This window comes from Microtus pennsylvanicus, chromosome 12 (assembly GCF_037038515.1).
Source record: "Microtus pennsylvanicus isolate mMicPen1 chromosome 12, mMicPen1.hap1, whole genome shotgun sequence".
NCBI lineage: Eukaryota > Metazoa > Chordata > Mammalia > Rodentia > Cricetidae > Microtus > Microtus pennsylvanicus.
The window spans coordinates 4785928-5057552 of record NC_134590.1 but is presented as its reverse complement, the minus strand read 5'-3'; the positions used below and the strand labels follow the sequence as shown (position 1 = coordinate 5057552).

At 46.2% G+C, this 271625-nt stretch overlaps 3 protein-coding genes and 1 non-coding gene across 13 annotated transcripts in view; 2 read left to right on the top strand and 2 right to left on the bottom strand.

Moving 5' to 3' along the window:
• The first annotated feature begins 30716 nt into the window (after positions 1 to 30716).
• On the top strand, positions 30717 to 182042 carry Aff1 (ALF transcription elongation factor 1). Of its 6 annotated transcripts, none has more exons than XM_075943943.1 (21): positions 30717 to 30976; positions 50186 to 50241; positions 117124 to 117244; positions 117632 to 118501; positions 142284 to 142328; positions 147589 to 147675; positions 149913 to 149949; positions 153521 to 153572; positions 162445 to 162499; positions 162595 to 162632; positions 164305 to 164458; positions 167447 to 168439; positions 173519 to 173625; positions 174521 to 174767; positions 175207 to 175298; positions 175537 to 175597; positions 177625 to 177758; positions 178236 to 178307; positions 178801 to 178938; positions 180386 to 180609; positions 181403 to 182037. In XM_075943943.1, the coding sequence occupies exons 2-21, from the start codon at positions 50213 to 50215 to the stop codon at positions 181522 to 181524; spliced, it is 3678 nt and encodes a 1225-aa protein (XP_075800058.1). In that variant the 5' UTR covers positions 30717 to 30976; positions 50186 to 50212; the 3' UTR covers positions 181525 to 182037. The 6 variants fall into 6 exon arrangements, with proteins under 6 accessions (XP_075800058.1, XP_075800059.1, XP_075800057.1 ...); XM_075943944.1 differs by having other exon boundaries at positions 30722 to 30976; positions 142287 to 142328; XM_075943942.1 differs by lacking the exons at positions 30717 to 30976; positions 50186 to 50241 and adding an exon at positions 88778 to 88854.
• On the top strand, positions 179538 to 179644 carry LOC142833250 (U6 spliceosomal RNA). Its single transcript, XR_012907379.1, has one exon. It is a non-coding gene; the product is annotated as a U6 spliceosomal RNA (small nuclear RNA).
• An 11577-nt stretch (positions 182043 to 193619) lies between the features above and the next one.
• Positions 193620 to 239305, bottom strand: Klhl8 (kelch like family member 8). Of its 5 annotated transcripts, none has more exons than XM_075942895.1 (11): positions 239200 to 239301; positions 224170 to 224232; positions 213927 to 214279; positions 209593 to 210141; positions 208176 to 208362; positions 203503 to 203646; positions 201568 to 201679; positions 198038 to 198206; positions 197718 to 197877; positions 195365 to 195566; positions 193620 to 194769 (listed from the first exon to the last, which is right to left on the bottom strand). In XM_075942895.1, the coding sequence occupies exons 3-11, from the start codon at positions 214134 to 214136 to the stop codon at positions 194646 to 194648; spliced, it is 1857 nt and encodes a 618-aa protein (XP_075799010.1). In that variant the 5' UTR covers positions 214137 to 214279; positions 224170 to 224232; positions 239200 to 239301; the 3' UTR covers positions 193620 to 194645. The 5 variants fall into 5 exon arrangements, with proteins under 5 accessions (XP_075799010.1, XP_075799011.1, XP_075799008.1 ...); XM_075942896.1 differs by lacking the exon at positions 239200 to 239301 and adding an exon at positions 239084 to 239185; XM_075942893.1 differs by lacking the exon at positions 224170 to 224232 and having other exon boundaries at positions 239200 to 239305.
• A 27480-nt stretch (positions 239306 to 266785) lies between these two features.
• The window catches only part of LOC142832439 (17-beta-hydroxysteroid dehydrogenase 13), a 12021-nt gene continuing 7181 nt past the window's right edge, over positions 266786 to 271625 (bottom strand). The window contains exons 5-7 of the mRNA XM_075942864.1: positions 270590 to 270727; positions 268908 to 269024; positions 266786 to 267196 (exon numbers count right to left, since the gene is read on the bottom strand). Coding sequence (XP_075798979.1) covers positions 267106 to 267196; positions 268908 to 269024; positions 270590 to 270727 — 346 coding nt within the window. The 3' untranslated portion in view covers positions 266786 to 267105. The remainder of the gene's footprint in view (positions 267197 to 268907; positions 269025 to 270589; positions 270728 to 271625) is intronic.

Genomic DNA, 271625 nt, shown 5'->3' with positions numbered 1-271625 from the left:
TGTTAAAATGGAGTTACAAAGGGGACTGCAGAAGAGATTTGAGCGCCCAAATAGAAGGAACTCAGTAACTGGGAGAGCACTTACCGTGTTTTAGATGGTGTTCAATATAGTGCCCATACTGACTCATTTAATTACCACACGATTGGTGGCATTCATCATTTGGTGGTGTTTTAATATTTATTTGTATTTTTAACTGTGTATGTGTGTGTGTGTGTGTGTGTTCATGTAAGTTCAGGTACCTGAGTTATCAGGGCTCCTTGGGTTGGATTTAACGTTGAGCTGGGAACTCCATCCTTTGTAAGAGCATTAAGTGTTCTGAACTGCCAAGCCCCTTGCGATGGCATTTTGGAGATGAAAACACAAATGGAAAAAAAAAAAAAGGCCAGGTGAGCCAGGTAATGCACCTCCAAGTCCACTGCTGAGGAAGACTCAGTAGGGTCCCTAGGACTTTGCTGGCCAGCCAACCTAGCCTGCAGCCAGCCTAGCCTGCTTGGTACTGTCTCAAAAACCAAGTGTGTTTTAAGAGGCCATTTGTTCATTTCCCAGCTGCCCAGACTCCCGAAATAACCACATAGAAACACTGCTTGGTCAATCACTATAGCATATTCCTAGCAAGCTTTTACATATTAAATTAACCTCAGCCACAAATTCAACGCCAGTCTGAGCCTTATAGGAGCCTTTCAAAAAGAAAAGAAAAACGGAAAGAAGGAAGGAAGCTAGGTGGTGGTTGGTGGTGCACACCTTTAATCCTAGCACTTGGGAGGCAGAGACAGATGGATCTCTGTGAGTTCAAGACCAGCCTGGACTATAGAGTGAGTTCCAGGACAGGCACCAAAGCTACACAGAGGAATCCTGTATCAATAAACCAAAAAGAAAAAAAAAGAAAAAGAAAAAAAAACAGAGAAATTGAAGAACCAGAAGGGAACGCAGTAGTAAAGAGGAGAGGAGAGGAGGGAAGGGAAGGGAAGGGAAGGGAAGGGAAGGGAAGGGAAGGGAAGGGAAGGGAAGGGAAGGGAAGGGAAGGGAAGAGAAGAATAGGAGAAAGATGAAAGTCTTAAGAAGACTACACCATTAATCCCAGCACCCAGAGGCAGGTGAACCTCTATGAGTTCAAGGCCAGCCTGGTCTATATAGTCAGTTACAGGACAGTCAGAGCTACATAGTAAGCCCCATTTTTAAAAAACAAGAAAAAAAAAGGAAAGCAAATGCATTAATCAGTTATGTCACTGTTTTCTTTTGTGGTTCTCTAGGAATCAACCCTCCCGTCTGCCACCTAAGCTACAGACAGCCCGGGCCTTGTCTGTTGAGAGAGTCTCTCTATGGTTCAGGTGGTTTGGGCCTTTCCAAAGATGGGATCCCAGCGTGTTCGTGCTTAGTTCTGTCACTTTTTAATTTTTACTTAAAATTAAAAATATGTATCTCTGGAGTTGGCCACTTTAAACCATTTTTCTAATGTAAGATTTCAGACTGAGATCCTAATGGCTGGAGGGGAAGCCACATCTGGGAGAACCAGCTTCTTCCCCACAATAAAGTCCACCCTGCAGGGTCACTGAGAGACCAGATGGCACCACACTGGCAACCGATAGCTGTACGTGTCCAAGCAGGAAAGACACAGGCCTAAGCCTTCTGCAGGACACTCGGCAAGTGTTCCAGCTCAGTCTAACAGGTTTTACAAGTGACAGAGGGCTTGGTCCTGGTTCTGAGAGACACCAGGGAGACAAAGAATGCTCTAACGGCACACATGGGAAACCGAGGCACTGAAGAAGGCCTTGCCAACTTTGCTGGCAGTCAGGGTATCCGGTTAGAGTAGGGTGGGATTGAAACACAGTGTGGCATTGAGGAGGAAGCACTCCGGGGTGAGAGACCTCTTCAGACCGCCCCGGCCTCACACAGGGCCCCGCTGCAATGTCACCACACTGGACTTAACCTCTGGGTGCAGGTGTTCGTCCAAACCCGAGCCTTATCAGGCATGAGGCCCCGCTTCACGTTTGTCTCTATATCAGGCTCCTGTTCCATCCCACACAGCCACAGCAATCCCCTCATAGCGTCTGAATGACAGTTATTCACAAAAGTGGCTACTGGTGTGAAGCGTCAAGCAAGGCTTTGGGATTGGAGGAGAAGTGGCCTCGTGATCTGAGATTGGTCCCAGAAGGATCAGAGTCCTTACCCAAGAAGACAGCTGCCCACACCACTCGGGCTTTTGAAGTTTGGATTGCGTTTTTGTTTTGAAACTCTTCTTAGGGCCATTTTTAAAAAATCTTCAGGATTTGTTTATTTTCTGTGTAAGTGTGTGTGTGTGTGTGTGTGTGTGTGTGTACCCAAGTGTGTGCGTGTGTGTGTGTGTCCACTTTTGTGTGCAGGTGTTACAGACACAGAAATAGGCACTGTATCTCCCAGAACTGGAGCCACAGGCTGTTGAGAACCTTTTAATGTGGATCCTGAGAACTGAACCTGGGTCCACAGTAAGTACTCTTAACCCCTGAACCATCTTTCCAGCCCCATGCATTTCCATTTGATGGGCTCCACAATAAACGTTCAGAGGAACAGCTCACATAGGCCCTCATCAGCACCAGACAACTCAGAGGCTGTGCAGGACCTTGAGAACAAAGACATTTCACAGGAACTATTCTGCTCAGCAAGCAGCTGAGTGTGGATTCTGAGGGCCAGGAAGGGACAGCTTTCAGATCAATATTTATTAGTGGGAAGATCAGGCACTGTTGAGTTGTCGCTCCAGGGAGCCTTTGTGGCTGTGACGCAGCGCAGAAGATCGGCGGTGCGTCTCAGAAGACAATTTCTGCACCTGCACATCCTGGCAGTCAAGCCGGGGATGAATGCGAAATGCAATCCCAGGCTCTGCCTCAGGATCCAGCCAATCTGAGGCAGTTCAAGAAGCAAGTTTTTATAAATAAGGGCCCCTCTTCTTTCAGATGATGTGGGATGGTCACTTAACCAAAAGTACTCCAGAGACAACTGGCAGGGACTGGCCACCACCCTGGAGGACTGCAGAAATACAAGTTCTTTGGACTTCACGATCTTTCACTCTTTGGTGGTTAGGGGTGGATGAGACAGGACCTCATGATACAGCCCTGGCTGGCCTAGAGGTTCCAAGCAGCTCAAGCCTTTCAACCTGAGTACACATACATGCACACAACACATGCATTTATATGTTGGTAGCGGTGTCTGAACACGGAAGGGTGGAGGCAGAATACACAACGCCTCATGCATTCACACGTACACATGACATGTGCATTCACACGTATACACAACTCAAGCATTCACATGTACACAAAACTCAAGCATTCACACATACACACAACTCATGCATTCAATGTACACACTACTCATGCATTCGCACGTACACACAACTCAAGCATTCACACGTACACACTACTCATGAATTCACATGTACACAAAACTCAAGCAATCACATGTACACACAACTGATGCATTCACAAGTACACAAAACTCAAGCGTTCACACGTACATACTACTCATGCGTTCACATGTACACACAACTCATGCATTCACACGTATACATGACACATACATTCACACATATACATAACTCATGCATTTACACGTATACATGACACATACATTCACACATATACATAACTCATGCATTTACATGTATACACAATATATGCATTCACACATGCATATGACTCATACATTCACATGTACACACAACACTTGCATTCACATGGGCACACAGGTTGGTAGCAGTGTCTGAACATGGAAGAGTGGAGGCAGACTAGATATTTGTGGGGGTGCAAAGAAGTTTGGATGAGCAAAAGGAGTTGAGGAGTGCTTAGTTATAAACACAATTTAAAACCTTAATTTTGTTTTAACTTCCTTCCTTTCATGTCCCAGGAAATTAAGCAAATTACTTTCATGCACCTTCTTCTTCTTCTTCTTCTTCTTCTTCTTCTTCTTCTTCTTCTTCTTCTTCTTCTTCTTCTTCTTCTTCTTCTTCTTCTTCTTCTTCTTCTCCTTCTCCTTCTCCTTCTCCTTCTCCTTCTCCTTCTCCTCCTCCTCCTTCTCCTCCTCCTCCCCTTCCTCCTCCTTCTCCTCCTCCCCTTCCTCCTCCTCCTCTTACTCCTCCTCCTCCTCCCCTTCCTCCTCCTCCTCCCCTTCCTCTTCCTCCTCCTCCTCCTCTTTCTCCCTCTCTTTTCTTTTTCTTTCTTTTTACGATAGAGTCACACAGGGCAATGGTAGCACAAGCCTTTAATCCCAGCACTCAGGAGGCAGAGGCAGGCGGATCTCTGTGAGTTCGAGTCCAGTCTGTTCTACAAAGGGAGTTCCAGGACAGGCTCCAAAGCTGCACAGAGAAACCCTGTCTCAAAGAAAAAAAAACAAAATCAAACCAACCAATCAGCCGGGCGATGGTGGCGCACGCCTTTAATCCCAGCACTCGGGAGGCAGAGGCAGGCGGATCTCTGTGAGTTCGAGACCAGCCTGGTCTACAGAGCTAGTTCAAGGACAGGCTCCAAAGCCACAGAGAAACCCTGTCTCGAAAAAAAACCCAAAAAACAAAAAGCAAAAACAAACCAACCAATCAACCAACCAACCAAACAAACAAACAAAAAACAAACAAACAGAAAAGCAGAGCCACATACATGGCTGAGGATGACTAAAAGCTTCCCATCTTCCTGCCTTCACCTCCCAAGAGATGGGATCAAAGACTTGGGCCACCATGCCTGAACACTTTCTGTTATTTATTTGTTTGTTTTTGTGTGCATCGATGCTTTGCCATGGGTGTCAGGTGCCCTGGAATTGGAATTACAGACAGTTGTGAGCTGCCATGTGGGTGCTGGGAACTGAACCTGGGTCCTCTGGAAAAGCGGTCGGTGCTCTCAACCACTGAGCCATCTCTCCAGCTCCATCTGACTGCTTCTTTAAAGCGTGGCCTCGTTCTTCAGCCCTGGTCAAACTGGAACTCGCAGTGCAGCCCAAACTTGCCTCAATTTCAGTGCAATCCTCCTGTCTCAGACTTCCAAGTTACAAGTGTGAGCCAGGATGATCTACTTTTGTTATTATGTTTCTTTCTTCCCTTTCTTAGCCCTGTCTCTCGTTTAAAAAAAAAAATTAGACCTCATGGGCTGGAGAGATAGCTCAGCAGATGAGACCACTGGCTGTTCTTCCAGAGGACAAGTTCAATTCCCAGCACCCACATGGCAGCTCACACCTGTCTGTGACTCCAGTTCCAGGGCTTCTGACACCTTCCCACAGACACGCATGCAGGCAAAATACCAATGCACATAAAATAAAAGTAAATTCTAAAAAATTAGGGGTCACTATTTTATAAACATTGACTGAGGATTCATTATGGGCTATGTGTTTGCTGTTGGAGAAGGAGGCACCCCAGAATCTAAAGGCGGACCTTAAGACTTCTTCACATGAGTCATGAGTAGCCCCACGAAATCAGGGATGCAGGGGTACAGCTTCCAGCAGTCAGGGTAGAATCAGGAGTCTGAGGTCACGCTTGGTCAGCAGGGCCTGTGCATGGGAGGAAAAACTGAGCGCAGCAGGGTGTGGAGAGAACAAGGGTGGGTGGAGGCCGGCATTACCTTCATCTGTCTCAAAATGGCAGAGAGCCAGGATGCACTAGCCTCACCTCTGCCTCCCAGTTAGGATCTCCTGTCAAATCTCAGGGGCTGAAGGACATCCTTCGGACTGGAGTCCCAGCGTGGCCAAGTTAACTTCATATATATGAGGAGCCGAGTCAAGAAATTATAAGAAGCTGGGCATGGGGGTACATGCCTTTGATTTTAGCACAAAGGAGGCAGAGGCAAGAGGATCTCTGTAAGTTGGAGGTCAAGCTGATGTGTGTAGCAAGCTCAAGGACATCCAGAACTACATAGAGAGGACTTACCTCTAAATAAATAAATAATCAGCCAGCCAGGCACGGTGTTGCACGCCTTTAATCCTAGCACTCTAGAGGCACAGGGAAGCAGATCTTTGAGTTTAAGGCCAACCTGGTCTATAGAGCAAGGTCCAGGAAGCCAGGTCTTGAAAAAAAAAGTTAAAGTGAAAAGAAAAGAAAAAGAAAGAAAAGAAAAGATGAACGTTCCCAAGAGGCAACATGGCAGATTATCGAAGCAGAGTCTGAGACAGCAGCTTTGTCTGGGCCCAAGCTGTTAGCAACTCCTGAGCATCTCTTGTGTCTGTACTACGGATTTCCTACCTATGAGAAACTGACTACATGAGAAAGATGTCACCTAGTAAGTAAACATACAGCTGACACCCGATAGTGACAGTAGGGGCAGTAGTTAAGGGTAGTCAGTGGGTTTTCATACCTTTATGTAACTTAGCAATTACTAATTACTTCAATTTCTTTTTCTCCTTTCCTTCTTTCTTTCTTTTCCTTCCTTCCTTCCTCCCTCCCTCCCTCCCTCCCTCCCTCCCTCCCTTCCTTCCTTCCTTTCTTTTCTTCATTATATATAGTGTTCTGCCTGCATGTGTGCCTGAAGGCCAGAAGAGGGCACCAGATCTCATTACAGATGGTGTGAGTCACCATGCGAACGCTGGGAATTAAATTTAGGACCTCTGGAAGAGCAGCCAGTGCTGAACCATCACTCCAAACCTCAGTTTCTCTTTCTTTTGATGCGGGATCTCACCATGTAACTGGCTGGCCTGAAATTAGATGAAGACCAAGCTGACCTCAAACTCAGAGATCCATCTGCCTCTGTTCCAGAGCGCTGGGATCAGAGGTGATTGCCACCACCTCTGTTTTTCACCAGCGGCGGAATTCTGAGGTGTGGGACTGCCTGTCCATCCGCATGGACATGGCCACCCTGTGTGAAATGAGTGCACACCTTTCCGCCACACCTTACTTCTATGGCCTCAGATCCCTACTTCCAAAACAGCATCCAGATTTCCCATGAGGTCTGGAAGAAATAAAACCTTGGAATAAGAGAAAGAAAGATAACACTGAAGCCATAGAATAAAGTCACAAACTTTATTTTTTTGAAGTTTTATAATTTTAGTCTAGAAAATTAATCATAACTCTTTAAAATTAAGACAACTTGATTTTTAAAAAAAAATACCATAACTTCCAGAGAAGTAGATTACACCAAAGCGTTTATGATGGATGTGCTAGTTTATCCCACGGAAATACAACCAGCCCTCGGGTAAACACTGAAACCCAGAGGAGGCAGCCCCTCCCTCCTCCGTTTCTCCTGGCTCCTCTGCCTTCACCCCTGGACACTTGTTCCTTCCCTCACCAAGTGGATTTCTCTGTTCGTCAGAGCACAGGATGGAAGGAGTGTGGCTGCTGTTCTGAAGTTGGTGTGAAGACTGACTTTCTGTGCCAATAACGTAAAGGAAGACTCTGACTGCTGAACCTTGGGGTCAGCGTTTCTGCCCTGAACCAGTCAGCCTCGGTCTGAAGATGGAGGGTGAGCGGGGAAGCTGCACCACAGCCTGAAGCCAGGAGCCCTGCCCTGGAGGACCAGAGAACCCAGCTGTAGAGAGGGAGACGGGGATTACAGACTGGGAGTCCCAGACACAAGCACACTGGCTTTCTTTACTGACTGAAGACACAGCACTCCCCTAAAGCCAATTGGAGATACAGGCTTTCCCAGGAAGACGCCAGCAAAATCAAACCTTCTCCACAGCTTCCTATGGAGGCTAATAGGAGGTCAATGAAAAGTCAGGGGCCTCATCGCATGGGCACTTTGGGAGCGGTCATTAAGTCAGGATCAATAACTAAACAAAGTCCTTCCTGGAAGGTAGTAAACATTGATAATTGCCTTCCTGAGAGGCTCCTCCTCCTTCCTCAGGGTCACATCTGTATTCAGGTATCTGCTCCTCCACACTGTGTGGATACAGCCACTTCCTCCACCCTGGGAAAAATTGTGACTAGTCTAGCATCCTCTTTGTCTCCCCCGCCTCATGTTAGGCCGTGAATGATGGCCTGTTCTATCCAGTGAGATGCACTATAAAATCACCTGTGACTTTTGAAGGGCCTGAAGAATATACAGATGTAGCCATTCTATCTCCTTCCTCTCTGTCATCTCTGCCTGGAGAGTAGATACAGCTGGAGCTGCTGTGGCCATATTGGGTTTTTTTTGTTTGTTTGTTTGTTTGTTTGTTTTTAATTCTTTTTTTTTTATTTTTTTTAATTTATTTATTTATTAAAGATTTCTGTCTCTTCCCCGCCACCGCCTCCCATTTCCCTCCCCCTCCCCCAATTAAGTCTCCCCCCAGCCCGAAAAGCAATCCGGGTTCCCTGTCCTGTGGGAAGTCCAAGGAACCCCCACCTCCATCCAGGTCTAGTAAGTTGAGCATCCAACCTGCCTAGGCTCCCACAAAGCCAGTGCGTGCAGTAGGATCAGAAACCCATTTTGAGACAAGGTTTCTCTGTAGATTTTGGTGCCTGTCCTGGAACTAGCTCTTGTAGACCAGGCTGGCCTCGAACTCACAGAGATCCGCCTGCCTCTGCCTCCCGAGTGCTGGGATTAAAGGTGTGTGCCACCACCGCCCAGCTGCTGTGGCCATATTGTAAGTGTGAGAATTACACCAAGAAAAGGGACAGGAAGAGCCCTTTGTGGTGGCTCACACTCCCAGTGCTGGGATTAAAGGTATACACCACCATGCCTGGAAAAAATAATAAAATATTGAAGAGTCAGGCAGAGGTGGCGCACACTTTTAATCTCAGCACTGCGGGGTGGGGGGGACCAGGGACAGGCGGATTTCTGTGAGTTCGAGGCCAAGTGTTATGGTAAAAGTTCCAGGACAGCCAGGGCTATACACAGAAAAACCCTGTCTCGAAAATAGATAGATAGATAGATAGATAGATAGATAGATAGATAGATAGATAGATAGATAGATAGATAGATAAAAATAAAAAATAAATAAAATCTTATAGAAAGAAAATTGTGGTCTGTAAGGAAAGGAAAATTGGGCCGAGTAAGGTACATGGATGACTTTCTCTATCTCTGGGAACTCTGTTTTCTCTGAGTGTAAAAAGTCTTCAACTTGTGAAGAAAAACAGTTACTGACAAGATTTAAAGACACAACCAGGATGGAAACAGAGCAGGCTGGGGGAAGAGACTGGGAGAGGCAGGGGAAATTGCCACCAGAATGTAAAATAAATATATGTATAATACATAAATAAGTGAATAATACATAAATAAATGTATAATACATAAATAAGTGAATAACCACTGTCAGGGAGAAAAGGAAGTGTGGGAAGCGTCTTAGGTCAGAATGGGAAAACACCACCTAAAGCATGGGGAGGGAAGCCCCTGTTCCTCAGCCAAAGGCTTGCTCAGGGTGCCGGAAACGCTGGGTCTGATCTACACTGCTGTGGAAACACAGGCCAAACAGTGAGCTGTTTCAGAGGCCAAAAGAAGGAGCACGCGGCTTCTGCTGGCTGGACAAAGTAGATAAGAACCCTGGCGTCAGCAGAGAGGTGGAGGCAGGCAGCAGAAACAGAAGTGCAGGATTATATAAAGAGATTCGTGATGGGAAAAATGGAGGTCATTCGGTGTGGGTGAGAGGATGACGACAAAGACATAAACTAAAGGGGGGGGGGCGGGATATCGAGGTGGCCCAGGCCTTAGTCAAGGACAAAAACCACACCAAGCTTGAGGCCAGCTTAGATCCATAGGACTCTCTCAAAACGCCAACAGAAAAAGCTTCGCGAGAAACAGTCAAGTCAGAATGAACAGGAATCATGGCAGAGGTGCATCAAAGCAGAGCGGCTTGGGGAAACCGAGGAGACTAACGGCATGGAAGCTCAGATGGGCGAAGGGGCATCTTAGGAGGAGACTCATGGGGGCGGTGCCTTTTCTGGGAAGTTTCCCGTTTTGTTAGCTCCGAGAAATAAAATCAGACTAGCATAATTGCTGTCTTCTCACCCCATCCTTCAGCCCGTGCTTGGGAGTATCCAGCACATGTCGCTCAGCTCAAGCTAAGCCTCATCCACAGACGATTAGTATAAATACGCTGCACATTCATCTCCCAGCTGGAGTGGGAAGGAAAGCCCCTGGAACTGCACCAAGTCGTTTGCTTTCTGGGTTGACACAAAGATTTTGTAAAGTTTTCTCAGGGTTTTTTGGCTTTGTTTCCTTTTTTTTTTTTTTTTTTTTTTTTGGTTTTTCGAGACAGGGTTTCTCTGTGGTTTTGGAGCCTGTCCTGGAACTATCTCTTGTAGACCAGGCTGGTCTCGAACTCACAGAAATCTGCCTGCCTCTGCCTCCCAAGTGCTGGGATTAAAGGCGTGCGCCACCACCGACCGGCTGGCTTTGTTTCTTTTTTGGAGTGATTCCGCTGCCTCAGTGCACACCCCCAAGGATTCCAGGGAGCACACCCAATGCTCACTGCCGCACTGCACACCCCCAGGGATTCCAGGGAGCACACCCAATGCTCACTGCCGCACTGCACACCCCCAGGGATTCCAGGGAGCACACCCAATGCTCACTGCCGCACTGCACACCCCCAGGGATTCCAGGGAGCACACCCAATGCTCGTAAACCATCAGGCGTTTTTCCTCACTGTTGTTTTTTGTCCTACTGTCTCAGTTCAGGGAGAAGCTGGGTGTCAGAAACGTTAAGGAAGCTGTTGACTGCATATCACTTAGCTAGAAAATCTAAAGAGGATCAAAACCAAAGCCTCATCACTGGGCCATTGGGAACCCTGGTGTGCTCATGTGACGCAACCCATGCCTTCCTCAGACAGCAGGACTCAGCGGCCAGTTCCTGCCTTCACCTAAAGGTCCGCCTTGTTACCTGATCTCAACAAGGATTTACAAGTTAAGATCTGGAGCCAGGTGCAATGACACACATTTGTATTCGCAGTGCAGGTGGAGGCAGGAAGGATCAGAAATTCAAGGTAAGGGCAAGGACCCAAATTTGGATCCCCCTAACTCACATATAAAATCCAGGAATAACAGAACAAATCTGTGACCCAAGGCTAGAGCTTCAGTGGGAGGAATAGAGCCACAAACATCCCTGGAGCTTGCAGGGCAGCCAGTGTAAGCAATCAGCAAGCTTTAGGCTCAGTTCTTGAAAAAAAAATTAGCCAAGTGCATGCATGCCTTTAATTCCAGCACTTGGGAAGCAGAGACAAGTGAATCTCTGAGTTTGAGGCCAGCCTGGTCTATAGAGTAAGTTCCAGGACAGTCAGAGTTATACAGAGAACCATCTCCAAAACAAAACAAAATAAAAAGAAGAAAGAAAAATAAATAAAAGAATAAGATATTCAACTTTTCAGGGCAGTGGAGGTGCACACTTTTAATCCCAGCACTTGGGAGGCAGAGGCAAGTGGATCTCGTGAGTTCAAGGACAGACTGATCTACAGAACAAGTGTCAGGACAGCCAGGGCTCCACAGAGAAACCATGTTTTTTTGTTTTTTGTTTTTTTTTAAAAAAAAGCCAAATAAATAAATAAGGACAAAAATACTTGAAAAAGATCTGGGGTGCGGATCCCAGATGTAGATCAGTGTTAGGAACCCCACTTTACATGATGTCCAGCCCCAAAACAACAAAGCTCAGTCACCCTGCAGTAGGAGTGATTCCCATCTGTACTGAACACACTCAGATGTGCTCTTGCGGTTGCTGCCTAACCAAAGAGCATCCAGATCATTTCCATAGCTCTTCAGTGTATTAGTATTACAGTAGTCTACAGAGGACCTCCATACATACGGTGGCGTGTATAGGCTGCATGCAGATACTAGACCATTTCATTGACCAGTTCAGTATCCACGGGTTGTTTCAGGAAACTGAGGTGTAACTGTTTCGATCCCTGTTGTTCTCATTCACACCCTTACGTCATCTAACTTTACCCTTGATGTTAGAAAAAGATCCCATCTTACTATTTCCTTATGGCCGCCAGTTTCCCATTCATCTGTCTATTCCTGTGCCAGCTACATTTGATAATTATTTATTTGCAATGTAAACTACTGTTTTACTTCATGTTTCCAACATTGATTTAGCTATTTAGGAACTTCTCTCCTCCCATTCTGTGAAGTTTTATCAACTTCCTTAAATTTTTTTAAAGATTTATTTATTTATTATGTATACAGTATTCTGCCTGCATCACAGAAGAGGGCACCAGATCTCATTATAGATGGTTGAGAGCCACCATGTGGTTGCTGGGAATTGAACTCAGGACCTCTGGAAGAGCAGCCAATGCTCTTAAGCGCTGAGCCATCTCTCCAGCCCTTCAACTTCCTTAAATTTGTATTTTATTTTTGATTTGATTTTGAGACAGGCTCTCCCTGCATGGGCCTGGTTGTCTTGGAACTCACTATGTAGACTAGGTCAGCCTTGAACTCACAGAGATTTTTACGACAGTTTTAAATTTTTCTCCGTGAAGTACCACTGTTTGTTGTAAGCCACACGTTAGGGCGACATCTGTCGAGGTCCAGTCTCAATGAAATTCACACGTTCCAGGGTGGGAGCCTGAGGATTGGAATTATTAAGTAAAAGGAACAGAGATAGGAAAGAAATAAAGACAGAAACACAGACCAGCATTGGGAGGGAAAATCAATGAATACTGAACCTCCCACATTTATTTTCCACACACTTATATACTTCACTGCAAAAGGGGAGGGGGAGGCAACACACTTCATTGACATGATATAAGGAATAGACTTGAATTCTCCAAACTTTGGTTTAGGTGGAGCAATTCCACCTCTATACCCAAAATCCTAATTAACCACACCCCAGGTCAGGAGCTCTTGCTTGTAGTCACACCAGTTGTCAACAACTTTGAAAGAGTAAAAATAAGCTCAAACTCTCTGCCCTTTAGTCAAGGTGGAACAGGCTCACATCTGCGGGGCCCCCACAACTGTTGGGATGAAGGCATGGTCCTGTAGTTAAGGGAACTTGTAGCTCTTTTAGGGAACCAGGGTTTGTTTCTCAGCACCACACAGTGGCTCAGAATTCTCTGGAACTCCAATTCCAAGGGATCTAATGCCTTCCTCTGACTTCTGCAGACATCAATCATACACACGGTGAACATACATACATGCAGGCAGAACGACTTATACACATTAAATAAATAAGTACTTACTCAACAATCTTGAGCCTGCAAGTTCAGATCTGGCACCCTTGTAACAAGCCAGGCGTCTAGCTCATGCCTGTAACTCCAGCTCCAAGAAGGGTGGAAACAGAGCCGCTGGATTCCAACCTACCAAGAAAACATGAGCCCCAATTAAGGGATAGATTACTTCAAAGGGAATAGCAGGTGTACAAACAATCCCACCGATGCACACACGTAATTTTTAAAGTGTAACTAACACTTGGGAGGCTGAGGAAGGAAAATGTTGAAGTTTGAGAACAGACTGGTTCACAAAAGATTCTTTTTTTGTCTTTTTTTTTTTATATATATTTTGGTTTTTCAAGACATGGTTTCTCTGTAGCTTTGGAGCCTGTCCTGGAACTCACTCTTGTAGACCAGGCTGGCCTTGAACTCACAGAGATTCACCTGCCTCTGCCTCCAAGTGCTGGGATTGAAGGTGAGTGCCAGCAAACAAGCAAAGCCAGGTGGAGTGGTGTGAGCCTTAATTCCAACACTCAGGAGGCAGAGGCAGACAGATCTCTGGGGGTTCCAGGACATCCTGGTTTAGATACTGATTCCAGGACAATCAGGGCTACATAGACAGACCCTGTCTCAAACAAAACAAAACAAAACAAAACCCTAAACAAACAAAAATTTCATGGGATCAACAAGTTGGCTCAGCAGCTAAAGATGCATGCTTCCAAGGTCAGTTTCCAGATATCACCTGTGTGGTGGAAGGAGGAACTGAGTAAGGCGTGTTGTCCTGTGACCTCCACCTGCATACCTTGTTACACACACAGACACATATATACACTAAAGTATAATAAATAAGTGAATGTCATAAAAAATAGATAGCAAATTTTACGATATGAAACTCCATCTTTTTCTAGTTAAACTTCAACCATTTTGTAATGTGCTTAACCAAAGCCCTACCCAGTAATGACCTGGATGTTGTTGAAAGAAAGTCTGCTGGTGTGATTGCGGATGACACATGGTTAAGTTGTGTTCCCTGATCCCCCAAGACATGTCTATCTGTCGCTGACCTCATTGCTACAGATGCCTTTGAGTTAAAGTGGAGCCAGACTGAACAGGGTGGGTTCCAATCTAAAGACAGATATGTAGACAGAGACTGTGCTTTTGTTTCCCAGCCGCCCAGACCTGAATAACCACACAGAAACTATGTTATTTACAACAATGTTTGGCCAATGGCTCAGGCATATTCCTAGCTAGCTCTTAATTACCAGAAATCAACACATTTCTATCTGTGTATCAGCACAAGGCTGTGGTTTACTGGTAATGTTCAGGCATCTTTCTCCTTCAGCAGCTACATGGCGTCTCTTTGACTCCACCTTCTCTCTCTCTCTCTCTCTCTCTCTCTCTCTCTCTCTCTCTCTCTCTCTTCCTATCTATCTATCTATCTATCTATCTATCTATCTATCTATCTATCTATCTATCTCTGTTTGGATTTCCCACCTGGCTATATTCCCCCCTGCCACAGAACAAAGCAACTTCTTGCTTCTTTATTAACAAATGGTAAAAATAAAATAAAATCACAGCATACAAAGGGAAATCCCACATCACAGAAGTCCTTAGAATTGAGGGAAATTTGGACACAGTCATAAGGAAAATTCCATGTGCTGGTGGAAGCAGAAACTAAAGTAATCCGTCTCCAAGTCACCATACTCCAAGATCACCAGAAGTTACCAGAAACTGAACACAAGCAAAAAAGACGCCTCTCCAAGACCCTTCAGAAAGAACATGACCCTGCTAATCTTAGGATGCCTCCCCTTAAGAACTGAAGGCAATGCACTTTTGATGCTCTGTGTGTCTATATCACGCTGCCGTTTGTTGTCACGGCCCTAGGAGCATAAGATGTGTATTTTGTTTTCAATAAGAAGGCAGAGTATGTCTTTCCATCGGTTCCTGTATGGATGGAAACAATCTGGCCAGTACGGGAAGGAGGCGTGTCAATGGGCTTTTCTTGGTGCAGACACTATCTGTAAAGTATTTCTGTCTTTGTGGGAGCTCACCAAAGGAGACTTGCTGAGAAGATGCTCTTAGTATCCAACAAAACAGTACAGCATCCTCTGCGGGTACTAAACAATCTTTTTGTTCTGACCGTGTGGACTCATACACGAAGTGGCCACGATGGCAAGAATGGAGGGTGGGCGTGTGCTCCACAAGATTGACCAGGTTAACACCATTGCTGGAGCCTTATCTGCCACTGGGAGACAGCGGGACAAGCAGTCAGCTAGGATACCATTGTCCAGAATGATCAGCAGCTGCCTGGCACGGGAGGATGACAGTGGCTCACGGGTGTACTCTGTGGGTAGATGATTTTTCAACCCGTCATGATTCTGCCTTCATGGCATTCCATACAGCATGGCTTCAGATCACAAGGGATGAGCCTGTGAGCTAGATGCAGCTGTGCTAACTAAAGGTAGAATTACCTATGATACCTACGACACTTGCAGCAACTGTCCAAGTCGGCTCAGTGAGTGCCTTATGGACAGTAGAAACTTACTTAGCTCAGTCCAAAATGCCATCAGTGTGGTGTGCAATGAGGTCTTTCCCACTCTGCCCCTGAGATATCTATACCATCTGTATAATAGTGTGTGTGCTCCATCTTAAGGCCAGAAGAGGGCAGCACATCTCATTACTCAGGACCTCTGGAAGTATAGCCAGTGCTCTTAACCACTGCACCATCTCTCCAGTCCAGGGGTGGGACTTGCAAACTAGGAATTTTCAGATGGACTGCAGCAGTGATGAAACCTTTAAAGATGGTATTCTGTCTTGCGAGCTTCATTCACTGTTTGCTCTAAGAAGGGGACTATTGAGCGTATACAGGTCCCGAAACCAAGATTCGCCATCAATTAGATTACTTTCCTAAAGCTAGTTTCTAAGGGGGAGAAAAAAACTGCTATCAGTTATTCAAAAGAGTTATTCACGAGTGAGTGGTCCTCTCAGAAACAGTTTCTTCTTGTCTTGGCAACTCTGAGGTTTGCTGATGTAACTTATTCCCCCCAAAAGGAACAGTTCCCCACCAGATGGCCTCGCTGTCTTCAATTCAGAAGACGGTGCCACCACTTGACTGTTTCAAACTCATGTCACAAACCAGTGGCCAGGGAAAGTGTCTGTACTCAGGGAACAAAAAAAAACCCAGCCACCTTGGATGCCGCTGCATGACCAGAGCAGGGATATGTCTGGAACACAGGCATTTCCGGGGACAGCCTTCCCCCAATAGTGCATACTAACAGAAAGCTGTAACAAAAAATTATAAAGGAATTGAAAATGCAGTAGCCATGTCTTAACGTTTACGTCACTGAGCAGGCCAGCAGACCAGCTGAGCTTCTGCGGGCAGAGGAAACGGGGACTAAGTAGTGGAGAGAGGAGCCATCAGCTCTGCGGCTCTGGCCTCAGGAACGGCGACAAAGCCAGGGTTGTGGTAGCGCTGCACTTGTGTTCATTATGTGTGCATTGATTCATAAGTATTACTCATTGTTTTCTTTTACGTCCATTATAATTTCATATCCAGGCCATCGGAAGTTGGTTTTACAGAATATGTAGTAGGACCATGACTGAAATTAAAAAACTATCAGTAACTGGATATGTGGGGCCTGTCTCTACTCTCAACACTTTCAAGGTGGAGGCAGGAGGATCCGGAGTTCAAGGTTAGCTGAGCACTAGGAGAGAGATATATACAAATATGTCCCATAATAACAGAGCAATAGGAAACCCTGTTCAAAATTTTAAAAAATTAAAATTAAAAAAAATACAGGGCCAATGACATAACTCAGTATGCTAAGGCACTTGTTTTTTGTTTTTTTTTTTTTTTTGGTTTTTCAAGACAGGGTTTCTCTGTGGTTTTGGAGCCTGTCCTGGAACTAGCTCTTGTAGGCCAGGCTGGTCTCGAACTCACAGAGATCCGCCTGCCTCTGCCTCCCGAGTGCTGGGATTAAAGGCGTGCGCCACCACCGCCCGGCGGTAAGGCACTTGTTGCAAAGCCTGAGTTCAGTTCTTAGGACCCACGTGGCAGGAGGACAGAACCGACGCCTATAAATCATCCTCTGGCTTCCACGCATGTGCCACGTGCCATGGTTTGAATGCGACGTCCGCAACACTCTGGGGCATTTGATACGTGGTCCCTATTGGTGTGACTATTTGGGAAGACCCAGGAGGAGTGGTCTTGCTGGAGAAGGTGTATCCCTGGGGCAGGCGGTGACTGCCAACCTGCCTTTCAGTGGGTGTGGCTGGTGATGCACACCCTAATCCCAGCACTCGGTAGGCAGAGGAGGAGGATCTCTGTGGGTGTGAGGATTGCCAGGGCTACACAGGCAGAGAAACCCTGTCTTAGATCCCGCGCCCCGTACACACACACAAAGATGGGAACCCTCAGTTCCTGCTCCCATCTGTCTGCCGCTGGATGCCAAGCTGCTCCCCCTGACTCTTACCCCTCTGGAACCATAAACCGTTCCTGCTTTTGCCTTGGTCATGGTATCACAGCAACCACAAGCAGCCAGATACACAAAATCAATAATTGTTTTTTTTTTTTTTCAAGACAGGGTTTCTCTGTGGTTTTGGAGCCTGTCCTGGAACTAGCTCATGTAGACCAGGCTGGTCTCGAACTCACAGAGATCTGCCTGCCTCTGCCTCCCGAGTGCTGAAATTAAAGGTGTGCGCCACCACCGCCCGGCTGTGTTTGTTTGTTTTTGAGACAGTTTCTCTCTGTAACTCTGACTGTCCTAGAACTCACTCTATTGACCAGGCTGGCTTCAAACTCACAGAGCTCTGCCTGCCTCTGCCTCCAGAGTGCAGGGATTCAAGGTGTATGCCACCACTGCCTGGCAATAAATGCAATTTTAAAAGTAGTCGGTGTTCAAGTAATTTGTCATTTTGCTTTTGGAACTTATAGTAAAATGCATAAGCTCAGAGTTTATCATTTTAACCTTTGTGGATATGCCCTACCATGGAACAACAATTTCAGCACAATTTTAACCACTTTTACTTATCATGAAGTACAATCATATTTTGTGTAACAATCACTATGCAACTACCCGACTCCACCAGCTTCTCTGTCTCCACTAACGGAAATTCTGTGTGTGTTAAGCAATCGGCTTCTGTTGGGCCATGCCATTTTTTCTCCAAGACTGTTTGGCTATCTCATGTCCGTGGAATTATATAACACTATCTTCTTGTAAACGGATTTGGGAAGTAGGTGAGGAGTTTGGGGGACTGAATCCAGGGCTCTGCATGCTAGACCATATGATCTACCACTGAGCCATATTTTAAGATCCTATGGAACTGGATTTAAAAAAAAAAGATTTATTTTGCCTGACATGGTGGTGCATGCTTTTAATCCTAGGATTGGGGAGGCAGAGGCAGATGAATCTCTGAGTTTGAGGCCGGCCTGGTCTACAGAACTAGTTCCAAAACAGCCAGAGTTCCAGGACAGCCAAAGCTATAAAGAGAAAACCTTTCCCAAAAAACCACATGCGTGTGCAAGCACGCACATACACACACATACAATGTTTATTTTTATTTTGCATTATGTATATATAAATGTGTGTGTGTGTGTGAATTTGTACCCATGATTGCAGATGCCCATAGAGTCCAGAAGGGGGCACCAGAGCCTTTGCAGATGGAGTTAGAGGTTGCTGTGTGATGCTATATGTGGGTGCTGGAAACCAAGTTCAAGTTCTCTGCCAGACGAGTCACTGCCATTAACCACGGGGCCATCTTTCCAGTCACAATCACTAATCATTTATAATCGTTAATTGGTGTGATTTTATAGAATTAAAAATCATAAACCTCAGAGATTCCATCTTACACCTGTAAGAATGGCCAAGATCAAAAATACTGATGACAACTTATGCTGGAGAGGTTGTGGGGAAAAAGGAACACTCCTGCATTGCTGGTGGGAATGCAAGCTGATACAGCCCCTCTGGATGTCGGTGTGGTGATTTCTCAGAAAATTAGGAAACAACCTTCTTCAAGACCCAGTAATACACTTTTGGGTATATATCCAAAGGATGCTCAATCGTGCCACAAAGACATGTGCTCAACTATGTTCATAGCAGCTCTGTTTGTCATAGCCAGAACCTGGAAACAACCTAGATGCCCCTTGACCGAAGAATGGATAAGGAAAATATGGTACATTTACATAATAAAGACAGCAGAAAAAAATAACGACAGCTTGAATTTTGCAAGAAAATGGATGGAGCTAGAAAACATTATTTTGAGTGAGGTAACCCAGACCCAGAAAGACAATTATCACGTGTACTCACTCATAGGTGGTTTTTAAACATAAAGCAAAGAATGCCAGCCTACAAACCACAATCCCAGAGAATTTAGACAACAATGAGGACACTAAGAGAGACTTACATAGATCTAATCTACATGAGAAGTAGAAAGTAGAAAAAGACAAGATCTCCTGAGTAAATTGGGAGCATGGGAACCTTGAGGAGGATTGAAAGGGAGAAGGGGAGAGGCAGGGAGGGGAGCAGAGAAAAATGTAGAGCTCAGTAAATATCAATTAAAAATGTATAAAGATAAAAAATAAATATCAACTCAAAACAATAAAATAAATCTAAACAAAATTTAAAAGTCAAAAAAGTAAAAGATAAAATGTACAAAAATCATCTAGCCAGAGAGAAATAAGCTACATTTTTCACTAGGAACGTTAGATTTTATTTTTATGGGTTAAAATAATTTGCCATTATTAGTACTTTTCTACAAATTTAGAAGCTGTTAAATAGTTTCCTGTCTCAAAAGCAAAGCAAAGAGCCAAGAAGTGTGCTCAAGACAGGCTCTCTGGTCACCAGACATACAGCACGGGCGGATGCGGGGGACGGGCAGCGCAGGTGTCGCTGTCGCCTTTCAGCTCCATTTCCCTTTCTCTTGCTGATGAACCTTTCTCCTTTGCCAGCTCGAGCAATGTTAGGCCTCCTCCATAGAGGGCACTAGAGAGACACTGCCAGGCACTGCGGTTCCCTCCCTACCCCGCTGGTTCCAGTGGCGCTTCCTGTGTCGAGTTGCACAACCTCGAGCAGGGATCCACCTCCGACCCAGACGAAGACTTCCGGCTCACCCAGCCTGCCATGCCCTGGGCAGCAGTCTGAACCGCAGTCCATCGCCAGCTCTCCTGGTCAATGTTCAGTATGCTTTCCTGTTACCGCCATAATTATCAAATCTCTCCCCGTTTCTTTCTTTCTTCTCCTCTTCCTCCTCTGCTCCCTATGGACCCCCGACTAACCTGGGGCTCTCTCTGTTAGTTCTTATTTCAGGCATAGATTGGTTGCCTAACTTAATCAAAGTCAATCCCCAGCACCAAAACATACATAAGTAAATAATAAACAAATATTAGCCTGTTCTGTGTCCACTTCAATTCCTTCCTCCCGAAGTGTCCATGGTATAAACATTTTACAGTTTCTTAGATTTCAATTCTGGGTTGTAACTGATCTTTTTCCATTTCGCTTTTCTTTGAACCTAGTTGCTTTTTTCCTTTTTAAGGAACTTTTCGTCTTTCTTCATTTCAGCACTTTCTCAAAAACAGTGTGTATGTGCATACGTGAGTGCGTGCGTGCGTGCGTGCGTGTGTGTGCGTGTGTATGGGTGTGTATGTGGTCTTCTATTTTATTTTCTTGAGACAGCATTTTGCAGAGCTCAGGCTAAGCCTCTAACTCATTACGTAACCCAGTACGGACTGTAACACCTTACTCTGTAACTTGACCAGGGATGACCTTGAACTCCTGGTCTTCGCTCACCTTCCAAGTTCTAGGATTAAAGGCTTATGCCACCACAGCCAGCTCTCCTCTTTTTCTGCCTTTGAGATGTAATCTTACTTATAGCCCCACTTGACTTCCATGTCAGAATCCTGCCTCAGTCTCCAGTGCTGTGTTTCCTGAAGTGAGCACCATGGCCCGATCTGACCCCTGGACTCTAGATGACTATTTATTTAGAATTTTAAGTATAAAATTCTAGACTCAAAGGGTTTCTGTTTTGTCTTTTAGCATTTAACAAACACTACCATCTTGCGGTCAGTGCACCTTTGAGAAAACTAATCTCATGGCGTCTCTGTTTCTAGAAGAGACTGTCTTCTTTATCTTTAATGCTCTTAAATTCCTCCATAATGTGTCTCCTGTGGACTTTTCTTATCTCTTCCCTTCGTTGCTTTATGAACCCTTTCAACCTGAAACTTGACTCTATTATTTATTCCGAGTGCCCTCTTCCTTCCCTGACTTGAAAGAACACAGATCCCAGAGCAGGCTGCACAGGGCAGGGCAGCACAGCCTCATTCCCTTTAACTTCTCCTTCTGACTTGTCTCCCATAAACTCTTGCATTTGCTTCTCTGTCCCCCACATTTTTTCTTGCTGTATTTAGTCATTAACATTTGCGACAGTTTCTCCAGGTGATTTTAGAGCCAGAATCAGCAAACAGCATCTTACAGGGGTAACCATCCCCATTCTGGCTGTGCTGTGAGCGCTCAACCCTCGGGTACACCCTGTCGCTGCTTTGATGTTACAATGTACATGCTCAGCTAGAGTGTGGGTGACGGAGCTTGCGGCTGTACTAACTGACCGTTTACAGAAAGAAACACTAGCTCAGTTGGTAGAGAGCTTGTCTAGCTGCCAAAAGCCCTGGGTTTGATCCCCAGCACCTCACAAAACCAGGCATAGTGTGGTACATGCCTGTCATCTAAGACACAGGAGATAGAAACTAGAGAAGCAGCAAGATCAGGAGGAATTCAAGGCCACACTGCTCAGGTGCGTAGAGAGTTCAAAGCCAGCTTGAGCTACGTGAGAGCCCCCTCCCAAAAGGAAAGAAAAACAAAAAACAAAACAAACAAAAACAGACATTGGTGGCACGTACCTTTAATTCCATCATTCAAGAAACAGAGGCAGGTATTATCTCTGAGTTTGAGGCTAGCCTGATCTACACAGTGAGTTTCAGGCCTGTAAAAGCTGCCCAGTGAGACTCTGTTTCAAATAAAACGAACCTGCCTCTGCCTCTTGAATGCTGGAATTAAAGGCATGTGCCACCATACCCAGTTTTAAAATTTTGTTTTAAAGAAAAAAGTTTGAAAACCTCTATTCCAGAGAAGTGAACCCTGTTTCTCTTTCTAGCAATGGACCTACAGTGTGCCTTGCCCAGGGTTGCTGAATGAATAAATGAATAAATAAATAAATATGTTCTGAAACACAGATACTATCACACACACATGCCATACATACACACACCACACCACACACACCACATACACCACATACACCACACCACACACACACCACACACACACCATACACACCATACACACCACACACACACCACACACACACCATACACACACACACCACACACCATACATACACACACACACACACACCACACACACCATACATACACACACCACACACACACAACCACACACACCACATACACCACACACACCATACATACACACACCACATACACCACACCACACACACACCACACACCACACACACCATACATACACACACCACACACACCATACATACACACACCACACACACAACCACACACACAACCACACACACCACATACACCACACACACCATACATACACACACCACACACACACCATACACACCACACACACACCACACACACCATACATACACACACCACACACACAACCACACACACCACATACACCACACCACACACACACCACACACCACACACACCATACATACACACACCACACACACAACCACACACACAACCACACACACCACATACACCACACACACCATACATACACACACCACATACACCACACCACACACACACCACACACACACAACCACACACACCACATACACCACACACACCATACATACACACACCACACCACACACACACCACACACACCATCATACACATACCACACACACCACATACACCACACCACACATATCACACACACACACACACACACACACACACACACCATGCTAGGCTAGAGACCAAACCCAGAACTCTAAACTCTCTACACAAGCCTTCTACCACTGAACTAAATCTACAACCCGACTGATAGTATTTCAGAAGGGAAAGTGAGCAATATTGTCCTGAAGGGCCACAGTGTTCCAGCGTTAGGAACTAGAAACAGTCCATGACATGGCTAAGAGACTTGAGGGAGCTGTTCTAGCAAAACAGAACGAGTTATGGAAGGAAGCTGATATTTACCTACGTGAGGCCGGATATTCTCTCTGTACTTCAGACGAGAGTGTGGAGAACTAGACAGGAGTCTTCGGCCGGCTTCCACTAAGGAAGGCCCTGAAGCTGTGCAGGCTCATGATGCAATCTTGGCCATTTCATTAACTTCGTTTAGAGTTGGGAAAAATAAGTGTTTTCATAAAAATGTACTATTTATTTTATCTTGTATTTTTTATTATTAATTATCACAAATGAATAACTGTTTCTTTTATTTTATTTTTTCTCTTTTGGTTGGTTTTTGGTTTTTTGAGACAGGGTTTCTCTGTAAAATAACCCTGACTGTCCTGGAACTCATTCTGTAGGCTGGCCTCAAACTCACAGAAATCCGTCTGAGTCTGCCCCCTCAAGTGCTGGATTAAAGGTGTGGCCCACCACTGCCTGGCAAATGACTTTTTTCTTAAGCCAAAGACTAAAAGAACAGTTTAAGAAATAGTGTCAAGCCGGGCGGTGGTGGCGCACGCCTTTAATCCCAGCACTCGGGAGGCAGAGGCAGGCGGATCTCTGTGAGTTCGAGGCCAGCCTGGTCTACAAGAGCTAGTTCCAGGACAGGCACCAAAAGCTACAGAGAAACCCTGTCTCGAAAAATCAAAAAAAAAAAAAAAAAAAGAAATAGTGTCAACCCCTTCCCCCCCAAAGAAACAAACACACAAATGGGGCGTTGGTGGCACACTTCTCTGGTCCTAGCACTCAGGAGACAAGGGCAGGCAGAGCTCTGAATTCTATGTAGTGAGAACCAGGACTGCCTAGAGAGACCCTGCCTCAAACAACCAAAACCAAACCAGTCCCTTTCCCACAACACACCAAAAAAATAAAAGAAAAAGAAATCACCTTATTAGTTTAACACCGTCGCTGCATGCAGAGTGTGTGATCTGGCTTTAGTAAAATCAAACCTGAACCACATAGTTTAAGGGAAAGGGGCTGGGAAGTGTTGAGCTTCCAATGACCTACTTAAGAGGGCTCCTCCTTTGGCCGCTCTGTGGAAGACAGGTCAGGGAGGGGAGATGGGAGACAGCAGGGTGGGCAGCAGAGCAGCAGCCAGCAGGAGCCCACACTCTCACTGCAAAACTCATACTTGTTGGCAAAAGTGATGTCAGGCCACAGGAGCTGGGTGTCGAACAACGCATGCACAGTGAAATCGAGACAGTTCTCTTCATGGTAAGCAGGTGTGTGGAGGTCTTGTTTGCATACCTGCCTTCCAGGGAGTCCAGAATTTCTCCACCTACCTACCAGCTCTACCTGGCTTTCTGTATTTTCCTACATGGCCATAGGGATTAGGACCACAGCACCACTGGCTCCAGTTCTTTTTCATACAACAATCAGAGTAATCTTTCTACAGTGTAGTGCAGTCAGAGCAACCCCCTGGGGCTAGAGAGCTGGCCCAGAGGTTAGTAGTGTACAAGGCGGTTCTTACAGAGGGCTGCATTCACCACGCCCTCCAGTTCCACAGTGTTGGATGTCCTCTTCCAACCTCTGTGGACACCAGGCACACATGCAGTGCACATACAACACACATGCAAGCAAAACACACACATAAAATCAAATAATTAAAAGAAAAGAGCCATCTCCTCACGGCTCAGTATATCGATGAATGGGAAATGCCTTTGGTTGGCACGGAGGGCTCTTCGCCATCAGTCTGGCGGGTTGGCCTAGCTTTGGTTTTTAACTAGTGGTGGCTAAGGATGGCACCCTAAACCTTGCCTATGCGATGCAGGATTCTACCACTGAGTTCCAACCATCTCGGGGCCCTGTCTTGCTTCTTACCACTGTCTCTGATAATCTTTGCTTTGAAGGCGAGTTCTTATTGTCAGTCCGTGCCTCTTTATTATTGTCCCAATAAAATAACCAGAAGTCAGAGTGGGGGTGAGGGAGTTGCTTTCCTACCATTCTCTCTACCAGGCTTGGACTAATCTGGCCCTCCTGCCTCAACGCCAACATTTTCCTTGTCTTACCTTCAGCATCCCCCAGGTCTGGGTTCATTTCTTTCCTTTCCATTTGGGTCCTCTGCCAGAAGGACAGTTACTCTTAACCACTGAGATGTCTCTCTAGCCCCATGTCTTTCTTTGGAGACAGGGTCTCGTTTGTAGCCTTGTTTGGCCTGAATTCCATACTGTAAACCAGGCTTGGAGATCCCCTGTCCTCAGATTCCAGGCTTTGCACCACTGCAAGCATGCAATCTGCCGGGCTCACCCTCTCAGGGCTAGTTCTCCTGTCACAGGCCTGTGCTTGGCTCCCTAGCTGGTTAGTACCTGTTTACCACTTGATGGAAAGAAGCTCGTGCCCTTTGGCTTGTCCATAGAGCAATCTGGCACAAACCGTCCATAGTGCTGGCTTAAGGTGCTTGGATATTGCTCACCACAGAGCCTAGAAGACTTTAGTTGACAAGCATGTCCAGGTTGTGATGTCAGGGACCATCCACACCTGGCTTTATCTCAATGTCGTTTCTCTTCCCTTTGGACTATTCAGGTGTTTGGGGGATATAAGCCTCATGAGCATCTGTGAGTCCCCGGGGATTCTCTTGTTTGTTTTTAAGTCAAATTGTAGGAGAAAATTATCATAAAACACCTCAGGAGATTCGTAGGAGGAACAGGCTAAAAGGAACCATCGTAACAAAAGCCCCCCCCCCAATTAGTTTGTGGTAGTTTTTGCTTGTTTGATTCTTAGATCACTGATTTTAGAGACTGGCTTTATCTTAGAAGAAATACAAGCAGGAATGTGTATGATTATGTTGACATCATTAAGAAAGTCAGGCCTGGCCTGATGTCCACGCCTCCGATCTCAGCTACTTGGGAGGCTAAGGCAGTACTGCTTGAGCCCAGGCCTTCAAAACCAGCCTGGGCATTACAGTGAGGCCCTGTCTCAAAAACAAACAAACAAACAAAAACAAAAAAGCGCTAGAATTTCCACTGTGTCTACTGAAAAAGCATAGAAGAATGTCTGTGACGAAGGAGGTGCTGGACTGGGGTGTTAGCACATGCCTGTAACCCCAGCACCTGGGAGGCAGAGGCAAATGGATAGCTGCAAATTTGAGGCCAACCTAGGCTACTCAATGAGTTCCAGGGTAGCAAGGGCTATATCGTAAGATAAGACCTTATCACGAATACAAAGCGAACATGAGGGAGAACATAGAGGGAATGTTGTCAGGGAAGCTAAATGCCTACAGCTTTATTACAGTGGTGTGTTTGTTTGGCTTTGTGTTAGCATCCACCTCGCCCCTACCCCCGAGGCAGGGCTTCTCTGTGTAGCCCTGGCTGTCCTAGAACTCAGTCTGTAGACTGGGGTGGCCTCAAACTCAGATCTTCCCGCCTCTGCCTCCTGAGGGCTGAAATTAGAGATATGTGCCACCAAGCCTGACATCACGCCTGGCTTTACTTGTTGTTGTTTTAGCTTGCTCATTTCCGTTCTTTTATATTTATTTATTATTTGTTGGAAGGAGAGGTGGCGGTCAGAGGACAATCTGGGGTGTCTTGGTTTGCTCCTCCCACCATTTGGGTCCCAGGGATGGAACACACATCATCACACTTGGTGGCAAGCACCTTAACTCACTGGCCCAGCTGGCCAGACCTCAAACTCTCAATTCTCCTGCCTCAGACTGTCAAGTGCTAGGATTGCAAGCATTCAATGCTGAGCCTGGCTTTGTTTAATTTCTTTCTTTTGTTGTTGTTGTTGTTGTTTTGTTTTTTTGTTTTTTTTCTCGGTGTAACAGCCCTAGCTGGCCTGGAACTCACTCTGTAGACCATGCTAGCTTTGAACTCACAGAGATTCACCTGCTTCTGCCTCCCAAATATTGGGATTAAAGGCTTGCACCACCACCACCAGGCTTTTTAATTCCTTTAGATTATGGCATAAATTGGAAAAGAAGCTGAACCAGAATGTAGCTCAGTAGTAGGGAACTTACCTAACATACACTCTGCTCTAGATTTGTGCCCCAGAATGTCACACATAATTTTTTTTAAATAAGCAAATAAAACCGCCTACATCTTAGACATGTAGAACATGACTTGGAAAACAAAGAGAACAATAATATTTACTTATGTGTTTTTATTTGTGTGTGTTTGTGTATGTATGGATGTGAACATGCAAGTGTGGAGGTCATGGGACAGCTTTCGGGCCTTCCAGCTTGTTGAAGCAGGGTCCCTTTTGTACCTGCTGTAGCCTGTGTGCTCCAGGCTAACTGGACTGAGAGCTTCCAGGCAATTCTTCTGCTCCGCATACTGCCTTGAGGAAATGTTGGGATTACAGCTCCATACCACCGAATCTAGTTTTGTGAGATTTTAATCATTTTAATTTTATGTGCATCTGTGTTTTGCCCTGTCTGTACTTCTGTGGGCAGCATCCATGGAGAGCAGAAGAGGGTACGAGAAACTAGAATTAGGGATGGTTGTGAACCAGTGTGGCTGATTGGAACTGAACCCAGGTCCTCTGGAAGAGCAGTCAGCACTCTTAATACAGAGCCATCTCGCTGGGCGGTGGTGGTGCCACCTTTAATCCCAGCACTTGGGAGGCAGACAGAGGCAGGTGGATCTCTGTGAGTTTGATGTCAGCCTGGTCTACACGGTGTGTTATAGGATAGCCAGGACTGTGTAGAGAGATTCTGTCTCAAAAAAAAAAAAAAAAAAAGGGGCTTGCTTATTTTGTTTCTGTTTTGAGAGAGGGTCTGACTATGTAGCTCTCTCTGGCTAGCTTCAGATTTACTTTGCAAACCAGACTGGGCTTGGACTCACAGAGATCACCTGGCTCCACTCCTTAAGTGCTGAGATTAAAAGTATGTGCCACCATACCCAGCTATTTATTTTTAGACCCATTTCCACTATTGAGCCCTGGTCTGGCTATCCCACCCCCCAGCATGCTGTGCTGCTGTGTGGAGCGGGTGCTGTTGAGTCCCTGGAACTGAAGTCACAGGCGGTTGTGAGCCGCCCAGTGTAGGTGTTGGGGATCAAGCTGTGGTCCTCTGGTCCTCTGCAAGAACAAAAAGCTGCCTCAGCTGCTCAGACACCTCTCCAGCCCTGATTTAAGCACTTCTAAACTCCCTGCTATCAGTGAGGAAACCAACCAGCTGCACGGTGTGCTGAAAACTGCTCACTAACTCACTTGTGTCTGCCACCTCGCTGGCGTCTGTTGTGAGCTGGGATTTTGTCTTTGTCATTGTGTGCCCACTCTTGTCACAGAGCCTTCAGGAGATCACACCAGAGCATCATCGCTCTCAGTTTCGAATAAAAAGCTATTTTCCAGTGTCAACATCAGACTCCTCCTGTCTTTTACATATTAGGAAAAAATAAATACGAGGTATATAGCAAGAAAAGATTTATTTTTATTTTTTTAAATATTTATTTATTTATTATGTATACAATATTCTGTCTGAAGGCCAGAAGAGGACACCAGACCTCATTACAGATGGTTGTGAGCCACCATGTGGTTGCTGGGAATTGAACTCAGGACCTTTGGAAGAACAGGCAATGCTCTTAACCTCTGAGCCATCTCTCCAGCCCCGCAAGAAAAGTTTTAAAAACAGCCGGGCGGTGGTGGCGCACGCCTTTAATCCCAGCACTCGGGAGGCAGAGGCAGGCGGATCTCTGTGAGTTCGAGGCCAGCCTGGTCTACAAAGGGAGTTCCAGGACAGGCTCCAAAGCTACAGAGAAACCCTGTCTCGAAAAACCAAAAAAAAAAAATCAAACAAAAAGAAAAGTTTTAAAAACATACTTATTGCTGAGAACAGATATCAGATTCTTTTTTTTCTTTTTTTCTTTTTGTTGTTGTTTTTTTGAGACAGGGTTTCTCTGTGTAGCTTTGGAGCCTGTCCTAAAACTCTCTTTGTAGTTCAGGCTGGCCTTGAACTCAAAGAGATCCGCCTGCCTCTGCCTCCCAAATGCTGGGATTAAAGGCCTGCACCACCATCTCCCAGATGCCAGTTTCTATTAGAAATTTGTAAGAATGCCCAGAGGTGATTCCTGTCCACTCCAATCAGACTGTTCTAGCATTTCTTCTGAAGACACCCACTACCCTTGCGTAGCTCTATGAGAGAGCGTGCCCTTGGCTCAGTCCCAAGTATTACAAGCTAGGGGTGTTCACATAGCACGTAAAGGCTTAAGGGGGAACCTGGCTTCTTCGCTCAGCACTGCACAGTCGGAGCACAGTGCCATACACCTGTAATCTATCACTCTGGAGGTGGAGGCGGCAGGACCAGAACCCAGCTCAAGGTCTGCCTTGGCGACAGCGTGAGTCAAAGACCAGCCTGAGCTACATGAGAACGTGTTTCAAACACTTAGGGGCAGCAACAAAAATCCTCATTTAATCAGGGACATCAAAATTATTTTCACAGTAAAGTAAATGAACACAGTCTCTCCGTGGAGGCACAGCGGAGAGGCAAGTTCTGTATTGTTGAACTGTGTCCCTATATTTTGGAGAACAATCCATGGGAAATAAAGCCCAGTAGTCAATAAAGTGTTTAATTTGGAAATGCAAATATTTATCGATCTGATTTTCAATTTTGTGAACAATGAAGGTCTCATGAGGGACAAAACAGTACTTAATTGAAAAAAAAGCGGGGAGGGGGTGGGGAGAACGCAACACATAGGAGGGCTTAGTTTTCTTACGTTGTATTTATTTACATCGACACTAGATTACAGCTAAGTAAACTGACTTTCATAGTTAAAAGACATGTAACCAGGCATAGTGGCGCATTTCAGGGCACCCAGAGATACCTAGTGGGACTTTGTCTCAAAAAGAAAACACTTGTGGGCGTGCCTGGGACATTTCATACAACAATCTTCCTGGCTCTTTCAGGGAAATAAAGGTGAAGTTCCGGATTGGGGGCAGCTGATGCTGGTTAGCTTGCTCGGATTAGGACTCTTAAGGAACTGAACCCTTCTTCCTGTGGCTCTCTACTGCAAGGTCCCCAACATCCATTAGGATTCCCAGGGGTTGAGCGATGGCAGCGCAAAAAGCCCGAGGCTTAATTGCCAAGCCCAGCTTTCCTAAAGTCACTTTGAGTCCAGTGATTTTGAGCACCGTATTTTCCAGAGTTTCGGTTTCGTTACTTGGGAAACCGGAACAAAGTATCTGTTTAAGAAGGTTTCTAAGAAGATGAATTGGGCCTGTGAGTGAAGAGTCTTTTTCAGCTCCCCCAGATGTTAGTTATTATGGCCATTAAAGGACATGGAATCCGTTCCAATTGTACAGGAGCTTGCAAAAAGCCTCCTTGACACTTTCCGTCGCAACTTGACCCGGAGCTTAATCTGGTTGTCAAGCCGAAGGTTGTGGTGTCCCCGCAGCATCCTGGGGCAGGGTCACCCACGCGGTCGGCGCGGTTACTGCTGCGTTCTCTCCGGAACCGCAGCTTCCCCACGATCCTCCCACCCGCGTCTCCGTAGAAGGACCGCAATGTTCCTCGCCTTTGGGGTGGCGAGGGCAGGAGGGTGTGGGCTGGGGCGGAGCTGGGCCGGGTGGGGGTGGGGCAAAGAGGGGCGTGGCTTGGCGCGGAGGGCGTGGCCTGGGCCTCAGGGCGTTCCGGGCAGCCGATGCCCGAAGCTGGCCAACGGGTAGCTGGCAGAGCCGGGTGCACTCGGCCCGCAGCCTGCACACGCCGTGGTGCGAGCTGCACCCTCGGGTCCCCGCGGCTCTAAGGCCGGACTCGCGTCCCTGCATCTCAACAGGTCAAGGGAGGTGGCGAGGACGCCCCAGCCGGGACTGGAGGACCAAAGGAGCTAGAAGGTAAGCCGACCTCTGCGTGTCTGGGGTTGGGGGTCTGGGGTCCTCCTGGTCCCCGGCGCCGCAGTCGCAAACTTTTCGGCAGCCAGGCTGCCCCGCACGCTAACTCAAGGCCGGCCTTGCCACTTTCCGGATGGTAACCTTTCGGCAGAATGGAGCAGAAGATAGGCGCGCACCTCCTCTGTCTGCGGTTCCGCTGCAGGTAGCTTCCAGAAACCCACGGGGACGAGGACCTGAGAGGTCGCTCGTTCACCCTCGCCCCCTTGAGCCTCGTGTCCTGCGGGAAAATGTCCCGTTGTTGGAGGCTGGTCCCTGAGTTGCGTAACCCGGAGTCCGAGAAGTTTCTTGAGTACAGCCAGGTTCTTCCCTCCTCCGCTTCCGACTCTACTACCCCAGCATCTGGCAGGAGATTAGTGGTACCTACTGATCCCCTCTAATTGTGATAGAGAGGAGGTGTGGGGCGGTGGTCAGCATCCTCCAGGCAGAAAAAGTTGGAGGCACTTCTGAGAACTGCTGTGCCGGACTGAGGGAGACGGCGTTTTAAGAATAAGGATTGGCTAGTTTCTTTGGACGCTACCCCAACCCCCACTGTTCTCTCCAGTGTCGGGTCCTTGGTGATTGAGTCTCTAACCCTCGGTTAGTGAGTTAGAGGGGCACGGTTCGAGGGGGAGTACGAATCACACGCTTCCTGTGTGGAGCCCTACTTCCAAGATCGGAGCCCTGAGGGACCTTCCAGCGTTTTGCGGTTTGGGTTTTCTCCACCAATACTGTTATGCAAATCGTCCTAAGACCCTTGGCTTTGGAGGTTGTGGCTGTGTCCGAATCTTCCGAGAACCAGACAGAGCTGGCGGAAAGCCCTGACTGCCGGCGGTTCCTTTTGCCTTGCATTGTACTCTTTTGAAGGGTAGGGTGGGATAATTTTAATCCTGTTGGTGCTCCATGGGGGGTATGACCAGCCGCTGAGGAACTTGGCACATTGAAAACCTTCAGTGCGGAACCAGGAACCGAGCTGCAGACGCAGTGCTGCCTGGGACAGTTGCAAAGTGAGAATTCCGAGCTCTGCAGTGGAGTCACTGAGTAGACCTAGGAGTGGGTTCTGCGCAGGACTCAGGACAAGGTCATGCGGAATGCAGGAAGGTGGGGGTGGGCAGCAGCCCTTTCACAGACCTGGGCGGTGTGAGGCTGGTGGTCTTAGATGGGGGGCCCGCAAAGGGGAAAGACTCAACTTCTTCCCTGCGGCTTACAAATACCTAGCTATGGCCCTGCTTGAGTGTTAGCTTCCTCTGTCTAATGTATTTCCTTAGCTTGCCTTTCATCTTTAGTGGGAAGAATTCCGTGAGTGGGTATTCTAGAAATAGATTCACAAGTGATTGAAAATTCTCCATGGCTTGCTTGCTCCACTTAAAGGTGATTTCTTGACTGTGGGGAAGATAAACATGCCTGAAAGGAAAGGGGAGAATGGAAAGCTAACAATCCCGGGGAGAATAGGAGAAAAGGTAAATTCTAATTAAAACTAGGGGAATGCATTAGAATCCAGCGTGTCCGAGGAGAGCAAGAACTTAGGATGGAAAAGCTTTGAGATGAGAAGGGTCAAAGTGAGAGAGATTAGGAGACCGAATTTTAGACAGCGGTGATTGTTTCTAGTTTTGAAATATTCCAAGTTTACTGACTCCAGGGATGTGGGACTAGCCAGTTCCATCCTGGGAGTATCTTTTGTCTTCTGCAGAAGGAAGCTGGGCTGTTACACATTGTTGTTAATATATCTTAATTATTCAGTGCAGAAAGTGCATTTCTATAGGGCCCTTGGCTTTGGTCATTTGTGGAACTCTTTGACCTTGCAAAAAGACAGTTTTGATGAATCATGTTGTCTTCGGTGAGGATACAAAAATCACCCAAAGATTGTACAATATAGCAAAATAAAAGTCCAGACTATTTTTATTTTTTTAGTTTTTTGAGACAGGGTTTCTCTGTAACTTTGGAGCCTGGCACTAGCTCTTGTAGACCAGGCTGGCCTAGAACTCACAGAGATCCCCCTGCCTCTGCCTCCCGAGTGCTGGGATTAAAGGCATGCGCCACCACTGCCCGGCCAGACTATTTTAAATACTGTTTTTCTCACTGTATGCAGGACAAGTTGCCCCCCCCCCGCCCTGCCCCAGAAGTCAGTGTTCCGTTATGGGGTAATCAGACAGTATCAGAACCCACTGTTTCTCTGGCTTCCTACTTGGTTTAACTGAATTTTGTAAAGCGCTGGTTGAGCTAACAGGTGGTGGCGGCGGTGATGTTCCTCCTGTTCTTTATCCTCTCTCTGCCTCCTTTTCATCCTTTTGGTTTTTGTTTTGTTTTTGATTTTTCAAAGATTCTCACTATGTATCTCAGGTAGCCTTTGTGATCCTCCTGCCTCAGCCTCTACACCCAATTAGCACTCCTAGATGTTCAGTTAAGATATACATATATTTGGGTCTGGAGAGAGGACTCAATAGTTGAGAGCACTGGCTGCTCTTCCAGAGGACGCCGGTTCAATTCCTAGCACTCACATGGCAGCTCACAACTGTCTGTAACTCCAGTTCCATGGTAATCAACACCCTAACACAAGCATGTAAACAAAACACCAAAGCATATAAAATAAAAAAAGTAAACACACTTACAAATTGTAGTTTTGTTAGACACATATTTTTTGTTTGTTTGTTTTTTGTTTGTTTGTTTTATTTTTCAGAAACTCTGTATAGTCCTGGCCATCCTTAATTTCACTCTGTGGACTATCCAGGAAACTCACAGAGATCCTCCTGCTTCTGCCTAGGTACTGGGATCAAAGGCCTGCACCACACACTCGACATACACCAATACATATTTATCCATAAAGTTGTTCAGTTAATTACTGCCTTCGGTGTTGAAAAAAAAAGGTAGAAAATTGTCTTTTCCTCTGTGAGTTCGAGACCAGCCTGGTCTACAAGAGCTAGTTCCAGGACAGGCTCCAAAACCACAGAGAAACCCTGTCTCGAAAAACCACAAAAAAAAAAAGAAAGAAAATTGTCTTTTCTTCCCTTGTGTTTTGTTGGTTTTGAGACAGGGTCTTGGTCTGTAGTCCAGGCTGAACTAGAATTTGCTACATAGCCCAGAGTGGTCTTAAATTTAACACTGTATTGCCTTGACTTCCCATGAGCTAGGATTATAAACATGAGCTATGATGTCTGCCTCCTTTGCTGTTTGCAGGTAAGTCTTTAGATATTTTGTTTGCGCTGTAACAAATAAAGCTTGTCTGAAGATCAGAGTGTGGAGCTAGTCACTCTAGTTCTAGGGTAATCAACACTCTCAGACTAGTTAGCCATAGAGAGACCAGACAACGGCGGCACGCACCTTTAATCCCAGCACTAGGGAGGTGGAGACGGGAGTGACTTAACTGGGTGGAGAGAGGAATATGGGAGGTGAGGGAGACAGGTGCTCATTGCATTCAGTCTGAGGTTTCATGGAGACGGGCCCAGAGACATGGTTGCCCCTTCAGTCTGAGGATTCAGTAGGGCAAACAGTTTCTCTAGTGGCTGGCCGCACTGCTTCTCTGATCCTTTGGTTTTCACCCCCTAATATCTGACTACGGGCTTTTGTTAATACTAATTAGAATTCGAGCTGTAGCGTGTATCTTTATTTTATGTGTATGAGTGCTTGTCTGCAAGTATGTTAGTGTACCCATGCGCATGTGGTGCCTGCAGAAGCCAGGAGGTGGTGGCAGAGCCCCTGAAACTGTCTTCTGGCTTCTGTGGGCCCCTACATAGGGGAGGGGGGCTTACAGCCATATAGGTGCTGGGAACCAAACCTGGGTCCTGTAAGAGCAGCAAGGGATCTTAACCATTGAGTCATTTCTCCAGCCCCATCCAAACAGATTCTTACTATGCAGCCGAAACTTGCCTGGGACTCAGGAACCTCCTGCCTCAGCTTTTGAAGTGCTAGGATTGTTGGTGTACCCCACCACACAGGCAGCTTAAAATCAAGCTTTTGAAAAGAAACGTGTTTTTATTACTTTTGAAAAACAAGTGGAAAGAGTTCCATGCTCAGCTCTCATCAAATCTGCATAATCTCTCATGGAGTTAGTTGAATGTTAAAATCTAAGTCCTGAAATAGCCCTATATTTTCACTTTTTAAAAGTCAAAACTGGGCTGCAGAGATGGCTCAGTAGTTAAAGAGCACTGGTTCTTGCTGTTCTTCCAGAGGACCTGGGTGTAGTTCCCAGTAGGCACATAACTTTAGCTCCAAGGTCTCTGACACCCTTCCATGCCTCCCCCATATATATATATATACACATATACATATATATATACATATATATATGTATATATATATTCATTTTTTGAGACAGGGTTTCTTCATGTAACAGCTCTGTCTGTCTTGAAACTATCTTTGTAGACCAGGCTGGCCCGGAACTCAGAGATCTCAGAGGCCCACCTATCCTCTGCCTGCAAGTGCTGGGATTAAAGGGGACAAGGGGCTTCAATCTTGGATTGTATTAAAAATCAATACCACAGCATGGATGTAAATGTGAAATATGTGATCCTTAATAGGTATAGGTATTTTATTAATGATGAATTCTCTCTGTCTTGCTCTCTTGTGTGGCATATATGCATGTAGGTGTGTTTGTGTGAGCATCTGTGTGTGTTCATATACAGTCCAGAAGAGGATGTCAGCTGTCCTGTGTTATGGCTTCCACCTTATTCCTTTAAGAACAAGAGTCAAACACTGAGTCTGGAGTTTGGCTGGCACCCCAGCTTTTCACATGATCCCTAGAGCTTTGAAGGCAGGTCCTCATGCTTGCCCACAGCTACCTTACCCGCTAAGCTGCGTCTCTAACCTTTATTTTATTTTTTTATTTTTGAGATAGGGTTTTCTGTAGCTGGCCACAAACTGTGTATATACCTGAGAACTGAACCATGGACTTGGTGCGGGCTAGGCAAGCACTCTACCCACTAACTGAGCTATGCCTGCAGCCCCCGCCCCTCTGATACTTAATTTCTGGTGTTTGCAACTTGTTATAGCAGAGTTGATACTGTGTGACAAGGCTGTCCCTGCTGCTAATGAGTTCCTCTTTCCTGCCTGGGGACAGCACTCCTTTAGTAGTATTCTCCACGGGAGGACAGTCAGCTGACGGTCTCAAATTATCTGGCCCATTTTAAACATGACTAAGTGCTCCTTGTTAGAATGACTTTTTCCTACTGAAAGAGTTTTGTGTCAAGTGGAGCCTGGAGGAAATAATGCTATGAAATCTCTTGTTTATTCCTGATCCTTCTTCAGTGTGCTAGACAGCGATCTAAGCGTGACACTGGTGAGCCGTGGTCTGCAGAAGAGCGATCAGGTACATTCCCAGAGAGCCCTTCTGGGTTGATTTCCATGTCATACGATGCACACCTTTTTGTGACTCTGAAGCCGGAGTTCATTTTCCCTTTTAAAATCAGGAAACCGAGCTGCAGCTGAACGACTTGACTCTGTGAGTTGAAGCCCGGCTGTACTTTCTAGCGTGGTAGACGCTATTGGCTGTGTTGATATGTGGTTTCCTGTTTTTCAAGAATTACAGCTTGACTCTAAAGTATAAATAGTCTTTCCCCTTGGCTAAGTAATTCTTTCTCATCACTATGGGAGTGAAGAAGTAAGCATTTTCATCCAGCGTTCCAGATATATATAATTTGTGCCCCCAAAGGAGAATGCTATGCAGACCTATTTGACAGACAAATTGTATCTCTGCACTGAGGATCTTAGCTTAGCTGGGCCTGTTGTACAAGTCTGTAACCCCAGCTGTTCAGAAGGCAGAGACAGGAAAATCACAAGTTCAAGGGGAGGAACTAGAGAGATGGTTCAGTGGTTATGAGCACAGGCTGCTCTTCCAGATGACCCCGATTTGATTCTCAGTACCCACATGGCAACTCCTAATGCCCTGTCACTATCTAGTCTCAGGCAATCAGAAACCCTTTCCTGGCCTCCATGGACAATGTGTGTACATGGCGCATGCATGCACAGACTCATGCATGCAAAACAGACCTTCATATGCATAAAATAAATAAAACCTCAAAAAATGACAAACTCAATGGTAGCCTGAATAACTTACTTATTAAGACCCATTCTTTTTTTTGGGGGGGGGGGGGAGATCCATTCTTAAAATACTGCTATGCATGGCTCAGACTTTTAATCCCAGCGCTTGGAAGACAGAGGCAGGCTGATCTCTGTGAGCTCAAGGCCAGCTTAGTCTATGCGTCCTGAGATTCTGTCTTACAAAACAGGTACCAATGACAAATCAATCAGAAAGGGCTGGGTGTATAGCACTGTGGTTGAATAGGAGTCTTTCCTGGTACGGCACGAGGGATAGACAGCCTACTCGTCAAGAGACCTAGTCTCAAAAACAAGGTTTCCAGAACCATCATCGATGTAGCCCTGTAACCTCTGTCCATGTGCACCTTACAAACTGGCTCCTTCAGTTCAGAAAAGCTATTCTTGAGTTTATGAAAGCTCTGTTTTGGCTTTCAAGAATACATGTCTGAGTAAATCCCTCATCCCTGCACGGTTTTCTTTAGCCTTGTTGACGTGTTGAATGTGTATGTTGTTGTGGTGATCATCGGAGTCTCCTGGCTGGCTTTGTAGCCACCGATGATCCCATTAGTGCCAGAGTGCTCGATTCGGGTGTGTCTGGGACGCGGGTGCAGAATTTGCATGTGTACCCGGGAGCTGTTGCTGCTTCTATTTCTGGAACCAGCTTTAGCGCCACTGCGTTTAGCAGTGGTGAAGCAGCATGGCTCTGAGCTGGATGTGCAGACTTACGGTCTTTAATGCACCTCCTGCCACTTGTCAGATCTTAGGCAGAGCAATTAACTTCCGGTCAAAGAATGTGAAGGTGCGATGTTGTCCTGCTCACAAGCCAGCAGATTAACCTGCCACAGTCTCCAGGACTTCAGGGTGTCATTCATGACTGTAGCTGCTGCGCCAGTAATTTATTTATTTTTTTTTCTAAGCTCCAGTTTACACAGGGCTTGCCTGCAAACTCAGGGAGCTGTGTTCCAGGACGGAAGCCAGAGCGCAGGGAATCCCATCGTGTGTAATTGGCAGTACAGCTGCTCTGTACTCCGGGGGAGTTGGTGTGTTGATTACACCATGTGATAAACATGCTCCCCTTTACTGTAGAAATAGACACTAGCTGTCTTCTCCAAGCTGTCTTCCACACATACATTCTTGAGGACAACCTGTATCGTAGACACTTTGTATCTCTGCTGGTATGACGTGCCACAGACCTGAGAAGGGTCTCTAAAATAAGGGAGTGACATAGTAGTACTTCCCTGCTAGGTAGCTGAGTAGGTTAGGGCACTAAATGTGTGAGTACTTGGAGCATTATAAACATTATAAATGCTAATTTTAATATGTGTATGGCATTTTTGCCCCCGAGGGGAATGTTGTTTTGGTTCTATCCCATTTTTATTCTCTTATTATGTATGTGTATGTATGTGCGGATATATATGGAGGTCAGAGGGCAGCTTGTGGGTGTTGGTTCTCTCCTTCCAACTTGTGGGTCTTAGGGATCAAACTCAGGTTGCCAGGCTTGGTAGCAATTGTATTTTACCCACTGAGCCATCTCTCTGGCTGTCTTTCCTTTCTTTTTGTTTTGTCTTGTTAATAGATACAGGGTTTCTCTGTAGCTCTGGCTGTCCTGGAATTCACTCTGTAGACCAGGCTGGCCTAGAACTCATAGATAGCCACCTGCCTCTGCCTCCTGAGTGCTGGGATTAAAGGCGTGCACCACCACTGCCCAGTCCTCTTTCCTTTTGAACAGTAAATAAATAAGTATAGGGATGAGAGCAATGACTTGTCAGTTGAGAGCTCTTCCTGCTCCTCCAGAGGACCCATTTCCATTCTCAGAGCCACATGGCAGTTCACAACTGTGGCGGGCTTTCACGTGGCGTTTCACCCCCCTCTCTCTGCTTCCTGCTCCAGGTTAGAGCTGTGAGCTCTCAGCTGTTGCTGTACCGGCTGCTTATCAACACTTCCCTGCTATGGTGGACTCTTGTTTCTCTGGAATTTTTAAGGCCAAATAAGTCCCCCTTCCCCCCCTGTAAGTTGCCTTGATCATGGTGTTTTATCACAACAAATGAAAAGTACTAATACATAAAAATAAATAAAATACTTTAGTGCTAAGCATGACGGCCTTTAATCCCACCGCTCAGGGTGGAGAGCCAGGTGGTGGATTTCTGAGTTCAAGTTCAGATGGATGGAGCGAGTTCTAGGGTGTTCAGGGCTACTCAGAGAAACCTTGTCTGGGGGAAAAATAGATAAAATATTTAAAATATATGTGTATATATTCCCAGCTCCACTGTCTCTGAGATAGGATTTTGCTATGACTAGCCTTGAACTCAGGATCTGGAATGCTGGGAATATAGGCATTACCATGCCTAGTTCATATTATTCTTTCAAATTGGATTCAGTCTCAACTGCTGCTTACACCTATGATTAATTCCTTCCAGGACTAGGCTGGGAGGGGGTGGGACACAGGGGATTAATTAAGGAGAACACCCAAATTATCCTCCAGGAATAGAAAGATTCACTATCTGGGGATCACAAACCAAGGCTGTGCTCTTGATTTCCATCTCTGAAAGTCACACTTTTAAGTTAAGCTTTTTTTGTTTGTTTTATTTTTTTTAAATATTTATTTATTTATTTATTATGTATACAATATTCTGCGTGTGTGTATGCCTGCAGGCCAGAAGAGGGCACCAGACCTCATTACAGATGGTTGTGAGCCAATATGTGGTTGCCGGGAATTGAACTCAGGACCTTTGGAAAAGCAGGCAATGCTCTTAACCACTGAGCCATCTCTCCAGCCCTTTATTTTGTTTTTTTAAGGCAGGGTTTCTCTGTAGCTGTGGAGCCTGTCCTGGAACTAGCTATTGTAGACCAGGCTGGCCTTGAACTCAGAGATCCACCTGCCTCTGGAGTGCTGGGATTAAAGGCGTGCACCACCACCACCTGGCAAGTTAAATTGTTCTATTCTGTCCATTTTCTTCCTTGTAATTGTGTGTGTGTGAAACCCCATGATCACAAAAACTTATTTCTCTTCATTGTAGGTATGCTGTATTGGGGAACTCCGAAGGGACAGAGCTGATAGAATTTCTTAGGCTGTGGTCTCTCCCGATGGAAGGGCCAAGAATTCAATAGTCAGTCCTTGAACCCTTGGGCTGAATGTCTCTGCAGTGGGTTCTAACAGTGTCCTTTCATGGGGGCTGCCACCAGAAGGTGTGGCCCAGGTTTGGGGTGGGTCTTCTAACCCAAAGTGATCTGGATTTAGGATGGGCCTTCCACTTCAAATAATCCAACCAAGAGAAAACCACGCAGCTGCCCTCGCGCTGCTTGGGTTTAATTACCGATTAGTCCAGTTGAGAAGATTGGCCATCGCACCTAAATTGTTGTGTTTGATGCTGTTCTGACTCGTTCCCTGGGGGTGTTATGAGGTGTGAAATTTCTTTTCCCCGTCCAATTGACTGTAATTGCAAATTTCTTTGATGGAGTACTTAAGTACTTTCCCTTCCTTAAGTTTCTACTTCTAAGGAGGACTTTCCACAGTGACAGTGTGATCTGCGATCGAACATGGCCACTTCACGGTGTTTCCTCCAGGTTCCACTGAACATTACTTGTAAGACCTGGATGTGTATGTCTGGTTGTCTGGTGAATTCTTGGCCTAGATTGCTTTTGCTCCTTGGCCAAATTGTAATAATCACTATTATCTCCCTCTTGAGCCATGGTTACAAAATTGAACATTTCACTTCTACCCTTTCTGCAGACTCCAGCTTTGCTTTTTTTTTTTTTTTTTTTTTTTTTTGGTTTTTAGAGACAGGGTTTCTCTGTAGCTTTGGAGCCTGTCCTGGAACTCCCTTTGTAGACGAGGCTGGCCTCGAACTCCCAGAGATCTGCCTGCCTCTGCCTCCCGAGTGCTGGGATTACAGGCGTGTGCCACCACCGCCGGGCCCAGCTTTGCATTTTTTAAAGAAAACAAACAAACAAAACAAAATAGGGTTTCAACCCTCCAGCCCTGGCTGCCTGGCTGGCCTGAGATATTTACATAACAGTGATCTCAAACTTGCAGCCTTCTTCTGAGTGTTCACTGTTGTAATAGTGGCAGGAACATCACAGGAGTAGCCAACTTTCTGATTGAATTTCAGGCTCGATGTGTAAGATGAAGTCCATTCCCAGTCCTGCTATTCCTGTCCTGCCACAAACCTGTCGTGAGACAGGTCATAAATCTAGGGGAAAATGTAAACAACTTTCCTATTAAAAGTGCATAGTATTAAACTGACTCCTAAAAACCTTCACTTAACGTTATGCCCATAAGTTAGCGCATCTCTCGGTCCTCATACGAGACTTTTCCATTTGCAGCTAATGGTGATTAATACACTGGCCCACAACTGGGCATGGTGCAGAGGAGACTGCTGAATTCAGCCCTAAATGGGACCTCTGTATCACCCCTCTCCCCTCTTCCTATGGCTCAGGGATCTTTGGAGAAGGGGCCGAAAGATTGTAGATCCAAAGGTGGTAGATAACCATAAGGGAACTGTTTTCTGGGCACAGCAAGCCGGTTGAACACATGATCTCAGTTTGTGACAGCATGCCCTAGTGCTGTGTCAGCTCGGCTCAGACAGAAATCTCAGCGCAGAGAGTGGAAGTGGACATAAAGTCCCACCCATAACTGAGGGGATGTTGGTTATTGATAGCTGCCAGGAGAGGGAGCTACCCCCGGTACGTGACTGTTTCTGTGAAAGACTACACATCCAGAAATATATGAGCATCACAAACTGGACTCAAATGATTTAAAATTAGAAGAAGAAGGAGGAGGAGGAGGAGGAGGAGGAGGAGGAGGAGGAGGAGGAGGAGGAGGAGGAGGAGAAGAAGAAGAAGGAGAAGGAGAAGGAGAAGGAGAAGGAGAAGGAGAAGGAGAGGGAGAGGGAGAGGGAGAGGGAGAGGGAGAGGGAGAGGGAGAGGGAGAGGGAGAAGAAGAAAAAGAAGAGACACAAAGTTGGGTAGATAGGGAAGGGGCAGTTCTATCAGAATCCATTGTACAAAATTCTCAAAGAACTACCAAAAATGAAAAAACAGAAAGTATACTTCTCAGTAGCTGGAGTTTCTCAATGTGTATCAAATTTCCTGCCCCTCCCTCCTCAGTATAGCATATAAATATGGAGCAGACCCAAAATATGAACTAAGCATCTATTTGGCTAAGCCTCTGAGATTGGGAGGCAAATTTGCCGGTGTAGCATATTCAGCCAGGCACGTGCAACCCCTGACCCAGAAGAGCTATGAATGTGGCCCAAAACAAAAAGCATAGACCTAATTAGAACATTTTGGCACCCCCCCACCCCATAAATAGATTGAACTGTTATTGACATGGACTTTGTAATGACACTATCCTGTCACCATGTCAACAGGTTGCTCATTCCTGCTGGTAGACTCTTCTTATTGGACTATGCTCTGTTAAAGTCTGTCTACCATAGCCATTAATACACAAATTATAACCTCGGGGAATAAAAATGTAAAATTGGAACTAGAATTTGCATTTCATTGAGGGGATTTTCTTTCTTTCTTTTTTTCAAGACAGGGTTCCTCTCTTTTACAGCCCTGACTATCCTGGAATTTGCTCTGTAGACCAGGCTAGCCTCAAACTTACAGAGATCTGCCTGCCTCTGCCTCCCAAGTGCTCCCAAGAGAGGAGTGTGTTCCTGATGCCCTAACTGAGTAGCTGAAGGTCTCCTGCCCAGAGCCAGCCTCCTGGACTAGCTGTAGAAGACACATGGACTTAAGTCAAATGGTTTCTAACCTTGTTACCAAGTGCATTGTTAATTTTTGCAGTTATCCTGGAAGGGAGTCGGGGCTGAGGGGAACAAGCTGGACCTGTGTGTGTGTGCTGGGATCTGGAATCTGGAAGCAAAGCCTCTGCCTGGGAGTTGGCTGGAAAAACTGTGTTCCATTGCTGGCTTCCCAGCTTGTGGGTCCAAGTGGCCTTGAAGAGATAGAGGAGTTTAAGTGCTCCAGTCTGGAGTGGGGTGGAATTCTGGAAAATGGGAGAGAAAAAAAAAGCGTGACTCATGAGTCACCCCAGCACATTGCCTTTTACCGAGAGATGGTTATTCCTGGAAAGGAGAAGAGGTGGAGGGTAGAGGGGATGGCCAGGAATGACTAGTCCAGGAGCCCTCTAGTTTCTCTAGACTCTACGGAAACTAGGTCATGGTGATGGGATCTAAGACCGGATTAGTTCACTTTGTCAATTCAAAGGTGGAATCTTTTAGCAATGCCCAGATCAACCTGACCAATCCCGACCAACTGTACTGCTTAGGAAGGGCTCCATATGAGCTAGTCATTGTACTAGAACTCTTCTTGTTTTTATGATGATGATCATGTAATAAAGTTAATATAAAAATGTTTACAAACTTCAGGAAGACTTTTTTTCCTTCTTTTTCTTTCTTCCTTCCTTTTTTCTTTTCTTTCTTTCTTTCTTTCTTTCTTTTTGGGACAAGATTCTCTGTATAGCCCTGACTCTCCTGCAACTTGCTCTGTAGACCAACTCAGAGATCTGCTTGCCTTTGCCTTCTGAACGCTGGCATTAAAGGCATGCACCACCACCATTTGGCTCAGAAGGACCTTTTCTTTCTTTTAAATATTTAGATTTATTTATATTTTATGTGTGAGTGCTCTGCATGTATACCTCCATGCCAGAAGAGAGCATTAGATCCTATTATAGAGGGTTGTGAGCCACCATGTGGTTGCTGGGAATCTGACCCAGGCAGGGTCTTGTATATATTAGGCAAGTGCTATTGTATCTCAGCCCTCATGTGATTATACACATGTGTGCATACATGAGTGTGCACACAAATACACACAGTTTTTTTTCCTTTGATGGGGTGGGATGATTCTACTAACCCTGGCTGGTCTCAGACTCACTGACCTTGAACTCTTCCTCCCTCAGCCTGGGCCACCACATTCAGGATCATGTGATAAGAGATGCTAACCTGGATGCTGGGCAGACCTCAGTGGTTAGGAACACTGACTGCTCTTCTAGAGGACCTGGTTCAATTCCCAGCATCCAAATTGTAGCTCAGAAGTGTCTATAACTCCAGTTCCAGGGGATCAAATTTCATATTCCGGCCACTGTAGGTACCAGGCACACAGATATACATACAGACAAAACACCCATACATAGACATAAAATAAAAATAAATAAATCTAGTTGCTAGACTTATGGTGAACTCTTTTTTAATTCCAGTACTCAGGAGGTAGAAACAGACAGATAAATCTCTATAATTTCAGGGCCAGCCTGGTCTACATAGTGAGTTTCAGGATAGCCAGAACTATATAGTGAGGCCCTGTCTCAATAAAACAAACAAACAATTAAGAAAACTTGGAAAGAGAGCTGCTAACCTAAACTACGTGCACGGTTTCTTTCTGCGATCTTTAGGATGATATCCTGGTTATCCTGGGCCTATCTTCTCACCTCACGGACATCTGATCTAGTGGGTATGCACTAGCTGTGCAAACCACATGTGAGCGTAGCAGACAGATCTCGTAGACAGATCAGTCTTTCCTGTGAGATTAAGCCCCGCGTTCTAGTGGTGCAGTCATCTAGCAACTACCTCTGTGGTTTTGGAAAGCTTCTGCCTCTCAGCTAAGTAGGGGATGTGATTCTCACAGGCTGTGCTCGCTTCCCTTCTCATGCACCTAGGTAGCTGTAAGCACCCTGCAGCCTTCCTCCTTTCAGCCTCTACGACCATCTTGAATTAGTGGTCAGGGCTTGCTTCTCCGTCCTTTGATGACTGCTAACTGCAGTTCCATTCTCTAATCAGCCTCTCTGAAATTTCTACAGCCTCCCCCAGTTCCTCTCTGGCCTTCTCCACCCCAGTTTTGTTCTTCTCTGTCGCAGCTTTTAGGGCAGAATATCTGTTTTGCTTAACATTTCGTGCCCCCGTCACACGTGCATCGATGACACTCGTCGTGGCAGTGGTGTCTGCTGCGTGTTGCCTGCTGTAGGAGCTGGGAGTCTGTTTCAGTTCTGTTTGTTCTGTTGTTGTGACAGACACTATAACAAAAGCAACTAAAGCTCGGGCGGTGGCGGTACATGCCTTTAATCCCAGCAGGCCCATCTCTGCACATTTGAGGTCAGCCTGATCTACAAAGCAAATTCCAGGACAGTCAGAATTTTTACACAGAGAAACCTTTTCAAAAAAGGAAGGAAGAAAGAAAAGCAACTTAAGAGAGAAAGGATTTATTTGGTGATTCATAATTCCTGGTTTCAGTTCTCCATCGTGGGAAAGTCGAGATGGCAGGGTGAAGCAGCTGGTCACATGACCTCCATAATCAAGAGCAAAGAGCAGTGGCTTCATACATGAGCACAGTTGACTCACTTTCTCCTCTCATGCAGTTCAGCATCCTTTGCCTAGGGGATGGAGCAACTCACAGTGGGCAGCTCTTCCCACTTCAGTTAAAACACAATTCTCACTGACAGGACCACAGCCTGATCTTGACAGCCCCTCACTGAGAGTCCCTAGCCGTGGGATTCTAGTTTGTGTCACGTTAATGACATAGAGCTAGAGCCCTTGATGGGTAGACACGCTTGTTGTACAGTTTGGGCTCGACATAAACAGAAGCACATGTGGTAATGCCATTGTAGATTCTTCAGATGCCTCTACACAAGTATTATCAAGGATAATGCCAACAGAATTTTTTATTGATTTATTAGTTTTTATTGATCATTTTCTGTGTTCAAGAAAGTGAGTGAGAGCGGAGAGGGAGGGAGGAAAGTGGGATAAAGAGAGAAAAGGGAGGCAAAGTCAGGGGCCGGGGGCAGGATGAAAAGGGGTGTGGAGTTGGAGATTGTAGGGGTTTTACCCAAGGCTCTGTGCCTGCCTGGAGGTGAGACTCCAAAAGAAGTCTGACCCTGAAAACCTTAGAGCTCCCCTGGGAAGAGAGAAAGGCAATGTAGCATCTGCTGCCTTGTAGCGTTTTGGGAGAAGAGCTAATAGTAACAAATAATATCTACTAGGATGGAAACATTGTAGTTAGCAGTTTAACGGTTCATGGAGAGGGACATCAAAGGCCTTACTTATCAGTATCGCTGGTAGAACGTGTAGGATTCTACACAGGGGTTCAGCCCGAGAAGAAACTGTAACAGTTGAGAAGTCAAAGCAGGCGATTGAAAATGGTTACAGATTTCCTGTAGTGTTGCCAGTCGCACCAAATCGTGATGGGTCATTAAGGTCATTTGGCAACCCACCTTTGTCTTTACAAATGCTTGGAAAAACAAAACAAAACAAAACAAACCACTGAAGCAAGTTAGCTTAGTCCAGCCAATTTACAGATAGGCAGGGAAGGGAAACAGCTGCTGGTATTTACTCAGAAAGTTATTCCTAGACACACAGATAGCACCAAGGCCGCCGGCCCAAATTGTGGAACAAATGTCTTTTCCTAAAATCCAGGCTCATTTTCAGAGAATGCAGCAGAAATTTTATTTTAAGTCAGCATGTGGCACGTGCCTGTAAGTGTAACGCATAGGAAGCAGAGGCAGGAGAATCAGGCAACCTCTATTGAATAGTGATTTTGAGACTCTGTTTAAAATTGAAGAAGAAAAGGGAGAAAGAGGAGGAGGTTAAGATTGCCATTTGGATTTATTTGTTGGAGTGTTTGAGACAGGGTTTTGACTATATGCTTAGCCCAAACTGCAACTCTCACCAAATTATAGGCATGTGCCTTTATCCCTAGCCAACCTACACTTAAAAAAAATAAATTCATATTTAATAAATACAGGCACTGTGCCCCCCTTTGCCCTGCTGAGGCAGCAGCAGGCATGTCACAGTGGTTGGGGCTTATGGCCCATACATTCCTTTTTTAAAACATTGTATTATTACATGGAGATCAGCTGGTTTTGTTTGTTTTCACACTCAATACCTTTTCTCCCTTTCTCTTAGTTCTGTTGAGGATGCTAACATAATCTGTGACCTGGAGTTGATAGCATTAAACCCAGTCTCTCATCTGCAAAATGAGATATTAGTGTTTACTTTGAAAGCTTATCATACTGTTTATATGAAAAATCATTTTTCAAAGGGCTTAATATAATGCTTGGCACAAAGTTGACACTAGAAAAATTATGGTATTTCCTTCCCTCTTTTCCCATCATAAACCTATGCATATTTTTTCTTCCTGAAATTACTTTGAGTAGCAGCCTCAAAATTCATAGTAATGTTTGGCTTCTGAAATATGCTAGCTATTTTGTTCATGTACTTTGGAAGTTAGTGAAGAGCCATTTCCTTTCTTTCTAAAAAAAATTATTTTATTTTATTTATTTGTCTTTTTGAGACAGGGTTTCTCTGTGTAATAGTCCTGGCTGTCCTGGAACTAGCTCTTGTGGACAAGGCTGACCTTGAACTCACTAAGATCCTCCAGCCTCTGCCCCCCCAGTGCTGGGACTAAAGGCATGCACCACTACTGCCAGCTTCTAAAATATTTTTACTCTTTGAGAATGTCAAATCATACATTTTGAGTACCCCAACTCCGCCCAGATCCATCCGCATCTCCCTACCCCCAACTCTATGTTCCCCTTTTTGTTGTTGATATCCCATGAACTTCAATTTGTGCTGCCCTCTACTACTGTGTGTGGGACCCATCCATTGGAAGATGGTCTATCTGCCAGGAACCCCATCCTTGAAAACTGACTCTCCCTTCTTGAAAACTGACTGCCCAGAGAGCCTTGGTTAGGGGTGAAGGCTAACATACCCTTTTCCACTCCATGATCCAGTGTTGACAGAGATCCTACCCAGGTCTGTGCTGACAACCACAGCTGCAGAGTAGGCCCTGAGTGCCATGGTCCTGTCATGTCCAGCAGGTCTGTGCAGACAACCACAGCTGCTGAGTCCCTTAGTGTCATATTCCCATCATGTCCCGCAGATCTGTGCAGACAACCATGGCTGCTGAGTAGTCCCTGAGTACCATGGTCCTGTCACGTCCAGCAGGTCTGTGCAGACAACCATGGCTGCTGCGTGTCGTGGTTCCATCGTGTCCAGAAGACACTGTTGTGCTTCAGTCCTGACCTTTGGCTCTTACCATTTTTTTTAATATATACATTTATTTATTATGTTCTACAATGTTCTATCTGTGTGTGCCTGCAGGCCAGAAGAGGGCACCAGACCTCATTACAGAGAGGGCACCAGACCTCATTACAGATGGTTGTGAGCCACCATGTGGTTGCTGGGAATTGAACTCAGGACCTTTGGAAGAGCAGGCAATGCTCTTAACCGCTGAGCCATCTCTCCAGCCTGCTCTTACCATTTTTTTTTGTTCCTTATTTTGAGATAGTCTTGAGTCTTGGGGAGGTGGTGTGATGATATAGACGGTCCACTTGGTGTAAGCCTTCCACTAACCCTCCTTCTCCGTACTGTGACCAGTTTTAAATTTCTGGGTTAACAGCCATCCATGTAAAGAAACTTAAGCTTAGGTCACCGATGAGATCTGAGAGCTGTGTTGTCTATGGGTAGAGAGCTACAAATTTAGAAGACAGTTTGATACTATGTCCATGTAAGAGAATGATAGTCGGTTTGCTGGATGTGGTGGTATATATTTATAATCTCAGCACTTAAGAGGCAGAGACAGGCTAATCTCTGTGGGTTCTAGACCAGCCTGATCTGCATAGTGAGTTCCAGGCTGTCTACACAGTGTGACCCTGTTTCGAATATACACAGTAGTGGATTCACCCATGTGACCTGGGAGTCCCCAACCAAGGATTCTTGGCCAGATTTACAGTACCAGGCATGTGTTCGCTCTTGTATAGTGGCCTTCAGTGCAAGCAGAATCCGTTTGTCTACTGCTGTGTCTGAGCATCTACTGCTGTGTCTGAGCACACATTTCCATTCTAGACATTATTGCAATTCACTCAGTTTACAGCTGAGGAAGCCACTGGTGTTTTCTTTACCTCCCAGCAGCCTGCTGCACAGTGCCTCCTGTTACTATGAAAGCTGGGTGGTAGGGAGGAAGCTTCCTGGTCAGTACCCATGACAACTGTGTAGTGTCTTTAGCAGTAGGGTCTTACCGTGAAGTTCTGGTGGTCAACCAAGAGCAATGGCGATAGGCTGTATTATTTGGGTGGGGGGAGCGTCTCATGGACACCACTAGCCAACAACTTAGTGAAATGTATCCCATACCTGGCTCTGGGTCCAATTAAATTCCATATAAATATCTGGAAGTTTATATAAAGAAGGTTTCTACGTCTTTTTCAAAGTCCTTATTAGTTATCCCTACCCAATACCTGCTCTGCTCTGCCCCCATCTCTCTCCCTTGCCACTATTTCCCATTCCCCTCATGGCACCCGTTTTCTCTTCTCACTCCCTTAAGGTCCAGGGTATGGGGGAGTTGGAGAGGGGTTGTGGGGGAGGTGGCACACACCTTTAATCTCAGCACTTAGGAGGCCGAGGCAGGCAGATCTCTGAGTTCGAGGCCAGCCTGGTCTACGGGGTTCCAGGAGACCTGTGACTACACAGAGAAAACCTGTCTTGAAACAAACAAACAAACAAAAAAGGATCTTCCTTTTCCTTCCCACCAATGGTCCCTTTCTTATTTCCTGTGCACTGAGTGTTGTCCTAACTTAACACACAAATCTTAAGATTTGATGTTAAGATCTGCATATAAGTGAGAATGTGGTGTTTGTCTTCTGGGTCTGGGTTATCTCAACCATTCCACTACAAATTTCATTTTTCTTTAGAGTTGAGCAGAATTCCATGATAAACGTTTGCCACATTCTCATTATCCATTCCTTAGTTGATGGGATGAGCCTGTGTCTCTGTAGTCGGAAATAGAGTTCTTTGGGTATATGCCCAGGAGTGGTGTAGTAGGGTTACAAAGTGGATCTATTTCTGGTTTCCCGAGAAAGTGTCACATTGATTTCCATAGTGGCTGTGCCAATATGTACCCCCAGCAGTGCATGAGGGTTCCCCGATTCCCAACGTTTGTTGTTCTTTGTTGCCTCAATCTCAGGCATTCTGACTGAGTTAACATGGCATCTCAAAAAAGTTTTCATTTTCTTTTTCCTGATAGCTAAGAACATTTTTAAAAACAATATTTCTCACCCACGTGTATTTCTGAGAGCCATTGTCTTCAGGATAGTAGCTAGTTGGGTGTACTCATGTGTCTACTTGTGAGCTCTGCTTACAGCTGCTATTTCTCTTCCAGATGAGCACCTTCCACTGACCAACAACGATGGCATTCAAGGACAGCAGCAGTAGCAGGTAAGCAGGGAGTCTGCACCACACAGAGAGTTGTAGGTCAGCCGAGGTTCTGCCAAGAGACCAGGTCTCAAAAAGTCAAGCAAGTAAACTTGACAAACCAATTCAGTACACCAGGCATGGTGGTGCATTCCCTTACTCCCAACACTTAGGAGGCAGAGGCAGATCTCTGGGTGTTTGGGGAGTGTGACAGCACACACTTGTCATTTAAGGGCTAGAGAGGTAAAGGTGAGGGATTATCAGAAGTTCAGGGACTGTCAAGTACACACACTGGTGAGGAAGTGAGGCTGTTATTTAGATCACCAAATTCTGTGTTCAGAATACTGGCTCGGGCGTCACTGGTTCCAGGGAACACTCACTGAGGCTGTGCTGAAACAAATGTCTTTATGTGTGCCTCAGTGGACGGAATTCTCTAGTCCTTGTCTTGTACTCCCCTCATCTCTTCTACCCAGCATGCTTTGCTTGGGTCTCCTTTTTTGTACTAAGGGGCAGGTGTTTCTTGTGTAGTGTGTATTTTCTACCTTCATGATGTGTTTGTACTAGCCAACTTTTTGATGTAGTCTTGAAGAATAATTCAGTGGACATCAAGAAAGAATTTTCAATAATATGAATAAGTTATTTAAATTAGCTATTAAAAACACACTTGAAAGAAGAAAGAAAGGAAGGAAGGAAGAAAGAAAGGAAGAAAGAAAGAAGGAAAGAAGGAAGGAACTGACTCAAACTACTCAATAAATATTTCTTGAGTGAGAGGGGTTGGAGCCTGGAAACTCAGGACATCTCTGTTCTTCCCCTTGAGAATCTTTGGTGGATTCAGTGTCAGGTGACTCAGCTGTGAAATACACATTCTCTTCCCTCCTACAGGGACAGCATGGGACCTTCAAAGGCCTCAGTGGAAAGTGCCCTCATTTGTCTTTGGTTTGATCATAATTTTGGCTACACATAAGTCTTGAATCTTTGCATAAATGTCTTGTCATTTATAGATTGGTTTTGACAGCACTTCCAAAGGTCTTTCCTACTCCACGTCTGTGGAAAGTAATGTATTCTGTATTCTTAGCTGACATTTAAGTGCTTTCTGTCTTTTTCATTTAAATGAGAATTTGTAAGCTGGTGGTCTGTGGGATGAATCTGGTCAACACGTGGGCTTTTGTTAGTGTAGGGCCCAGCTATGAGGACTCAATAGAAACCACCCAGGCACCACCCAGGAACAGACTATCCAAGGGGAAATACCTAATATTCCAGCCATTATAGACACAGTCACCTGATGTCCCTTTGCCTAGCACACACCCATTCCCTGTCACCAAGACACCCCTAGACAAATATCAGCCAATCAGGGGTCCTGAACCTTCGAAGTCCCCTCACCCCAACCTCTGCTGTGGTAAAAGCCCTATCCCAACTGGGCTCATGGCTTGTTGGATGGATTGAGGGTCCAAGGTCGAACTTGAACAAAGGCTCTATGTTTTTGCATACAAGTGCAGACCCCATGGTGGTTTGGGGGGGGGATCCTGTGGTCTCAGTATAACAGTTGTCCCTTCTTAGCATTCTGAGAGAAAAACTATCTGCAGATACTTTTATCTAACAGTCTAGGTCCCCATTTTTTCTTGATTTTTAAGTTTTAGGAACCCTGGACTCATATACTACATAGCCACACTAACATAGGACCAATATATGTGGTTCAGTATACACATTCTCTCTCCAAAAGATCTATTACTTTGTGTGTGTGTGTGTGTGTGTGTGTGTGTGTGTGTGTGTGTGTGTGTAAGCATGTATGTGTGTTGTCAGAAGTATTGGATCCCCTAGAGCTATAGTTACAGGCAGTTGTGAACTGCTCAATGTGTGTGTGTTCTGGGAACAGAACTCACTTCTTCTGCAAGGGCAGCTTGTGCCCTTAACCACTAAGCAATTTCTTCAATCCCAACCTGTTTGCAAGAGTCTCATGTAGCCCAGCCTGGCCCTCTGGACCTTCCTGCCTTCACCTCCTGGTAATATATGGGCTTGTACCTCCTTGTGGGTTTGATCAGTCACAGCTCTATAAGATAAGATGTTACTTCTCTCGTCTGTGTCTTCAAGTGACTTCCATCATTTCTTTCCTAGAATGTCAAGATGATGATCCTTTTAGTCTACAGGTCAACAACAGTTCTCCCTGCCAATCTATTTTGTCTCTTGGCTCAAGGGAAAGCCTTCAAGCTTTCCAGTTTGTGTAATTGATGCCCAGCTACATCCATCTGGTCAACCTGGGTACCCTAACATACAACCCATTCAGTATTGTTGACCTTTTACTGTTTTGATCCATCTGTAAGTACAGCCTGAGTAAATGTTCCTGTTATTATTTTTATTGAGTTTTTGTTTTTGCTTTTTAAAAAAAAAATTTAAGACAGAGTTTCTCTGTGTGTAGCCCTGACTGTCCTAAAACTGACTCTGTAGACCAGGCTGGTCTCAAATTCACAGAGATCCACCTTCCTCTGCCTCCCAAGTACCAAGATTAAGGGCATGAGCCTCCACTGCCCAACTATACTGGATATTTTGTTTTGTTTTAAGACAGGTTTCTCTGTTGCCCTGACTGTCCAGGATCTTGATTTGTAGACAAGACTGGCCTTGAACTCAGGGTTTTTGCTTCTGCCTCCTCACTACCAGGACTAAAGGCATGTGATACCACACCTGAATAAGTACACATTATAAATGTTTGTATCAACAAGAAAATTATCTGGAAGTGGTAGTGCACACCTTTAACCTCAGTACTGGGGAGGCAGAAGCAGGCTGATCTCTGTGAGTCCCAGATGAGCCTGGTCTGTAGAGTGTGTTCCAGGCTTGCCAATAATACTACAGAGGGAGACACTGTCTCAAAAAAACAAAAAGAAAAGAAAATTTAAGGTGCATGCTTGTAATTCCAGTACTTCATAGGCAAAGACTAGAAGATGCAGACTTAGAGAACAGCTTTAGTCACACAGTAGGTTTGAGGCTGCCCTGGTCTACGCGAGATGCCATGTTTCAAACCAAACAAACAGAAATTAAAATGGGACCGAGGAGATGGCTCAGAAACTTGTTCTGTTGCTCTTGCAGAGGACCCAAGTTTGGATCCCCATGCTTACTTACTTTGGGTGACTTAAAACTGATGCTAAGTCCTGCTGCAGGGATCCGATGTCACTTCTGGCACCTTCACACAGACGTGTGTATACATAATTTCAAATAATCAGGCACAGGAGCACACATCTTTAATGCTAACACCTGGCAGGCAGAGGCAGGAGGATTTCTGTGAGTTCGAGGTCAGCCTGGTCTACAGAGTGAGTTCCAGGACAGCCAGGGCTAATACAGAGAAACCTTGTCTCAAACAAACAAACAAACAAATAAATGTTTTTCTTGTTTTGAAGGAGGGTCTCTCTAAGGTTAAAAGCATGCACCAGCACTGTGCTTGGCTAATAAGTTTTTTCTTTTTTTAAAAGAAGATTAAAAATGACTTTGTGGAAGTGACACACACCTTTAATCTCAGCACTCGGGAGGCAGAGGCAGGGGGAGCTCTGGGTTCTCCACAAGCTTGGGCTATAAAATGGTTCCTAGATAGCAAGGGCTACACATAGAAATTCTGCCTTGAAAAAAAACAAAAAAAAAATTTTCTTTAGGCAGAGCTATATTTTAAACATCCTTTCCTTTAAATTTTTCTTTGTACTTGGGCAGGTGCACAGCACCGATCTGTGTAGAGGACCCTTTGCAGTGCCCAGGAGTTGATTCCTTCTTTCCACTGTGTGGGTTCCAGAGATGGAACTTGCTTGTCAGGCTTCATGACTTTCCTTACCCACTGAGCCACCTCGCAGGGCCTGCAAGCACCACTGAGGCTAAGTTTAGAGGAAAAGACTCATATTGATGACGACAAACGGTCGTGTGAGCAGCTAGTTTAAATTCAAGCCACATTCTCAATCCCCTTACCTTTGAATTGCTTTGACTGGAGTTTCTGATTGGTTTTCCCCCCCTTTCCTGAAGTAGAACCTTTTTTTTCTTTTGGCTTTATTTCACTCATGAGTTCAATTTTTTTTTACCCGTTTTAAATCAATCGCCACAACTTCTCATTTTATTCTTTGAATCTTAAAGGTAAATTTAAGTTTTTCATACCGTGCACTAAATTCTCTTCTGGGATTGGGCTCAGGTATGGCAGTGGAACCAGAATAAGCTGAGTGATAGTCAGGATATGTTTGTTTCATAGCTGAGGAAAATAGATTTTTATTTCACAGTCTCCTACTCGATTTTTGGGTATGATTTAATTGTCTCCATGAAGGGGTACTTGCCAGAGAATCGGATGAGTTTGTCAGTGTTCATGAAACCCTGGGGGATTGCATTCTATGATCCCTGCTCTGGCCAGCGCCTCTCTCTCCTGCAGAAAGCCCCCAGCACAAGTGACTCTCCTAATTGAGAAGAGTGCCCAATTACTGAGGACGCTACAACGTGTTAAAGCAGATTAGCGCCTATTATTCAGACAGATTTTCCCAGGCTGAGTAAACTAGGGACTAAGTCCTACATGCTTACTGAAGAGATTAATGGTCCTTGACCGTGTTTTTGTGTTTTTTCCCTCTGAAATGGCGATTGGCTTGGGCACTGTAAAGAGTCCACACCTGGGAACATGAACCGGGAGTGTGAAGAAGGTCCCTGAGGTTTTCGAGCTTCAACCTAACTTACAAAGCTTCATGCTGCTGCTTGCTGCTACTGGCACAGGACATGGCCTTCCGGTGTTAAAGAAACACGGTGCTAATTGGCAGGTTCATGTCATCGTCCCCTGCAGCTTTAAATGAGTCAGTCCAGATTGATGGCCTTAGGAAAGTTTAGTTTGGGGTCTGCCCCAGACGAGGGAGAGTCATTTTTATAATTACTTTCTGAAGGGTCGGTTAATTTGGTGGTGGGAGATTAAATTGTAGAAGTAGAAGCAGTGACAGATTGCCCAGTAAGGTTATGTATCCTCAGCTCAGTCACGAGGGTCACATCCCGCTCACAGTCAGGGGTCCGAGGCCAGCTGCTGTGGGGGCCTCTTCTGTGATGTGGATAGAAAGGCGGATTGATTGATTGGATTCTAGAGCCGTGTTAAAGCCAGCTCAGGGCATCATGCATATAAAGCGCTTATCCATGTGCCTGGACTATCTTCCACCCACAGTCGGAGACCAGTTGTCCACTCCGCCAAGTGTTGTGGAGTCTTGAATCGACCTTCATTCTCCTTTAACAGGCAGGGTTGGATTAGCGCCCAGAGCCTAGAAAAGAAAAGGAACTTCTCCAGGAACAGCTCAGTGGGACGGACATTGAGAGACTTTGACATGGAGACACAGGTCGCAGACCAGTTACTGCCGCTGCCACTTGCTCGGTACCTCTGTAAATTATTCTTCCCAAGCACACAAGCGAGGCACACAACAGGTGGTAGCCCAATGTATGTGTTCACTGTGATCTATTTCATCTTTAAGAATGGCTGTGTGTGTGTGTGTGTGTGTGTGTGTGTGTGTGGGCAGGGGGAGTCCAGCGGTGGCGGCACATACTTTATATTCCAGCTCTGGGAGGCAGAGGTAGGCCTCTGTGAGTGTGAAGCTAGCCTAGTCTACAAAGCAAGTTCCAGGACAGCCAGGGCTACACAGAGAAATTCTGTCTTGAAAAAAAAAAACACAAACAAATAAAAAGTGCCTGTGGGGTTGCCCCAAATCACACAAAGAACTAATCATAAAAAATATTGTGTCATAAAATATTTCCTCTTCTGTAACAATCAATTCAGGCATAACTTGTTCACCTTTAAAAAACAGAGGCTAACACTTTAGCCCACCTTTATTCTTTAATATTTGTTTAATTTTATGTGTATGGATATTTTGCCTGCTTGTATGTATATGTACTATTTGCATGCCTGGTACCCATGGAGACCAGAAGAGGGCATTGGACACCACGCTGGGGCTGGGAACTGAACCTGGGTTCCTGCCAGAGTAAATAGGGCTCTCAACTGCTGAGCCATCTCCCCAACTCCGGGACAGTCTGCTTTTACAGCATCCTTCATCACTAATAGGTGAAGTTATTGTTTTGTAGCTAACCCGGGTACCTCCATCCTCACCTATGTAATGATATTCATCTGCTCTGCGCGGTTTATACGTATGTACATGAGTATTGTAGCATGTATTTATTTCATTCCTTTTTATTGCACTATGCCACTGTCTAGGTAGTTTTCTTTTTCTTGCTGTTCACTATTTAGGCTGCACTGTCTTCTACCCTGAATAATGCACATGTGTTCCGTGTGGGTGGAGGGCGGGCGTTCAGGCGAGGGATTGTGTGCTTGTGAGGCTGAGGCGTCCAGAGGCACCTACAGATTATTCTAAGCACTCAGTCTGAGAGCCAGGAGGTAGTTTCAGGGTCATTTGCATGTGGCTTGCCTCTCTGCCTTCAGTCCCAGCTGTACAAACGCTGACAAGCAGAAGCCGATGACTTAATCTATTCCTTGCTGTCTGTGTAATGCACCCTGTCCAGGCCTCCCTATCTGCTTAGGTGTGAATGTTTTTGGACTCCTGCTGGATGCGAAGGCAAGGAAGAATTCTTTTCTTTCTGAACAGCATCAGCTGTGCTGAGTCCTAGCCTGTTAAACTGGTTGGGAGCTTCCTTCAGAATTCAGAGACCAGAGTTAGAATTGCAATCCCGCTTCCCCCTGATTTTCACAAGTTTGGGGGATGTAATTTCAAATCTCCACTTTTGTTTTCTGTCCTTGTAGTCCTGGAAACAGTAAAGGCACAGTGAGTATGTGGCTGAGGCCTCGGGATGCTGGGCCACTAGTGTCCTGGGCTCCGAAACATTTTGAGCTGCAGTAAAAACATTGCCCCAAGGCCCTGTGTACTTTCATTTCCACTTTGACTAAATGGCCCTAACTCCTTCTCCTCAAGAAGCCTTTCCAGCCAGCAGTGGAGAAGGATAATTCTCTTTTCTATCTTAAAAAAGATTTAAGACACGCCTTTAATATCACACTCTGGAGGCAGAGGCCGGCGGACCTCCGTGAGTTCCGGTCAGTGAGGGCTACACAGAGAGACTCTGTCTTGAAAAACAAAACAAAACAACAACAACAGAAAGATTTAAAGGAGGCCAGCCAGAGGCTCAGTGAGTGAAGGTGCTGCGGCCAAGCCTGGTAACCTGATTTCACCCCCAGTACCCTTGTGGTAGAAGGAGAGAACAGACTCCCAACGTCGTCACGCCCTGACTTCCACAGGGTGGGTAGACGACAAACGGAGAAATGTAATAACAAACCCTTTAAAAGATTCTGTGGCCTTGGGTGCTCTTCCCGGCAGACACACAAGACGTGGTGGCACACGCCTTTGATCCAGCACTCAGGGGCAGAGACAGCAGATCTCTGTGCATTTGAGGCCAGTGTGCTGGTATATATAGAGAAGTTCCAGGCCAGCCAAAGTCACATAGTAAGACTGTCTCAAAACGAATAAAGAATAAAGAAATTGGTACACGATAGACAGCGTGTATTTATTTAGTCAAGGTGTTAATAGATTGTTATAGTAAAGCAAACATGCCTTATTAAAGCAACCGAAAGAGGAATTATTATTATTATGATGATGATGATGATGATGATGTTTTTGAGACAGGTTGGTCTCTGTGCAGCCCTAGCTGTCTTGGCACTTGCTTTGGTCTCTGTGCAGTCCTAGCTGTCCTGGAACTTGTGCTGGGATTAAAGGCGTGCGCCACCACCGCCCGGCCCGGCCCGGCCTTAGAAGCTTTTTAAACGTAGTGAAATAGCTTGTCTCCTGACAAAAGCTGCTGAAGCTCACACACTGCCGTAAGTCTCTCACGTCAGGTCCTGTTTTGGAACATGCACTCTGCTTTTTGTGCGACGAGGGCGCTGTCTGCTCGAGGACGCTTATGGAAGGAGGTATGTTCCAAGTCGTGTAGTATCTGTTAGCTTCCCGTGGGGGCCTTGACTGTGTTTCTGTACAGAGGTTGGGGTTACTGGGTAGGGGGAAGTTTTGCTCACCACTCTAGGGTTTGGTTTGGCATTGTCTGGAACTGGTTAGTCTTGGAACTTGGGGAGCAAGTTCCTTGCAAGCACATAGGATCGTCCCAGCTTGCTGCTAGCTCTGTCAGTGTCCAGAGGCCGGCGAGAAGCCCCACGATTTTATTGCCAGTTTCCTGATAAATGGAAGCTAACTCAAAAGCTGGTGAGAGTCAAGATGAGGGTAGTTGCTTGCAGTTGTCCAGTTGTCCCGGAGTGTTCTGGATGTCTCAATGATGCTGAAACGATCCAGGGTCTTGAGCGTTCCCAGTGCCACCCTTGACCAGGTGTCCTTTCAATAGTATGTATTGTGTCCACGGGATGGTTCAGTGGCTAAAGGGGCCTGGTGCCTGCTAACCCGGCCTTGTTTGCCAGAACTCTCATAAAGCTGTCCTCTGGCATCCTCGTGTGTATGATGTTGTATACAAGCATGCACACACAATACATAAATAAAAGTAAACACGTTTTTAAAATTTACTTTTATTTCATTTGCATGGGTATTTTGCTTGCTTGTGTATCTGTGTGAGGGTGTCAGCTTGGAGTTAGAGACAATAGTTAGCTGCCAAGTGGGTGCTGAGAATTGACCAGTCCTGGTAGAACAGTCATTGCTCTTAAACCACTGAGCCACCTCTCCAGCCCAGTAAACAAATTTTAAGGAGTATATTTAATTGTCATGTTACAATTCATTTTGAGTCATGCTCTTGCTGTGTAGCCTAGGCTGGCATTAAGTTCTCCATCATGCCCTTCTCTTCTGGCTAAGAACTGTAATTTATTTTTTTCTGCTTTTTGAGACTGGGTTTCACTGTGTAACCCCAGAGAACCTGGAGCTTTTAGTAGGTCGGGCTGTCCTTGAACTCACAAAAGATCTTCCCATCTACTCCCAGAGTACTGGAATTAAAGGTGCTTGCTGCCCTGCCGAGCCCAGATTTTAAAAATGGTATGCTTTAATTTAAAATATTTACTTAAAAACAAAAACAAAACAAAACAAGTCAACTGGGCATAGTGGCGCAAGCCTTCAATTCCAGTACTCTTGGGAGGCGGAGGGCGGGAGGATCTTTGAGTTTGAGGCCAGCCTAGACTAAGGACCTGCTTGGAGGACTCAGAGACCCTCTCTCAAAAACAAACAAACAAACAAACAAACAAAAAACAAAGTCTCCCAGCAGGTCACCCTGCTCTTGTCTACCCCTTCAGACTTCTTAGCTACTTTACAATTCTTTAAACATTTAAAATTCTTTAAAAGAATTTTCCGTAGGTAAAGCGGGTGCTGGGGTTGAGGTCCTTAGGTCTGCAACAGGCGCGTGTAGCCGCTGCATTCCTTACACATCTCCGCCCGGCCCTAAGGGAGGAGGAACTTTTGACGGATTTGGAAGGTTAGACCCCCTTGAGCTTTCTAGGAAAGCAAAAAAGCTAGAGAAAGTTCTTCCAGATGGGATGTGTGTAGCAGAAGGTTTCCTCTCCTGGTGGGGTTGGGGAAAGGGCTATTCAAGGCAGACCTGCACCGGAGTGCACAGGGGTGCGCCGGGGACTTTCCTTGAGAGAGATCTTAAAGTGATTTCTCCCCGGTCTCTGATAAATAATTGGAAGGAGAGGCAATGAATTTTTTTCTGACAGTTGCTTCTTACTGGGGGCTGGGGCTTCGTTTGCACGTGAAAGGGCAGCAGTTGGAGTGGCTGGAATCACAAAAGGCCCTGACTCTTTTCACATCAAAGTGTAAAAGAACCCCCAGGGGTGATGAATGGGGGCTGCTGGACTCTTTCCTTGTAAACAAAGCTGAGGGGTGACCTCTAGATTTTTTTTTAATTAAAAGAAAACAGGGTTTCCTAGTGGTGAGTGCGGGCTGCTCCTGAAGTTTGACTGTTCTTCCTGGAGGGGTTCTTTGTTAAGGTTGTGTGCAAGTCATGCAGTTACCCAGGGGCCTGCCTTGGAAAAAGCTCCTGCCCAGGGTGGGCCTGCAGGGATTCCTTTTGTCCCTACAGTAAGGCTAGACTCAACGGGATTTCTGAGCCCTGTGATCCCGGGAAGGTTGAGAACTCAGATCAATCTCTTCTCTACCCTCGACATCCAAAGAAACTCTTAAGTTGTATGCCAGAGTGGAAAGCTGAGTCTTAAGAAAGCTGGCAGTTGTTCAAAAGTCACTATAAAGTTTTCACTTCGTGATTGAAATGGGGTTTCTTTTAAGTAGTTAACAACAGAACTTTGCCTGTGGTCAAAACCTTTAGCTCCTAGCTTTTGTTTGTTTATTTGTTTTGTTTTTCGAGACGTGATTGATTTCTCTGTAGCTTTGGAGCCTGTCCTGGAACTCGCTCTGTTGACCAGGCTGGCCTCGAACTCACAGAGATTCACCTGTCTCTGCCTCCCTAGTGGAATTAAAGGTGTGTGCCACCACTGCCCTGTTTTAGCTCGTCACTCTATGAGTAGTATTTGGATCGCTTTGTGGTATTGAAAGCAACACCAAGGTCATATTTTCTGGGGAACTAAGGCTCCGGAGCTCCTGTCCAGACTGAGGGTGCATTCAAGGTTGCACCCTTATAAAACCCCACTATTCTCCGCTTGGTTCCTCTGTCTACCCTGCAAGATTCTAAGCTGGACCTGAGCAAAACTGAGCAGCCTAGCCCAGCACTGGGTATCCCAAAGTTCGAAAGCTTTCTTGATTTTGTAACTGTTTGGTAACCGCCCTCACCCTGTGTCCCATGCTAGGTGGAAGATTGGAGGAAGGAGCAGCTGTATCAGCTGGCAAAGAGCTTGGAGTTCCTGGAAAGGCGGCAGGGCAAACATGGTCTAGCTGAGATGTGCCACATTCGAGGCCTCCTTATCCACCTCGAGAGGAAGGGAGGGGGACCCTGGTAGTTATCACTACTAGCGATACGCACCCAGTCTTCATGTTTTGAGTATACAGGGATAAGCCAACTAAAACAACTTTTCTTTTTACTGGGGTTTGAGCTAAAACTCAGGGCACCCTAGGCAGCCACTGCACCGTGAGCATGGTCTTGAGTCTGACAGCCACTGCACCAGGGAACATGGTCTTGAGTCCGACAGCCACTGCTATTTAATGGGCACAGCCAAACACGCTTAAGTGTTTTCTACACCTTTTATGTATATGAGTGAGTAATCTATCTACAGGTCCATCTCGATGCCAGATCCCACGGTGGATGCTTGTGAGCCACCATGTGATTGCTGGGAATTGCATTCAGGTCCTCTGGAAATGCTCTCAACCACTGAGCCATCTCTCCAGCTCCCTCTGCTAAGTATTTCGTAGACCCCCCCTCCCTCTCTCCTTTCCCTGTTTTTTTCTTACTCTCTATAAAAGAGAGGGTTTCACTCTAATCCTGACTGACTCTGGGTAGATATATTTTCATTTCACTCTTACAACTTCTAATACAATTCCGTTTTGTAGATGATAAAAGAACAAGTTAGTTGATGAATCTGTGGCAGTTAAACCAGTTTCCTACTTTTATGGATAGATTTTGTAACGGGTCTCACTCAATAATAGCCCAGGGTAGCCTAGAACTCATCGGTAATCCTCCTGCCTCACTCTCCCAAGTGTTGGGATTACAGGCACGAGCCACCACTTACTGGTTTAGGTCCTACTCTTACGGGACCCCTAAGACATCCACTCAGCCCCAGCTGTATTCTGCTTAGGACAGGAGGCAGGGAAATGCTGCAGGTTCTGGCTTGCCCGGAGATTTGTGCTGGATCAATCCTTCTGGAGCCGACTGTCATTGCTGATACTGTTAATGAGTACTAGATAACAGGTTGATCCGAGGGGATCCCTTCGGCAAGGTTGCCACAGTCAGGAGCACCCGCCCCAGTGAAGGCACAAAGCTGATTAGGACAGGACGAGAGACTGACTTGGCTAATGTGCCAGGTGGCAGGGAAAAGATTACAAACTGTAAGGGGAGGAGTTGGCTGTCCTGTCTGGACTGTATCAGAGCTGTTTACACACACATACGCACGCGCGCGCACGCACACACACACAGTTTCACACTCATGAGATGGTGTACTCCAAGAGTGCTTGTGGTTGGCGCAGCCCCACACAGGTGCCAGGTGGTGGCCTTGCAGATCAATCAACCTCCCAACGGTTACACCACCGCACAGCTGTTCCTCTTTCAGACCGTCTGTCAACATCCGGCAGAGACTGACTTCCCCCAGTGGCCTCTTGGTGCCTGAAATAGGAAATTTTCTAAACCTAAGGGTCTTCCAAGTGGGACCTAGTGTTTCAAGGGTGAGGCTGCAGAACAGTGAAAAAAAATGCATAAAAACCAGTCCTGCAGACCTTTAGTCCCAGCAGGTGGATCTCTGAGTTTAAGTTGAGCCTGGACTAGGAGTGAGTTCCAGGATAGCCAGGGTCGCACAGAGAAACAAAGCTGGCTGACAGACGGGTGTCTCAGGGGTATTTGGAGCGGCCTCGGCTTTGATGTTCCTCCCTTTGGGTCCTTGACCAAGCAACCATTAGCAGCCATTGAATTGCTTCTTACAGTCTTCCTGCACCCTCTGCTGCCTCTTTCAGAAAACTGGTCTAAGGAACCCCAAACCAGTCAGACTTGGGTTTGTATTCTAGTGTCCCCCACTGCTTAGATGTATAAATCTGGGAGGATTATCCCTTCTGCAGTCTGCTCCTTTTCTGTACATTAAAACAAGATTAAGCGTTTATTGTCTTTTTTATTCCAGCAGATGCTAATTGTGGTAGTGCATGCCTTTAAATAACAACTGTTAATAATAATTAAAAATTGATATCAGAGGCAGTCTCATGTATCCTTCACTGGTCTGGAGCTTACTACACAGACCAGGCTAGCCTAGGAACTCATGGAAATCCACCTGCCTCTGCCTCCCAAGTGCTGGAATTAAAGGCATGCTCCACTACTCCCAGTCTTTAATTACCCTTAAAAATAATTTTATGGTTCTGGGTGTTTTGCCTGCATGCGTGTCTGTATTCCACATGCAAGCCTGGAGCTGACAGAGGCAAGGAGAGGGCATTAGACCCCCGACCTGGGACTGGAGTTACAGGTGGTTGTGGGCTGTCGTGGATACTGGGGATCAAACCTAGATCCTCTGCCAGAGCCAACACTGCTCTTGTTTCGTTTTTGAGACAGGGTTACTGCTTTATGTAGACCATGCTGGGTTGGAACTCAAAGCTTCCAGATGGTGAATGCCATAATACCTGGCCCTTTGAGCAGCTAGTATTCACAATCGATGGTTCTGAGAATCTGCTTATAGAACCAGCAGTATGGGAAAGCTGTTCCATTGCGTGGTCCTGCTGGCTGGGCCTCGGTAGATTTTTCAGACCGACTTCCACTTGCTGTAATGTATTTGTTTTTTGCTCATCCTGTGGGGTTGAAGCCCAGGCTCTTCAGCATGCTAGGCATTGCTCTAGCCCTGAGCTGTACCCTCACACCCTAGCTACCCCTTCTCTAAGTCTGCATAATCGAAAATGGTAGAAAAGCCAGGTGGTGGTGGCAGTGCACACCTTTGATCCCGGCACTCAGAAGGCAGAGGCAGGCGGCTCTCTGATCTGAGGTCTGAGTTCCAGGACAGCCAGGGTTATGCAGAGAAACCCTGTCTCTAAACAAATAAATCAAAAATGGCAGGTGAATTTATGAACTGATTTATCAACAAAATATGTCATAATTCCTGTTGAAAGGTCATTGATATGGATTAATGTAGATAACTATCTAGAGAAAGTAGGTGTTGGTAATTTTTCCCCTTTTATTTTAAGCAGGTAGAAGCGATGTTTTCCCCTCAGGTTCTAATGGTGGTTCTTTTTTCTCAAAGTAATAACAAAATTAAATTATGCATGCATCGGGGTCTGTGTAGCTGCTCCAGCGTCAAAGGGGCCAATTGGAATAGGTGACTTAGGAGCCCCTGAGAGGTAGAGAGGCTCAGGTCTGAGGTGGTCGCCCCAGCCACTTTTGGGTTACCTGGCAGAGCTGGCATCCCAGGGGCCAGGAAGAAAATGCTGTCAGACATTTGACTTGCTATGGTTCCAAGGAGTTATTTTTAATTATGTATGTGTGTGTGCATGTGTGTGTGTGTGTGTGCGCGCCCATGCACAATCACATGCCTCGGTCACGGAGAGGAATGAGGCTGATGTAGATTTATGTAGGTGGCTCCTAATGACTATTTATTTGACCTTTCTTGCAAAAACAATCCAAAGTTTTTGTTCGGATACTAATTGGTCAGCTTATTTGTTGTTTGTGTCAAAGCCTGTTACTATGGAGATAGTTACGTCTTGTTGACCCAACTGTTGAAGACTGTATTTTAAGGCCTGGGCATAAAACCTGCAGAATTGTGTGAGTGGCGACTTTATTGGCCTTTTAAAACCAAGTTGCTTTAAAACACACAGCACAGGCAAACTTCCTGGCTAGCCATATCTGAACATGACCGGTACTTCACTCTACAGGCAAATGTGTCAGAGGCACCTCATGATCGGCGTCTTGTCTGTTGTAGTCAGGGTGCTTACCTTGGGCTAATGTTCAGATGTGTGAGTAGTTGCTGCCTATGAGGGACATTTCCCCCCCCCCCGTCATAGAATTTTGAGCCTGTACCTAGGAACAATGTAGTCCTAATCTCAAGACCACCATCTATGTTTGGGAGAGATGCGTTCTGGGATGGCTTCTAGGCAGTTAAAACTGATAGTATTGTTATTAAGCTGACGGATAGTATTGGTGTCTTCGGTTATTTGGTACAGTCTGTTTGCTGACCTGGTGGGATTTGCTGTCCAAAGCTCAGGGGTTCTCAGTATGCCTTCTTCCCCGTCAATCAATGCTTACCTAACATTTCTTCATTATTGCTTGGGTCTTCATATTCTTCGCCACTGAAAAGCCCCTTTTATGTTTAACAAGTATATGGAAGTGAGATCCATTAAGGCCCAAATCAGAAAACTAGAGAGTGGTTGATTGTATATAACATTTTTTCCTTATATAGATAGGGTCCCACGTGTTCTATACTAACCTTGAACTCACCAGGTCCTTGAAGCTGATCTGTCTCTTTCATCCCTGCTCAGCCTGTCTGCTACTTTATCTATCAGGAGAGTGTGGGGCTTTTAGGATGTGTAGGACGGACCCTCTTTGCTCATGATGCCAACATTCAGGGAAGGCTTCTTGGAGGCAGAGAATTGCTGCTCAATGGTTAAGAGCGTGTACGACTCTTGAGGAGAAGTAGATAATCCATTTCCCGGCACAGAAACACCAGCTCTGGGGAGAGCCATTGCCTCTGGCTTCCTTGGGCACCAGTATGGCTATGCACATATTCACCTCCATGTATAAATATAATATTGTGAGAAGGGTTTTCCCTCTGTAGTATGGCTATGTCGACCAGACTGGCCTCAAACTCACAGATCGATCTGCCTCTGCTTCCTAAGTTCTGGGTTAAAGGCCTGGCAACACACAGACATCTTAAAAAAAAAAAAGCAAAAACAACAAACGAAAAACCCGGTATTACTTAGGAGTCAAAAAGAAAAGAAAACGTGTGGTGGATGGGAGTGGCCGTGGCAGTGACGGTGATCTACATAAAAGGAACTACTTGTATTCCATAAAGTACTTTATGAAAAAAAGGAAGATGAGAAGAGGCAACAGCACTCCCTCCCCACCTCATAAAAATCTGCTAGACTGTAAGGACTCTTCCAGGAGAGAAACTCGTGGTAGCCCGAGCCGGTGAGCGGCGCATGGCCTATGACTTTGTGCCTAGCAGAATGACAAGCCCATGAGAAACAAGTGGGTTAGTGGTTTGATAGGATTTAATAGCATTTTACTTTTTTTGGGGGGGGTTTCTCTGTGTAGTCATGGGTGTCCTGGAACTCTGTAGATCAGGCTGGCTTCTGACTCAGAGATCTACCTGCCTCTGCCTCCCAAGTGCTGGTGGATTAGAGGTTTGATGGGGTTTTAAATGAAGGCTGGAGTTGAGCCACTTCTGAGTAGCCACAGTTGGACACGCCTCTCACCTAGAGTCGAACTATTTGTTGTCTAAGTCTGGAGTTCATTGCAGGCCCTTGCTCAAGGTGTACATTTGTTGTGAAGAAAAAGCAACTGTGCTGAGGTTTCCAAAGTCAAGGAGAAGTGCGGATACCCAGAAAGAGAAAACAGTAACAACCCAGTGGCGATTTAGTATCAAGACTTGCAAAGCCTAGGGTGTGGCTCAGCCCAGAGGGCTTTCCCTATCTGCAAAAGCAGTGGTTAGGACACCTTTGTGCCTCGGAGGGCTGGCAGTCTGCCTAGATACTGATATGAAGGAATAGAGAATTTAAAAATGAGTGAGAGTTGGCTTCTGCCCTTAGAAATAATTATTTTTGTTGTTGTTTATTGTATATAAGCAGGATCTCCTGTAGCCCAGGCTAGCCCCAAACTTTGCTGAAGATGACCTTGAATTCCTGTTCCTTTTGCTTCCTTCTCCCAAGCACTCAGATTACAAGTCTACCTAGTCAACTCCTTTTTCTTTTTTCCTTTTTTATAAATCTTTGGCTTTAGAATGTTTTAAGATATATTTTGGCATTCCTTCAAGTACATTGTAGAATATTTTGTAGTCATGGTGGCCGAGGTATGGTGTTGTCATTGCTCTTGGTTCCTATGATGGGCAAAGATCTCAGGAGCAGAACTTTTGGTGACCTTTCAGGAGGGTTTATACTGAGGGGGGATGGGAACTAATGACTCTTGTTAAAATAAGCCGGCCAGTGGGTGGTGGTAAGCTATGAGGAGAGATTTATGAGCAACATCCTGTTCTGGAATCATTGCTGGGGACGGAAGAGGGGGAGCAACTGCTGTATAAATCAGGAAGGCAGCTCCGGAAACCGTGTTGGCCACTGGAGGGTCTAAGGATGACTCTTTACTATGTTCCCCATAACACATGGTTGAGGAGATTTTGTGGGTCCTGTTCTTGCGTTCACACAGGGCTGGGTTAGGTGGGTCCACTTCCCTAAAGGGAAAGCATCAGAGCAGAAACAGAGAGACTTGGTACAGTGGCCTAGAGTCCTATGGTCTTCAATTGCTTCCTGAATTGTGAAGAAGAAGAGAGGGGAGCCATTTGGGGGAGGGAGTGGGAGATTGTGTGGATTTTCCTGGGTCTTAGGTTAAGCCCATCCCTCCATGGGTCACCTGCTTGTTCCTCTCACAGTTTGTAGCAGTTCCGACTCAACACAGGGTGTGCAAGGGAAACCTAACGTCCTGACCAAAGGAGAAGCATTCACCTAACCAACTCTCCCTTTCCTCAGTGAAGGACAAATCCAGTGGCAGAATGGAGTCTAAGATGAGGGCTGAAAAGATGGCTCAGCAGTGGAAGACACCTACTGCTCCATCAGAACCAAGAGTTCAGTTCCCAGTTCCTCCTCATCAGCTCTTAACTGCCTGCAATTCCAGCTCCAAAGGATACAAGGGCTCAGGTCTCCAGACATTCAGCTATAGGTAGACACACACACACACACACACACACACGTGCGCACGTACACACACATAGCATTTTTTTCTTCTTAAAAAAGGATAAGATTGGGGCTGGAGAGATGGCTCAGTGGTTAAGAGCATTGCCTGCTCTTCCAAAGGTCCTGAGTTCAATTCCAGGCAACCACATGGTGGCTCACAACCATCTGGAATGAGGTCTGGTGCCCTCTTCTGGCCTGCAAACATACACACAGACAGAATATTGTATACATAATAAATAAATTAATAAATAAATAAATATTTAAAAAAAGGATAAGATTAGAATGTAGCTGGATTGGCAAAGTGCTTGTCTTGCGTGTACTGTAGTGGGGAGCTGCGGGTTGCATTTCGCCACCCAGCTCCCGCCACCGGCTAGCTTTACCCGAAATAACAACACACAAACTGTATTCTTTTAAACACTGCTTGGCCCATTAACTCTAGCCCTTACAGGCTAATTCTCATATCCCAATCAACCCATCTCTAATAATCTGTGTAGCATCAGTCTTACCAGGAAAGATTCAGCATGTCTGACCTGGCAGCTTGCTTCATGGCGTCTGCCCAGGAGAGGGGAGCATGGCCTCTGAGCTCACTTCCTCTTCCTCCCAGCATTCTGTTCTGTTTACTCCTCCCACCTATGTTTTAACCTAGGCCAAGCAGTTTCTTTATTACTTAACCAATGACCTTCCTCCATCAGTGCACAAAGCCCTGAGTTCCATTCCTAGCATTGTATAAACTGGGCATGGAGCTAAAGGACATTCTCAGCTAGACTCAGGCTTGCCTCTGCGATACCTGCAGCTCTGTCTGGGATACCTCCTGCCTATGCCCATGTTTGGAAGTCTACAGACTGCGTAGTACAATGAAAGGTACCTGGTTTTTGTTTTTGTTTTTGATGTGATTATTTCATCTGCCAGACTGGATGATGCTCACCTGTAGTCCCAGAACTCGGGAGGGAGGCAGAGGCAGGGGAATCTCTGAGTTTGAGACTAGCCTGGTCTACAAAATAAATTTCAGGATAGCCAGGGCTACACAGAGAAGTCGTATCTTGAGAAACAAAGATGTATTAATCTAGATAAGTGCACATATAACAGGTTTGAGAGAGAATAATTCAAGTTGTTTAATAGACTCACACCACCCCATTTATATATTTAAAGGTAATGATTATATGTCTTTAAACTATGAATAAAGATTTATTGTATAGGTGAATTTACTATGCTTCGTACTAAAATGTTTTTATACTGGCTTCAACCACAAGTACTCTACACATACACGTTCAGAGACTACGCCTTCATTCTGCTGTGTTAGTCAGCTACTGTATTATCAATGTGATAAAACCCAAGGGAGAAGTTTGTTTAGTCTCTTGATTTCAGAGGTTTCACTACAGAGTGGCTTGGTCCCTGTGACAGCACAGTGTGTCATGGTGAAAGTACCCGTAGGGAACTTGCTAACCCATGTTGGCTAGAGAGTGAACAGGGAGGGGGCGAGAGAGAGACGCATTGAGACTGGAGCCCCACTATCTCTTTTAAGGGCACACCCAGGGAACTTCCTTCCTCTAGGTCCCCCATCTTCTAAAAGTGCCTCCACTTCTCAGTGGTCTGCAGGAGACAATCTAAACTTTTACTGCAAGGGACTTTGGGGGACAATCTAGGTCCAAATTGCAACCTTCGTTTTCCCAGACAGCGGGCATGTGAGCACCAGTTGTATTCCAGGCACTGTTCTATTCGGTGACAACCTGGCCGCTAAAGATGAAAGATCTTTCTGGTATCAAATATCAGGTGTTTAAAGAGCAGGGATGTAGCAGGCTCAGAGAGCAAGGCTGGGGTGGAGACTCAGGTGGAAGAGGAAGGAAGCTCATGCCCTTTCAGCACATCGCCCACGAAGCCTCCTTAAGAAACTATTTGAGCAAAGACCTAATGGGATGGGACAGAGGACTGGAACCAAGGTTGAAGATAAGTTTTCATTTATTTGAGACAGTTTCTCTGTGTAGCCCTGGCTGTCCTGGAACTCCCTGTGTAGCCCTGGCTGGCCTTGAACTCAGAGACCCGTCTGCTTCTGCCTCCTGAGTTTGAAGGTGTGTGGAGGTAACTGGGCCTGAAGACAGAATGAGCAGAGAGGTGACTTGTACTCTGCCTGTTTCAGAGGCTGCGGAGTGGTTTCCCGGGCCTGGATGGTAGGTTTGGTTAGGATGATCTGCAGGAGCTTTGTTAACGGAGATGACAGCTGCCAGAGGAAGCTCCCTGGTGTTTGTGTTGCAGTCGGCATTGGGAAACCCCTGGCAGTGGGTGGGAGTCATCCTTTTCTCTCTTCTTACAGAGAAAACAGAAGCTCAGTAATGTAGGAGCCAGATTCCTGGTACTCACTTCTGTGGCTGTTACTCACAGGAAGGAATCTAGTCTGGGGATTTACGTTTGCTAGTGTATTACTTTTGTTTTGTTTTTGACAGTCTTCCTATATAGACCAGGCTGGCCTCAAGCTTGTGATCGGCCTGCTGCCTCCTCCCTAGTTACAGACAGGCATATGTCACGACACCCAACTCATCCATAGCATGTTACTTTCCACAGGTCTCTGCTGAGTTACTCTGACTAGTGCCTTGACACGCAGAGTGTCTGCGCCTTCTGGCCCCGTCCCCTTCTTCACTGGATGTGACATTTCCAAGCCCATCAGCTGAGTTAGTGTCACCCTTTCCGTGACTAAGTGAGGATGAACTCACACCCCCAGCCCTGGGCTGACAGCCTGGATTAACCAAGCCCCACCATCGCCTATTATGAGGCTGATTTCACTTTCTCTCTGGAGGTGTAAAGCCCTTTGCTGTGTTCTCAGCTGTCGACGAACAGCAGGAGTTTACAGTATTGAGCAGTGTTAAAACCTTGGCAAACTGTGTTAGAAGCACAGAGGGGGTCCTGGGGACCTGGAGAGAGCCTGTGATCGATCACCTGGACTGGGAGAGAGCGGGTTTCATGCCTAAGGGAGAGAATCAGATGGATGTTTCGGAAGAGGCGCCTAGAGCACGTTCTTCTGTTATGTGAGCTGTTTTTTGCAGCCCAAAAGTCTCCCAAGAAAAGAGAAAGGAGGCAGTGGGTTCAGTCGGAGACATGGCCCACCCTGGGACCAGGGAGTTAGAAGCATAATGTCCCGTGAGGACAAATTCACATAGATGTCAAAGAATTAGTCTGGGGGATGGGGGGTGGTGAATAAAACTAACTACAGTAAACATCAAGACACTTTGACTGAAGATGGAGGGTTTGGGGCTGAAGCCCCATGTTGGGTCCCAGCTCTGTCTAGAGTCTGTGTCTTTAAGGCTTGTCATCCCCGCACTCTGGGGTTGGAGGCAGGAGGATCAAAAATTGAAGACCTCCTTGAGTATGTAGTAAATTTGAAGCTAGCTGACTATATGAGACCCTGTATCAAAATTTTTAAAAAAAATACCATTTTTGTTTGTTTGTTTGTTTGTTTGTTTTTGAGAGAGAATCTCATGTGTTCAGACTCAGAGATCTGCCTGCCTCTGCCTCCCTAATACTGGGATTAAAAGTGCACCCCACACCCAGCAGTACTGCTTCTTTTGAATGTGGTCACTAGACAGCATAACCCAGCATTGACTTGCCGGTGGATGGATTTGGATTCGCTAAGAAGCTGAAGCTGGAATTGCAAGCATTTATCACTGCGCCTAGCTTGCAAATTTAAATTAGATTATATCTCTTGGTCCTAGCCTAGCTAGCCAGGGCTAGTCCCTGGAAAAAAAAGGAAATAAAAGAGGTGAAGGAATGTAGCAGAAAGAGAGATAAGAACACCTGGGCAGGGAGATTCCGGATTTTGCTCTGGTGGAGAGGGTGTGGGGGAGGAGGTCAGAAGATTTTGACCTTGGTCTTGTCTCCCTGTGGAAGTGTTTGAAGGCTTTGAAGCCAGAGGTCTTGAGAGTCCTCCTAGCAGGAACTAACTTGGCGGCTTTTAGGGGGGAGTGGATTAGCCCTGGTGAGGCTGTAAGCAGAGACTGGTCTGGTCAGGTTCAGTGCTCAGCACACCTGGCTGCTCTTGCTCTGCTGGGAGGGTTGTGGAAAGTGTGGCTTCCAGGTGCTGGGCTATGGGAAGAACCGGCAGATGGCTTGATAGTCGATGTTGATTTTCACATTGATCTCCCCCCCCACACACACACAAAACTACCCCCTCACCTCCGCTGCTCCTTCTTTATTAGGGAGTAAAAGGGTGCAGAAAGTCCTCTGGTCAAAGCTTTCCATGTACCATCTTTTACTTATCTCTGGATGCAGATTGGTTTGCAGCAAGAGGAGGAGCACCTAAGAAACGCACTAGCTTGGATGGTTTCTTTGGGACCCACCGATTTAGAGGACTGATGTTTTTCTCATCCATCCATTGATCAAATCCTTAGCCAGGAAGAGCTTTTAAAAGAAAACCTGACTCTCACAGAGGATCAGGATGACCCGAGGCTGAATGTAATTCAGTGGAGGGAGGGCGTCCTGCTTTGTAAGGGAATCAGGGTTGTATTAAATCAGGTATGGCGGTACAGGATTGAATCCCAGCACTCAGGAGACAGAGGCAAAAGAACTGGAACTTTGGGGCCAGCCTCTGCCACCGAGCAAGCTGGAGGCCAATATGTCTATAGAAATACATCTTTCACCCTGTGGTGTGTGTGTGTGTGTGTGTGTGTGTGAGAGAGAGAGAGAGAGAGAGAGAGAGAGAGAGAGAGAGAGAGAGAGAGAGAGAGAGGGAGAAAGAGAGAGAGAGGGAGAGAGAGAGAGAGAGAAGACAAGGTCTTGCTGTTTAGCCCAGGCTAGCTTCAAACTTCTGGCAGTCCAAAATTCAGGGCACATGGAAAGGTAGGGAGGTCTTACCCAGAGTCTGGGGTAAATTGCTTGCATGGAAACAATATTCTTTTTTCAAAGAATTATTTCAAATAAAAATGTTAAATAACAATTACGTATGTGTGACCTTTGAGTTTTACTTTTTGTCCCCAGTAGCCAGTCTTTAACTCTCTGAGAATCTTTTTTGTTTGTTTGTTGTTGTTTTTGAGACAGGGTTTCTCTATGTAGCTTTGGAGCCTGTCCTGGAACTTGCAGCTCTGTAGACCAGGCTGGCCTCGAAACTCCCAGAGATCCACCTGCCTCTGCCTCCCAAGTGCTGGGATTAAAGGCGTGTGCCACCATCACCACCAGGCTTCTCTCTGAGAATCTTTTTTTTTTTTTATAAATGTTTATTTATTTATTATGTATACAATATTCTGTCTGTGTGTATGTCTGCAGACCAGAAGAGGACACCAGACCTCATTACAGATGGTTGTGAGCCACCATGTGGCTGCTGGGAATTGAACTCAGGACCTTTGGACGAGCAGGCAGTGCTCTTAACCACTGAGCCATCTCTCCAGCCCTCTCTCTGAGAATCTTAAGCAAGTCTGTGGACATTGTTTATAGTCAAAACCTGTCTCGACTCCCTGTAACCTGGTATTGTAAGGATTCCTTCCATCCTCGTGACTCAAAGTTTTATTTTCTCAACCTGTTGTCTTATCTAGAGCACCTCAGAAAACATCCTAGAGTCCCCTTTACCAAAGGAAGCAAAGGGCAAAAAAAAGTCCTTAGTAGAAATGCTGTAAACTAGGCAGGGCGTGGTGTCACGTGGCGTTAGTTCCAGGATTGGATAATGGAACTTTTGATCTGTCAAGCATACATATGTACATAATTCATACGCTACACATGTGTGTATGTGCACACACCCATATGTTTCTTTTGCTCTTTTTCTTCTGTTTGTTTTCTTTCAAGACAGGGTTTCTCTGTGTAGCCCTGTCCTGGAACTTACTTTGTAGGTTAGGATCCCTTTGAACTCACAGAGATTCGCCTGCTTCTGCCTCTCTGGTGCTGGGATTAAAGGCGTGCACCGCCACTGTCTGGTTTATAGTTTGCTTTTTTTTTTTTTTTTGGTTTTTCGAGACAGGGTTTCTCTGTGGCTTTGGAGCCTGTCCTGGAACTAGCTCTGTAGACCAGGCTGGTCTCGAACTCACAGAGATCCGCCTGCCTCTGCCTCCCGAGTGCTAGGATTAAAGGCGTGCGCCACCATCGCCTGGCTTATAGTTTGCTTTTTGAGATTGGAATTCTCTCTCTATACTGGCTGACTTTGAATTTATAGATACATCTGCCTCTGCCTCTGAGTGCTGGGACTAAGGCATGAGCCACAACCACCACTTGGTCTATATATTGAGTTCCTAGCCTGCAGAACTGCATCCTGAGACCCTGCCACAGAGTTGCTCTATATATTGAGTTCCTTTATGTAGCCAGAGTCATATACTGAGACTCAGTCTTGGCAGTAGTAATAAAACTATTTTTCAACAAACAACTTTGCTTCCCTCTGTTAGATCTTGAAATGAATTTTTTTTATTTAAAATTTTATTCTATGTGTATGGTGTTTTGTCTGTATATAGGCATGTGTACCAAATATGTGCAATGCTCACAAAGTCTAAAGGGGGCAGCAGATTCTCTAAAGTTGGAGTGACTGGGAGTTGAAAGTGCCGGGAATAGAACAAGGCTCCTGGAGAAGCAGCCAGCTCTTACTTAGCTTGAGCCATCTTTCTAACTCCTTCCCCTTATAAAGAACTAGTGGTGTGAGGAAACAGATACAGGTATTTATTAATGCCGTCTATGCAGGATTGGGTGTTAAAAAATAAATGAATAAAACAGACACATGGTCGTCCTGTTCCTCTGACGGGCATACTTCAGTGGGAGAGACAGAAATCAAAACTTGAAATTGACCTAACGAGGGATTGGGATTTAGATTGAGGATTAGTTTGTCTCTAACTCCACCAGAAAAATCCAGAGTAAACTGGAAGGGTAGGGAAGTCAAGTGTGGATATAAAGGAGGTGACACGTAATGATACTTTCTAGGTAATTATCACAGGATGAGTGGAGGAGCCCCGGAGGAAGTGCCATGCAGTTTGGAGCTCAGTGTTGTGTGACAAGGAGGGGCCAACAGAGGCATAGGTGATAGAAGAGAGAGAGAGAGAGAGAGAGAGAGAGAGAGAGAGAGAGAGAGAGAGAGAGAGAGAGAGAACAGAGGCATAGATGATAGAGAGAGAGATAGATAATAGGCAGATAGATGATAGGTAGGTAGATAGGCAGATAGATAAATAAACGATAGATAGATAGATAGATAGATAGCAGATAGATAAATAGACAGATAGACAAAAAGACAAGTAGATAGACAGACAGGTAGATAGAATCCACTTAAGAAGCCTACAGAGTGTCTACACTGCACTGTCTGGCATTACAGCTCAGAGCACAGCCTGCCGTGTCTACACTACACAAAGTGAATGTAATGCTGGAGATAGATAGATAGATAGATAGATAGATAGATAGATAGATAAATAGATGGATAGATAGATGATGATAAATAGGTAAGTAGGTAGATAGATGCTAGGTAGATGATAGGTAGACAAATGACAGATAAATAATAAGTAGATAATGATAGATAATAGGTAGATAATGATAAATAGATAGATGATAGGTAGGTAGACAGATAATAGATAATTAGATAATGATAGATAATAGGTAGATAATGATGATAGATAGATAGATAGATAGATAGATAGATAGATAGATAGATAGATAGATAGATGATAGGTAGGTAGGTAGATTTGCTTTCTACGACTGCGGTAAGAGGAAGGGGTTTTGTGCTGAGCATTTGAAGGGCTCTGCACACAGAAGCATGGTGTTTGAATTGTGTTCCCAGGACCTGAGAGTTCGGTGTGTGTTACAGTCGGTGTACAGCTGAGAAGCAATTGAAGCTATTGGTGATGGATGTCACAGCCCGTGGCATGCTCTTGCCTGCTCAGTGGATGAGGCAAGGGTTTTGTTTTGCTTTGTTTTCCCAGTCTCCTGGGCTTTGTCTTCTCATCTGTAAACAAGGAATTGTGAGAGCACTGTTGTCCGGTCACCCTCAGGACCGAAGACATTCTTGGAACAGGGTCTGGCACACAGACGTCCCCAAGAGTACAGTGGCTCAGGGTGCCTGTCTCTTCACATGGCATTGAAATGAACCTGGGCCTCCTGCAGAACCATGGCACTGGCTGTCATGGAGGTATGAAGGAGCCTTGGCCTTCTCAGTTTTAAGGGGCAGTGTGTACACGTGTTAGGGTGCTGAGGGCTGGAAGCTGGTTTCTGTGTGTTCTCTGGCCTCACCCTTTTTCCTTGCCTCCTGCCTAATTACCTGTTCTCTAGCCTGTTTTCCCACAGCATTCCAACTCTGTGGCGGTATTTTCCCACTGTGTTTTACGGTGTATGCTTTTTGTTGAAGACCAAGTCCCTCGGGGTGTTCAGGACTGTGTGGTTAGTCATCGGCACATCCCAGGGCCGGGAGAATGCCTCTAGTGCTGGCACATTCTGGGCTCTTGATAAATGTTTGTTGAATTTATTTGGAAGGTTTGCCAGGGAGTTGCCCTAACTTATAATTCAGGAGAAAGGTCCTCCTGAGGGAGAAGTCTGGGCCTGTTGCTAGGGGAGGGTGTTTTCACTCCTTCATGCCACAAGTATTTATGGTGCCTACTGCACATGGCGTTGTGGGGGATACCGCGATGATTCAGACTCGCACTCTGCCCTGGGTTGTGTTGACTCTGATCGTCTTAATTATGGGTATACTGGAAGCAGTAAGTGGTTGCTGATAGGCGTAATGAGAAACGCACTGTGGTTTCCTCGCATCTGAGGCTCTGTTTGGAAGTGTGACTCCTTTGATCAAGGAATCTTGGAGTTGTTTTTTTTCCCACCACGTCTCATTGCTCAGGTTTCATTTTTATACTGTGATGGAATCTGTCTGGTCAGTCGCACAGGGCTGACGTCCATGCGGAACGTGTCTGTTGGATTTTAATCCCAAGTAGTAAATATGACTCCATCTGTGCGAGGTGTTGGGATATGCCCCTTGGCCTTAGCTAAAATATTTCCATGAGTTCTAGCAAAATTTCTTGGGATTTTCTTCATAGTCGGTGTAGGGTGTTACCGTTGATTAGAGGCGCCTAGCTGCGCAGCTCTATTATAGCTGTGTTTTGAATCTCCTGGCTGGCTCGTCTTTGCGTTTCTCCCTATAATTTCCTGGCACCTTCGAACACCCCTACCCTCCCCCCCTCCTTAGCTAGAAAAGGCCAGCTTGCTCTGTTTGCCTATAAAGTTGCTCAGATGAGTCCTATAAACCAGGAAACTTTTGCCCTGTTTTAGCCAAGGAGTGTTCTCCTGGCCTCAGGCCTTCCAATTCTATTGGTCTTAAGACTCCTCCGGGGGCTGCTAAATTCTTCCACCCTGGAGTCCCGTGCTTTGCCCCTGCCACTGTGAGCACATGGGTAAGGGCTGGTCCACCAAAGCCCTGGGTAAATAAATATGCGTGGATTAGAGGAGCTGATAAGCATGAATGTGTAGGATGGAAGGGAGTTTTACTGCCCTTTCTAAGGAGGATAGTTAAGAGTTCTTTGTGAAATTTTTATTTGGGAACTTTTAAAATATCCTGCCAGAGGAACTGAAGTGTCAGTTAAATGCGGAAGGGTCCAGACGGGCATGGAAACCTCCCTTACCTTATCCGCTAGACTGGCGAACACCAGGAGTTTGACAACATGTATTGTTGCTAAGACCGCAGGGATAAGTGCTGTATCTGGGGGGATGCAGAATCGTCCTACACGTCTGGTCTTTGTCCTGTTTCTGGGCACCAACTCCTAAAATCCTTGTTGTCTTCAGAGTGATCAATTCATTGTCCTGTGTTATGTTGGCTGATAGAGGCAGTCACTCAAATACCAAGGGCGGGTTAAATTCAGCCTCACCTATGCAAATAAATCGCAAGTAATAAGAAGATAGGGTTATAAGGAAGTCTGAGACCTACTAACCCTGTAATAAAAGGGTTCCAAACCCACCAGTTAATTTGAAAACCAGGCAGTTCATGCTGTGAATAGAAACCTATTAAGTAATAGCTTATCATTGTTAATCGGTATTAAGACATTTTTGAATGAGGTGATAGTACTTTGCTTATGTCTTTGAAGCATCTACCTTTATCTATTTAAACCTGGAAAATGATAGTCCTTGAATTCCCGCCTATGAAACGTGGAAGAGGCTCGGCCCCTGCTAGTTCCCTCTACCTGGTTGCAGCTATTTCATGGGCAACCCCTCTTTTCTCCCTGGAGTCTGCAGTGTGCAGGTGCCCGGGCCGCTTGCAGATGGGTGCCCCATGTGCTTGTGGGGCAGGAACACTGGCTCTGTTCCCGGCCATTTCCTGGCTCAGAAGTAGGACCTTGAGTCACTGGGGTCTGCCCTGCACTTAATAGTCAAGGATTTAGGGCTGAGAATTTGTCGGCCCCTTGTGTGGAAGCCCCAGTTCTTCAGTAGGTGCCGGCACAGCCTGGTCTGAAGCCTCAGAGCTTGTTTGAGGCAGTCAGATACCTGCAGGAGGATCTAACCAAAGTTTGTCCATTAGCTAGCTGCGTTAGACAGAAGACTTAAAAACAGTCAGGGCCAGGGAGTCATCGCTCGCTCCAAAGCTGCACACTACAGGGGAACTCCTGGATCTCTCGGACCCCTGAGGTCTTCCAAAAGCAGGTTCTGATTGCAACCTTGGGCTCTGAGGCTGAGGGAGAGGGTAAAGAAAAGGAATCTCTTGCCAGTCGTGTCTTAGGTAACATGTTCTTGCTGTCCTCAATCCATGTTTATCTGAAACAACTGGGGCTTAAGTCTTGTGGGTGAGCAAGGTGAGGCTGTCCAAAAGGGTGTGTCCCCAGAAACTTGGTAAAACTCCCAAAATAAAGGCATGAGTTATAGAATTGGAGAGGTTCCCACTGACCTATTTTGTTTGTTTTCATATTGTTTGTTTGAGACAGGGTCCCATAAACCCCAGACTAATCTAAAACTCCTGTTGTGGCTGAGGCTGACTTGGAGCTGGTTCTCAAGCCCCTGCTGCCCAAATGCTGGGCTTCCAGGTGCTCTACAAGCCCAGCGTGTTTCCTTCTGTGCTAATTTACGTGTGCGTGTCGAACATTGGTACTGCACCCTGGCTCTCTGCAGCTGTGCATGTGCTTAGCGGTGCGTGTAGGGTGCTGTTAGTGGACACTGCCTTAGCCAGGGGTTCTCAACCTTCCTAATGCTGAGACCCTGTAATAGTTCCTCATGATGTGGCGATCCCCAACCATAGAGGTATTTTTTTTTGCTAATTTATGACTGTAATTTTGCTTCTGCTATGAATCATAATGTAAATGTCTTTGTTTTCCAATGGTCTTAGGTGACCCCCAAAGGGGTCAATAGCCACAGGTTGAGCTAGCTTTCTTTCTTTCTTTCTTTCTTTCTTTCTTTCTTTCTTTCTTTCTTTCTTTCTTTCTTCCTTTCTTCCTTCCTTCCTTCCTTCCTTCCTTCCTTTTTTCCTTCCTTCCTTTTTTCCTTCCTTCCTTCCTTTTTTCCTTCCTTCCTTCCTTCTTTCCTTTCCTCCTTTTTTTCTTTCTCATGACAGGGTTTCTCTATGTATTACTGGCTGTCCTGGAACTCACTCTGTAGACCAGGCTGGCCTCCAACTCACAGAGCTCCTCCTGCCTCTGCCTCCTTGAGTGCGGGGATTAAAGGCATGCACCACCACCACTTGGTTCTTTTTACTTTTTTAAGATCATATATATATATATATGATCGTTTTATCTGCATGTATACCTTATACTAGAAGGGGGAGGGCATCATATCCCACTATAGATAGTTGTGAGTCACCATGTGGTTGCTGGGAATTGAACTCAGGACCTCTGGAAGAGCAACCAGTGCTCTCAACCTCTGAGCCATCTCTTCAGCCTGGCACTGAATTTCTTTTAAACCCCAAATATTTCTAGAGAAAACAAAACCAGCTCAAAAGTAATTTCACGCAGATGCAGTTCCAGATAGCAGGAAAGCTGTGTTTCTAAAGATCAGGGACTATTTCCTCAATGCAATGCTTCCTTTCGTGTATGTTTGTGGCTGTGCTTGTCAGTTGTGTGTGTGTGTGTCCTTGTGTTTGTCTCTGTGTTCATTTTTTCAGTCTCATGTAGCCCAGGCTGGCTTCAAACAGGCCAGGGCCACCTTGATCATGAAAATCTCCAGTTTCCATAGTGCTCACCTCACTGCTCAGCTAACAATAGCATTATTAACATTTTTGTGATTGGCATCATGCATATATATGCTGTGTGTATAGGTGTGAGTTGAGATTAGAGTCCGTTCTCTCTACTGTGAGGGTTCCTGGTGGTCAGACTTGACAGCAAGCACCTTCGCCCATTGAGCTAGCTCAGCAATAGCTTCCTTAGAGAAACTTGTGGAGCACTGCCGTTCTGAGGCGGGACCCTGATGACAGACCGTGGTGCACTGTGGAGTCTGAGGCTGGACTCTGTGGTGCCAGGGCTTTTATCTCCGTCCCGAACCTTACCAGAGGCATGACTCTGTAAAAGCTGGCCATCTCAGGAGGTTCGTTTTCCTTATCTGTGTTCAGCAAGGGTGGTGACACTGTGGCTGAGGCCTGTGGCAGGAATTAACTTAGTCCTACTGAAACACAGAAACAGGGCTGCTCAATAAGCTTAGATTTCTTACTATAAATCATTCCCAACACTTGCTGTTGACCTTGGACTCTGGTCTAAAGACCCCAGGGGCTCTCATCCTCATGTCTGGAAGGAAGAGAACTTTAGGTGAATTTTAAGGGGGCAACCCCTTAAATTAAGTATTTTCTAGCATTTCCAGTATGAGGCTAGTTTTGGGGTGTTCCTGCTTTATGAAGACGCTAACAAGCTTGTCAACAGGGAGAAGCTCCAGCTGTGAGTTCACCTTGACCGAGTTCTAGTTGGATTAGCAGGGGACCTCAAAATCTAGTTTGACTATGAGAACCTCAGTCTCTATTGCTGGAGCTTCCTCTCTCCTTTCCCCCTTCCTTGTTATGTGTCTGGGAAATGAGTACCCCCAAACCACCAACCTCCCCTGCCCTTTCCCCACTCCCAGCCCTGGAACTTCCTTAAATAGATCTTTGAACATAGGCTTTGAAGTAATTTTAGCTCAGTAAACTGTAGATTTTTTTTTAAAAGAAAGATGCTATTAAATTATTTTTATGTGTTCTTGTGTGTCTGTGTGTATGGATGCCCAAAGAGCCTAGAAGAAGGTGTCAGATCCTGGAGTTAGCTAGACAGGTGGTTCTGAGTCATTCTATGAGAATTAGGGAAATGGAACTCAGGGCTTTTGCAAGAGCGGCAGACACCCTTACCTGGGCCAACTACTCATCTTGAAAATCTTTAATAACAACTGGCTATTATTTAACTTTCTGTCCCTTATAGACATCCTATTTTCAAGACTTTTGGAATTTAGCTAGAAGGTGGAATTCCCGATAATCTTCCAGTACGACCGAGGAGGAAACAATTCTAATCTCCCCTGTTACACAGAGAGCTGGAGGCCAGCCTGTGATACTTGACACCGGTTGACCACCACCCCCAATTAAGAAAATCATAGAACATGCCAGTAGTTGATGTGTGGGGGAGGCCAGGTCTTAGCATAGCTCAGAAGCCTTGAGTGCAGACAATTGTATGTGTAATTTCCCCCCCATCCCTCAAGGCAAAAACATCCCCAAGAGACTTGGAAATAATCCTATTTTCCAATCCTTGAATCCTCCCCCTTGTTTTCTTGTGTCTTCAGGGAAATTTTGGGGTAGTTTGAGACTAGGAAAAAGCTGCTAAGGACCCGATGACTGTTGGCTGACTGGAGTAATATGGGTTGCTTTGATTTGCATTTCTCTCTCTTTCTCTGAGACATGATCTCCTGGCATACCCCAAGCTGACCTACTTTCAACTCTCTCTCCCTGCGACAGCCTCCTGAGTGGCCCGCGGTCACTTACCTTTGAGAGTTTACAGAACACTATGTGCTGTATAACAGGACACTTCTCAGATCTCAAAGGCCGTTTGAATTACCCTAGAATTTTGTCAGAATGCATTGTCTGACTCTGCAGACTTCAGAGGGAACTGAAGACTACCTGTCAAACCAGCAGCCAGCTGTAAGGGGTCAGGGGTGTCATCAGGGCAGCAGATTTCTTTCCGTGACCAGCTCTCAGAATGGAGATTCTCAAGCTTGGATGGAGGTAGATTAAGTCACCTGAGGACATAGAAAAAAAAAAACCCTGACTCATAGCTCCCACTCTCAGTCATTGACCAGGGCGTGGCTGGATGGTCAGGACTGCAGAAACTCTCACCTGCAGCCAGCTGTGAACCACTGTCCTGTCAGGAAGTACCTGCCTTCAAAATGAGGATATGAGAGCTGGAGAAATATGGTTCAGTGGCTAAGGGCACGTATTGCTTCTTGCAGAATACCTCTGTTTTGTTCTTGGCATCTGTGTTAGTCAGCTCACAACCACTTGTAACTTCAGCTTCAGGGGATCTGTTACCATCTGTTGGTCTCCAAGGGCACTGAACTCATGCATGCAAACTTTAGGGCACACACACACAAACACTAGAATAAATCAGAGTGGCATTGTGTCTGGCATTGTGTCTTTTTAGTATTGCTTTATTTTCCCTTCTCCATTGGACCCAGGTTTTGAAGACATTTCTTTCCTAAGCATTGTCTTGTATTGAAACAGTACGGTTTTCTTGCTCTCCACTAAGCTCCATGGCACTGCCAGCCACACTTGCCTGCCAGTGTGTGCACAGGCAATGATAGCACCTATGAGCATCAGCTCCAAAGGAGTCCAAAGCAGTTCTTCCCAGCCTTCCCGGCAGGTATGTGGACGGATTCTCTTTGAAGTTGGGGAGAGCTCCCCAGCCCTTGCTAACGTCCTTTATCAGCCCAGTCTTAAGGTGTTGAAATGTCAGGTTGTGTCGTCCTGGAAACTGGCCTCTCCTGAAGCTCCCCAGGGTACAGGGACGTCCAGCTGCGCAACCACACCAGAGTTTACCCCATTATCTAATCTCCAGATTATCATTTGTCTTTCTACCCCAGGGAGCAGACTTTCTCTTTATCCCATCCCCTCGTGAGCTGACGTCTGTGTGGGCTGGGAGCTTGTGTTAGGTGGAGGGGCATGGAGCAGGACTTTCAGCTGCCTTCTTAGAAGAACTAGTTGAGTGGTTTTGTGTGATGGTGGTGGGGCCTACATCTGTAGAAGATGTGAGTGAGAATGCCATCAAAAAGAATACTGCAGCCGGGCGGTGGTGGCGCACGCCTTTAGTCCCAGCACTCTGAGTCAGAGGCAGGCGGATCTCTGTGAGTTCAAGGACAGCCTGGTGAATTGAGAGATTTCCAGAACAGCCAGGGCTGTCATTGGATTCAGCCCCAAGCACTGTGTAAGCAAACAAGGAAAGAACCCCCCCCACACACACATCTGTTTAGTCTCCACTGTTCCTGTTGATAAAATATTCTGATGAGAACAATTTCAGGGAGAAAGGGGCTTCTTTTTTTAAGATTTATTTTTATTTCTCATGCATAGGTATTTTGCCTGCCTGTTTTTCTGCACCACCTTCATCCCTTATACCCTCAGGGGCCAGAAGAGGTTGTCAGGCGACTTCTGACAGTTCCAGACAGTTGTTAGCCCCCACGTGGGTGCTGGGTATTGAGCCCTGGTCCCTTGGCAGAGCAGCCAGTGTTCTTAAGCACCACATCTTGCAGCCCTGGAGAGAACGGGCTTCTTCCGGCTCATGGTTGAAGGGTGCATTCACTACAGTGTGAATCACGGCAGCATGAGCTGGAAGCAGCTGGTCACACCACAGTTCCCTTTCTCATGCCCAGTCCAGGATCCCGGTCAGGAAATGCGCCATCCACAGTGTGTGGTCTTCCCACCTCAGCTGGGTCCAGGCACTCCCAGAGGCCCTTTCCCAGGCGACTCCAGATCCTGTCAAATTGACCATCATTGACCTCCCAACCCCAGGCCTCTGCTTTCCTTGTCCTAAAAGGTATCTGGTGGTTGATCAATGTCTGTTGGAGCAGTAAGGGACAAAGGGAAGGGACAAAGAGGAAAGGAAGTCCTTGTGTTGTGGGCCATTCCAACTAACCCTTGCCTGGTTGCCCGGTTGAACCCGAAGTGCTTAGGGCTCTTCCCAGCTTTGGCTGATTTCTCTGCTGGCTCTTCTCCCCCCCTCATCTTCATCTGTCTCTGTAAAGGTTTCCTCTCCCGCATTCTGCCTACTTGCTCTTGTGTACTTGTCTTACTTATGTGAAAACACAGGAAGCCCAAACTTCTTTTAGCGGTGACTGTTAAGAAAAACACAGGACCTGGCAATGTTTAGTTTTTTGGTTTTCAGTGTCTCCATGATCGGCTAGTGGGAAACACCCCCTGATTTCTCTGCCTCCTACAGAGTTGTCCAGAGTGGAAGTGATGAATTGACATCCCCTCCTTCTTTCCTCGTCTCCTTTCCGGTTGAGAACGTGTGGGTTTCTTCTGTGGGGAAGCTGCTCTTTGGAAACCCAAGGCTCAGCTACGGTAGTGTGGTCTGCGCGTCTGTCATGGGGACTTTCATGATACGTCTGTGACTTTACAATCCTTTCTTCCCGCACACCCAGGATCCAGACTCAGACTCCAGAGAAAGGAGTCTTTTCAGTTTGCTATCACTGTAGTTCATTTATGTGACTGTTACTGTTGTCTTGGTGTGCCGCAGTGCTCCGCGGAGGCTGCACTCTGGAGCCCTCTCTCTTACCCTTTCCTTATTCAGGCAGTTGGACTCAACAGTGCCAGAGCAAAGGCTCTTTGCCCTTTACTCTTTGAGCTGTCTCCAGAAGAATTTACAGAAGATTCCAGGTGGTTATTATGTACTGCTACTATTGTGAGGTATCCACCGGAGAAGACTACTCAGACGTGGGCTGAATTAGGGCAGTTTTGAGTACACTGGGTGTTCGGGCTCCCAGTGTAGCATGGGACCTTTCTCAGGGTGAGCTTTTAAGCACAAAAGCTATCTCCTGGGTTGACATACTTCAGTTAACAAGAACAGTTAGCCAGAAACAGAACTACAGAGGCTAAAAAGGAAGGTTAGAGATGTTCCCAGAAATATGGTTTTTGTTTCCTTTTCTATCAGTGGTGCTGCCTGCTGTCTGCATGCTGAGTCTTACAGCCTGAATGGTACGTTCACCATGGAGTTGGCTATGCTAAGGTCTGGGACCTGTGACACTACCACCTTTGAGAGGTGGCACACATCCCTTACCTCTATTTTTATTTTTATTTTTTTTGAGACAGGATGTCTTACCCCTCTTTAAGGAATGGACAGACTGATAGACATAGGGTGGTTGATGGGTTCCCTTTCACTGTCAATCATAAGGAAGGCCTGAGAAACTCCACTGCAATGTGAACATGATACTTGAGTGGAAAAACTAATGAATCAATATGGAGTTTACCTCGTCGGAGTGCACCAATGCTGATTACTCAGTTTAAAAGCGTTAGCTGACGAGGGCTTATGTGGGGAGTCCTTTGTAACCCTTTTATACAGAAATAGTTTTATTGCATTAATTTAGGACTTGGACTCACAGAGATCTGCCTGCCTTTGTCTCCAGAGCAGGGGGGCGGGGATTAAAGGGTATGATCCCAAGTAGGTTTTGGTGTCTCATGCCTTTAATCCCAGCACTCAGGAGGCAGGGGCAGGTGGATCTCTGTGAGTTTGAAGCCAGCCTGGTGTACAAGAGCTAGTTCCAGGACAAGCTCCAAAGCTACAGAAAAACCACTACCACCAACACCACCAACACCACCAACACCACCAGCACCAAAAACAGGAAGAAGAAAGAAAGAAAGAAAGAAAGAAAGAAAGAAAGAAAGAAAGAAAGGCATGTTTATGGTGGCACAGTTTGTTGTCTCTGAAGTTGTTGAGGTCAAAGTCACCCTGGACCACATAGGGAGAACTTCTTTAAAAACTGTGTAGGCAGGAGCCGGGCGGTGGTGGCGCACGCCTTTAATCCCAGCACTCGGGAGGCAGAGGCAGGCGGATCTCTGTGAGTTCGAGACCAGCCTGGTCTACAAGAGCTAGTTCCAGGACAGGCTCCAAAACCACAGAGAAACCCAGTCAGCGAGAAGCGAGATTAGATAGATTTGTCTCCGAAGACGCCGGTGCGGCTGGTTGTCCCTCCTTTCCCCTCCTCCAGAATGCCTGGGAGGCAAGGCGGGAGGGCTGCCAAAGGCCTGCTACCTGGAAGCGTCTGATCAGGAACCCTGCAGGAATACTTGTTGCGTTCCTGGACTGAGACTCAGCCGCCCTCTGCTGAGATCGGTTCCTTGGAAGCGGTACTGTTCTTAATCCTGGAGCAAGCACCGTTGAAGATCGATTTGGGATGGATTAGAGGCTTGCTTTTCTCCATCCACCGGAGAAGGCAAGCCGGAAGGAGAGTGAGCAAGAAGAGCTTGTAACAGAGAAGGCATTTGGGGTTAGGAGGAGGGGCATTGGGAAATTAGAGACCTGGAAATAGATTTCTTTAAACCCTACTTTGTCGTCACACAAGTACTCCCCAAGTCATGCCAGTTTGCAGGTCTAGTGAAAGAGTTGAGAGATGCATGGAGCCAGGGCTGTTTCCCCTGTGTCTCAGGTCCACAGGCAAGGCATCTTTAACCCCCTCCATTTGCCTCTCCTCCCTTTTCCTCTGTCTGTTTTGATTTTCTCTTTCTTTCTTCTTCTTCTTCTTCTTCTTCTTCTTCTTCTTCTTCTTCTTCTTCTTCTTCTTCTTCTTCTTCTTCTTCTTTTCTTTTTAGAAACTGGAACACTTCTTTTGGCACAGTGATTTTTGACCACATCCTCTTCAACTATAACACACTGAAGAAGTGGCATTTCTTGAGGAGAGTTGGCTGATATCTGGGCTTATAACACTCACATGACTGTTGTGCTGTAAATGTATACATTGAAGTATTTTAGAGAGATGGATAAGGCAACTTGCTTTAGAAATTTATATATATACATATATACATGCTGGGTGTAGTGGTACAGTCCCAGAGTCCCAATAATACTGTGGAGACAGAGGCAAGGAGATCGTAAGTTCCAGGCCAGCCTGGTCTACATAGCAAGTACTTTGGGATGTTTTACATATGCATCTAAAAAACCCTATTTGTGTGTTTTATCAAATAGACAGTGGAATATTTCAGTGGCTCTGAATTCCCTCTCCTCCCCTTCCTTCCCTCCCATCCTTCCTCTTACCTCTCCTCTCTTCCCTTGTTTTCCTCTACCTGTTCTAGCTTTGTGGGACAGGGTTTCCTGTGGTCTAGGACTCTGTCTGGGTGCATTGTGCAGTATCCTCCTGTGTCAGTGAGCGATGGCTTACCTGCTTTTCATTTTTGGACTAACTCAGTTGAGTTGTTGATTATATTTGAGATACAACAGCTGGGGCTACAGCTAGATGGCTTGCCTGACACCTACAAGCCCTGGCCTTGATGACGGATTGCATCTATGGTGTGCAGTTAGCATTACACTCGTGGAAGAGTTATTTTCAAAGCTCATTAATTTAAAGAGCTAATGAAAAGGTCCTCCTGGCACTCAGGAGGCACAGTGATTGCCCCACTCACCTTGTTAAGTTTGCCCTCTTTGCTAACTTGAGCACCCTGGGCCCCGTGGGAGTAATGGATTCAGGAAATGCAGAAATAGAAAGTTGTTCCTTTGTTGGGCGGGTGATGCACTTTGCTGCCCCAAAGTAGCTTTCTATCATTTAAGAGAAACTCTACTGGATAATAAGACATCTCTACATTTTAAATTTTTAATGAGTCAATTATTAATTGGGGAAGAATCTTATACATAGTTGTGGCTGGCTTGGAACTTGCTACATAAACCAGGCTGGTCTCTAAGTGATCCACCTGCCTCCGCCTCCGAGTGCTGGAACTAGAGATGAGCTCCATTCGTGCCAGCCGGACTTCAGCAGTCTTGGTTTTTCTCAGGTGTTTCCAAGATGAATCCCAGAGAAACTGTGAGCCGCCTCAAGGCGTGCCAGAGGTTGTAGTCTTGGGTCTAACTTCATCAGAAAACCGAAGAATTCTCAAAGCCTCACGAGTGGGTTTTGTTCACACTTTGATTTCCCAGTTAGAGCCTGGGTCCCACACAAGGGTGGTTTTTAAAGCAGTGGACAATATCGTGCACACACCCTTCATGCACTGGGAAGACTTCTGGACTTCTAGCTCATTTGAATCTCTTACCACTGGTGAGACCCACTTCCACTTTAGATGATTCTAATTTTCATTATGAACCACTCAGAAGCCAGAGACTATCAGGTCTACTTTATTTCCTCTTCTCTGGGGAAATATTTGCTGTAATTTTTTTGTTGCCGTAGTTAAGCTGTCTCACTTGAGAAGACTGCAGTCACTTGTTTATTTTGTGGCGTGGGGATCAAACACAGGGTCATTTTTGCACGTTGGGAAAAGTTCTGCTAAGACGCATACCCAACCTGAAAAGAAATTTGTTTTAATGGAGTCTCACTGTGTAACCCTGGCTGGCCGGGAACATGCTGCTCTGGCTGCCTCTGCCTGCCGAGTACTGGATTAAAAGTGCGTGCCTCTGGTCCAGCCTAGACTCCCACATCTTGCTACATTTTTACTCCTTTTCTTTTAGAACAAACCCATACAAGATACAACAGGAGCACTGATCCCTTGTAGATGGGAAGGTATTTAAATGCTGGTTTTCAGCAGGCAGACCTTGTTTTTAATTTTAATACTAATGACATTTATAGCCTGTTCCAAATGGGGGATTTTTGAATAAATGATAGTTTTAGTTTTATACCTGAGATTATTTTGTTTACAGAATAAGTGACCACAGTTGGCATATAAGTCCCTTATAAAATGATTTAGCACTTGCATATAACGTATGCACATTCCCTGATTTACACAGACAAGGATATGTCTGTGTGGATCTTTATTTCATGAGCTATCTCTGCGTAGTCCAAGTGAGTCTTGAAATTTTGATCCTCCTGTCTCAGCCTCCAAAGTAGCCGAGCTTTTTGGTGTGAACCACTGCATTCTGAGGAAGTTATTTCCTAACATCTTTCTCAGGCTTTCAAGAGGATGGCTCACCTGCTCATGTATGATTGCTCTCTCTCTCTCTCTCTCTTTTTTTTTTATGTGTAAGGGAGTTTTTGCCTGCATCTATGTCTGTGTAGCGTGTGTGTGATGTCTGCAGAGACCAGAAGAGAGCTTCGGATCCCTTGGGACTGGACTTACAGTTAAGAACTGGGATGTGATGCTGGAAACTGAACATGGATTCTCTGGAAGAGCAGCCGAGCCATCTCTCCAGCCCCTCATGCATGATCTTGTACCATCATGCATCGCCATTTGGGGCCTATGGCTCCCTAAGTCATGCAGGTCTCTTGAATCATTCGCTAAGCCATGATATGTCAGCAACACCTCTGAGTATGGGAAACTGTCTTGCTTATGGTGGCATTTATTTATTTTATTTATCTTTTATTTTTATTTATTTATTTTTTATTTTTATTTATATGGTGGCATTTGTAAAGTTTCCCCAAGTGCTTGGAAGTGTAAACTTTATCTTTTGCAATGAACACCTGCAGTTGTTTCCCTCAGAGACAAACTTGCAGAAGTCTGAATTGTTCTTTCAAGGAAACACGGCAGTCGGTGTTCAGGGTGCAGCTAGCTCACGTGGACAAGTTCATCTAGTCTGTCCTCCCCAACTCAGAATAGTGCTTCTTGTGTGCGTACTTTCCATTTGTCACTGCTTCAGACTGCCTCCTCAGACCTGAGCTCCTGGCTCTGTCTTAGAGTCCTCTCTCCTCCCTGCCATATCAAGTCTGTCTCCAACTCCCTAGTGCTGGGATTAAAGGCTTGTGAGCCCACGTGCTGGGATCACCTTCGTGTGAGCTGTTTCTCCCAGAGTCGACCTCACGCTGCCCAGGGTGGCCTTGAACTAACAGATCAACGCCTCTGGCGTCCGGGAGATCAAGGCGCGTGCCACCACTCCCTGGCCTCTAGTGACTTAGCTCTGCACTCTGCCTGCGTAGTCTTGTGTTGTTCCGAAAGTGGTTCTGACCTCTGAGCGGGGAGTCCAGAGAGATCTTACATAGTAATCTTGGTGCCGGGCCTTTTAGTCTTTAGGAACTGGACAGTCAGTGACCTGAGCAATATATCCGACGAACCCGGAGTGCACCGGGTAGGAAGGGCCGTTCAGTGTCGCTCTAAGGGTTTCCCGCGCCTTCAGCTAGCTAGTCCTGGGCGCAGCCGAAGACCTTTTCCTGCCTCGCTGCCCATCATAGTTCTTAGCCGCTTCCCAGGCAAGGCTTGGTGCCTTTTCTGATGTCAGAGCTGGACGCAATTTCGATTGTACTTTCGAGCGTTTATTGACTCGTTTTGCATCATGGTTTTTGTTTTGGGAGGGAAGCAATTCTTTTTAATTTACTAGGGGACTTCCCCGAATGGTTGTTTTCTGGGTAATCCGCATGCTGCCCCAAGAGGGAAGTCGCTGTGTAAACACTTGTCTCTGAGTACCAAACTTAAAACTGAAAGCAAAGTTAAAGCAGTATTGCTTGCGGATCTCTGATGTTTCCGACGGCAAGTTCCGCAGTGTCAGCGGCCAGAACCAGCGAGGGCGGAGTTGGGCTGCCGGCTCCCCGCACAACCCCGCGGCTCCTGGACGCCGAGGTCCCAGCCGGAGCGCAGGGGTCTCCGGAGCGCGCGCTTGCACGGCGGGACTGAAGGCTGAGCGGGCCGAGCGCGCTGCCCTTAAAAGGAGGCGGGCCGTACCACCGCCGCGCCCGCGGGAGGGGGGTCCCGGTGAGCTCGGGCACCTCGAGGGGAGCCGAGGGCCGTGCGCTTTGCCCTCGTAGTGCGAGCCAACTGAGAGCGGGGAGCTCGCGGCGGGCGGCGGGGACGCGCCCGGTGGTCTAGAAGTGCCCCGAGAGTGCCCCGGGGCGGTGGGCAGCGCCGGTCCCCGGGCTCGAGCGAGGTGCGGTTCGCCCGGCGGCCCCCGGTGCCCGGATGTCCGTCAGGCTCGGCGCTAGCCGTGGCTCCGGGGGGCGGAGGCGGCGCTGAGGTCGCGGAGCTGAGGACGCAGCGGCCGGGAGGGGAGCGTCTGCGCGCCTCCGGCGTCCGCTGAGCAGTGTCGCCGAGGACTGCGGTCGATGGAGAGCGCGGCGCGGGCGGAGGGGCCCGCGCGAGGGCTCTGATGGACACGGGACGCCGGACTGTGTGAGCCGAGCCATGGCAGCCCGCTCCAGGTGAGGCTTGCGCGGGGGGCTTCCTTCCCGGACCGGTGAGCCGCCTCGGGGGGCCAGAGCTGGGGCGACGCCGGTGGGGGTGCCGGTGCGGGGACCGCAGGAAGCCGCTGGCTCACTGCTATCTCATCCCCCGAGTGTCAGGCAGAAAACAGCGCCTGCACCGGGTGCAGAGGGACCGCCCGAAAAGTTAAGGTTAAAGTTAAAGCTCCGGCTTCTGCCCTAAAGTGCTGTTATTTTTCGGCAAGTGAAGTTGGTTTCAGTCGCGGGAGATTGGGTTTTCACCTGTGCACTCTTTGGCTCTTTCCTCGTTGCTCCATTGATGTCTTCAAAGGAAACTTGGAATTACACTTAATGGAAAATAGAATTCGCCCCGGAGAGGGTGGGGGAGGATTTGCCTGGTGAGTAATGAAGATTTTCCTGCTAGAATGTAGGATTCCACATAAAACGGCAGTGCCTGAGTGGATCTGCTGAGTAGGCAGAGGCCGGAATGCGCTCGGTTGGTGAAGGGGAGCGTGGCTAATGATCCGCAGTCGCTGTCAGAGGAGAACTCTGCACCGCAAGGACCCAGAGCCCTGCCTTTCCCAGGGTTTTCAGGTCTCGAAAGGAGCCTTTCAAAACGTGACCGCGCACCCGTGATTGCCTAAGATTCAAACTGTTGAGTGCAATTGCATTTCCGTCGTGACGGCAATTGGTGGTCAGGGAAGAGGAGTGGGGGGGGGGTGTACCATTTTAAAACTTTTTCCAGAAAGCAGTGTGGCTGCAGAGCTTTACAGTTCAGAGGCTCTGTCTTCAGTGCCATACTTGATGCAGGATGGTGACTTGAAGGTGGACTTGGAAGCTGAGCTGAACTAATTTTTAGGTCTCAGATCATGGAGAGCAGTAGATGCGTAAAACGTCAGAGATCGGGTAGATATGACTTGAATTTTCCTAAGAGATAAAAACTTTCTAGGAGGGGACGAACTCTAAATAGAAAACCCCCTGAGTGATGCCTACTTTAAAAACAAATTTAATCTTCGCCACTCAGCTTACCTCTACCTCCATTTTATTGCATGTTCGAAGGAAAAGGTTCCTAGCTGGGCAAAGGGGTAGGGACAGAAGTCTCAGCTATGAAAACCTTCTGCTAAATGCTAAGTTAAAAACGTTTGTTTGCGTGGAATATGTCCCCAAGCCCCTGCATTCCCAGTCCTGAGCTCATGGCACAAACAGAAAGCATGGATTTCCATAATGGCGTCATAATTACTACAGGTGTCTTAAGCCTCTCGTTTGAAATTAAGAACTGGGCAGTGGCGGCGCACGCCTTTAATCCCAGAACTCAGGAGGCAGAAGCAGGCGGATCTCTGTGAGTTAGCCAGCCTGATCTACAAAGCGAGTTCCAGGACAGCTGAGGCAACACAGAAAAATCTTGTCTCCAAAAACAACAAGAAAGAAACTAAGAATTGTTTATCTTCTTTGCTATTACTCCGTTACTTTGTAGGATACGTTTTGACAAATACTCTTCTACATAATTTGTTTCCTTTGTGTTCTTATGTACCCATCGTGTAGTAGAAAGCTATCCTAAGTGCCATTATTCCTCAGACTGCCTTAAGAGCCCACGGCACAAAACCTGAGGTGAAGGTACTGCTATCAAATAGTTAGCACTGGCAGAGCAAGGGGCTTTGAACCCAGGTTCCATTGTTCCAATGCCTGAGCCCTTAGACTAACGTCAGACATAAAATGAGATAAAAGATAAATTGGATACTGTGTGTGTATCAGACTCAGCATTGAGCTGCTGTAATTGGATTACCTCTCTGGTCACCTAAATAGATAAGTTTATTATCTACACTTGGTAGTTAAGGAAACTGAGGCCCAATCAGGGTGTTTGTTGCCCAAGTTCACACAGGTGGAACATGCCTGACCCGAGTTGGCCTGAGTAGCTGCTAGCTACAGTGTAGCACTTCCTGGCTGGCTGTTGCCTCCTTAGCTGTACCTCGCTTGAAGAGTGGGTAATTTTACTTCTGCTAAGATTGCTCTGCTGCAAGATAATCTAAGCTGTCAGTGTTGCTGCTCAGCGCATTAGCAAATGAAATAGGAGGTCCTTATATTACTTCTGGTCCATACCTGGCCTGGCCACATGCTCTGGAACCAGAGACAAAAATGACAAGGGGCCATTGTCTGTTGTTTTCTTAGCCTGCACGCCGAGAGTGGATGCCATATTGTAAATATCTCTTCAGTTACACCATGAATGTAGTCTGTGTGATAGAGTAGATAATCTTTGAGACTCAAAGAGAGGATACATGACAGGGATTCATGATTTTTGGATTCCATCAAGTTTCTGTGGGAGTGCTAAGGGGAATGGAAGCACTCTCTGTGACGTAAGGTCGTGAGCACATGCCACATAGATGCTTTACTTTTTTGCCTGAGTGACAGTTAATGTGGCCTGTCAGGCTTAGAGATACACAGCTCACTGTTCAAATATGGTGGTTAAGAACGCTTGCTCTTGTAGGGAACCCAAGCTCTGTTCCCAACACCCAGGACAGCTCACAACTGTCTATAACTCCAGTTCCAGATCCAGTGCCCCTTCTGGCCTCCTTGGGCATCAGGCAGTCACTTAGCACACACACATACATACAGGCACAAACACTCACACACAGTCAAAAATCTAAAATCCCAACAAATCTGCCACAGGCAGTTTCATTGCACATAGACATGGTTGTGGGCAGTGAAAATGGCTGTAGGAAACAGCCACTCCTGACCAGTGTGAACGGGGCTGTGTGGAGCTGTGCATCCCTTCTCCGTGGCTCCTCAAGGCAGGGAGGGCGCTACTGTCTCTTTCGGGGTTCCTGTTTCAGTTGTGAATGATGGCTAGTTATTTCTGGGCTCACAAGCAGCTCTAAAACCAAGATTATATACTTTTCTTCCTACGAAGTCTTGAAAGTAGGGCATTAATTTTTGTTTGGCTTTGGTGGTAGCTAGTTCCCCTTCCCTCCCTCCTTCCCTCTCTTCAGCTGTGTTCTGACTGTCCTGGAACTCACTTTGGTGAACAAGCTGGCCTTGAACTCATGATCCACTCCCTGTCTCGGATTCAAAGGCAGGCGCCTCTGTGTTTGGTGGTAGTAGATTTCTTAGGGATGAAAGACATTTGTTTACTACTTGGAAAAGAAAACTTGGGAGTTAGTCAGAGCAGGGCATATGGTATGTCCCAGACCAGTGTGGGCTGTCTCTGGAACTTGTAAACATAACACACCCTGAACCTACTTCCTTGAGAGAACTGGTAGAAGCTTGATTTCTTTCGTATCAAAAGGTTATAGAGTCTCTTCTGTGTGGAGACTGTTCTTTATGGAATTATAGAAATTAGTAAACTCGACAGCATTGGCCCTTATCCTATGTAGGGTGCTTGCTTCATGCTGAGGAACAATGTTGATTGCTAGAATCAAAAGGTGTGTGTCAGAATCTCCAGCAACCCCCCCACCCCATTCTTCATTGAAATAGTCCATGGATTTTAGAACGAAATACATACATATCTTCTATCATCAGGTGTAAAATCCTTCTTGTACTGGGCTTGATCATAGACTGTAATCCCAGCACCTGGGACCTAGAGGCAATGACAGCTGCAAGTTCAGGACCAGCCAGGACAGTCCTTTGTGCCGTGACAGTCACCTTGGCCCACACCTACAATGGTGAAGGGTGTCTGGGTGGCATGGGGGAGTTGAACTTATTTGTGAGAATTGCTTCTGGTGTTAAAAGCCTCTGGGCACTGCAAAAGGAGACTAGGGCTAGCCACTCTATCTTACAGTTTTCCTTTGGAATGTTGACCTGCCAGTGCTGAGGAAGCCCCCAAAGTCTATAACAATGTAAAATCAGGTTTTTCCCAAGCTCAACACCAAGCTGCTTTTTAGTGGTTCTCTCTGATTCTAGGAGAAACTGTTCTGTTGTGGGGAGTACTGCCTTCAAACTGGTACAGAACCAGTTTGGCCCCACCCTGTGCCTCCACCACCCACTGGGGAGCTACTGATTGCCTGGAAGGAAGAAAACCCAGAATGCAAAGTAGCCACGACTAAACAGAATAATTTTTGAGAGAGGAAGAGATTTGGAGGGGAGGATGTGTGCCAGTCCTTGACCCTTGGCTGGCCCCCCACCGTCCCCTATGGTACCTTTACACACAGTGCCTGTGACAGAGGAGACACACACAGGTCTTCAGGGGTTACTTTCTAGTTCAGCGAGCTTCCTGACTCACTGTCTAGTTCTTTCCCAGATGAAGACTGCAAGAGCCATGAGTCATTTTTTCTTAAAGTCAGCTGGCTTTGTGGGGATGTTGTTTGACAGAATGAATGGAAATGATCTCTTCAGAGCTCTGGGTGGTTCTACGGCTTAGGATGAGCTGTTGCATTGCTGGATGAACCTGGCTCATGAGAATGAGATTCGTGAATGCTGTTCAACAGTTGTTAAAATCGAGCACGTTCGGGGGTGAGGGGGGAACAGTCTCCATCATGGATGCGAGGTGAAGTTTTGTATAACTCAACTGCCTTTACATATAAATCTTCTTTTTTTCGGTTTTTAGGCATCTCAAATTCTCCATTTGTTTTGCAGGACTCACAAATAGGTGCATTTCAATTGAGAATGTGAGATGTCTTGGAAATACAGTTTGTGCCCCTGGGAAGTGGCATTTGCTGGTCCAGCCCCATGACTGCCTAAGCTGGAGTAGAATTTCTCTGCAGGTGCAGGTGCCGCTCTCTGGCCGAAGAGCTTCAGTGCTCGCTGGGTTTACGTGAAGATTAGCTTTCTTTAGTCCTGAGTGCTGACTTCTGGGTGTCCACAGAGTGTGTGGAGGCTCCTTCCCGGGTGCACTTTCCTCTCCTATCTCTGAGAGTTAAAGCTTAACCCAATGGCTTAGCTGGTGGACACGGGACCCCGAAAGCCTCCGTCTCCGCTAAAAGTCTCTTTTCTTGTGTTGATTTATTAGCTTTGCTTTTAATTTAACTGGCTTAAATGCCTGAAGGAGTCTCAGGACTGGAATTTGATGTTAGATTTAAAGCATTAGCAGGGAAGCCTTGGTAGTGACATTATCTTGTACAAAGGAGCAGAAGTAAACAAAGGGAGAAATATTTTTATTGACACTTAAACGGTGTTTACTTTAGAATTAGGCCTTATCTTTTTAAAGGACACCCACAGTTTGGTCACAACTGAAAACTACCAAGAACTGTCTCTCCACTTTGTGGCTCACAGAAGTGGTGTGTGGCGTGCTGATGGCTGTGGGGTCCTTTAGGAGGAGCCTGCGGAGCAGTGACTGGTTGCCGTTCTTCAGACACTTGCTGCTGCTTATTCTGTCCCGAGGATCTTGTCTTTCAGTATTGCTTGCTTCTGAATTGGCGCCTGAATGTTTTAGGGAATCTGTGAATCCCCATCCTTGGCTGAACACAAGAATCACCAAGGTACTTGTTAACACCAGTGTGGCTTCCCTTCCCCCAGAGCTGCTGATTGGTCAAGTCCTGGGTGGAGCCAGGGTGCAGCCTTGCTGGCCCCGAGGCCAGGGGCCCACACATCATCTCTGTGAACTGCTTAGCGAGACAGGAAGAAGTCATGCAAGTGCAATGTGGTTAAATTTTTATTTAAGGCACAACTCAGGTATTCACTTTCTCTCCTGCTAACACAGAACGGAACAGCAGAAAGTGTAGGCGAACTCCCTCCTTCCATGTTCATATTGTACTTAGTCGCTGAGATGTTAAGGATTGATGGATGGCTGTTTACGCTCTACATGTGAAGGAAAGGTGCCGGCAGGGACAGCGGTTGACCATGGGGCACCCGACAAGGTCTGCCGCTTCCCAAGGAACTCGTTCAGTTGCCCCTGTTGGCCTTCTTCCTATACCACTATACCACTTAGCCACTCTCTCATCCACTCCCTGCACACTGGTGCCCTGGTGAAGAAGTCACACAGCTGGAACTTGCTGGTGACTGAACAGGCACTGACACGGAGGTGAAAGCCTCTTTCTTGTGTTTGTTGAGCCAAAGCATTGTCTTGGTGTCCTGGTGTCAGCTCCGATAGTGGGACCACGACTGGGAAGTCAGTGTTCTACAGCACATGTCACTTCCTGTGGCAGCATTCAGGAAGCTCTGCAGGCGGCACTGCCACTTCTCAGTCCTCGGAGCCCTCCTTCAGGGGGCTCCTCTGTCAGAAGCAGAGGTCGGTGAAATATGGAGCACACTCGAGGGTGCCATGCGGCGTCATTGAAGTTTGATTTGCTGCACGTGTTTTTGCGGCCTCGACAGACCACAGTCACCACGTGACATCCATCCTGAGTAGTGTGTCTGGGTTGTTTGTTAAAGCTACACCTTCCCCTTACCCGCCTCGTGCTCACTTAAAAATGCAGGTGTATCTGATTCGTCGTGGAGGTAAATGTATGGCAAAATGCTGTAACATTAGCCAGCCAGTTCTCATAGAGCAAGGGAAATTGACAGCTTGTAGAGAATGTTTATTTTTAGTCCTTTCACCGACTAAGGTATTTCTAAGTAGCAAGCCCATTCTTAGTTTGGAGTTATCAAACCATTGATTAAGGAGAGTCCACAGTATTCTAATTAAGTTTTTTAATTTTTTTCCCCTGAAATGAGAAATTCATCTCACTGAGACAATATGCTGGATTTTAGATAGTTTTAAAGTTGGCTTATAAAACAATACGTGTTGGGGCTGGAGAGGTGGCTCCGCGGTTAAGAGAACTGACTGTTCTTCCCGAGGACCCGGGTTCAATTCCCAGCACCCACATGGCAGCTCACAACTGTCTGAAGATCCAGTTCCAGGAGATCTGACACCTTCACACCAATGCACATAAAATAAAGTTAAATAAACCATAAAAAAAATTAAAAAAAAAATTAAAAAAAAACAAAAAAAAAACAACAATACGTGTAGACTTAGAGTTAACTCAAGCTGTAATTCTGCATATTGTCCTCCCGTAACTTGGGGTCACCATTACTCAGGGATTGTTTTCCTTTCGTCTTTCACTGCCCGCGTCTTCCATCCCTTCAGTCTCCGATCAGACACGGGCCTCGTCCTCATTAACTCCACCAAAAAACTACGTGCCTAAACGCCTGGAGGCAGGCACAGGTGGATCTCTGTGAGTTCAAGGCCAGTCTGGTTTACAAAGCAAATTCCAGGATGGTCAGGGCTCCGTGGAGAAACCTGTCTGGAAAACCTAAGAAAACATAAAGACTACACATTTCTAGAAATGCCTTCCCTATTCTCATTGTAGCCAGCATGCTGGCCTCAGGATGAAGTGAGACTCTTCAGGCTCATGTCTTTGAGTTTAATCTGTAGTTCTTAAATTTCTGGAACTTTCCATGTCCCGTGTAAAGCTTGATTTCTTCTGAGGCTGCCCGTACTCCCTGATGTGGCTGAAATGGTGGCTTTCCCTGCTCAGCCTCCTCCGGCGTGCTAGCAAAGCTTCGCCACCAGACTGTTCTGCCCTGCACGCTCTTAAAGCATGCTCTGGGTGGTGACCGGGCAGCAGCGCTCTTGGCTGTGAGCGCCATTGCCCCTCTTCTGTTTCCTGTGTTACACCCCAGCCTGTGATTGTTCTATCCTGGTGAACAACATGGCTTCATCTGTGACATCCCTCAGTTATATGGCACAATTAATTTATATCCCCTCTCATCCAGCTTTGATCTTGTGTGTCTGGGGTTTGGCCTGCATGTGTATCTTTGCACTCCATGTGTGTAGTGCCTACAGAGGTCAGAGAGAGGGCATCGGACCCCCTGGGATTGAAGTTACAGATGGTTGTGAGCCGCCAAAATTGTCTTCTAGAGTAGCAGCTAGGGTTTTTAACCGCCCAGTCATCTCTCTATCCTTCATTGATTTTTGTTTTTTAATTACCTTAACAAGTGATATAACATTGGCCGTAAGTAGGTTTCTGAAGATTTTATTTATTTATATTATTATTTTTTTTGAGACAGGGTTTCTCTGTGTTAACAGCTCTGATTGTCCTGAAACTCACTGGTCAGGCTGGCCTTGAGCTCAGAGGGGTCCGTCTACCTCTGTCTCCCGAGGATTAAAGGCTTATTTATTTGTTTGTTTGTTTGTTTAGTGAAGGGCAAGTTTTATGTTGTTTGTTTTTTGTTTCTTGTTTTTTTTTTTCAAGACAGGGTTTCTCTATGTAGCTCTGACTGTCCTGGAACTCATTCATAACTCACTCTGTAAACCAGGCTGGCCTCGAACTCTCAGAGATCTGACTTCCTCTGTCTTCTGAGTGCTGGGATTAAAGGCAGTTGCCACCACAGCCCCACAAAGGGCAAGTTTTAAAGTTATATTTATATACAGAAAACTAAGCACTGTATATTTAGCTTACTTTAGTGCCGAGTTCTTTGACCTTTGATTTTTCCAGTTTGGCAAGTGAGCCAGATTTTGGAGCCAGGATATTGGCTCCCATGATGGTCACAGATCTAATCTACCCTTTTTACTGGCCCTGATGGCTTCCACCACCTTTGTATTTGGCCGCTTGTCTTCTGAGTTAACAGTCGTGAAGGCAATGGTGGTGCACATCTTCCTGTGGGCCAGCCTGGCCTTCCCATTGATGATGACTCCCTCCATCTTGTGAGACAGGGCGGGCTGGAAGATCATCAGCTTAGATCACCACAAGCTGAGCCTTCTTTTCTCTTAGTGGGACCCCCTTTGCCAGCAGTTTTCCTATCAGCCCGGCCAGCAGCTTTTGCTGCTCTCTGCTGCCTGCTCCAGTGGGCGCTGTTTGATTCTGGGGCCTGGGTGAACTGGCTAATGGTGGGAGGTACTTAGACACGTAGAAGGTCTCCCTTTGCCATGGCAGCTGGATGTAGCGGAGCCATTTGATGAAGCCTGCGAGGTCTCTTTGGGCTGGACGTCTCGTCCGATACCAAAATTCTCAAACAAAGACTCACCAGTTTTTTGGCTTCCTGTTTCTTTATAGCAGGGGCTGGGGCCACTGCCACCTTCTTCCCTTGACTGTTTTTTCTTTCTTCAGCATCTCGCTCCTCTGGAGGAGAAAATGGGTTTTTGAAGATCACCCACCCTACCCCATTCCCCAAGCGAGATCTCCATGTCAATCACAGATAACCCTAGTTTCCAGACCCAGTGGCTATTATCCTCCTTTCTGTCTTGGTAAAATTGCCTTTTCTGGGCATTTTAACATACATGGATTCGTAAACGGAATGTTGTGGTTTCTTGGGTCCAGTTTTTTTTCACTCCTATAATTTTTGAGGTTCTTTCATGGTCCAGTCTGTCGTTCTGTTGTACGCACTATTGGATAGTTGTGGTGTGGGTCTGGGTGAACAGGTTGTTTGCAGTTTTTTGCACTATTATAAAATTTCCTTGCAAGTTTTTGTGAGCATGTTTTTCTTTTTCTTTGTGGTGGAGTTTATGGGTTCTGTGATCGCTTCGTGCTTATTTTTAGATTTTACTGTGTGCACGCGCGTATGTGTGCGCACACCATGGTGTGAGGGCAGCTTAGGGAGCTGGATCTTTAGCCTCCGTACGGGTTCTAGAGATTGAACTTAGGGTGCTAGGTTTGCTCAGCATCTTATCTTCATCCTGTAAACCATCTTACAACCCATGGTTAATTTTTTTCCCAGGAAATTGCCAAGTTGGTATTCTAATTATTTGTTCATTCTAGCCTAAATTTAGCAGATCTAATTTTAGTTAACTGTTTGGAAGTTATTTGCCATCTTTATAGTTGTGAGGGCTGTGAAAGGAATGACTATAAGTTGTGACCAATTTTGTATTTGATTGTTAGAAAATGAATTATTTTTAATTTATGTGGTTTAAGACAACAGCTCCCTGATGTAGAGCTTGCCTGTGTGCCTTCTTCCCTCCTCCCTCCCTTAAAGACAGGGTCTCTCTCTAACCCTGGCCTTACTATGCTTTTCCTTTACCTGTGTGCAGGGCAGCCCTTCTTCCCTCTGAGGTCAGATATGAGCCCACAAAAGGGCAAATAAAACATGCAAACTGTGGCCAGCACTGCTGCCCCAAATTAGGTCTTAGGCGACCCCTGTGAAATGGTCAAATCCTCAGAGGGGTCATGGACCACAGGGCGAGAACCGCCGGGTTAGATAGCCAGGTCACTTAGCCTGGCCACTAAGCACCAAAGCTTAGAGCTAACCTCCTGCCCCTGTAGAGGGCTGCTCATGGGAGTAGGCTGAAGGAGAGCCTTCACCTCTCAAAAGATCTTTTTGAGGTTTAGGTAATTTTTTTTTATATCACTTAAGCTTTGCCTGTGTCGGAGACTGTCGCAGAAAAGCAGGTGCGTGTTGCCCAGTAGCTTTTTCTCAGGGTTCTGTGGTCACGAGACTGCTGCCAGGCCCACACTCAGTGTCTCCGGGTTCTGTGTCACGAGACTGCTGCCAGGCTCACACTCAGTGTCGCCTCATCTCCCTGCTCCCTCACCCTACAGCTATTTTCAAGTGAACGTGTTTAGTCCTGGACCTTTTGTTGTATATTTTTAATTTTTTTTAAAATGAATGCCACCAGTTAAGGAAACTCTGTTACAGTCTGATCAATGTAAATATGGCTTCAGGCAGAAGAGCACTTTTAATGTGGTTATGAGTGCACCCGTTTTACTCCAGCTAGCCTCTTTGTCTTGTCTCTTTTCCCCTTGACCAGGTAGCCCACAGAATGACTTGTCATTTTCAAGTGGGCTGCTGCCAGCAAGCTCTCAGAAACAACCTGTCTCCCCCCTTTGCCCTCCCACCTGGCATTTTACATGGGTGCTGGGGATTTGAACTCAGATCCTTGTGTTCTTACTTACTGAGCTATTTCTCCAGCCTGGGGAAAAATTCTTTAAGGGTAATTTGTAATGGCGAACTTTGCACTTTGAAATGCAGGACCTGCATGAAGTGATTTTTAAAAATAGGGACTTGTTGGCTAGATTGCAGATATGACACAAACTAGGTAAATAGAGCTGTAGACTCCACCCCTTTCTCAAATCCAAGCTCAGTGTGTGTGTTTGTGTGCGCTGGCGGTGGGGCTTGTTCTTTAGAGGCAGAAACCAGAAGGTGAAGAAACAGGGCATGAGCCCAGAGAGGGTTAATTTGCTGAAGTCTCACAAACACCTGATTCCCAAGTAAAAGCAAGATCGTGTGGTAGGGCTACCAGGGAATATGAAGCCAGGCTCTGTTCTGGATAATTTTTTCCCTGGGGAGCTACACCCAGAGGCAGCGCCAAGCATGGTGACTCCCACACTCGAGAGGCTTAGGTGGGGCCTAGAGCTTAAGGCCAGCCTGGGGTCCGCAGAAAGACTCTTGTCAAAAGCAAACAGAAAGACACCTTTCCCCATACCAAGCCAGAACAAACCTTCGAGGGCTTTAGGTCAGGACCAGTTTGCACGATGATCACAGACACCGAGAACACACGGATCCACGCGTTCCTCTTTGGCCAGCACTTATTTTACAGTTCTGGGCCGCCGCTTTTTTTTGCTTGTTTATATTCACAATAAATCTGGTAGACGTACGTCGGTTTCCACGCCTTTCCTGTTCTGATGAAGCTCGATGAACTGCAAGCTGGGTCTAGAGGGCAGAGTCAGAGGGAGAGGTGGAGGCACTCACCTGTGGCAGCCTGCGTCAGCCAGCCTTCTGTTTATCTCAGTGGGTTGATGTAAAACTTCCAAACATTCAGAAAAGTTGAATGAGTTCACAAGAGAAAGTCCTATTACAGATTATGACAACATTCTTACAGTGAATTCATGTCCTGGTCACTGGAGCCGACCATCACTATACTTATTTTTCATACTGTTTAAAATTATGTATGTCAGTATACGTTTCCTAAATATTTTAGAATATATATCATTAAAACTCAGGGGTAAAAGCCGGGCGGAGGTGGTGTATGCCTTTAATCCCAGCACTCGGGAGGCAGAGGCAGGCGGATCTCTGAGTTCGAGGCCAGCCTGGTCTACAAGAGCTAGTTCCAAGACAGGCTCCAAAGCTACAGAGAAACCCTGTCTCGAAAAACCAATATATACACATACTCAGCAGCATAGTTTTTTCCTTCTCATAAAACATTCAAAGAGGTACAAACCTTAAAGCCGACTGGGATGTTGAGAAGGTACAGAACTATTTTAGTTCAGGTGATTAAGACATGACTAAAACTACATATTACCTATTTTTTCCCCCTTGGTGTTATTTCTGTTCTTAAAAACAGTACAACGAGCATGGCATGGCCTGTAGTCCCAGCACTCAGGAGGCAGAGGCAGGTTGATCCCTGGCTCTATGGTCCTGGGCTACAGAGTGAATTCCAGGACATTCAAGGCTACATGGAGAAACCTGTCTCGAAAAACAAACAAAACCCCCAAACAAACAAGAATTTATTAACCGCGTGGTAGGGTTTATCATTGCCAGGGCTGTGTTACTCAGACTGTGGGCAGGCAGGCCGGGGCCCCAGGGAAGGAGAGGGGATCAGTTGATGTTGTCATTCTGCATGGATTGGGCCTTTGATTTCTGAGCTCAAGGCTCGCTCTCCGAGCCTTCCCTTTGGGCCATGATGAGATAAATGTGGGAATAGCGAGATGCGCTTCCAGGCAATCTGGGAGCGGATCTCTCGATAACCTGGCCCCCAGCTGAAGCTGGGCGAGTTGTGATTTGTCAGCCAGCTTATCTGATGTTGTACCTGTCTGCTGCTCTCTGCTCTGAGCCGAATGCACACAGACGCTCCGACCGGCCGTTTCTCAGCGGCTTTACTGTCAGGGAGCAGTTGAATTTCTGACTCTGCTGGCTTGTAAGGGAAGCGGGGTCTCCCCAGCGGCATTTGAGGGTGGCCGACTTTGACGATGGGGGAGGGAAGGTGGTTTTAAGGTTGGTAGCTCACTCTACCTCCTTTGAAGGATGAGCTTGAATTTTGAGTGTTACCCACTCAGGACATAGGCCCTTTAAAGTTCCTCTGATCTAGGGTACCAACTTCTCCAGGCGTTTTTGGAGCATGAATTCTGACCTTTAGCCGCAGGCTGTTGTCTTGATTCTTCATATTTTCCAAAGCCACTCCTTTTGTGGGGACTCCCTGGGCCTTGCCAGTTCCAGTCACCGGTCTGCTCTTTTACACTCCGCTACACCCCCTCTCCTGTCCCTTCCCTTTACCCTATCCCATCCTAAAGAACTGTTGCATGGTCAGGTTCAGCAGGAGCCAACGCCGCGGATGGTTTTAGACCTGACGTGCCTTCTCATTTCCTCTGACACACACCTCCCCACTCTAGAGCTGTGATAAGCACAGGAGAAGCTGCTGGCGGGAAAGCAGCACTGGGGCCCAGGCCAGCCTGGCTCACTTCCCAGCACACAGCCCTGCCTTGTTATCTTTGAGGATGAGGGGCCCAGGGAAGACATTTAGATGAGATAGCAATAAGCTGGGAGATTTATAGCCTTTTCCTTCAAGTCAGGAAAGTGGATAACTGAAATATAATGCTACTGAAAAGACAGAATATTCCAGATGAAATTATTTCCGCCTATTCGGGTAGTGGTGACACATGCATTTAGTTCCAGCCCTAGGGAGGCAGAGACGGGCAGATCTGAGGTAGAGGTCAGCCTGATCTACAAAGCAAGTTCCAGAACAGCCAGGGCTACACAGAGAAACCCTGTCCTGGGGGGTGGATGGGACTCAACCAACCAAACAAAAAATTATTACCAAAGCAGTATCTACTTTTTAAAATGAAAAGTCTTAGAGGTGAACATAAAAACCATCCTGAGCTGGAGAGATGGCTCAGCATTTTATGAATGCAAGCTACTCTTCCGCAGGACCTGGTTTTGATTCCCAGCACACGTGATGGCTGCCAATGAACTCTGGTTCCTGGGGATCTGACTCCCTCTTCTGGCCTGTGAGGGCACTGCGTGCATACAGCACACAGACATACATTACCATACACCAAGTAATTAAATCTTTTTTTTTAAAGGCATAAAGTCATTTGAAGTAGGAAATTGCGCCAGAGTTTGCACAGTAGGCTCTGGTGACACTGCACTTCTGTCCCAGTGTGCCTTTCTTGTAGCCCAGAGATGCCTGCTTAGCACTGGGGGAGGAGGGGAAGGGACTTGATAGCACTGACTGGTTTTGTGACATCCTCCAAGGTCCTAGTTAATTTCATTTTCTTTTTACTTCTGACACCCACCTGTCCACGCTCTGTTCTTTCCCTAGACAGTGTTGTGTGTGTCGGTAACCTGTGGTCCTTGTGTGTGTCTGAAGAAGCCGGCAGGTCGTGGTGGTGGATAGCTGCTCTGGGAAACAGGGTGGCCCAGCAGCAGTGTGTGTGTGTGTGTGTGTGTGTGTGTGTGTGTGTGTGTGTGAGAGAGAGAGAGAGAGAGAGAGAGAGAGAGAGAGAGAGAGAGAGAGAGAGAGAGAGGCAGGCGGTCATCCCCACAAATTACCAGGGCTTCTTTCAGTCCGTGAGAAGTTTGACTTGGGGGTTGGGGTGAGAAGGGTACCAACAGTCCCTGGTGAATGATGGCTCTTCACAACGCTTGCTCCAGGGGTCATGGGGTCCCTGCCCTTCTGGAGACTTGTGCTCATCTTTAGGACCCAGTTCAGACGTCTGCACACCGCTCCACATCGCCCAGGCTCCTCAGCACTGTCAGCAACCTTTGCTTCCTTTGTGTATCTCTGCAGGGTGTAGTCAGTATTTCCTGGAAATAAGTGGGTTTCTGTTGTTACTCTGAGGTGTCAGTGTTAGAGTACAGGAAACTAGACGTTTATGTGCATGAAAAGTTTGAGAAGATGCATTGTATTCCAAGACAAATATTTTATAATCAAACACTGATCTTTGTCATGGCACAGGTATGTGATAACCTCAAATGTTTTCTTTTGCTCGCTTACGGTGGATAGGAGCCTCTGCTTTTCGGAGATAGAGCAAACGTGGACATTTTAAGGCACTACCAAGGGCATAAATCGCTTAAGATTCCTCTGGCTTTAGTTTCTTAGTCACAAAGGCGGGATGCTTCGTTGAGATTATTAAACACCCCTTGTTTTATGCAAGTGACCAGACTGTCGTCTAAATGTTGATGCCTGGACCAAAACCCAGCCAAGGAATCCTGCTAAGCTCTGTAGAATACACAGCACGGCTCGGCAGAGGTTAAATGACGGGGACTGCCCCAGAGGAGCAGTAATGTACCATTTAAGGAGATGCCAATTACAGTGGGTGGTGGGGGGTGATCTGGGCTATGATGAAAATGAGAATATTTAGAAACATGTAATTGTTGCTGTTGCCATACGAAGCCCTGGTGCTCGCTGCCAGCCTTCTCCTATAACAGTCCCCCTGTTCCTCCCACTTGCGATGGCTGGAATGAGATGAAATAGCCACGGCCTCTAGTTTTTACGACGGTCCACTTTCTGTGAGAACAAGAGTGGCGTGTGTAATTAAACTCACCAGAGGGCGAGGTAAACACAAGCCAGGGTGGGGAGAAGAAATGCCCGTGATTCCCGTAAACATCTTCTGTTGTTCACTTTGGATAATATGAAAATAAGATTAAGTGCTGGAGCCTGATATAAAAGCATAGCAAGTTTCTCTTTAGTGTTGTGCCTACAGCAGTCTGTTTAACTCTGTTGAACACAGTTGACCCTGGTTTCCATGAGAAGAGCGTGTCTTCATGGGGGACAAAGGACCCTCCAGTTCCCTATCCTTCCTCGATAGGGTTTTGTGAACAGAGTTGGAATCCTCTCATTTTAGTTAGTGTTGTTTGTTCAGAGACTGAAGAAACTGTGTTGCTGGGTCTCTGAACGCTGACTGTATTTTATTCCGAGTCTGTAAAGAAACAAACTGGCCCATGCCAGCTTCCTTGTCACCATTGTTCCTCGCTGTTATCAATACACAGGCATTGCTTTTCCTTTCATTTTCCAAGTGGAAACCTTTCCTGTGGCTTCCTGCTGCTGGGTGGCAAGGCTAAGTGCTGAGCCTTTGTCCTGGCTGAAGCCGTGCTGGCCCACTGGCTTGGTTTCAAACACTTCTCCTTATTGGATGTGGTGCAGTTGGTTTTCTGGAATGTGTGTTGGAAGTTCACTCCTTGGGAGGGTCTCTTCCTTTTGGACCTGACACTCCTATGTGTTCCAAGCATTTTTACAGGAGGGAAAGCCTTCAGTCTGGTGTAATTGTCTGGTGCTAACTATTAGGTGAGAAATACCTTTACAAATTTTCTTTCTTTTTAAGGTGGGGCATAATGTTACACACCTTTAATCCCAGCGCTCCAAAGGCAGAGACATCCAATCTCTGAGTTCAAGGCAAGGAGTTTCAGGATTACGTGGAGAAATTGTGTCTCAACCCCACCCCATGTTGAGCATTTTTTAAAGGGCTATAGAGCTGGTTTCAAAACAGCAGAAACATGAACTTGCTTCTGAATAATTTCTCTTGAGAAACGTCCATGTGTCCCCCAGTCGCTACAGTCTAATGGCACACACCAGGAGTTGGGGGGATTTCTTAGTTTTTCTCTTTCCTGTTTGGCACTTGGGTATTTGTTGATTATTAAACATCTAGAGAATGGTGTCTATAACTGCCTGTTTTATGAAAGTTATTATCTTTTAAGAGTTATCTTTTGAAGAAGCATCCTTTCAAAATGCTTTTATTGAAAACGAGCTCATTTTCTTCCGTGTGCAGGGCGGGTGTGGGGCAGTCGGTTCCCACTGTCCCAGTGTCCCTGTCGCCGAGGGCGTTAGCACTGGGTCGGGAGCTACGGGATCACTGAACGCATTAGCTAGTGGACAAGTTAATTTTAGATCGAGAGAGATGAAGCAAAGAAGAGGGCTAGCGAGCCTCTGCTGTGAGGTGAGCCCTGTGTAGATCTAGGACATGAGATACCAGCGACGAGAGACGGGCTGCGCCAGGCACAGAGTGTCCAGACAGGGCACGGCTGGACTTGTTTGGGGGCCGGAAAAGGCCAGTGTGGCTGTTTGGGAGAAGCCTGGATCTAAGAGGTGGCGATTAAGGTGAATGTGCTGGGTGGGCATGGGGCTTCACCTGCAGGCTCCTGGCTTTGATGCTGAGTGACATCTGCAGTGGGCAGCAGGACAGTGCGGTACACTGGACATAATGTCCCCCAGGATGGAAGCTCACACTGTGTCCATCTCCCTGTAACCCTGGGCTTTAGACTTGTAGTTTGTAGCTTCCTGCCCCCTCCAGCACAGGTGACGTCTACAGAGGGCTCTTGGCCCTGAGGGAACCGCTCTGCTCTATCCTGTGCTCTTACCTGTACCTGACTTTCAGGTGGAATTTTTATTGTTGACGTCTTAGTCCTAGACATAACTGTGGAATTCTCTGTCTGTCTATTTATTTAGTATGTATGTTTGTGGATGCATGCATGCCACAGCACCACATGCAGGTGTGAGGAAAATTCACAGGGCCATGTTCTTCCAACATGTGAGTTTCTAGAGATCAAACTTGGGTTTCAAGTTTGACAAGCAAGTCCCTGTCCGGGCAGAGCCATCTCCATCCCTAAAGTAACATAAAACAACGATCCTGAGTCTGTTGGCTTAGATATAAGTGTGTGTTTGCTATAACTGTTTCCGAACGTACTCCCCTTCCTCCCCCTCTGTAGAGTGCAGTTTTGTTTGTGATTAATTAGCAAGTGTGGGAAGCTGACAACTTCCTCCCAGCAGCCCCTGAGCACATGGTGTCACTCAGCTGCTCCCCTGCTGCACCTGGGAAGGGGTGATGTCAATGTCCTTGAGTCATTTCGTGGGCAGAAGGATCTGCTGGCAAGATCCATTTTAGGTGCCAGACAATGATTCACAGTTTGTCATCGTACAGAGTGACGGGATTCTGCGGAATTCTGAGTTGTTTGATGTCTGAACATGATTGTTCCACTCAGATGTGGGTCGAGTGGCAGTGTGTAAGCTCTGCTGCATGTGACACCCTGGGGGCGGGTTTGCATCCTTGGGAAGCCCCCAGGTCCACCTAGAGTCTGTCTAGCTATAGGGACAGCAAATGCAGTCTGCTAGTGGCACCTGGGAACAGCTGGGCTCTTCCCCGTCCTCCCGTCCTCTGGCCCTGCTTGCTTGGAGAGGTGACCCGAAGAGACCTGAGAATGGGTGCTGAGTTCCCTGCAGGAGGTCATGTTTGCTGCCACCCTCCCTTTGAAGCTGGAGCCTTTTAGGAGGTCAGGGCCTGGGAGGGGGTTGGCGGGGAGGAGGAGGCGGCAATGAACAATATCAGATTTAGGAGTTTAATAGATCCGGGAGGCAGCTCTGTGGAGGTAGCTAGCCCAGGAGAGTGAGCAGCTGGTTAACTCCACATCCAAGTGCTGAAGTACACACAGTACCGCGCTTGAATATCAGATTCTGTGTTCAAGCATTATTAGCTTGCTTCACGAAACTAAGTGCAGTAAAGTGTTTAAAAATAATAGGACTCAAGGGTCGCCTGCCTACATTCTCTCCTAGTTGTGACCACAGGTCAGTTCGCGGCTGTAATGAGACCAGCTTCAATGAGCCAGCCGCTTTGTCTCCCAGGTGGGTGATACTGCCCTTCATTTCATGGGCCACCAAATAGTGAGGAGAACGCCACATTCACATGAGGCCACACGAGGCCACCGGCGCTCTGGTTGTTTCTGCGAAGAGCCAACAGCAGTGTCGGCCCAAGTGGGTGGGTGGGGATGGAGAGGGCAGGGCCATCCAGCCAAGTGACAGATTTATTTTAAAAGACAGTCTTGCTATGTAGCCCTGGCTACTCACTGTGTGTGCCAGGCTGGCCTCGGAACTCACAGAGATCCACCCGCCTCTGCCTCCCAAGTGCTGGGATTAAAGATTGTGCCACAGAGTCTGTCTCAAGTGAGGGAGTGTTTTCTGTGTATGTCTCTTCAGTTTGCAGCAAAAAGAGTTTGTCATGAGGGGATCTTTTGCAGAGACAGTTTTCTGTAGCTTCTTAGTGACATTAATCTGTTCACATTGCACACAACATTAAAAACATTTCATGACCCTCTAGCTCCAGATGGCCAAAACTTGGGGACAAGGAGTTATTGCTTATGTATGTGTGTATGTATGTATGTGTGAGTATATATATGTGTGTATACACACACACACACAGAGGTTTATTTATTTTACTCTGTGTATGAGTGTCTTGCCTGTGTGTAGCCATGTGCACCACAGTCAGGTGCCCACAGAGGTCAGATGGCATTGGTTCCCCAGATCTGGAGTTACAGATGGTTATGAACCACCATGTGGTTTCTGGGAACTAACTGGGTGTTCTCCACTGCTGAGCCATCTCTCTGGCCTCAGTATTTGTTTTATTACTTAATTTTTTATGTTTGTAGGTGTTTTGCCTGCATTGTATATCTGTGCACTGTGTGTGTTCCCAGTGTGTAGGAAGGCCGAAGTGTCAGATCCTTGGAACTAGAGTTATAGCTGGTTAAGCCAGTGCTTCTGACTGCTCAGCCATTGCTCTAGCCCTGTTTTCGTTTGTTCGTTTTGTTTTTCACTTTTATTGACTGACCTCACGTGCGTGGGGAAACCTAGCTTTTCCTCTCATTCTTGTTTCTTTAGCGCTGGGTTGTGCATCTGCAGTTTCTTTGACCCACATGGAGAGCCGGTTTATGAAAAGGCAGGTGGTTTTCTACCTGTAGACTAAAAATTCACCCCTTGAAATATATCCACACGTGTTCCGAGGAGAAGCAAGTGGTTGTAAAACACCAGCCCTGGCACCTGGACCTTGGACCATGGTCTCCAGTTTACTGCGGGCTCAGCTTTGCTTCTTCATACCCAGGGTATGAAGTTCCATGGTGACAATCCAGGGCCAAGTCTAGTGCTCAGAGCTCTGCAGCGTGGTGGCGTTATTTCTCTCTCTCTCTCTCTCACTGTGTGTGTTTGTGTATGTGTGTGTGTGTGTGTGTGTGTGTGAGAGAGAGAGAGAGAGAGAGTGTGTGTGTATGTGAGAGAGAGAGAGAGAGAGAGAGAGAGAGAGAGAGAATGAGAATCTACTGAAATACTCTGTGAATATATCTCTTTGTGAAAAGAATATTGCAACCAAACTTTGTGACTGGGTCTCCCTACAGAGCCCTGGTTGTTCTGGAACTTGTTGCAGCCCAGGCTGACCTGGCCTCACAGAGATTAGTTTGCCTCTGCCTCCCCAGGGATGGTGTTAAAGGTGTGTACCACCACGTCAGGCACAAAACTGAACTTAAACAGAATGTGCCTTCTAGCCTTAGGCAGGGCTGTTGGGAAGGTAAATTAACATGCCTTGCCGCCTCCTCTCATCAACTTTTGCACAACTTTATCAGTTTAAAGCTTGTACCAGGCATTTCAGGTGTGCAAACCTGTGAGGCAGAAGAGAGGCTCTATCATGTAGAAGGAGTTTAACTTTCCCTATCATGCATTTCCCTCAGTTTCCTGTGCGTGGACAACAAACAGGTTGTGTGGTAGTGTTTTCAAGGCTGTCACCTACGGGGTCACCTAAGAAGTTCTTCAGTATTAAACCACGATGACGCCATGCCTGCTGTGGCGAGCAGCAGTGGGTAGCTGGGAGCCCTAACACACGATCCCTGGGTTCTGCTCCAGGAAAACAGCCGAGAGAACAGCCAGTTTGTCATTGTCACTGGCTTATAACTTTGGCTGTAAGAGTTTGTGTTTGCGGATCGAGTCCTCCTGGTTCAGGACCCCGCTGCCCCCTGTTTGCTGTGTGTTTTAGGTAATGAGGGAGGTGTTAGGAGTGATTTTTGTTATGAGAAAGCCTGTTGCACATTCTTTTCACACACGATGAAATCAGGAGGGAAATAGTCTCCATGTTTCAGTTTGTCTTCAAGCATGGAGCTGTCCTGTTTTATTTTATTATTATTTTTAAATATTTATTTATTTATTATGTATACAATATTCTGTCTGCATGTGTGCCTGAAGGCCAGAAGAGGGCACCAGACCTCATTCCAGATGGTTGTGAGCCACCATGTGGTTGCTGGGAAGTGAACTCAGGACCTTTGGAAGAGCAGGCAATGCTCTTAACCACTCTCCAGCTCCAGCTGTCCTGTTTTAAACGACATTTGGAGAAATGTAGTTGAACGGTGAACCAACGCTGTACTTTTAAAATGTGTTGACGTCTTTCATAATAGAAACGTGTCAAAAAAAAGTTTCCAAGATGCTGTGTGGCCAGAATGGAAACAAAGGGCACAAGATAGCAGAATTGTTCCAGTGTTCTAACGCCACTGGGCGGAACCTCCAAACCCTGGGCCTTCACCTCTACCCACCTGGGACACAAATACACGTCCGTCTGTCCCTGCTTTGTGAGCCAAGGCAGCTGGAAGTTGTGAGTCTTACAGATTGTTTCCATTTTATGTTTAAGGCAGAATGGTGCAGAGTTTCTAAGACAAAATAATTCCAGTTGGTGATTTCGTTTTCCTTCCCAGTCTGTAAGGAGAAACATGAGGAGGATTGTACTAACCTCTACTGTTCAAATAAGAATCAAAAGTTCTCGAGGGAGCTGGTGACATCGTTGAGAGAAAGTCTCAGGCAGAGTGAGAGCAGTCAGGGTGATAAATGGACAGTCAGCTGTTCACAGGCAGCCCTGTGGGCCGTGGGTTGCTATGGGAGCAGGAAAGATATTCAGCAGTCCTGCTTGACTAACTAACCTAGTTTCGTGGCAGGGCTTGTGGGCTCCAGCCTGGGAGAAGGAGCTTTAGCCAGCTGATACCAGAGCCAGCATGCTGCCCATGGCCACAGCCCAGCTAGAGGCTTTGTGTGACTCTCCCTTTGCTATTTCCCTTTTTAGTGCTAAGGAAAGGGAAGAGAGGTCCCCTCCCCCCTTGATGCTTTACAGAGTTGGAAGGACTTTCATTTTCTCAGTACTTTAACACCTCTGCCACACAGTCCATCCCCCAAAGAGAAGCCTCTGAGTAAATGTGCCATGACAAGCACAGCTTGGGGTTGACTTAACCGCTGTACCGGAGGCCGAGATGGTTTTCACACCTCTCAAAATGAGCACACCCTGGCACGGCTTAGGTTTCTGAATCTTTATTCGGAGTGGGGAGTTCTGTCAGCAAGAACGTGTGAGTTGCAGTGCACCTCAACCAGCTTGAGACCTCGGCAGTGGAAGGTCTTCACACGTGAGCTCTCTCCCAGAGTACCAGCATCCCGAGGCCTGCAGCCTGGAGGAGGCGGCTTGCTGAATTCTTGCAGAAGTCTTGCCGCTGTGTCGGAGAGTATCTTATCGTCCCTGTCCAAGGATGCTTTCTTCTGCAGAACTCCCGGGTTTGTGGGGCGAGCAGAATTTGCAGGTGGAGTTGTAGACAACATGGCTTGTTTTATCTGTAGTCAGTTAGGCTTCAAGTTTTTTTCTCTCTAGATGAGGATTACTGGGTTGCAGTGAGTGCCCTATGAACATTACTTGGCTGACCAGCCAGAGGAGTTGTGGAAACTCCCTGTTGGGCACATTATGGGAACTTAGGTGCACAGTTATTTATATTGCCTGCCCATGAAGTAGATCCACGTGAGTCTCTTAGTATATGAGAAGCGTAAGTCCAGAGATTCCTAGGTTATTATGGGATTAGTGACCTTGAGTTTGTGAAATTAAACCAAAGGATCTAAAGAAGAATTGTAGCTCAGTTTCTAGAAGTTGGAGAGCACCTATACTCTGTCCGTCCCTGACACTTCCTGTAAGGTCTTTGTGCGCTTGGTTGAACTGGCCATTTATTTTGCGGTTTTGAGGCTGTTCTCTTGGCAGGGATAATGCCTGGTCTGACGTGCACCTCCTTGAAACTAAGGAATTAAGGTGATTATAAGTTAGCACACCTTCCTAGTCGTCACCAACCCACTCAACACAGTCAGGCAGGTTTGCTGGCAGATCTGTGACTGAGAACATAAGCTTTGGCCAGGATTTTGGATTTCCAGAGCGTCATAACAAAGTCAGTCTTTAAGCCTTATTTTTTTCCTCTTGGACCAGGACAATGCTGAGGCCCAGTGTGTGTGTGTGTGGGGGGGGGTCCCCGCCGGGGCTCTCGTCCTGAACACTGCTGGTCTCAGCTCCCCTCAGGATCACTCTTCTCCCTGAACAGCTTCCAGACCCTTCTTTGTGCTAACCTGGAGACTGGAAATCGCGGGCCTCTGCATTCCGCTCCTGTAAAAGCCTTTACCTCCTGACGCTCCCTCGGGAGGATGAGTTAATGCGGAGTGCTGCGGCCATCCGCAAGGGTCTCTTGAGTTACGGTGTTTGGGTATCAGTTTGATGTTCCTTGAGTACGCAAGAGAGTGAAAACCGTGTTGCTTCTCCTGGGGGAGGTGGTTGCCTTTAATTAAAGCCATAGTTAACTTGTAATTATTCAAAGATAATTACAGAGTGAGAATCACGAAGACCTTCACTGCCGCCTCAAAAAAAATCCCCTCACTTAAAGATGCTGCCAGGCTGTGCTGGACAGCAGTGGCCCAGGTCTTTAATCCCAACACTCAGGAGACAAGAACAGGTGGTTCTCTGTGAGTTCAAAGCCAGCTGATCTATAGAACTAGGTTCAGGGCAGCCAGGGCTACACACAGAGAAACCCTGTGCACACCTGTTCGTTCTCTCTCTCTCTCTCTCTCTCTCTCTCTCTCTCTCTCTCTCTCTCTCTCTCTCTCTCTCCACCCACCCCCAGGCCGGTGAGATGGCTCAGCAGGTGAAGTGAATTGTGTGTAAGTCTCGAACCCAGAGTTGAAGTCCATAAAAATGGAAGGCGAGAAGTAAAGCCATTAGTCAGTGTGTGACAGCCACATCATGTATGTGTGCATGAACACAGACATGCCAGTGATGTAGTAACAGTAACAAAGGATAGTGCCCAATGGCTGTACTGCCAGCAAAAGCTCAAGTTTGTTTAATTCCTGGAAACTGAAATGTGTCTGGCCCATACACTGTACACATATGTATGCACACACAGCAATTCTTCCATTTCCCCTGCCTTGCCCTGTACTTAGTTTGAAATAGTCTGTAAAGGTTCCACTCATGGTCTGGATGATGGCACTGCTTACTTTTGAAATTTGCCTTGCCCCTAATGTCAGAGGGACTACGGAAAAAATATTTCTGGATAAAATAGATTGCCCAGGACCCTTCCAGAAACAACCCTTGAGCTACTGCAGATGTGTAACAAGTTAATTCCGAACCAGAAGCTCGCAATGCTGTTAGCTGCATAAAGAAAAAAGCCAGCCTAGAACGGGTCACCGACCTTCCCTCTGTGAACTGGTTCTTTTGTCCTCTGCCTTGTCCGGGGACCTTGGTGAAAGAGACCACAGAGAGTGTGGGTGAGTCTCCCAGTCTGGACTCAGACCCACCCAGCAGACAGTCATGACTGCCTTCTACTCACTACTTCGAGATTTTCAGCTGAACAGTGGCAGCGAGTTAAACTCACAGTCTTTGGTGTTGCTTTATAATGCACGGGTCTAGCCAGGCTTGTGCCTTAAGTCTCAGCCCCGGGGAAGCAGAGGTGGGAACATTGTAGTTTAGATTGACTTATTTTCTCAAATTGTTTTTGTATATATTTTTTAGTGTTAAATATAAGAAAAATTTTGCCAAAGAAGTAAAAAAAAGACAAACTACTGGTCTGGGTGTTGGTGTCAGAGGAGGCAGAGGCAGACATAACTCTGAGTTCGAGGTCAGACTGGCTACAGAATTAGTTCTGGGACAACCTGGGCTACACAGAGAAACCCTGTCCTGAAAAACCTGAATACATACATAATATTGCTTGTATTAATGGCTGTGTTTTAATATAAAATTTTGATTGGCGCCCATGCAGTACACATTTAAGTACCAGGAGAGAGTGACAGTGATGTTCTGCTCTAATGGAACCCTATTCTAGAAGCAACGGCCAGCTGACACGTTGGGCAGGCACATAGTAGACTTGAGGGACGTCTTTATAGTGGGTGACATTTGAATTCATCTGAATCTGTTGAAAATTGAAAGTTAGGGTGCAGGTATGTGGTTAAGGTCGGGGGGTGCAGAGGAGGTAGAGGGAGAGAGGGCAGAGGTTTGTGGCTGGCATGGAAGCAGATCCACTCCTAGGCCGTGGCCTGTTGTGACAGTTTGGGGTGATTTGTAGGGTGGCCCTGTAGGGCAGCATGAAGGCCAGTCCTGGAAGAATGGTTTTCCTTTCGGTAGAGGGGTCTGAGTGCAGGTTAGCAGAAGGGACTGACTCTTACCTTACTAAGTGTTCTTGGGCAGTGGGGAATGGCCAAGTGCTTGCAACAGACCTGCGGGACATTGTCAGGCAATTCTAATGCCAAAGCAAAGATTTGGTGGCCACTTTGTAGTCTAAGGAGCCATCAATGATTGTCATTTTAGATATGGAGAGTTAAGAATCAGGACTGTAGACCCAGTCAATAAGGAAAGGCTGACTTAGAAGATTAAGATGGGGAGACACGCAGACCAGGAGGCTCTCACCACAAGATTGGAAGCATGGGAGAGCTTTGGAGAGGGCATTTGACATCAGCTAGCATCGGGGGAGGTAGATAGACACAGCCAAGGCAATCAAGTGTTTAGGGAAGTCTTAGCAGAACCCCTGGAGCAGGTCAAGAAGACAAAGTCTTTTTATAATTTCTCTTATTCCCCATTATTCAATGTAGATCACAAAGGGAGGTCTGGAGAAGGCAGGCAGTGGGCGGACCTGTTTGGGTCATATGGAGCTTTCAGAATGAATCCGTCTCCGATTTGCCTGTCAGTGAGTTCATTTTAACCAGGTTGATAACACATCCAAAGCTGCAGGATATATTTTTATGTGGTATGAACTGGACTGTATGACATCCTTAGTATAGAGAACTGACGTCTATAGCTGGATTCTTCATCCTGCCATTTGAAATGAGCACAAATCATCTTTCAGAGTTTAAATGCTAAGATGCCCCCAGAGTATACCAAAAATCTTTTATTGAATTTTCTCTATAGACAAGGATGGCCTCCTCAGTAGTGGGATTACTGGTGTGATCCCTTCGGACTTGTGTTCTTCCCCTCCCACATCCCTTTCCCCTCCCTCCTTGTATTTATTTTTAATTTTAAGAAGATTTATTTATTATGTATACAGTGTTCTCCCTGTATGTATGCCTGCCAGACAGGAGGGGGCACCAGATCTCATTATAGATGGCTGTGAGCCACCATGTAGTTGCTGGGAATTGAACTCGGGACCTCTAGAAGAGCAGCTAGTGCTCTTAACCTTGGAGTTATCGCTCCAGTCCCCTTTTTGATTTTGAAGTGTGTGCCAGCATCTTCGTGGAGTGCGAGAGCTGCGTGCGCACCCACAGGTGTTCACAGAGCCCAGAAGAGGTGTTGGAGATGGACTCACAGGCAGCTGTGAGCTATATCTGAGCCGCTAGACGTAGGTCCCAGGAACGGAACTCGGGTCCTGTGTGAGAGCAGTGTGCACTCCTGATTGCCAGGTCCTCTTTGCAATCCAGGTGTGCCTTCTTTAGTGACCCCCCTGCTACCACATCTTTGTGGGCCTATTCTTCCTCCCGCCACACCCATCTGTGCTCAACGAGACTCAGATACTGATAGTTTTTGTTGTTGTTGTTCTTTTGTGGCATTTGGAAAAGCTTGTACAATGAAGATAGAAACCTGCTTCGGATTCGAGAGAAGGAGAGACGCAATCAAGAAGCTCACCAAGAGAAAGAGGTGTTTACTGAGAAGACGCCGCTGTTTGGAGAGCCCTACAAGGTATTCACTGGGTGTGAAAGGGAGAAAGGCTGGCCTATCATAACATAAAACTCGAAGATAAAGCTATTCAGCACCACCGAGTTCAATCAGGGGTCATAACTAAGAAAATAACTTATCCCAGAGGTTGTTTTTGAAAACAAAATCTGAACTCTTTGAACATGGTTAGTCAGAATTACCAAAGTGTGTGGTTTTCTTTTGTAACGTTAGTCTCCTGTAATTAGTAATGTGTGTCCGTGGCAGGCTGCTCAGCAGGGGACATCATTAACATGGCGTTACATGTTAAGTCAAGAGGGTTTCTTCTTACTGCGATTGCAGAATAGTTTATTAAGTGGTTGCTCCGCGTGGATTTGTTTCCGCAGTCTGAGCCCGCTGTCTTTCTGTTTGTAGACGGCTAAAGGTGATGAGTTGTCGAGTCGCATACAGAACATGCTAGGCGACTACGAGGAGATGAAGGAGTTTCTGAGCACCAAGTCGTGCCCTCAGCGGCTGGAGGGCGCGGAAGACAGGCCAGGGAAGCCGAGATACCCTTCTCTTCATGACAGGGGGAACAGCCTTGCCTCCCACTCCTTCCGCACACATGTCTACCACCAGCCTATTCCTACTTCTGCCCCTGGATCACTTTCTGTCGGTAACATTAGCCACAGTCCAAAGATGGCGCCGCCAAGGATGGAACCGGTGCCAAGTCTCCACGCCAAAAGCTATGGCCCGCCCGACAGCCAGCGTCTGACTCAAGATCGCCTCAGTCAGGAAGGGCACTGTTCCAGCCACAGAAAGTATGACCGCAGAGCTGATGGTGACTCAGCTCCGGAGATGAAGCTCTCACCCTTAATCTCCTCGTTGCCATCCCCTGTGCCCCCTTTGTCACCTGTACATTCCAGACTGCAAGGACCCAGCAAGGTTCCCAGCAGCAGTGGCACCAGCAGTAAAAGCTACTGTGCAGCTGTGTCTTCCAAGGACCTGGTGGTGAAGGGTCAGGATAACGAGACTCCTCTTGACAGTTTGGTGGCAGTTACCAGCCTCGGGGTAGCCCCTTCTCAGATGTTTCCACCCCCTCCCCTCCCCTCCAAAAGTGTTGTGATGCAGCAGAAGCCCACGGCATATGTCCGGCCCATGGACGGTCAGGATCAGGCTCCTAGTGAGTCCCCGGAGCTGAAGCCACCGCCGGAAGACTATGGACAGCAGAGCTTTGAAAAGCCGGATGCAAAGGTGCCTGCCAAGGCCAAGCTCACCAGACTGAGGATGCCTTCGCAGTCGGAGGTGAGTGCCATTCCTTGGAATGTTTCCAGTCAGAGGAGACTTGAGGTTCAGGTCTTTGGGGGCTCTTGGGTGGGGTATATGGGGCATTCTTTTGGCTTTGGAGTTTATCAGTCCACAAAGAACTCAAATCTCACACGATTGATAGTAGATACCGGAATTCAAACTTTTTTGCTTTGAAGGACCCGAGAGCCTCCTACCTCAGCTCCTCCCTCAGGGCTTCAGCAGGACCCCTGTTCAGCCTGAGTCACATGGTAAAGCATGGAGCCCATGAGTCGGATTAGAGGGTACCCGTGTGTCCCACGACCCAGATGCGTGACATTTCTGATTCCAGATAATTTGGAACTGTCCCTTTTGTCCTGTTGGGTCCTTACCAGTTTGAAAGAAAACGCAAACCAAAGTGCACGTATTAAAACTTCTTGGGCCCTCCCAGTGTTTGCTAAGGCAAGTAAAATCAAAGTAGTCAGATGGTGAAGGTTTTTCAAAATTAACTACCTTTATTTATTGAGTGTGTGAGTGTGTTACTATGGTGAGTGTGTTGCATTTGTGAGTGTGTTTGCCTGCACACTTGTGATAGTTGGACCCTTGCCTCCACTGTGTAGGTTTTGGGGACTGAGCATTTGGGTTTGGTGACAAGTGCAGGGTGGTGACTTGCCAGAGTTGGTTCTCTCCACCACGTGTATCTGGGATCGGCTGTCCCTCTTGGCAGCAGGCACCTCTCCCCACCGAGCCATGTCATCAGCCCCCTACTTTCTCTCTCTTTTTTTAAAGATTTATTTATTTATTATGTATACAACATTTTGCTTCCATGTTTACCCACACACCAGAAAAGGGCACCAGATCTCATTACAGATGGTTGTGAGCCATCATATGGTTGTTGGGAATTGAACTCACGACCTCTGGAAGAGTAGTCAGTGCTCTCAACCACTGAGCCATCTCTCCAGCCCCCTACCTTTCTCTTAAGGCTGAGTTCCGCTCTCAGCCTAGCCAGTCTTCCCCCTCCCCATCATGTGGATGCAGCGTCTGCATGTACAAAGAGCTCACAAGAACTTCTTGAGTGAACTGGCACAGTATGGTTAAAGTCTTGTTCAGCCTTTCACAGAAATTCAAGACATTATCCAGTACAAGCCTATTTTATTAGTGAATATGTTCTTTTGTGAATTCCTCAGTAAGTGAATAATGAATTTCAGCCGTGGGGTTTGGTCCTGCACGCTCGTCTCCCAGGCTGCTCCGCACTGCTGGACTTTTCTTCAGTCTCCTGGAGCTAAGGCTAGCCACCACCCCACTTCTCACTCCATCTTACCTTTAATTTTTTTTTCTCCTAAAACCTCTAGCCCAAAAATTACTTACACTAATACCTAAAGTGCTTCAATATTCAGCTTAGAAATACAGCGTGCAGGGCCTGGTCTGATGGTGCTCGCCTTCCCGGGAGGCAGAGAAGGGTGCAGGGCCTGGTCTGATGGTGCTTGCCTTTCCCGGGAGGAACTGTGAGCTTTCTGACCTAGTGATGGGGATTCCAGAAAAGACCGCACATGGATCTGGATTCGGTACCCAGACTGTCATCCGTTCACTTTCCCCGTTTGGGTTTTCAGTGTTGCCAACTGAGAAGCTGAGATGGGGATGGTAAAGCCAGAGTCCCTCAGCGACTCGATGACCCGCCAGACGTGAAAGACGTTAGAAACATTTTGTTAAGAATGTCCAGATTAACTGATAGGAAAATAATTCTTTCCAAAGCTCACAAGTTCTCAGGCACGAAAAAATGTTGGAAATGACTTAAGGAATTCTAAGTATACAACGGGATTCTGGAAAACAGCAGACAAAATTCTTCTAAAATACAACAGCAAGTGTCTGTTTTAGGTAGTATGTTAAATGATGCTGATTCTAATCACAACCTCCAAATACGAAATAATAAATGAAGTACCATTTTGACTAGTGCACATTGTAAAGGTGTATTGAAGTGTCAGCTGTTCACAGATATGCAGCTGCTACATGTTAACCAGCTTTTTAAATATTTAAGGAAATGGAAGGGCTAATACTGATACCGCCGGTTCTGAACTACCACACTGCATCCTATACATATGGATTATTACGGTAATAAAAAATAAAAGTGAACTCTAAGGAAAGCCCACAGGCTTGAGACTGTTAAGAATGAGTGCAAGAAGCATAGGTATCACAGATTCTTCTTTTCTTAATTCATACTTTCAATCCTAAACTCCAAACTATGCCCACTGTGAACTCTTAGAGCTGTTATTTATAAATTAGAATTAAAGAGCAAACTGAGGTAATGTGTCTAAAGGAGAGAGCTAGGAATATGACTTCTAATTACTTAAATACTAAGGCCCCTAGATTAAAACATTAAAACTTAAATCCTTCAGTCCAGGGGATTAAGGCGATTAGCCGGAGCTTGACAAATTACCATGGGCTAAAGGGGGACGTGCAGGCCGAAAGTAGGCCATGCATAAACAGAAGATGAAGTTCAAGAGAAAAGGCCTGGACCGCTGTGGGGGAGGGGAGGGCTGTGCTTTGTCAATCTAATGATTTTAACAGCTAAAAATAACAAAATCAGTGTAAAAATAGCTGATTATGGAGTTCCTGGAGAATATGAACAAGCAGCAAATTTAAACTTGGAAAATAATGATCCCCCCCCCCCCCCCAAGTTGTAGCTCTTGGCTACTGGGAAGGAGAAATGCAAAGCCAAAAAGTAAATTTGCTCTGCCATCCAGGCCCTTGCCTAGGAAGAGTCCTGCATAGATATCTGAGTTCTGTTCATCACATCTGGACGGCCCAAACCAAAAGCATCCCTCCGGCCATCTTACCTGGTTTTCTGTCCTTGTATTCTAAATGTCACACACATGGGAGTACCAGCACAGGAAAGAGTTAAATGATTCAGCGAGCTGGAGAGCACGGTGCCAGGCAGGAGACTCCCAGGGCTGGCAGCGTCACTTTTCCAGGGCCCCGGGGGAGTCTCATATCCCTCCACAAATGTCTCAAGTGTGAGAACAGCAAGGAGGAACAGGAATTTCTCTTCCTGGTACCAAATGTACTTCTGGCAATTTTGAGAAGGAACAGAAAGTGAAAAAAACAGTTCCAGCTGATACCACCCCGACAGAGCTTCCAGTTTCAGCTCTGCACCCCCACCCCCCCACCCCGGGCTGCTAACAATTCTGTCTTGTCACTCTCTCAACCAGTTCTATCCTTTGCACTAACTTTCTTCCAGCAATTAGAGCTTTTCAAGTTTTTGTTTTTTTTTGCAGTACTTTTGTCAGAGCTTAACATGACTTTCAGAATCTTGCCTGACTGCACTGCAGGGGGAGACTGCTTTGCACTAAAACAGGACATTTCTGGGGGACAGAAAGTCTCATTTTATACCTGGTCTTGAACTCTCAGGCTTGTAAGTACTGGCTTGAAAAACAAAACCCCAGAAAACACACTGGCAAAAACAAAGCAGCTTGTATCCCTGGTCTGTCTGTGAGCAGCTCTTGCTCAAAATGTCTGTAGGTCACTTGTCACTATTTTTAAGTTTCTATATTTAGGTTTGCAGGTCCAGGACCTGGCCAGGCTCCAGAGAGGTCTAGGGCACTCGTTTCTTGTTCTTCTTTGAACATGGTTTTCAGTCTTTATCCAACACCCGTAATCTCCACAGAGGTAGACACAGACGAACTCCTCCTGACTCCTCATTCTGTCCACGTGTATCAATCACCCTGCGCCCTCCATCATCCCATTCAGTGGCACAGCCACAGAGCTGCCAGGCAGTTGGCATGGCAGCTTGCCACTGGCACAAGGACTCTGGCTGGGATCAGAGGAAACTGTCACATCACAGCGACACTGGCCCCAAAGACAAGTTTACGTTTAGTTCGTTGTCCATAACAAGTGCTTCTGTGCCAGGAAGCCCTCTCCGTTCACCGGATCTCAGGAAATACGCCGGGACCGTCTGGCCCAGAGTCCTGTGTCTCAAATACACTTTAAGTGGCAAAGACTTCAAAATGTGGGGGAAACCCCCGCTCCCACCCTCAGGAGGTCCACACGGTGGAAGGAGAGAACTGATTCCTCAAGTTACCTTGTACCTGCAGCCCTCTGGTAAACAAATGTGAGAATAGAGGTAAAAGAAGAACATAGAATTTGGAGTGGTTTTAAGGAGAGGAATTTGTAGTTCTGAGTGGCAGAAAGGCCGGCCATGTTAGTGTTTCTGAAATAGACTAAGAAACTTGACTGAGAGCAGATCAAAGGGACTGTGAGTCCAGGTCAGAATATCCAGCTGGATAGGCCGCCTTCCAAATTTTACTTATTTAACGCAAATTTCAGTGCTTACCATTGAACCCGGGGGCCTCATGCATGCTAGGCTGTATCCCTGCCCCTGTTTGAATCTGTGTGTGTGTGGGGGGGGGGGTGTTTGCCTGCATGCGTGTCTGCATCATTTGTGTGCTTGGTGCCTTCACAGGCCAGAAGAGGTGTCCTGCAGCTGGAATTCTGTATGTTTGTAAACATCCTCTCCAGCCAACTCTCCAGCCCCCTCCACATTTGATTTTTAAAGGATTGAAAATAATTAAAGCTCAGGAAAAGAGACCACTTGCTTTAGCATCGCCAGTGTTTTAAGAACTAGTTTGCAGTGAAGTGTGTGTTACATGTGTAATGCCCGCACAGGGCAGGGGGATCTCGAGTTAGAGTGTACGCAACATGTGTGTAATCCCCGCACAGGTCAGGGGGATCTCGAGTTAGAGTGTGTGTTACATGTGTGTAATCCCCGCACAGGCAGGGGGATCTCGAGTTAGAAACCAGTCCTGACCCATACAAGTAAACAAACCAAGACTACCTGTTTGCCAGTGTCATGGTCTCCGTGTTCCCCTCCTTCCACCGCCTGATATCTCTAGGCAGTGCCGACTTGTGCTCAATCACATCCACTTGGCTTGACAGTTTCTGGAGTAAATATCACACTTTATAAAAACAGGCAATCAGAAATGTTTTTCTTTGATTTCTGATTTCTGAAGAACTTGCTCATTTTCTCTCTCCATTGTTAAAGAACACTGTGACATGTGTTGGCACGAATCACATTTTCCATGTTGTGGAGCTGGGTCCCTAAGGAGTTTAAGGGCTCCCAGCCCGCTGGTTGGTTCCCAGTGCTGGTGCCCTGGCACAAAGCCTGTCCGTGGAGTGTTAAGGACTTGTGTGACTTAGGCTCCCTGATTTCCTGTGCTGACCACTGATGAAATGCAATGAGGGCTGTTGGGGCGCTGCATAGGAGAGGGTGGCTGAGATGCAGTTGAGGTCCTGAGGATTTTATACGCAGGCCTTAGCTTTGCTTCTCTGGGTAGGATTCCTCTGCTCGCTCCTAGTTACTCAGACCTGCTTCCATCCTTTGCTTTACTGCCTGTGGTCTCACAGCTGGGGGCCATTCTTCCTCTGGCCCTTCTGCCCGCACTCCAGTGCCTTCTCCATTTTGCTATTTTGAAGCGCACCGGCTCCAGCTTCCGAGCAGAGTGAACCATTCTTCTGTCTGCTGCCATCACTACTTCCTTGTTCCCTCCGTGGCAGACACTCTGCCTGTGTCTTCTCCCCGCCTCTTGGGCCTCTGCCGTTTGGGCTGTGCCACCAGATGACCCAGGAAAGCTCGCCAGGTCATGTAATGTTTGCTGTCTCTGAACGTGAGACACACCATGTACCTTCTGCGGCTAGCTTTCACTTCCCTCTGTAGACAGGCCTTCATCTCTGTTGGCAGTACCTGTTCTTGTCTTCTCCCCCGGGCTCTGTCTTCACCTCTCCCTGGCGGTGTTTACCCAGACTTCAGCTGCTGCAATTGGAAGTATCACAGAATGACACTGTCTAGCCTCAGAACGTCAGGCTCCTGGCCCTTTCATCTGCGCCCCCTCCAGAGCTTTGTGGGTGTCTCACATTTATCTGCTGGGCTTCATTCCACTGTGTCTCCCTTTCCTTGTCCTGCCTCGGACACTGGCAATCGTCTCCTGCTTTCTTCCTGGCCCCAGGATTGCTTTCTTTCTGCAAGCAGCTTTAGTGTTTTGCACCTCAGTCCTGTGGATGTTACTTTACGAGCAGTCGCAGAAACACGCCCCCCCCTCCCATTTCTCTCTCCTTTACCGTCTTGTCTTCACCTGAGATCTCTTCCATGGTCCCTGAGCCTGCTGGCTGCTTCTGTCCTCCTTAAACCATGACATCAGTACACAAGAAGGGGATTTTATTAAATCTAACATCTTTGAGTACTTTTCACTGCCTTCTTTTTCTTCTAGTTGGTCTTACTATTGTGCCCAGTCTGGCCTTTAGCACTTGGGCTGTGCCCTGTGGCCCAGGCAATCCTGCCTCAGCCTCCCTGGTAGCTGGGACTGCAGGTGTCTGCCACTGCTCCTGTCTTCACCATTAGCCTGCTTTGTGTTTGATAGTGGTGGTTCTGTCTTTATAAACTCCCACCCCCAGAGCCGAGAGGGCAGGCAAGCAGACCTGGCTCTCATTTGCTTTCTTCAGAGCTTTTCCTGATCCTCAGCGGTGCTGCTGAAGTTCTGTGGTCCCCTGGCCTCTGAGCTTCACCTGCTGTGTGCTCTGGGCCGTCCTCCGGATGGTGAGCATGTGAGGTCAGGTAGCAGTGTGTCTCTTTTGTGTTCAAGCACAAGTGGGGACTGGCTGAAAACTGAGTGTTTGCTGTGTTGTGCTCAGCACGAAGATTTCCTAACCTAACTTGATCTGAATGATGATCCCTTGTTCATGTTTGGCTCACTGCCAGTGGGGGTGGGTTGAGTCATGGTATGGGGTGAAATTCTGTTTAGGACATTTGTCTGGGGACCTGAACTAAAGTCATTTTAAAAATGAGTTTTAAAAAAGGATTTAGCCCAGCAGTGGCTGCACTCGTGAGGCAGAGGCAGGTGGATCTCTGAGTCCGAGATCAGTTTAGTCTACACGGCTAGTTCCAGGATGGTCAGGGATACACAGAGAAGCCCTCTCTTGGAAAACAAAAAAAAATCAAACAAAAGATTTATTGGTTTTTAAGTTTTGTACACATGAGTGTTTTGTCCTAGGTTTTATTTTGTATTACACTACATATGTGCAGTGCCCGCACAGTCCTGAGGTGTTCTATTAAACCAGTCCGAGTGACAAATCTCTACAGTGTACAAGGGCATTATCACACAGCACGTGGTCTGCTTTGCATACATGCTTCATGCTTCTACTGACCTCGGGCAGTATGTGCCAGTCTACCAAAGTTGTACAGATCATGGAGAAGATAAGAGTAACAATGGAGCGAGGCATCTCACGTTAGTGTGCATACCCTTACGGGGCAGGGGATCTAGAGTTAGCGTGTATGCTACATGTGTGTAATCCCCACGCAGGGCAGGAATTTCCCCCCATGCTTTGTCTTCCTGACAAAGGGTCTTTCAGAACCTCTTTGAACAAAATGAGAAACATTGGGTCTGTAGTTAGTTAGTAAGAGAATCTTCACCATGAGTACTTAGGTCTTGCAGTCTCTGTTTTGCACGCTGCCCCACTGTGAGAGAGAGGGACTAAAGCGAGCTGTTGGAGATGGCGCCCTACCGAGGACAACCTCTCTGGAACAGTGTGATTAACATCTAAACACCCGTGTTCTCCACATTGAACTCTTGATTTTGGTGTTTTCACAAGGAACTGGAAGCATATTGAGTTTCCAACCAAACAGTAATTGACCCTGTCTTCTTCTGGATACCCCCATTGGCACAGGTGCAGTAGCCAGGCCTCGAGGACCTGGAGACCAAGGAGGGTTGTGGTGGAGGCTGGCGGGGTGGGGGGTGGCTGGTGCGACAGGTGGATCCTTGTCACCAGACTGGGCCGCCCGGCTGACACATGAGGATTACTTCCCTGGAAGAGATCTGCCCGCTCTCCCTGCCCACCGAGGAACTCGAGATTATTGGCTTCTCTGGGGGCATCCCTAAAGATCATGCCAGTGCAGAAGCAGACTCGTTGTGGCTACTGGACCAGGTTCAATTTTTTTTGTCACTTTTGGGGACTGCTATGGTGATGGTCTTGGTGTTAAGTTATCCAAAGACATCGGAGCTGCCATCTAAGGGGCTATCACCTTGGACAAGGTTTCCCTCATCCTTCCTACAAGGTGACAGACCACTGTGGCCCTGCATTGGTACCAAGTGAACGGATCCTCTTGTGATAAGTGTTGGAAATGCATTTCAGCAGCTTTGACTGAAGGATGTTGGTTCCACAGGACTCGGAGGAGATTGGGGTAAAAGGGAGTGTCAGCATACTCAGAGATGATGCAATCCAGGGTCTTAAAGCTCTCCTCCAGGGTACCACAGAAGGGTAGGCCATCAGTCACAGCAGATCAAGGGAAGAGGTGACTTACCTAACAGGATATGGTAGCCTGTGCTTTACCTCCCATGCTTAGAGAATTAGTTCTTCTCTTATTAGTTGGCACTGCTCATGGCTTTGAAAGTAGCAGTTCTCAGTGTGTGGCTCGTGACCCCTGTGGGGGTCGAACTACCCTGGTACAGGGGTGCCTAAGACTATCGGAAAACGCGGGTATTTACATTACAATTCATAACAGTAGCAGAATTACAGTTCTGAAGTAGCAACAGAAACAAGTCTATGGTTCAGGGTCACTACAGCATGACCTACACTAAAGGGCTGCAGCATTGGGGATGTTGAGAACCATGTCCTAAGGAGTAGGAGTCAGGCAAAAACCCCAGAATAGAGAAAATGTCACTAATACCCCAGTGCCTGCCTTCCAGTGTCATTGCCTTGTAGGTCACATGACACACAGCACTGCTTGACATGGCAGCGCACACTACAATCTCGGCACTCTGGAGGCTGAGGTGGGAGGCTGCTGTGAGTTTGTGGCCACCATGTGCTACAGAGTCCTAACTGGTCTCGACAGTCAGAAAGAAAAAGGGCCTTTCTGTGTGTGACCCTGCTCCCATCCCAGCCTGAGCCTTTCCTTGTACTTTTCTTGAAGGATGCTTTGCAGTTATTCCCAGCCCAATTTGGTGGGATTATCAGCACCTGGCTGGTGGACAGCACCCAGCCCCTGCTCCTTCCTCCCTATGCTCCAGAGCACAGGATCCCACCCTCCACAATCACAAGTTTCTTACTCCACACAAGTCAATCCAGAGTTTATCAGGAGAGTATCAGTGATACCACGGCATCCTCAGAGCTACAGATGTAGTGGCTGCTGGCATTAGCGCACTGTGTGGGGTAGTGGGGTGTTAGTGGTAATGCCACGGCATCGTGATGATCTCCCTAGTTTGGGAGGCGGGGGCGGTTAAGAGGTCAAGGCCACTATAGACCAACAAGGAATTCTGGCCAGCTCAGGCTGCATAGTAAGAATCGGGGATGTACTCGGGACACCATGCTCACGCTGTCCATGCATAGTGAGACTCAGGGACACCATGCTCACCCTGTCCATGCATAGTGAGACTCGGGGACACCATGCTCACGCTGTCCATGCACAGTGAGACTCGGGGATGTACTCGGACACCATGCTCACGCTGTCCATGCATAGTGAGACTCGGGGATGTACTCGGGACACCATGCTCACGCTGTCCATGCATAGTGAGACTCAGGGACACCATGCTCACCCTGTCCATGCATAGTGAGACTCGGGGACACCATGCTCACGCTGTCCATGCACAGTGAGACTCGGGGATGTACTCGGACACCAGGCTCACGCTGTCCATGCATAGTGAGACTCGGGGATGTACTGGGGACACCATGCTCACGCTGTCCATGCACAGTGAGACTCGGGGATGTACTCGGACACCATGCTCATGCTGTCCATGCACAGTGAGACTCGGGGATGTACTCGGACACCATGCTCACGCTGCCTTAATTAGCACCCGACCATGGTAGAGCCAGTGCTGGAGGCTTGACCCTGCAGGAATCCTGCTAGTCAGCGCGCTGTGTGTAGGCGGAATTTATGTAGAGAACCTTGGAAATCTGAGATTTCCTGAACTCCCAATTTGGTCTTCTAAGACAAAAAGTCTCTGTGTAACAATCCTGGCTGTCCTGGAACTCACTCCGTAGACCAGGCTGGCCTTGAACTCACAGAGACCCGCCCGCCTCTGCCTCCCAAGTGCTGGGATTAAAGGCGTGTGCCACCAACGCCTGGCTTTGGAGGTTTTTCTTTCTCTGTGGCAGGTAGACTGGAGCACTGGTGTAGCCCACCCTCTGTAGCCAGAACTTGGTTCCAGCAGAATGGTTTTGGAAACAGTGGCTCCTAATGTCAAAGATGGGTTGGCTTAAAAGGTAAAGGAAATTGTAGCCCGATTTCTTTAATATTCATATACTAGAGTTGAATGCACAGAGCTCAATTGTGGCCGACTTTATAGTTTTATCACTCATGTTTGCAATTGTCCACCAGTGTGTTGGATAAAATTATATGAACCAGGGCATTTCACCTTTATTTTACGTTTAGATGGATTTTGTATTATGCATGTGGTCACAACACTGTGAGGAACGTTTGAGTTAGTGATAACCTCAGCAAACTGCTAAGAATATTAGATAACAGAGTTGTCTTTAAATTTCTAATATTAGATTAATTTTCTAGTTCTTTGTGTTGGTGTATAGTGTGAACATGAAAATCACCATTCAGTGTGCTTGAGGTGTGTAAGCCCAGTAGTGGCAAAGCACTTGCTTAGCGTGCAGAGGGCCTTCGGGAAGAAGAGAAAAGGGAGAAGGGCAGGACGGTGGAAGGACATGGCTACCTTTGCTCTCGGGTCTGCCTTTTTATCTAACTGTGACTCCTGCCTGCGTGCATGTAATGCCAGGGGATAGAACTGCTCTAAAGGAAATTGTTAATCAAATGAGGTTTTTATTTCAGACACATCCTCAGGTGTAATCATGCAGACACGGTACTTATTAGGTGTAGTTTAATAGGAGCTCCCACTGGTGGCTTAAATATTTTGCTTATGTGCCATCAGCTGCTGTAAACCCCACTGATCTTCCTCCTGTCCTTGAAAGCAGCACAAACAGTAAGCCGTTTTGGAGTCTTGGTTTTGTGGGAGCAAGGGAGGAGGAGGGACAGCCTGCCCTTTGGCGAATGAAGCTGTATGTTTTTAAACTTTGCACAGGGTGCTTCGCAGGAGTCAAAATTGCCAAAGGGACAGATGTTGCCAATTTCAGATGTACAGGGGGAAGGCAAATATTGCTAAGCAACGCTGTACTTGAGAGAGTGTTTTTAGGAGCAGAGCCAGGGGAGTTGTGCCTGGGAGCATGCCTGCTTCTTATGGCTCTGTACCAGGAAGACATGCAAGCTTCTTCCTTGTCAGGGCCGCCATTGCTGCCACCAGCACCAACGGCAGTGACCTAGCAAGGCAGGAAAGCTTTTTGGCCGTGTAGAAAGGCATTAAGACGTGTTCAGGGAGGTAAGTGCCCCACAGCAAGTGTCCAGCCAGAGGTTCAGGAAGGGGAGCCCCAGAAAGGAGATCGAGGGTATGGAGTGAGGCAGGAGATGGCTAGGTCTCTTTCTTCTTTTCTCTGTAACAATGGGTGCAACTTGGTCTAGTCTTTTGTGTGCACAACCATAAACAAGGTAAATAGGCTTTGTAGTCACAGGCATTCTGCTCCTCCCAGGTCCACCCGCCGGTGAACTCCTGATAGGTAAGCCAAGCTTCTTGTGGATTTTTTTTTTTTTGGCAGTCATCAGAGACTTGGGCTACCTCTTGAGGTTTGCACGACTGTTTGTTTGGACTCTGGAGCCTGCCATCCTATAAAGTAGTAGTAGTGAAAGTAGAGAAAGAGAAGGTATACATAGTTTTAAATTTGTAGCAGATGCTACCCGGTTTTATTGTTGTGTGTTTAGAAACAGTGTCTCACCATGTAGCTTAGGTAGGCCAGGCCATTCTGTTGCCTCTGTCTCTGAGTGTTATGATTACAGGATTATACCACCGTGCCTGACTCCGTGTATCTTGCTAATATATTTATGGCAATTAAAAGCATAAATGGTCAATGATTCCTATAACTAATAATTATTTCTTGTATTGTTCAAACACTGGTCTCGAATTGACAAATGCTGCAAAGCAATAGGTTAAAGATACTTGTCATTTAAAAGTTGAAGATACTGGTCACTGGGCTGGAGAGATGGCTCAGAGGTTAAGAGCATTGTCTGTTCTTCCAAAGGTCCCGAGTTCAATTCCCAGCAACCATATGGAGGCCCACAACCATCTGTAATGAGATCTGGTGCCCTCTTCTGGCCTGCAGGCATACATGCAGACAGTACTGAGAATACTGTATACATAATAAATAAATAAACCTTTTTTAAAAAAAGATACTGGTCATTGAATTGTGCACATGTATTATTCTTTTAAGATCTTGTGCCTTTGTTTATTTTTTATTCAGATATGTTGAATTCTAAGTCTAGTTTAGAAGATGGGGGCACATGCATGCATGCTCACACTGGTACATGTGAGTGCAGGTGCCCTTAGAAGCCAGAGGTGTTACATCCTTCTGGTGTAAGTCACAGGTATTTGTGAGCCTCTTGATGTGGATGCTGCTCAAACTATGGTCCTGCAAGAACGTTAGGCATCTTTTTTCCACCCCCTCCAGGCAGAGTTTCTGTTCTGGAATTTGCTTTGTAAACCAGGCTGGTCTTGAACTTACAGAGATCCTCCTTCCTCTAGCACCCAAGTCCTGGTATTAAAGGCCTGTGCCACCGCAGCCTGGAGGTAATGTGCATTCTTAACCACTGAGCCATCTTTCCAGCTCCTTCCACAAATTCCAAGGTATCGCAGTAGCAAGGCCTTTCAGAGGCCAGAGGTGTTTCAGTACATGCTTACAATAGTGCATGCTGTTGTATAAACTACTTGTTTCTTTATCTTTGAGCTTCTCACTGTATTTGGTTTTGTTTTGGCTTTTTAGCATTGTCTGTGGTCCCGTCATCTGTATGTGTTTGGAGTATTGATTTCTCTGATGAAAAACTCTAATAAGAAAAGATGCCAATGTCTCCATCTTTCCTCTCAGAATATAGAATGTGCTCACTTTAAGCCATATTGCCAGGCGGTGGCTGCCTTTAATCCCAGCACTTGGAGACAGAGGCAGGCAGATCACTCTGAGTTTGAGGCCAGCCTTGTCTACAGAGTGAGTAAAAACAAACAAACAAACAAAAAAACCAGAAAGCTACCTTGGAATTGACTGTCAAATAGTTTAAAGGAGAGAACGTTTTCAAATTACCGGTTTGTTCCTTTGGATTTTTAAGACAGGGCTTCTCCGTGTCGCCTTGGCTGTCCTGGAACTTGATCTAGACCAGACTGGCCTGGAACTCAGAGATCCTCCTGCCTCTGCCTCCTGAGTGCTGGAATCAAGGCGAGCACTGGCGCCTGGCACTCTCCTTGTTTTTAAGCAGTTTTCCAGCTGTTTCACTTTATCTATAAACGTCTGTCATTACAAAACCAACTGCTGGACACGGAGACGACACTTACGGTCAGCTAAAGGCTTCACTTTGTCCCCCATTACCGTGTCAGGAAGGAAGTGGTGCGCTCCACTACCGTTTTCCCACGGGCCTTGTGCCAGGTGTCGGAAGTGTCAGGAGAACCCTGCTGGATCATGTATAACTGAGCTGCAGTTTGGCTTCTAGAGGCAGTTATTTTGTTGCGACTGTTAGCATCATCGGCTCTTGTTTCCCATGGTCTCTCTTCTCTGTGTTGTGGTTAGAAACATGAGAGGCGGTGAGTGTAAGAATATCTGGAATTGAGGTGAATGCGGCTGTTTGTGTGTGCTCTGGGAGATAGGAGTGTGAGGACCACGGGCCCTGTGTGTGCTCCCCATGGACAACAGACAGAAACTGGCGTGTGAGAGACGAAGGGTTTGAAAGGATCCAGTGACTGATGCTTCCAAAATAGGGACAATCCTGTTGTCTTACTTTAAAATTGTTGTGAACAAGCCAGATGCCGGTGGCACTTACCCAGCCCTCGGGAGGCAGAGGCAGGAGGATCTCTGTGAGTTCAAGGCTGGCCCGCTCTGTGGGCTCCAAAGCTACACTGGAAACCTGTCTTGAAAAACCAAACCAAAAACAGAAAAGAAAAAAATAAGAAAATTATAGTGAATAGCTTAGAATCAGAAAATATTACAGTACTTTTCAAGTAATTTCTCCTTTCTCCCGTCTCCCTGTAGGCTGTTCCACACCTTGCTCCTCCTGTATTAAGTACTATTGAGGAATGTTAAGTGTTTATTCAGAACTTTGCTATTAAGTATATTTTTGTTTTTGATTGGTTAGCAATGACTGGCCAGGGACCTTTGCTGAAGTCCTAGGCAGTTTCTCTGTCCTTCCAGGACAATTGATATACAAAGATAAGCCAGGAACAGATGAAGTCTGCTTTGGGATTCCGTGTGACGACTAAGTTTCTTCTCTCCTCTCGTTTCCTCCATCTGTCCTCTTTCTTTGAGAGAGGGTCAGTCTGGAGTTCACAAACTATGGTCTTAGTCTCCAGTTAAACCAGTAGACACAGGCTTACATGCTACTTGAATTTGGTTTTAAACGGGCTGTACAAAAGCAAAATATATTTTAAATTTAGGTGTTTGTTGGTACCCCTAAATCAATGGTTTATAACTGCTATAATATTCTGACAGTATATTCTTTTTTTTTTTTTTTTTTTTTTTTTTTTTTTTGGTTTTTCGAGACAGGGTTTCTCCGTAGCTTTTGGTTCCTGTCCTGGAACTAACTCTTGTAGACCAGGCTGGTCTCGAACTCACAGAGATCCACCTGCCTCTGCCTCCCGAGTGCTGGGATTAAAGGCGTGCGCCACCACCGCCCGGCCTGACAGTATATTCTTAAAGCTTTTTTTTTCCTTTTCTTTTTGTGGATTTGGGATTGAACCCAACGCCTCGTGCATGCTCGCCAAGTGCACAGTAAGGTGATTTTCTTACACTGTACCAATTTATTTGTTTCTTTTAAATGTGTGGAAGCATAGACAGACTCTTCCTTCCTCCTCCTGTGTTTGTTACAGTATCCTTAATCCCCAGGGGAGTTTGAAGCTGTTTGTACCACTGTTGTAATTTTCTTCCCCTTCTCTCCCCCATCCTTGCTGGATTCTGGTTTTTGTTTTTGAAAATAATCGATGCCAGGAGACAGACAAGCAACACCTAGCCTGGAGGAGACGTTGTGATTACTGCCATTGGTAAGCCTAGGATAAAACCATTGCCTTCGTCCGGACAAGGCACGGATTAAACGGTTTATCTCATTCCTATGACTTCAGCTGCTTTCAGCCTCCTCCAGAAACTGGCTGCAAGTCGCGCCCAGTCCCTTCCTTCAGATGCCTCTGTAGCCTCAGCTTATACTTAGCTAGAAAAAGAAAAGGTCCTAGCACGCCATGAAACTCAGAGTTAAACATCACTTCCAAACACCACATGCCACTTAAATGTGACAGACACGGACACTTAAAGGAAGAGCGGGTTTAAGTGTCTGTAAACATCTCATGATTGACAAAGTAATTGGCACTGTTGTCTTAGACGAGAACCGTATGTTAATATGATTTGTGGGAGACAGGAACAGCCAGAGAAACAGAATGTGCATGTGCGTGTGCGCACACACGCTTGTGAGCAGCACAGAGGTCGCGCAGAGTGCACAGTGACAGCACATCCAGCTGTGGGCTCACACCCTACATGAAGAGGTGCTCATATTTGCACAATTGATGTCCACACTCAACAATCTCTCAAGCACACATTTTAGTAAGCAGAACTGGGTTTCAGGAGAAATAGATCATATGGGTTAGGCCATTTGCAAGGATTTGTCTTTTTCTTTCTTTTTTAAAACCACTGCCATAAGTTGTGTAGACCCGCTCTCTGGGTTTTTTTTGCCTTTTAGTGCCTACTAGCCATTCTCACCAAATCATTCATGGCTGCTAAACCCACAATGGGCTTCACAGCTGTGATCTTTCATCAAGGGCCCAGTGTTTTAGAGGCTTACCCCATTGGGATTTCAGTCCCCAACACTGCATGGTGAATGGTGATCCTTCACAGGCAGGAAGCTGAAAAGTGAGGTTTGGTGTGGTCCCCATTAGTGGCATGGTGAAGGTGCTGTTGCTTGACCATCTGTCCATCCAGGTACCACTTCTAAGTGACTCTCAACACGAATTCCGACTTTATGCTAAGGTGTTAGTTCACTGGCTGGTATAGGTGCGTCAGCACTAGTAGGTACTGTTCCATTTGTCTTCAGTGAACCTTGCAAATGCTACCAAAAATCTAGGAACTCAGAATCTCGTGAGCAGAAATAGTGTTAGAAACCAGACACGGCGGCACCTTCCTTTTGGTAGCATTTGCGTCAAGTTAATGTTTGCAATTCTCTATGAAGAGGACAGCTATTCACTACTTAATTTGCTTTTATTCCTTGAATACAGATCTCAAGAATCCAAACCCCAGGTTTCATAATTACCAATGTTACTTTCTCTTAATAAAGTTCTAAACAGGATTTCGAGGATGGAAAAGTTCAGTCAGTTTAGACTGAGATTTTACTGCGTTTCCATGTGTGTTTAGAAAATGAACCCTCTTTATGACTCTGATTAAAACAAAGCTTCAGTCATGTGGTCAGATGACTGACTTGCCTTGGAAGGAACACAAAATTGTTTAATTACTATTATTGGTCTTTAAGGACTACTTCCTGTAAGGTTTTTTTGTTTGTTTTATTTTTACCCTTCCCCCATTTTCAGCGCACTTTTGCTTTAGTTTGAAAGTTAGAAGGACGCCATAGTTTGTGGCTACCAGAGCAGTTTCCCTGAAAGTGTACCTTGGACAAGTAGGGCTGCAGGCTCTCATTTCCTGCCAGTGCAGACAGGCTGGGGGCCTTCTCTGCGCCGTGTGGCTGTGGGACGCACCCCCTGCCTTTACCCCAGCCCAGCATGCCCCCGCCTGGAGGGGACAGACAATCCTTAGGGTCATTACTGTAAGGACTGAGGTGAGGAAAGACTGCAGTAGCCTAGTCTCTTCCAGATTCTCCCACCAGGGGAGGCCGCAGCAGCATCACCCTCCAGGAGAAGGTCTTGCAGGGAAGTCCTTTGTCTCACTGTGTATTTGAATGAAGATGGCCTGGGCTCCTGGGTGCTGGGATTGCAGGCGTCCCTCCATGGTATCTATCTCATCACCATGTTTATAAACTTTTATGCACCTTCCTCCTAAAAAGTTGTTTGGAGAACCATGGAGACTTCTGCAAACACTGCCTAATTAGATGTCTGCTAACCCCTATGTCTGGCTGCAGTCAGATGCTCCGAAGAGGTGTTTCGGGACACGAGTGATTTTGTGTGTGACTGCTCTTTTTCACTTCTTATCAGTGGTCCAGGGCTCCCGTGAATATAGCTCAGTGGTTGATGTGTGCTTAGCATTCCAGAAAAATTCAAAGAAAAGTTCAAAGAAACTTCACACTATTTAGGGGCCAGTGCGACGTCTGAGTGAGCAAAGACACCTGCCACCAACCCCGATGACCCGAGTTCAGTCCCGGGGACCTGGACTGTGGAGGAGAGGGCCAGTGTCTACAGTGTCCTCTGACTCACGCGGACACACTTGGGGATGCATGCACACAGCTACATGCGTACACATGGACCTAAATAAATATATTAAAAAAGCCGGTCTACTTTTTGGAAACACTTTTTAGAGAGATGAAACATGTTTAACAACCTTCAGTAAAAATATGTTTTAAAAATGATATATGTGTGTTGTTTCTGCACCTGAGCATTCCCGATGGAGGCCAGAAGGGAGGCGTGTGGGCTGTTCAGTGAGCCGTGTCTTATAAACTGCTCATCCATCTTTCCAACCCAATTAATAATCGTTCAAAGAAGATTGTATCAGTTAAATGCAACTTGCATAGCATACTTTCAGTTAAAGAAAACTGTTTAGGATGCCTTATTTAGTGATTCTCTTTGATTAATAGCCCCAAACACCCCTGGGTTTCTGTGTGTGTGTGTGCACGTATTGTGGTTATTGTTTTTAATTCGTCTGTAAGTGTGCCCATGTATGCATCTAGGAGCCTCAAAAACTCTTATCCTAAAGTTTGGTGTATATAGCTTCCCACGGGCTATGATACTATAATGTTTGCTCCTTTATGTGTTTTGCGGCTGAAGCGGGCACACCCAGCAGTGTGATCCTGTCTTTGGAGCCAACCTAGCATTGTAGGTGATTTACTGCATATTCAGAGTACAATTAACATTATGTCAAGCCTTGTTCAGTCAGGTCTTTTGGTTTCCGTCTCTAATCTTTCTTAGATGTGATGATTATGGCATCTTCATATAATTGCATCTATTTATTTGTATGGCTGAGATTTTGACATGCACTGTCTTATTTCTTCCCTGTGGAACTCTTCCCAGGCTTTGCGTGTTCCACATATGTACATTCAGTACTTATTACTTGCCCATGTGTTTTAGTGTGTGTGATATGCATGTGTAAACCAACATTGTGTGTACGTACTTGTAGAAATGTTTGCATGTGTATGAAAGCGAGCAAGCTTGTGCCACAGTGGACACGCCAGAGGACAGCCTTTACTCTAACTTGGTCTCTTCAGTTTTACCTGTGTGTGCCAGGGTCACTGACCCTCATGTCTACAGATCCTCCTGTCTCTGCTTCCTGTCTTGCCTCAGAAGCCCTGAGTGAGGTTACAGATGTGTGTTGCTGTGCACACCCTTACGGTGGGTTCTGGAAAGCCCAGCTGAGTTCCTCACACAAGAAGCAAACTCCTCGGTCCCTTGTTCAGTACTTAAGTTTAATTGCTAGAAAGAGAGCCCAAACTGCCTTTCTCTCAAAGATATTCTCGTTTTGTTTGGGGAGTGAGAGCATGCCTGGGCCCTGTTCCTTCTGCATCATGTCCACACTGGCTGCCAATCTGTAGGCAGCTGCTCAGTGCTGTACTGTGCACCGTGAGTGGGAACCGATGGGCCCTGCCGAGGGCCGTTCCTCAGAGGAGGCGGGTGGGGCCTAGGAGCTGAAGACAAGAGTCTTAACCTTTCTATTTCAATCTAATGTTTGTGAGTTATTTCTGTTTTTGCAAGCCAAGGAGAAACAGGGACAGAGGGTTCGCCGTCCTCCCTGTATGGTATTGTTTCTACACAGGTAGCACAGGTGTGGATTTCTAGGTCCAACAGCCACGGCACCTACTGTTATCAAAGCCCTCATATTTGAAATTCCTTTATGTGGATGGTGTTTTGCCTGCATGTGTGTTTGTGTATCACATGGATGCCTGGTGGCCACGGAGGCCGGAAGAGAGCACTGAAGCTATAGATGTGGGTGCTGGGGTCCCGCCGAGGTCCTCTGGGAAAGCAGCTTGTGCCACGTCTCTAGCCCCAGAAGTCAGGATTCTAAGTGTGAAGAATGGAAACACACACCAGCAAATGTGGGGTGTGGTCAAGTCAGGGGTGGGGCTAGGTTGGCTGGCCCCTGCCGTCACAGAACTTGTAGCCTAGAAGAAGCAGAGGTAGTAACTAGTAGGTCAGTGGAGTATAGATTAAAGTCTGGGAGACTCAGTGTGACACACACGGTAGGCAGCTTTGGGGGAGACAGTCTGCAGCAGAGTATGCCTCTCGGAGTGGCCCGAGGAACACCTTTGCAACTCGGTGAAGGGAACAGCAGGGCCTGCCTTCCCTATCCCCTGAGGGTTGGTTGAACAGGTGATGGGGAAGGGGAGAGGGTTCCAGTCAGGGACACAGGGACATGCACCTCAGGGAGCCAGCAGGGCAGGAAAGCAGCAGATAGCAACCCAAGGAGCAGTATGCTGGAAGAAAAGCTTGCACATTATTAAGGAACACTTTGCTAATTCATGTTGGCGCTGGGCATCCCCTGTGTTGGTTCTTCCTGTCAGCTTTTAAAGTTCCCTGACGGTGCACTTGACTTCATACTGCCCCTGTGAAGTGGCTAGATGTGGTAATGGTCTCCTTTATCACAAGAAGGAAATAGTCCTAAGAGGTTGAATTCTCTCCAAGATCACTGAGCAGGTCCTGAGCAAAGCCACCCTAGAGAAGCTGGGATCTTTTGGCTCCCCTCTTCAGTGTCCAGCCTCTGTGGCCCCCACTTCCTGGTAAGCCTTTATGAAAACAGCGCCGTTATAAAAATTGCCGTCCTGTCGAAACTTGATGCTGAACGGAGCACTGCAGAAAGGAGCCTCTGGTCTCGGTGGCAGGGGTTTCTTCTGTTCATTTCCTTTTAGCTTAGTGAAGCAAAGTTCAGAAGACCTTTGGAAACGCTCTTCTTTTTGATGCCAATACCGAGTGTTGTTCTCGGAGGCGAGAGATCAGAATGTGGCCAGAATTCTGCTTTTCTTTCTTTCTTTCTTTTTTTTTTTTGGTCTGAAGCACTTGCGTGGGGTAGCAGTGAGAGTGAAATGTGAACCCCCAAAATCGCTTTGCTGCTTTAGAAGGAAATGAAGAAACACTGCACCTTATCCAATGGTCTCCCGGTGTGTTGTCTCAGGCACAGGCAGCCTTTGGAAAGCCAGTTTGACAGGATCTTGAAGCTTCTTGGCTCAGCCGCTTCCAGAGCGTTTGTGCAACCTCGGGTGTCACCCAGTTTTCTTCTGCCTGTTGTAAAAACCGCCTACCACAGTGGTTGATAGGAGAATGAAATTGGGTAGTGCACACCATTCCCTGAGACACTTTATCTTGACCGATGGACACATCTACTGGACTGATTTCTCCATGCCAAGCCTAGTGATCAATTTTATAATCAGTGGCATCAATTTGAGGAAATTATAGTATGTTTAAGAGTGTAATACAGTGCCAGAGTATAATATGCCTTCAGTAAGTAGCTGCTCTATTCTCTGCTTAATGGACGGGGCTGTTGTTGGGCTAAGGCCGTGCCCCAGCGGGGAAGGAAGGCTGCCGGAACGTTGGTCTCTGTGTAGAATCCACGAGGTGCAGGGAGCACAGACACGGAGTGCGGAGACAGCGTGAGAGTTGGGAGTTTCTGGTCAGCAATCATTGGTTTGGGTTATGTTGTTTTATTATTATCTTGTGTTCCATAAGAATTTTTTTTTGAATCTGCCATTGAGCCTCATTCGCCTAGCCAGGACTGACAGTTCATTCTTTGGCAAGAGCTACCAGGAGAGCCTGGTTCTGCTCAGCAGGAACGACAGTGCAGAGCCTGAGCCCAGCGGGGGAATGTGGATTTTAAGAGCCTGATTAGCGCACCGGTGTGCTCAGAATCCCCTCCCTTTTTGGGAAGTTTCCTTTCGGTGGCAGACTTTGAGGTGCCAAGCTGTACTTTATTACACGGGGCAGCCTGTCCAGTTCTCTGACTCGGTTCTTATTTGGAGGGAGAGAGGAGCCAGAGAGACTTGAGCTACACTGACTCTCTTGTGGCTTCTTTTATTCACATAATTATTTATTATTTAGACGTGTGTGCAGTGTGTGCATGTGTGCCTATGGCATGGCACACACGTGGAGGTCGGAAGAAAACGGGCGGGACTGGTTCTCTCTACCATGTGGCTTGTGGGCATGGAAGTCTGATCATCAGACTTGTACCTTTGCCCGCTGAGCCGTCTCATCAGCCCTTTCTCGTAAATATTGGTTCTGAGCTAGTGTGGTGCATGGGGGAGTGCGAGGGAGAAAGGGCACACGCTCTGACTGTCCCTGCAGCAGTTCATAGTGTGTGGGGGCGGGGATGGGGAGAGAGCAACGGGAATCAAATGCTATCCCTGGGAAAGCAGAGTAAGAGATTGGGGAGGGGGCTTCTTTTAGCGATTTAAGTACTTTGTAATCATGAAATTGAAAAATGAAATGAAATGAAATTTATGCCCTGGCAATACATGCATGGGCAGCTTATATATGGAGGTTCTGATGAACTTGTCCATATTGGGTTTTTTTTCTCCAAGTTAAGGATGACTGGCCAGGTCTCTTCCTCAAGAGATCTTATTACAGATGGTTGTGAGCCACCATGTGGTTGTTGGGAACTGAACTCAGGACCTTTGGAAGAGCAGGCAGCGCTCTTAACTGTTGAGCCATCTCTGCAGCCCCCAGGCATGAAATTATCTCTAAGGAAGGTGCTTCCCACCTCTTTCTGGTTCCGGAACAAATGGGCCAGCCCTTTTGCTGGTCCTCATCAGAGCGTGCTTTTCCATTTAACTAATTGCCAGCCACAAATTCCCACTTTCATCCCTGCCCCAGGCTGGGGGAGGAGACAGTTGACTCTTTCTAATAGTGGCTGTCAATCATTGAAATCGGCATATAGTCATAGTGTGTGTGCCCAGGTAAAAACACTGTTGTTTTTTTTTTATGTGACATTTATGCTAGAATGTGGCACTATCATTTTTGGTCCAGATTTTTAACATCTTTTGATGGTTTTTGGAAACTGTGTTACTTTTGACCGGTGGAATGTCTGGTAGTTGGATGGGGTAGGGTTTCCTTAACTTTCTGTGGTTATATCTGCATATCTGTGAACTTCCTGGCCATGCCTCAGAAATAACAAGCTCCAAAAATGCACACAGAATCACCATCGGGGTATTTACTTGTTTTGAACATGGACCAAGGCAGATCACTTTGCATTTGAATTTTGGCATGACGGTTAGACTCAATTACAGCCTGGTGCAAAAGTTTGTACCTTTTTTTTTTTTTTAAATTTTTCCTAAATTAGGCCAAGACCAAATGCTGGATTAATAAACCTCAATTGTGAATTAGCAACCAGTATTATAGTATAATACACCTTTAAATCGTTGCTGAGTCCAAGGGAAGACTGCTTTGCATCTGTCTGCTTCTGTGAGGTGGTAAACTAACTGGAGCCTCACCTGTGTGACGTGGGGGTGGCAGAGACACGGAGGGCGTGGGGGATTGTGGCGCTGCTGTGTGCACAATGGCTCAGCCATCGAAAACTGCAGATTTGTGGGCGGTGTACCATGTTTCTAACGGAGAATTGCTTTAGACGTCACAGCACTGCCTGTGATGGCGGTCCTTGTTTCTGTTTAGCGAGAGATGAAGTGCAAGCATGCGTAGCCGGTCTCGGTTCCCAGTCAGTCATGTCCTCACCCCTGTGTTGTCCTCTGTGTACAAATGTGTGTGAGCATGTGTCTGTAGAGTAACCTTCCGATGGAAGTGAGATAAGACTCAATTTTTATTGAAAATGAGTTTTTTAGGGGCTGGAGAGATTGCTGAGCAGTTACGAGTTTATAGGTGTCTTCCAGAGGACCCGCGTTCAATTCCCAGTGCCTGTGACATGCAGCTTACAACCTTGTATAACTCAAGCTCTAGGGGTTCTGACATCCTCCTGGCTTTTGGGGGTTACTCACATATATGTCTCTCTCTCTCTCTCTCTCTCTCACACACACACACACACACACACAGACATCTTTAAACATAAGATGAGTTTTAGAAAACTACAATGAAGAGCTATGAGTGTCTGGCACCACAGTGTTTCCAGTTGTGCTCAGACGACCTCCGTGTCTATGTTCTTAGTTAGTCAGCTGTGCTAGCTGATTTCATCTGTTGTCTCCATTTCTGTTACACCTGTTGCCCGCTTAGATTCACTAACATGTTCCCTCTCATCAACCCTTCCACCACCCCTCTCCTCCCCTCTTTTCCCCTCCCCTCCTTCCTTCTTTAGCAGGGCACTTACGCAAGCCAGGCAAGTGTCCCCAGCTCTCACTCTGTTTAGACACATTGTCCACAGTTAGCTTCAACCTAACGGTCACATTTAGTTTGGTGTGGGTGTGGGTGTGTCTCCAGCTTCCTGCTCACTCTTCCTCTGATCAAGTGGTTTGACTCCGTCTTGTACAGTGCAGTTACTAGTGCTCCGTTGTGAAGGGCAGGTCCTGAAGCGAGCCTACCTGCGCGAATCCACACCTGCACCCACCATTGTCATCACTTCCCTGTTGAGCCTTTTACATTGAGCTTTTCCTTCATTTCCTTTGCAGCAGACGTTCTCCAATGAAGCGCACTGCGTTGAAGAGATTCTGAAGGTAAGTCCGTAATTACCGCGCATCATTTGACGACGTCCTGAAGCAAGCAGACAGATGCCCATGCGAGCGCACTTTCGTGAGCAGTGCCATTCCGACATGGAGCACGGTTCCATCTCTACCAGATTCTACTTGCTAAGACGACGTTTACAACGGCAAGAATTTGGAGCAGAGTTGTACAAGTCTCTCAAGTTTTCTGTTTGCCCATAGCGACCGAGGATTGGTGCTCATGTCCCACACAAGAAAAACCTTATGTGGGTGTAGCATAGGAGACACCAGGTTTAAACCCCATATCCTGATTCTGGGTTTTTATACAGTGAAACCTGGTGTTCATGGCCTCTTTAATGAGATCTCGAAACTTGAAAAACTGGAGCCAAGTATGGCAGTGTGTGCTTTTATTCCTAGCACTCCATGGCAGAGAAGACAGGTGATCTCTGTAAATTTCAAGGTTCCCTGGTGAGATCCTGTGTGTTTCTGTCGTGTGTGTGTGTGTGTCTGTGCGCGCGCGTGCTAACACGGGTTGGTGGGGGGTTGGGGGAGAGAAGAGAAGGAGAGAGGGAGATGAATGGCCATATCTTTTTGTTACTTTGTTTTTCCTTGCTTCCTGTGAGCCCTGTAGTGTACCGCTGTATGTATAAGCTCTCTTGTTAATGCGCTCTCATGTATGCACTGCACACTCGCTCTGGTTTTCTTGCACTAGAATGATGTATTCCTTAAAAACAAAAATCTTAGTAGATTCTTTTGAACTACAAACTTTCTTTTGTCAAGTCAGAGAACTGTGTAAACTATCATGTGACTTACTTTTGCTCGAATTCCTAGGAATTCAGAACTTATTTTATTGCTTGTATATAGTAATTGTGGCTACTGGGGGGGCCTGTGTGCTTCTTTCTTACTCTTCTAATTTGCTTCTGTTGGTCTTAATATTCTTGTGTCTTTTATTATAAGGTTTGATTTATTTTGAAGTTCTAAGTCTATGGACTTTATTTTCTACTGTTTATTTTTGCCTCTAAAATACATATTTACCCCTAAATTTACTTTCACCCTCTTCATTGTGAAAATACTAAGCAATGCTGTTGTTTGCAGCCAGTAAATAAGGTCATTGGTTCTTTCTTTCTTTCTTTCTTTCTTTCTTTCTTTCTTTCTTTCTTTCTTGGTAAATTTTTATTTATTTATCTATCTTTGCAGCAAGTATTTGGGCGGCTGTGTGAACGGTGCTTGCATCGTTTCTGTCTGCACTCAGCATTCCTTCTGTAGCTGGGGCTTTTCGGTCCTTCTGCCGAGCCGCACTTTGCAATGCTAAAGGCTGATGTTCTTGCCAACGAGCAATGACAGTGAATATTTAGCCAATTACCTCGCTCAGGTTTTGGTGTCACCTTTTACTTTTCTGGGTGCTAAAATACTCCATATATAAACTCAAAAAAACAGTGTCTTAGTTATAAATTACCATTTAGCATTTTCTCTGAAGTAATGTGTAGTGGCTTTTTAATTGTAATTTAATAAATAAAGCTTTCCTGAAGATCTGAGAGTAAAGCAGCTCCACCGGTCAGCCTTACACACAGACCAGGTAATGGTAACACACATTTAATCCTAGTATCCACCGTACGCGTACCTTTAATCTTCATAGCCACACTAGTTGCTATAGAAACCAGGCAGTACACCCTTTAACCTCAGTTATAGGATTATAACTGAGGATTATAAAACGGGAGGAGACAGCTCTCATGCACAGCCTCATTCTGAGATTCCTGGAGGCAGGATCTCCACTTCAGACTGAGGTCAAGGTGAGAGTCATTGGCTGGCTGTTTTGCTTTTTGTGTCTTCAGGTTGAGCCTCAGTTTCTCTCTGAGCTTTGTTAACCACGCTTCAGCAGTATGTGATCTGTTCTGTATTCACCCAACCAACGTTGACGGGCTGGGACGGTGACCCTCTATGGGCAGTGCTTCTTGTAGGTTTTTGTTTTAGTTTTTCAAGACAGGATTTCTCTGTGTAGCCATAACTGTCCCAGAACTCACTCTGTAGACCAGGGAAAGCTGGTCTCCAAAGCACAGAGATTCATGTGTCTCTGCCTCCCTCGTGCTGGGATTAAAGACCCACCACCACCACCCAGCTTTCTTGTAGGTTTTGATATTTGTTAGTATAAGACAAACATATCTTCTCTTTAGGGAGGATAGTATTGGGCACTAATGAAAACATCCACCCTCCCTTCCTTCTCCCCACAGTGCTACTGTAAAGCATTTAGATATACTGGGGATGCTTGAGCAAAACATGCAAGCATTTTTCCCATTTGGAAGTCAAAAGTGGTAATCTAAAGAATGCCCACAGCTGAAGAGGCATGGGCCTTTTCACAGAGAAAAAAAAAAAAAAAACAGCTCTATCCTTTCTGAGGTTGGCTTCCTTATGGTTGAAGGAGGGCTCTGAGCTAGCAGGGGACCCCAGTTGTGATCCAATGTCCTGCTCAAAGTTCAGCAATCTATCCAGATGGCCAGGAATCCACGGACAGTTCCCTAAGAGTGAAAACCAACCGTAGATGATGGTGTTGTCTGGTGTCAGTTCTCACTGGTTCTGTGGAGCCCTGTTTTAGGCTGTAAGTGTTCTTTCTGATGAAGGGGAAGCAGGGCACGCAGGGCACTCCCTGGGATCTGCAGCCAGAGTCAGCCGTTTAGTGGCATAGTTCTGGGGCCCATGGAAGAGAATGCATAAGCATCACCTCAGCCTTCCGGTGTTGGTTTCCGATGGAGCAGCATCATCGCCTGCTTCTTCTTCATTTATTCGCTATGCAGACGGGTTTTTAGATATCATTGCTTCCATGGGGATCAAGGTAGGAAAGGTGAAGTTACAATGCAGTGATGGGGGCAAGGACAGACTTGCAGGAAGTGGGTGGGGTTAATAGCGGGGTGGGATGTCTTAAGGTTAGACAAGTGTGTGTTTTAGAGAAACAGGTGGATCTGGGCTCAAATGAGCAAGGAGGAGAGACAGGACTGCAGCTGTGGGGCCGGCAGGGCTAAGGGCTGGTGTGGAGTGAAGTCTGAGCCTCTAGGTGACCTGTGCAACTTTCTCTTTGAAATGGCCTCAATTTGCCTAATGCCTAAGGCGTTTAAGGAAGTGTGGAAATTCTTTTAGTCTGGGAGCTTAGTGTCTGCCAGAGTTTCTGTGCCTGACCGTTGCCTGATTGCTCCGGGTGCTGCCTTAGGCTGTTAGTAATTGTTAGTCAAAGGTCACAGGTGTCAGCACAAGGCCTGTAAATTGCTGGAAAAGTTAGGAGGCTGTTTGGAAGCCTTTCCTCTCTTCAGTGACCTCCACACCTAGAGTGTGCTGGCTGAGCAATTGAGCAAAGAGCTGACTGGGTGCAGGATTGAAACCTTGGAAAGCTGTTCATTTGAGTTAAATGCAGGGCAGCAGCTGATGTGGGGTGCACACGCTAATCTCAGCACCCAGGAGGCTGAGGCAGGAGGTCTCTACACAGAGAGTCCCTCCTCAAAGTTGGGCTGTTTCTACTTACCGTTTTTTTTTGTTTGTTTGTTTGTTTTGACTCCACGTCCCCAGTCCCCAAGCACTTACTTAAATTGCCCTCACAAAATAAGTGGCCAGAGCTTATTTTTTAGTGAAAACTGATGCCTGGAATTCAGGCCCCTCTTGCTTGCTGACATAGATCAAGTTGGGGCAAAGCAGACAGCCTGTAACTGATAATCAAAGCCTGCACCATGGGCTAGAGAGATGGCTTAGTGGTTAAGAGCAGAATGCCTTCCCAGAAATACATAGTAAGCAAGCAAGCAAGGAAACAAACAAACAAATCTCGCATCAGTAATATTGCTTACAACACACAGGGTCTCTCAGTCTCCCCTGTTGCTGTGACATTCACAGGGGCAGTAGGGAAGGGCCAGGGAGGTACCACGCGTGCCTGTTCACACGTGACCTTCATTTGTTAAGAAGCAGGATGATGTCACTCAAACAGGATGGAGTGTGGTGCATTGTGACTGGCACCTGCCTCTGGGAGAGAGTTGTTAAGTCCCCCTTTGTAGCCAAGTGTGAACATGTGACCGGGCCCTTTGTAAGCAGGTGTGAACATGTGACCAGACCTCTTTGTAGGCAGGTGTGAACATGTGAAATCTAGGGAGTCAGAGGAGCCTGTTACCTCTCCATCTTTGGTCCCTCTATGCTTTGGTTGGGTCATTTAGGTCATTTTATTTTTTTATATTTGAAAAAAACAAAACAAAACATGAGTTTCTTCATTTCGAAATGCTTGTCTAACACCGTTTAGCCCTCTCAAGGAGAGTGTGTGCACGCGCACATGCATGTGTGCGCACACAGATGTATCTTCATGATTATACACTTCTAGTCTGCCATACCTCTTTCCCCTTAAAGTGTTTTTTGTTTGTTTTTTTGCTGTGTGTGTGTGTGTGTGTGTGTGTGTGTGAGAGAGAGAGAGAGAGAGAGAGAGAGAGAGAGAGAGAGAGAGAGAGAGAGAGAGAGAGGAGAGAGAGAGAGAGAGGTTCTCTGTGTAGCCTGGCTGTCCTGAAACTACCTCTGTAGACCAGCCTGGCCTCGAGCTCACAGATCCACCTGCCTCCTCTCTTTGCCTCCTGAGTGCTGGGATTAAAGGCGTACACTGCCACCTCCCTCCCTGACCCCTTGAGTTTTTGAGCAAAGCAACATAAATATAATGGTGCTGACAAGTTTATTCATTTGTTAAGTCCTAGAAATCTTGCTTTTAACCAAGAAAATAGGGACTAAGGATGAAAATTTTGCTCTGAGAAAGTAAAGCTCCCTGCTCCTGGCAATCTGCTAGTTGTGCCAGGGAAGGGTCAAATCTATTAGAACCCTCCCAGTGAAGCCAGGGGCCTGTATGACTTGTTTGTTTAAGTCAGGCAGGAAAGGTCTTCCTTTGAACCTCAATAATTCCCGGAAGCGCAGTGAAGACGCTGGGTGGAAGAATGTGCTGAGCCCCGGCCTTTCCCAGCCCCGCCTACCCTGCTCCACCCGCTGCTGCCAGGGCTCAGGGCTGCCCATGCGTGGTGGCACCTGCTGATGCTCTCATGTACCGCAATGTTCAGTGCTGGGCCTGTTCAGTCCTTGATCTGCCTTTTGTCAGTTTTGTCTGTTCAGCGTTCACTGTAGCTCGGTGCAGGTGTTGTTCTACACGGGATGAGCTGTCCCATGAGACTGCACTGTCTGTGGATCACCCACCCGTCTGCATTTGAAGTTCTGAACCAACTGGCGATGGATGTCCACTTACGCTTGCCTTTTCTTTTCCCAAATTTCTTTCTAGGAAATGACCCATTCGTGGCCACCTCCTCTGACAGCCATACACACACCCAGTACCGCCGAGCCCTCCAGATTTCCTTTCCCTACAAAGGTAATGAATTCCATCAATCACAACAGGCACAGTGTGCCCAGCATTGGGAGGTCGGGGTGTGGGACAGACACATTGTCCCCAGCAGTGAGATCAGGGTACAGGACAGACATAGCATCCCCAGCACTGAGATCAGGGTACAGGACAGACACAGATCCCCAGCACTGAGAGGTCGGGGTGTGGGACAGACACAGCATCCCCAGATGTGGAGGTCGGGGTGTAGGACAGACACAGAATCCCCAGATGTGGAGGTCGGGGTGTAGGACAGACCCAGCATCCCCAGATGTGGAGGTCGGGGTGTAGGACAGACCCAGCATCCCCAGATGTGGAGGTCGGGGTGTAGGACAGACACAGCATCCCCAGATGTGGAGGTCGGGGTGTAGGACAGACCCAGCATCCCCAGATGAGGAGGTTGGGGTGTAGGACAGACCCGTGTCCACACGAGTGAGAAGTCTGAGATGCTGCTGTGAGAGTCTTGTTAACTGGAATCTTTGGAGACTGGGCTAAAGGTCACAATTTAGCTTTTACAGAACTCTAGTAGACTTTTATTTAGTCTGTTCTCCATCTCATGTTGGTAAGAAGGTCTTAGGATTGTACAAAGCTTTAGATCTTACAGCATTCAGAACTTCTCAATCCAGTGTCTCACTTGAGAATTTTTCTTGTAGAGATGGGAAAACCGGGAGAGGGAAATGAACTAAGGTTGATTGGCTACTGCTAGTTTGGGTTTCCAGGCTCAGTTATCTGTGTGAATATACACGAGCAAGGCTCTCAGGTCTCCTAGTTCCTAAACGATCTGTGTGAATATACACGAGCAAAGCTCTCATGTCTCCTAGTTCCTAAACTATCTGTGTGAATATACACGAGCAAGGCTCTCAGGTCTCCTAGTTCCTAAACGATCTGTGTGAATATACACGAGCAAGGCTCTCATGTCTCCTAGTTCCTAAACGATCTGTGTGAATATACACGAGCAAAGCTCTCATGTCTCCTAGTTCCTAAACTATCTGTGTGAATATACACGAGCAAGGCTCTCAGGTCTCCTAGTTCCTAAACTATCTGTGTGAATATACACGAGCAAGGCTCTCATGTCTCCTAGTTCCTAAACTATCTGTGTGAATATACACGAGCACAGCTCTCATGTCTCCTAGTTCCTAAACTATCTGTGTGAATATACACGAGCAAAGCTCTCATGTCTCCTAGTTCCTAAACTATCTGTGTGAATATACACGAGCAAGGCTCTCAGGTCTCCTAGTTCCTAAACTATCTGTGTGAATATACACGAGCAAAGCTCTCAGGTCTCCTAGTTCCTAAACTATCTGTGTGAATATACACGAGCAAGGCTCTCAGGTCTCCTAGTTCCTAAACTATCTGTGTGAATATACACGAGCAAGGCTCTCAGGTCTCCTAGTTCCTAAACTATCTGTGTGAATATACACGAGCAAGGCTCTCAGGTCTCCTAGTTCCTAAACTCCTTTAAGGTGAACAGCTGACACCAATCCTGGTTACCATAACAAATGAAGGAGACACTGACCTATTTTTAAGTGGTGTCTTGACACAGCCATAATTTTCTTTCTTTTACTTTAAGAAATGTAATTTAATTTCAAGTATATTGCTGTTTTGCTTGCATGTGTGACTGCACCCCATGTTTGCAGTGTCCACAGAGGCCAGAAGAGGGCTATGTCTCCTGGCACTGGTGTTTTAGATTGTTGGTGTTTGGTCTCTGGAAGAGCAGGAAGTGCTCCTGACCCCTCAGCTATCTCTCTGTCATCAGCGTATACTTTTAAATAACCCTCAGATGTATCCCAAACACTGCATTCTGTCTGGTCCCATAACATACATTCATATTTATAGGCAATCCTTCCAGGATACTGTTTTCAGAAGTTATACCTGCCAAAGCCCACCCAGTTTATGACTATACTGTTGTAAGCTGAAGGTCCGTTAGTAATGGTTTTAAACTAAAGCCTTACACTGTGCAGATACAGTTGCTCAACACCGAAGGAAAAGTGAATTCGTAGAAAGCTGGGAAGTGAGGAAAGCGATTGCATGCAGAAGTCAGATCTTTCCATCTTGTCTGTTTGGTGCTCTGAGTCTTCAGTGAAGTGTAGGAGGTGAATGCCGTCCACCACCACTTCATCTCTCCATATCTGAGTTTCATGAAGCTGTCGTTTGTGTAAATCTGAATGGTTTGCCCTGTATAGGCCCCACATGTCTAACGATGAACTTCATTTAACTTCTCTTTCTAGGATCCTCTGCACATCAGTTCTGCAGCCCAAAGCCAAAGTAAGTGAATATCTGGAGTTGAGTATTATGCTATAAAATAAAGCATGCTTTTTTTAAAAAAATAAATGTTAACAGATTTAATGATGACACTTTTGTAACAAATGCCCACAAGAGAATAGGAAAGAAAGCAAGCGCAGGTCATTTCTCTTCTGTAGGTACCATTTGACGTAAGCGGTTTTCATGAAATTCTAAACAGATACAAGTTAGTATGGCATGACCCATAGTTCTGTTGTTGTTGTTTTGCTTTTTGAGCCAGGTTTCTCTGTGTAGCCCTGGCTGTCCTGGAGCTAGCTCTGTAGACCAGGCTGGCCTGGACTCAGAGATCTGCCTGTCTCTGCTGGATTAAAGGAGTGTGCCACTACATCTGCTGGCATGTTACGTTGAGTGCAGCTCAGTGTTCCTCTGTCTGCATCTGAGGGATTCTTTCTTGGTCCCTTTCGCAAGGGCTGTAAATTCTGTACAGCCTTGGAAACTGTCGGGATCCAGCCTTCTTCATCAGTAGCCACTCGCTGTGAGGTGTCCCGTCCTGATGTTTTATTTGCATGCCAAGCCTTCCCAGGGCCTTGGGGATATTTGTAAGCATTCAGTTCGTCAGGACAAGTTAAGGGGAAGAGACAGTGACCCAAGTGACGATGCCAGGCAGTGAATGACGGCTAATGAATGAAGTATTAGTCTGCGACAGAAGACCTCCACAGCAGGGTCTGTGCTGTGTGCGTGAGGCTTCGGGGAGGGGAGTTTAATAAATGCCCACAGAGGTGTGTGCATTAAATCACCCCCCCCCACTTCCTCTTTTCCTCCTTTTTTTTTTTCTTGCTTGAATTTCTAAGATTTGAAGCTAGGGAAGAGATGAGAAGAACCAGAAGCCGAGCAGCGCCCACTAGACGAGGGTTGAATGGATTGCAGTCTGAGATCATGCCTTTTCTGGCACTCTTTTTGTCAGACAACTTTGACTGGGCCAGAGCCTCAGCCTTTTCCTTTTTCCAAGCACACACATGAAACTTGACCTCCTTTGCTGTCTGATGCTGTTCTCTGTCAGAAAGATGGAATGCCATCTTATAAAGAAGTCAGAACCACTGGGCAATGATGGCGCGTGCCTTTGATCCCAGCACTTGGGAGGCAGAGGCGGGCGGATCTCTGAGTTCGAGGTCAGCCTGGTCTGCAGAGTGAGTTCCAAGACAGTCAGGGCTGCACAGAGAAACCCTGTCACGAAAAAGCGAAACGAAAAGAGAAGTCAGAACCACACGGCCTCTCCACTCCATGCCCTGATTATGTGGCCACAGTGTTGTGTAAGTTGCAAAATTAACGGACTAAGATGGGTGACTCTGTCTGGAGCCAGCACTCGCGCAGCCAATCCGAGGCTACAGGACCCGTTCAGTGGTAGCCTTGAGAGCCGAGTGCCAGCCCAGCTAGGGATGGGGATTGTGTATGCCTCTTCCCTTCCTGCTCTCTCTGCCTGTCTGCTGCTGTTCTGCCCGTGGGCCATGGCTGTGTGGCTGCTCTTTCTAGCTGTAGAAGGACAACCCTTACCCCGTCCAGCCTACCGTTGAGCTGATGGAAGATGAAGCACCCCTTGCCCCGTGCAGCTTTGGGCTGCCTGATTCTGGTTCTCCTGCTTCAATGGGTGCTTACTTCAGGTCATCCCAAGGGCTCTCGCTTTCCCTCTCGGTATTTTGAGAATTTTATGCTAATGAGAATGTGGCCTGAAAGAGAGACCTACCTGATTGTTAGATGGGGAAGGAGAGAGGTAGAGATAAAAGCAGCGTCCATTGAATAATGTATTGTACTAGCTAGTTTTAGGTTAACTCAATACAAGCTAGAGTCACTTTGGAAGAGGGAGCCTCCATTGTGAAGAGGCCCCTGCCAGGTTGGCCTGTGGGCAAGCCTGTGTGTGGTGCGTCTTCATGATTGCTAATTGATGTGGGAAGCCCCATTTCACTGTGGGCTGTCACCTGTGGGCTGGGGTCCTGAGTGTAAGAGCAAGCCACGAGGAGAGCAAGCCCAAGCAGCCGCCTTCCTCCATGGTCTCTGCTGCGGTTCTTGCCTCCAGTGCCTGCTGTGAACTTCTACCCTGGTTTCCCTGGGTCATGGATACAACAGCTAAGATCAAACAAATCCTTTCCTGTCGAAGCTGCTTTTGGTCCTGATGTTTTATCTCAGCCACAGAAACACTAATGACAACAGCATGCATTTCTCAAAGAATGCCACTATTTGTTTCTTTGCTTGCGTTTTTTTTTTTTTTTTTTTTTTTTTTGGTTTTGTTTTGCTTTGTTTTTGATGACAGGGTTTCTCTGTGTAGCCCTAGCTGTTCTGGAACTCACTCTATATACCGTATATTCCATGGAACTCACTCTATATACCATATATTCCAGACTGGCCTTGGAATTATCCCCCCCCTCCTTTTTTTAAAACACTGGGTTTATGGGTGCTGGTACTAAGGTTTTGAAGTCTAGAGAGAAGTGCAGGACTTTCCCACAAGCTTGCTGCTGTTTATGTCTGAGCTCACACAACATGGTTCCTAAGGTTTTCCAGTTTACAGCCCTGGATGACCTCTTTAGGGAGTCCTTGAGAATGCCTCTCCCACAGAGCTCTAGCTGGCTAGGCCTCAGTTTAAAATATGAGGGCTGCTGCCACCATGAGGAGAGAGTGGGAACTGCAAGTACGCAAGGGTGGGAGAGTTTTTTCTGACTCCCCTGACGCTGCCCATCTGACACAGGACCTTAGGGTTCACCAGGGCATGACTTAGGGTCCAGTCCTTCTGAGGCTCCCCTGTGCTGTGAAACTTTCTGTCCTGGATCCAGCGTTCCGTGAACCTGGCTCTCTCTGACCCCTGCTCCTGCTGGTCACTGCACTCCACACCCATCCTCACCTGGGACAGACCTAGGCTTGACTCTTCCACTTCTCCATAGCAGCTCTCCTTCCTCCTGAAGGTCTTCTTGCAGCCACACTGGCAGAATCCCACAAATTGTACGTGATTCAGCCATCTCACACATTCATAATTTGCCACCTTTGGTCATTACTAATGGAATCTGGTCATTAAATTGACATGATTGCCATGTGTACTTAGGGCACACTGGGTGTTTGTGGACCTGGTTCGTGTCCCTCGGGCAACTTATTTAAGCACATTTGAAGACTGAGCCAGATGTTTTTACACATAGGTTTCTACGAGGCAGTCTATACTAGGTGCTGAGTGAACATGTTAGGCTATGGGACATTGACTCCAGGAGGGAGAGGTGATATGAAAGCAGCATTGTCACAGAGCCCAGTCAACTGTCATCAAGAACAAAAACTGTCCGCCACCATTCAAAAGTTACCAGCAAGTTGGGGTGGCCCTCAAGCCCTGTCTTCACAGTAGCTCTGGCCTAGTAAGAATTGCTGCTAACATGTTGTTTCTGAACAAGCTTTCTCCATCACAGGGCCATAAATGCTGTCTTAGGGGACCGTGCCAAGTGCAGCGGCCAGTACAGAGTTTGTACTGTGTCTGGGTAGAGGGAGGAAGCAGAGAAGAGGGAACTACCAGTTCATGGCTTTATAAATTTGTTCGTGCCGCTCTGACTGTGTCTTCTCCCCACAGAACAATATGACTCACCGTGCAAAACCCATCCCAGTTCCCAGCAAGGAACATCGTAAGTAAAAAAGGGAAAACCAACTTCATTTATTAAAATTTGATAATATGACATTGAAACTTCCTGTGTATGTCCATTATGTAGATGCCCCCTCCCGTTTTCAGTTAATGGTGCCCATAAAATACGGCTGCATTGTCGAGGGAGGAAACGACCCACGCTTGCATCTGGATCAAGGTTTATGTACTATAGGAGAATGTGCCCAGGGGTTTTCTGGAAAGAAACGTTTTGAGCTATTATTTATGCATTGACTGTGGAACTCAGAAGGCTTTGGCTTTTAAAGATTCAGACTTAAGTAGTTTTAGCTTTGGGAATTGGATTTGGGGGATGTGTGGAATGAGGTTTTCTGCTATTTTCTGGCCTATTTAATAGCAGGAGCTTGTTCTGCCACCCAGATGTTCTTATCCAGGCCAGGCACATCTAAATGTATTCTGGGTTTTTGGAACACTTTAATCTCACGTTGTAGATGTTTAATTCAACGTTTTGACCCAATTTATTTTCTCAAAGTATCAAATTACTATTTCTTTACCCCCCCTCCCCCAGAAGTCATTGCTTGGAACCCAGTGAGGTGACCTGCTCAGGCTCCTCCCTCCCTCCGTGTCTCAGTTGCCACTGACTTGTCAGGTGCTCTCAGTTCAGAGTCCAGAGTCATCGTCTTCATGCCTGGTGCCCGAGGAGGCCAGGAGAGGGCGTCAGATACCCTGGAACTGAAGCTGTAGATGGTTGTGAACCATGTGGGTGTTGGGAATTGAACTGTGGTCCTCAGGGGAAAAACAGCCAAGCCATCTCTGCAGCCTGTTTCTTCTCTTTTTGTTCCGTGTTTTGGAGGATAGGCATTGCTAAGATCCGAATAGAGTGGAAGAGATTATTGCATGTCACTGTGACTGACGAGAAGACAAGGCTAAGTTATTGTCACCAAAGACCAGCTCCTTGGTGGAGTGATTTTTCATTTCAACATAGAAAAATGAACAGTAACGTAAGAGTTTTGATAGATAAAATGTCATTGTCTGAAGGATGGGGTCTTGGTCAGAACAGATTTTATTATGGTCTGGTGCATGAGGCGCTTCTGCTTCTGAGAGTCCTCGACCGCAAACAGACCCATGTCCCTCGTGTTTCCCCTTTCTGTTTTGTTTTTTCACTTTGGGGAATTTTGCTGGCAGTTTTGAATCACCGCCTTAGACTATGGCAAGAAAGGAGGAGGAGCCTGGGCCAAGGATCAGTGCTATGAGCGTCTCTGAGATGTCCTAGGCCATCAGACTCCGCTCTGTTTGTGATGATTGGATGCTGGGCATTCAGCCCTGGTCACCAGAGAAGGGCCTGGCCATTGTCTTTGGCGCATCCAGGAGGGAAAACTGAAACTCAGGATTCACCCGGCGTTCCCTTCAGCAGGGGGCAGAACGGACAGAGCAGTGGTACCGAGGGCAGGAAGTAACTCTTCCTGGTCTGTGGGTGAAGCATCAAAGCTGACTGGGTGCTGCACCCTAGAAGCTGCCTGGCAGTAGGCGGAAGTCACTTCCTCCCTGCCCATCACCCTCGGCCTAGTGTCCTAGTAACTGCCTAGCAACCACGGAACTCAGAGAAGCTCGAAAGTCCATTGCAAATGAATTTATAATCCTGTGGCGGAATTTTCTAAATAGAAAGTGCTAATTGATATTTGAAACAAGTACTTGAGGCATTCTCAGGAGGCTCAGGGAGAGGGGTAAAGGCTCAGGGGCGGGTGAGGATGGGAGGCAAGGCGGTTGGGCAGATAGGTAGTAAAGCTTGTGCGGTTTCAGCAGGGTACTGGGTTCAAAGTGCCAAAATGAAACGGACCTCACGAACAGAGGAAGTCATTCACTTATGCACTGGCCTTTAGTGGAGAGAGAGTTAATTTAGGCCACAATATTCTCATTTAGTGTGGTGGGTTTCTTCGAGCTAGTGACGAATTTGACCCCGTGACAGCATCCAGGCTCACGTGTGTGTTCGGGCTGCCGGGGTGGCAGGTGGAGTGTTGTAATAGTCTGCTGTCCCTTGCACATCAGAATTGATAATTACACGGTTGTTCATACTGTGACTTTTAAAAAATCAGTTTTCATCCTGCTAGATCTAGAAGCAGCTCGTTAAAAGAAGAGCGGACATAAAAACAGAGAATGAGAGCAAGGTGGTAACTCTCCTCGTGTCCGCCCACACGGAGTGTGTGTTTGAACACTGCTCTGTGTGGGCCCGTCTTAAGCTTTAGTTACTCTCTTCAGGGACCCTTTCTCAGCAGAGCCCCGGCGGTATCCCATAAGGTATCAGTGCTGTTGTCTGCTCCACGTTCAGGGAGGGTTTGTGTACTCATTGGTGCCGGCTTTGCAGTCCACTTCCTTTCCAAGACGTGAAGCAGCTGCAGGACAGCACACCGAGTGTTTCCTCTTCCCGAGGTTATCGTGTCCTTTGTACGGTTCCTTTCTGGAGTCCAGGGCAGTTGGCAGGCCCTTGGGGTGCTGCTGTGCCCATACCTTCGCTCACTGTTACTGTGGTGCTGCGTCCTGTCCCCCGCACTGAGAGGTTCGTTCCCTCACTTATTTATTTATTGGCTCTGAACTCCCATTTGAAGCTTGACTTCCCTGGAAATTTATGTTCAGGAGAGGGAAAGCTGGGATTCAGGAGGAGGCGGCGGCGGCATTCTCGTAGATAAACCTGAGTATTCAGGTTATCTCAGTAGGGCTAGTTTTTATTATGTTGGTCCAGACGGGAGTGCTGTGTGCTGTGTGTGTATTCTAACCACCAGAGTGGGACTTCTGTCGGCCAAAGGGCTCTAGGCCTTCCAGCCTTCCTGCCTTTCCTTGTTTCTTATGTGTTGTTTTACTGTCGTACAGGAGATTGAATTGTGGGCCTTGTTCAAACGTCTGGACACTTACACCCAGTCCCCAAATGTGTCCTTTATAATGAGGTCTGACGACACAGTTTGTTAACTTAAATCAGATCGACGTGAGACAATAAATTTTCTCTTCCCATTTCATAAAAAGTTAGCACATACTGTTGGAGATGTTTTACCTGGATTCTCACTGGCAGCTCTAACTGAATGTGTCGTTGGTGGACAATTATCATCAAAAACAAACTGTGGAAACTATGTCAGGCGGGAGTTTATGTTATTGTTGTTGAGGTGTTCCCCCTCTGCTTCAGGACCACGGGTGCACACACCTGTGCTCTCGTTTGTAGGTTTGCAGGCCGACTTTTGCCGCTGCCATCACTGCTGAGCACTCTGCACCTGGCTCCTGGGACACTGGGTCAAGTGATTGAGAACCTAGGGCTATGGTGTTCACAGTGACTGTTAACTTGCATATAGAAGGGAGCATCTTACGTGTTCCAGGAGGAAACCAGAGCTTTACACTGAAGGGCAGTAAGGATCCTAGCCTTTCTCCTCCTGCTGCCGCTTCCCCTCCATTTCTCCTCCCTTCTCCCTCCTCCCCTCCATTTCTCTTCCCTTCTCCCTCCTCCCCTCCATTTCTCCTCCCTTCTCCCTCCTCCCCTCCATTTCTCTTCCCTTCTCCCTCCTCCCCTCCATTTCTCTTCCCTTCTCCCTCCTCCCCTCCATTTCTCCTCCCTTCTCCCTCCTCCCCTCCATTTCTCCTCCCCTCCATTTCTCCTCCCTTCTCCCTCCTCCCCTCCATTTCTCCTCCCTTCTCCCTCCTCCCCTCCATTTCTCCTTCCTCTCCTTTATTCTCCTCCCTTCTCCCTCCTCTCCTCCACTTCTCCTTCCTCTCCTCCATTTCTCCTCCCTTCTCCCTCCTCTCCTCCACTTCTCCTTCCTCTTCTCCATTTCTCCTCCCTTTTCCTTCCCCCCTCCATTTCTCTTCCCTTCTCTCCCTCCATTCCCCCTCCCTCATTTCTTTTCCTTCTTCCAGCATTTGTTATAATGGCTTAAGATCCTATTTTGTTGTTGTTGTTGTTTTTATGATATGTGCTACCCTCTTCTTGAGAATCTGCAACTTCCCACTCTTCCCATAAGGCGATTATTGCCCATATTTCTGGCCTATTTCAAAAAGGAACCAGAAGTCAGAGTTGGTGGTTCTGTAATCCTAGTACCCGGAAGGCTGAGGTGAGGAGCATTAGGGGTTGATGATAGTTCGTTCTATATTGTGAGAACCTGTCTCCAAAAGGTAAAAGAACCAGTGCCAGGCAGCAAATGCCAGTGGGTTCTGTGCCAGCCCAGGCTACATAGTGAGAACCTGTCTGAAAAACAAACAAGGGAACAGAAGTCAGAGTAAATTGTCAACTTGTGGAACTTGGGGTGTCTTGGAGTTCCGCCTCCACTGTCCCCAGGTCGTTTGGGAGCTGAGTAATGATACATATCCTCACATGTTCACTGGCAGTCACTTCTGTCCCTACCATTTTAACATAGCCACTGTCACCATCAGGACTTACCGGTTACAGATCACTGCTCTTAGCTTGCTCTTTCTCAAGTAAAATGGTACTAAAAGCTAAGCCATAAATTGATTTTATTTAAATAGTTTGGGGTTCTTTGGTGTTGGCTATTTGCAGAGTAAGCCTTGGAGAAGCCCAGTCCTAGGAAATGGACAAGAAAGCAAGGCTTGTCTCTGAGTCTTTGCACAGGAACATTGGGCTGACTCACGGAAGCATGCCTGCCAGAGCCTGCCCACAGCCATGCATTCTGCTGGAGGACGGGAATGCAGAAGGCATCTGCACAGAGGCTCCAGGGGTGTCTGACCCTTTGACATCCCAGGTCACCTCACCTGTCCTATCAATGTGCCTACCGTAGGTTCTGGTCCAGAGATGCGTTTCTGCAGCATTTGGGCTCCTTCTGAGCAGCATGGGTATGGGACATTTGGTGCTGAGTGCTTTACCTGGGAGCTTGGAGGCGGCATCGGATCAGTGCTGAAGGGTTAAATTACTCTATTTTCTGGGGGATCAGCACACTCACCCCAGTAGTTACTGATTTATGCTAAATTGAGGTCTTTTTTCATTTCCCATAGATCTCAGGTCCTCTGATTGTCATGTCAAATAGATTGGCCAGAGCGAAAGGAATCTCAGGCCATGGGATGGACCCTCTCTCATCTCAGGTCCGGGTTGTAAAGTGGCCATTTCTGCCTCTAAACCACCACACGGTCTGTGGGCATAACTCTGTGATACGGCTACCTCTTTATTCCTGCCTTTTCCTCTCCTCTCCCCATCTTCCCAGACTCTCACCTCTTGTCCGTCTTTTCCGGGGATTGAGCCCAGGGAGAGCCTCATGAACGCTAAGTAAGAGTTCTCTCACCAAGCTACAGCAGTAGCCCTTGGGCCAGCACTCTAGTGTGTGCCGTGTTCTAGGTTCAGGAACATGAAGGTGGAAATGTCTTCGACTTTGCCTCAGAAGAATTCACAGTGGTCAAGGAGAGGGAGCCCATCCCTGGGGTTCGTGACTGATGAGGAGAGGGAGCCCATCCCTGGGGTTCATGACCGAAAAAGAGAGGGGGCACATCCTGAGGTTCATGATAAACAAGGAGAGGGGGCTCATTCCTGAGGTTCATGATGGATGAGGAGGGAGGACCATTCCTGGGGTTCATGATAGTCGAGGAGAGGGGCCCATCTTTGGGGTTCACGATAGACAAGGAGAGGGGGAACCATTCCTGGGGTTCATGATGGTTGAGGAGAGGGGCTCATCCCTGGGGTTCATGATGGACAAGGGGAGGGGGGCCCATCCCTGGGGTTCATGATGGATAAGGAGGGGCCCATCCCTGGGGGCTGCTGCTCTCTTGACCTAGGTTTTAGGCACAGGAGGAGGACTGGCTCAGGGAGATCGCAGCTCTCATGTAGAGGTCCTTACCCAGCTGTGCTTCCTCTCACCCTCCGTGTTCAGGGACCAGTTCCCTCACAGATAGCACACAAACCCAGTTGCTGATGAAACAACCAGGAGACAGCAGCTGACTCCTCTCTTGTGCCCAAGCTCCATTTTCTGCAACTGTAGAGATTCTCCTTCTGGAAAATCATAATGGCACTCATGAATTTCCCCTATTAAGCAAGGTTTTATTATGATTTTTAAGCAAACTGGGTGTTTATACACGTTTCTTATTAAAAGTTTGAAACGACTCCCCACTGCCTGCCTCCTGGCAGCATCCTGACGTGTGCTGAGTCACCCACATCTGTCCTAAACTGTGTTCCGGAAGGGTTGTGGTTACTTACGGCTGGATCAGCAGACTCTGACGGTGTACTTCTGTCTGCTGATTATCATATGAGCTACATTAGGTCTTTGTTTTTGTCTTTTTGAGAAGTTTCATGTAGTCCAGATTGGCCTGGAATTTGAACTTGCTCTTCTCTGAAGTTGAGCTTCAATTTCTGCCCCCTGCCCCGACCTTCCCACCTAACGGCACGTGCCTCCTTCTCTTCCTCCTCCTCTCCCTGCTCCTCCTCCTCTTCTTCAAAACATTTTTCTGTCTGCCCGCCTACTTACCCACTGTGCACAGAGTGGTGACAGTGTGGAGGCCAGACATGGGTCCCCTTTTCTACCACGTGGTCCAACTCCAGTCAACCTGCTTGGCAAGCAGCTACCTCTACCCTCTGAACCATTTCACTGACATTTTGTTTGTGTAGACCTTTTGTAGTTGGCCTTGAACTCAGATCCTGCTTCTGCCTCCTGAGCTCTGGGATTAAAGGTGTGCACCACCACCCCAGCTCTAGCCAGCTTTTTCAGTTCTTTATTAAATAAATTATACTCACAGATTTAGGCCATAGGAAACACTGAGTGTATATATTGCACTAATAGCTTACATAAGTGATTAAAATGATTTCTTAAGGTCCGTGTTTATGCAGTCAGTCTTCCTTCCCCGAGACCTGGCCCACTTTTTGAGACTTGAATAGATTTTATACCAGCAGACATGTTGTCATCCTCTAGGACTTCTGGAAGGAGAACTCCCATGGTGCCTGGTGTTTCTAGATGAGCTCGAACTCCCTGCGTGCGCCTTTACTGACTTAAGGAGACTATATCCACAGAAGTTAGGTGTTATTCCGTAGCAAGGGGGAAACATAAATGAACTTTTTAATTCTCTGCTGTGGATGGGAGTGCGGTAGGGTTACAGGATCTTTTGTGGTACCGAAAATTAAGAAAGATTAGTTTCTAGTTTCGTACAAAAGAAACCCAGTAGCTAAGGGGCATGGTTTCTTCCTGTAGGTCTGTTGTTTGTGGTTAATCCTGACGACACATGGCCAACTTGGCCAGGATTCCCCCTCCCCGTTGTGTTATACCTTGTGAGTTTTTTCCTGCAAATATAATACCTTTTGCTCTGTCCCCTAGCCCAGCCAGCTTAGTGGCAAACCTGTTACGTAACTTTGTTTGTCATACCATTCTGATGGCCAACTGCCAAGTCCCATGACTGAAGGCCGTGTTTTCTAGCCGTGGTAAAATAAGAATTCAGTTTCTATTTGATAAACATTGAGTGAGATCTTCAACTTATAAGTACCTAAAATTTTTCTTTTCTCTCTTTCCTCTTCGTTCTCCTCCTCCTCTTTTTTTGGACAGGTATTCTTTGTGTAGCCCTACTACCTGTTCTGAAACTGTAGACCAGATTGGCCTTGCTTGAACTCAGAGATGGGTCTGCCTCTGCCTCCCGAGTGCTTGGGTAGACGCGTGAGCTTGCACAGCGCACCCAGCCTCAGTTCTCCTTATAGAAATCGTACACAGACAGCTTTAGCGCATTCGCTGCTGAAACAGTTCCTTGGTGGAATTAGCAAGTCACATGCATGTGGTCATTCATGAAGTTCTGTCATTTCTCCCATTAGAAAATGTAGAGCGTTTTACCAGGGCTTCCCGAAGGAGCCATGCCTTCCTCCTTCCTGGTGCTGCAGTAGGAACTTAAGCCCATGTTACTGAAGAGGTGTTTTGAGAGCTATCAAAGGATTTTTAATTTGTTTTCTGGGACACTAAAAATGCCAGATCCCCCCCCCCCCATTTTTCTCCCTCCTTTAAAAAAATGGTTTCGCCTATAAACTTGGAGAGAGCTGTGGAGAACAGTGAGTGATTGTTGCCTTCAATATTTGAGGTCCCCTGGAGAAAGTGTGCCTAGCAGTATGCAGCAAGAGAAGTGTCAGGGAATGAACTGACTTTATTTTCCCTGCCAGAATCAGTAGCTGTAAGATTAAAATATCTTACCAGCAACAGGGCCATTTATGTTACTAATTAAATTAACAGAACATTGATATGGGTTTGTATCCAAGTAGACAAAAGAGAATGATTTTTTTTTTTTTGCCTGTGAAAAACAGTGCTCAGTATTAACAGTGCCCTCTGGACAAAAATGAAAAGAATCATTTGGTCGTCTTGGGGCTTTGTGTGCTTAACATTGTTAAATACTTACATTCAACTGGGCAGTGGTGGCGTAGGCCTTTAATTACTACACTTGGGAGGCAGAGGCAGGTGGATCTCTGTGAGTTCGAGACCAGCCTGATCTACAGAGCTAGAGCCAGGATAGACTTCAAAGCTACAGAGAAATCCTATCTCAAAAAACAAATGAATAAAAAATAAATACTCTCCATTAGTTCAGTATCAGCATGTTATGATAATCATTTATTATTATTAACTTTCTTAGCGGCCATGGGAGAAAGCTGTTTGTGTGTGTGTGTGTGTCTTCATGTATCTTCTCTTTCTGTTTGTGTGGATGCTCTCACTGAAGGAGTTGAGGGCACAGTCTCAGGGCGGATTAGACATGGCTGCCAGAAGTTCTGTAGTTTGGCTGATCTGCTTCCAGTGTTAAAATGGTAAAGCTTGAGTTTTAGAAAATTGATCTGAGTAAGCAAGCAAAGCAAGCCTCCAGTTTATCCCTGCCCTGTTTCTCTTCAGTGTCTTTAAGCACATGTACTATTTAAATGCCCCCCAAGTTATTAGGGGTTCTCTCAATTTTCCTCTATCTGTTTTTCCCAGCATGCTTGAGGATGACCTGCAGCTCAGCGACAGTGAAGACAGCGATACGGAACAAGTGAGTGTTGAACTCAGAGACCAAGAACTCTTCTGAGTCCACCGAATGCACCCCGGCTGCTTGTCCTAACCAGTGTTTCTGTTCTTAATGTCCAGGCTGCAGAGAAACCTCCATCCCCATCTGCACCTCCAAGGTACTGTGTGCACGGCCCTCCCCGCCGACCCCTGCCACACACCTAAACCAAATGAGAGTAAAGGCGGACTCAGTTCCTCTGTAGCCAAAACCCAAGTCAGCTGCTGGGAACTGGAGGGAGGTCCTTAACCCTGGGAACGTGGAAGGCGTCAAGAGTTGGTAAAGTCTTTGCCTTCCAAGCACAAGCTCTTGACTCAGCCCTCTCCCCTGAGAGTCAGGTGTGGCTGCATGGTCCGGGTGCTGGGGTGTGGAAACAGAGTCCCTGGAGCTGCCGTCCCAGCCTCATCTATGAGTGTCTCAAAACTGGAAACTGATTGACAAAGAGAATTGTTCCCGGGGTTTCTCTTTTCTTCATCTGGCTGCTTTAAAATGTGACTCCCAGGACATTTAATGTGAGGGGAGCCTCATTAATTTACCTTCAAATGAGTAGGCCCTGTTTAGAAAAGTAATGTTCTGTGTTTGGGAATTGGAAGCTATTTTTTGAACTAGTTTTGTCGTATTTCCCCCCTGGTACTAAATAAGATGATGTAAGGTGAAAACGACCTGTCCCTCACAGACTTGCAGGGCGCCCAGCCACCTAGAGAGAAGGTCACCAGAAAGGACCTGGTGTCAGTAGCAGTGATGTAATAGTAAAGGAAGCATTCACCATACAGCTCACGGTTCGTAACCTAGCCCATTTATTTATATCCAATCTTGTTAACATCTCGAGTAGCTCATGTTGACTCATAAAACATGACAAACTGGTCTATTTATTATAAAAGCCAAGGAAAAGGCAGCAGTGAACCCAGATGCCAGAAAGGCTGGAGCAGGAGCTCCCTCCCAGGGGTGCCTTCCCCTGTCACTGGTGCACCCCACTCCCCCTCCTCCCGCTGACTCAGCACTGATGGAGTCCCTGTGACGAGCCCAGCCCATGGATTTTTATTACACTATTTATTATTTAATAAGGGTTTGTTTTGAGAATATCGTCGGGAGGTTTCAAAACGTTAAAGATGTCTGCTTTAGCTACTGCCATTTAGGGCAGCTAAGACTGCATATGGTTTGAAACTCTATGCCTAGCCCTGATCTGTATGTTTTCTCATGGACCGACAGTTAATGGCCGACTCGTAAGACTTGGAGTTGTTCTTGCCCAGCTAGGCATAAAGAATGGCCCATTGTCTAACTCCACCAGGAAGTGACTGGGCCGCTTCTGAGCTCACCCTGCCCAGGAACTCTCTGTGTTCAGCGGTGTCTGGTCCTGTGTAGAGAAAACAGGGCGGCTTACACATTAGCCTTTCCTTTACTTCTTTTGAGCTGTATGTAGTAGGAGCCAGCAATCTTATGAGCCACATAGTGAATATTTTAGCCTCTGTGGGACATGGAACTCTCTGTTGTAATTGCTTAACTGTGCTGTCACAGCACAAAAGCCAGCACAGGTGGCCTCGGAGACAGCAGTCGATGGTGTGCTCTAATAAGAGTTTATTTAGAAAACGCCTTCGGCTGTCCAGGCTCTGGTTTACCAGCATAGGTATTGTTTCTATCATCCAGCAGGTGATAGGCCGGCTTGATGTCACTCCTCTTAACACAGTCTGCGACCACCGGATGCTAAGCCAGCGTTGGCGCTTTTGCTTTCTAGGAGCAGGTGGATGGGCAGAGGCAAGGGGGAGCCTCTGATCGCACCTCTGCTTGCTTTGCAGCGCCCCACAGCCGCTTCCCGAACCAGTGGTGTCAGCACATTCCAGTAGTGCAGAGTCAGAGAGCAGCGCGTCCGACAGCTCCTCGGACTCCGAGACTGAGAGCAGCTCCAGTGACACCGAGGAGAACGAGCCCCTCGAAACCCCGGCTCCCGAGGTAGCACGGCCCCTTCAAAGGCAATCCAAGATGACAGCATGCTGGCTTTGGGGTGGGCGACCGTTCCCAAGGTCTAGTGCTTGGCAGTGGACACACGGGCACCACAGCTTCCTCTGCAGCAGCTTAGTGCCGCTTCCCAAGAGTGGTTGTGCTCCGTCCTCTTTTAGAAAGGAAACTTGTCCTAAGTAGGTTACTGCATTAGTGTCAGTGGAAGAGGTCTATGTCACACCATTAAGCAGTTTGTAACACACTTCTTGGAAACACCATTTAAATGCTTGGTCTCCTGAAAGAGCCAGAGCTGTTTGTGCAACTAACACAAACCAGGAAACCTTAAAGGAGCCGTGTGATTTTTGCTGAGTCAGGAAGACCTCTCTTAAACTCGCTAAACTTTGTGTGCCTGTGTATGTGTCTTAGAATTACTTCTCAAGCGCTCTCTCAGGTTCTAAGTGCATTTAGTTGTCCATGTTGGCACCATTTGTTGCCAGAGGTTTCTGTCCTACCTGGTTGGGCAGCCATTCAGTCCCAAAGAAACACACAGAGGTCTACATTAACTATAAACTGGTTGGCCTATTAGCTCAGGCTTCTTATTAACCCTTATATCTTGCATTAACCCATAATTTTTGCCTGTGTCAGCCACGTAGCTTGGTACCTTTTATTCGTGAAGCATTCTCATCATTTAGGTTGACCACCTTTGAGAGGGTACATGAGAAAGAGAAAAATGAAAAGCCAAACTTTGATTTTATCTGTTAGAAAGTTATAGTCTGCTTTAACCAAATCTTTTATCCAAACATCTCAACCTAAATAATTCCTAGCCCCTTTAGCAGCCACGTTTGCAAATCCATTAGTGTCTGGAGGAAGAGCTTCTAGTTTTTCTCCTAGTTGGGCATACCACTCGGGCTTACTGTGTAAAAAAGTGGGCCATAGGACTCCCTTCTGGACCTTCAAGACCACAGTGGAAGTCAATGTATGCTATTTCTGTAACCAGGACACCCCTTCAGGGACTCTCTTAGGGGTGGGGTTGCGGGAACAACTCTTCCTTTGCGTCCACACGTGAATACATTCAGAGCAGCCCGTCAGTAATTGGTAGGGCTGCAGCTGTAACAGGAGGTGTTGTCCTGTCCCAGCCTTTCCTAAGGAGTGGTGGGAAGGGTTTGGTTTCAGGGCACTCTGCCACACAGCTTTATCAGCTCACTGAGCCACTGTGCTACCAAAAGCCATGAGTCTAAGTAGGAAATCGTGGCAAGCAGCCACTCTGCTGCTCTCTTCTCTGCACACGCTTAACCACCTTGTTGCGTTAGAATAACACTGTGTTTCCATGTGATAGCATGCTCTGTACATTATAGAAGTCATTTTCCCCTCTTGCTGAAATTTAAATGAACACCTGGGTGAGCTGGTGTAAGTTGGAGGCTGGACAAGAGATCTGTTGCCCTAGGAGCAGTATAGTGTAAACAGAAAAGAGCCCAGCCCCTTTCTGCCTACAGGAACCCTCCTGGCTTCTCTGCTGGCTTCTTGTTGGTGGTGTTATCCCGCTGTGAGCCCAAGAAGCTACACCATCTTACTTCTGGCCCAGCCTGACCAAAATGGCATCCATACAGCATGTTTTTGGAGAGTTGGATTATCTGGTATACTGTCAGCCATCTTCCCTTTGAAAAACTTCCACTCTGAGGCTGAGGGTAAAGGTCAGTGATAGAGCACCAGCCTGCCAGGCACAGGCTTTCCGTTTGTTCCCCAGCAAGTTAAACAAAATTAAGATTATATTTGGTTCAACCGGCTGGATGGCTCTTATCCGTGATCTAATCAGTTAAGTCTCATGTATCAGACCTTTCAGTTAGCGCTGGTGGCCTGTGTGTGGTTTAACTGTTCACTTCAATAAGAGTGGGTCTTGGGGAAGGAGAAACAGAGCAAGTGAGTGATATATGGTGCCTTCTAAGATATAATCATCACTCTGTCATCACTGGCATTTCCCATATGTTCTGTAATTCATGTAGTGATAGAGATGGTCTTGTCGAGGACCAGACTTGGGTTTTCAGCAGTTAATAGCAGGCTGTTCGCAGCTCCCACTGTGAGGGAATCTTACACCCTCTTCTGGCCATCTGTATTCAGTATTACCTACCCCCTTTAATATAATTAATATACATGCTATAAATGTATCAGAATAAAAACATTTTAAATGAGAAAATTACAAAATAAAATATTAAAAATATATGAAAGTAAGTCACCATATATATACATACACATATACACATATGCATATATATACACATATGCATATATATATATATATATGTGTGCAAAAAAATGACCAAATATCTCCTGGCATGGCATGCATCCATAGTTAATTTAGCAGCAACAGTTTTAGTCACAGGATGTTTTAGGAACTCCATCTGCCCTATCAATTGTTTGGGTAAAAATGGGTACTGTTGTCTGTCTGTCTGCTGCGGATCTTGTCTTTGTGCTTGGCAGCAAGCGCAGCTTCAGACCTGGCTGCCTGTAGTGAAAGATGCTGTGTCCCTGCTGACGTGCCTTCACCATAGCTCTCTGTAGTTCGGAAATCAGATCTGTTATATTAGTGGTGATCCCATCACATATAAATTACTGTTTTTAAGTAACTAAGAGAAGTCAAGTGTTAGGCAAGGATCCTTATCAATTGAAAAAGGGGTTTTTATTCCTTGTCCCCTGCATTACAGGTCAATACATGTTCATTCATTCTGTTCAAGTTGTGACATCAGGACAAAAGACGTACTACAAAGACATCTCAGAAGTTGCCAATAGCTTATTAATTAATACCTACTGACCAAAGTTCTCAAATTGCAAAATTGCTAAGATTATTCTAAACCATTAAAGACTGTGATTTATAATTTGAGGGGGATGATTAGAAGGTAAATTCCTAGGCTCAGAATGAGCAGTTCTCCTGGGGACAGTCCTGTATGACGGGACTGCTAACACAGAAGAAGAGTTAATAACACTTTTCTCCATCTTGGTTTCTAGCCCGAGCCTCCGACAACCAACAGGTGGCAGCTGGACAACTGGTTGACCAAGGTCAGCCAGCCCCCAGTGCCCCTCGAGGGTCGCGCAAGCACTGAGTCTCCACGCTGGCGCCAGGAGAGTAAGGATGGAGACCGCAGCACTGAGCAGCAGCACCCTGAGTCCAAAGACCCTCCCCCTAAGAGCTCCAGCAAAACCCTCCGAGGTCCCACTGAGGGGCCCCAGCCTGGGAAGAGGAGCTGCCAGAAATCCCCTGCCCAGCAGGAGCCCCCACCTCGGCAAACTGTCGGAACCAAACAACCCAGAAAACCTGCCAAGGGCTCTGGCCAGGCAGAGCCCCAGGGCAGCGGGCCTGCCGAAAGTGACCCAGGGCCCCTTCCCTATGGCTCAAAAGAACAGACTTCCAAAGACAAACCCAAGGTGAAGACGAAAGGCAGGCCACGCTCTGTGGGCAGCAGGGAGCCTAAGCCTGAAGGGCCCATGCCTAAACCACAGGCAACTGTGCCCAAGCCACAGGCAGCTGTGCCCACCCCTAATGAGAGGAGGAAGCACAAGGGTTCCCCGGCCCCCTCCAAGGCCCCCTCAGGTCCTCAGCCTCCAAAGGACAATGCTGGGAACAGGAACTCTGAGCACTTTGCTCTTGTCTCGTTGACTGAGAGCCAGGGTCCACCCCACAGTGGCAGGGGCAGCAGCGGTGTCAGCGGCTTCAGGACTAGCGGCTGCCGACAGGCGGTGATCGTCCAGGAGGACGGCCAAAAAGACAGACTCCTGGTACCCTTGAGAGACACCAAATTGCTCTCACCGCTCAAGGACACTCAACCACCAACGAGCTTGGTGGTGAAGATAACCCTAGACCTTCTCACTCGGATTCCCCAGCCCCTGGGGAAGGGCGGTCACCCCAGGAAAGCGGAAGACAAGCAGCTGCTGGCGGCAAGGAAGCAGGACTCTGAGAAGAGAACCAGCGACGGCTCCAGCAGAGTAACCAAGAAGAGAAAGGTGAGTACGGAGACACGCCTGACGGTGTGCGCCAGGGCCAGGGTTCTGCTGGCCTGCACCCACTTCCCATTCTGCCGGTTCTTGTTCGTGGCAGGGACCCCCGCGCTTGCTTTCTCTGCACCCTGCAGCTCTCCAAGGGCACATTTTTGTGTATGCAGAGATCACTGTTTATTCTCTGACATGATGTTTTGTCCTGGGAAATTAAGGTCTTCCATGAACTGGAATGAGAATTAGTATTGTGAATGTTTGAAAGAATTGCTCTCACTCATGACGCGTGGTGTGTTACTGGAACTGTTTATTGACACGTGGGCAGGAGGTTTTGAGTAGAGGGAACTGGTAGGGTTGAGCTGCAGACCACTGGACGTCTGTGTTTTAGTACGGGTTTTCACGGGAAACTTGCCTTATTTGAGACTTTGTATTAGACATGCTGCCAGTTTGGACAGCACCTGCCTTATTCTAATTGTTGAGCTTGGCTCTCTTCTTTTGCTTTTTTGTGATGAGGGAAGACTGGGGAGCGTTTCCCGGGGGGGGGGGGGCTCTCTGACTGTCTGCCTAGATCTGGCACAAAAGGGGCCAACTGTCTCGCTGTTGAGGGGCAGGATTTAGCCCTCTAGAGCATATGAAACTGTCTCGCTGTTGAGGGGCAGGATTTAGCCCTCTAGAGCATATGAAACTGTCTCGCTGTTGAGGGGCAGGATTTAAGCCCTCTCGAGCATATGAAACTGTCTCGCTGATGAGGGGCAGGTTTTAGCCCTCTAGAGCATATGAAACTGTCTCGCTGATGAGGGGCAGGATTTAGCCCTCTCGAGCATATGAAACTGTCTCGCTGATGAGGGTAGGATTTAGCCCTCTCGAGCATAGGAAACATGTCTCGCTCACCTGTGGAACATGAGCACAGGAAGGGCCGTGGAGCTTGCTGTCCCCTGGAGACACGGCAGGGCTCTAGCAAACTGAAAAGGGTGACGTGAGAGTGCGTGTGACCACCGCATCTTTGGGGTGACTCAGGTGCTTGCCGGAGATGCTGTTTGAGCCAGAAGAGGGTGGATTTGCATGCCAGAAAGTCTTTTTTGGGGGGTGGTGGTGAAAGATAGTGTAGCCCCTGCCTGTCCGGGAACATACCCTGTAGAGCAGGCTGACCTCAGACTCACAGAAATCACCAGCCTCTTCCTGCCTACCAATTAAAGACCTGCACCACCTAGCCAGAAAGATTTGAAAGCTTTCAGAATGAGACGTAGTGTAGGGCGTGTCTATGTCTGTTTCTGTTTGCGTGCGTGCGTGCATGTCTGTCTGTCAGGGAACTTGTGGTGGGCCTGTTTAGGAAAACGTGACCCTGCATCTTAGAGCGGGTGTCAAGGATGTCCTAGTGTACCCCCTCCTGCCGGCAAGCCTCCCATCATCTCCCCCTCTTAGCTTCCCTGGTCTCGGGCAGTAACCATCTGCCTTTCTTCTGCTCTTCCCTGGAGCGGAGGGGAGTATTCTCCCTGTGCTGCCTTGTTAGAGACCCAGACTTCAGTGGGGTCTAGGCTAGCTCCTCTCCTCATCTCTGAGAACAGTTCCTGCCCTTTGGAACGCGAGCCTCCAGACGTGGCTCAAGAGAAGCTTTTTTAGGTCAGGCCCAGGGAATCATTTTGTTCAGCACATGGAGAAGTTATGATTTCTTCATTTTAACTGAGCTCAATTAGGTTCACTTAATTGAGTTTTTCAAAGTGTCTGATCCAAAAGAAACGCAGAACAAACGCTAACTGTTGCGTCCGTTAGTATGCTGGCCACCAGGCGCTCAGCGTCAGGACATCCTGGCTCCTCGCAGCTCTCTCCTGTCTACTACTCTGTCCCCAGCTTCTGATTCCTATAGAACCCTGCCATTGGGCCATGCACTCTTAGGCCCTTGGTCCCCTCCTCTTGGCTTCCTTTTCCTTTTTGCTCTCTGTGGCTTCCCTTCCTCTCACTCTCTGCCCTCCCACGGTCTCTCCCTATCTGCAATAGACACCTTCCCTTCAGCTCCTTTGGAGATGTCATGTCCTCACGCTATACACAAAGCTCTGGTAAGCACCCAGAGATATGGCTTGGGGGTCTGACTGTCTGAGAAAGGTCCAGATGGGACCCACTGGTTTCAATCCTGGCTGTAATAACGACCTCCCAAGCCTGACTACATTATAGTCGCCAACCTCCCCCCATCCCCCCCCACAGGTGACAGTAGGTAGCCCTCCCGAACTCTGGTGCTTTGAAATTCCTAGACAGTGGTGATGCTCCCAGGATTGGGAGCAGTGGAGCGCAGCCTTACGTGGGCTCTGCTCAGGAAAACTGGTGCCTGGGTAGAGGAACTGTTGAGGTGTGCCCCGAGTGTGGCTAGCATGGATAAGGCAGCCAGGAATCCTTGCCTGAAGTATGTCATTAATTAGCAGCTTGCCTGAGAAGCCTTCAGACTGGTGTGAATAAAAAGCCAGCTGCTGTGTGTTTACCCCTCAGAGACGTTTGTCCTTCTGTGTTACTTCCTGGACACCATGGGGGAGGAATTGCGTACCTCATTCATTCTGTGCGTCAGCACAGTGACTACCCTTCAAGCCTCCCTGGCTCCAGTGGGTCACTTGTTATGCAAACCTGGGACCCTGACTCTGGGGCAGAGGTCATACTGACTTCTTTTTTTTAACTTGGGACTGCTTCTTCTCAAATTTAGATTGTGAAGACCTCATTTTCAGTGTGACTGTTAGAAAGGGTTCTGGAGATGCAGTCGGGGACACTGGAGAGCGTTCCAAGTCCTCACACTCATGAAGTTTGTTTAACAGAACTTATCCCTCTCCTCTTACGAGATTTAGCAAAAATTCTCAGACGACTCACACGTGTTTTTAGACTTAGTACTCATGAGACTGTCTGAGAACACATGGCAGGGCATGACTGGGGCTCAGGGTTTGATGACTTCCCTAGTATTTATTAAGGCTCTGGATTCAATCCCTAGCCATGCAAACTAAAAGCCAGGCAACAGGAAAGGGCCGTGGTGCTAACGGCTGTGATGCAGCCATCAGAAGTGGCCCCCGAGGGGACTAGGTTAGGAACAGCTCACGAGGCACGACAGAGAAACTAGGTAAATACTCTTTTTTTTTTTACGATCTGCTTAGCATTTGTTTTTTTATTGAGAAAAGAAAAAAAAAAAACAAGTTTCCGCCTCCTCCCAGCCTCCCATTTTTCTCCCCCTCCTCCCACCCTTCTCCCCCTCCCCCCCTCCTCCTCCCCCTCCCCCCCTCCTCTCCCCCTCCCTCTCCAGTCCAAAGAGCAGTCAGGGTTCCCTGCCCTGTGGAAAGTCCTAGGTCCTCCCTCCCTCTGTCCATATCTAGGAAGGTGAACATCCAAACTGGCTAGGCTCCCACCAAGCCAGCACACTAAGTAGGATCAAAACCCCGTGCCATTGTCCTTGGCTTCTCATCAGCCCTCATTGTTCGCCATCTTGAACTGAGTACTCACCAAGCTATTGGCTGCAGTTTAGACATTAAAGTACTAATATCCACTTTCTTTTCTTAAGCTAGGAGCATGCCTCTCTGATTTGAAAGAAACCTGAAGTTAGAAGCATTCTATAAGCACCCTAGCAGACACCGAGCTCCTCATGGAGTCCTACTATGTGCTTGCCTCTTCTGCAGATGATGGTTTATTCCATCCATCCGCATACACGGGATGCAAATACGTGGGAGCTCTGTTGATATTGTCATTGTGTTGTTCTCACCATATAGCCCAGGCTGGCCCGGAAGCCAAGATCCTTCTGCTACAGCCTCCCACGTGTTGGGATTGCAGTTGTATGCTTAGATAAGCAGGCGGACTTTCTTACTGGTCATTTCAACGAATAACGAAATGAAGGAGTTCACTGTAGCCTTGCTCTAACATGACTGTTTGATTAAGCAGGACACCATCACCTCTGGTGAGGGGATCAGTGTATGTATATCCTCCTTTATGTCCACAGAGAAAGGGAAGTCATGGCGTATGACAGGAAAAGGTGTGTTTCTTGTGCTTGGGATGGTTACTTCTGCCTTTGGCTTCCACCCAAAGTCCATTTGTCCTTTCTTGCCCTCACCTTCCCCAGGTTTTGTCCTTACAAATTAAGGGTAAAGTCTGATTCCATAGAATTTATTAGCGTCTTCTAGGTTTCCTTTCTTGCTGCCATGTGGCAGTAAAGGCTGTCTGAAGTCATCACATCATTGCCCGTGTCTGCCTAGCCAGGGAGAAGTAAAGCCCGGTCCACTGTAAATGGAGGCAGCTTTTCTTTTGTCCTGACTGCCAGGTCCCAAACAATCACACAGAAGCTTAATATTAATTGCAAAATGTATAGCCTATAGCTTGGGCTTATTACTAACTAGCTCTTACAGCATAACCCATTTTTATTCATCTCTATTTGCCACATGGCTCGCCACTTTACCTGTCTGCTAGGATCTTGCTTTTCTGGTGGCTGGCTCGCATCTCTCTCTTGAGCCCTTCCTTCTTCCTAAGTTTGGTTTTCCTACCTAGCTAGCCTTATTCCACTGGAATCAGTTCTGGCAGCCACCCAGCCCCAGAAATCCTCCTGCTTCCTTCCCCTCCTCCCCTTCCCTAGAACACTGGGGTTCCATGGGGCATGTGCAACAATCATGCCAGCTTTTTATGTGGGCTCTAGGGATTTGAACTGTTGTCCTCATGCATGTACATTAGGCTAGCAGGCGGCCGGGGTGCTGGGGACGCAGGCCCGCCGCTCCTATTACAACAAGAGGGGACACACACATGAATAACAAAGCAGGAGATAAATATATACACACATGATGGGGTCTATCTGATCATCTATATGGACCCATATGGTCATAGAGTAGAAAAGGAACCCACAAGCATCAAGGGCGGCCAGGAGAAGGTACTGATCAAAGTATTATGTGCACATTGACCGCATCACACCCAAGCCCATTACTTTGTTAGATTGCTTTCTCCACCGCCTCACAAGTGTGGGTGAGGGCACCGTCTGCACAGATGTCCCCATAGTCACTTTAGGTCGTTGCGTCCACTTCTGTACTTCTTCTCCCTTTGTATGGTGGCTTCTAACAGGCAACTGTACTTATTCCCTTACAATAACAGGGTGACCCAGAAACAGACCGTGACAGCAAGAAAATCAGATTGCAGAAGGATGTCCCCTCACACTGTGCTTCGTCTTCGTCTTCCCACACTGAGTCTTCCAAGACAAAGTGAGTAAGGCAGGTGGGATCAACTGGGGCAGCTCATTGGCCTTGGGGGTGACAGGACAGAGAGCTTTCTCCTGCACCAGAACCCACCCTGGCACTGGTGACTTGTGAGCTAATGGTTCATTCGCGTAGGTCTCGTCCACAGAGGCCTCGTGAGAACTGGCACTCCTATCAGCAAACCTAGATTTAGCGAAAACATTTCCACTAAGGAGCATTTCCGAGGATTACTCTTTATAGTGGCATTGAGGGTGAGCTCAGGGACCAGCTAAGCAGGGTGCTCTGCCTCCCAGCTGTCTCTTGCTGGATTTCTCTTGCCAGTGTATAGTAGGCAATGAGGTCCTAGACTGATTTAATCCCTACTACTGTGTAGGCATAGGGACAGAGAAGAAAACACTATTGCTATTTTAGCAGGATAGAAAATGGGGAAAATCTGCTCAAAGCCCTGGGTTCCTCCTACTGGGTGTTGCTTGGACTTGGGGTAGCTCAGGCTCAGTGCCTGCCTTAGAGGCGAGCTACGCGGCTTTTGTGCGAGTGCAAGAGACACGGCAGATGTCAGAGCAGTGTCAAGGCGGTGTGACCATAAACAGTAACTTACTTTCTCTCTCAGGCTTATTCAAGAAATTTCCTCACGAGAGACTTGGCAAACACAAGGGCATTTTCGGGGTGGGGCGGGCAGGGGGAGCATAGCAGCGGGCGCAGGAGCGTGACAGGGGTGGCACCAGTAGCCCAGCCTGCCTGTTTGTCAGGGTAAAGCGCAGATAGATGAGAGATGGGGTGGTCAGAGACTTCCAGCTTAGTGAAAACTCCAGGTTGTGAGACCTCAAACCTGACCCTTCTGCAGCGCAATCAAAGGACAGAATGTGATGTGTATTCTGCTTTGACTGCCCTTGCTCCCCAGAACTCCCAGGCCCTCCTCGGAGTCCTCAAGAAAGGAAATGCTTCCTCCTCCACCTGTGTCATCCTCCTCCTCCTCCTCGTCGTCTTCCTCCTCCCAGAAGTCAACCAAAACTGCACACAAGAGGTCAAAGCCGGATGCAGAAGCCTGTGGTCAGGATCCTCCCAAAAGTGCCAGCAGTACCAAGGGCAACAAGGACTCCTCCGTTCCCAAGCACAGAAAAGTGCAGGCCAGGGGCTCGGAGCACAAAGTAAGCAGCAGCGATGGGCGAGGCAGAACAAGGGTGGCCAGGACATTGGTCTGTTTTAGTTTGACAACCTCGAGCTGGGTTTAAAGAGCAAATGGGGTAGGGGCCCTTTATTAAAGCAAACCAGAGGAAAAATCAGACTCGCCTTCATAATGCATTTCTACCGCAGGTTCAGATGCTTGGCTTGAGAAATGGGTTAGTTCAGTTCTTCTTGGATACTTCAGTTATTGATCGTAATGGGAAATAAGTCAGGAGACCTGGCTTCCAGTTAGCCTGGGGCGTGCTGGGGGCTGGGAGACTGCTTCGCTGGGTGTTCCCTGCTCTTCCCCTGTAGCTGCAGTTAAATCCCTAGCTCAACCACCGTCTGACTTACTGGGCACACTGATTACTGCTGGGGCAGTGATCCTCTCTGCTGAGGGGGTGATGTGCATGTGTTTTCAAGGGGTCTTCTGGAGAACCTGCAAACCCGTTCCCAGTGCCTTCTTTGCCAAATGGTAACTGTAAACCAGGGAAGCCACAAGCGAAGCCTGACAGGTAAGCGCCCTCTTTCCTCCTCCCCTATTTCCCCTTACCGCTTCCCCCACCCCTTCTTCCCCAGTCCAACACTACTGCCTTTATTTCACCCCACCCCCTTTTCTCCTGCTTCACTCCCTTTATTCCCCTCCCCGCTTTGTTTCTCCCCCCCACTTTCTCCTTTTTCATCTTTTCTTGCCCCAGGTAGACATTTTCGGTTTGTATGACTCACACCTGCGTTTCTTCCTTATTTTTGCAGACATCAAGCTGATTTTCATATGAAGGAGGCTAAAAAATTGAAGTCCAAAGCAGAGGCAATGGTCAGTCTTGGTTTTATGTCCTTGGTTAAACTGGGGTCTCTGTTCTGCCATGTTCCCCACCATGGCGTATATGGATGGGGCAGCAGGTGGGAGGACCATGTGACAGTGGGTTCTGGGGTGGGGTATGGCTGCTGTTAGCCACAGTGTAATGTGAGCAGGATAATCAGGGTCTTCATGACTGAGGCCCCAGGTCGTTTAGGGGGACAGTGTGCAGTCTGACTGTATACAGACTTACAAACTGAGTGGAAGTTGGTCTATGGGATGTTGGTTTCATGCTTTTTCCCCCCAATTCACTACATTCATCCTTGAGATGCACAAAATGAATTATTATTAAATCAGTCTGTCTCCACCCTCAACACTGTACAAGGTGAGGAAGCCTGTTTGCACCCCACAGTGATCTTTTGCATGATAGTTGGCCATGGGAAGGCAGTGGCCAGTGCAGGCTATAAACATGTCCTCACTTGCAGCAACTCTCCTAACCTGTGAGCCTCTGAACTTCTGCAAGGGGGATGGTTTGCTGTTAACTGTAGACATCAAGTGTGGTCTTATGTCCGTGCAGCAATTTAGTGGGGTCACATGTGCCCTGAGTCTTACATTTATTGGGGTGAGGGTTGTGCCACAGTCAGCAACAGCTCTCAGAAGTCAGTTCTCTCTGTCCACTGTGGGGGTCTCAGGGGTCAGACCATGTCGTCAGGCTTGAGAGCAAGCATTTTTGCCCACTGGGCCATGTCATTAGCCTCCTGGAAGGTTCTCTGGACAGACTGCCTCTGGAGCCACATGCAAACCTGTTGGCTTTTTGTGACTTTGTCCCCTTTTGCCCATTGTAACTTTGGCCTATGCCTTTCTACTCCAGGTTGTGGGTTCCCTGATAAAATGGTCCTTGTGCTGTGAGGGATCTCTGCAATCCCCTTTTGGCCCTAGCACTGCCGCTATCCCATACGTGGGCGGTGTGACAGCTCATCCCGTGCCAAGCAGCGCTGTGTTCTCTGCTGCCTCTTTTCCAGTGCCAGGCTGCTGCAGGAGCTGCACAACTCTTTCCATTGGGTGCGACTACTGTGCACTATAGGCAGATACCAAAAGCTTACCTGACCTTAGACACCATTAGCTTTGGACTGCGTGGGTATTCAGAAGAGCTTTGAAGTGTCTGAAAGACGTGCGTGTGACACACCAGTTTATCCCTCTAGTGGTGGTAAGATGCTGATCGCAGTAGCAGGGGAGAGCCGTTTCCCTGCCCCTGGCACACAGCGGCAGAGCAGCTTGAGAGGGATCAGCCTGTTTGCCACGTGCATCTTTGCTGTTTTCTCCCCTTTGGAACACAGCAGATGGGAGCATTAGCAACACCTACAAGCTGACCCATGTTAGCCAGATGTGCTCAGTGTGTGTTACATATGCCACGTGCAGGGAAACGGACCGTTTGCCACGTTAGCGCTCAGCTGAACTGGCCATGCCACTCAGCAAGATCAAGTGACGCACTGTGTCTTCAGGATGGTGGCAAGCCACCAGTATCCAGTGTGTTCATATTCACACATTTCCTTGAGGGGGTTTCGAGAGTTTGTCCTTGTTGGCCCAGGGCATGTCCTTTTACAAAAACACCAACATGCCCAAGGATATTAATAGTCTGTCGGGCTCCAAGTCATCAAGTGATCAGTGAGATATTTTATACAAGATGATAAGCCTCAACCTCCACAAGGAAACCCATGTCTGCTCTGGATGCTGGCTCGCCTGCTTCTCGGAGGTAGCCTGTGAGTGACTGGATCACAGCCACTAATGGGGCTGTGCCCTTTTGTTTGGTGAAGTTCCAAGAGTCATATTAATATAGGATTTCTTTCTTTTTCCTTGTGAATTTCTGCTAGAAGACTCTTTCCATAGGTCAGAGCTGACCACTATGGCTATTCATCTGTTCTGTTTGTTCTTTTTCATGTCTCTCTAATCAGGAGTACATAAAGAAGTTCCAGGGCAGAATGTGTGGGTAAGAAACTGAGCGGGCACTCCCTGTGGTCTCACAGAGCCTGTGTCTTCCCCCACAGGCGGACAAGACTGGAAAGGCCTTCAAGTATTTGGAAGCCGTCCTGTCTTTTATTGAGTGTGGGATGGCTACGGAGTCAGAAAGCTCAGCAAAGGCGGCGTACGCTGTCTACTCAGAAACCATAGACCTCATTAGGTAAGTACTGGGGTGTTGAGCGTCCTCCAGACCTGCCTCTCTCCTCGCTGGGTGTGAGGACAGCACCTGCCTGTTGCGACCCAGGCTCTGTTACCTTTTTCCGAATTAAAGTGTGTTGTAGACCAGGGAACACAGCATAACTGGGTGCAACAAGGCCATTTTGGCGAGTGCTCTGAAGAGAACACCGAGTCTCGGGAGGGTGCTTTTCCCAGCTTAGGTTTCCTGTCAGATGTCTCCTCCAGTCCATGCTCCCTGCATGTCATGGAGGTTTAGTGAGGATGTGGTCAAGCTTGGTTGCAGGAGAGAGCAGGCCAGGTCTTCTGAGCGGCTTGTGGTTGCTCTTAACCCCTGCGCTTCTGTGCCGCACACAACACATCTTCATTTCCTCTGGAAACCGGAGAGGGAGCTAGGACAGCCAGCACACCCGGGCTCCTGTACCCGACCTGTTTAATCTCAGACACTTTTGTCTCCCTGCAGGTTCACAATGTCACTAAAACCCTTCTCAGATACCACGGCGCCAGCACAAGAAAAGATATTTGCTGTTTTATGGTGTGTAAAATTTGATTCGTTATATAAATAGCACTTTCCTTTGATTAAACTTTATCTAAAATTTTTTTTTTGAGACAAGGTCTCTATATAACTCTGACTGTCCTGGAACCCTTGAGTTTGAGACCAGCTTGGTCTACATAGAGATGCACCTGCCTCTGCCTTGCCAGTGCTGGGATTAAAGGTGTGCTCCACCACAACTGGCTCTAAATTTATTTTCTTAAAATGAAAATGGTGGCAGGAGGCAGGTGAACGTGACCATGGTCATCAGGAAATGGTGTCTGCCGTGCTCTTCTGCCCCCTGGGGGGCTGCTCTGGTCTCAGGACTCAAGCGATGTTTGTGCACTTGTTTCCAGCGTGGCAATGTGCCGTGCAGTGTTGTGCCCGAGGGGAGAACCCAGCGTGCTCACAAGCGCTGCTTGGCAGAGCCTCTCAAGGCAGGAGCTGTGGCCTTGAGGTCACCACAGTTCAGAGTAACCTCTGGTTTTGTTCGCAGTTTGCGTTGCCAGTCCCTGGTGAATATGGCGATGTTTCGCTGTAAAAAGGACGTAGTAATGAAGTATTCTCGCACGCTTAGTGACCACTTCAAGAGTTCTTCCAAAGTGGCCCAGGCACCTTCTCCGTGCATGGCAAGGCAAGTGTTAAGTATGGCTAAACAATGCCCAGCCGTGTCATTCACCTCTTGCTTGTGTGCCGCTTGATGTGCATGTGACTTCGGGTTCTTCAGAAATCGTGTAGTTGGCCCTCATGTGCACTGGCTCCCTAAACCGAAGCCGTTTAGGCTGATGTAATAACATACAGGGTACAGAGTAAGTCCCAAGATTCCCAGTGGGTTGCCTAAAATTGCAGCCAGTACTGGCCTTCTGAGGATTCCCCACACGTGTCTTTTTCTACGCAAGATTCCCCTATTGCTGCCAGCACACACTCTGTGAACAGAAACCGCTCGCTTGTGCTGGCAGGTGAGTGTTGGAATGTGTCTCTCATGGTCCTGCCCAGTGCAATTTGTTGTCTAAGACAGGAACTCACTCTATAACCCAGGCTGGCCCCCAAATTTGTGCTCGTTCTGTCCCACCGCCCAAGCGCATATAGAACTGCACCCGTGTTTGGTTTCTTGTCCGTCACGGAGTCCTGTTTCTTCTGGGCCTTGCTTTTAGAGAGCATTTAATATAATACAGACCCATTTGTAGCAATCAGAAAGGGAGGGTCTTCAAACGGCCTCTTACAGAATGTCCTTTGCTCTTTTGGGCAGCACATATACTAAAGTCGGAACAATACAGAGAAGATTAGCATAGCCCCTTTGCAAGGATGGCACACACGTTTGTGAAATGTTCCATTAAAAAAATTCCTAATGGAGCCTAGACCAAGGGCATATGCTGTCAGTCATGTGATTTAGCTAGGGTGGCTTCATAATAACCCTCGCACTGCCAGGATGCAGCAGTGACCGCCGCTCTGGGCAGCTCTGACCGCATGGCAGTGTCTGCCTGACCCGTCTTTCCATCTTTTGTCATGCTTACGTGATGGAGCTTTTCCGTCCTCTGACCCAACTGAAGCATGTAAACTTGTAGGACCAGGCCATCAGCCAGGAACAGGAGGAGAGGTCGTGGGGCTCCTGAACCCCAGTCACTGTGCCCAGCCTGCTGCTGGTCTGTTTGATCTGTGTTACTGACCCAGGAGTTGTTTTCGGAACCAGGCATGCAGTTCACCTTTATGGTGCTGTGACCAGGGAAAGAAAGAGAAAGGTATAGTAAGTGATTCAGGCGGTGGCTCTGGGTGGCTCCACGGGTCTGAGAGTCAGGTCTGAGCTCAGAGGCTCCTGCCTACCATGCGTGAGGCCTCGATTTAGTGTCTAGCTCGGCAGAGGGATGAGGGAGGGAGTCACAGAAGACGAAGTCTGAGTCCAGAAGAGCGTGGTGGGAACCCAGGTCAGTCTTCCAGATGTGCCTTTGAACTTGTAGGAGTGACTTTAGCAGTGATTACTGTTTTGGGGCACACACCCTGAAATTTAGACTGCAGTCTAGAGGCTGGTCTGTGATCTGCACGTTTGTGCAATTAACCAAGTCTCTCTCTCTCCATCCTTGCAGGAGCACAGGCGTTCCGTCTCCCCTCTCCCCAATGCCTTCTCCTGCCAGCTCTGTGGGGTCCCAGTCAAGTGTTGGCAGCATGGGGAGCAGTGGGGTGACGGCCACCATCAGTACCCCAGTCACCATCCAGAACATGACCTCCGCCTATGTCAACTTCACAGCCCACGTCCTTAAGGCCTTTGATCTGTGGGATCAGGCAGAGGCCCTTACAAAGAAGAATAAAGGTAAGGGGCTCGGTGGCGGCAGCCAGTATGGCATGCGGGTAGGAGGTGTTTCGGTCCAGCTTTACATTCCCTCTCACGAAGCAAAAGAGACGGGCAGTCTCTTTTCCTAGTCCCTCTGCTCTGCTTCATAACCAAGTTCCAGATCTTCCTTGAGGTCTGTGGTGTGAGCTAGATTCTGAGGCTAGATCTCCGCCTTTAGCACTCTGCCTCCTCACGGATGTTGGCATTGTTGTTTCAGCCTGAACTGAAATGTTAGCGAAAGAGCAGAGCGGAGCGAGCTGTGCTCCGGCTGTCCCATGGCTCAGCACAGTTGGGATGGAGCGGCACGGCCCCAGGGCTGAGTTTGTGTGTTTCCAGCATTCATTAAGATGGCTAGTCTAGCTACAATCGAAGACATACAGCTTAGCAAACATCCCTGAGACCTAATTGGGAAGGGCCGGGAACTCCATCCAGGCTTGAGTCAGGGAAAGTGAATATACAAGTGCCCAGTGGAAGAAGATGGCCGGCGCCGGAGCTCTCGATTTCCCCACAGCCTCTTTGCCTTCTTGGCAAACTGTCCCCTCTCCTCTCATGCACCCGTTGCTCATGGCTCACCAGTTGGACACCTGAACCACTGTTCTAGGTGTGAGTTCCGGGTTTTACTCAGAAGGGAGGGCTGTCAAGAATTAGCCACTCACAGATTCATGCTAGGCAAGCCACAGGATGCTGTGGGTATACGACCTCCAGACTTTGTTTTCATTGTAATTTGATCTGTACAAGTATTTACTCATGTTGGATTTGGATTTGATTGCAGACTTCTTTGCTCAGCTCAGCACAAAGGTGCGTATCTTGGCCCTCAACAGCAGCCTGGTGGACCTGGTGCACTACACAAGACAAGGTCTGCAGCGGCTGAGACAAGCTCCCAAAACTCCCTAGTACAGGCTGGGATTACTCGATGCCTTGGAATGTCTTTGCACAATTGGAAGCCTTGATCAGTGTAGACAGCTGTCCGACTGGGATGGCACACTCAAGAAGTGAAACACCATGAGATGGCCAGAATGCTTGCCCGCTCAAACTCACAGGAGCTGTGTGGCCATCGGTTGGATGCTGGTTAGCAGAGCGGACGGTGGGAAATGATCTGCCTTTCCTAACGGAAGGACAGAAGTGCAATGGAGCCTAGCTGGCACATGGATGGTCTAGCAACATTTCTGTTTGTTTGTTTGTTTGTTTTTCTGTTTGTTTGAACAATAGGATACAATTTGCAGAGGAAAGGACGAGAAGCAGTTTCTGGTCCACGGCAGATTCCTGTCATCTCAGTGGCCACATAAGTTCACTTCCAGAAGGAATTTTTTTTCAAATAATAATTTTTGGTGAAGGGTTTTATGGATATATTTTTTCTTTTCAAGTTTTAAAGAAAATATTGTTTAATAAATTGTGATGGCCACCTGTAAAGCAGAAGTCGTGAAGCTCCACTGTGCTACTTCCTGCAGTGAACAGTGGCTCTGATGACAGTGTCATCATTTAGAGGATTGAAGGGGCCGCCCTCCCCCGCCGCCCCCGTCCCCAGTGCCTAGAGTCCTGCACTGTCTAGCTCTGGCCTCCTCGGGTCTGTCCTAGATCCAGGATCCATCTTATGGTCTTCCCCACATCCCAGGTAGTCCTGCACTCCCTGCCTCCCGCCACCACACTCCTGGAAAGTGACTGGCTAAGCAGCACCGTGGTGCATGTGGGCAAAGGGAGCCACTGTTGTTTGCCTTGGGCGGGAGGCACGGACTTCCTCATCTGTCAGAGTCCCCGGTGCTGACAGCGCCATGGAACTCCTTGTCCTCAGTCAATGAAAGCGAGGTCTTCCTACAGAAGCTGTATTTTTCTGCTACAAATTATTTTATATTTATAGCAAAACTCAACCTTCCAAAGCCCTTTGATTATCCAGGGGATACTGCCTCCCCGAAAGGATATGGAGATTTGGGGTTTGGGAATCCACTACCACACACCCTCAGTCCAGACTTCTCAGGTACAGTGATTGGATACTGAAGACCTGTGACCTTCCCCAGCCATACCCGCCCCCATTAATCAAGTCCACGTCGACAGAGTGAGAGCACACACGGACTTCACACCTGCCCATAAGCACAGGCCTTTCACTGAGAGTCACAAGTGAGTACTGGAATGCTCTTGAGCGTAGCGGTTTTAAAAGCCAATTCTCTACCCCTGCAGAAAGTAGAATATGCACGTGTTATGACTGTTTTCCCCTCCCCCTCTCCCTTCCCACCCATCTCCACTTGCTACCAGCCTTGCTGTGTGTTTGTATCTAGAGATGAGTGGAGATGGAAGACCCATCTTAGTGAGGGAGCCTGAGGTCCCTGGGGTGGGGGACGACTTTCTTACCTTGGTAAATCCACACAGGGGCTACAGGTGGATGTGGTGCCAGGTGTTGGTGCGACACCCTCGGCCTCTCAGCCTGCTTTGGATGGAGCCAGAGAAATGGCTACCCTGTGCGTCTCTGAGCACAGGCTGAGACCAACGGAGCAGTTCTTTTTATTAATGTTTCCTGTAAAGTTCTTGTTCACTGAGCACGTGGTCAGTCGTCCCCGTCCCCTCTCGAGCAGAGTCTGGCTTGTGTAGTCTCATACGGCTCTTTTCCCTTCTCCCACGGCTGTCTGTATCCCTTGCTGTACCGTGGAAACGAGCTGCCCGTCAGTTGTGACCGGTTCTAGTCTAGACAGATGTTGCCAAAGCATGTGTGTCCCACCAGTGGCCCACTGTGCCCCTTGACTGAACACGCTCAGCCAGTGCAGGAAGAGCGGGCCGCCTCGTCCTTTGTACTGGATGTGTTTTCTCAATTCTCTATACTCCAGTTTCATTTGTACCTTGAAAACTAATGAGTTTGGACAGACCTGTTTGTAGCAATTTGGTGTGTAGATGAGAAAGAGAGGGAACACAGTGGCCGATGAGCCAATGAGTGCTGTTGCTGCTCACTGTAGAAACCTGAAGATCATGTAAACAATTTGCACTTTTCACTATATGCTTACAATTCCCCAGGGCAGCCCTTTCCCAAGGCGATTCATCCGGAAGGACTATAAAATGAACCTCTTGAACGTGTGATGCTATAACCATAGAAGAGTATATACTTCCTGGTGAGGGAAGCAGCGTGTTGGAGAGTGAAGGGCAGTCTTGCCTTTGCCTTACAACGGGTGTGGATGGCCATACATGTAGAAGCCCTTCTAGATCATAAAAAATCCTGTCGCTCTCCTTCACGGTGCCAAGAGGGCAGGCCCCGTGGGAGCAGGGACTGCACGGCAAGTGCATCCTCTGGACAGAAAGGACCCCACCCACCCCTCTGTGCTCTAATTCTAGGTCTTAGGACGCTTAGAGTGGGCTCTTCCCCGTCCTGATTGACAATGTGCCTTAACTGACACCTTATGTATTCATGTTAGGGACAGGACCTCAGCCTTAGGATTCCTGCTTAGAAAGTGCTGTGTGCTGCACAGCTACGGTCCCGATGCAGAGGATGAGATTCGTCTAGACGCATTTGTGCCTTTGTTGACCAAACAGCTTCTCAAGTGATGCTCTTTGTTTTGCCACGGCTTCAAGGGCTGATGTTTACTTTGCTGTTTTGTCAAGTCTGAGGTCTGTGCATCTTAAGGTAAATGAGTTGGGCTTTACAAAAATATCTAAACTCTTTCCATGCCCCCTGCAAATCCCTCCTCTTGGTGATCTACCTTTCCCAACACTACCAATCCACCACTTCGTTGTTCATTCTTTCCCGCTGCTTAGAAGTATTTAAATCTCCTGAGAATATTCCAGGCTCCTTTTAGAGACACAGAAGTGTAGGTTTTTCTCACTGAGAATGAGCCAACTGCTCTGCAGCTGTGGGGAGGGTAGGTTCCGTTTGGATGCCTCCTTCTCCCTGCCTCCTTCTGTTGGTTTTGGTCTATTTGGAAATAATGGGTGTGAGGATGTTTCCTGTGCCTTAAGGGATGTTAAAGGGCAGAAGGGCACGGTGTTGGGGTTTTCCTTCAAATTCTGTAAGTGGTATTTCTGCCAGGTGGTCCTCCAGTGTGCAGTCCAGTCATGCTGGCTTCCCACTGAGAACAGTCACCTGTGGCCATGCCCTTCTAATGATGATTGACAAGCACATTTCTTCAGGCGGCTGTGAGCTTCCTAGGGGTGAATGACACACTATATTCTGTTCCACTGTGCGTCCCACATTGCTGTCACTGTGATGACCAAAGTGCCTCTTTCCCTACCTAAGAGGGAGCCAGAGGACGGGAAGGAAGCCTAGAACTCCCTGCGAGCCTGGATATTGCTACATCTGTCCATAGGACAGACACTGGAATAAGGCCACTGACACGCAGGCCACGCTGCATTGCTGGGCCGCACCGTGGTTGACCTGAGAAAGATGAACTCGCTTTGCCTAGGTGTTTTAGCAATACTCAATACAGGCAGTATTAAGTTTGCCTTTTGTTCAGGCCACGACGTGTATTGCTAATACTGCACACCCTCACAATCTCATGCTGGGGTGTGTGCATGTCTGTTCCGAATCTTGTTTTAATTTTTTCTGAATGTGATCATGTTTTGGATGATACCTGAGCAGGGTTGCCTTTTTTATTTATTACCATTATATATTATATTATATATTATATATTTTCTTTCTTATAATGTTAGAGGAAAGTCAAATCTTGATATTATTAAAATTGCTTTAAAAAGGAATAGGTTGCCCAGGTGATACTGCAAATCACTGGTTTGTTTTCCTTTGATTGCCATGGAATACTGTGCCAGCCGTCACTGACACGATGGGTCTGTGCAGGCTGGGGAGCCTCTGCTCCCGGTGAAGATGGAGAGCAACAATGGGAAACACCACATTTTTATCAGCTTCAGCAATGAGACTGCAAACTTGGGGCTTTTGTGAATAAAATTTAGCTGCCTTGTAGAATCCTTTGAAAGAGGCAGACATGATCTGTGAGAATTTTTTTTTTTAAAGAAAATCTGCAAAAGATCTTTCCAAAGATAATGTGCCACAGATATTTTGTTCTTCTCTGTATTGAGGATTAAATGCTGTTTTAAATGTAATTGACTTGTTCATCTTCACAGTCTTTCCACGAGATCAAACTGTAGAAAAAATATTTAATAAAAATTTAGAGAAATCATTGGAGTTGAAACTGTGGTTTTTATTTTGCTCGAATATGGTGACGCTTGTTTGTTTGTTGGGCCAGGGCCTGTCTGACACCAAGGCCAAGCTCGGGCTCACAGGTCCTCCTGCCTCGCCTTCCCACTGCTGCCACAAATGGCCACACCAGGCAGCCTGCGAAGCTGCCAGCTCCAGTCAGCGTTGTCTCTCACGCTCCCACGACTTCCGCTGCATCCACGGTGCGTTCAGATTGTTGATATGAGGAAAGGAGGAAAGAATGCCATGTCACACGCTTCAGTTTGCTGTAGCAGACAAGCTTGTGGAGTCCTCAGCCAGCGCTGAAGGACGGGAGGCCGTCTGGCCCTAAGGAAACACCGCACCAAGACTCCGGCTCTGACTTCTTGGATTTGAACCTCAGCTCTCTAGCTCTGTGGCTTTGGATGTGTGACTTAACCTCTCTGGTCTTGTCGTTCATGTGCTTTCTACTCCATCAGACTAAGAAGGCCATGGAGATTGGTTTAACCCCATTTTCAATTTTCCTCCTCTTAGTCTTGATGACACAGACCCGTGGAGCAAGCAAGGCGAGTAGTGTTGGTGTGGGAAGTGGGAGCCTGTGCTGTTGACACAGATCTCAGCTGAAGCGGGCCTTGAGAGATGAGCCATCAAGGACAGTCCTCCGTGTGATATTTATATCACAGAGACGTGTACGACCTTAGATGTCGGCAGGGGCTGTACCTTCACCAGCCGTCTCTTAGGCGCCGAGACTCACAAAGCAGTGACTCTCAACCTGTGGGTAGTGATCCTTTGCCAAACCTATCTCTCTCAAAGTATTTGTATTACGATCCATGACAGTAGCAAAATTATAGTTATGAAGTAGCAATGAAAAGGACTTTGTGGCCGGGGTGTATGTGAGAGAGAGAGAGAGAGAGAGAGAGAGAGAGAGAGAGAGAGAGAGAGAGAGAGAGAGAGAGAGAGAGAGAGACAGACAGCATCAGGAAGGCTGAGAACGACTGGTATAAAGGAAACGCCCGTGAATAGCCCTGAAACAAAGCACGTGAGGAAACATCAGACTACTTGTTGGGTAAATTCTCGAAGTGAATTACGGAGTGCAAAGATGTGTCCGTCCCCGGTCCATACAGGAAACAGAACAAACAAGTGCAGTGTCCCCATACTGACCATTCTGCGTGCAAGTGCAGGTAAGCGGCACACATCTCAGAGTTTTACCTGCAGTACAACCACGGCGCCACTGCAGAAGTCCCCCGCTGCCCTCCAGGGCGTGAGTAGGTTTTTAAGCATGGCTGCAACCATACTGTGCATTTTCTGTGGCCGGTGTGTCGGAGTACGGTGAGGGGCATGGCCCAGGCAATGCTCTGGCACTACACCACCCTTAGCGCTGTCTTGGTGAGTATTTAGATGCTGTGGGAGTTTGCGTTACCTGCAGAGACCTCTGTCTAGGGCCCACCAGAGCGATTTCAGTACTCAGGTTCATTGGAGGTCTATGTTCCAGCTGTTTGGTTTTAGGAGCAGGGCTCTGAACAGGTGTGGTTTCCCGGCAGACTACACTCTGCTGAAGCTGAGACTCAGGAGAGACACCAAGGCTCTCATAATGGAGGCCTTTGCCCTTCTGACAGACGGGAGTGTGGGCCTGGAAACACATTCCCAGACAGTTCTAGTTTAGCTGTAAAGACCACGTGGCTCCTCTGGATAAACGCTTTAAACCCCCTTCCCTGTTCCTGGGCTGCCCCTAATAAAAAGCTACCAGTCTATCATCTGAGTTGTCAATAGTGGAAAAGAAGGGACCATTTTAAACAAGGGCTCAGGTTGTTCTTAGTATGCTAACAGAAAGAAAACCACAAAATAAATACAAATTTTAACAAGCCCGTTTTGAAGTTAGGCTTCTCACTAGGGCCAGTTTCCCAGATGTAATGTGCAGAATTGGCCACTAGATGGCAAATGTTTCCTTTGGCTTTAACCACAATGACATTTCACAGCTTGTAGAATGAAATAATCAAAAGTAACAACGCGGGGGGGGGGGGGGGGGGGGATTAAGAGAACTGAGAATTTCTTTTCTGGTGGAATATGGCATAACCACTTGACACAGCAGTGTATCAGGGTTTTAAAAAGTTAAAAACAAGTTACTCAAACCCCAGCAATTCTACTCGTAGAAGCACAGGTAAGAAAACACAGTATTCACCCACACAATGGCACTGCTCAGAGAGCCGCCATGGTGCCAGTGAGATGTGCTGTGTGCATGTAATGGAAGACCGTTTGGAACACGTGTGACTGTGCATGAGGCAGACCTCATAAACATGAGTCAAGACCACACTGCATTAATGTGACATATTTATAGATGACTGGCCACTGCCCAGAAAAGGGAAGGCTTGGGGTACCTCGGGGAGGTGATGAAGCGTTTCAAGTCTGAATTAGGAAGAACTGGCTCAGTTCTGTAGTGTCACCAAGTCAGTACACAGTTACCAAAGTGTCCGAGAGCTGACCTCAAAGCCCTGCACTAGACCAGGGACTAGGAAACGAGGGAAGACATGGTGCTGCTGCTAGGACCCAAGTGACCCAGTCGGTCCTGCCTCTGGTTCCACTGCTGGTGGCCGGCAGCTGGGTGGGGAGAGAGAGGGCGCCAGGGGAAAGGCTTTGCTGTTTGTTATTAGTACCACTCATTCTGAAACAGTTATAAAGTTCCAGTCAGAATTCCTTCCTGGTCCGCCTGAGTCACTTCTGATGACTCACCGCACCTCAGCGCACCGCTGCTACTTAAAATGGATACTGTTAGCTTCCTAAACCTAAGGTACAATGTAACATTTTACAAACCGACACATTCAGGGGAAAGAAAACCTCGTGCAGTGACGGGTTATCTGCACCAAGTCACCAGACTGGGCCTAATTTTTTTTTTTTTAATCATCAAATTCACTCAAGAAACTTTAAGGGTGGTAAGTATTTGACCAAAGTTCACTCAAGGTGGGGGTGATGGCACACAACTTTAATCTCAGGCCTCTGGAGGCATACAGGTGAGTTCGAGGATTGCTTGGTCTGAAGAGTGCGTTCCAGACCAGCCAGGGCTACAGTGAGAGCCTGCATCTGAAGATGCTCATTCTAGGACAGTCAGCAGACCCCACGAGAATGTGGTGCTGAGCGCGAGAACGGTGAGTCTTCACTCAAGGCAAGAGTGCTTTTCATTCTGGATTCCGGGGGGATAGCCACACTGCTGAGACCACCTTACAGGTCAGGGCCTTAACAGTTCTATGTGATGGTACCCACCTCTATCTAAGTCCTGGGAATGCTGAGGCAGGACTGTGGCAGGTTCAAGGCTGCCCTGAGCTATGTAATAAACTCAAGACTAACCTGAGAGAAATTTTTGCCGTCTCAAAAGCCAAAAAACTAAAACAGAAGGGGTTCTGGGAGATAACACTGGTAACATTTCTGAATTCCGTCAGTACCCTCCCCCACGCTGCCCAAGCAACCAAGACATAAAACCCGTTCAATGTACATAGTCGGCTGACTCACTAGGAAGGGGAACTAGAGTCCTAGGTGCTCCCTGAGGAACCAGCTACAACTGGTACAGTTCTGCCCACTTCAACAGCAGGGGAGAACGAGGGAACTAAGGCAGTATCTGAAACAGCTACAAATCTGTGGAGCCCAAGACCGTTCCGAGCTGGGCATGGTGTGAACACCAACTCAGCTGCCGAGAGGCTGAGGTGGCGTCCCACAGTCCAGGTCAGCTTGCAGTACAGAGTTCTTGTCTCAGAACCCAAGGGTGAAGATGAGGCTCACTAGGAGAGGAAGCAGGGTCCTAGGTCTGATTCCCAGAATTGCAAATAGACAAAACCCAGCTCAACAAAGTCCCAGGCAACAGAACTGCTATGGCAGGCAGGCATTTCAAAATATACTGCTTAAAGTGGACAACAGTCAAACTTTAGTGTATATATATATACAACATACATACACACGGAAAAGGAATATGAAATTTCAAATAGCCAAAGAGAATAAGTCCCTAGTTTGCTATACAAAAAATTACATGAAACATTAGACTCTCCAGAAATATACACACACACATTTTAAACTCAGAGACCAAGGAAAAATGTGTAATTAATATTCACCAATATTTTATATGTAAAACTGGTGTCAACAAATTAAGTTTGTTTTGTTTCCCGTTACTATGGTAAATGCCCCACCAAGCAACACATGCATGTGCACAGGCTAAGTAAAGGAAAAGCAAACGGTGGGTAGCCAGAGGGCATGGCCACTACCTGCTCTGTTTGGGAGCCTCCAATGCCCTGACAGTGACTCAGTGGGAGCATCTTGTGCCTTGCACTGTGGTTTTCTTTTTGGAGCTGAATCATCCACCTATGCAGGATAATTCCACTCAAACATTTTAAGTTATATTTTAAAATTAGCTGCGTAGTGCGTTTCTATAAGGCCTTTTCATACAGCTTTAGTTTGGCTTAGTTCACTCCTGTCCCTTCCTCCCCTCCCCATCCTGTCCATCATTCACCCACTGCTCCTGCCTTCTCCCCTCCCCATCATTCACCCACTGCTCCTGCCCCCTTCTCCCCATCATTCACCCACTGTTCCTGCCCCCTTCTCCCCATCATTCACCCACTGCTCCTGCCCCCTTCTCCCCATCATTCACCCACTGCTCCTGCCCCCTTCTCCCCATCATTCACCCACTGCTCCTGCCCCCTCCTCCCCTTCCCACCATTCACCCACTGCTCCTGCCCCCTCCTCCCCTTCCCACCATTCACCCACTGCTCCTGCCCCCTCCTCCCCTCCCCATCATTCACCCACTGCTCCTGCCCCCTCCTCCCCTCCCCATCATTCACCCACTGCTCCTGCCCCCTCCCCATCATTCACCCACTGCTCCTGCCCCCTCCCCACCATTCACCCACTGCTCCTGCCCCCTCCCCACCATTCACCCACTGCTCCTGCCCCCTCCTCCCCTCCCCATCCTCTCCAATCTCCACTTAGTCTATGAGCCTCCAGTACACTTCTCTCTTTCGTATTTCCTGTAGTCTACTATCCCTCCACTTAGAGTTTGCAATTGGACTTTGAGATGGTATGCTTCCACAGGCTCTTCATACACCCTTCCACTGGGCTGGCTTTCCCTCACTCCAATGTCTTCCATCTCTGTGTGCCTGTAATCTCCTATCCCCCAAAGCCTGGTCGGAAACCCCTGAAACATCCCTCACCAATACAGCACGGATTAGATACTAAATACTTTTTAAAATCAGTCATAGAGAAACAAAAGCAACAAAGAAAATTCTCAATTTTATCACTTACAAAAGCATTTTGTGCGGCTGCAACAGTCTCTTACATAGACATTTAACAGCACTGTAAGGTCATAGTTCACTTGGGGATCGAGGAAATGAGTTATACTCTGTAGGAGTAAAACATTTACTCAAACATCAAAAAAGCAATTAGTTACACAAAACAGTGAAAGACAATGGCAATTTGTTTAGAAAGTCCGAGTGTCAGTATAGTAAAGTATGACTTTAATCACTAAATGGGAGAACCACACAAGGAGCCCCAAAATGTGTCTTGAATTAATGCACAAGAGGTTGAGTTCAGTGCAATGATAGTCCCAGCTTGATGGCAGGTGGTGGCAAGTGCATCCCCTGAGCCCTGGTTTTCAATGTCAGCCTACGTGACACAGACAGAGACCTCATTTTAAAAATTTTAGCCAGGTGGCGGTGGGGCACACCTGTAATCCCAGCACTCGGGAGGCAGAGGCAGGTGGATCTCTGGGAATCTGAGGCCAGCCTGGTCTACAGAGTGAGTTCCAGGACAGTCATAGAGAAGCCTATCTTGAAAAAATGTATTTTCCACTCATAATTTCAGTTGTTTACAGCACATCCTGGTGTGAACGTGAGGAGCCCTGGGAGGCCCCTCTGGATGCTTCACGCCTCGTTCTGTGCACTCACTCACCATCTGAGCACACTGTTCCTCTGCCCGCAGTCATACCTCAAAGCATGTCTTTGTTTAACCTGTAAAGAGACCACTTACTCCTCTATTTATTCCCTGTTGTCAGGCCCGCCAACATTCACAGGTACAAGGGCACAGGCTTAGCATGTTAGCTGACCACTGTCTAGTAAAAATCAGAAATGGAGTACACCCAACAGAAAACAGAAAATTATTTTAAATAATCAAATGAGATATTAAGATCCTTAGCTTGGACAATAAAAACAACAGGCATGGCAGTAACCACAGGTGTCCAGCCACCTATGAGACGAGAAGCTGACAGCAGCCACGTTTCAGGTCATCCTCGCTCAGCTAGATGCAGCTGGTCTGCCAAGTGTTGGGGTTAAGTGCTTGCAGGGTTGGCTGAAGTACAGCCAGCTACACCAGAGCACACTGACCCAGCAGAACCAGCTCCGAGGCTTACATCACACACATTACACTAGCAAGCCGGCATGCGCTGCCTAACCCCACTCCCTGAGAATCTGGCTCTGGAACTCGGGCTGCCATTCCCTCATACTCAGAGCCCTCCAAGACCCCTTGTTCAGGGACAGGCTGCCCCCGTGCTCCTTGACCCCCTGGGAAAGGGAGGACAGCAGAACAGGCCGTGAGTGCAGATGCTGTGCTGTCCAGAATGGGGAGTAACTGGAAGAGTAAGACTGTGGTCTTGAGCATGGATGTCTCGGCACCTCATGCCAGACATCGTCCTAATGCATGAGCCTCAGCTACTGCTTACCCGTGATCTAAAATGCCTGTGGTGGGAACAACCGAGGAGAAGGCCTGGGACCTACCTTATGGCTGTCCGGGGTTTCTGCTGGGTGGTGAGAGACTGCTGTGATGTTCTCCTGTCTTTCTGCTGCTTGCTGTTTAGCCTTTGATTCCCACTTGCTGTACATTTAAACTCCCTCATCTGAAACAGAACTCACGGCTATCATGGATCATTCTCCATACAAAAAAAAAAATCTGACACCAGAAAAAAAATAGCCCAGTATGGGGACTTTAAAATTTGTTGGCTAAAGAGAGCCTTCATCCAGTAACTGATGGAAACAGATGCAGAGATCTACAGCCAAGCACTGGGCCAAGAGCCGGGAGTTCTGGGTCAAGGGAACCCGCAGAGATAGCTGACCTGGGCTCGTGGGAACTCACAAAATCTGAACTAACAGTCGGGGAGCCTGCATGGGACTGACCTCGGCCTCCTGCATGTGGGCCACGGTTTTTGTAGCTTTGTCTGTTTGTGGGGCTCCTAGCAATGGGATTAGGACCTGTCCCCAGTGCTTGAGCTGGTTTTTGGGAACCCATTCCCCATGTTGAGATGCCTCACCTAGCCTTGATGCAGGGGGAGGAGCTTGAACAGAGACAGAGGAGGAGTGGATGGTGGGGAGGGGGATAGGGAGGAGAGGACAGAGGGGAAACTGGCTGGTATGTAAAATAAATGAGAAAATTTAATAAAAATATTTTCTGTTGAAAGATGATGCTGATTTGAGCACTTGGGCTGTTTTTAGTTTTGTTTTTTTTTTTTTTTTTTTTTTTTTGTGTGTGTGTGTGATCTGTCTGGGAGGCACTGGGCCAGAGGTCAGATGGCTGGGATCCACATGAGTGCCAGGTAGGTGAAGTGAGCTGCACTCTGGAAATAGGGAAGGGGATGCCCGGGACAAGCTAGATGTATAAATGAACTCTGAGTTCAACTGAGAGAGTCTACCCCAGTGAGTAAGACGACAGCAATCTAGAAAGTCTTAGTCTTTGATGTTAATCCTGTACCCACACATGAATGTGAGCACACGTGCACAGTGTACCACACATACATACATACAAACAATAAAGGGCTGTTATATCACAGTGGGATTATCAATATGCTGGGCTTCAGATTATTTGCAGAAATATTCAATTAGGTTCCAATAAATACACTGCAGGACATTAAATAATGAAAAGGAACTGGTAGTTTTCATTTTCTCTGTTTTTACCAACAATATATTTTATTGATTAATGACAAACTTGAACTAATCATCAAACTATACTGCATAAAGGGCTTTTGAAAAATGCATTCATTTCCTGATAATAAATAAATTCAGTTTTGTACAATTATCAAAACCAAGACAGTGACAAATAACAAAATAAGAAAATGGATCCTGGGTCCCAAATCCAATGACTAAACCAAGGAACAAAGCTAAAGGAACCTTGGTTTTCCTTCCTAGGGTCACGTGCTGCAAACAGTTCCTCTCCACATCTCTGCCTTGGGCAATGGACTGAGCCAATCCAGAGCCGTCACTAAGACGTTCCCAGTTGCACATTTTGCATGAGATGGGAAAAATAAACACAGTAGCCCTAAGCATGAGCAGTGCTCTTGGTGGCTGAGGAGCCAGCACAGGCACCTGTAGTTCTAAAACTCCAAACAGAAACAAAAGGCTTCTTACAGACACTAGGACGGTTTCAAGAGTGCCTCAGAAACACACATTTCCCTACTTCGTAAATACCCAAGAACTGAACATCACCACCTACAGACAAAAAGCAAAACATAAATTCATCAGCACCATGTAGAATGACCCTCAAGGGAGCAGGCCTCAAGTCCTTATGTTTGTGAGCAGACTTAATTCTCCTCTGCGAAAAATCTACTGCTTGCAGTTAGTATCTTCAGGAGAAAGAACAGATACAACTCAATAAATTACATTTTATTCATCAAAATAAAGAGCTATTTTAAGGTTTGGCACTACATGAAACGCTTCTCAGAACAAGTACGGGTTCAGAGATAGACTGCTTCCTGCCTCCTTTGCTATTTGCTAGAGCAGGAAATACCACACTTAACCTGGTGACGTACAGTTCTCCAGCACTAGGGCCACAAGGTGAGAGTACTCACGACAGCTGGCATTCAACATGAGAGTAGCTGCAGTCACAAAGGGGGCCCAGAAAATGCTGGCTCTAGTCCCATTCATCCGCTGTGATTGCATTGCTGCTGCTGCTGGGACCTAAGTCACATACAGTCAACCACATTAGTGGACCCATGGCCGACGTCTCGGATCTGGCTAGTTAAGCAGTCACACACAGCTACACCGGCACCAGCTCTGCAGTGAGACACAGGTCCAACCAGCTCCCACCTGGAAAGACAAGACAGGACTGACACCAAGAGCACAGGGGTCCCAACTGGGGGACTGTGTTAAAGGACAGCAAGTTTCCAGAGGGAAAGGTATTTCCAAAGGTTACATAAGTAACAAGCATTCCTCCACGATCTCAGGCCTGCTTCCCACAGCTTCCGTTATCTACAATACACCACAGTAAATGGAAAATTTTGGAAATCAGCAATGCTATACACTTTAAATGCTGAGCTATTCTGCCTTGCCTAGGATAGCCCCTGATTGGTGTGTCATTTCTATAGATGCTATCTGCTCATTGGTCACTGAGGAGCTGGACCAACCATCAAGGTAGTAAGTTCTTTTGGCAAGTTTATCTCAGCACACTGCTGAACACGCTCCATTTGGTGAGCAACTGTCAGCCTTTAACCAAGCCTAATTTATGCACTGATTTATCTTAGGCACGTATGGACAGGGGAAGCAGAGCTATACTTGTAGAGTTTGAGTCTACCTGTGTCTCAGGCACCCACAGAGGGAGGGTGGCCCCAGAGGATAATTAAAGAGCTGAGCCTTAATACCGTGGAGTGATCACACTCCACTAAAGAGACGGTACGTTACTTACTTATTCAGCACGGGATCGAAGGCTTCCACTGTGTTGAGGTACGCATTGCCATTGTGGCCGCCAACGGCGAAGATTTTGCCCATCACCGTGGCGATCCCTACTCCACCCCTGGGAGTTGTAAGTGCCGCCACATAATCCCACTTGTTGCTTCGAGGGTCGTAACGCTCAACTGAACTCAAGGGCGAGTTATCATCAAAACCACCTACGAGAGAAACATTTAAAAACAGAATTGCAGTTCATAATAACTTACAACTAAATCTCAACTCAACATCTCACAAAACTCAAGCTTTTCCTGGGCCTGGTGGTACACGCCTTTAATCCCAGCACTTGAGAGGCAGAGGCAGGCTCTGCAGATCCCTGAGTTTGAGCCCAGCCTGGTCTATATAGCAAGTTCCAGGACAGCCAAGGCCTTGTCTCAAACAAAACAAAACAAAACCAAGCCTCAAGCTATTTTCTAAATTTTCTTTTTAATATTTTTGGGTTTTTTGTTTGTTTGTTTTCTGAGATAGGGTTTCTCGGTGTAACAGTCCTGGCTGTCCTGGAACCTGCTCTGTTAACCAGGCTGATCTCAAACTCAAGAGATCTGCCTACCTCTTCCTCCTGAGTGCTGGGATTAAAGGCGTGCACCACCCCAGCCCAGCTGAATAAATGTCTTCTAATGGGTTAATTTTATTATATCAATTGAAATGAAATAAATCCAATGTGTATAACCAGATGGGTTTTTGGCATTCCAGTCTCATCACAACTGTCACTCTTTTCCTTGTAATCAGCCTCACTACCGCTCACGTCCATGTGGAAGACCAGGGCTTTGGAGTGACATTTTCTATAGCCGTCTTTTTCACTGGCTCCATGTAATCTCCCTAGATAATAGGAAAGAATCAGCGCTAGGGACTTAGCTCAACAGTAAAGTCCTTGCCTAGCACACAAGGAGCTGGGTTCAATCCCTACAGGGAAGGAAGCATCAAGGCCAAGGCAGAGAGGACGCAGGTGCAGTCAGGCTGTTACTCCTGCCTGCACCTCACACTGCTGTTATTCAGATGGCTGAACCCATTTCAGGTCAGATCTGAGGTCCATGAGGTTGTTTTCTGTAGTTCTCAGCGCTCAGAATTGAAGCCAGCGCCTCCTGCATCTAGTTGAGAACTTTGCCACTGTGCTGTCCCAGATCCCAAGAGGGTTGCTTTAATGTTCAATCTAAGTTTGAACATCTGTTCAAAGACAAGACACTCCTGTGGCCATGTGACACATGGTGGTGACCTGTCCATGGTTTGTCTGGACGTGTGAAAGGCTGCAACCATACGCTGTAAGAACTTCAGTCTCTACACACTCAAACTCAATCTCTATCGCTTGTACAGGCACGCGGCGGTCTCTGCAAAGGAGGCTGAGGTCAACTGTGTCGTTGTCCTTGCTTCTCCAGCAAGAGCACAGACTCAGCATTGCTTTGACTTGCAAATGTTAAACTACAAACAACAAGCCACTCTTCTCCCTAAGAGCACACTTTGGTGTATAGCAGGATGTATACCGTGCTAGCCAGCCTTTCTGAGCAGGGCTCCTTCTTTGTAAGGAGGGTTACTAACTACAAAAGTGTCTGTGCTGAGCACAGCTGCAGATGCGCACTGTCTCTGACTCCCAGGACAGTTCTGACAGGGCATTCCCAGCCCGCTCACAGTCATGAAAGGCCCCTTGGAGGCAGCACTGCAGCCTGTCTTTAGGAGCAAAACGATGCAGACTCTGCCTCCTCTCCATCCAGGGCAGACTGTTCCCCGCATGTAAGAATCAGAGAAAGCAGGGCTCTCCACGTCCTTCTAGGTCAGCACTTCAAACGGTCAAAAAGCAACAGAAAGACTCACACAGGCTTCACACGGAAAAACCATTGAGGTTCTGGAAACTGTACTTTTGCTTTGAAATGAAGCGGAAGGAAAGCAGGTCTCCAGGCTTTGGAGGACTGGTTTTAGCAAAGCACATTCTGTTTCTATGTTTGCAAATATGTATTTCATCAAATGCAACCCCTACTTTAGATGTAATCTAAGTTTTGCTGTTTGCATTTTTGTTTGTTTGTTTGAGACAGGGTCTCGCTATGCAGCCCTGGCTGTCCTGGACCTCCCTATGTAGAGCAGGCTGATCTCAAACTCAGAGACCCACCTGAGCGCTGGGATCAAAAGTGTGCTCTACCACACCTGGCACAAGTTTTAAGTATGAAGATTTAAATCAAGAAGCACTAATGTCAACTTTAAGAATTCAAAAGCACATCTCCGGGCTGGTTCTTAAAGATTAAATCTGATGGTTTGTTACTGTGTTATTTTATGGCTCTCATCATCATATGCCATGATATATTAGAGAGATGACATGTACTCACCAACAACATATAAACAACCGTGGAGTTCACTAACGCCATTGCCGGCTCTCCGCTGGCCCATCTCTTTGACTTCTATCCACTTATCCAGGTGAGGGTGGTACCTTTCCACACTGGACAAGGAGGCCACTCCATCATTGCCGCCCACTGCATAAACATGGTTCTAGAGGAAGGAAACAGGCACTGGATAAATGAATTTACCTAACAGGCAAGCAGAATGGAGTCAGCCCTGTAGCTGCTGGCGTGAATTAGACCACGTCGCCCATGGGTGTGGCCATGGATGTGGCTGGTATGTCCCCATGGGAAGTGGCTGTGTAACTTACTACTAAAGCCACAGAGCCAACGCCTCCACGGGGAGTGTTCATTGGTGCCACTGCGCTCCACTGGTCAGATTCGATGTCATATCTCTCCACATCACTGAAGCAAGTATTGTCATCTAACCCTCCAATTGCATATATCGGGCCCCCCAAGGAGGCCAAAGCAATTCCTCGCCTGCAAAAAAAAAAAAAAAAAAAAAAAAACAGTAAAGCCTGTTTCAGGAAAAAAGAAGACATTTTTATCTATGCAAACCACTTCTGAGGATGCTCATCAGACTGTGTGGTTCTCTTCCAGTGTTTTAAAATGTATTGTTTCTGAGTAGGTGCGGGGTCCTTTGGCCCGTATGGTGCATGGCCTGCACAGGCTACGGGAAACTTGGGTCAAGCTCTGGTTCTTTTTTCTTTATTTTTTTCTGGGGGTTGAGTCCAGGACTATCAGAAATGCATTTTACCTCTGAGCTACATTCTAACCCTAAATCAGAACTAATGATGCAAAACCCAACAAAACAGAATAAAGAAATTCAAAGTGTTCAATTACCAAGCAGACAGTTATATAACTGAGGAGCTAATTGGACTGATAAGAGAACAGTCTTCTATGGATTCAAAAAGCAAACCAGTTCTGAACCAATAGGTTTGTTTAGTTGCAGGGTTTCACTAAAACACCACACAAAAAAGAACATTCATGTTTCTATCACATGCTGTGTAGACACTGCTTTATTTCTGAAAAGAATTTAGGACAATAAAAAAGGACAAATTATAGCCACCAAAAGATGAGCTATTCTAAACCGCTGCAGTAGACATAGAGGCCTTGAGGATAAACGGTCCCTGGTAACATTAGAGAAGTGAACACCAGCTTTGCCCCTTCCTAAGCTTCTTGGTGAAAAGCACGGAATGCTCTAGTCCCCGTGGGTACACAACACTCAACTACTGTCACACAGCACGGTGCAGGTGTATTCCTAACCTGACTGTCTCTTCTTAATGTAGCCTAGGCTATTATCCCTGTGTTTACATCATTCAACTCTTTGTGCGTCCCTGCATACACCTCATTTTCAAATTATAAACAAAAATTTCTGTATAAACGGATTACATGAATTGCAAAAGATGCGCACCTGAACCAAAGATTTAAAGCATAAAACCGCACAACGATCATCCTACAGAGAGCACGACATAGGAGCACTGTGATTATAATCTCCCCGAGAGCTCTTCACTCTTTGAATGCAGACGACTGTAAACTCTCTCCTCTATGTAGACGACTGTACTGTGAACACGCTAGCCCTCTCCTCTATGTAGACGACTGTACCGTGAACACGCTAGCCCTTTCCTTTAAGGTCTATATTTCACACTTGCACAAGACAACTACTTTACTCTGCACCAAACACCTGCACACCCCATCTCCCACCATGTAGTCCTGTTCTAACTGATGCCTTAGGCTTTAGTACATACCCTTGTTTGACACCTGTTAGAGGGTCTGTCTCTAGAATATCTGGTCTGCTTGTTGTGGGGGCTGCTGCTGCTGGCTGTTACTTTGTGGTGCTGGGGACCTGAAGCATGCTAGGTAAACCCTGTGCTACAGAGCTGTAGCCCCAAGCCTACTGCCTGTCCAAATCCTGCTTTGGTGACATGATTTTAGTTGCTCTTTTATCTTAGGATGTTGGAAGTTACTATTCAAATAATTAATAAAAATTTATAAGCAGCTAAATTACTGAATTATGTAATTAGCAATCTCCCCTTTAGACAAGCTCTAATAATCAAAATATAGTTCAACTTATTATAGATGAGAATTTAATATATCTTAAAATCAGTAAACAAATCAATAGAGCTATTTTCTTAACAAGAAAATATTTTCTTAACAATAAGCTTTACTCCTAGTTACTATCATATTTAAGAGAAACACTGCATACATTTTCCTTAAGGTCAGGAACAAGACAAAAATACCTATTTCAATTTCTATTCATATGGTAATAACTTGTCAGTCAATAAAGGCGGTATGCAAAACAAATTAGAAACCTAAGAGTGTATGAGGAGGCTGAGGGATGTCTCGGTGGCTAAGAGCACTTGCTGTTTCTGACAACTCTAACTCCAGGGGATTTGACCCCCTCTCTGGCCTCAGTGGGCACTTGCACACACACACACACACACACACACACACACACACACACACACACACACACACATCTGTACAGGAAAATGTATTGGGAAACCGGCAAGAGTTGACAGTGCTGCATCGATGATTATTTCTGACGCTGTGCTATAGCTGTGAGATGTTAAGAACAGAAGCCGATCAAAAGATAAATGGATATACCTAGCGTGTCTCAGCTGCAAGCCAGGTGACTCTTTGCTCTAGAGGGCTGGCTGCCCTCCAGCATCGGAAGCTTTTTAGCAGCATCCCTGACCGCGTCCTAGGAGATACTAGCAGGTACTGTCTGGCCGAGGAGGAGATAAGATGATCTTCAGCTGAGAAGACCTGATACCTGTAACTCTACATTCCCTTGAACAGCAAGTGTGAGGCCCGCCCGCATGATAGGAGATCCTGTCTCGACACAACATAAAAAGAAACAAAGCAAAGCACCACCGGGCCGTGGAGGTGGCTGCAGGTAAAGGCACTGGCCACTGAGCTTGGGGACCTGCGTGTGGCCCCCAGGACCCATGATGGAAGGAGAGAACTGATTCCTGTGAGCTCTCCCTGACCTCACATTGCACTCCTGCTGCAGGCACGCACCTCCCTTCTCCACCAAAATAAATAAATGAGCGCAAAGAGAGTTTTAAATAAAGTTAAACAAAATGAACAAAAAAAGGAATGCTACCGTATTTACAACTTTTCTGAAAAAAAAAAATCTAAAGTCATTTCAAACAAAAAGTTTCAAAAAGATCAGCAAGGCTTCCTACAGAAGACTGGCTATCATGATGGGAACTAAGAGGCAAATCCATTCAAACAAGCTTGAATGTGTGTGTGTGTGTGTGTGTGTGCGCGCGCACGCGCGCGTATACATGCACAGGTGTGTACAGGTGCTGGAGTTCACAAGAAGTGTCAGACCCCCTGAAGCTGGAGTTACAGGTGGTTGTGAGCTGCTCATTGTGGGTGCTGGGAACAGAACTTGGGTCCTCTGGAAGAGCAGCAGAATCTAACTGCTGAGTCATCTCTCCATACCCTTTCGATTCCATTCTTTTTTTTTTTAAGATTTATTTATATGTGCATTGGTGTTTTGCTTGTGTGTTATGTCTGTGTGAAGGTGTTGAATCTTCTTGAACCAGAGTTACAGACAGTCGTGAGCTGCCGCGTGGGTGCCGGGAGTTGAACCTGGGTCCTCTGGAAGAGCAGCCAGTGCTCTTAACCACTGAGCCATCTCTCTAGCTCCCTACAATTCTATTCTTAAATATAAAAGTTGTGACAAAGCATTGCTTTGGGTGCGTTGACAAAATGGGCTTGAGAGGATAAGTTTCTAAAGGTAGGAAAAAAACCTCCAAGATAAGACTTTTCCATATTTGTCCTTTTGACTTTATACTATTAGTTCAAAAGGGAGCTGCATGGTACCTACCTCTTGGTATTCATTGATGCCTTCATCATCCATTTATTAGTGAGAGGATCAAACATCTCCATGCTACCTAAGTGTTCATTCCCATCATGGCCACCCACTGCATACACTTTACCTGTCAAAACAAGTATTTTCATTTGAGTCCCGAGTGATATTAATGTTATTTACATGCAAGCAATACATAAGCAGAATGTCATAATAAATTAACTTTTAACTTTTTTTCTGTTCAACATGGAATTGATGTCATCAGGAGAAAGTGACAATCCGTGTAAGCTTTCACTAAACGTGTGTAAAGCTGGAAGCCTTCAAACGCCATTCTTGGGTTTCATCACTTTTTATTAAATAGCAAGTGAAATCATTAATTCTGCTTTTAAAGCAGGTCAATAAATAAAAAAAGGCTAATAACAAGTTATCATGAAAATGTAAAACTGTTAATATAAAGTGATCATCCTCTCTTGAAGAAAGCGAGAAGACTGTGGTCTAGGACCGAGCTACAGCCTCAGCCACCCAGCAGTTCCCCGCACTGTACACTTACAGAAATCACATGTGAAATCATTACTAAAAATTAATTAACTGCAGAACCATAGAAAATTGTTAGAAAGCTTTTAAGAACCACCTCTTCCTCATGTTACAAGAGGACAAACGTTCCTGAAAACACAGGCTGGGAGACAGGTCAGCAGTGGGACGTGCTGGGTGCTCTTGCACATGATCCACCAGCAGCACACTGAGGCTCTAAACTGTCTGGAGCTCCAGTTCCAGGGCGATCTGATGCCCTCTGCTGGCCTCTTCTGGCACCAGGTACACACACGCAGACACATAGTCAAACACACAAAACGAAAGTAGCTTTAATCTCAACACTTGGGAGGCAGAGGCAGGAAGATCTGACTTCAAGGCCAGCCTGGTCTATAGGACAGGTTCCAGGACAATAAGGGCTACACAGAGAAACCCTGTCTCGGAAAACCTTAACTGAGTAAATAAACAATAGAATAAATAATAAAAAAATTCAGCCAGACAGTGGTGGCGCATGCTTTTAATCCCAGCACTTGGGAGGCAGAGGCAGGTGGATCTCTGTAAGTTCAAGGACAACCTGGTCTACAAGAGCTAGTTCCAGAACAGCTAAGACTATGACACACAGAAACCCTTTCTCAAAAAAACAAAACATAAAAAACCTCTTGAAATACATAAAAAATTAGTTAGGAGTTGGGAATGTAGCTCAGGAGGCAGAGTTCTTGCCTATCACACAGGAAGCTTCAGGTCAGTTCCCAACACTGTAAACTAGATGTGGGGTGCACACCTGTGATCCCAGCCTGAGAGGGAGAAGCAGGAGGATCAGAAGGTCAAGGTCAGTCTCAGGTACTCAGCAAGTTCCAAAACACAAGGGACCTTCTCTTGAAAAAAATTTAATAAAAACTAAAACTGATTTAGAACCAAAAGATTTACTATATATAACTGATCTTAGGACATTTTATATGTAAGCCAAGTGTTCTACTATTGAGACACATTCTCAGCCTTTGGCAATTTGAAACAGGGTCTTGCCATGTAGCTCAGGCTGGCCTGGAATTAAAATCCTCCTGCCTCAGTCTCCAAATTTTGGGATTATAAGTATGTGCTACCCAGTCACAAGAATTTTGCTTTCCCAGTTGCTCAGTTTTAAATGTATACACCAACATGATAATTTATATACCAACATGCAAATTTATACACCAACCTGCTAATTTACATAGCAATGTGCTAATTTATATGCCAATATGCTAATCACACCAACATGCCAAACATCTGTGGACAGAGGCAGGCAAATGGCCACCACTCAAACATTTCATCAATATATTAAAATATATTACAATTAATATTTTTCCTTATAAAGAGAAAATCTCAAAGCTCATGTAATGAAGAAGAGCACCATAGTTTAATGATGTCACTTCAGCAACAGCGGCTCACCTTCCACAGAGATCACACCCACGTGTCGCCTCCGGCTATTCATTTCTGGTCCAAAGAACCAGCTGTTCTTGCTGATAGAATAGCATTCAATACTACGGAAGGGGTCACCAGAGCCACCTCGGCCACCCACACAGAACAGCACACCTAGAGGCAGAGCACAAGACACAGGTCAATATCATGGCTTTGAAAACTTTATTTTTTAATCAGTTGGAAAACAATTGCCAAATTCTGAATAATGTTTTTTTTTAAAGGATGAGTTATAAAATCTAATTTTCCCCCTTTCCTTGAAGTTTTCAAAGACTATGATTCATCGGTTATCTATCCTTTCTTATATCCTCATTCATTACAAGTGTCCTTGCTAAAGTCATAATGGAACTGATTTTATTTAGGAAAAAGGACAAATGTATTCCTATACTGCAAAGAGAACCTCTGCACAGCTATCTGCTTCAATCAACATCCCATATTTCCCTCTCAACACAAGACAGAGTTAAACATACTCTGCCTGTCTGGAAGCCTCCTTCTAGGGCTCCATCCTGTTCCCATGCTCTGCCCACTGGCCACTCTCCACTTTCTATGCCCTGAGGAAAGGTCCATCTCTTTGTGTTACACTGCCTGTATCTCAGCATCTTCAGTGAACACGCCGAGCCACGCAGCCACCCGAGGCCTACAGAGCCCAGACAGCCTGTGTCCAGAGCATTGTCTTCCTTCCTTTCCCGACATGTCCCACCTGTCCCTCTCAAGCTGCCACTATGGGGTGCAGATATCACCAGCTATGACTCAGTTACAAGATCCCAGCCTTTCCAGTCACCAACGGAACTGGGCTGATTAAATGACAATGGCCCCACAGCCCACAGGGAGCAGCACTACCAGGAGGTGTGGCCTTGTTGGAGGAAGTGTGTCCCTGGGGGTGGGGTTTAAAGTTTCAAACACTCAAGCCAGGCCCAGCATGCCATTCTTCCTGCTGCCTGTGGATCTGGATGTAGAACTCTCAGCTACTCCTGCAGCACCACGTCTGCCTGTGTGCTGCCTGCCATGCTTTCTGATGTGACAATAATGGACTAAACCTCTGAACTGTAGGCCAGCCCCAACAAAATGTTTTCCTTTATAAGAGTTGCCATGGTCATGGCGTTTCTTCACAGCAATAAAACCCTAACTAAGATAAGGACAATCTAATAAAAAGCTGTTTCAATGGGCTCCCATAACCTCTATCCAAAAAGCTTCAGCAAATGCCCTGGATTGTAAAGATGGTTAAGGTGCCATATTCCGTATCTACTCACCACAACTGGAAGACAGAGACTTCAGTGTGACTCAGAACCATCTAAGGTGTAGAGCACAGATCTGGGGGCTGACCCTCAGATTCTCTGACTCAGTCACTGGGGAAAGGTTTAAGGACTGAATTTCTAACAGGCTCCTGGGGTGGCCATTGTCACCACACTCTGAGAAACACTGAGTGCTGTCATGGTAAAGTCTTGGGGCTAGAGATGTGTGTGCTCAGGGTTAGAACGCTTGACTGAAAGCCAGGGTTCGTCCCCAGAACTGCAAGGAAACATTACACCTTCAGCACAGCATACATGCCCTCCAGTCAGCCCCAGCAGTAGCCAAGCTCCAGCGCACGTATCCAGCACATCCAGCACCCACTGTGGTGACTGTCATAACTAGAGGACAACTGTGGGAGTGAGCATCACACACTAAGCAGACAGTGCCTGGCATGTCCTCAGCACTCTGGGGAGATAAAGGGAGCCACTTTCCTCCTAAAAGGCATCCTGAAGATTTTTGAAGAAAAGGCTGAGCTTTATTCTCTCTTGGAAACTTTTCCTGTCCCTTACAAAGCAGCTTCCATCATCCTCTGCACCCCACGCTGGGTGGTCACCTCACTGGGTGGTCACCTCACTGGGTGGTCACCACACTGGGTGGTCACCACACTGGGTGGTCATCACACTGGGTGGTCACCACACTGGGTGGTCACCTCACTGGGTGGTCATCACACTGGGTGGTCACCTCACTGGGTGGTCATCACACTGGGTGGTCACCTCACTGGGTGGTCACCACACTGGGTGGTCACCACACTGGGTGGTCATCACACTGGGTGGTCATCACACTGGGTGGTCACCTCACTGGGTGGCCACAGCACCTGCAATGCTCTACTGAATTTATCTGTTCAATTGTCTTTTCCCTGCACCAGACCAAGTTCCCCAACACAGGCTGTCTGTCTGCACGTACAGACAGCCCAGAGCCTGCAAGAACAGGCATTTAATGTTATTTAATGAGTCACTACGAAGATGAATGCGTTTACCCATTCGCGCTCCCATTTCCACGAATTCACACTCTGAGTCAGAGAAACCCAAGAGGAGATCAGAAAGATCATGCAGTCAATCTTATAATAAACCAAGGTCTTAGAAGATTAAGGAATTGGTTCAATATAACGGCAGTGGCGGGACTATAATCCCAGAATGTAAACTTATTCTTAGATGACACTTTCTCTAAACTACATAGGTGACCTTTGAACATGTTATGAAACAAAAAAACAGAAATAAAAAGGAGGCAAAGCTATCAGAATACAAACGTTGTTTCTGTAGAGTTTGGAAAACTTCAGCCTAATTCTTAGTTGTCTCTTCTCTAAATGGAGGACCACCATCCCTAAATGGAAGAACACGTCCCTAAATGGAGGACCACCACCCCTAAGTGGAAGAACACGTCCCTAAATGGAGGACCACCATCCCTAAGTGGAAGAACATGTCCCTAAATGGAGGACCACCATCCCTAAGTGGAAGAACACATCCCTAAATGGAGGACCACCATCCCTAAATGGAAGAACACGTCCCTAAATGGAGGACCACCATCCCTAAATGGAAGAACACGTCCCTAAATGGAGAACCACCATCCCTAAATGGAAGAACACGTCCCTAAATGGAGGACCACCATCCCTAAATGGAAGAACACGTCCCTAAATGGAGAACCACCATCTCTCTGACCAAAGGCTGGGTCCTCTGTGAAAACCTGTTCTGTAACAATCTTATGACATGTGAGACCACACACATGAAAGTCTGGTATATTCTGGCATGAGCCTAGGCTGAATTCAAATCTGGTTTGCAGAACACTTGTCAAGCACGTACAAAGCCCCAGGCTTCATCCCCACAGCAAACAAGCAGAGAAAATGGTGAACTTAGAGAATTTAATTAAACATTTTAACTATATGAGACAGGATTCACAAAAACAGAGGTCTGTGATGGGGAAACAAGGTTGGCCTGGAAGTCGACATAGTCACTGTCTAGACTAGGCTGGCATCAAACTCACAAGATAAAAGTCTACCTGCCTCTCCCTCAAAAGTGCTGGGATTAAAGGCATAACTGAAATAGAAACTTTAACTCTATTTACTGACATTAAAGAAGAAGAAATAACAGTCTTTCTCACACTATTAATTATTTGGAAGAACATCCTCAGAAGCAGGTAACTCATACTCAGGCTGACTCTATGGCTGTCAGGCTTCTCCCCACATCACTATCTGCTAACAATGCAGAGGGAACTGATGTACAGGATTCTGTTGACTGAGCTCCTGGACTTCACTTCTATTCTCTCATCCCCCAAATATGAAATAAAACTGATCAGGACATGGTGATACATACCTGGAATCTCAGCCTGGTTTATGTGTGGACTTTCAGGTTGGCCTGGGATGTATAAGACCCCATCTCAAAACAACACACACACACACACACACACACACACACACACACACACACTTTTCTTGGGGAAATATAAAGTGGAAAATAGTATAACTAATAGGAAAGTATGTGCTTCTTAAAGTATAGGAGTTTTAAATTTTAAGGGTTTAACACAGCCTTTCACACAAATGTTAGGTATGTTTTTTAAATATTTATTTATTATGTATACAATAGTCTGTCTGTGTGTATGCTTGCAGGCCAGAAGAGGGCACCAGACCCCATTGGTTGTGAGCCACCATGTGGTTGCTGGGACTTGAACTCAGGACCTTTGGAAGAACAGGCAATGCTCTTAACCTCTGAGCCATCTCTCCAGCCCCGTTAGGTATGTTTTTATGCTTTTCTTTGGATTCTGTAAAATACAATGACAAGTACTGAAATATGTGACGTGTGCCAAGCTCAATGTCTGGCACTATCGATACAAGCCTTAAAGATCTCCAGCCACTTCTGAAGAATAGGTCAGTCTTGAGATATGTCAATAAACAAATTACAAGACAACACAGTCAAACAAGTTCCAACAAAGTTTTCTAAAGGCCCCAGTAGTGTCTAATCTGCCCAAAGAACCAGGGAAGACCTCAGAGGAAAAGCCTTTGCCTCAGATTTTGTAGGATTTACAGTCTTTTATAAAAATTGGCTTATTGTAGGCAGGCCCAGCAGTGCATGACAGCGATCAAGTATTCAGGAGTCAGAGGCAGGGCTGTGGGTCTGAGGATAGCTTGGGCTACAATGAGATTTTGTCTAATAAAACCAAACTCAAACCAAAAAATTGCCATGTTAGTATTCTAAATGATGTACATTAAGAATCATGAACACACACACACACCCCTACTAATTACTCCCTTAAGACACTCAGACCGGAATTATCTGGCTATCAAGTGTAGACACACATAACCAATAGCCCTCAGCTACGTCAAACCCTTTCTGGCAAGCTGCTGAGACGAGGAATAATTCACTGACCGGCCGTATGCTTCCTTGGGGTAGTGCGGACTGTGTATTCAAAGTCGGGGACGGGTTTGCTGCTCAAATGAAGGTGGTAGTTTCTTGCTTCATCCAGCAGATCTCTACACTTTAGGTTCTGCTTGACAATCTGTTCTTTTGCCACCACACCCATAAGAAAATCAACCGGCAGCAACGGCAGACGAACCTAAAATCATTGACAGTTACATGTGAAGTAAAAGTTGAAAATAATTGTTAGACATGCTTTTAAAAAACAACTATAATCACACTTTGATATGTTTTCTTCTTCTGAGTAAAAATATAAATTTGTTCTTAATATGCTAAGATTTTGATAACAACATTAAAATGTTTTATTAAATCCAAGTATCACTGAGTATGGTTAATCATATCTGTACTCCCAGAGTATGGGAGGCCAAGAGAGGAGGAGCCTGAACTTGGGGCCTCTCAGTGATAGAGTACCAGGCTAGTCTGGGCTACATTGTCTCTGTCTCCAAGAAACAATAAATTGAATCAAGTACCCGGTGTTTTTAGTTGGTTTTGTTTTGTCGTTTTGTTTCATTTTCAGACAGATTTGAAGGCAGCCCAAGCTGGTCTCAAATGTGAGCCAAGGATGCTTTCTGACTCTGATCCTCCGGCCTTTATCTCCTCTGTCCTGTGGTTCCAGGCACGCACTACCATGCCTGACTTGTGCCGTGCGGAGGATCAAACCCAGGGCTTTATTCGCGGTAGGCAAGCAAGCTGTCCACTGAGTTCCCTCCCTACTCGATCAGCATGTTTCTCAATTCCAAAGTTGTAACAAAGCATTAATTTCAGAAAAGGGTAAGTAAAGGAAACCATTTCTCTTCTAAGTAGTCTTGTTTCACTTCTCAGTAAACAAAATAAACAAAAGGAGGGAGAGGTGGAGGGAGAGCAAGAGAAGATAACAGGGAAGGAAAGGGGAACATGGAGTACAGACCCTGGAAGGCTTATTGTTAGTTCCTTATCAAGGCACCCACAGTACAGTCAAAAACATCAACAATCATAGCAAACACATTTCTGAGGTTTGAAACTTTAGCACCCAAAGTGATAATATGTGGGTTTTTTTCCAGAATACATCTACAATCATTAGGAATAACTACACTTTCATTAGGAAAATGAGTCATTAAAACTTAGAAACTTCATTATAAAGTAAGGTATGTTATGGGTAGAACTGTGTCCTAATACTGTATCCATGACTATTTCATATTGATATTTTAAATACTTGAACTAGGAATCATTCAAGAACAACAAGTGCAGATTGCCATAGTGTAGAAACCGCACAGGCCATGAAGAGTTAACTCCAGAGCACTACACTCTGTAAATGACAGCACACAGAAACGGCACAGCACGAATCCGCTTCCACGCAGCCTCACCTGCACACAGCCCTCTGCAGCCCTACCTGTGCGAGGGTCTCGTCCAGCCACTTGGAATGGTGCTGGGGATTGGCTAGGAGCCACTTGATGGCCGCACTGTAGACCTGCTTTTCGCTGTCGATGTTGAGATCGCTGGAGGACAGCAGCTTGTGGAGGTGCTGGGGTGACACGCTCACGAAGTCTTCGCATCCCACCACTTCAGTGAAGTGCTCGCAGGCATACTGGTCCGCCATGTCCATGAGGTCGATCCGGTTGTGGCTCTCGGCGAAGGCTCGTACTGCCAGGCAGTTGGAGGGGTGAAAATGCAGCTTCATGTATTCGCAGCAAGCCCTGGCCACCAGTTCAACCTGCAGGATGCACGCCGCATACAGGAGCGGCTGGACATTGTCCACCGTCAGAGTGAGCCGGGAGGAGTACACGAACTTCACCAGGTCTTCCACCGCATCGCCGTCGAAGTCCCGAATCTCGATCAGCGCCTGCTTGGCTTCAGCCATTTCAGAAAGGAACATGGCTCTGAAGTAGGGAATGACGCAAGCCAGCACCAGTTTGTGACAGGAGATCAGCTTCGAGCCAACCTGCTCAAAACCACACATGGTGAGAAGGCAGTTCTAGCACACTCCCTCAGGGCAGCAGAGAACACACACAGTGGACAAGGACCACATTCTAGGCAGCTTAGACTAGAGGACTTATTTGAATAATGCAATCCTTAGCTTCAATCTAGGCCAGTTGCTTAAAGAACATAATTTTCATCTCCCAAATCTGCCACACTAAACTAATGTTTTCTATATTATCTCATATTTAAGGATCATTTTGTGAAACAATAACTTTTTCTTTTTTTTTTCTGTTTTTTGAGACAGGGTTTCTCTGTAGCTTTGGAGCCTGTCCTGGAACTAGCTCTTGTAGACCAAGCTGGCCTCAAACTCACAGAGATCCGCCTGCCTCTGCCTCCTGAGGTAATCAATAGCCTTCTTATAAATGACAAATGGACTCGGAAAGAAATTGTACCCTTCACAATAACTTCAAAAAATATCTTGGAGTAACTCTAACCAAGGAAGTGAAATATTTGTATAATAAAAACTTTAAGACATCGAAAAAACAAAATTGAAGAAATATAAGAAAATGGAAAGCACTCCTATGCTCTTGGATCTGTAGGATTAATATAGTGAAAATGGCCATCCTGCCAAAATCAATCTACGGACTCAGTGAAATCTCCACCAAAATTCCAACACAATTCTTCACAGAAATTTTTTATTTTAAATTAATTTTTAAATTTCTACTTGAGTGGGGTTTTCCTCTCCTTTCATTAAACATAGATTCTTTTCTCAAACAATATAATCTGAATACAGTTTCCCCTCCTTCTTCTCTTCCCAGTTCCATCACACACACGCATGCAAACACACACACACACACACACACACACACACACACACACACACACACACCAAAACCCCAGGATAATGAAAACTATCCTGAATAATAAAAGAGCTGCTGGAGGTGTTGCCACCACCAATCTCAAGTTGCAGTACAGAGCTACAGTAATAAAACAGCATAGTACCGGGGTAATAACAGATATGTTGATTAATGGAACCCAAAGAGTCGGACATAAGTACACACACCTTTGGATACCTGATTTCTGACAAAGAAGTCAGAATTACACACTGGAAAACAAAGAGCATCTTCAACAAATGGTACTGGTGAACCCGGATGGCTTCAGTAGGAGAATGTAAACAGATCCATACCTTTACCCTGCACAAAACTAAACTCCCATCTGACCAAGGACTTCAACATAAGACCTGATTCACTGAGGCTGATAGAAGAGAAAGTGAAAATAGTCTTGAAGTCACTTACAAAGGAAAAGACTTTCTGAACAGAACACTATTAGCAGAGACACTAAGACCAACAATTAATAAATGGGACCTCATCAAACTGAAAAGCTTCTATTTGAGCAAAGAGACTGGCCACAGAATGAGAACAGCTCTTTTGCAATTACACTTATGATAAAGGGTTATTATCTAAAATTTATAAAGAACTGGACATCAAGAAAACAAATACCCCTATTTAACAGAACTAAGCAGGGAGTTCTCAAAAGATGAAAAACCAATGGCTGAGAAGCACTTAAATATTCAACATCGTTAGTCATCATGGAAATGCAAAACTACTTTGAGATTTCATCTTCCACCAGTCAGAATAGCCAAGAGCAATAAAACAACTGATAGCTCAAGCAGGTGAAAATGCGGGGAGAGGGGGACACTCATCCGTTGCTGGTGGGAGTGCAAACTTGTGCAATCACTATGGAAATCAGCATGGCGGTCTCTCAGGAACCTGTGAGTATATCTACCTCAAATACAACTCTACAATTCTTGGGCATACACCCAATGAACTCTGCATTCTCCTGTAGGGATACCAAGTCATCATCATTGTGCCTATCTACAGTAGTTAGGGACTGGAAGCAGCCTAGACACCCATTAACTGATGGACGGGTAATAACAGCGTGGTGCAGTTACACTACGGAATATTATTCATGTTAAAAAGACGAAATTATGAAATCTGCAGGTAAATAGAAGGAGCTAGAAAAAATCATCCTGAGGTAACCCAGACCCCAAAAGACAAATATTTTATGTTTTTTCATACATGTGGATGTCAGCTTTTAAGCCTTTGATGTGCTACACCAAGCCTAGGTACCCAGTATGGGACTCCTAAGAAGGGGAAATAGAATAGACAGCTATGGAGAAATGGGGGTGGTTGGGAGAACTGGGGTGGGCTGATTAAATGGAAAGAGGGATGGGATGAGAAAAACAAGAGGAGAAATATGGAGAGGGACAACTAACACTGAGGGCCATTTATGGGGTCCTAAAACCTATTACTATAGAAGCATCCTAAATATATAATACATATATGAAAGAAATCTAAATGGAGGCACCAACAACCATAGAGACGATGTTCCAACTAGACATCTCTCAAAACCAAGTGAGACCTCCAGGGTCAGGAATTGATGTCAGCAGAGTTGTTGGCCCAAAGGCCTTCTAGGAACTTCCAAACATCTCAGGCTATTGCAAAAAAAAAAATTGCTTATTCTCCACAAATTGAGGGAACGGCCCAATTGTTAAAGAGATCTCACTGATGACGGAGAAGCTGAGCTGCTGCCTAACGAGTCTTCACCGCTACTGGCTAGTGTTCATGGCACTGGGAGGGACACTGCATGCTACCAGGGGAGAAAGGTAACCACCAGCTCAGCCACAAACCTGGTGATCGACGACAGTGACCTGTCTGTAAGACATGCTGGGGAAACACTGGCACAAACACCATGGGGGCAGCCAATCAGCCTCTGATTGGAATTAAGGCCTCTCCAGGAGACGGAACCCATACTGGCATTGCTCAGGTGGTACCAAATACCACGGTTCTGCTGAAGAAGCAGCGATAAAATGACTCCTAATGACGTTCTACTACGTCCACAGATGGGTGCCTCACTCAGCCATCAGAGACACTTCTCTCCTGCAGAGACCCACAACTGGACAGTGTGCAGAGAGAGAGAGAGACTCTGGAGCACTCAGTCCTAAATGAGGCGTCTTCACCAAACTCCTCCCCTCCGGGCTCAGGGAGCCGTGCAGACACAGCAGGACTGACACACATGACCTCACAGAGCCTGTGGCAGCACGCACAGGGCCTGTACAGATCCAAGCCAGACGGGGTCCCAGTGATGAGGGGGAAGTGGGCTTGCTCCCATCCAAGGAGCTGTCTCCATTTGATAACCACTTAAAAAGGAAACGTTAGTTTTCCCCAATGGAATCACACTTAAGGGCAGGCTCCATGCCCAGGACAAATGACCTCAGTGGTACTGTGGAGACTTTTGTCTCATGTGCTTTATTGGGGCAGTTTTTTGTCTTACTCGTCTTTTGCTTGAGTATTTTAGTTTCTAATTTTGTGGTTTTTGTGTGTGTGTGTTTCTTGTCTCCCTCCTTGGGTTGTTTGTATTTTTGTTTGTTTATTTTATAAAGCACGCACGTGCATGCATGTGCTTGTGTGTGTGTGTGTGTGTGTGTATGTAGCTGGGTGTGTGGATTGTAGGGAGATCTGGCAGAAGTGAGGGAGGGGAAAGTGTGATCAGAATATATGAAAAATTCCAATAAAATGAACAATTAGCATAAAAGCGTGCCTATTTGCAGGCACAGTGTAGCACACACCTGTAATCCCACACTCAGAAAGATCATCAGTTCAAGGCTATTGTGAGCTACCCAGGAGACGCTGATTCACAAAGAACTGAGACTAAGGTAAAGATGAAACAGTATGGCACCTAATTTTTGTAAGAACAGAACTCTCATTTTCCGTGCTGTACCAAAGACGCTGGGGAAAAAGACCTCACCTTTAGAGTGACGTCACAGAGCTCCCCGTTCTCGTAGAACCGGAGGAGAGAGCTGTGGAAGTCTTTCCACGCCTCGTTGGCTTCAAAGGTGAAGGAGTCATCGCCGTCACACTCGCTGACAGAGGACCTGCTCCTCGCTGGCTGGTGCTGGCGCCTCCCCTTTGTCACGTGACTCCTAGCTGGTTTCCCATTGGTAGATTCTGAAGCCATTTGCAAAGCTCTTTTTATGTAGCTCTGTTCTGAAACATCCCATTTATTCCTTTTTCCCTTTTAGGTGTGAGAAGACAGAAGGCAGATGTAGCCACTAAACTTCAGACATCTTTCAAAGTTCCTTCAATTGTCATCATAGTTTTCTGAAATGTTAAAAAACAATGAAACACAAAGATAAACTAAAAGGCATTATGATTATAATTTATCAATATGATACATGCAACCACATTGGTCATGCTGGACGCCCTGCAACTTGACACTGAATGTCACATGACTCACTTCAGCTAACTACATCAGCGGAAGCACATCTTTAAGATTCAATACAAGAATAATTAAAGGACATAAACACGGCTGCGCTGCTTCAAAAGCAGAAGCTGTGCACTAAAAAGCTTAAGTTCAGAAGCGTTGTTGGAGGATGCAAAGCAAAGTTCAAAGGTTATTTGTATTGAATTAGGTTCTTCTTAGATTCTATGTCAGACTGATTCCACCAGTTAGACACTGCCTCCACCTTAGTTATCTCTTCTGGGAAATGGGTTCATCACTCACAGGAATATTTCAAGAGTTAAATATATACAACCAGAAACAGAAAGAGCTGATCGGTAGTGTACAAACCTCACTGTATCTGCATTTCCATACACAACTTATACATACAAAATCACACTTACTTCATTAATAAGCATATCTGATGAATATCCTTATCATTAACAGATATATGCTACAATTCTGCCTACCTGATAGAAACGAAGGGTTTTAAGTTTAACCATCTGCTACCACATACTGGCTGTGATCTTTCTTGGAGGTTTTCCTAACCCTCGGTTTCTCTCTATAAACAGGGCTATCCTGAGGGTCTCAGATGTGCAGTTGACACCAGGGCACTTAGAGAACTGTGAACATTGCTGCAGATGTCTGTGTTAGGATGGAGGCTTGCAATGGTATGCAGTTTTTGAGAATTACAAATGCCTTAGCCAGAAAGTTAGGTCTAGGGGTTCTTTACATCACCTCTCAGCTTTCGTCAGGAAGCAAACTGTGTGCTGCAAACTTAGGGACTGTAGTTACTAATACGTTCTTGAAGCTTCCGTGGCACATGCATGATGGTGGTCCCCAACAGGTCACATCTGTCTACAACCAACCTGTAAGCTACAGAATGTGAAGAGGGTGGGGTGCCACACTCTTGATTACGTTAGACTGCACAGAGCCGTATAAGGAGACTGAAGAGAAAGGCTCTCTGCAGTCCATGGAGTCGCCATGGAGTCGCCATGTAAAGCAACCCCTGGGACTCGAGGGAGGCCTCTACCTGACAGTAAAAACCTAGGACCCTCAGCCATACACTGAGAAGAAATAAACTATAGAAGCAAGAATTTTCCATGACAGAGACATGTGAGAATGGAGCCTGACCGCTTTTAATACAGCCAAGGACAGACTTCTGCTCCACACAAACTAAGATGAGAAGTGTGCTATTTTAAGTCACTAGGGTTTCTATAATTCGTTATATACAACAGGCACATCTAGAGTTTGGATCCCCAAGGCCCCCAGCAGTCCATGTGCCAAATGGTCTTGCTGGCAGACTTGTGACACTATTGGGAGGTGATGAAGCCTTTTAAAAGAGGTAGGGCCTGGTAGGGGAATCAGATTCGGGAGGGCATGCCCCAGAATGTGATGCTGGGTTACCAGAACCCCGGTCACTTCCCTCCTGTTTCCTGACCACTGTAAGGTGCACAGTTTCCTCTATATACACATCCACCATGGTGCACTGACCTCATCACAGACCCAAAGGTGCTAGGACAGAACAAGTGTGGACTGAAATCTCTGAAACCATGAACCAAAATTCGTATTTCCTCCTGAAAGATGATTGTCTCGGGGGGTTTGTTCACACCAAAAGTTACCATAGAAACTTTGTCAGGTTTAGAATTTCACCTGAGGGAAGCATCTGTAAGTATTCTGGTAGCTACCAACACCATGACAACGTCTTGTGTATGCGTATGAAGGAGTTGCACTGTGTGTGGAGACTGGAGGTCTACATCAGGTACATCAATGTCTGCCACTTCATTGCCGAGGCAGGATTCTCAAAGAACCTCAAGTCCACAGAGTTAACTAGGCTGTCTCCTTCCTTGGCACCACAGCACCTGGCCTTTACATGAGGGCTGAGGAAGAGAGCTTGGGCCCTCATGCTTGTACAACACGTTACCAACCCAGCTCCCAGCCCCCAGCCCCCACAGCAGCTCTTTTAAGCTCACAGCCCTACTTTAGAGCCAGGCGTGGTAGTGCGCTTGGGAGACCAAGGCAACATGACTATCCTGAGCTCAAGCGACACTGTGAAGCCCGGCCATAAGAAGCAGAAACCAAATCAGAGCCAATAGAAAGCAAGTAGTACAATCAAAACCATTTTCTCAGAGTCAACAAGTGAGTCACTTTGGCTCTGGGGGTCACTTGTACCCCATCACTACAGCTCAGATCTTCCTCGGTAGTAAGAGTGACCCCAGTGAGAATATGCGGGGGCACAGCTGTGTTCCCAGAAGTCTCAAAGACTTCTTCCTCGGTAGTAAGAGTGACCCCAGTGAGAATATGCGGGGGCACAGCTGTGTTCCCAGAAGTCTCAAAGCTTTTGAACTGGTGGGGACAATCAGAGTGAAGCATAGTCTGTAGACACTTCGCATAACCATCTTTAATTTAAATGCAATCAACCCTGGTCTAAAAAAAAAATAAAAAACTCACTAGAAACAAATAATTGAAAGGTTCTGAAGAGAAACTGGTGATTCTAGGGAGCAGGTAAGCTCGTTTTTTTTTTTTTTAAAAAAAACAAAACAAAACAGGCTAACTCCTTTTTTATTTATTTTTATTTTATGTGCATTGGTGTTTTGCCTACATGCATGTCTGCATGAGGGTGCCAGGTCCCCTGGAACTGGATTTATAGATAGTCATGAGTTGATATGTGGGTGTTAGGAACGAACCCAGGTCCTCTGGTAGAGCAGCCACTGCTCTTAACCTCTGAGCCATCTCTCCAGCCCTGGGGCAGGCAAGTTCTTGTCCAGTCCTGTCCACCCTGCTCAGGAGGCAAATGATGTGCTTGCTTAGTGTCTCCAATCTGTAGACGTAATCCACCCATTAGCACTTAGTAGCTGCTGTGGTTGGTATTGTGATCCTTCTGGGTTTCTGCTTCATGAAAGAATCTGCGAGACTTTCTGCAGGATACAGAAGAAAGTGACTGACAAACTGCCAATATAGGTGGAACTATATTTGAAATTTCCTGCTTCATGGAAAAGTCTGATGGATACTATGGGACTGTAGGCTGAAGATGGATCCCCTAATGTTACAGAAGAACTTTGGGTGACTGTCCAGGTCGGTCTCTGACAATTCTAGATATCTCTGTCAATTCTGGAATTTTAGAAGTTGCTTGCAATGCATTTCCTGTTTACTTAGATAATATTATATCCTTCTGGAGTCTTTGATGGAGTTGAAGAAAGATATAGTTTTCCTTAGTTATAATAAAAGATAAAAGTAAATTTAAACATTGTAACTGTAATTCTTGCTTGATAAGTATTTTATTATATGTAATCTTACTATGTTAAAGCCTTCCTTTTTACTTAAACAGAAGAGAGGAAATGGTGTGGGAAGTCCTTCTGTTTATGTGTTGTTTTTATTGATTAATGAATAAAGAAATTGCCTTGGCATGTTGATAGAGCAGAACTTAGGTAGGCAGGGAAACGGGACTGAATGGTGGAAGAAAAAAGGTGGAGAGAGAGACGCCATGGAGCTGGCGCCAGAGTCAGACATGCTGAAACTCTGCTGGTAAGCCACAGCCACGTGGTGATACAGAGACTAATAGAAACGGGTTAAATTAATATGTAAGAGTTAGCCAATAAAAAGCTAGAGCTAATGGGCCAAGCAGCAATTTAATTTATACAGTTTCTGTGTGATTATTTTGGGTCTAAGCTAGCCGGGGGGCTGGGAACCAACAAGCGGCCCCTTCTCCAACAGTATTGCAGTGTGTGTATCTCAGGTAACCCATACATAGTAGCCTAATGCTGCATCCAGAACCACCATCCTTCATCTCACTGTCTACATACTGTAGCATTGTCAACACGAGAAGAGTATGGCATAGTAAGACATTTTGAGAGAAAGGAGGGGATTGCATTCATGCACTTTTATTATAGTATGTTCACATAATTATTCTGTCTCATTAAATGCTACTAATTTATTACTGAGCTTACGTTACAAGTTAACTTTCATGGATGATGATGGTGTGTATGGTACAGGAGTGGGGGCACATGTGTTAGGACACACATGTAGAGAGCAGAGGACAACTTGTCTTTCCAAGTATCTGTGTGCATGTAAAACTGTCTGGAGGTGTGCAATCTATAGTCTCGGGTTTCTACTGGAAGTCCTGAGACATTACCCAGAGCACCACTGTCTGTGAAAGTCTCAGATGACAGGACTACAGAGATGGGGGTTCTGAAGGAAAGGGAGGGCAAGAGAGGGGGGCTATGGCTTTAAATAGGGAACAGAAGAGATCCAAAGGTACTAATGGAACTGTGTGTAGGGCGCCCTCACACGAATCTGCACATGATAACATACACACTAGCTAGTGCAAAAGACAGGTGAAATGTGCTCATCATTGTAAACCCCTCGTGCTCAAGCCACACGCGATGTCCCCACTGTGGGAAACGAGTGCATGGGACTTACAAGTCTGTGAGTATCTTAAACAGTGCCTTCAAATTGCACACACATTTCTAGACTGCATGGAAACGCAGACTCCAAGTACAAGATGCATACAAGAGAAAAAACATTTAAGTCTCAAGACGCAAATACAACAAACACAAATAAGATCTAACCAGACTAACAATATAAAAAAATAAGTAAAACGCATGGAAACAGCTAGATTATTAACACAAAAGGAGATGGTGCAGAGAGGACACCAGCAGGGTATAGTGGTAACATATGAACCCAAGACCCAGGAGTGTAGGCAGAAGCATTATGAATTTGAGAAGAGCCTTGGCTTCACTGCAAGTTTAAAACCAGCCTGCACTACATAGCAAGACCTGATCTTAATAAAAACAAGGGCCACTGGCTAGTGGCAGGGCACTTGCCTAGCACGTGTTCAGTCCCCACAAGAAAAAAAAGCAACAACAAAGTAACTACCAACCAAATAAACAAAAAGCCTGGATATCAAATGCAAAAGAATGAAGCTGGTCCTTTACCTTCTGCTACTGACAACCATTAACTAAAAGTGGAGTAAGGGTCTGAATATAAGCCCTGTCATGGTAGACTACTAGGGATGGGGCATGCTGTGATCCTAGAACTTGGAAGAGGAAGGGAGCAGTGCAGAGGAGAAGGAAAAATGCTGTGGAATGTTACTTTAACTGGGCAAAGATGCATCTGTTTATGCTACAGAATATTGCTTTAACTGTGTGAAGGTGTGTTACATTTGTTTATGCTGTGGAATATTGCTTTAACTGTGTGAAGGTGTGCAACATTTTTTTATGTTGTGGAATATTGCTTTAACTGTGTGAAGGTGTGTTACATTTTTTTATGTTGTGGAATATTGCTTTAACTGTATGAAGGTGTGTTACATTGTTTATGCCGTGGAATATTTCTTTAACTGTGTGAAGGTGTGTTACATCTGTTTATGCTGTGGAATAGTTCTTTAACTGTGTGAAGGTGTGTTACATCTCTTTATGCTGTGGAATATTGCTTTAACTGTGTGAAGGTGTGTTACATCTGTTTATGCTGTGGAATAGTTCTTTAACTGTGTGAAGGTGTGTTACATTGTTTATGTTGTGGAATATTGCTTTAACTGTGTGAAGGTGTGTTACATCTGTTTATGCTGTGGAATATTGCTTTAACTGTGTGAAGGTGTGTTACATCTGTTTATGCTGTATTTGTTTAATGATGTAAGACTATGTGTTTAACTATGTAAAGATGTGTTGCATCTGTTTCACCTTGCCTGCTTAAGAAGCTGAATGGTCAGCAGCTAGGTAGGAGAGGGATAGGTGGGTTACTGAGCAGAGAGAATAAATAGGAGGGGAAAGCTAGGTTCAAGAGGAGGGACATGCCTGGGGGCCAGAAGTCAGGCATACAGACAAGAGAAGCAGTGAAGGTAACACACACAGAAGGAAAGAAAAGTAAAAGCCCCGAGGCAAAGATAAAGAGAAACAGGTTAAGTTAAAAGAGCTAGCAGAAACGTGCCTAAGCTAGACTGATTCAAAACTAATACATCTCTGTGTCATGATATGGGAGCTGTTTGGTGGCCCGAAAGAAAAGGCCTGGTACAGAAAGACATGTAAGAAACCTAAGTTCTCTCTGACACAATAAAGAGAGAAACAAAAAGGCACAACTTGAAAGGAGACAGAACGGCTGATATTAGTGTAACTGAATATGTGCAATCTCCTGGCTCAAATACCAAACCATACTGAACCAGAGCCTTAAAATGTGTGCAAATTTTACTGAAGGGAAGGAAAGGGAGACAGGAACAACTCTGGCTGCAAAAAATCAGGTTGGACCAGTAGACAGGAAACTCAGTGTTCTTATTCTCCTGCAGGGTTTACAGGAGGAGACTGTGTGTCTTTCACTATGATGGGCATGTGTCAGAAAAAAATGTTCTCTATGTTCTCCTGGCCTTGAGGAAGAATCAGTGAGCTTATGCAGGAGCTGCTGTGTTCTTCCTGCGGGCATCTTACACCGTATAGACAATCTGCTGTGTGATAACAATGGGCTACCATTGCACCGTTGTGGTCAATACATAGAAAAGAGTGACAAAAGCATATACATTTGCATTTAAGAAGAGACAGTGCCAGAGTTTGTTCCCTGTGGGAATCTTCAGGATCTTCATTAGTCAGTCCCTCCGTCCCTCCCTATTTTAACAGTAGACACATTGTGGTGGAGATATCCTAGGTTTTATGGCACATCTGATATTAAGGCTGATTGATAAACTCAAAAGGTGGAATGGGATAGGAGAGAGAACACGTCACACTTCAGTGGCTAGGGTTCTGGGACGAGGCTTGAGATCTGCACATGCCCTTTGTCCCCAGGGAGGTCCCTTTATAGTCCATTAGCAGACATTTCCAATGTAAAACATTTTTAAGGAGCAGAAACACCTAGCACAACTAAGTTTACAAGGTCACAAAATACAAGGTAAATACACAAAGGTCAGCTCTATTTTTATGTATTAGCAATGCACAAGGGAAACAGAAATTTGAAATGTTTATTGCTTCCAGGAAAGGGAGATGCTCAGGTATAGGACCAGTAAAACATATAGAACTTATACACTGAAATACTTCAAGAAAACCTAAAGCAATGGAGACATCCCAGTTTCTAGGCTAGAAGACTCAACTTAGTAAACATGACTGGTTCCAATTTCAATCAATTCCAATCAAGTCAATAAGAAGTTTTTATAATAAAGAATATGACAAACTGAGTCTAAATTTTCTAATGGGAAGGTGAAGGAACCAGAATACATAAGCATTTTGAAATAAGGTTTGAGGAACCACCATATTCAATGTAAAACAACATTGCATGCCTTCAGTAGTAGTGCAGGTTGCATAACCCCAAGCATAAGAGAAATAACTCCAGTCCATGCCTTGCTGGTTTACAAACCACAGAATCAGTAAATAGATGGAGTAGAACACACAAACAGGTACGATGATTTCAAGCTGCAGAAGGATGGGTTCGGGGGACAATGACAGCCTACTGTGAGTCTACCATAAACCTACCATGAGCCTAATGTAAGCAGGCCTTTGGTTCAATCCAGAAAGAGGACGGGGGTAAGTGTGGAGATAGAAAATTTCCAGATAAATTATGGACACTTTTCTCTCACATATGCGTGAGAATGTGTGTGTGTGTGTGCGTGCGCGCCCATGTGCGAGTGATGTGGGATTCCCCTCTGTATTATGGGAATATGTTTTATTGCCATTGGTTAATAAAGAAGCTGTTTTTGGCCAATGGCAGGGCAGAGTAAAGCCAGGCTGAAAGAGAGATACAGAGAGTGGGAGGAGTCAGAGAGATGCCATGTAGCTGCCACCACATGGTGATACACAGATTAATGGAGATGGGTTAATTTAGGATATAAGAGCAAGCTAGAAATATGCTTAAGCTATCGGCCAAACAGTATTGCAAATAATATGGTTTCTGTATGATTATTTCAGGGCTGAACAGTGGAAAATGAAGCAGTTACCTCTCCCAACGTGGTCAACTATATCCATGTAAAACCCAAGAAAGCTTAAAAAGGAATCCTAGATACAAAAGAACAGAGTTAAGCATGACTTTTTGGTAGTAGCATTTTCTCTGGTTGGCTCTGTTTGCTAAAAGGAAGCAGAGGTAGGATTCCTTTAAGAGGGGTCTTCCTGATTCAGTAGTAGCAGAAAAAAAATACATGTGCTTTCAAAACAGCGGCTTTCTGGGCCGTACTGCCGGCACGAACTCTGGCTCTTTCAGGAGGCTGAGAACTTGAATGGGGTTTGTGAACACCGTGTTACATTCTGCTTAATGGTGTGACATAGACCTGCTGCATACCTGAACTGGGGCAGTGTGCACAGCTCTCAGAGGCAGTGAATATGACTCCGCCATGTTGGATTGGGTGGAGCCAAAAGGAAAAGCAGCCTTAGTCCTAGGAAGACTGCTTAGCATTTCAAGAGGTGTTCCTGGACAGAAAAGGATTTCAGATATACAAATTCATACATAAAAGGCCTCTAAATGAGACACAGTGTGTTTTAAAAATGTACATAGTCTTGAGAGAGAAGAAAAAGAGTAAAGAGACAGTGAATGTAATATAAAAGAGTACAGTCATAAATTAAAGGAGTAAAGATTATAAAATAAATATTAAACTTGTAGAAAAAGTAAAAACAAGCCATAAAAGATGGAAAATTCACAGAGAGTCTCGATTATGTGTATTATTGTGTTTTCTTTAAATTTTTTGACTATGAAGGAGTTAAGTACAGAGATACATTTCACTGTATGGGCTGCTAAGCTAAACCAGCATACATATTTCAAAGGTATCTTGGTTTTTTTTTGTTTTGTTTTTGTTTTTTCGAGACAGGTTTCTCTGTAGCTTTGGAGCCTGTCCTACAACTAGCTTTGTAGACCAGGCTGGCCTCGAACTCACAGAGATCCACCTGTCTCTGCCTCCTGACTGCAAGAATTAAAGGCATGCTCCACCATCACCCAGCTCAAAGGTATCTTGACTTCATAATTTGGGGCTAAGGATTTGTTGCTTTGGAAAGGAAGTTCTTTTGTTTCAACAGATATGTTGGAACCTTGCCGGTAGGCCATGAGTCTCATGGTAAAATATAAAATAATAGAAATAGGTTAACCAAAGATATAAGAGCTAGCTGGCAATACGCTTAAGTGATATGTCAAGCAGTGATTCAAATAATATAGTTTCTATGTGATTATTTTGGGAGTTTGGGCAGCCAGGAAAAAAACAATCAGTCTTCCCCAACATGTGCGCACACACGTGTGTGCATGGCATGCGTGTGGTGGTCAAAGGAAGTCTGGGTGTGAGTCTTCAGGTGCCTTCTACCTTTTGTTTGAGACAGATCTCTCATTGCGCTGGAACTTTGCCAAGTGGGCTGGGCTAACTGGCCAGTGGGTTTCAGGAACCCACCTACCTCTATCCCTGAGCTCACCATCACTGTTGGAATTGTGTACATGTCTCCACACCGGGTTTTTATGTGAGTGCTGGGACTGTGAGCTAGGTTCTCATGCTTTTGAGGCAAATGCTTTCCTAGACTGGACCACCTGCCCAGCCTTCAGATGCCTTACTGCTGAGGTGTGGTGTGTGTGTAGCGGCACAGTGACCTCACTCTAACGAGCACAGCATGAAACAGGCTAAAGCAGAGACTAAGCTTCACTTCAGCCAGGCGATCAAGGGGAGCTCAACATGCTGCCGTGGGGACACACTCACGTCCGTTGTCTGCTTCTCAGAGCTCACAACCTCAGTCTGCCCATGAGACAAGCATCAGACAGACACCAAATGAGACACTCCACAAGACATCTGACCAATACTCATCAAAGTTGGCAGAAACAAGGGAAATCCGGTTACCATGGCAGCAGGAGACCAAGGAGACACAGATACTGAATTTACTGCAGCATCCTGAATGGGGTCCTGGAATGGGAAAGAAGCATAAAGAGCAGGCAATTGGAGCAGAGTGTTGGCCTTTGTGCTGGTTAGGTTTCTTACTCAGTCACCTGGGGATACAGACCCTCAACTGAGAAACTGCCGCCATCATATTAATATGGGGCACTGCCTTAATTGCCAATTGATACAGGAGGGTGAGCCTGGGCTGTGTGAGAAGTCGTGTGACAAGCCAGAGGAAGTGTACAGAAAGCAGCATTCCTCACGGTTTCTCTTCAGCCTCCTGCCTCAGCTGCCCTACATGATGGACTACATCTTTAAGACGTGAAAACCTTCGTCTTCCCAGTGTGCTTTTGGTCATAGTGTTACCATAGCAACAACAGCAACAAAAAACCGAACTAGGACAACCTTAGTTAATAAATATGCAATAATAAGGTGTATTGATTAATTGAAGCAATCAGATCAAACTAACATATCAGTAACAGAAGAGATTGCCTAAGGGGTCTATGGACTTCCAATACCTTAATAATGTTACTGTAGTTCTCAAACCACCCTAAACCAGAAATGACAAGATGGTAAAAGCAAATGCAGAGACATCAACACCACACGAGACTCAGAAACTGACCTACACAAACACAGCCAAGTGAATGTCAAAGAAGCACAAGAACAGTTCGATAGAGAAAGAAATCTTTCCAATAAATGACGATAAAACAATACAATCATACAAACAAAAACTAAATAAATCTTGACTAAAGCTCATCTTAATATAAACATTAACAATGGGTCAAAGATTATTATGAAACTAAACAAACCACTGCACATTATAATATAACATAAATATATAGCTTTAAAAAGTCATGAGCTATCTACATAACTACATAAATGTAATTACAATTAAATTTATCAAACTTTCAGAAGAAAACCTAGGAGAAAAGCTTCATGACTATATAACCTCAAGTTACAGTTCTGAGATTAAAAAGAAATTTCTTAGATATACAAAAGAAAAATTGCTGAGGTGATCTATTAAAAGTTAGAGAGAACCTGTAGATCGGGAGTGTGGCTCAGGGGTCAAGTGCTTTCCTACATGTAGAAAGCCTTGGAGACATTCGTGTTTGGGGCATGGCAACAACAATCATAAACCTTGCGCTATGAAAGCAAAACAGTAAGAAAACTTAAGACACACTTAAGCATGAAAAACATCTGTGAATCACCTCAGAAACACATGTTCCAGATACGTAAAGAACTTGCAAGTTCAATAAAAAAAAAAAAACCAAAAACCTCAAATTAAAACATGGACTCAGAAAATATCACCAGTGAAGATGGCAAACACCTCAGGAAAAGATATTCAGCATCACTTCTATTAGAGGAATAGATTTAAGCCATGAGAATAATGCCATCACACACCTATCAGAATTGCTAAGATAAAAATATTAACATAGTTAAGAACATTCGAAAAAATCAGAAAACAATCCCAGGAACCAGCAACTGAGGTGGCACAAAATTAAACAGCTTCTGCAACGCAAAGGAAATGTCGGAATGAAGAGGCAGCGCTAAGAATTGGAGAAAATCTGCCAACTATAACCTGGTAAATGATTATTATCTAGAATCTATAAAGAACTCTAAATACCAAAACCCCTAGTAATCCAATCGATAAAGGGGCCGACAAGCTGAATGAACAGTTCCCAAAGGAAAAAGTACACATGGTCAATACACACTTGACACATCTTCAAGTCCTTCTTGACCACCAGGAAACCAAAGGTAAAAGTGCCTTGAGAGCCATCTCACCTCTCAGAAGGACCATTAGGATGAAAACATCAGGCAACCTGCGCAGGTGAGGATACGGGCAAAGAAACCTTTAGTGGGACATGGGTGGAGTGTCAACTCTAAGCCAGAGCTACTGCATCATCCAGCTATGCCACCCCGGTAACACGAGGACTCTGAATCCGCCTCCCAGAGATACTTGCACTTGCAGGTTCATGGCTACATTGTTTCACAGTAGCCAAGACACGGAGCCACCTACAGACCGGTCAACAAATGCAAGGCTAAAGAAATACGGTACTCGTACACAACAGAGTTCTGTTCAGCTGCAAAGAGGAGTGAAGCTGTCACACTAACAATATGAGTGAGCGGGAGGTCATTACGTGAAATAAGACAGACTCGGGAAGTGTGCTTTCACACGAGAGATCTAGATTTAAATGTGTGCATGAGCACATGCCTCTGTGTGTGTGGTGGGGCTGGCAGTGGAAAGGGTTCCTGGGAGCAGACAATGAGGTCTGCAGGGAGAAGGGAGGGAAGGAGGAAGAGGCAGCGGACTATGTGGACTGTATATCGTCTGTATGTGTCACGAAGGAAGACTATTTGAGGGAGAAAAGGAGAAGGGAGGGGGAGAGGAGAGGGCAGGGCTGTGAATAAGAACTGTATGATGGTACAGATGCATGAAATGTCATGATGAAACCCACTTATCTATGTTAGCAAAAACTATTTTAAGAATTAGCAAGTTCTGATAAAGAAATGCCTGAACCTTTTAAATATTACTGCTGGGAATACAAGACAGTTAAGATATCCTAAAATACATTTTAACAAGTTTTTCTATACACATACATAACAAGTGTTTCTATATGAAAAATCTGACTCTTGACAACCTATCCATAAGGAAGGAAAATTTGCATTTATTTAAGAACTTTCTATAAAATTTGATAGCTGCTCTACGCACATCTAAAAACCCAGAAACAAGCTAAATGATCCCAGCTGAGCGGATGAAGTTATGGTGACGCCCTACACCCTACACGATGGGACACTAGTCTGCAATAAAAGAATAAAAGACTCTATCAGCTCACTTATATATCCTTAAAAGAACAGTCAGTGGCCACCACCAGCTGAGGAGCTGCTAAAATTAGAGGTGCAGAGAGGGGGACTAAAGGGTCAAGGGTCACAAGGTGGTTTTAAAAACATAAATATGGAAGGGTGGAGAGATGGCTCAGTGGTTAAGAGCACTGACTGCTCTTCCAGAGGACCTGGGTTCAATTCCCAGCACCCACAGGACAGACAACTCAGAGCTGTCTGTAACTCCAGTTACAGGGGATTTTATACCTTTACATAAACACACACAAAAAATAAGAATTATTTTTAAAAAATCAGTTTGTTACACAATGTCTACATCAAGTCGTTGGAACCTGTGGCCTCTGTGGAGTACATTTTGTTCAGCCCTCCATGTTTTGTTGGTTGATATTGGCATATAGGGGAGTGGAGGCTCCAGTCACGTTTCCTTATCTTAGTGTTTCAGAGCATCTTGGGATGGACTCGCAGGATCGTTTCAAGCAGCTTCTTCCTTTTAAATCAGTTCAGTGTACTCTGAGAAATGGGAGTTCTAATCTCACTCCTTATGGGGCAAGAATCTTAGATGTGGTTGAAAAACGATCCTGCTGTCTCTTAAGTTTTGGAGCGTAGGTTTAATTGCATTGTTACTGAATATGAACATACAATCCTGTGTGTTGCACAGGCGTCTGTGTGTGAAGATGCATGTACATGTACATACGTGCGCTTGTGGGGGACAGGTCTTCCTCAGGTGTATAAAGAAGTACAGAAAACAAGACCAACAACAAGGCAGAGATCACAATACTAGAACAATCTAGCTTGTTCTAACTCCCTTTACTGTCTCCTTCCAGCATGTGACATCACAGCGGCACTTTGTGACACAGCGTGATGCTACTAAGGTGTGGGACATCGCATGCATGCTTACATAGTGTGATGTACTAACTACTAAGGTGTGGGACATCGCATGCATGCTTACATAGTGTGATGTACTAACTACTAAGGTGTGGGACATCGCATGCATGCTTACATAGTGTGATGTACTAACTACTAAGGTGTGGACATCGCATGCATGCTTACATAGTGTGATGTACTAACTACTAAGGTGTGGGACATCGCATGCATGCTTACATAGTGTGATGTACTAACTACTAATGTGTGGGACATCGCATGCTTACATAGTGTGATGTACTAACTACTAATGTGTGGGACATCGCATGCATGCTTACATAGTGTGATGTACTAACTACTAAGGTGTGGGACATCGCATGCATGCTTACATACTGTGATGTACTAACTACTAAGGTGTGGGACATCGCATGCTTACATAGTGTGATGTACTAACTACTAAGGTGTGGACATCGCATGCTTACATAGAGTGATGTACTAACTACTAAGGTGTGGGACATCGCATGCATGCTTCCATAGTGTGATGTACTAACTACTAAGGTGTGGACATCGCATGCATGCTTACATAGTGTGATGTACTAACTACTAATGTGTGGGACATCGCATGCATGCTTACATAGTGTGATGTACTAACTACTAAGGTGTGGACATCGCATGCATGCTTACATACCGTGATGTACTAACTACTAATGTGTGGGACATCGCATGCATGCTTACATAGTGTGATGTACTACTACTAAGGTGTGGGACATCGCATGCATGCTTACATAGTGTGATGTACTAACTACTAAGGTGTGGGACATCGCATGCATGCTTACATAGTGTGATGTACTAACTACTAATGTGTGGGACATCGCATGCATGCTTACATACCGTGATGTACTAACTACTAAGGTGTGGGACATCGCATGCATGCTTACATAGTGTGATGTACTAACTACTAAGGTGTGGGACATCGCATGCATGCTTACATAGTGTGATGTACTAACTACTAATGTGTGGGACATCGCATGCTTACATAGTGTGATGTACTAACTACTAAGGTGTGGGACATCGCATGCATGCTTAAATAGTGTGATGTACTAACTACTAAGGTGTGGGACATCGCATGCTTACATAGTGTGATGTACTAACTACTAAGGTGTGGGACATCGCATGCGGCTCTTACATAGTGTGATGTACTAACTACTAAGGTGTGGGACATCGCATGCTTACATAGTGTGATGTACTAACTACTAAGGTGTGGGACATCGCATGCTTACATAGTGTGATGTACTAACTACTAAGGTGTGGGACATCGCATGCATGCTTACATATCGTGATGTACTAACTACTAAGGTGTGGGACATCGCATGCATGCTTACATAGTGTGATGTACTAACTACTAAGGTGTGGACATCGCATGCATGCTTACATAGTGTGATGTACTAACTACTAAGGTGTGGGACATCGCATGCATGCTTACATAGTGTGATGTACTAACTACTAAGGTGTGGGACATCGCATGCATGCTTACATAGTGTGATGTACTAACTACTAATGTGTGGGACATCGCATGCTTACATAGTGTGATGTACTAACTACTAAGGTGTGGGACATCGCATGCTTACATAGTGTGATGTACTAACTACTAAGGTGTGTGACATCGCATGCTTACATAGTGTGATGTACTAACTACTAAGGTGTGGGACATCGCATGCATGCTTACATAGTGTGATGTACTAACTACTAATGTGTGGGACATCGCATGCATGCTTACATAGTGTGATGTACTAACTACTAATGTGTGGGACATCGCATGCTTACATAGTGTGATGTACTAACTACTAAGGTGTGGGACATCGCATGCATGCTTACATAGTGTGATGTTCTAACTACTAATGTGTGGGACATCGCATGCATGCTTACATACCGTGATGTACTAACTACTAAGGTGTGGGACATCGCATGCATGCTTACATAGTGTGATGTACTAACTACTAAGGTGTGGGACATCGCATGCATGCTTACATAGTGTGATATACTAACTACTAAGGCATGCGACATCACATACGTGTTTACATAACATGATGTATATTACTAATGTGTGTGACATCACATGCGGCTCTTACATAGTGTGATGACTAACTACTAAGGCATATGACAGTGTGATGTATACTTCTAAGACATGTCATTGCAGCTCTTACAAGTGAGATGTACTAAGTACTAAGGCGTGTACAATCCCTCCTCCCTTTCTTCCTCAAGACTCTCGGAGCTCAGCGTGGTGCTTGTCTGTGGATCTGTCTCCGCTTCCATCAGTTACTGGATAGAGAATCTCTGGTGGCAAGTAGGGAAGTCACCAATCTGCTTACAGTAAATGGCCACCCTCTCCACTATTGCTAGGAGTCCGAGTTGGGATTCCTGGGGGTTTCCCTGGCACTAGGTTTCTCCCTAAGCCCTAAATGGGCTCCTCACCAAGACGTCTCTTTTGTTACTATCCCCATCCATCCTAGCTCCAACCTGCCTCCATCCCCTGATCCCATTTAACCCCTTCCTAGGGAAATCCATGCATCCCTCTGTGGGCCCTCCTTGATAACTAGCCTCTCTGGGGCTGTGGACTGCAGGTGGTGTAATCTTATTTCATTACATTCATCATCAAGTAGGTCATGTTATACACAGCTTTCCAGCCACATTTACGTATCCACAGTAACTGGATGAGATGCTTCTCTAGGAGAGGTGGCAATCACCTGCCATAATAACATAAGCAGAAAAGGGTTATGTATATTGGCTAATAGTTCAGAGGCTGCAGCCCATGATTTGTTGGTTCCATGAACTTCTACAGAACAGCACAGCATGAGGATATATATTGGATACTAATACTGTTATCATCTTAATAATGATGGTAATATTACTATAGTAACAAATGCTTATATGATAGTTCAACTCGGACTAGTTTATTAAGAAGGCATTCAAATCATTTCATTGATTGAACTGAATCCCTGGGGCATTCTAGTCATGATACTCTGAAAGTCTAGTACACAGAACCTACAGGGCATGCGTTTTACCTAAATACGCGCATTACATGGTTTTCAGAGGAAACCTCCATTGCTCATTGCTTTGGAGAATGCCATAAAGCTGGGAGGATAGCAAATGATTATTATTTGAACAAAAAGTCAAGCAAAAATAAATGTATCATCATTTGTGGCCAAGTATCAAAGAATAAGCTGATCATGTAAAAGAAAGAAAAAAACAAAACAAAATCCCAAACTGCATTGGTTTAAAATCAATCCTCATGAACTGCCATTTAGAGTAAGCAGGTTTGCTAGTGACTGAAGCTCGGATCTTGAAGGCCTGTTCCTTCTCTCAGGAGGCACTGTTGGGAGGTGGTAGCAACTTTAAGGGGTAGGGATGAGTAGGAAGTCTTAGAGCAGTGGTTCTCAACCTTCCTAAAGCTGCAACCTTTCAATATAGTTCCTCATGTGGTGGTGACTTCACAACAATAAAATTATTTTTGTTGCTATTTAATAACTATGATTTTGCTACTGATAATGAATTGTAATGTAAATATCTGTGTTTTCCAATGGTTTTAGGCGACCCTTGTGAAAGGGTCATTCAACCCCAGAGGGGTCTGGTGTGGGAGAATGGTCTGTATTCTATCAATTATATTTTAAATAAATGCTGATTGGCCAGTAGCCAGCCAGGAAGTATAGGCAGGACAACCAGACAGGAACTACAGGTGGGTCAATGAGAACAGCAGAATTCTGGGAAAGAGGAAGCCCATTCCTCTGCAGTCCTGACCTGACCACAGAAGAAGCAAGATGTGACTGCCCCGCTGAATAAGGTACTGAGCCACATGGCTAGCACAGACAAGAATAATGGACTAATATAAGTTATAAGAGTTAATAAGAAGCCTGAGCTAATGGGCCAATAAGTTTATAGTTAATGTAGACCTCTGTGTGTTTTCTTTGGGACTTGACGACTGCAGAACTGGGCAGGACAAAACTTCAGACCACAGGGGTCGTGACCCACAGGTTGAGACCCTCTGTTTTACCAGAGACAATGCTCTTAGAGAAGCTATGCCATGCTGCGCTTCTTGTTTGTTTTGCTTCAGGACACACACCCTCTGCCATGGTCTTTGGTCTTACCACAGGCCCAAAGCAATGAGTCATAAAATTAATCATGAACTAGAACCTCCAAAATTGTGAGCCTAAATTAATCTTTTCTTTCTATAAACTGTCTATCTTCATAATAGACAGAAAGCTGAGGTAGAAAGCTGAGGAACATGTGGCCAACAAAGAATCAGGATTTTCCTAGGAGTCTGAAAGCATTTTAATTTTTACAGTATGCACACACAAGCCAAATTTAGTGTGAACACACACACACACACACACACAACATATGGTGCTCAAAAGTAGTCGTACAGGTTTATAACCACACACTTCATGGCAGAAGTTGTCACAGGCTCTACTGCAGATTCTGAGGAGGGAAGAACGGATACAGAAGACAAAGTCTGCACCTGCTCATGACATAAGTGATGAAGCTGGAAAAATGGAGCCTCAACAAATCCACAAAGCATAGCGATACTCAAAAGAGCAGTTTCCCTTCTCCTGAATCATCAATTATAAACTTTATTCCCTTTTCATTTCATTTTCAGTCTTTTGTGAAAATACTGTTTCATAAACTAGTCTTTGACCACAAAGAGTTTGAGAAGCTCCAATCCGTGGTGCGCCAGAAAGGACGACGCCATGACGGACACTGTTCCACTTGACCTCTCAGACATGCCCAGAGCAGCATCTGCCACCCATCCAATCCCACAAGCATATCACTCGAACGTCTGGACCACAGAGTCTCTAGACAGACTCAGAAGTTCCAATACACAGGAAAACAAATGACACACACACACAAAACCTGCTTCAGAAGAGTCAAAGTCAGGCATAGTAGCATGTATTCTATATTATATTCAGGCTTATATTCTAGCACTTGGGAGGCTACAATAGGAGAATCACCAGTTCAAGGTCAGCCTTTGCTATACAGAAAATTCCAGATCTGGGCTACACAGAGAGACCCTGACTCAAAAAAGAAAGTCAGATTCTAATTGTGAGGAAAATTTTCAACCATCTTAACCATATTCAACTACCTTATCTCATATTTTCCTTTTAGAAAATGTATGCACAAGTCAGGCATGGTAGCACATGCCTTTAATCTCAACATTCAGGAAGCAGAGGCAGGCGTATCTATGTGAGTTCGAGAACACCTGATCTACAAAGATAATTCCAGGACTACCAAAGCTGTTACATAAAGACACCTTGCTTCAAAATCACCCCCCAAAATGTACAAAGTAATCTTACTTAAAAACTCAGAAGCCGGGCCGTGGTGGCGCACGCCTTTAATCCCAGCACTCGGGAGGCAGAGGCAGATGGATCTCTGTGAGTTCGAGTCCAGCCTGGTCTACAAGAGCTAGTGCCAGGACAGGCTCCAAAGCTACAGAGAAACCCTGTCTCGAAAAACTTAAAAAAAAATAAAATGAAAAACTAAGAAAAGCCCCAAATGGTAATAACCCTGCTATTGCGAAGCTTGATCATCCAGAGAGGGGCACAGACAGACAGCAGCAAGAACTATGTGGTCAAGGCAAAGACAGGGACATACAGGCTGGCTCGAGAGCAGCAACTGTAGCCTGGATGGCAAGTAAGGCTGCTAGCTGTGGTATCTCAGCCCATGGGTCCTCAAAGCTCCCATTCTACCCAGGCACAGCCAAGTCTTTGACGTTGGTCTCGCTTCTCTGGCTAACGCCCATCGGATATCCCTTAACAAAGGCTCCCCTCACACATCCGTCCTCCTTACTACTATCACTCCTCCACCGAATCCATCGGCACCAAGTCACTGCTTGAGAACCTGCATGCGAACGATACACGCTCTACTTGGGGCTGCTTTACACATTCGCTCTTCTGGACTCACACAATGAACTGATTCCAAAAGCTGTTGACTACAGAGAACTAGGTAGGGGAACTTCAAACCGGGCCAAAGATCTTTAGGCATGGGTCACAGGAACAATCTTCCCAAAGCACTTCAAATTAATTTTAAGGGAGAATGACCTAATATTATTATTACAGCTGGGATTTTAAATGGCTTAAGATACCCTGTTATATTTCTTTTTTTTATTTTATTTTATTTTATTTTATTTTAGTTTTTCGAGACAGGGTTTCTCTGTAGCTTTGGAGCCTGTCCTGGAACTAGCTCTTGTACACCAGGCTGGCCTCGAACTCACAGAGATCCGCCTGCCTCTGCCTCCCGAGTGCTGGGATTAAAGGCGTGCGCCACCACCGCCCGGCCCTGTTATATTTCCTTATCATACCCTGTTATATTTCAAAATCCCGTGTAGAAGGATCACTTCTCTTGATTTTACAGTCCTTCAAAGAAGTGTGACGGAACAGTAAAAACTGACAGTGGTGAGGTCTTATCCCTGAGATGTTACATCCTCTCATGGGTCATTCATTTATAACGGGAACAGGCCTGGTCTAGCTTGGGAGCCAGCAATCCTTAGGGTGTAACAGCTAGACAGGAAACTAGCCTCCGTGGGCAATGCAGCCTCTGTGAAAACCATTCACCGTGGACAATCCAGACACGAGGGATGTGTCTAAGACATCCACGGTCACAGAAGCAGGCAGAGAGCGGGTCTTGGTCTACAGCCAACGGTTTGACCCTGGGTTGAAGTCAGTTTGCTTCGAGTTCTAAACTACTGCAGCATAACAGAAAGCTGCTGTTTTGGATCCTTTGGAGAAATAAGTTAGCTATGTCTAACACAGGCATATAGAGTAATGGCTCATAGCAGAGACTAGGGCGTCAGACAGTCTGGTATTCTCAGGCTGTGAAGGACTGGGTGAATCACACAAATTACTCTGAACTTTGGCTTTCCTTTAAGGTGGTTGTGAAATTCAAATGAAGAAACATGATATAAAGCACTTGGCTCTGAATCTAGTATACAGTAGGCATCTAATAAATGAATGTTCTTACCTTGATAAGGTATTGACTCAGAAGTTTTTGTCGAGGAACATAATTCCCCAATGAATGGTTTTTTACAGCAAAGAAGTAAAGTGTGCTTTATAATGACTGACATTAGGTTGGAAATGCTGAGAATTCTCATTAGCAAAGACCTAGATCACCAGTGTCCTTTTCACACACACACACACACACACACACACACACACACACACACACACACACACACACACAGTGTGTGTGCACGCATATACTTAAGATGACTTAAAAAATTTATATGTATTCATCTCAATCCTACCCAAAGACGAACTGCTTTTAACTGTAGTGGAGAGGGGCTCAGAGACGGTGAGAGCCCACCCAACATCACACAGGTGTAAAGCAGGGCACCGAGGAGTCAACACTGGTGAGCCCAAACCTCACCATCAGTCCAAACACGGCCTCGGTCCTAGCTCTGTGTGTGTGGTGTCTGAGTGAGCACTAAAATAATCTTCTTTCCACACACGTTATTTTCCACCTTCTTAGAGTTCTAAAGTAGACTACCATAAAAATCACTGATCTTAAAAAAGCAGTATTCCCATCTATGTGTTTGTTTTTTTTAAATGATTACCATTTGCTTTTTATTCAGTTAACACAAACTCTCACACCTGAAGTAAATATGGAGCAGTGGCGTGATCTAGAACACACTCTCCCCACAAACACCAGCAGCGTCCTCTCATGTGACTTTTGTGCTGGGATGATCGTTACACAAAGCAGCTGTGGACAGCCACAGCTGTGCTCAATATTCCACAAATCCCCAAGTATTTAAGAGATTATAAACCTTTAACTTTGTAAAGCCTCTGCATTTCAAACAAAATTTCTGCCCAGTGTCCAAGGGAAAGGATGTTGCTCAGCGGAGGGTTTGTCTAGCACCGCGGATCCCCTCATCCACTCCCTCCACAATGCTGAGGCACTGTGGGCGCTGCCAGGAGTGAGAAACAGGAGCTGGCTTCACACTGGAAAGCCTTCTGTAGCCCAGCAGTCTATCGCTGCACAGGGAAAAGGGTGTGTTGACATGTAGGTGCTTCCAAATTCTATTCTAAGAGTGAATTCAAACTTAGAAATAGACTCGATGTTGAACTCCTCAAGATTAATTTAAGGTGTAACAAATTAAAACCATAAATTACAATCTAGTAATAGATCTACGTAAGACAGTTAAAATTTTCTGTAAATTATACCTAATACATTCCTTCTAAACAAACAATACTGACTGCCAAAATAATCACCAGTTAGGATTTAACTTTACTTTTCTATATACAAAAATATATAATTACAAGTATAAATATCTACTTTGAAAGGTAAAATAATTTTTCTTATCATTTGGTATTCTACTGGGAATAGGACTGTCTAAATTTCAGAATAAATCAGGTTATCATTTAGCATTTAAAATAATATTCAAACATGCTGGGCTGTAACAGTACTGAATCACCAACTCTAATGCCCGTCCAAGCTGACAGTGTCTACTAGTGATAACAGTCAATCGCTGGCCTTGCCTCCTGAAGAAGGAAGGCTGTGCTAGAAACATCATCTTCCACTTTTGGAGCAAAAGTGAGGGCTCCGTCCTACCACCACCCCCCATTTCAAAAAATCTGCAAGTTTTCTAGAAAACTTGGAGACAGTTGAAGCCAATGGTTCTTGGAATTGTGTGTGTGTGTGTGTGTGTAGCTTGGCAGTAGAACCCTTGCCTATGATTCGAAAAGCCTCAAATTCAACATTCAATGTCCTCCCCCTGTCCCGTATGAAGTGTGGTTGTGAATACCTGCAACCCCAGGGACTTGGGAAATTGAGACAGAAGGATATAAAGTTCAGCGTCAGTCCAAGCTACATGGCAAAATGTTGTCTTAAAAAATAAACAAAGAAAAAAGAAAAGGAAAGAAAGAAAAGAATGGCTGAGTTGGGGAAAAGGGCCCTGAACCCCTTTGAGTATCTGTTAAATCTGGTCTACGGTCCAGGAAGCACAAATACACACGGAATTCTTACGCTCCTAGAAGACTATCTGTAGGCATGCCACAGATTTTGACAAAGAATCACAGAGACAGGAATAAAGTTTCCAAGATGTCTCCAATCCTTCGTAATTCTACCTGATTTACAGGAACCAACAAAACAAATCATAAACAAATAACAAAGCAGAGAAGCAATCAAACAATAACACTCGTGTAAGCAACCCTTCTAAGACGAAACAAAGGTGTTTCCAATACTCTGGTCACCAGAGAGCAAGCCGTACTGGCAGCATTTTAAAACACAGCATGTGACTGGAGCTATGATTGAAGATTATGGAGTATAAAATGCCCCGCATATAAAACCCACTAATCCTTACGATTCCAGGAAGACTGCAGAGGCAGACAGTATTTTTATCCCTCTTCCACAGCGAAGGAAACGGAGGTTCAGATAACAACTTGCCAGGATGAAACAGCCAATGGGTAGAGAGAGAGCAGGGATTTTAACCCAGAACTAATTGCAGAAGTGAGCTCAGCCCACTATTATATCCTCCTCAGAACAGAAAACAGACCGACAGACCACACGGAAAATGTCGGCGGGGAAGCAGTAAACAATAATTAGTCTATTCTAAATAGTCAACTGAGTTTGATCTCCAGCACTGCAAAAAAATTTAAAAATTTTAAATACCAATTTCCTCTTGCTTCATTACTTAAAACTTTTTTCAGAAAAAGAAATGGCTAACACCAAAGACTCTACAGCTGAAAACCATGGGATTTTGTTGTTTTATAAAACATCTGTTCTTGCTCGTGTCTTTAGTTCCTCATATACAAAAATAAACTCTTTGTTGAGGATTCAAATATAAGGAATGGAAAACGTATTTACTTTTGGTTTTCTGTTTAGATTTTGCTGCTGTTGTTTTGAGACTGGATCTCATGTGGCCCAGGCTGGCTCAAACTCAGTGTTGCCGAGGATGACCTTGAATTGCTGGCTCTCCCAAGTGCTGCCTTAGGCTGAGGCTCACACCACCAAGCCCAGTTTGTGCAGACCATCAACTGAGTTACTGCCTCCACTCCTAACGCCATCTGACTCTTAAGGAAAGGACGGATTTTTGAGTGAAAGGGGAATGTCTCTGTAGGTTCTGCCCCTGCATGTGATTTGACAGCAGGGAGGTTGAGTTTCTGTAAGGACAGGAAAACGATACTCTCTGCTTAACCATTCACTGTGATTTTAAGTTAGGATTTGGAATTATTACGGAAGACAGGACGTTACAAATCATTAACACTGGCAGCATCAAATGCTGAAATAGCAGCTTGAAGTGTAAAAATGCAGACTGGGACATACTCAGTGGTAGTGAGCTTGCGAGCATGTACAAGGTCCAGAGGGCGCACGGGGTGGGTGTAAGGGGGAGACCCTAGAAGAATAAATATGAAACTAAGTGCATACAGCTCAATACAGCATCTTGTGATTTCTTTTCTATATCTGTGTCTCCACTGGTTGGTATTTTAAAGGCAACACGACTAAAGTTTTAAGTAGGTCAGTCAGTTTGACTGACGAAGGTGCCAGGAGGAAGCCGGCAGAAAAGCAACTACTAATGGCAAAGCTACCTGCATGCATTTACAGTCTCGGGCACCATCAGCAGAGGGTGTCTGCTTAGCCAAGAGTATACCACCCGCCCCTTAGGCCGGCCAGGGCTCTCCGGACATGCAGAAACAGGAGTGAAAACAATTAACTTATGTAAGAGAAAACCAGTATTTAAAAAAAAAAAAAAAACCCTCACGTGCACCTAGCAGGTTAATTACTTAGAACTCAAGGTTCTAAGTGAGACCTTTTCCCCAAGTATCCGCCCACGCTCACAATAGCTTAAAGTAAGGAACAGCAAAATAAACCAAGGTAGGCAATCGCAGCAGGTTAACAGGACTATTCAAAACTGCGAAGATTTCCACGAAAGAGCATGAGAGTCAACACAGTCAGCAGGAAAAGGAATGTGACAAGCTTCCCACCGTGAACCTCATCATCAGGAAGGACCGTGCAAACCCGAGAGCAGGCTAGGAACCCCAAAGTGAGTCCGCACATAGGGCGCCCTCCCTGGAGCAAGCTGCGAGCTCAGCCCGGAGCGCTCGCCTCCTCGGCGGGTGCGGTGACAGCCGGAGCCCCGGGAGCCCCGCCGCGGGGACGCCCCGCAGGCCGCCCGCCCGCCCGGGACCCCGAGCACCTGGGACAGCGCGGCCCGCGAGGCCCGCCCGGGTCCTCTCGCTGCCCTGGGAGACGGCGCCACGAGACCGCCCTTCGCCGACGCGAGCGCGGGTGGGATGACGACGCGGGGATTACCTCGGTGTCCGCGCTCGCCTCGCAGGCCGAGCCGCCACACCCGCTCCGCGCCGGCGCCGCGCCAGCCCCGGTCGCTCGGACACCCCGCGGATGCGCGCGCTCGCCCGCTCGTGCCCGGCCCGCCGGAGCGCGCCGGAGAGCCGCGGGGGAGGCGGGGCGCGGCACTCTGGGAAATGTAGTTTTCGAGCTCCTCCTAGGGGGCGCGCCCGCGGGCACGCGCTCCTGCCCTGCTCCGCTTCCCTGGAGCAATGTCCATCCACAACCCGGATTTTCTATCTATTCTTAATCAGTTTCGCCGCATGCTCTGTCTGCAAAATGTGCACAAAACAGCTTGTGTCTGCAAACTAAAGAAGTAATTGATCAAGTACCGCGTGCTACATAAACGTCAGTAAAACATAGTAAAAAATGGTGAGATAAGCCAAATTCTCAATAAAGTCTTGGAAACGTAGAAAAAGAGAACAAGGGAACATTTTAAGATATTCCCCTGAGCTCTTTTTATCCAGTGCATCCCAAAGTTCCAGAATCTTCAAAACTTAGAAGAAATGGAGCCATAGACTGGGTGGCAGTCTTCTTGTAGAAAGGTTACCTCAGCTGTTAGCGTGGCGGAGCACGGAGGTACAAATTGGATCCAGCCCAGGTGAGCTGGAGAGACTCAAGCTGAACCTGAAAGGGAGACAGGTGTAGTCAAGGCCCGGCTCTCACTGGTCTACTTATGCAAGCAAGGCCGGCTCAAACATCACCCCCAGGTGGGAACCACTGCCTTCGAGCCTCTTCCACGAGGAACTCAAGTCCCCAGGGAGAAGAAAGTGCTACAACTCTGGGCATAGGAATTCCAGTTGGCATAGTAGGGTCAGTCAAATATATATATATATATATATATATATATATATATATATATATATATATATATATTAGTAAAATATTTATACCAAATGTCAGTAAAGAGGGGAAGGCTTAACCTGGAAAAGGCTGTCCCCTAAAAAGTGATATATCCAAAACAATGACTTCACCTAATTATTTTAAACGTCTAGGTTTTATAAAACAAGATAAACTGAAACGAAATGAATCGCGTAGTTTTCTAAATCTGGAGTATTTTCTTAGCTTTTTTTCCACTCCATTCACTTTCCTCCCTACTTCCCTCCCTCCCACCCTTTCTCCCTTCCTCCACATTTGGTCTATGAGAAGGATCTCAGGCTCCCCCCCCCCCCCAGCTCTAAACACTAAAACTCGGAAAAATGGATGGCATCATGCCTTCTGGGTAATTTTCTGACTGTACTTAGAGGGAATAAATGGTTTATCATCAGTTAAACCCCAGCCAGCATTTGCACGTCATATTTAAGTCTTTACCTCTGACCCTGGAATAAATGACTTTTAACCCTCCACAGGCCTTTCTGATGAGGTCTGCAAATGGATCTGGAACGCTTAATCACAAGGCAATTTTATCTTCGTGTGCAGTAAAGATAAAGCTTGTAGGCAGCGGGCGAGTTCTGATCACGAAGACCATCACCTCCCTACCGTGGCCACGGCCATGGCTCATGTCCCTTCCTGCCACCCACCAACTCCTACCAGCACCCTTCTCCATGCCAGTCCTTACCAGCATGCTTAAGCTTCCCTGACCAGGAGTTATGGAATCCCAGCATCCAGGAGGCAGAGCAAGAGTTCCAGACCAGCTTGGGCTACGCAATGATAGCCTTAGGCTAACCTGGGCTACAGTATGAAAGCTTGTCTCAAAAAGCCAAAACTGGAAACAAAGCAATTACTTCCTATGTTCAACATCCCAGACATGCTGGTGACTCCCTTCCTGGCTGTGGCTCACTGGCTCATTTTACGCTAATAAGTTAATGGTAGGTTTTGTGTCCAGTGCCCATGAAACAAATCTAATAAAGATATCTTTAAACCTCTGGGGATCAAACTGGAGAGATGGCTCAATGCTTAAGGGCACTGGGTGCTCATCCAGAGGACCCTGGTTCTGTTCCCAGACCACCATGGTGGCTAATGAAGCTGTATGGAACTCAGTTCTGCAGGAGCCAACACACAGTGCCCAGAGGGATATACAGATAAAACACCCATACGTGTAGAATAAAAATAAAATCTCCAAATCAATAAATCTCTGGTAATCTTTCATTTATCTCTGAAATATTTGAAGTTCCCTCATTTCTGGTTGAGCTTTTATCATTTCTGCTTTGTTACAAGATATTTGATTATGCTGTGCAGAGATATGTCCCTGCAGTTGGTTTAATAAAAAGCTAAACGGCCAACAGCTAGGCAGGAGGTAAAGGCAGGTCTTCTGAACAGAGAGCCCAGAGAAGAGGAAAGGCAGAGTCACCAGCCAGAAGAGACAGGGTGGGCAGCACAGAGTAACCGAGCCACAGCAAAGAATGTAGGTTTAGAAACAAGGGTTAATTTAAGTTATAAAATCTAGTTAGGAACAAGCCTAAGCTAAGGTTGAGCGTTCATAATTAATAAGTCTCCACATCATTATCTGTGAGCTGGTGGCCCAGAGAAAGAGCCTGATAAACTTCCTCTTTTACCACTTTGCTGCATAACTTTGACAACTATCCAACATCACTCAGAGTTTTAGATTTTTTGTTTTTGTTTTTCAAGACAGGGTTTCTCTGTAGCTTTGGGGCCTGTCCCGAACTATAGACCGGGCTGGCCTCTAACTCACAGAGATCTGCCTGCCTCTGCCTTTCTAATGCTGGGATTAAATACGTGCACCACCACTGTCCGGCTCACTTAGCTTTTTAACCAGGAAGACTTCTCCCACTCCACAGTCCCTCTACACACAGAGACTTATTTTTATCCTCACAGTAGCACTAACTACTAACCTGCAAGCCTTTTAATAGGTTATCTGTCTTTTTCATTTGTTTAAAAATTTTCTAAGACAGAAAAGCATATCATACTTGATGTAGAGTATGTTTTAATAAATAATAAGGGGATGAATGCCAACTTTGTGTAATAAACGGTTTTGTACATACGTATCCCCAGCAAGGGCCAGGTAGTAATTCCAGTAAAGTTTTGTTCCTGTAAACTCTGTCCCAGCTCCTCAACCCTGCTTTCGAAATGACCATGGGTAGCTGTCACCATGGCTCAAATATCTGAGTGAGACAAAAGTTTGAATGAAGGTGTAAGGGTACAGCTATGAATGAGGGGACTGTATTCACCCCAGAGGCTCCCTGTTCTTATTTCCACGGACGATGTATTTGGGGATGGGTTTGTTGATGGAGGCATCCTGAGATGGCCACTGGGACTTGAGTTGCCTTCCTTGCTGTTCCCACTGTTGGGAAGGCTGTTTAGCTGGTTACTAATGTGTTCCCACTGTTGGGAAGGCTGTTTAGCTGGTTACTAATGCGTTCCCACTGTTGGGAAGGCTGTTTAGCTTGTTACTAATGTGTTCCCACTGTTGGGAAGGCTGTTTAGCTTGTTACTAATTTGCCACTGCTTCCATCATTATTTTGTTTCAATTTTAGAGTTTCAATTTTGCTACTCTGCCATGCCCAGGTCAACTGACCTTCCACTTGCCTTGACTCTGCCTACCATCTGACTTCTCAGGTTCCACGTACAGGCAAGTGGAAATCTTTTTGGAGCTATTCCTGAAATGTGAGGATAAGAGAAATTTGCCCCCATTCAAAACAGCAACATCAAAAATGAACAACTGGGACTTGAACAAGGGTTGTAATTCAGTGGTAGAACATTTTCTTAGTATGTGCAAAGCCCCAGGTTTGTTTATCAGTACACACACACACACACACACACGAATACAGGTACACACAAAGAAAAACTTATTTTTAAAATGTCTGTAACATGCTTCAAAGCAAAATTTCATTTATACTTTTTTTGAGACAGGGTCTCATTATTTAGCTTTGGTTGACCTTGAACTCAGAAATCCACCTGCCTCTGCCTTCCAGGTACTAGCATTAGAGGCAGGCACCACCATACCCAGCTTATTCATACTTTTGGTTGAAACTGGCAATATGTTTTCATAGCAATATGTATCAAGTCCATGTGTTCCATCATTCTGCACGTGAGCACTCCAGGGTTGTCACGTTGCCATCTTTGTAGATGAGGTGATTGTTTCCCTTTAATCAAGTTGGGAGCGGTTTGAAGACACACTAAAGCCACACCACCATAATCCTTGCTCACAGGGATAGAGAAAGTACTTCACATCCTCTGAGGAATTCCCTGTGCAGACTTAGACACCAGTATTGAAAAAGGAAAAAAGGCTATAATTTTATATTTCTTTTTTTCAAGGAAGCAGAGCCAGGAGGAAACATTTAAGCTCGTTTCCTCAGAGGCAAAGGCAGCCTTCTAGAAGAAAACAGCCTGTTGTTCAGCCTGTTTGAAAGGGTTCAGTTGCTCCCTTAGCCACCAGCAGAGGCTTGAGTTATACAAGCACAGGGGGTGACTGGATGTGTGCCCAGCTGGAGGATCCCCACACAACTGTCAGACCAGGAAGGAATAAGGCCAGAGGGAGCTCGGGGCGGAAGATAGGAAATCACCCTTGCTGCAAGCCTACCGCAAGCAGCCATTTACACACTGAGGAAATTAGGACTGTGTGGTGTAGGTGTGTGTAGTTGTGTGTGCGTGTGTGCGTGTGTGTGGTGGTGATGAAGGATTGAACCCAGGGTCCTGTACTAGGGAGTAAATGCTCTAACGAGCTATGATCCTCAGTTCACTCCAGGAATGACTTTTGAAAACTACCCACAACAGTTTCCTCTAATATGAAATACTAGTTTTCTTCTTTCTTTTTTGTATTTCTTCTAAAACAGTCCAGGCTGGTCTCATACCTCAAGCTCCTGATCCCAGGATCTCATGTAGCCTCGTTGGCTTCAAACTTCAAGTTCCTGATCCCAGGGTCTCACGTAGCCCAGGCTGGCCTCAAATCTCAAGCTCCTGACCCTCCTACATCTACTTCCTAAAGTCTGGGATTACAGGTTTACACCTCTACGCCCAGCTCAAAAGGCTGTTTTTCATTAGGAAAAAAAAAACAACCCTGGATTGTAAATAAGTGTCCATTTGGCACACCCCTCTCCCAAACACACACATCTGCCCTCTTTTGCAACCTGATCCTTTCCCCAGGGAGCTGCAGCTACCTAGGGTTGGGTTCTCTTATTGCCTGTGCGCAGGCTACCTGGGAGTTGCTGGGAAGCTGCTTTCACACTCCGGTGGTATCAGACATATTAGTAAATATGCAGGTGGGGTCTAGGGGAAGTTGGAAAAGAAAGAGCTGATGTGGCAGGAGCGCACCGGAACCCGAGGGGGGAGAAAACACTGCAGAGAGCCTCCTGACTCTCAGGTGCACAACATCCCCAGGAGACACACCGCCCTCAGGGAGCGTCCCCAGCTCAGAGGAGGTGTGGGAATCTTCCGACACTGAGCAGGCTGGAGAAAGGTTTGCAACGGTCTGCCTGGAGGAATGTAGCTCGGCAGCTGTTTTACATTTTTCTCAAAGGTCGGATGATCATTTAGAGCACCTTCATTTCCAACTGTCACATAATCCTCTGGGCTGGCCCAGGAGTCAGCCGGTGACCTACTTTAAAACGAGGACCAGCGGCTCCCCGGTTAGCACTTCCGTTAGAGTTTTCTGTCTCACATTCCCTGATGCTGTACCACATGGGCACCCAGCCTTGCCTGGCTGCACAGGGTTTGTTTCCAAAAGATCTCGGATATCAAACCCAACCAATGCCCAAGGCTCAGGGTGAAATGCTATAAATTTGCATAAACCCAAGTATGCATCTGTCCACTCTCAATTGTTCCGACATTTCTCTAACATCTAATACAGTCTAGATGACATGCGAATAGTAGTCTGGGTGTTGTTGCCTGGCTTCGGCGATAAAGATCAGGAGAGTCCTGTTCAGCGGCCCTGAGGATTTGCGACAGGCGGGAAGCTACGGCCGATTGTATCTACATACATTCTTCTGGTGGTTTCAGTGTGGTGTCTAGCGCGCAGTGAGAGTAGGCTTGGGGCTTCAGAACTTCTCGGAAGTTTTTCTGAGGGTATGCATGCAGGGGCGAGGAAGAGAGTTCTAGATGGAGGTCAGAGGTCAGAAATTGGCATTGGGTGGCCTCCCTTACCGCGTCCACCTTCATCTTTGAGAATGAGCATGGATCTCGCGGATTTGGGTCCGCAACAACAGGAGGGTTCTGGGGTTCCTGCCAGTGAACCCCCAGGACCCTCCTGATGTTGCAGAATATTTGTTCAGCTATGCGAAGATGTGTTGCATTTGTTTAATTATGTAAAATGTGCTGCTGTTTTACCTCGCCTGTCTAAGACACCTGATTGATCTAATAAAATGCTGATGGCCAATAGTGAGGGAGGAGGTATAGGTGGGACTTCTGGGCAAGGAGATTAAACTGGAGGAGGAATTTTGACTCAGAAAAGACAGAAAACGAGACAACAGGGAGATGCCAGGGGCCAGACAGACAGACGTGGAGGAGGTAGGACATGTGGGAAGAAAGGAAGGTAAAAGCCCTGAGACAAAATGTTATGTTAAAAGAGCTGTGGAACAAGCCTAAGCTAAGCATTCATAATTAATAATAATAATAAGCTCCGTGCCCAAAGAGCATTCCTACTACACCCTGTCCCGGCTTCCCAGCTCTGAGGTTACAGGCCTAGTCGACTGCACCCAGCTTTTTAACGTGGGTGTCGGGGTGGACCTGAGGCCCTCATGCTCGGGTGCCACGCTCTTTACCATGTAAACCATCGTTCCAGCCCATTTTTCTGAATTGTTTTTATTCGCAATTGAATCTAGATGTGGGATCCTCGATTACAGACTATGTCTTTACTGCTACTCAAATGTTTCTGCATGCACACGTCTTTAGGAATTCATCTCTTGCTGAGATGTCCTGACTGTAACCACGGAGGACCAGGAATATGTGGAACAGGTAATCAGGAGCAAGCTACAGGCTGGGGGCAGGGCAGAAAGAGAACACAACTAAGAATTGTTCTTTAATGTATGTTAACCCCTAATTAAAATCCTACCTGATCTTATACATGCCACCACACAGCTTGCAGCCCCAATCTAAAGGCAGCGATTGTCTCCTTGTACCAGCTGTCCTCCCTCCAGAGAGGTGGCCTGCCCACAGTTGCTTTATAAAACATCTAATTTTGAGGTATTCAGAGTTTTCCAAATGCCCCTCTCCTGGCCACTGGGCTTTGGGCCCTGCTACAGGACCAGTTCTTTTTCTTTCTGGTCAGTGTCTCTAACGCCTCAATAAACCCATTTATCTAAGAGATCTCTTGTTCTCTAGACTTTCAGTTGGGCAAAGTAGTCCATTTATGTTTAATATCCAGGGGCCACAATTTCAGAGTTAGGCATAGTTTCTACCTTCACACATTAACTTGGATCAAACCGGTTAAACTCAACTGTGATTGTTTAGATTCCCACCCTGCCCTCTTTACCCCACTCCCTACCTGCTCTGAATAGACGTTTAGAATACTATGGGGCAATCAGCTTCTGTGGGTACTAGAAAGAACAAGCGGGTGGCTTAGGATTTGTTTGTAGCTCTACAGGCATGCCTGCAGCGTGGGGTGAGGCAGAACACTCCAGTGGAAACTAAACGCCCACCCAGCAGGCATGGCAACTCTACCCAAGGCTTTCCCATCTGCAAACTGGCATAGCAGCAAGGGGGCAAGGAATGCTGGGACATCTCTGCTCTCCTCTGCCCAAAGACTCTTTTAACCAGGGGGCAGAGGGTGCTGGTGACTTGACCAGTAAGTCTCCTCACTTACTGGGCGGGGTGTGTGTGTGTGACACCAAGGTACTTTCTAGACTCTTTTCCAGAGTATGTTGGGGGCTAAACCCAGTCCTGAACAGACCTTGAATGACCAAGCAATCATTATTCACACTTAGTTCCTTGCTTGGCTCCTTTCCTTCACCAGTGCTTCTTAACTGGAAAAAGAGAAAAGAAAATGAAATATGTGTATGTTTATATGTTTGTATTAATCAGGGTTCTCTAAAGGACGGATAGGATAGGAGAGATAGATGATAGATAGATAATAGATAAATTGATTAGATAGATAGATGATAGATATACTAGAGAGATGATAAATAGATTAGAGAAATAGATGATAGATAGAGAGATTAGATGGATGATAGAGAGATAAATGATAATTAAATAGATTAGAGAGATCAATGATAGATAGGTAGGTAGATAGATAATAGATTAGAGAGATAGATGATAGGTAGATAGATTAGATAGATGGTAGACAGATGGATGATAGGTAGGTAGGTAGATAGATGATAGACAGATAGGTAGATGATAGATGATAGATAGATAGATAGATGATAGGTAGATAGATGATAGGTAGATAGATAGATGATAGGTAATGATAGATAGATAGATAGACAGACAGATAGATAGACAGATAGATGATAGATAGATAGATGATAGGTAGATAGATAGATAGGTAATGATAGATAGATAGATAGATAGATAGATAGATAGATAGATAGATAGATAGATAGATAGATAGATAGATATGGGCTTTGATAGAGTGACTTACAGGCTGTGGTCTAAGTAGCCCATCAATGGCAGTCTCCTGCCAGGAGGGTTAAGGATCCAGTAGGTGTTTAGCCTGCAAGGCTGGGTGTCTCAGCAGCCCTAATCTGGTGCTGAGGTCCCGCGGAAGTCCTAGAGAGCTGCCCGTTTTCAATCCATATTGGAATCCTGAAGAAGTCGATTCCTACACCAGTGAAGGAATGCCTGAGCTGTAGCATAGATGGACTCAGCAGCGAGAGTGAGGGCAAGCAGGCAAAGAGTAAGTAAGATCCCTTCTGCCATGTCCCTTTATAAAGGCTGCCAGCAGACGGTGTGGCCCAGATTACATCTCTCACAGGTGTGCCCGGTTGTTGGGTTTTAGTTGATTTCAGATGACAACCAAGATTAGCCATCACATTAAGCATGTTCTAAAATGTTGGGTGTTTTATTTATTATCTGTGATCATCTAGATTCATCTAGAAGGAGAGTTCCGGCGTGTCTAATGTGGCTGTGTTACATAGTTACAAATTCAGTCTTAAAGTTAGCACAAGGTGATAGGTTTCATTATGACATTTTCTTTTTTCTCTTTTTTTCTTCAAGTCAGGGTTTCTCTGTGTAGCTTTGAAGCCTGTCCTGCAATTCACTCTGTAGACCAGGCTGGCCCCGAACTCACAGAGATCTGTCTGTCTCTGCCTCCCAAGGGCTGGATTAAAGGCATGCACCATTATACCTGGCTTGGATTCACCTTTCTTAGCCTGCCTTATTCTTCATAGCACGATGCCCACTTATTTCCCTACAAAGGCTGTGCAGAAGCAGGGAGGTCTCGCTTGATTCCTCTATGTCTGCAGTTGGAGCACACAGCATCTTCAGCAATGTGGTTTCAGCACCTAGCTCTGGGGAGCAGCCACACTGGTGGAGCCTGCTAAAAGTTGTCTTGAACACTCCTGCTTTCTAGTGGTGTCTTTTGAATGGGCAATAAAGGAACTGATCAATTTTTCCTTAGTAGGCTGAACTTTTTCTATCTTCTTTAAGAGGTTCTAAGTGGGGGTGGGGGTGGGCGGGGTGGCAGAGACCTTTAATGCCAACACTTGGGAGGCAAAAACAGGCAGATCTCTGTGAGTTCAAGACCACTTTGGTCTACACTGTGCATGTTCCAGGCCAACCAGGGCTGCATAGTAAGATCCTGTCTCAAAAGGAAAGAAAAAAAAAACAGCCCTAACCTATCAGGGTGGTATGTGCTTGTAATCAACTACTTGGTTGGCTAATCTGAACTCGGAAGGTTGAGATCAACTTGGGCACCACAGTGAGATCTTTTGTCCCAATAAAAGGAGAAACAGAATCCTGTCTGTGGGACATATTTTTTAAAGTTTCCACTTTTACATAGCTTATATTTAAGTGTATTTTTTCTAAAATAGACCTTAATATATAAAATTTTATTGTGTTATCTATGCCTTTGTCTTAGGAGAAAGTCACATTTTTCAACTTCTTTTCTTCCTTTTGTGGTGCCAGGGGACCTGAACTAAGGCCTTGTACCTGTTAGGCAGGGAACTCCACTACTAAACCACATTCCAGTCCCTTTTTGTTTTAGTTATTACTTTTTAAGATTTATCTATATATGTGTTTCTGAGAGTTTGCATGCTTATCATATGCATGCAGTACCTGAAGAGACCAGAAGAGGGCATTAGACCCGTGGAATTAGCTGTGGGTGTTAGGAACTCAACCCAAGTTTCTGCAAGAATAGCAAGGGCTTTTCCCTTCTGAGCTAGCTCGCCAGCCCCAATTTATTACTGTTTTTAGTTTAAATTTTAAAATTGCATTTTTCTGTGTTGCAAGAGGTAGGGTACATGCATGTGACCATGTGTGGTCGGAGGACAACTTGTGCGGTCAGTTCTTTCCCTCTATCACGTGGGTTCCTGAGCTAGAACCCAGCTCGTCAGTCTTGTTGGAAAGTGCCTTTACCCTCTGAGCTGTCTTGCTGACCATTGCTGATTTATTATTTTAAATGAACATTTTAAATATGATTTCATGATAAGTGCTTCTTTTCAAGGGTCCCCAAGATGTCTTCATCATGGTTTGGATGTCGCATAAGCTGCAAAAACCCAGGCAACCCAGCTACTTGCCACAGTCAGCAGTCCATCTCTGTCTTGAGGGTCTGCACTGTAGATATAGAAACACTGTGATGTATTTAGACTGCCAGATGAAAGTATAAAAATATCCTAGGCTATCATTTGAGATGAACTGGAAAAGCTACATTTGGGAGACTCATCATCATCAAAAGATTATCACCCAGTGTGGGCTCTAGAGCAAACCAAGCGTGAAAATCACATCACCCTGAATACCTGGGATACGGTGACGGGAGGGAGGGAGAAAGTGTGGGTGGAGAAGAAGGGGGGAAAGAGAGGCAATATTTCATAATGTATATTTAAATATGACCTACTTACACAAAGACAGACTCTGGAAAGTGAACTCTGCCCAAGTTGCTCAGAGCCTCCCAGTTCCTAATGTATTCTTGGGGTAAACAAAACCAGCTGAATAACCACCCCAAGAAGAACTGAGTCCAAATTTACCGTTGGAAGGAATTAGTGGACAAAAGATGAGGGCGCCGCAGAAATAATTGTAAAACGCTTGGGGCGCCCTCTGCTGGAATATGTTGGTAAGGGAGCCATACCCAATGAAGCGAGGCTCAGAAGGAAAATTTAAAAGAGCAGTAAGTAGGCTTTAAGGCCTTACGTAATTTCTATCACTTCCCCTCCAGCTTTACTGGAATATTTGACTCGTAGTAGGAAAAGACAATATTTTGATTTCTGAGCCGGCACATTAACAGGGGTAGCTTCAGTGAAAGCCATAACCTCACCTCAGAATGCTGACTGCTGAACAATGAATTTACATCCCGGAGTTTATTGTGTAGCTTTTACAGTGTTGTTTACTTCTCTGTATGGTGCTTCGTTTTAAATAAAACCAACAACAACTATGTCAGGAAGACCGCTAAATCAGAGTGCTTGCCACACTGGCGTGAGGACCTGAGCCTGAGCCCCAGCCAGTCATGTGGTGCGCTCTTGCAACTCCCTCCCCCCCCACCCGACCCCCAGGAGGAGACAGACCGATGTGGGTGGGGAGACAGGCAGATGCCCATGGCTTGCTGGCCCGCTCCCATGACTAACTAGCAAGCCCCAGGTCTCAGTGAAATCCTGTATCCAAAAACGTGGCAAGGACTGGAGAGATGGCTCAGGGATTAAGAGCATTTGCTGTTCTTTTAGAGGACCCAGCTCAGTCCCCAGCAACCATTTGGCAATTCACAACCATCTATGACTCGAGTTCCAGGGGATCCGTGTCCTCTAGCCTCCACGGACACCAGGTATTCACACCGTGCACAAACATATGTGGAGATAAAACACTCATACATATAAAAAAAATCTTAAACGAACAAACAATCAAAACCACAAGTGTTCAAGGTTGATCTCTGGTCCACACACCCACCGCCACCTCCAGCCTTAAGCTCTTTGGTAAGTAGGAACGAAAGTGAGAAGATATGACACGATACAACTGTCCTTCTTCCTAAACATCTCAGAATCCCATGTTCCCAGGTGAGCCCAGGTCTGAGTCAGAGCCACCATGAGGCCCCAGTGACGGTGGTGTCAGGAGGATGATGTTTGCTTAGGATGTGAGAGGCTTCTGTGTTGCCCCAGCACAAACATAAACAAGATGTAAGACAACTGAAATCACCCCCATTCTTGCCCTGCTGTGTGGGGGTAGGTAGGGAGATGGAGGGGTTGGCGTGGTGTGCATGTGGGGGGGGGTTTGCATGTGTGTGTGTGGTGTGCGTGTGTGTGTGGTGTGTGTGGTGTGTGCGTGTGTGTGTGGTGTGTGTGTGGTGTGTGTGTGGTGTGTGTGTGGTGTGTGTGTGGTGTGTGTGGTGTGTGTCTGGATGTGTGTGCGTGTGTGTGTGGTGTGTGTGTGGTGTGTGTGTGGTGTGTGTGGTGTGTGTGTGGATGTGTGTGGTATGTGTGTGTGGTGTGTGTGTGGTGTGTGTGTGGTGTATGTGTGTGGTGTGTGTCTGGATGTGTGTGGTATGTGTGTGTGTGTGTGTGTGTGGTGTGTGTCTGGATGTGTGTGGTATGTGTGTGTGTGGTGTGTGTGTGTGGTGTGTGTGTGCAAGTATGTGTGGTGTGCGTGTCTGCGTGTGTGTAAATGGGGCTTGAACCTTGGCTCTTGTGCTTCCCTTCCATGCCTATTTTTCACTTTCAGAGATTTCTTATGAAGCAACTCTTTGTAATGCTTTTTTCCAATCACAAAACATGCCCTTTGTGGGAAGCGATGCTGGGATATATCCCCATTTGCCCTGCTACTGTACCCCCAACTACTGAACCCCAACCTCAAGAGCAGGTCTAATCCATCCCATGACAAGTTCTTTAGCCACATACTATTTTTTAAAATTAAATTAATTTTGCGTGTGTGAATGTTTTGCCTGCATGTATGTCTGTGCACAACCTTCATCAATGCCACAGAGGCCAGAAGAGAGTATCAGATCCCTGGGACTGGAGTGACAGGTGGTTGTGAGACCCATGTGGGTGCTAGGAACCCTGGTCCTCTGGAAGAGCAGCAAGCGCCCTTAACTGCTGAGCCACCCCTCCAGGCCAACCCCCACCCTGCAAACATACCATTTAAAACGTTGTTTGTCTCATTTCTTTATTTACAGTGCTGTGATTGAACCCCAGAGTTTGTGTGTGCTGGGCAAGAGCTCTCCTGGTGAACTCCAATCCCCAGCCCTTGATGTTCACTGTAATTCAATCTTCTATCTATACCAAGAATCCTATAATATTTAGGTATATTTGTCTTCTATGTCCCATGGGGAAGCTAGAAGGATCTTTCTTACACACAGATTTGACTCTTCCCCTGTTTAAAATATTTAAGGATTTCCAGTCACCCATAGGACGCAATCCAAATTATTTGATTTGATTATGATTTGCCTTTTATCCATTCTGTCGTCCGTCCTTGTTCCATGAGTGCTGAGATTAGAACCCATGGACTTGTGCCTGTTAGGCAGATGCTACCACTGAGCAACACTGCCAGTTCTATTTTGAAAATCAGGCTGACCTCAAATTGGTGAGTTTGAGCTGTCCTCCTGCCTCAGCTTCTTCGGCCACGGGGCCCACCATGACACCTAGTATCACTGTGATTCCACTGGCATAGAGTGGAAACTGGCAGCTGTTCTGCGCCCAGCACATTGACCACGGGCCTTAACCTTGCGCTGCTCAGACAAGACTTCAGGGCACCGTTTTTCAGGCTGAAGAGGATCCTTCTCCGCAGTGGGAGCTCACGCTTGCTGCCAAGCGGCTCTCTGCTGGGTGAACAAATGGCCTTCCTTTCTTTCAGTAGTCCAGAGAGGGACATGAGCAAGCCTCTGGCAGACTGATCTCAGCGTGGCAGAGGCCCCTGGTCTCAAGTGCCCCCCTCGGAGAGGAGACAAAGTCGACTCTGGCCTGGCTGGCAGGCAGTGCGAACTGAACCCCACTGTGTATAGTACAAGCCTCACTGGGCTCGCTTGGGTTGGCAGCACAGAGAGGAAGTCGGCAGAGCCAAGTTCTCCATCCCGTGTTTCCAGCTTCCATTTCAAAATAAAGTGGAAATTTCTGATACTATCAAGCACTGAAAATAGGACGCAAAGATTTAATAAGACACACTTTTCCAAGGGAAATAGTATGGGAGGTTTGAGGTTTCGTAAATGTAAAAGCCAGCAAGGGACCTCCCTTAAACAGAGGTAATTAGCAATAATAAATTGTTTCTGTTCTGTTTAAGAAGATGGGCATTTTAGTACAATAACTTACAATGTCCCGAATACTTCCAGAAAGGTTATTTTCTGTTGCCTTTCTACTGGCCTTCATAGCAGTCATGATGACAAGCAAAACACTATCGTGATTGACAGGCTTCCCGTCAGACCCTTTGCGTTAGTGCCTACTCTTCCCCCTTCTTATTTCTGCAACTTTGAATTCATCTTCTAAACACTGCCGGTGGGATTACGGCTATGTCCTGGGCTTGTCCGAAGGCCTGGATGACTGAAAATCTGACATTGCTTTTTGGCAGCAGACAAATGCGGCAGAAGTTGCTTCTTCATGGCAGCCAGGAGCATAGACAGAGAAGAGGAAGGGAACAAGACACAACTCTCCAGGGTGTGCCCCAGGGACCTCCTCCCTCCAACTGGGCCCCATCTTCACACTCTCTGCCTATAATGTTATCATGTTATGACTCCATCCAGGGATCAATTCATTTAATGGTCAGAGCCCCTAGGACACGGTCACTCCCAAAAGCTCCCCATTGGCAACTAAGCCAACAAGGCATGAGTGCGCCATTTCAAATCAAACCATAGCAGGGAATATTCACAGGGTTGTGCAGCTATTCACCAGTATTTTAACCCACAATGGTGTCAGCACTGTGAAAAACAGAAAAGCCATGCAGGCATCAGTGGCCACTCCCAGTTGTTCCCGTTAGTCTTTGGCAAGAGCGCGTCTTCACTCGGTTTCTCTGGGTCTACCTGTTCTGGACATCACAGCAACTCAAATGGAATAACGGAACGTTGGGCACTTTGTTTCTGACTTCTTCCACTAAGCATAACGTGGTGGTTTGGATGTAATTGGCCCCATAATCTCCCAGGGAGTGGCACTACCAGGACACGCGTGGCCCTGCTGGAGGAAGTAGAGGACGTGTGGAGACGCAGATGGCAGTTTTTGCTAGAAGAGAAGCTGCAGAGACCATCAGCCGTATACACAGGGGTCGGGTCCCCCGGGGACTCAGACCGTCTTCAGGGGGTTTGTATTTGGTGTGCAATGGGAAGCCACACTATCGTGTCCTCTCTGTTTCCCAACCTCCTTCTCCTTCTCCACAGTATGTTCAAAACAGATCCTGGTGAAGCAAGAACGCGAACAGGCGGTCAGGTGGAGTCGAGGTCACCACTACCATCCTAGCACGTCCTTAAATCTTCTGCCCTTCAGCTACGACTTCATAGGGTGTTTTCCTATCTTCGACGTAAGTCAGCAATGAGTGAGCAGACGATAATACGGAGGTACACAGGAGTGCTTAGCCCTCTACTGTGCGGACAGAGGCGAAAGAGAGCCATAGAGAAGCCGAAAGAAATGAAAATAAGCACACATCTTCAGGTGACTTTTTCTCTCTTCTTATGAAGCCACCTTCACCCAACTGATGTGGGATTGAATAATTGTTTGTGGAAAGATGTGTTGTTCTTGTTTATGCTGCATTTGTTTAACTATGTAAAGTTGTGTTGCTATTTCATTTTGCCTGCCTAAGGCACCTGATTGGTCTAATAAACTGTCAATAGCTAGGCAGAAGAGGGATAGGAGGGCTGGTGGGCAGAGAGGAAAGGGGAGCCGGCTAGCCTGCCATTGGCCATCCAGCTGGGCGTCAGTCGGCCAGACATGGAGGAGGCAGGAGAGCACATGGGTGAGGTAAATGAGGCTCGGGGAAGCACGAAAATTAATAGAAATGGCTTAAGTTTAAAAAAAGCTAGTTGGAAACAAGCCTAAGCTAAAGTCGAGCATTCATAGTTAATACCAAGTCTCCATGTCACGGTTTGGGAGCTGCAGTCCAAGGAAGCCTGCTGTTCCCAACCACAGGGCCTCCACCCCGACTACCAGTCATTTCCCGGAGGTCAAGTCTCTCAACACCACAGCTGGTTGAAGCTGCTGCCCTATTCATATAATTGCCAGATGACTCCCCTTCCCCTTCCCCCCTTCTTCCCCTTCTTCCCCTTTCTTTCTTTCTTTCTTTCTTTCTTTCTTTCTTTCTTTCTTTCTTTCTTTCTTTCTTTCTTTCTTTCTTTCTTTCTTTCTTCTTATATCTCTGAATCTTTTCTGGTAGACCAAACTATAAAGCACATGACAAACATTTTAAACAATGTTGTTTACTAGGACTTGAGAGATGGGTTAGTGGTCAGGAGTGCTTGCTCTCTTGCAGAGACCCCCCCCCCCCAGTCCAGCTCCCAGAACTCACATCAGGCATCTAATGACTACCTGCAACTCCAGTTCCAGAGGATCTGACGCCCCCTTCTGGCCACTGCTGGTACCTGCATTCACTTGCTGCCCCCTCACCATGAGAAAAATCTTTTTTTAAATGTTGCTTATTAAACCTAAACCAGCAAAAGATAACTGACCTCAGGGTTTAGTCCTTAAGGCCTAATGCGGAAGGCCTGTGGATGGATTCATTTCGTGGAGTGCCTGCCCAAAGTCCTGGGTTCAGTCTCCAGCACTGTGTGAACTGGTTATGGCTGGTGCACACTTGTAATCCTACTTACTACTCAGGAGGTAGAGGTAGGAGGATCAGAAGTTCAAGGTCATCCCTGATAGTGTAGAGAGTTGAGGGAGAGGCTTCAATCCATGAGACCCTGCCCCCACCTCCCCAACCTAACATTGAGCTAGGCATGGTGGTATATATCAACCTGGGTGACTTAAAACCAACATAAATAACTAACATGGGCTCTCTAACATCCATAACACCAGCGAAAGGCCAGTGAGTCTGTGGTGTTTTCTTCTGTGGAGCTGGGGCTCTAATCCAGTGTCTCATTCTTGCAAGGCAAGTCCTGTACCTCTGAACAGCATCCCAGCCCATGGGTGGGAGCTTTGGACCAGCATCATTAAACAATATTTATCAAGTACCTAGTATGCGACAAGCCCTGTTGTAGGCACAGAGAGCAGTGAAAACTTGGACAATGAGCATGCTCCAAAGCCGGCTAAGGCTACGACATGACGGCACTGGTTTTCTCTGGTCCTTTTGTTGGTGTAAGCAGCGACGTGCACCCTCATTTGCTCCGGTTCTGTCATGCTTTCGGCTGAGACTCATACACTTGACGTTGGCGTTAGAAACAGAACAAAATTTCTGTTTTTCAAAGCGGCATCGTTAGCTGTTGGTCTCTGTGCCAAAGCACTTTTGTTCCCTTCCTTTAGCCACCCAAGGAGACAAATCGGTCACAGTCTCAGCAGATGCTGGCTTCAGGGAGTGGGCAGCAAGCCGTGGGCAGTCCGCACTATTAATTTCCAGCAAGATCTCGCTCTGTGCTTTTTATTATATGAATTAGCGTCTTGGCAAAGCGGCCCAGGACTTTTAAACAAGCAGGGGGTTCACTGTTGCCTCAATTTGCAGCTTGTGGACTGCTCTTTTGTTTTTGTTTAATTTTGTCACTCATTAAACACTTGAACCTGGCATGAGCTGGAGCCCCAGTAACGCTGCGTGTTTAGAGAGTGACGCAGAAGACAGACGGTGGCTGTGCAGAGGAGGGGGAAACGTACCTTGGTTTTATTTACCGCTGGCCTGTGGTGGACTGAGACTATTGTTTTATGGCACGGACAAACATCCTGCTCTAGGAATGAGCTCTGAGAGAGCGGAGCTGGCGATTCAAGCTGCCACGCAAGATGAAGGAGCATTGGTCGGAGGGTGTGTGAGCAACAGAACAGAGGTGTCTGAGGTGTGGCTTGAGACTGCAGGCGGAGCACTGAGAAGGTCCTACCCATGCAAGCAACAAGGTTTTTTCCTGTTCCCTGAATTAACTTTGAGCTTCTTAACTCTACCAAGAACAAAGATGGCCCTTTCGTCTCTTGTCTAATCAGTACTATCTTGGTTCATAAAATCCAGCTTGTTCTAACCTAATGCTTCCTCCCAAAACTCATACTCTCTTTCTCCCTGTGTCTCTCTGGGCCTCTGTCTCCATCTTTCTCTCTCTTCTTACTGTGCTAGAGACAGAACATGGAGCTTCCCAAATGCTAGCGCCCCCCCCCCAACTCCACCACTGACCTATACCCTAGTACCCAGTATAAACCTCACTGCTTTCTACTTCCAGGGCAGCAAGACCATGGTCTTGAAGAAATTCATGTAAGCAGCTCTTTTATTTCCCAGCCCAGCGCCTACAAAAGTAAAGGCATGCTCTGGGACTTTAAAAAACTTATTTCTTAGTATTAAAAAATAATCATAAGCATGGGGCCTGGAAGGGTGCTGAGGAAAACTAGAGAATTAAGGAGAATTGAGAAGAATGGATGAATAAAAGCTTTAGGGTTAGCGTCATGGTACAGTCAAACCACCCATTGGAAAGCAGGTTCCTATCGTTTTCTTTAGCAAAGGGACCAGCAAGATAACTTAGTGGGAGAGGGCAGTACTGCTTTGGCAGAGGACTCTAATTTGGTTCCCAGCACTCAGGTCATGGGGTTCACAATTGCCTGTAACTCCAGCTCTGGGAGAACCAACACGCTCTTGTCAGTGCCAAGGGCACCTGTGCTCAATTGCCCATACCACCCCCTGCCCAAGCACATGGACACATAATTAAAAATAAAAAGTAAAAGCCAGGCGGTGGTGGTGCATGCCTTTAATCCCAGCACTCAGGAGGCAGAGGCAGGTGGATCTCTGTGAGTTCGAGGCCAGCCTGGTCTAGAAGAGCTATATCCAGGACAGGAACCAAAAAGCTACAGAGAAACCCTGTCTCAAAAATCAAAATAAATAAATAAAAATAAAAAGTAAGCTCTTAAAAAATGTTTTGTTATGGCTGCAGAGATGGCTCAGTGGTTAAGAACGTTCAATTCTCAGCACTTGCATGTAGCTTACTGTCTGTAACTCTAGTCTCAGGGGATCTGATGGCCTCTGCTGACCTCTGTGGTACCAGACACGCTCACGGTACACAGACACATATGCAGACCAAATACATATGCACATAAAATAAAAAAATTTCAATGTGTTGTCCTCTTTTTTAATCATTGCTGCCTTTTAAGCCACGGCTGTCCGAATCAGCAACTGCAATTCCACCGTTGTTAGGTCGCAAGAGCTGTAACCCAAGGGAATTCTGTTCAGGCATCGACTCTTTCAAAGCTATAAGGGAACTTATATAAATCTCTGCCTCTCTAGAGAACTCAAGATTCAAAGGCTGAGGTGTAATCGTGCTCCTCAGAGAGGCTGAAGAGCAAGTAACTCACCCAATCTCCACAAGCCTCTCCAAAAGCCCTGCTGCTTCTCCGACCTCTCCTTATGAACCCTTCTCCATCTGGCTCCTCCCTACAACTTCCTGTCAGCTAGTTGCTGACTCAGCCTCCTGACTGCAGGTGAATTTTATTTCATCAAACACATCTTTGCATCATTATACAAATGCTGCAGAGCATAAACAAAAGTAACACACCTTAAAATAATAATCTTCAACAAAATGTTATATACATTCTCAATAAAGAGGTAAAGTTGTTGTGAAAAGATCATAACCAAATAAGTTCTTCCAGAATAAGAATAGATCTAAAAATTTAAAAACATACTTGCCTTTTTTGGTTCCATTGGAGGTGGCCGAGAAAAAACTTATCAGGCAATCATATTCCCTCATAAAGCCAGGTCAGCTGGTTAGAACTGGGACCCAAAGGGTAAGAACGCTTGAATCCTCCTACTGAGAAGACAGGAGAACTGCAGGGTTGAGGCTAGCCTGGTCTACATAGAAAGATCTTGTCTTCAAATAAAACCAAACCAAAAATTTCAAATAAACAAAACAACAAAGAAACCAAACCAAGCAACTAAAATCCCCAAATGAGAGAACACAAGGGGTCATCAGCTAAACCCGGAAACAGCTCAAGCCCTATGACCCGGGTTTGACCCCAGGAGTTCTCAGGAAAATGGGAGGAGACAACTAAAATATAAATACATAATTTCCTACCCTCCGACCCCTCCCATGTCTGGCCTTCAAATTCATGGACTCTTTTTCTTTAATTGTTATTATTACACACCACACAAACACACAGACACAGATACATATAGACACATACACATACACACATAGACACATACATACAGACACAGACACATACACAGACATAGACACACACACCACACACTGACATACACATACCACACATACATACACACAGACACAGACACATACCACACACAGACACACACCACACACATAGACACACACACAGATACAGACACACAGACACACACACTATACATACACACACAGACACATACCATACACACATACACACACACACACATGCCTGCTTTGCCATTTAGTTTTGCTTCTGTGCAACTGATTTCAGGAATGGCCTCTTGGCACTGGGTAACTGTTTATGCAGCTAACTTGCATCCTGTGCAAACATCTGCTTGCTCTATTCTGTTCTCTGCTGAGGTCTTTCAGTTTTTATCCCAGTACTTAACTTCTAAGCAGCTGTCATTTTTGAGGACTTGTGAGAGAATACCGTGATATGTGTACATTTTAATCTTTCAATTTAGCAAGAATTGCTCACTGTACTTTAGGGAGCCATTTAAAGGACTTAGGACTGGATACCATCTTTACAAGGATTTATACACATCATGGAAAATACGCCTCAACTATTACAAGTAGACAAAAGGCCCAGTTTCCATTCGATGATCAAATACATCTCAAAAACTGTTGCAGCATTGTGCCACATCATGGGACCCCAAAACAAGACCGCCACCGAGCCAGTATCCAATGCAAACACACTGTGTTTATGATTACGAGTTAGCTAACTCGGACCCTAATCTAACACATCACCACAGCGGGTGAGGGAGAACGGCCCTGGACTCTCAGGGTAATGGTTTTACAGGGAAAAACTGCAAGCAGGACGGCACAAGCCTTGGCATTTCAGGATTGGGCAATTCACTGGTTGGGAATAGGGGAATTTCAAAACAGTCAAAACAGCAGCTAATCAGTCTGAAGCAAGCAGGTGTTTGGACACCCTGGAAGGTCACTCTGACCAGGGCTGGCACAGTTTCCTGAGAATGTTTATGACTTTGCTGGGCTGCATTCACCCCCCTAGTTAGATCCTGTATAAAATAGAGTTCTTTCTCAAAATGGAGTTTGTTCTGCTCCTTCAGCAGCAGACAAAACATTTGCTGCAAATGCCCTGGATTCTCTTAAACAATACCAGAGACACTATATATGATTTAGATCATTTAAAAACATTTGCAAAAATCTTCCAAGCAAGGTAAGGGCTTGTGTACTTGTGATGAGAAGAGAGGGGAGCAAATAACATTACTACAATTATTCGTCTATAAATACTAACACAAAGCAGCCAAAAGCTTTGTTGGTAAAGTTTAGGTGACAGAATCTTTCACCCCCTCTGGAGGGCGCTGTATGCAAGAAGGTCTATGAGTTGGCTTGTTGCACAAAGAGAAAGGTGTATTCTCTAGGTCTGCCAGAAACACAGATGCTCATATTTAGACAACCGCTGGTTTTCCTCGAATAATTTAAAACAGCCGCTGTCTAAGGTGTTGATTTTCCATTTAAACAATTTACTTTAACATAGTTATCTATGCTGGGCGGTGGTGGCACATGCCTTTAATCCCAGTACTCGGGAGGCAGAGGCAGGTGGATCTCTGAGGCCAGTCTGGTCTACAAGAGCGAGTTCCAGGACAGGCTACAGAGAAACCCTGTCTCAAAAACAGAAAAACAAAAACAAAACAACAAAAAAAGAAATGAGGTAGTATTAAAAACTGCAGGAGGAGTGGGGCCCCTGTACCATGTTCACCTCTCCTCTTGTGGTCTGGTTCTTCCATAGACATTTTAAGCAAGAGGCATAGGCGGGAGAAGAGAGAGAGAACTGGGGGAGAGCATGACTCCTTTGACGCATCGGTTTTGGGTATCATTGATTTCTGTATGAGTTCAGGGTCTGCATCGGTTTTGGGTATCATTGATTTCTGTATGAGTTCAGGGTCTGCATCGGTTTTGGGTGTCATTGATTTCTGTATGAGTTCAGGGTCTGCATCGGTTTTGGGTATCATTGATTTCTGTATGAGTTCAGGGTCTTCATTGGGATTTCGATTGCTGGGATGAACACCATGCCTAAAAAGTAAGTTGGAGGGGAGGAAAGGGTTTATTTGTCTTACACTTCCACACTGTTCATCATCAAAAGAAGCAGGACAGGAATTAAAGGAGGGCAGGAACCTGGAGGAAGGCGCTGATGCAGATGTCATGGAAGGGTGCTGCTTACTGACTTGCTCACTCTGCCTTCCTATAGAATCCAGAACCACCAGTCCAGGAATGGCATTACCCACCATGGGCCGGGCCCTTCCCCCCATCACTAATTAGAAAATGCCCCCCAGCTGGCTCTCATAGAGACATCTTCTCAATTGAGGTTTCCTCCCCTCGGGTAAGTCTTGCTTGTTTTGACGTGAGACTAGTTTGCACATGCATTTACTCCAAAAGACAGACGGAAGAGTGAGAAATGTGTTAAGGGAAATGTAACGTGCTCATGTGCCAAGTCATGGGTTTGATGACCAGAGAACAGTTTGCCTGAGTTCCATCTCTCCTTCCATTATGTGGGTTCTGGAGGTTGCCCTTGGGTTGTCAGGCTCAGTAGCAAGTGTCTGCTCACTGAGCCAACTCACAAGCCAGACAAAACATTTTTTATCTGAAAGGATACAACTGTCTCATATGCTTTATGTTTAAAAAATAAAAATATGCTTTTCTGTTTTCATTTTTTATTGTTTTTATTGAGCTATATATTTGTCTCCACTCCCCTTCCTTCCTCCTCCCTCCCCTTCTACCTTCTCCCATGATCCCCACAACCCAATTTACTCAGGAGCTCTTTTCTTTTTCTACTTCCCATGTAGATTAGATCCATGTATGTCTCTCTTAGGGTTCTCTTTGTTGTCTAAGTTCTCAGGGGTTGTGAATTGTAGGCTGGTTTTTCTTTGCTTTATGTCTAAAAGTCACTTATGAGTGAGTACATATGATATTTGTCTTTCTGCATCTGGGTTACCCCACTCAATATGATGTTTTCTAGATCCATCAATTTGCCTGCAAATTCCAAGATGCCATTATTTTTTCTTAAGTATTGTATACTTTGGGAAGAAGGAGATGAAGTGAAATTCATTTGGTGTTTATTCAGAGTAAGGCGTGTTATCATGATGATGTTATATACAAATATTCTATTGCTGTTAAAATATTACATACTTGTTGGCGTAAAACCTCAGTACTATTAGCTCATTTAAAAATATGGGTGTTTGCCTGCATAATGTATGGGTACCCCATGAGTTCCTGGTGTCTGAGAAGGCCAAAAGAGCCTGTCAAATGCCCTGGAATTGGAGTCACAGACCTTTGTGAGCTGCTATGTGGGTGCTGAGAACTGAATTCAGGTCCTCTGGAAGATCAAGACATGCTTTTTAACTGCTGAGCCATCTCTCCAGCCCCCTAGCTTAAATGGTTTTCTAGAGTAAGTGCAGACACCAGGACTCTGGCTCAGCATTGCAGGGAGGAAACCAACGTGTCAGCAGGCTGGAGAGTGTTGTTGTTGGGCCCCTGATTCTCTTTCAGCTCTGGATTACCGAAGATGCATGGTTCAAGCCACATGTGTGCATCCACACACCGACTCCCACTACGGTTCAATCCACATGTGTGTATCCACACACCCACTCTCTCTAGGGTTCAATCCACATGTGTGCATCCACACACCCTCTCTCTCTAAGGTTCAATCCACATGTGTGCATCCACACACCCTCTCTCTCTAAGGTTCAATCCACATGTGTGCATCCACACACCGACTCCCACTACGGTTCAATCCACATGTGTGTATCCACACACCCTCTCTCTCTAAGGTTCAATCCACATGTGTGTATCCACACACCCACTCTCTCTAGGGTTCAATCCACATGTGTGCATCCACACACCCTCTCTCTCTAAGGTTCAATCCACATGTGTGCATCCACACACCCACTCTCTCTAGGGTTCAATCCACATGTGTGCATCCACACACCCTCTCTCTCTAAGGTTCAATCCACATGTGTGCATCCATACACCCACTCTCTCTAGGGTTCAATCCACATGTGTGCATCCACACACCCTCTCTCTCTAAGGTTCAATCCACATGTGTGCATCCATACACCCACTCTCTCTAGGGTTCAATCCACATGTGTGCATCCACACACCCTCTCTCTCTAAGGTTCAATCCACATGTGTGCATCCACACACCGACTCCCACTACGGTTCAATCCACATGTGTGCATCCACACACCCACTCTCTCTAAGGTTCAATCCACATGTGTGCATCCACACACCCTCTCTCTCTAAGGTTCAATCCACATGTGTGCATCCACACACCCTCTCTCTCTAAGGTTCAATCCACATGTGTGCATCCACACACCCTCTCTCTCTAAGGTTCAATCCACATGTGTGCATCCACACACCCACTCTCTCTAGGGTTCAATCCACATGTGTGTATCCACACACCCTCTCTCTCTAAGGTTCAATCCACATGTGTGCATCCACACACCCTCTCTCTCTAAGGTTCAATCCACATGTGTGCATCCACACACCCTCTCTCTCTAAGGTTCAATCCACATGTGTGCATCCACACACCCTCTCTCTCTAAGGTTCAATCCACATGTGTGCATCCACACACCCTCTCTCTCTAAGGTTCAATCCACATGTGTGCATCCACACACCCACTCCCACTACGGTTCAATCCACATGTGTGCATCCACACACCCACTCTCTCTAAGGTTCAATCCACATGTGTGCATCCACACACCCACTCCCACTACGGGTCAATCCAGATGTGTGCATCCACACACCCACCCCCAATAGTTGTGTTCTGAACACAATGCCATTTTTGATCTGTAGCATCCAAGAGTTGCAGAAGTGGCGTCAGACGTTAACAGGCACCCTACTACTGGTACCCAGGGTCGTCACCAAAATACCTTTAAGAATAATGTCATAGTTCCCTGGGTATGGCTCTACCCATCTCCTCTGAAAGTTTTCAAGATAAATTGTTTTTCTATAACAACAGATTGTTCGATTGCTCTAGTGATGCTCCATTCTCCCTAGACTATGTTAAGGTGAGAGAGGAGGTGACATTTGTCTCCTCCACAAACAGAACTGTCCATTTTGTTCTACCTATGAAGCCCTTCTCTGGAGATGGTATACGGGAGGCAGGAAGCAGTTAACATGAAAGAGAGCAGATATATAAACCCAGTATAGTGGCACATATCTGTAACCGCAGCACTAAGGAAGGAGAGGCTCTATGATCAGAAGTTTAAGGTCATCATTGGGTACAAGAGAGTTCAAGGCCAGTCTGGGCTACTTGAGATCTCATCACAAAAGAAAGAAACACACACACACACACAATACATACACACACACCGAGACAGACAGACAGACAGACAACAGAGACAGACAGAGACCAATTATTCTAGGAACACAATGGTTAAAGCCCAAAGAGTTCAAGATAAGACAATGGGAAGATAATGATTCTATGTTGTGCTATAAAATTCTCAATAATAATTTAATATGACCTCAATCAAATTCATCATTCATGATGCACTCTGGATAAGTGATTAATCTGTGCTTATCATCAAAGAAATAAAATTAGCAATAATCCTTGAGAGAGGGGAAACCCCCAAACACACAAAGAATAATGTATGATTCAATTTCCAAAGTACAGATGAAAGCATTATTAATTAAGGAACTGCAAACAGAAGAGATTCAACACAAATCTCAAAGAACCACACTGCTGGAACAAATGGCTTCCATTTCATGTGGCAAAAGGTATGAGATTGGATCATGAGGGAACTAATGATGCAGGACCAAGTAGGAGGAGATGCTCCCTGGTTACCAAAAAAATGTTCATATGAACTGAGTGGACAATAAACAGTCATACAAATCCTATATAGTCCTCAATGAACCATGACAGGGACCTAAGAATTCTATGACATATCTCTAAGTAAAAGGTTTATATGGATGGAGTCTTACGTGGGGATCTGTGCACCCTGGTGGTAGCCCAAGGAGCTGCAAGGTTGGCAAGAGTGAGAATTATGAATGCAAAGGTTGTCATAGAAAAACATTTAGACTCATGATAGAACCTTCATCTAGTAACTGATGGAAGCAGATGCAGAGATCCACAGCTAAGCCCTGGGCCAAGCTCCTGGAGTCCAGTTGAAGAAAGGGTAGAGGGATTTTATGAACAAAGGGGTTAAGATCATGATGGAGAAACCCGCAGAATCAGCTGACCTGAGCTAGTGGGAGCTCACTGACTCCAGACTGAAGCTGGGAAACGTGCATAGAACCGAACTAGACCCCCCAAATGTGGGTGACAGTTGTGTGGCTTGGGCAGTTTGTGGGGCCACTGGCAGTGGGACCAGTATGTGTCCCTAGTGAGTGACTGACTTTTTAGAGACCATTCCCTATGGAGGGAGACCTTCCTCAGCCTAGATACAGTGGGGAGGGGTTTGGTCCTGCTTCAATGTGATGTGCTAGACTTTGCTGACTCCCCATGGGAGACCTCACCCTCTCTGAGGAGTAGATAGGGGATGGGGTAAAGGGAGCAGAAGAAGGGGAGGGAGAGGGAGCTGGGATTGGTATGCAAAAATAAAAAGTTGTTTTAAAAAATAAAATAAAAAATATATAGTATAAAAGTATTTAGAACTGCACCTGGTATTTGTAAGGAAGATATCTACACTGAAAATGTGTGGAAGTGGGCAGGAGATCTCATTACTGTGGCCCCAGGCATCTGCTGAGCTTCAGTTCAGAAGGATTAAAACAAAATGTGGAAATAATGGTGGAAGTTCATGGCTAGGAAGTCAGAGCAGAGTGCCTAACCCATGCAAGGCTGTAGGTTCAGTCTCCTGCAGTAAAACACAAAAGACGAACCAACCAACAAACCAACCAACCAATCAACCAACCAATCAATATATAAATCTATATAAACAATCCAGGAAGGGTTTGCACTTCATAATGGGAGTTTTTTTGGAGGGGGGGATTGTGCTGCTGTTTTTACGTAAACAGTTGACTACTTTTTTTAGTGGTTGCCTAATAGAGTTAAAAGAGAAACAAATGTGTTCAAGGTCTTTCTAAAGTAAAGAACAAGGTGTTGAGGCTTCACAGTTGCAAATCTAGATAAATATTTGCTTCACCAAGTTAGGCAAATAAAACCGCTTCACTGTTCATTCACGTGGTGTAAGGAAATCTGCACACTAAGAAGAGTCGTGAAACCAAGCAAAACAAGAACACTCCTCTCTAACTCATGCGGCAAGGAAACAAGGAAGTGTTCTTCTTGTCACCAAGAGCAGATTGCAGACACTACCAACCGCCCATCGAAACGGAGATCACTACAGCTTGCCAGCATTTGTTCAAGACTTTATTATCTTACCCCTTTGCCTACATTTTGATATTTAGTTATCTATAAAAACCACACTGATTATCTTAATGTTCCTTTGTTGAACAAATATTATCTTATTATATTCCCATTGCCATAACCAAGTACTGTAAGTTGAGATATCTACAAGCAGGCCAGAAGGGCAGCTAATCAGTCTTGTTCATTAGAGGACTAGTGCCAAGATTACATTTTTAACACCAGCAGCTCTTTCAACACATGAAAGGAAGCTTTACTACGCCGACTCTGAGCATAGGTTCTTGTCATTGGTGTATACACGTCTCGGCATACATTACTTCATTTTGATTTTGCGGCCCACAATTGCTTCGAATTGAATATCCTGGATACGACGTATAGCTTTTAAGGCACGTTCAGGAAGAAACCTACATTAAGAAAAAAAGATAAGAAACTTCAATTTTAAGTTTTGATACTAGTGGCTTTTTTTGCTATCTTATTTTATTTTTGCTGTGTATTACCTGACCCACATTAAGTTTTCCTCTATTCTCTGTTTCTTCCTTAGTCTCTCCCACCCTCCACCCCCATCTGCACTGATCTATAATACAGCATTGCTCTTTCACAAGAGTAAAATTGTATGAGATCTTATACCAACAATGATCTAAAACTGAAGCTCACGGCTGAGCCGGTGAATTCTGGTGTCAAGGACTCAGAATCCATGGGACACACCCTTCCCCCTCCTCCTCTGTTCAGGATACCTATTACTTTGTAAAAAGAAAGGCTAAGGAGCCTTTTTAAAAAGCCATTGCCTTTGAGCATAGCGCTGTGCCAAGCGGCTAACACTGCCAGCTGGAAGCCATCAGCTGTCTATAATAAAACGTCCAGGATTCACGTGGGCTGAATATTTAAGCTCATCGGAGGGTTAGTTAGTCAACCTGAGCTGACAGCTGACGGACTAGCGTAAGCGAACTGGAGGAGGCAGAAAGAGCACCCTCTACAAAGAAAGTCGTATTTCGAATCACACTGGGATTGTTTGCTAAGATTTACTTCCCTGTCAGCCCCTGGGTAGAGGAGGGGAAGATAGGGGAAGAAATGAAGGGTCTGTGAGGACAAGGGTAAGAAGAGGGCTTCTGCAGGCCTTCCTGGCCCAGCTAGCCCACCCAACGACTAGCGATTGCCTCTGGTCACAAAAGGAGTTAAATGCAAAGAACAACAAAAAGCCCGTTGCCAGAGCAACAAATCACATGGAAAACTCCACAATGAGGCAAAGGCTTTGAGATGCCTCCCTACGCAGGGTCGCTGCTCACACCCCAGGCAGAACAACCAATCATATTTATATCATGGTCATATACATGTCTGGTCTGATTTGGGGATTTTCCTACTCTAATGAGATCTGTTTGGGGCTGTGCTGAGAAAACTTGCTTCATGGGATTTTGCAGTCTTTGGAGCTCATGAGCCTGGGAAGCAAAGAACTGACTCCATGCTAAGGCCCTTGGATTGAAAATGAAGTGGTATGAAATCCTGTGGAGGTGGGTTGTGAGACATTTAGGATGTACACTACACAAAGAACTGCAAAATCTGAACACCTGAGGGCCTGAGAGATGATCACACAAATGCGGGAGCCTGACTTTAGTCACAAGAAACCACATAAAAAGCTGGGCATGGTGGTGTGCATGTAAGCCCAGTGACATCGACCCTAGCCCGATTGGATTGGTGAGTATAGGACTCCGTGAAAGACCCTGGGGAGGTAGGGATGGAGGGAGAGGGAGAGGGTGAGGGAGGGATGGAGAGAGAAATCCTGCTTCACCTGCCCCCACACGCATCACACACAAACACATGAATACACACACAGAGCCTTTACAATAGATGTCCCCATAACCTGTCCTTCTCAAATTGCCTTTCCTTCAGTTTGAATAGTCGTGAGCAACGTCTGGGCAGAGACCGTAGATGTATTAGACGAAGGGGATCAGGGAATCCAGGACTTATTTTCCTCCCTCTGGAATGAGTAAGGCAGTAATATGGGAAACTAAATTTTCACTCCGGACGCAGAGAGTTTCCATAGCGACCTTCCCATCTGAACATCTGTCTATAACATTTCTGTTTGTGGTTTAGTATTTCAGGGTTCTATTCTATACTTACTTTTCCATGACTAGAGAAATGCCGATATAGGATGGGACGAAGATCATCTTCTTGTTGGTCAGTATTCCATCCAGCAGACTTCTTGCGACTTCACTGGTCTCCAATACAGGCCACAACCTGGTAGAAAGTGGGGCGAAGAGTTGATGTCTGTTTATACTGTATTTCTTCATTTGGGTGCTGGGATTGGACCCAGAACTTCACACATACCAAGACTGCATTCTACCACTGAGAGAGAACCCCAGTCCCTCCATATTTATTGTTTTTAGTTAATGAATGAAGCAAATGAACCCATCTCCTCACCAAATTTAGAATTAGGATTTAAAATGTCTCAGGATTCCCTGCATGAATGTCACCTCCCCCACATCCCATTCTGGTATCTTGTAGTACATTCTTAGACTTTCGGGTCCAGTGTGTATGTGTGTTAGACATGAATGTCACCTCTGCACATCCCATTCTGGTATCTTGTAGCACATTCTTAGACTTTCAGGAAGCAATGGGACGGGAGAAGGGGAACAAAAGGGTGTGCATAGGGTGAGTCAGGTGGTGTTTCCAGGCCTGTTCAATGTAAAAAGAATATTCTACAGCTGAGTCCACCCCCGCTGTGTATGGCTGTTTCGTAGAGCTGTAATGTTTCAAGGCATTTAGTGCTTAAGATTTGCTTCTCCTGCAGTTTTATGGAAACTGAATATTTGTATATGTCGTAGCTTTTTTGTGTATGTGGTGCCACATCTGGTGGCATGGCCTTCCTTGATCCAAAGGTTGTGCACATGTATCGTTGAGAAACGCTTGGAATCTGTGCCATTAATGAAGATGATGAGAGAAAAATCAAAGCATGAAAATGGGTTTAATATGTCACACCAAGGTTAGCAAGTGTAGGGGCAGCTGAGTGAAGAAGCAAGATGAGAAGGCCTTATTGAGAAAAGGTACCAAGCCACGGCTAAACACAGACAAGAATTATAGGTTAATTTAAGTTGTAAGAGCTACTTATTAATAAGCCTGAGCTAATAGGCCAAACAGTTTATAAGTAATATAAGCCTCTGTGTGTTTCTTTGGGACTGAATGGCTACAGGACTGGACAGGACAGAAACTTGCGTCTACAATGAATGTTAGAACTTAATTCTTTGAGACAGTCTGTGGTTTCTGAAAACTCGTGTGTGATTGGGATTCCAGTTGCAGACTAACAAACCATCATATGGAAACAGAAATCAATACTTTTCAGATTATTGGTGCTCTGTCTCTTCCCTAATTTTGCAATAGAGTCTTCAACCCAGACTCAGAGCCCTGTTTGACACAAGCACCTTAATGTAGCCTCAGTGGGAAAAAAATCAGGGTTTAGCCCGAGTGAGAACATTCCCGTGCCCTGGGCCTTGCTGTGTCTGCAGTTAGGGCTGCTCCAGGACTACAACCAATCTAATGGAGTTCTTACCTTTCTTCCCTATTGCATCCTCCCCTAGAGTGGCAGGGAACTCCCGGCAAAGCACATCAGACTCTAAGATCAGCACTTGCCAGGATTTTTAGGGGGCCCACTCTACCACGTTAGTTCGCCACTAGGGGTTGAGGTGGTGCCACTGGATTTACTTAAATAAAGGTCACATACTTGTTAAGTACCTATGAGCTACTCAAGATGCCATTGTCTGGGAGGGCTCCAGCTTAAAGGTCAGCACGGCCGAGTACCACCTCACCTTGTACTTGGGTTTTTGGTGAAGCCAGTATTTACGAACACAGGGCACAGGCATGAGGTTCTGATACCAGTTTTCCCCAAGGTTTCCAGTTCTGCGGTCAGTGCTCTGTGGAAGCCAACAGCAGCAAACTTGCTGGAGCTATGAGAGAAAGGCAGCCATTAGCAAAGTTGGGGGACATTCTCAGCCACCTGTGAGAAGATAGATTGATTTGTTTAGGCCAAGAAGACCCCTGGCCTGCTACCTACAGCTCTTCTGAGAGGATAAATGACCATTCGTTTTTATTATCTTGTGTGATTAAGCAGAGTTCTGAACATGCCCAGTACCTTTTTCCTTTTGGGGTGCTGAGGATTGAACGAAGGGGTCTGTCCACACTAAGCATGTATTCAACCATTGCTACACACCAGGGCCATGCTCCTGATTTCTAACTAGCAAAGATAACAAAATAACCACTTTACAGACAGGCTTAATGTTTTCCATTCTACATGTGATCTTTTCTATGGTCCAGTCAGCCTCACAAATGCTTCTTAATCTGGTTTTATTTCTGTCTTTATCTTTAAAAATATGAGTTGGGAAAAGACATTGAAAACACTCTGAAACCAATGCTGACAAACTTTTGTGTGACTATGAACAATTTCTCCATTCTTGATTAGTGGGGGAAACCAATACTGACAAACTACTGTGAGACTTCGAACACTTCTCCTTCCTTGATTAATGGGCTGATAGCTTCTCTCTTGACATCAGTGGTCTTATTGGCTTCTTAATTTCACTGAGTATTTGGAGTTGAAGGACTCCAGATGGTGTGGGTGATTCGTATTTGCAATCTTTAACACCAGATTCTATGTTCCTTTGTTTCTCTGATTATAAAATGTTGATAATGAAATATAAGACTGTTTTGGGGATTCAATAAAATAGGATAGAAATAGTAACTTATTAAGCACAAGGAGCTATACAAGTGGTAATTTCTGTTTTGACCCAGGTGATGAAAAATCAGTATCAATGTGCATATAAAGATATAACAAATTGAACAACATTTGCA

Excerpts from the sequence above, each read along its gene's own strand:
- Aff1 (XM_075943940.1), top strand. The coding sequence starts at position 107,456 with ATGAGATACCAGCGACGAGAGACGGGCTGCGCCAGGCACAGAGTGTCC. Across the intron at positions 174,768-175,206 it reads CCAGGGGCTCGGAGCACAAA|GGGTCTTCTGGAGAACCTGC; the intron begins GTAAGCAGCAGC and ends TGTGTTTTCAAG. Across the intron at positions 180,610-181,402 it reads CCTTACAAAGAAGAATAAAG|ACTTCTTTGCTCAGCTCAGC; the intron begins GTAAGGGGCTCG and ends ATTTGATTGCAG.
- Klhl8 (XM_075942893.1), bottom strand. The coding sequence starts at position 214,136 with ATGGCTTCAGAATCTACCAATGGGAAACCAGCTAGGAGTCACGTGACA. Across the intron at positions 208,363-209,592 it reads TGGACGAGACCCTCGCACAG|GTTCGTCTGCCGTTGCTGCC; the intron begins GTAGGGCTGCAG and ends CAATGATTTTAG. Across the intron at positions 203,647-208,175 it reads CCCAAGGAAGCATACGGCCG|GTGTGCTGTTCTGTGTGGGT; the intron begins GTCAGTGAATTA and ends CTCTGCCTCTAG.